Source organism: Syngnathus floridae, chromosome 7 (assembly GCF_059516105.1).
Source record: "Syngnathus floridae isolate MCC-2025c chromosome 7, RoL_Sflo_1.0, whole genome shotgun sequence".
In the NCBI taxonomy this organism is placed as follows: Eukaryota; Metazoa; Chordata; class Actinopteri; order Syngnathiformes; family Syngnathidae; genus Syngnathus; species Syngnathus floridae.
In genome coordinates, this window is record NC_142419.1 from 6,676,798 (window position 1) to 6,953,053 (window position 276,256).

A 276,256-nucleotide genomic window follows, 5' to 3' on the forward strand; every position below is an offset into this window, starting at 1 on the left:
TAGCTATCTATCTGCACTTTTATACCAATTGTGTGTGTGGTTCTAGAGTGATTCTCAAGAGGGGTCGACAGAGGAAGACCACAAGGTCACTCATCTTTCAGTACTGAGATCCCCTCTTGAGAATCACAATACTTGAGGGGCCTTTTACGAGCTCTCGTGGATCTGTCTCACTTCTGCTTCCTGAGAGCCGGTCTGCTCAACTATCATCTGCACCTTTAGCCTCCCATGATCTCACTTTCATACCTCGCTGTGTCTCAATTTTACAATCACCCCTTTGTGTAGTCTTTATCTCCTTCGCTTCATTGTTTGAGGTCCCAGCAGACCGAAATATCATTCTTAGATCTTAAATGTATTTCTTCGGGAACAGTAGAGGAGAGTTTTGTCTGATTGAAAAATTCAGACAGTGAAAAACAGTCCTCTCGGGTCTTAATTGTTTAGATTTTTAGATCACTATCTTTGTATGTCAGCATAAAATATTTGATGGGATATTCCACAGTTGGATGACTTAGACTTGCCAGAATCGCAGACTTGTGTCACATGACTTCACATGACAGGAAGTCAGAATCCCAAATAGCATTCAGAGCATATCCGTTGCTCCCCCCTTGGGAATAAAAACATTGTCACTGCCTCATGCAGCAGCTTGAAATCATTTGGTTTACGGTTCCCACACTTTGCTCAGCATCCTTCTGAAAGTCAGCATTAGCATTTTTTTTTTTTTTTGTCGACTCAACTGCTGGTTTTGCTCTCTTTGCAAAAGTATTTCCACAAACAATCCAGATGCTCAACAGATGGGCTGGAACACTATGAGGATCTCTCAGCATTAAAATAGCACACTTGTTTAAAGAGAGCAAACACAGAAGGATGTCGAAAATAAATCTTGCTTTGTTTAATGTCTGCTTACTCCTGATTTTTTTTTTCCATTTGAGAAAAAAGATGAACGTAGATCGGTTTTATACTTTTTGTTGGCGTGTTTACTAGGCACATTGTTGTGTGAGCCAATTTGAGAAACTACATATCTGTGGTGCATGAATTTGCAACAACATCCTGTCTTCAGATGCCCATGATGGAAAGCGACAAGAGGAATATTGTAACAGATTCTGGCACTACCTTACAATTGTATGCTCCCCAGAATCCCATCTATATTCTATTTGATGTACTTTTCTCGTGTTGGATCAATGTCAGATCACTGGCCACACGCGCCATCTGACAATCGCTTTCTAGATTGATTTTACATGAGGTCAGCATCTATCACGCTGGAAAATGTCCTCAAGAGATATCTTGCACTGAAATACAATATTTTGCTCATGGCCAGAAAAGCTGATGATAGGTTCCCATTGCAATTAATACAACCTTACATTTTGTATAAATCTGAAAAGAAAAACGTGCTGCTTCAGGTCTAAAATGAGTCAAGTAAAGACAGTCATAACAAGGTTAAAGTAATTACCTAACCCTCCTCAATCTAACCTTGATACTTGCTGTAAAATATAATTTGGACAAGGAAATGACTCTCCAGCTCAAGAGACCAGTCTTCCAATGATGTATTAGTGAATTCTCTTTGACCACTGTAACTTTCGGTCCGCTCCATCTAATGTTGAAGAATGTTGCAGATTAAAAAGGTGACAGCAGCTAACTGAGCAGCTGCACTAGAACCCTTCTGCTGTCACGGTCAATGGAGCAGCGTCGATGAATTTCCCTCACACCTTGAGCCGATCGCCAAACTTGGCTTTCAGCCCAAGCAAGATGTGTCCTTGAGCATACGCGCGCACATTGTACAACGTACGACTCCACGCACTCACCGCTCAATTCAGGCTCCTGTGAGGGCAGCAGCCCGAGCAGTGCCCATGTTTATGGCTCTTCTGAAGCTGCAAATCACTGCGGTTATGGCTGGCCGGATTTATGAGAGCGGCCCCATCCAGCAGCCCTTGGAAAAACTGTGGTTCACCGTCTCACTGGCACACACATGCAATATGCACCGTGTACGGCGGATGATGCACATGCTCACGCAGCATAAAGCTTTTTTGTTAGCCTTTGTCGATCACGGTGGAATGAATAGTCATCCACTGGGTCAGGTTCAACCGTTTTAGTATCACTTCCAATCCCAACATCCAAGATGAATCATGTTGTATGAACAGCTTTTCAAATAGGTGGATAAACTGTTGGGCCAAAGGACAACACAATACATTTTAATCTTTTATGCTCCCACCCCAGGTAACAGAAATTGATGGTTATCTTTTTCTTGACCTGTCTTATTGTATATTTGTTATCCTGTTATGTTGTCACAGCAAGGTCAAAATCAAAAGAAAAAAATGCTTTAAACCTGCTACTTGTCCACTAAGTTTGATAAGAATGACATAAAAAATGTCCCAAAAAATTGTCACTGCACAATATTATGGCTTCAAGACTGTGAGTAATTTTGTTTTTATTTGTGACATTCATTGGTACTTTCACGAGTTTATTTCAAGTGTGAGTACGCTGTACCTCCCACACAACAGACATTTTCATCAGTTTCAAAGAAAGAGGACAGTCTCAAGATTAACTCGGATAACTTTGATTTTGGAAGGAGAAGAGAACGGACTGATGAGAATTGATTGACAAGGCTTCCACACCTACTTGACAGATAGGCCTTTTAACCCTACGGCAATTCCACCCACGCCTCGTCTCGCACATAGATGGCTCTCACCATTCGAAAGATGCATTGCATTGGTTGGTGCAAAAATGTGCTTTCTTCACACCTATACTATGTAGTGTTGTTATTTATGACTCACCAATGTGTGTGTGTGTGTGCGTGTGTGTGTGTGTGTGTGTGTGTGCGTGTGCGTGTGTGTGTGTTCTCAGGATGAGATGAACAGTCTTTGCTGTCATTTCAATTCCTGTAAAAAAAGCCACGTACACGCCATTTTTTTTCCATTATACTCATTAGTAAACATATAATCCACTTGTGCGTGTTCATGCTCAAATTTGTGTGTGCGTCCGGGTGTAATAACTACTATCTTTGACTTGCGGCTGTATCGTCAGCGTTGCATCACCAATGCAGTAGAGTGACGCTACATCTCATTCTTGGGTGAAGGAAAAAAAAAGTACAATTTCCATGTGCCTTGAAAAGTTTCTAATGCAAAATAAATCAAAATAATTTCAAAAGACACTCTAGATGAAGGCCTGTAAACTTGAGGAAACTTTCCACTGTCCTTTAGTTTAGAAGACATCATCATAAAAAGTCTGTTATCCACGCATATAGTAAACTTCTTGTTAAAGTTGCTGGTGAGTTTGAGCCTACCCCAGCTCACTTTCAGGAAAGAGCCAATTGTAATACATGTATACAGTATAAAAAAATAGTCACTCTCTTTAAAAAATAAAAACAAAAAACACTGGATTGCCATCACAGTACAGCAATTTGCTAGTTTTTTTTTTTCTTTAACTTTTGTGCGGATATGATTTTGTAAATTTTGTTGTAAGGAAAGTAATTTGTGTGTCCATGGTCTATTACATTGTCTAAATCATGGCAAATGTTTTCAATGCCTGCAGCAATATGTCAAAAATTCTTGCCAGGTTGTAGAGGGTCTGAGAATGCGATCTTAGCCAAATAGTAGCAGCAATGCCAAAATTTCAATGAAGCAGATGTTTCATCGTGAAAACATGTTGATTTGAATCCAGCAAAAGAAAAAACACCAGTGATATAGTTTTGAAAGTTTGGCTAAGAAAACATAACTTCCTCCATGGAAGGTGTGAGCAGAATTGAGAAATAAACACAGAAAGTGAGACAGTCACTGACACACTCCCCCATCCAAAGGGACATGAGAGACAAGCAGGATGTCCATGTGTGCTTTTGGCGAAGGAAGATGAGAAGTGGGAGGTGGGGAGCGGGAAAGGGCGACAACAGACCCACCAAGAACAGTGACAACTTCACCGGAGGGAAACACAAGGTTGATTCATCTGCATCCAACATGGTTTTACGTTTTCTTTCCGGAGACTGCCAGTCAAAGCAGCCTGTCTTGAAACAGACATAGTGTCACACTGCATTGGTTTTAAAAGGCTGTGAAGAGAGAGAATTTTTTTTTACCACTCTGCTTTCACAAACCACACTATACATAGTCAAAAAAACCTTACTGTACGTGGTCTCTTTTTTTTTACTAAAAAGCATGGTCTTTTTTAAACAGAAAAAAGCCTATATACATACATGGTCATTTTTTACTAAAAAAGCCTTGCTATATATGATCATTTTCTTTACTAAAAAAGCCTTATATACTACATGGTCATTGTTTTTTTTGTTTGTTTTTTTTACTAAAAAAGCCTTTCTATATACATCAGGGGTGTCAAACTCATTTTTTACGCGGGCCGCATTGTAGTCATCGCTTCTTTCGGAGGTCCATTATAACTACAATAAATGTATGAGCACCTCATATTACATACAGTAAAAGCTACAAAACAAAATGACAAATAACTCGTTTTCAAATCAGATGAGTAAAAACTGGTCAAATATTTTAAAATATATATCTTATTAAGAGTGAAGACAATTTGCAATTCTAGTAATGACACACAAATTTGATGCACAATTTGTCTTTGCGGGCCACATAAAATGATGTGGCGGGCCGTATCTGGGCCCCGGGCGTTGAGTTTGACACCAGTGCTATATGGATAGTATACATGTATACATGGTCATTAAAAAAAAAAAAAGCCTTACTATACATGGTCATTTTTAAAGAAGACTATTTATATGGTCATTTTTTTATTAAAAGAACACTATACAATGTTTTTTATATAGCCATTTCTTTAAATGAAGAAAAACGTTTTTTTCACTTCACCCTGTGCTGAATGCTCCAATTTGGAGTCATCTTTGAAAGTTTGTCATGATGCGAAAACAAAATCATTAACCCTAATCAAACTCATGATTGTCTCTACCCAGCCTAACCATCTTAACACTCGGATTCCTACAGCATTGAAGCTTTTGTTGTTGTTTTTGCAGCTTTGATTGGTTTGCTCTGGGGGAAAACCATTACAACAGTTTAAAAATCACTTTGAAGTGTAGTGTGTCAGCTTGCAGAAGAACAGTTGAATAACTTAAATGAAATGATAAATGTTCATTGAACTATGCAATAAGAGAGAGAAAAAATGAGTAGTTAGAGAATAAAATAGAACTCCGCCACAAAAACAGGAGTGAAACCCTAGTCAGGTATGCATCCCCTCAATGACTGATGATCGTCTGACTCAAGAGTCAGGGAGCAGATTTCCTTTCATATTACCCTGCCACACACGCACACACGCACACACAAACACACACATGCACAAACACAGACATACACGCATATTAATGACAAAAAAGACACACCCTGGGGGCAGAGTTTCCTGTAAGTCATAATTACAAACATGTTTTTCAGACAACTCTGGAAAGTGTCTGCCAGTCAAGATTACTTAGGTTATCTCTTTTTTCCAACATTCTTTGGTAGCTCACAAACAGACTTATTTCCAGTACAGGAGGGGTGTCAAACTTTTTGTCGCGGGCCGGATTGTAGTCATAGTTTCTTTCGGAGAGCCATTATGACTGTCAACTCAAATAAATGTATGAGCACCGCATATTATATACAGTATAAGCTACAAAACAAATGGACAAATAACTCGTTTTCAAATCAGACTAGTAAAAACTGGTCAAATATTAAAAAAAAAAAAAGATATTTTTAAAAGTGAAAACAATTTGCAATTCTAGTAATGACACATGAATTTGATGCACAATTTGTCTTCGCGGGCCACGTAAAATGATGTGGCGGGCTGTATCTGGCCCCCGGGCCTTGAGTTTTACACCTGTGCAGTATAGGTTTTTCCAAGTATATTATATATTTTATCATAAAATCATGAGTCATCAGACCATTTTCTCCACTCTACTGAATTCATTGAGGCCGTGACCATCTCACCTCTGAGCTGTATATCATCAGTTTGACGTGAAGCCTCTGGTGACTGGAATGGTCCTCGCTGGGATTTCCACACAAGAGGTGCTAGCCACCGGGTAGCTTGAGAGCTAAAAGGCTCCCGGAGGATCATCGGAGGTGATGTGGCAGAAGGGCCTTGGCATTCGTTGCTGCAACACCTCCTCGTGTGGTCTTGTATTGGTGTGTAGGTCCACGCAAAAAGACACTAAAGCAAAAGTCAAGAATGTACTTAATGTAGTTAATGATACCTATTGTTTACTATATGTATAGTGTCGAAAAAATTCTGATGTCTATTGTCTGTTCACTCAGATTACTTTGCCCTGTCGACGGTTCACTTTTGATTTGACGCAACTCACTTGTATTTTTGCGAACGTTACTTTTGGACTTGGAAGGAAATATCCTGCTTCATATTTGCCTTTTAGAAGTCTTATGTCAAGCTTTCATCAAGGGCTCTGAGTGTTTCATACACTTGCAGCATATCTTCAGTTCATTTCATTCGGCTCACATTCACCAGTTTTCTTTTTTTTTTATTTTGCTCAAAGTAGCATAATGTGGATAAAATTAGTCCTTCTAACCGTTGAGAGAGGTACAAGTGCCTCCACTACACTTGAAGTATAATTATTTATTTAATAGAAGAGTTTGAATCGAAGAAGTCAATTTTATTTGATTCTTTTAAATGTGGGAACCGACAATTGTCCTTTCCCGATGTCTGCAGATTTCTCACATATGGTCTTTTTACATAATTCAGCAGAAATATCTAATATTCATACCTAAATGAAAGCTATTCTATAATGCAGTGTGAAAGAGGAGGTGGGTGGAAGTGCTTGTGGACGTGGCAAGGATGGGCCTGAAGATCAGCAGGGACGGAAAGGATGCAGTGTGTGTGTACGTGTGTGTGCGTGTCTGCTAGTGGGAATACAAACTTTTCAGCTTTTCATATATATTTAAAGGAAATGGACATTGCAAGACAAAATCTACCTTCACACATCATCACGTTGCTAGTGTGCTAGATTTTTCTTTGACAACAGGCGGTTTATGATGGTTCATTCTTTCTTCATTATTTCCCATAGGAAAAATGTTTCTTGCTCCCCAGGGCAGATTATGAGTGACGTCAGAGGCTCCACGGTAAACACAATGAACATACACATCTGAGTGCATGTCACCTTGAATAGGAGCTCATACCAAAGCGGCAGGCCCCTACACAGGAAGCAAATGGTTAACCACAGCCTACTGTCACAATCACTGAATACAAAATCAACAATTAAATCATCCCTTCAGGCCACAGCATCCATTAATTTACATCTGACTTCTGTGGTGCTGACTCTGCTGACCTTAACTGCGGATACAATGGCCTGAAAAGCACATATGTGGTTTCCATGGCGACTCACGCACAAGGATGTACAAGATAACATCATCGAGCCCTTCTCCCTGCGCTTCCTTGTTCTTTTGCTCTCTTACCGTTCCTTCATCATCTCTTTATACCAAAGATCCCTCCATCAGCCATAAATTCATTAAACTCTGAACATCATCAAACACACGGGAAAGATTACAAGACTCACTGATGCGGCAAATATTTTATTTATTAAAACCATCCAGCTGATTTCCCCCCAAACAAAACAACTGAGAAAGACACAATAAATTAAAGCCTACAGTTTTGTCATGAATATTCCAAAGACAGCAAAAGCAGCACTTTTACCTTGCTCTAACATTCACTGGATTAACCGAGCTGATCATGTTTGATGTGTGAGTCACCAATGGGGAGGAGAAATAAAAAAAAGAAAAGAAAGGGTTAGAAAGTTTTGTAAAATGTTGCACAAGTAGCTGTAAATGGCATTTTGGATTCAGTTTTTTCCTGAAAGCCATTTTGGTGAGCACAACACTGTCACACTGAAAGACGCAGCACACACAAACACAAATATTGGAACTCAACATTTAGCAAAAGTTGCTGACTAATTTGAACATCCAGCGTTCAAGCTACAAGAGCATTTCCTTGTCAGCTTGGCGTGCAAATGAAAGAAATGGCCACAACATACAGAGATATGGAAGCGGCCGAGCATTCATATGTGCTACGGTTAGTAGCGTAAAAACATTATCTGTGTCAATTCATTTGTTCGTGATGATGTGTGCGGTCAAATCAGGGCAATGGCACACCGGATCCAGCAGATTTCACTGTGCTAGAAAAAAAGGAACCATTGAACAGCACATATCATTTGGGATTTTTTTTTCTCCTGATTTCTTCAATGTTCCTGCTGGCATTTCTTGCAGCCTCCTTTGCCCTTTCCTTATTTGCCCTTCGACGAAAACACTGCACAAAGTCACACACACACTCACTCACAAAAATAGCATCATTGTAACTGGCATAAAAGTGTGCTTTAAAGTGCTGATTACAAGGCTGCGTGTGTAAGAAACTGATTCTCGGCAAATAAAAATGCAAACATGAGCAGGTTAACTGAAGGTGAAAATGATAGAAAATTAGAAGTGGCTCACAGCTTAATAATCTTCAACTTTTCAGTGAGGACTTTCTAAGATGTTTAAGTGTGCCTGTTGGAATTTTGGCACAATTATGTATAAGAATATTTGTGAGGTCACTGAAAGGTCCTGGAATTGCAAGCTAAATTGTAGTTTATCCCAAAGGAGCGTGATGAAATTGAAGTCAAGGCTCTCAAGTGGTTCGTCCAAATAAAATCCATTTATCCCTGCCTTTATTTATTTTTTGGTGCACGGAGACATATAGTTATGATGTAATTTTTTTTTTCAAAAAAGTCTTCATAGGATTATCGATTAAGATTCAGGATGGATGCAAATCCTCATTTATTAATGACTGTTGCCCATACGGTGCACTCCTGTATGTATAGTAAATGTTATGAAGAATTATCTGGTCGCATTTGCCAGGTGTCTGTCTCCCTGACTTGTTTCCTTTCTGTCTATTCCTTTCTTCTCGGATGTTTTTCAGGTCTGAGGGTGTATGGTGTTAGCAGAATTACCAGTTAGCGACTGGAATTCCCGGAACGCTCAGAAAACTGGGCAGAGTGCAATAGCCTGTGCTGACATCTCTGATGTGTTTGGTACTGAGCGATAGGAGAGAATGTGCGTGTGTGTGTGTGTGTGTGTGTGTGTTTGTGTGTGTGTGTGTGTGCATGCATGTGTGTGTGTGTTAAAAGAGACATTGGGGAAGAAACAAAAGGGAGGGAACACAGTACAGACAGTGAAGGACAAAGGGATGCTGGAATTCTTGTAGACAGGAATGTGCACAAAACAAAGACGGGCTATGTTGAAAATCAGAAGGGTGGGGAATTCCGTATTATAAATAACTGCTTTTTTAGCCTTTAGTTTAGAATGACCATCAGCTTGGATTCACATACCCCCGTCCACCCACTCCATGCCTTCTTTGCCAGCGGCAGAAAAGACATCTGAAAATTCGCTTAACTCATGCAATCAAATGTATTTGCATTACTGTTTGTCTTCAAGTTGAGTTTCACGATGATTCCTCCGGCGTACTTACTGTTACGTAAAGTGTGCATCCTCTGTCAAATAATTTCTCCTCTGCATTTACTGCATAGCTGGTTGCATAAAAAAAGTTCAAGGCAAAATGGCAGAAGGTGTCCAACAAATCAAGATAGTTTGTGTCAATATCTCAGCGAGGAGGCTGCGAGGGACAGGCACATTCACACTTGTCGTGATGTGTGAGGAATATCTCATCGATGACCCAGCGCACCCTTGTCCTGCGATGGCGCTGGTACAGAGTGGTCTCCGGGGCGTACTTGAGCACCTGGAAGAGACAGGGAGAATAGGTTGAGATAGCTCAGGACTTTAAACTATTTCCTGCCTGGCCATAAGCTTTGTGGTCCCTGAAGTCTGAAGCTCTGTACTTTTTTTTCATTCCTCACCCATGTTTGCATCATGTCTGTATGTTTTGTGCATTGGCATATTGTTACTGTCCTTGTCAGTTTTAAATTAATGGAGTTTCCAGGCTTCTTTTCTTTATATTTGCTACAGGTAGTGATAGAAAAATAAAGCTTCAAATTTGTAAACCCACAAACGGAAAAGAAGTGGAAATATAAAGAGATGGAAAAAGTGTTTCACTAATTAACTGTTGATTTGGGACCTGTTGAGTACAACCAGTCTGACTCGCTTCAGATGTCTTCACTCTTTTTGAGCTAATTGCCCAAACCTTCTTTTTCTGTCATTTTTTTTAGGGTTGGGAATGTCTCTATGGTAAGCTATGATCATTTAAACTTCAGTTGACATGGAACTAAATCAGTCTTTGTTGACTTATCATGGATGCGCTCGGAATCTAAGTAGCAGATGTAACCACTATTCTGCAGTGCTGCCATTATATGTTGTCGTTAGTCTAATAAATAAGGCCCCTACAATACAAATGTCTCAACAATGTCCTTGAAACGTATTTACTTGTATTATTATAAAAATAATTACACCAAAATGAATACGTACATATTGTGAATTATAGCAGTGAGCCTTCATTATTTGTGACCCACCTCATGTAGTTTGAGCGTTGTCTTTGAGGCCTGACAGGTGCAGCCGGTATTCCAGTTATTTGTGCCGCATCCACAGTTGCCACCACAGCGCTTGACCAGCATGCACCGGGGGAAGAAGACGGCGTTGGTCACCCTAAGCTCCTCACGCAGGTTGACAGAGTAGTTGCGAGGGGTGCAGCTGTACCGCTTTACGTCATCGTAGAGGCGATCCAGGTCAACTAGACAGTGACAGAGAACATTGTCATGAAATCTGCCGGTCTGTAATCTTTCCATGGTCTTTGGGAATTCATTTTACCATGCATACACGAATGAACGATTGATTGTCAGCCATATTTCAGAGGAGAGCATTTTTCGCAGCATCATCAGGAGTAATGGAGTAACATCAGGAGTAATACAGAGGAACCTTGCTTCATATATTTAATTTGTTCCAACTGAGGTAATGTTTCCCAGTGAAATGATGGAAAAAACAGAAAGCATAGCAAGACAGTATCTTCTCTGAAATAAGGCGGCTCGAGAAATACGCGAAATGTAAAAGATGGGGATAGAGAACAGCAATCATGGCTAGATTGTCTTCTTAACAAGGGTCAAAGTAAGCTAGGTAATCATCACCCCACTGTCACCCGTAACCGGGATGATTACACATATGGACTATTTATAGGTTGGCTGATTTAACCGATTGTTGTGCATATCTGTTGGTTGCAGAAGAACCGAAATTGTAGAAAATTGCATCTTCAGCAAAGAAACAACAAAAAAAAAACATCAGCCCACAATTGTTGTTGTTGGACTGAGTACTGAACATTTAAGATTCACGCTATTGATGAAATATTTGCATTTTGTCTGAAACTTGTTTCAATTCTATGTAGCCTTGCATTTACAGCCCTAAATACTTGACTCTGCATGCCTAAGCTGTAGTCCGATTCAGGGTACAGGCTAAAGAACACTTGAATCAAGGTTTCTTTTAACGAGGCTGATATAACTGAAATCACAATCTTGGCAGGATGTAAGTGCCCAATTGAAATGATGAAGAAAGAAAGCATTTAGTGGATTGAGCAGAGCTTCTGGACTGAATTTCCAACAGATATATGGCATGAATCATCATTCATCCTTGCAGATGCTATTTGTTTAGAATGCATCCTCATTACACCAAACAAGTGAAATGATCATGGTACATGGTTAATTCAAGCTACTAAAAAACAAAGAGCACAATAAGTTTCGTGCTCATGCGCGCTGTCACAAATAGGTTTATCAATCAACAAAAAAAAAATACAGACACAAGCTTTTTCATTCATACTGATAGACTGGACCTGAAAGCAAATTCTTGGCATTGCAATTCTAAATTAGGAGCATACGTAAAAGCAATTCACATAACCTTGCTATTTATATCCTTAATCCCAAAGGTGTCAGAATTTGGATGATTTAATCGGGGAAATTAGCCACCGGTGGCTTTCCACAAATCATTTGCCGTCTGGACACCGAGTGGTGAATTTCTCCTCCACTGGAAAGTCTCTGAGTCGACAAAATGTCACTGGTGTTAATTGACTGTAATTTTTATTTTTTTTTAAACAGGTTGTAAAAGTAACTAAATAAATAGTCACCAAAGCTGTACTCAGCATTTCAGAGATTGTTACAAGAATGTGACAGGTGGAAGTTGAGAGTGGTTTAGAATATCACTGCCACTGCAAAGTACACTGAATCAGTGGACCAATGACCCTATTGTGAATATTCACTCGCATGAAGTGCTGCTACTGCTACTAGTCAATAAGGTTATTTAGGAGTTTGTTAACTGGGGTAATTTATTTTATTGGTGCTTACATCGTTTAAGCTATATTCAGATAAAAAAGAACCACCAATAAAACCAACAATATTTATTGGTTTAGCTAGTTTAGCTTCTGATCTGTCGGTTAACAGACATATGCCTAAACCTGTTGACTTGTATTTTTCAGAGTGCCAGAGAAAGATTAGAAAGCGTGAGAATAGTTAGCAATTACTTTACATATTATTTTGCTTGTATGTGGCCTAAATTCCAATTGGAATTAAAACTCATTCAATTGTAATTATGATCTGTCTTCGCGTCTTCAAGGGAACAAAGGAGAATTGAAAACTAATCCATTATTGCTGGCCAAGTGAGGATGTGTGTGACTTAATGAAAACAAAGCAAAGCTGCTGACTCGAGCACATTTCTGCTTCAGTGCACAAGCTGAATTTCCAATTAGAGTGAGGTGCTATGTCGTATCAACGACCTGCGGCGACTACACCTCTCAGGGGCTGCAATATGTGTTCCCTACCGTATGGGACAATCATCAGTTAACAGGACACACTGTACACACGCATTGGTAAAAATTGATTTGTTGTCTCGCTCAAGCATTTACCGATGTTTATTTGTGGTTTGATTTTAAAGAAACAGCACATATGTAAAAAAACATACCTTTGTTGTGCCTGCTTGCCAGATGATAAGCCCTGGATCTATAATGAATATGCGTTTGTGTGTAAATGCTGTCCAGGTCCTGTTTCCAAGTGTCCGGGTTCAGCGATCTCAGAAGCTGTTCCACAGTGTCAAAGGCAGCGATGGTTCGGTCCAGGTCATCTAATGAGAGCGGTACTTCAGTGACTGCTGCCGGCCCCACAGGACTGCGATCCTACGAATCAAATTCAAAATAACGAAATTATTCCATTCTAGTTATACGCTCGGTCAATGATTGACATTGGGTTAGATGTTTAATGCAAAACAAATGACCATGAGAACCTTAACCTTACACGACAAAAGCAGATAATGCAAGACATTTGTATTCTACTGTCTTTACATCCATGTGTATGTCAAGAAATATTTATTTGTCTAGTTAACTGAACTACTTCTCACTAAGTGTGCACACAGTGTCTATAGAAAACATGTTGAATACTAAAACTGGGGCAAACCGTATCACTCTATGTAGGAGTGATAACATACTGAACATAACACGCTGATTGTGTCTACGCCCCCACATGGGCGGTTCATGCAGAAAAAGTGCCATCCGCAACAATGCACACTAATTATTATGATTTCATACATCGCTGACCACAGATCGCTTATGCAGAGACGTACACAAATTACAGGGATTAAATGTACTTACAAATACATTAGTCTAAGAAAGCATGACATTTTACATCTCAAGTCTCATGTAAAATGCATGCAGTATGGTGTATATGCATGATCGAATGTGTGCATGCAATATGTGGCTGGGCCTTGGTCCATGCAAATGGGCAGTATGTCATAACAATTATTAATGTGCCCATTAATTATTTCTTTGTGCTTGTAAAAAGTACAATGTACTATGGGTGAATGGGTGACAAACTGTATGTTTTGGGAAGTGTGGTTAAAACTAACACAGATCAGATGATAAACTATTATTTATTTATAAAATATAATATTGGCATTAAAATGAAGGCAGTGAGCCTTTTCAAAGCTACAGAATTAAATTGATGTGTTGCTAACCAGTCCTTTCACGTTATTACAGTTAGAATTGCTTTCCAATGCAAACGTCTATTCACTTTTCTAGTCTGGATTTTCTCATGTAGGACTCACCGACGTCGTGACAACCTCCCAGTTGGTTTGGGATGCAGGCAGAGGGGTGTCAGGCTAGAGGAAAGAAATGCAGCAATAAGGGATTAGTTTTTAATTGATTCTCCAAAGTTTCTATTACTAGTACATTTTAATGAGATTCTCTTTGCGTTCTATTGCAGGGGCACTCAAACAGAAATCTTAAATGGGTGAAAATCACTCAATGGGTCAAAGATTCATTAATCAGACAGACCTCATGCGATAATACTGTAATCAAAATATAATGTCCTTTTCATTCATTACCACAACATGAAAATGAGCCAAAACATGTATTTTTATTTTGATGAGAACAACTGAAATACATTACTGTATTTACTAAATATTTTATTTAAAAAATGGCTGCAGTGCTCGTCTTGTGAGATTTTTTTTTTTAATTCCTGTGATTGCAGACGACGAGTACAAATCAGCTAACACGTACCATAGTTGACTTACAGCAAGTGTAAAATGACTCTCCTGTGACATGTGTAAAACATGTCAGGCAACAACCAATTCAATCATTTTGAGTCCCTGACACATTAATTCACATTTTCTATGACTTCCATCTCTTGAAGTCTTTAATAGCATCCCCGGTGCAGATGGGAAAGTTCCTGTTAGACACACCAAAGTCATATTGTGATTGTTTACATCTGCAAAAAACTCTGGCATATGGCTTTTTAATGATTTGTACATGCTTCTCGACCAGCTGTGTAAATGACGTCTGAGGCGTTCTTGTACGAGTGCGTGCAAGCAAGTTTACAAAACCTGGATCTCATCTCCTTTTAAGGTGAAATGTATCATGTCATCCACATCTGGGCCACTTTGATCTTTCAAAAAAGTTGGAAATAGGGATCAAACACAACACTTCATCTGAAGTCAAGAAATATCACCTGACTCTTAAATAAACAAGCCTCTTTTTTTCAATGTGGCTTGATTGTATAATGTATGAAACAATATTGGCTACAGAAAAATACAGCAATATTGTAGGTGGCAATAGGGCACTTCCTTATTTACAGAAGCACTCGAGTAGTGGGGACACCAGGGAGCTGCCCTTTTCAACCTCCATTTGGAACAATCGGACAGTGAGACAGTTGAGGATTAAGTGCGTCCTAGATGGCCGCGAAGGCCCCGAGATTTCACTGTCGACATTTAGCCCACATAACCGGTTATCTAGAGGACACTGACAATAGAAAAACACAACACTTAAATGTCTTTCAGCGACTTGCCATCTTGTTTTCAATTTAATTGCAAACACAATCTTCAGTGGGTATGTTTCTACTCCTGCAAAGTCAGCCGCACGCCTCATGTGCAATGAATTTAAAGATAATGAGAGCAGTCGCTAAATTTAGCTAGGAATCAAATTGGCTGTGTTCACTCCCTCAACGACGCAAACAGTCTGCACGTTGCACTAGACCTAAGCGATTTCTGTGTTGTTCCCTGAGAGAGCTTATTGTGCGTCTTGACTTAGTCCATGCTCTATTCTGTATTCTATTCTGTTTCCTTCTATCTTCCTCTTTGAGTGTAGGCATTTAAGTCATTAGCTAACTTGCCGATACCATCTCAGACACCTGTTCTCTCTTTCCAAAGATGCGTCCTCTCTCCTCCTCCTTCCCACTGAGTGCCTTGCCATCTCCTCCCTTTTATCAGTTTGACAGCTCTGAAGAGAACAAATTAGAGCTCCTAGCCACATAACTTCAGTCCAGCTGAAGAGAACTTCTGTGCGCTATTAGTCAAACACAAAGGAGGAATAGCACAAATGGGTGCAATTCATCAAGATTTGATGAGCATTTGACAAGGAGTGTGAGAGAGAAAAGGGAAAGAGGGGAAAAAGAAGAGAAACATTATGTTTCTATACCTATACTGCTTTGCATGTTGGCATCATGAAAGCCATGCTACCTATATATCCTGTACAATGTTCCATAGATAGCCAAACCTTTGAGCACAAATGGGAGCCGGCTATTGGCACGGCAGCTTTTACGTCAAAATGAAAGAAGAATGAAAGCAAAAAAAAAGTTCTACAAATGCACTATTTCTCTCTGCAACTTGCATCGTAGCATCCTTTTTCTTTTTTTGTAGATAAAAAGCAGTGTTCAGCCCCATCTGTGACATGAAAGGAAGCCATGCATTACGTAACTTAAAAAGACTTTCTGTGTCTCGACTGCAATTTCTCTTTCCCCTTTCACTGCGATTACAGGCTGAGGAACATCAGAAATCCTCTCTTTCTTCTTAACTCTTCCCAACAAAATGACTCAGATGATTTCCTTAGTTGCTCATTTGACAAAGAGAAAATGTTCCTTTAGTAACATCTACAGCAACTTATCTCCATCAAACTGTCCACCCATCCCTCTTTTTTCCCCTGCTTTTTCTTTTGTTGGACACCGACACACGAGCCCAATTGTGCGGTATACAGTACAAATACCTAGACTTGCTCTCCTGTTATTCACTGGGCACAGACAGCAAATAACTAGTGTCCAAACCAGAACATGCAAACATCACCCATGCAGAGATTCCAACACAGAAACTCTTGCCACTACTTTCAAAGTGCTGTATGTAAAATCAGAAAATGTAGTTTCTGCAATTATTTATTAGAAACACAGTGAACATGGAGTGGAATGTAAATATGGTTCCTTTGCATGCAATTTACTGTGTGCACCCTTCAACTTTCTTCCAGCGCAAACTCTCGGAAGGCTGGTTTATCTGCAGCCCCCCTCAAGCTGACATCTCCCCATTCATGAGTATCAATATTTTGTGTATGGAGCGAAAACACAGAAAGAACATTTCATTTATCCTCAGGGGGCCCTAGTGGAGGGTTGTATCACATACAGTGTGAATGTTTTTTCTCTGATTACCCATCACAACAATGTCTATGTCTCCGCAATAGAAAATTGAAGGAAATAGTATAAAAGACAAGGATCAAGTGAGATGTGGCATATAGAAGTTACTCAGGACTTATATGTCAACTGTGTGTGCGTCTCTCACCAGAAATGAATAGTAGACTTTGAATCCCGGCTTTGCGACAAAATAATTGTCAGATTTGAAGGTTATTTTGAGGATGTTAGATTTGGAGTTGAGACTCGGCGGTGCCTTTTGTCCACACCAGCGACCCCAAATAATAGTGCTCGTGGCTGATTGGTCCTCCACTTCAACAAAGTCATATCTGCAGTGAATAATAAAGAGGAAGAGGACAACAAAACAAGTTGATGATGATGAAAACATTTAAGACTCTTGGCTGACGCGTTGATTTCAGTGATACAGTTGGGTGCTTTGCTTTTTGTATAACACTCATAAATATCACCAAGTTAAAGAAAATATTTAATTATAGCCAAGAAATATAAATAAAATGTGTGGATTTTGTGGGGTGCAGGAGCTTGTACTAAAACGTTGCTGCGCTTATTAGACTGATTCCTTATGCACATTTTTAAGTAGAAGAATGACTATTGATTCTGCCCAGTTCTTTTGGCACTCATCGATTTTTTTTGGGTGAAGATGCCCATTTTCTTTATAAGATCAATTTTGACCTTTCCTCCACGTTGTGGAGGACATTTGCAGCATTCCACCGTTCAATTCCTTCCAAATAATTGGTGGATTCCCTTCTTCATAATCAATCATTGTGTCTGGTTCTGTCTTACTGATATAATAGCCATCGTTTTGACACATCTGCTTTTAGCTTCAATTTTGTCCTTCATTTTACGATTTCTGAAGATTCATTCAATCCCCCTTTTGAAGGAATATGCCACAATATTCTAACCACTCGGCTCTTATCCATCTCCTATAAATGTTGCACTTGTGTTACCTGCACACGTTGTTCTCGGCCTCCTCCAAGCCAAAATGATTGTCAAACTCCAGGTGTATCCGGCTTCCCGCTGGTGACACCAAAGTCCATGACAAAAGCAGATTGCGTGGATACGAGTTGGGGAAGCGTGGGCTATTGATGACTCCACCTGGCGGTGTAACGGTGATGTTGTCCTCTTTTCGGTATACATCTGTGATGAGACATTTTTTGTCTGTTAGCTCATATAAACAAATGAGTGAGTTCTTTTGATTCAAAAATTATGCTGTAATATAAACAAGTACGGCAATGGTATTGATTATGATAGTGATTTGTTGTTGCGCCTCACAAATGAATCCTGCTGTTTTGCCCACGATGTGTTGATTAAAACAAGGCTGTCAGCCTTCGGCTCTCAAATTGATGATATCAAAACAATATTGTTCACCACTGCTATTTTCTACTGATATATTTATGGTAAGTTTATTGCTCTTGGTGCAGAAAGCACTTTACTTTTTGTTCCCAAACGAGGGGTGAATCTATTTATCATGGCTGTGTAGGCAGATTAATATCCTTAATAAATGAGGAATACCTGGTGAACACACAAACACACGCACAGTCTGAAGGTCAAGCAGCATGCTGAGGTTGGCTGACAGGGCTGTTTTTTTTCTGACTTGTGTGGATTTTGTGAAGAGGAAGATGAATGTATAATCAAGGCTGTGCAGTTTGCACCCCAGAATGATGATGATGATGATGATGATGATGATGAAGCTTTGGCCTTTACTTCTACGCCTTTCTCATTCAGCTCCTGCTTAAGAGTTTTATTTTCTTCACTATGTTATTTTATTGATCAATTTATCAAGGAGGTCACCACCACAATCTGTTTGTATCATTAAAGCTTAAATATGTAGATGCTCTTGCTTTTTACGCGATAGCAAATGTCTGACTCTGTAGTTCTATTTGCCCATAAAAATGCTTAGTTGTCAGGATCTTTTCCCCTCTACGGTTAGTGAGGGACACATCCGTGTGCGTGTGCATGTTTGTAAGGTTGTCGGTTAATGTGGTGTCAGGGCACTTTCATTTTCACTCTGGTCTGCTGCACTGCAGGTTACAGTAAACTACTGGCAGGTTGAAGTAGACATAAATACAGCAGTGAAAACCAAAATCGTTGTCTGTTTGACATGTTCCATGTTTTTCCTTTAATTTTTGGGTGGGTAAGAAGGCAAACCCTGATTTTTTGTAAAAAAAAAAAAAAAAAAAAAAAGGATATCCACAGTTTTGTTGAACATTTTGGATTCACAAAATAGGAGATGTTTTTATTTAATACACTGATTTTGAGTATTCATAAGCCCTCACAAATAGCTGGCTTCCATTGTATAGTTTGAGTTGTTTTGGGTTGTAATATCAACATTCATCACTAGATGTCAGACATATCATGTGCTATACTACAAAGTAATAGTAATGTAATAATAAACATATTAAGAGCATTTATGTTGGCCATATCTCATTTTTTGTAAGATATCTGGTTAGGAAGTGTGTGGTCGTTTGTGTCGCCCCAAAAGCAAAGATGAAAAATTGTAGCTCCTTCCATCATTAGGTTGCCCATCCCTGGTCTATTTTGATTTCAAAACTTGCGTTTTGTATTTTTATTTGTACATACTGTTTCCCAAAATGTTTTATTTTCATGCGTGGCAGGATGGAGGTGGGTAGTTTCGCACGAATGAAACTTGTCTCTCCCACCTTCATTGCTGGGGTGTGATGTTCTTCATACTGTAGCACTAAGGTCTATTTCTGATCCAAGTGCCAATCACACTCTCACAACAGCTCTGTCGAAAATGCACTAAAAAGAAGAGCGGTAACATTTATGTGAGCGTGTGTGGAAGTTCAACTTGTGTTACACCTTTAAGATGTTTTTTAGCATAGAAGTGTGGGTAGGTAGATGGTTTTAAATTATTGGGATTGATTTGAATTGAAATTTTCTCAGCAAGTCAGGGAATGATTGTTTGCCTTTTAGCATTATATACATCATAGATTGTTTTCCTTGCTGTGCTCATGCATGTCTTGAATGTTTATTCATCTGTATTTTGTTGTGTTATGTAAAACATGTCCAATTAGCAGCATAGGTGATGCCATCCGCTGCGTGGTACGGTAGGAGGTTGTGCATAGCGTACATCTGTTCACTGCTCTGCAGTGCATACTGTTTGCATGACATTGTGTTTTCTTGCAAAGTCTGGTTGCTGATGCGCAATACTGTGCTTGCACTCACAGACAATTTCCACCCAGAGAGAAATGAATGTCCAAACCCTTTTTCCGTCTGGCTAAATGATAGCTCAAGGCCTGTGTGCATGCATTGATTATCAAGGCCTATGCTGGCTCCAGTTTTGCCACTCACTCATGAAAAAATCATATTTAGATATTCTCTCTTGCTTTTCAGTCACGCTTTCGAAAGCACAGAGGCATGAAAGAGAAACACACACATGGGTCCTTGGGGTGGACACTGCATGCCATAAGTGTCATCTTTGGTCACCATTGGCCTCCCACCCAACATCTCTTCTTCTGAGATGTTGGGTTCTGTCTCATTTTACTTATTCTACCAAAATGATTTGTTTTAACTGGGATTCTGGAAAAAACACAGTGCAAAGGACTAGAACAAATTAATGATTACATCTGAATACACCCTAATATCAATGTCTTACTTCTCTGATCAGTTATTCTGTTTAATTTCTACAGGGCTTAAACAGTTAACAATCACCAAAACATATTAGGAGAACAGACTGCAAATGGTGGAAAAGAACACATCTTGAGGAACATAGGTTAAAGATTTGTTTTTTTAAGTAACACAATTATTCCAGAAGGGAAGTGCATGTTGAAAGAAAGCCAATGTGGGCGCACCAGTGCATTAGACATGAGAAGAAACTATTCAACTGTGAATCACTTGTGTCAGGGCAGATGGGGTGGGGAGATGTATGATTCATAGCAATGCCAGGACTATATACAGTTCACATGATTATAGAAAAGTGCATGTGCATAATGGTCCTTCAGATGGACACTGCATGGCACCCATGTTTGCTTTGCGTTTGACTGAATTATTGAAGAGTGAATTCAAGGTGTTAAGATGATTGTTACAAGTTGATGGATTTCAAGTGATAGTTTCTTTGTATCAGATTAAGACAAATGAGCAATGTAACTAGGACTGACATTCTGGCTATACCAAATGTTGGTGAGTAATTCTTTCATCATTTTCATTCATTCTTTCAAAAATTTCATCAGCAACAATTAAATGTACATTAAATGTTTGTGATGTGCACACATGCATATCACATGATTCCATTTTTTGCTATTTTCAAATACCACCAAAACAATCATTCTCATCAATCTTTTTGACATACTAAAACAACAAATATCAAGACTCTTAGGGGCTGGTTCACTAAGATCCCAAATTGTGGTCATTTGTGTGCATATTCACTGTAACATTACACCGCCTCAACCTTTAGCTCTGGGAGGGGCATTGTTTTGAAACCAACATTGTTATATGATTCAGCTTCCCTTTGTTACATTACATGTTTGTTTGAAATTGAAACTTCAATGATCTACTTTTTTGTTTATTTGTTTTGTTAATCGTTGTTGTGCTTGATTTATTTTGCCACTGCATTTTAAATATTACATGCAACAATTACAAATTCTGCACAAAGGTTACATTCATGTTTTGTACATGCAAGGGATTAAAAAAAGATAAAAGTTTAGATATGCATATGTTTTCACAGTTTGAGTCAATATATCTTATGAAGCATCCAACCCCCAAAATCATGATAATACCACTTATCCATTAATCAGGACGTAGCATTACAATTGACAAATTGTTTTCACAACTTTGTAATTGACCATGTGAAGGTTTACCCTTTACTGAGTGACAATTACGTTATATACATCATAGATTTTCTAGCATAGCAGAAACATCAAACATTTGTTTGAACGTGTGTGTGTGAGCGGGTGTATCAACGTGTGCGTGTGCGCGTGTCTGTTCCCCTGGAGGCAGACAAAGGGATGTCCTGTGACACAGACAGAATAGGTTAGATAAACAGCAGCGGATCAAAACACTGTTGACTCAGGACACTCGCAGACAGATTTACTGAAGGCCTTTCCTTTTTTTGCTGGGGCAGATGAGGCAATGAGGCCTCAGCAAAAAGGGGAGAAGACTTCAAGGGTATTTTTGTCAAATACAAATCGCTAAAATAAGAATTTGTGGTCACACGGCACAAGAAAGCAAATTTATTCAGTGCCATACTTGTTTTCATGTGATTGCTTTATATTTGTGGTTACTGGTAACGTAGAAGATAGAGTATGCTGCTGTGTGTGCAGATGGCACAGATTTGATTTCCAATCAGCACCACATTCGTCTACCCGGCAACTGCCAAATCTTTTTCTTTTTTAATTTTATATCCTCGACTTTTTGATATGTGTGACAGTGCCCCAGCTAATACTTGCTATAAATTGTTCTATCAAATACAGTTTAATAGAGACTTGGTCGATATGGTTCTCACAGATCAAATATAAGTTAAAGGTTTGGGAAAAATTAGGAAGATTACGAATGTCAAAGACTCTACCATTTCCCATGTATATGCTGGCTAGTCAATATTTTAAGTAATAGCCCGAGAGGTTATTTGTGGTAAACTTGAACTGCAGCCAAAGGACATATTTTGCAAGCAAGATCAATACAATCTCATAAACTGCTGAACTATGCCTTGCTAACTGGCTGACTGCCTCCGAAGGCTTCCCCTGGCATAGTCCAGGAGCAGCATGACAAATGATATGCCGTCTTTTCACATCAGATGATGATAAACAAACAAACTACAGCCTCACGCTGACAGATGGGAACATAACAGAATGAACACTGCAAGATACAAAAACTGAGAAAGTCTGACCTGGCTGGGGTGAAGGACAATCTGAAATAGGGCGAGTGATTGAGTGATATTAGTCAGGATGGAGGTGTGAAAAGGAAAGAAGAAGTGCTAAGGGTAAGAGAAAGTTTAAAAACTCATGAGCATGAGAAACGTGTAAATTGCTGAGTAACAAAATCCACAAACACTCACGAGCTCTCAAACCATTAGATAAGTCACACCAAAGAACATGTCTAAGACTCATGAATAAGCAATGGTACAATCTGCTTTGTTAGCGCATGTGTGTGTGTCTGTGAAGCTGTGTCACTTCTTGTCGGTTGTTTTTGTGCACTTCAATGTCAAAAGGGAGAGGAGAGATGTTGCTGAAAAATGACTCTCAATGCATTTAAATGATTCAGGAGCATTTTATCTGGTCCTCATATCTTCACAAGTGAGTCTCAGTGGTCCCTTGAATAGCATTAGCATCCACTTTGCAGCCTCTTTGGCAAATGTGACCCCCAAAATTGTTGTTGGGTTAATTCTCATTGCATCAATTATCTGTGTTAAGGATGCAACGTCAATTTGATTGAATAATGGATACAATTTATTTAAGGTAATTAACAAGCTGAGTGTTATAATCTTGACAGGTTGTGTTTTTTTTGCTTTTTTTTCAAACTGTACAGCTGTCATAACTACTATCAAAATAACGTCATAATATAAGTCAAATTCCATCTAAAAAACTATCAATACTATTTTAAACAGAACAAAATATTAACCATGTAGGTCTGAGCATTGTTATATTTGTCATAGCAAACAAGTTTGTACTGTGCATTGTACTTTGCTTTGACATATTCCTGTTTAACACCTTGGCTAAGCTAAGTGAATAATGCAAAGGACTAAAACTTGCAGAGTCAGCACTGTGGATAGGTCTTTAGAGACACTGTGGCAGAACGATGCGAGCAACCAAATTTCAAACACACATCCGTACTTTGAACATTGCTGATATCAAAAAGTAGTGATGGTCTTTCATTTTGCTTAGGGTTTACGATTTATTTAGTTTGCTGTGTTTTTATTATGTATTGTGAGAGACATTTCATTTCCATTGTTGTATTGCAATCACAATGAAGACATTCAAAATAAATTTAAAAAAATGAATAAGCCTGTGCATATATAATATTGAAACTACAGACCCGGAATGCAGTAAAGTAGTTAAAGTAGCTTGTACACGATGTACATGATCAATGAGTGTATACATGGCATTGTGTGTTATTCAGTACATTCTTGTCAATGTGTATTGATGGGACAGGACAGGATGGGAGAAACTCAGCCACGTCCAACATGATTTGCGTGGTCTAGTGCGAGTATACTGCAACACTTGATACACTAGTATTTTGCTCTTGCTGACAGTTACTGCAGTTTAAACTGCAACATTAAGGAGGACAGTCAATAATTCCCACAGTGCACAACACACACAAGCACACTCATGCACCACGCACACAAGCATACATGTGCAATGTGCACAGTGTAAAACAGTTCCTTTATGTCTTGAATTGTTTCAGCTTTTAATATTTTCATTCATTTTCTATAGTGCTTATCTACACGAAGGGTTGCTCTCTCTCACTCTCTCTCTCTTGCCACCTGACTGTGTGTGTGTGTGTGTTTGTGTACGTGTGTGTGTACGTGTGTGTGTGTACGTGTGTGTGTACGTGTGTGTGTGTGTGTGTGTGTGTGTGTGTGTGTGTGTGTGTGTGTGTGTGTGTGTGTGTGTGAGGTACATCTGGGTTAACACACATTTTTGCAAGCCCATTCTCTCTAAGGGCAAGTTGAAAGATGTTTGCGAGATGCACGTTTGCTCCGTTAGAGAGCAGATGCTTATGTTTTGACAGAAGTCCCGCTCTCTGACTCCCATCAGATGTGTGTACGTGCGTGTCAGTCCTCTGACTGCCAGCCGGTATCTGACCTATCCACCACTGGGGTCTCTTATCTCGCTGAAGGCTCAACATCAACATCCACCTGCTCCTCCTCATCTTCAATTCTACTTCTGTCTGTTAACTAGTCTGTCATCATTTTTCACCCTTTCCCCCTCGACATCTCACAAGCAGACTTTTACTGTCCTCCCCACCTCCCATTCCCGTCCAGCAGCCTTCATACTGTATGTATCCTCTTCTCGTGCCGGCACTTGCAATGCTCCATTCTCCCTGTGCTGCTCACCAACTTCTGAGAGAGTTAACGATGAGCTGAAACCAAGAAAAAGGAGGCTAATGAAGACCAGAAGAGGAAGAGATAGAGTGGAGGGAGACAGATGGAGAAATGCCTGGATACACAAATGGTGAACGTGGGAAAATTGTGGAGAAGCGCTGACATTCAGAGAGAGGAAGATAAAAAGCATTTGACAGAGGGAAAGAATCTCTTTCATTTGTGTCACTGTCAGAGCACCATTGTCAAAATAACAAAGACATAGCATTCACTAAGTATCGGAGGATTTGTCAAAGTCCCAGTCTTGCAAGCTCAACACGCATAAGACACATGGCATAAATACACAAAGTGTTTATCTCTTTCCTTCAGCAGGGGCCAATCTCCTGGGGTGTGAGTGGCTTCTGCTCTCATTTTTCTGCAGTGTCACTTCTGCCACGTGTCTCACCCTCGCTTAGCCCAGCTACCAGAAACATGAGGGTACTATTCATTTATTTCTGCTTCGTTTTTAGCAGCCAAAGAAACCATTCGGCTCTATTGTACTTTTTGAGAAACCTTTTCACCTGCACATAGTCTATTTGTAAAGATTCAAATATTTGCCACTTGGTTATATATACCTCAGGTCACCATGTCTTTGACAATGCTCAGCGTAATTGTGTTCCATCTTGTGTCTTATACAGAACCATCCACTGATCCGGGGTGTGGTTGTGGGGCCAGCAGCTTTTGCAAGGGAGCCCAAACTTCTATTTCCCAAGTCACTGTCCAGCTATTCCGGGAGGATCCTGAAACATTCCCAGGCCAAATGGGAGAAATAGCTCCAGCTTGTCCAGAGTTATTCCGCAGCCTCCTCCTGGTGGGACATGACCAGAAGACCTCACTAGGGAGGTCAAGTCAATCACTTCAACAGCCTGGTGGAGGGTCAGCAACTCTGCTTTGAGCCTCTCTCAGGGACAGTTTCTCACCCTAAAGGGAGAACCTGCAGACACCCTGGGGAGGAAACCTTTACCTCACACGAGTTTCTGTTTCTCTTTGTTAATCCAATCAGACAGCTGAGATTGTTTGCAACTGTCAAAATCAAGTTAATACACAAAAATCTTGTCTACAGTTTGATAGTAACAGCATGGCTTTCTGCTCAGCCTAAATAGCATCTGAGCGGCTTCACCGGAGATCCTTTTAATTTCCCCCTGCATTCCCTTCAGAGAACCTGTTCCACCTTGCCAGAGGGCTATCAGTGTAATTAACACACCAGCTGCAACTACAGTGCCATTGTAATGAACCCGTTAGTTTTATGAAGCAAAACCATTTAAAATGGTTCAGCCAGCACCCTGTTGTTGGACGCATTACAGAAAAACATCATGCTTATACTTTTCATGTAGTCTGTGGTAATTTGACCCTGAAAGTATTTTGGAATCATATTGATCATTCAACGGATTATTATTATGATCATTTTATCAAGGAGGATATGGTCAATGGTAGTGCAGTGGATCGCAAGGCTGACTTTCATGCAGGCAGCGTGGGATTAATTGGTTGATGGTGCGGTTGTACGCTTGACAGATTGGCAAGCCCATGACCTTGAACAGGATAGTTTTATGTTCTATAGTCACTGGTTGGTTCCTGTTTGTAGCATTTTGATGAACTGTCCCTCATTTCAAACTCAGGACGCATTTCCTCAGGTCATCAAATCACAAATGAATTTCCTTTGCCATCTAGCCGTCCCTCTGCTGTACAATACCTTCTCCTGTTTCCAGCTTGTCTTTCATAAGCTGGTTTTATGACCTCCTTGGCTTTGCAACTTTCCCATTCTGCAGCTCTTTCCCTATGGCCTTAATCCTCGATTTCCACATCCAATTTAGCTGCTCCACTCTGTTTTCTACATCAGTCAGGCATTTCAGCCAAGACTCTACTCTCCTCCTGAATTAATAAATGTCCCTTACTGCTTCACCTTTTCCCCTTATACGCAGCATCGGCAAGAATATGAATACGGGTGTCATGGCTAATGAATGCAATTAGGGATGCGCCAATACCACATTTTTGTATATTTTAGTATTTTCATTTGATTATTTGCCAATATTGAAAAACCATTACAATGCCTTTATGTCTTGTAATTGGAGTTATCATTTGTCAACTGTGGGTCAGTGAAGACCCTTGAGACTGAAGTAGCGTTTTATCACACTGTCTTACTTCTCTGACATGCCACACGGCTACAGCTTAGTGATGGAAGTGGTTGGCTTGGCCAGATTTCAGCAGCATGCAGCGGAGCACCAAGCAGACTATGACTTGCAGACAGCTAAAAGTGATGATATCTATAGTTATTTAAGTACCATATCTCCACACGGCTGACATGGCTTCTTTCTCAGGTGGGTAAAGTGGTATTGGCATCCGTGCAATACTTATAGCAAAGAGGAAAGTGATAGATAATACGTAAGACACATCTGTAAATGTAACGAAATATAGTAATGATAATAATAATGAAGCAAGATTGTAAGAAACAATCAAACGGGGAGAAAAGAGGCAGCCAGTTTATCTATCTTATCAGTTTAAGGAATGAACACTCAATAATAATCGCAGACTGGTTATGATGAAGAGAGTGAAATTGACACAAAATGTTATTTTGATATGTTTTGAAATCCAAATCCAAGAAAGCACATCTTTCAACAAGGTCTAAAGAATTTCATCTTTCAGAATATCATTTGGGTTATTCACTGCTACTTAAGATAAATTTGAGTCAGGCGATGAGGGAGTCACTTTGGGGGCAGATGACTGTAGACTTTTAATCTGTGTTTTTTTCTGCTATGACTCATCATCCCTTTTCATCATATCCTCCGATCAGAAGCCGGCGGGTGAGCAAGGGAGAGGGACCTCACCTTTTATACTGGGTCCATTTGGCTTCCTCTGAGTTCCCTTTTTTTAATGCTGACAGGATAGAAAAGTGAGGGGACAACTCCTCTGGCTCTTTTAACTTGGCATATCTCTTCTTAAACACCTTCCCTCTCCAACCTCTGCAATCCCTCTCTACACTATCACTGCTCTTCTTCCACCCACTACCTCCACCTGACAGCAGCAGGAGTATCAAGCACCACCTTCCTCTGTTGCCCTTTCAAGACCTCATCACACGCTTGCCTCTGTCAGTTGCTGCACAGAAACATGCACACACCCTCCCATCAGACCGTTCAGAAGGTTACCACCCTATTTTCTTTTTGCAGGCGAGGAAGAATAAAATATTTTTGGTGGGGCTGCTTTGGCTTGTGTTATGTGTGTGGCAAGTGTTTATTAGGGGATTCCTTAGAAGGAAGATCCTGCAATTGTGTTTGCTTATGAGTGTGTCCACTTGGGAGGATGTGAAGTAGTTCAATGTCCGGTGTCTTGTGACTCACCAGTTCCAATAACCTCAATGACACTCCTCCCCGCTCCCACCCTTGAGTTTCACATTGTGACATGTGGAAATGCTTTGCGGCTGCTTTTGAAACAGTGATGAATTTGACGCAAACACGTCATGGCTATGCGATGATGCCAATCGAAAACATCCCTCAAAGCTTTCAGACATTACGCAATGGACAATTCATCACTTTATTCAATTGTAATGAGTCAAAAAAATTAGAAGTCTTGATAGCATATGTCACGGACCTTGAGGTGAGATCATGACATTCGTTTAAAGGTCAAAAACTCATGTTCAAATTGACATTCTCTTTCTCTAAGCCCTTGTAAAGCATGGCCTGCAATTCTGTTCGTGACACAGAAAATGAAAAGATTTGCCAAGCAACGGAAAATGCCAAAATCATAGCAGAGTTACAAAATAGATCCTCAAGATTGTTTTGTCAAATGCAAATATATTTCTATTAGGCGTTATGTTTGGATACCCTTACTCAAGCATATTTTGACACTTAGAAATGTGAGTGGTGTGTGTGTGTGCGTGTGTGTATGCACATTATTCAAGTTCTTTGAAGTAGTCAAGGACTATGACAGCACATTCTCTGATATCACGCCAAGACAGTACGACAGGGCACATGCTAAAGCTACATGTTTTCACATGTGGATGTAACATACTCAGCAGCATGTCTATGTACTGTTGAGCAACGTAAGTACATTAGAGTCAAACTATAAGAAACAACTCTTAGTACTGTGATGATCCAGTGTTGCTGTACACCACTGTAATCTACAACAGTGATAAATTGAATTGGTTCTAATTCACCTGTGCAAGTGTCCAATTGGTGCATCATGACTAATTTTGGCCTCCTTCAGTGTAAGTCTAATGACTGGGGGTCAATGGAAATGATGTTACAATGATGTCTCTCCAGACTTGTTTTTCCAACAGCCAAATAATGTGGTAATTCATTCTATTAAAATGTTAGCTGTTCCTGGTCATAACCATCGGGGAAAGGATTGGGCACAGACTGTCATTGTCAAACTTTCTTTATAGCCAGCTTCATTTCTTTTACACCAGTGCTAACCATATTTCCTTGTCCCCACGTGGCCCTTAAAAAAGCCACACATGCACACTACACAATGGAGTCTAACTGGTAGAACAACGCTCAAACATAACTGGTTCATTCATTACCTAAGTCCCAGAAATGTATTGTTGCAAGTGAAAATGTATCCCTCGGTTTAGATTCAAGGTCAATTTACATCGACCTGAATTTTACACTTATGTGTCCTCCCCCAAGACACAATGTTAATTGATGGCATAACTTTAGACCAGGCTTGTGGCTGTGTGTTCACTTCTTATACTAAGTTTCTTCATCTTTTTATGACCATGAGCCTGCAGTCTCATGTCTTTTTATGGGCATGGTGTTAGTCATTAGGGTCAGCTTAGCTGGCACATACTTGAAGTTTACAAGGAAATTAAAAGGCCTGTAGTCAACCAAAAAGTATCTTGGTCAACTTTTAGTCGTCCGAATTTTCGACCATCTGATCAGAATAAATAAATCACCATTATCTCTAGATTAATTATCAGTTACAGTGCACTGTGTGCTCTCTACCAACACCCTCCACAACGTTGACGGGCCTCAAACGCGACAATTGCATCCGTGATGTTATGTTTCCATTTTTGTGTGATAGGAGACAGCTCTGAGCGAAACTGCCGCTGGAGGACCCTGTAGTCGTTTCAAAGGTGGCACTGGGATGCGCCTAAAATTAAACACAACAATAATATCGCCACTGGCCTCTTTACTAACTAAAAATGGATAAAGCACCACTCAGTATTCTTTTTTCAAAAAGGAAACTTGAGGTAATTCTGCAAGAACAGAATTCATTGCAGCGTCCGCACATTTGTACATCGGTGTCGCCATATTCATTCTCCCCGGCCTTCTTGTTTTGGTCAAAACCGAACATGACACAAATCCCTCACAGATGTTTTTTTTAAGTATGCATTTAAGAATAAGAGAGGTTTGTATCCTTTGTGCAGATTATTTGGTTTGTTCACGAGTCTTGTGCATGCCTTTCTGTGACATTGTTTGGCACCTTATAAGAGCTCAGAGAGATGACAGGGTAAAAGCTGAAACAGATGGAAGAAGATGGGAGGATAAAGAAAGAAATGAGAACAGGGAAGATTGAAGGAAGAGGATCTGGGAAGATGGAATGATATGCAGTCAAGCGTATACTGATAAGACAGCGCTGAGAGAGGAAAGCTACTGATAAGAAAGATGGCAGAATAGCAGAAATCAGAAAACTATAACTGGACTTTATGAAAGACAATATTGGAAAAGAAGTTGCGTTTGGTACGGCAGTCAAGTCTGACATGACACTTCATTAGTAGAGGCTAATTTATCACCACCTTAAGCCTCAATTACAAAGTCTAGGCCTCAATTTTGTATTTTATTATATGCAACTTGAATCAAGTATTCAAAAATTTCTTTATAAAATATTGTTCTTATTTATGGATTTCACTTTATTTTCCAAAGGCCACCACACCCCTGACTATCGTTTTGGTTCAAGAAAATGACAAAAACAATAAAATAATAATAATAATAAAATGTCACTGTTTAAATTGAAAATATATTTTAAAACTTTATTTGCTTATTAACTTATTTATTTGAAAGTAACTGAACACTTAAAACCACACCTCTGAGAAAAATTCTCGACAGTCCACTGGGACTTGTATGATGTTGGCGGTGTCTCAGGAAAAAAACCAAATAATTCTCTAACAACATCATCACTGGGACTTTCCAATTCGTAGAGGAGTCAGCATAGTATCAAATACAAGCAGCATGACTTTTTGTTCTTCTTTTATTCAACTACTATTTAATATAATGCAAAATTTAATAGGACTATAGGCAAAACAAGGAATGAAAGAACACTGCTCCATAAACGTGAAGCTCTGCCTAACACAGCAGTGTATTATAAACTATGTGGACCCTTTTGATATCAGATTAAAGCAAAACTGTATATGCATTATTCCCACCATTTCACTTCCATAACAATCTAACCTAGAGGGGGAAGAGAAGATGTGGTTGAAAGCTGATATTTAACATATTTCAGCCACAGTACTTGAAGGCATGTGAAGTAGAGGGCACAATGCTGTCTTCACATTGTTTACATTTTTAGAGGGCATTAGTCTTTCTGCTGTTGCTTGCCCTCACACTTGTGAAATGCCTTTATGCACGAAAGTAAATTAGAAAATGTGAAAATCCATAACTCTAGGGCTTTTCCTAATGCAGGACTAAGTGGAGAGCACCGAGTGCAGAAGCCATGCAAATGGTTCCATGTTTCTTCATAAACACACCGGCAAAGGAGGTGGAACAGGCCTCGGGGATCTTGTTCAGGTTTGAATCTAAAACAGAGGTATTTTCATGTATCCCTGCCAAAAGCAACCCTGCAGCTGTCTGTGTGCCTCCGTGTCTTTAATAAAATGGACCATACACTAACTGTAGACAGGGATGACATAAAAAACAAGCATGTGCACCTGCAGTAAGTAAGAATCAGGGAGGCAAGACTCATGAGACAGTGACAGTGTTTGTTTGAGGTGACAAATAAGCACTTGACCTAATGTTCACGTTTTTCACGTAATTATCTGTTGATCACTAATCCTCAGTCACAACATCAGCCATTCAATCAGAGTCAGAGACATAGAAGGATTTATTGTGTTTTGTGGGCATTTGACAGAATTTTCTACATGGGGAGAATGAATGATCAAATATCTTATTGTAAATATTTCGAAATGAATGGTAAGATATATCTCTAGATATTTTGAACCCGTATTTTGTCAGTGTACTAGTGAGCAGAATAATGGTGCCTGAAAGACAGCAGATGTCTGCATGGATGTATAGCTCAAATGCAGCCACAGAGTGAGGACTTTTTTTGTTCTGTTAGGTCAAACAATCTGTCGGAAATGCCAATCATCAATTATTATTTCCCGATCAAAAGATGGATACAAATGTATGCCATACTTTCAAACTAATTGTCATTCGTAATACCACCAGCTACAGGAAATCATAAATACTTCATCAAAGATATAAGGCCACGTAAAGGAAAGGCCGCCTGGCCACTTCAGGAAACAGAGAGGTAGGCAGGGAAAGTCATTTGAGCATTTTTATTTTTTTTTTAATCTAAAAAAAAAAAAAAAAGTACTAGTATGCTCTTTGTTGTCACTGGTAAAAAAAAAAAAAAAAAAATCAGTGCGCAAGTAGGACAATAAAGGTGCACTAGTGAAGCAACTGTGTCTCCAATTGCGGTGCCACTTTTGGGCCAGCATATCAAGGATTTCAAATTCACTTCTGATTTTCTATATGTCAATAACATGTTTTGCGTGATAAGCCACAGAAATAATAAGCAGAACAAAGAATAAAAAAGTGATCTTACCGTCTCTCCTGAAGTTGCCCCGTATGACTTTGACCATGGAAACCTGAGCTCTCACAACTGCTCCTGCGCCCAGCAGCAATAAAAGCGCCACGCACATGTGGTAAACTACCGCTTCACTCATGCCGACAATAAACTCGGGGGGAAAAAAAAAACAATTACTTGCCCAAATCTCCACACTGAACAGTTACCTAGACCTACAGTACTCGCTCCAAGCATCTAAAGTGAAAGTTTCCATCCACTTGTTGACGCGTGGAGCGCGCACAAAAAACGCACAGAGACTCTTGTCCTGGTCCAAAAAGTATTCACCTCCTCGGATGATGAAACACACAAGTCACTTGGACTAAGTGCAGGTGGAGTGTAATATAGTTCCCGTCATGGTCACACAAGCGAGCTTAGGCGCCCGACGTCTTATCACGCCTAAAGCAGTGAATTCAGTCCAGTATCGGAGAAATATCCTGCATAGTTTACAGCGCCTTTGGAGCTTCTGTCTGTCTGCACGCAACCGGCGCGTCAAACTTCAGCCAACTCAGTCGGGGCGCGCGCACAACTACACTGTTTGCGTGTCATTGTGTTGTTGGGAGTCTGCACGGGATGTGCTGCGAGATCGGGAAGTCTTTGACACTGATGAATGACACAATTGCGTTCTATGCTCTGTCTATACATCTGAACCGTGATTTAATCAGGAATAGAAATAAAAACATTTTTTTAAAAATCTTTATCTATCTATCTATCTATCTATCTATCTATCTATCTATCTATCTATCTATCTATCTATCTATCTATCTATCTATCTATCTATCTATCTATCTATCTATCTATCTATCTATCTATCTATCTATCTATCTATCTATCTATCTATCTATCTATCTATTCGTTTGTCCGTCTGTCTAATCAACGGGTTGCAAAATCAGCACTGTATATCAGGTGAACTGTCTCGCACTTTTGTTGAAGACCTTCCAGGACTGTGTACACAATTTCCTCACGTTGCACTTTTAAGAGTTGTTTTGACTTCTGGAATGAACTTGCCAACTTGAGGGTTCAGCTGACAAAGCAAAATGCTCTTCCTATTACACAGCAATTGGCTAATGAATCATGCAGCACCTTTAAGAAATTAGAACCATTTAGGGGATTAGTATATCATTTATTAATAGAGAGGAAATTAATTAAAAGGTAAACTGACATTTGACAAAGACACGTGGAAGAGTAACTCAAATGTCAAATGTGTGATTGTGGATAAGGGCCCAAGTCGGCTTGGCTTTCAGCAGTTATGTCAACCACAAAATTAAAACATAGAGGTTTAATGGCTATCATTGTGAGACCTGTTATAAATAACAAGCACTGGAAAGTGAGACACCTCCGAACATTTGGGATTAAGGATTTCTAATTATCATCATCATCGTAAATAATCAAAAGCAATAATGTATCAAGACTTTGAAGATGGAAGCCTCATTGGTAGGAAGTACTAAAATATTGGTGACACTTAGCAATTAAATTTAAACTTAATTCTTCGCAGTAGCTGCGATGAATTGGCTAGTGACTGAATTCCTACCTACTTATAGTACCTGTTTTTACTGAGAGGTGTTTCTAAAATGTTTAGCTTGAACCAAGGAGGGTAACTTTAAATCATATAATTTTGCATATGATTTTTATTTATTTATTTATTTTAAATATAGAGGCAAGGTATGCTGTATATATCTCCTTTGAAAAATAGCATGCATGCAAACAGAAATGGATTAGGTTGCACAAATGTTTGGGGGATGTGGCTTGGGCTTGTTTTGATATTTATATTCAGGAGTGAATGCTTGAGGTTTATAAGTGACCCAAATTCCATCAAGCTACAGAAGTATTCTATTTGAAGGAAAGAACAGCAATGGGTTGTATAATTATTTACAATACAATAAGATACAATAACTTTATATTAAAAATCTATGTGTACAAAAATAATTAGTTACCTTACTTAGCTACATGAGCAAGTAAAACATCCTGCGCTTTTCTCAAAATTTTTACCCACCTGCAAACATATTGTTGAATCAATACCTCCACACATTTGCAACGTTGATCTGCACAAGTGACACAATGATGAGAAGACTGAACTACTTTTGACAATTTCAATTCTGAACTGAGAAATGACTGTAGGTAGGGGGAACTACGATAGCTTAAATAAAAACATTTTTTTCTTTATAACATTTATGATGTGCTACATACAGTAGGTGAAACAGCAAGAGCTGCAAGATTCATACGGAACCTGATAAAAGGCTTTCATGTAGAATGCAACTTTTCTCTTCCAGAACACTCTACACCTCTTGAGATACATTTAATGTGTTAAAAAGATACTCCAGTGTGCTAAGGGGGAACAATTTTGAGGCGCTGGTGAGCTAAATAAGAGATAACATACGAGTACTGTGATAAGAGGAGAAGTGGCTTTGAAGGTCAAACGCATTCATAAGATATTGGTAACATGCAGGTATTGGGTAACTACATCTGATAAAGTCATTCAAATGTGGGGATGTTTTTCCAGGCATTGTCATAAAACCCCTGCTGGTATTTTATTAAAAAAGCTTAAATCTCAAATTCCTGTGGAGAAACAAACCAACATGAGGTGCAAGAACTCTTTTTGTGCCTTTTCGGCACAAAAAAAACCCCACTCACTCAAAATTCTAATATTATTGAGGTACTATGTTTGTTCCGCATATCATTTCGAATCCGCCAAAAATGATTAGGCCTACCCATGTTGTAGTGTAGATAATAATAAGACCGGCTATAGTAAAAGCAACTAAACCATGTCTGCCCTCTAGTGGTGAATAGTGATATTACAACTTAAAATTATAGTTTATGCATAGTTGGAGTTCACTGATTTTTTTTTCTTTTTTTAATCTTTTTCAATGTTTTGGGGTTTTCTGTTTTATCATTTCTTTTAAACATTTACTTGTATCCCCCATTTTTTTGTGGAAATTGTACAACGCCAGTTGTCTTGCCTATGCCTGATACCATTCCGCAATTATTTTAGGTGTTGTTTTGCCATCAAATTCTGGGTAAGATTTTGCCAGATGTCATTGATTTTTGTGTGCCCTTACAGTTGGTCAAAGTTGGTGTGTATGGTTGTGATTCCTGTTTGCGAGTTGCGCTGATAAGTTGCTTTATTGTCAGTGGTCCATATCTGTGCTTGGTGATGGAAAATACTTAACAGGGAGGATGCTCAAGGTGCTGTTTGAGCAGCCACGTGCAGCAAGAAGATGATGATCTCCTATTCTTGTGCCTGGGTGGGATGCTTGAGGGCTTGTTCCATCTGTGCTTTAACATGAGGGGACTTTCCCCTGTAGGACACATGTATCTGTGTCTCACAATGCAAGTAATGATGCTTGAAATTCTTCCAAGGCTGGCTTCATGCACTGCGCTTGTATGAAATTGTAAAGGAGATTGTGCAGGTATGTGTTTGTGTCCTGGCATATTTTGCATGAATTAAATGAATCAGTTAAATAAGAAATTACACACACTGATCAGAAGGATGAAAGATGCATATGCCACATATGTGACAGTATCACATATGTGGCATATGCATCTTGTGCACATGTGGAACACTATTCTCACAAGACAACATTCATACAGTATATTTCACTCTTTGCAGATAATTATTGCATGCATTAGCTACCCTCAGTGTTTAACAGACATCCATAATGACTATCAGTAGTACACAAACACCTAAACATGAGCCATCCACAAATCACATGAACTGCACATAATACAAACACACAAGCAAGTACGATACACGTGAACAAACTAATCGGTACTCGTAAGACGAACTCTCTGGCAGAGCTGATGAGAATTAACTGCATTAGCTCCTTATTATCGAGCATAGAGTAGTCACACAATGTGAAGTAAAAGCCTTTGTGCCCACAAGAACATTAAAGCAGTCTATTTAATGACCTTTTTAATATAATCTTCAAACTGGCACATTTGCATATGAGAATGAAATAATTTAGTTACTGCAAATTAATATAATTCTCTTGTATTAGTATTTGTGGCTTGATGTCTCGTGCTTGATTTTAGTGCGTTTAGTTTGACGGGTGATAACAAGGGGAGAACATGCAAACTCCACATAGGAAGGCGATAGCTGAACTTCGAAGCCCTGTGAAGCAGACATGCTAACCACTACCGCGCCGTACCGTTATTAGAAAAAGAATTTTAAATTCCATTTTATACAACAATTAGTTCCGACCAAGCAATTTGATTGGCCATGAACAGTCAGGCAGACGTGCTAACTACGACTGCGCTATGCTGCTATGGCCAATACAATTTGAATATTCATTTTATACAACAATCAGTTCCAATCAAGCAATTTCATTGGACAAGCGTCGTTCTGAGTGTTACAGTACAAAGATATGTTTACATAGTATCTCTCTCTGCTTTACAGGTGTTTTAAACTTTTAATTTGGCCTAAATCAACTGTCAATGGTCTGAGTCATGCATGGGTTATGCCAAACAATTTTACAATTTTGAATTCTTGGTTCAAGATGGCAGCTACATGTGTACGTCCACCAGCCAAGGCTTACTCTAGTGCTTATGTATTTCTAGGAAAAGAGCACAGGACAATTCTGGCCAGTGTGGCCAAGCTAATGATTTTCATCCCTTCATTTGACTATAGGTTTTAAAAATAGTGATGAATCTAGCAACTAGCCTAGCCTTCTGATGTGGACCTCCAACGTGGGGCTTATCGATCATCCCGCTTCCCCGCAACCAGATGACAAGTAATACTAAAATCCATAAATTTACATGGTCCATTTTCGTAAATTTACAACATAGTCTTTTTCAGCTTTATTGTGTGAATTAAATTGCTGTCGTAAAACGTGGAAAGCAATTGTCGAAGATAGATAGAGCAGTGCTGAAATGGGCCTTTAACCACCTCGGGACATATCCTTTAAATTCTAATGTCAGCCATTTTGCACTGAAGACAAGATGACTGAACAATGTGTGAATTTTTAAGTTGTTTTTCATCACTGATTTAACTCCATTCGAGTATCTATGTTCTGGGGTGTTAGGGAAAATAATTATTTTCTGACTGGTTATAATTTTAATCACACACTTTTGTAATATTGAAAATTGAGAGGACAGATGAAACTCTAAAACTTTTTCCCCAATTAAAATATTCAGAGGCAAAATCTGAATATTCAAATTTTACAGCTTTCATGTGAAAACAGGTCACTGATGCAACTTTTATTTACTTAAACAAAATCCAAACGAAATTCAGCCTGCTTGCCTTATTTTGTATTCATGAAGTTGAATTTTTGTATATTAGCAAGTGGGCCTCACTCAGCGGCTCTTTTGAATTATTGCCTTTAGTGCCTTGTTTTGTCTTAGCTGCCTTTGCCAATTTAAGGGATCAAACTGGTGAGCCGCTTTCCAAAAGCTTGCTTTTCTCACAACTGGGTCACTGCTACCCGAACTGATAAGGAACTTCAAGCCCTACCATACTGAAAAAAGGACAATCCCATGCTCTCGTGTCTTGTTTAAACACGATGGCGAGTGAGGACTCCACAGTGATACCCAAAAGCAACCGTGACTCATATGGGCAATTTTGGCTGAATCAGCAGAGAACTTGAGGGGGAGATCTGTGATAACCTAAAAGTCCCTTCCAGTCCAGTCCCTGAATGATTAGTTTAATCAACTGACCTGTTGGGCAGATTCACAATCAACGCAGCAAGACTAAGTGCAAGACTGTTGCCAGCACAATTAAATGAAGATTTTATGCTTGCCACTTTTAACCTTGAATAAATGAAGAATATGATGATGTGCGAAAATGTACAGTCAAACAAATGGTAAGTCAAGCAGTATCTTGAACCTTTATCACTGCTATTATAATTGGATACAAATATTTTAAATTCAATAGCATCGCTGTAAATACATTAACCGATTAGATTTAAGATGCCCCCACAGTTTGGACTGACACAACATTAACTGCCTGCGTCCTAACTTAGTTTAAACATCTTCACATTAATATGTACGGTAATTGGTACTTTCAGTCAAAATGTAGCCATACTATGTTTATTTATCACTTACTTCAGTACAGTCTTTGATTTGGATTTCATTCGAAGAAGTTAATTGTCAGGGTCCTTTCGACTCCTATCACTGTAGTGATCTTTGCGACTGCTGTAAAACACTGACCAGTGTCGATCCGTCTGAGCACACCCGGATGATTGAAATAATTAAATGATGACGACTAAATGGCTACAATTAAGAAATGGGTGCATGGTCCGATGATGACACTGTTTGCTTGCTAATTATATCAGCAATGACACCGACAATGACAATTTGTGTCTTTTTGCCTCAGTGGATTTGAAATTAAACTGATGGTGTTTTTGAAAGCCATTATTCAAAGGTTTTTTCATTGTAGAGCAGCTGCGATACCTTTAGAGTTAGACTGCATGGGGGGAAGTTGTCTCTCCTGTCAAATTTGATAACCAACCCCCTGGGGCATAAGTGCAAATCCCTAAAAGTCCTGCGGAACTCAATGTGCAATATGTCAAGTCTGCTTTGTTGAAATTTTTATTTTCTCATATAATCAATTCTTTTGGCCAATGACAGCGTCCCACAGTGTTTTTGTCTTTTAAATACAGATGTTATTTTGAATATCCATGTTCTCCACAATCTAGACTCATGTGGCTCACACTCCACATTTGAATGTCGACGTTATGTAGCTTGTCAGAGGTCCTTGTCCTCCCACATAGACGTTTCACACACATTCTATGAGTCATTATTCTTCCCGACAATGCACTGGCCTTTTACCTGATTAATAAGGATTTTTCTTGAACAAGACATTGTAACGGGAATAGGTGATACATTTTTGTGCTTGTCAGCGATCTATTGATGGCTATTAATTTTTCATGGTGATTATTTAAACTTGTCATAAATCAAAGTGCCAGAATGACTCAGTGGTTTGCTTAAGAGAGCTCATATGCATGCAAACTGCATAAGATGTAAGGAATAAATGAAAGTTCAAGATGACATAATATCACCGAAACCTTTGAAACATATAAACCAGGGCTCTCACAGTCCAGTTCTCGGGGGCCGCATTCCTACATGTTTTCCAAGTTTCCCTCGTTAAACACACCTGATTCAATTATCAGGCTGCTGCAGAACGTGAGGATGAACTGATCATTTGAATCAGGTGTGTTTAATAAGGTAAACTTGGAAAACATGGAGGAATGCGGCCTCCGGGGACTGGGCTTTGAGACCCCTGATGTAAACAGTAAAGGGTATTGACATCAGCGTACACATAAAAGCAAAAAACTATTTCAATTCACAATTCCAATGTGTTTTTTTGTTTTTTTTACAAAGTGCGTTTGGTGTCTCATGGGACAAATGTGAAACGACAAAATGCCATTTGCAATTACAACTTTGTGTAATTATAAATGAGCGATGATTCATGTATCGAAGTGGTTTGTTTAAAAAATAAAATCAAAGTGTCACATCTCGTCCCCAGCTAAGTGTCTCTGTTGTCATGGTTTCTGCCTGTGTGCTCGCCCCTCCCCTCCTGTGTGCCCATGATTAGTGTGATCGTTCTCACCTGCCTCTTGTTACCTGTCGTGTATCTAAGCCCTGTCTGCCCCTCACTCCCCGTCGGATCATTAATGTCTTTATGTCTTTTTGTTTCACGTCTTTGTCGGTCAGTCCTGTTATTGGTTTTGTTAGTAAGTTATGTCAGTCTGCTGAGTCTGTTAGTTGTTTCCTTCAATAAACCCTGGTCCAAGTTACACTTGGTCACCCTGCTCCATTCCGATCCGTGACACAAAGGAAATCAAAGATTTATGATGATTAATTTTGGTCGCCAAAGGCTCAATGATCCACATCATTAATTAATTGACTGTTACAGCTCTCAAGAGGTTTGGATAGACAGTTAAAATATTGAACTGAATATTTATATAAATTACATAACTGTTCTGTGTAGCTTCTTAGACTTCCACAAATGTCATCCAAATAAAAGGAAGTACCTGGTTCAGTTGTTTGTACGAATGTGTGGGAGTCCAGATGTGTATCCATCAGACAATTATTGACATTAAAATGCAGATTCTCTGAGGACTATACGGACAGCAATGTTGCTCTCCCTTGGCACTTTCTAGAGATTTTGGTCTTTCTTCTATGGTACTCTTTTGTCTCCATTTGGTTTCCCTGATTTTGTTTTGTTAACACTTATGTTTTTTTCTTTTTTCTTTTGTATTGATATTTTCAATTTTAATAAAGCTATTGAAAAAGCAACAGCTCACCAGAAAGTGAAATGTGACTAAATGGGCCAACCATCCAAAAAAGATTAGAGAGCGAAATAGAGGGAGGTGGCACAGGAAGCAGAGGCATGGAATTTTGTTAGACACTAAGAATGAAATGTAACAATGGTGAAGGAAGAAGAAGTCAAGGATGATGACCTGTGGAAGCTAAGAAAGAAAGAGTGGAATAATACACGGGGATTTGGTATCAAATAGACGGGGAAACTAAAGCCTAAACAGTACGCGGGTGAACGTTCACTGCAAAGACAAACGTATTAGCTACAGCTCTCAATCAATTAACTAATCACTGAGGGTTTGATTAGTTCCCATTAGCTATCAGTTCCTCGGTTTTATGAAGTAATGACTTTGGTGCAGGCAGAGTGGATCTAGTTCCCACTCAGTGACGGTATGAATGGGCATGTGAAAGGTTGTTCATCTTATGTGTATATATATATATATATATATATATATGTATGATTGAATGGTGACCAGTCGTGTGATCTACCTTTTGATTGACGTATACAGCTGTGTCTTGTTTTGTTTGTCTTGGCACATGGAAAAACCAAATAATACCAGGCATTAAGGAAATGTTGAGCATGAGTTTGTGTAATGAGCCACACTTAATGATTATTACATTGTGAGGCAGAGGCCTGAGTTACAGCAAGAAAAAGTATGAATAGAGGGAAAATGAATGGCTTTTTTACAATTCTATGTGGGCTCTCATGAAGTAATTTTTTTTATATTAGTTTTCATTGGACCGTTGGTTTTTGGGTGGTAATGGTGTTCCTGTTTAAAGTTGTCTATGGTATTGTTTATGGTGCCACAATGAAAATATAAATAAGTGCACCCGTACATTGTTGTTCTTAAAGCATTTTTTTTTTTTTTACTCGACAGGACTTTACATTGTAGAAAATGTTGTCTTATGCCCCACTAAGACTCAATGCTTGAAAAGAATAGAGTTCATAGAGAGGAGTTGAACAAGAAAAGCGGTTTTGGATCAAGCTAGAGGAAACGTCAGAAGAGGAGCAGATAAAGACAAAGAGAATATGTGCAAATTGATGTTTGATCACCCCCACTGTCAGCAGTGTCCTTTGTTGAATGTAGGCAGGCTTACATATGTTTGACGAGCATACAGGGAGTTTGCAATTCATTTGAATGCATTACATCTTCGTTCGTACTCAGTCACGTCTGTGTGTTTTGCCCAGAACAGACACACATGGGGGCCTTCTCTCTTGTAAGAAAATATAAAATACATAGAATTCATTGCAGATATAACTCATGACTCAGTGGATTATGGGCCTGAAATTCTATACCTTCAGGCCTTGTGTGTCAAGAGGCATCACTGGAAAAGTTTGGACTCCAGAGCAGACTCAACAAAAATAGGACAATCAAACACAATTTATTGAACCAAGCGAGCACGATAAACGTGAGAATCAAAACAAATGGAAAATGATGGCAAAAGACTGGTAGAACACAAAACTAAACTCAAAGAGGGGAAAAGAAACAGAGACTCCAATGAAAGCTATTTACAAACTAAATCTATTCTACAAAAGAAAAGAACAGAACCAACACAAGTATCTGATGAACAAACAGTAAGCAAAGCCATCTATGAATCTTGAGAGTAAAAACAGTACACAAAACAGGCAATGATTGGAAAACTAATCATTTAATAATCCGGCGCCTTCCTTCCGCTTCTGCTGCACCAAAATACCCAACTGATTGTCATGGACAGCAGGCTGTTCCGCCCACAACAATCACCAAGGAAACTGGTAGCACAAACAAAACGACAGAACAGGCAGTCAGACAAGCAGAATATGACAACAAGGGCCTTACTTTCGTGTCCAGCCAAAGCTCAGGCCAAATACGGTCAATTTGTAGAGTTTTCTTTGTTTTGGTATTTTCCTAGCCAACTCTTAATCCACGACAGTCAGGGAGATTGAAGTGCAACCCTGCTTGACAAGTGACATGGAAAGTACGTTTATACGGCTGAACTGAAAGGTCCCCCTTTGCGAATGATGCAATCATTATTTTGTTTTAGCATGACTATGATGTCGTGTCGAGCATGCTCAGCTTTCATCACAACCGCGTCGACTACAAAAACGTTTTACCTGTAAACGTTCAACCCCGATTCCAAAGTAATAATTTTATATTTTCTTTGGTAATATTCCAAGTGACAAAAATATATGTATTTGTTAAAAATACACATTGGGGCTGGTCTAATTATTAGCCGACTTTTCTGCACATTTGTTGTAAACTTTCCATTGTTGTGAAGTTGGCTTCACTGACTGATGTCCTTAAATCTTTGTCCTTGCATGTTTTTTTTCTCACGTTTGTTCTTTTCTCCTTTTTTCTTTCACTCAGTCTGTCTGAGACTTGATCAAATGTGTGGTGCATAAATGTATTGGGGGGGAATTGTCCTTCTGACCTCTGTTGGAGATTTGTGAGAAAGTCTGTGTATATTTGTGTAGCTGATCCACTTGGGTGTGAAGATGAAGTTTGTTTACGTCCATGCCGCTGTGCCTGCTTGCTGATATGCCCCGTGAAGCCAATAAAAGAACAGCTATTAGCAGGAGTGGATAAGCCTTCTTTACACCAGTTTGCAAACACACAGACACAATTTAAGTACAATCCAAATTTAAAATTCCTCACCCTCAGGGGTGTTTTTCCCTAGCATTCATCTTTCAGCCTTGACATAGCGTATCATTAAGAAACAGACTGTGTCTATCAGTGAGTCTGTCTCAATGTCCCCTAAACGAGCACTCTTTAAATATACTATCCCCCCCCCCCCCCCCCCCCCCCCCAACGAGTGGCAAAGTAATTAATCTTTGCAAAAGTCATGAAAGTTCTCCAAGTCAAGGCATCCCACATTAAGTTCACTCTCTTCCACTTCACTCAGAACCTGACAGGCCTGTCTGGCAATCCTGACTCAAACTCCAAGGACGGTGTTAACCTCTTGTCTCTCTAGTGCCATTTTAGAATCTACTCAGATGCTGCTGAGAAGAGGGGGACGAAGACTGCCCTATTTTCATTCCTGCAACTCCAACAGTCAGATTTGTGAGACATATTTCAAAATAATGAACTATTATACTCACAGAATTACAAATTCTAAATTATAATGATCAGCAATTATAATACCAACAACTGAAACATATATTTTGAGCTTTACAAGTGTTAAGTATGTAAGAGATGATCTCTGCAGTGAGTGAAACAGGGACCAAAGACTAAGAGAGATCAAGTTGGTTGATCATCAGAGCTCACACTGAGTGTTGTTTGGTGAAATGGAATAAAAAGACAATGTGATAAAATGAAGGTGGCAAGAAACAAAGTTAGTTCAGAAATTATATTGTCTTGGTGGGATCAAATCTAATCAGTAATGCTGTGAGCAACCTCATACGCAAATGGAGTGAACTCAACGGTATCTTTATATCAAATGCAGTGTGGGCGCTGCTTCTGGCTCATTCAGCTGAATATTCAAATAGTGTTAAGATCTACACGAGAGAGAGAAATTATTCCGCAGCTATGATCCAGGTGGTCGATGGGGGTGGTATGACCACAGGCTGTCAGTCTTGACAAAGCTTTAAGACACAATTTAATTGAGATGGTTCTTGAATAAGGATGAAACGAATTTGAATTCAATGAGATGTTTGGACAACAATGTTTGATTGTGACGATGTTAGAAAAAAAGAGAGATCAGCATTGATCCATGTGGTTACTGCACCTGCATTAGAGCCAAAAGGATCCACAAGGGTTTCCTCTCACATTTCTCCCACATTCTGTTTTGTTAGGGTTCTCAATCCATTTAAAGTTTGAATGTGTTCATTGTAGCGAGTCTGTACACCTTTGGTGGAATGAACATGAATCAGATAGACTGAATAATAGCTGTGTATCTGTACTTGTGGGCTCTAATTGGTGTTATATAGAGGTACCTAGCAGCTTGTAAAATACTGGAAGAGCAGCAGTAAAGCAGCCTAATTGCCCTTTTTGCTGGACAGGAGGCGAGAATGCTTAAGTTTTTTTTAAAAAAAAAAGGAAAGTTAAGGCAGAAATGTATGGATCTACTACATTTTCGATTGTAGTCTCCACTGGGGTTGGGCTCATCCACTGTGCATATCAATGAACTATAAGGAACACTCACGCTTGCCATTCTTGCAACACAAGTGGATAAAAAGGTATTTGTCAAGAAAATGTGTGCAGCTTGGCCATCAGTAAAATAGCTTCCAGCATTTATTAAAAAAAATATAAAATAGAAAATATAAAAAGCCCAATAGACACCTATGGTGGACACACTTTGATACCTGAAGTTTTGGAAATGATGAGCTGAATTAGACAACAGAAAAAATATCAGAAACACAGAAACACAACATTTCTGTTTTCTTTCTTTCTGCATTGATAGTTTTGACATTTGTTTGGTCATTTGTCTATGCATGTGCACATTGGTAGAATTGTTTGTATATTGTATCTTGAATTCCTCAGAAGTTGCCTCTGGCCGTCATTCCCGAGACTCTTTTTTTCACAGCAGCTGCTCTGCCCTCTGAGGCTCTACCTCATCCCATTACTCACTAAACCAGTCTGTCTCACATAGCTCATCTGGTGTCATTCAATGAGTCAAGCTCGTGTGCTTGGGCTCTAATCTACAAAGGAATCTACATGCACTTGCAAACGACCACCTCCAAGACATTATTACGCCACATAAGCCTGCATGACCTCGACATTCTCTACATTATAATCTCATTCCTCATAAATTCTAGCCAAAGGGACATTTTTCTTTCATGACCCCTTTTCACATTTGATACAATAGACATGTCGGTTGAAGCAATATCTCATTTACAAATCCCTCTTGACCTGATTTAAAAATTACAAGACTTATATATCAATGTGTGTGACTTGAGTCATTTCTCATTCATAGCCAACATGTAAATTAATTTGATTGAGAGCAGGACTCCAACAGTTTAGCGTTAGTAATACATTTTACATTTACTGCTTAGCACTAAAGACGAATGTATGACTCATAACTGAGAGAATTATGCTTCGGTTTCCTACGTCAACAGATTTACCAATAAAATGTTGCTCTCGTCTAGGTGAAAATGCACTGTGCATGCAATGATTGTCATGTACTGTCTACCGAACCTGGTTTCATCCTCGCCAGCCGGCCAGTAAAACAGTTTCAAGGGTCCATGTGGATGCATGACAATCTCCATCTATTCCTGAAATGTCCTTAAAAAGCCAAATACACACTTCCTCGTCATGTAGGCAACAAACATAGCTCTTATTTTTAACATAGTATTTCCAAGGCAAAAAAGTCCCTACCGCTCACTCTCAGGTCCCTTTGATTTTAATCATATAGAATACAACTTCCTGCAACTTGTTATCACGAGCCACTTCTAAACATGCATTTCTTGTCCAGTGCCTTTAATCTCGCTGTGTTTCTTGGAAAAACTCTTTTCCCTCATCTAAACTCTTAACCTCTTCCTCTTTAGAATTTTAATGGGTCTATATTTAGCTGGATAGAAGGAATGTTTTTTTTTTTTTTTTAAAGCATTTTACCTTAAGCTGCATTCACCTGTCACCTAGGACATTTCCCCCATCTGTGCTGTGCAAGTGTTTGATGCATTAGTAAAAGTAAAATGAGTCAGATTTGCTGATGTTCAAATGATAACACAGTTATGCCATTAGGCACATCCGCATTTAGCGAGTGTGAAGGATTTTTTATCTTTTATCGCCTGCATTGAGCAGCACCTAAAGGAAGTGTGGACATTGTGATATTTAGATAATCCATTAATAAATTCATTTTCTAGCGCTTATTGTGTTAAAAATAATACAAGGTAATATGAGCTATATAAAATGTAAAACTTGTGATTTCTTTTTTGGTGGAGTAAAAATAAAACAATGAAATAACGTGTTTGCACAAGTGGGCACTGACTCTTATAACTGGTATGTGAAAAAAAGAGTACCTTTTGTTGGCAGATGTTAGGCATTGGGAGGTAACTTATGATGCAGCAGAAAGCTGATGTTTTTGCCTTAAAAGACGTTTAAATCAATCCCTAGTTTTGATGACCGAACTCTGTTTATATTTTTATATTGATTTTGGAATAAAGACAAATAAAACATTATTTGAGATACTGGAGTCAAAATAAAGAGAAACAAGTTTACCAAACCCAAACCAAACAGAATTAAATGATACTCTTTGTAAAGCTATTGTACTGTGTTTCACAGGTATGTGTATTCATTTCACATGGCCCATTTTTTTATAGTCACATGAAGACAGAAAACAACTGTCTTTGTACTCCAACAAAAGGAACTTTGTGAACATTTATCACAAAGCCACCACTGACCCATGACGAAATGGCATGACCTAGTCATGGAAAGTATTTGCACCTAAGATAGGGACAAACACACTCACATACACACATGAGTGACTTACAATGGCAGGAAACACATTGGAAAGGAATGGTTGAAGCATAACAAGCGACAAGGGATCAAACTGCTGAGGTACGGAGAGACACATGATACTTGTGCAAGCATGTTTAAAAATATTTTTTTCCTCCTTCCCAAAATTTCCAGTGGACTGAATTACAATTTCAGGAGTGCACCATGTCAGGGGTGCACTGTTGTGACTGACTTCGCTCAGCCAGAATATGTTTTTTAATTTTTGGAAAAAAAAAAAATCCGTGGATTTTTAAAATCAATTTCAGTCTGAAATATTATTTTTATGCCTTTTATTAGATTCCTATGCGTCCGAAAAATACAAATATAGACTATAGTGCCATTTCATAATAGCATACATTTCTCATTTAATACATATCTGTTTAATGTCACTTAAAATTAAGTGAGAAAAGGTATGTATATGCATAGTATGTATTGCATGATTTTTATAGAATAACTGAACATATCTATATGGTGATACATCATTATTATGATATAAAATGACCTATATTGGAAACGAAATTTAGAAAGGAACAGGAACAAAAACAAAAGAGTATTACAAAGCATTAAAATCACAAAATACAAGTACATAGCTTTATGCAGCTTCCAACTCATTGCAGTTTCTGCATGTTTTTTTGCTCACAGAGCTAGGAATCAGATCTTTCATATAATGAAATTATACTCAATAGCATTCATTATGATGCAGGCGTGACCTACTTCTCTTTGCTCCTCTTAATCCTCTGTAGTCATTCTCATCGCTTTCATGGCTTCCTTTCCTGTTGGCTGAAAGGTGATGAAAGGTCATCACAGAGAGAGCTACCCATGTGCAGCAGCACACACGTGCGCACCCACAAACACACGCACAAGCACACACACCTTTCACCAGGAAAGGGATGGGTTCCTTTAATAATACATCACTGCACTGCATCTACAGTATGCGTGTGTGTGTGCACGTGTGCGTGCGTGCGTGTGTGTGTGTGTGTGTGTGTGTGTGTGTGTGTGTGTGTGTGTGTGTGTGTGTGTGTGTGTGTGTGCGCGCTGAACGTTACCAAGTAATAAAAAAAGTGGGGAAGTGAAGCAAGCTGTTTAAAGCTGTTTTGAAGTGTATATTTTTTAAATTAGCAATTAAGTGGTGGTGGTTTGCAATATTTTTTGTTCAAGTTTGTGACTGATTTGATACGGTTTATGTTTGAATGATTCTGTCATATGGTTGATCGTGTTCCTCCTTCTGTATGATGTCACTCACAGACAGGTAAAAGCTATTATACACTGCACTTATGATCTGGAGTTAAAATGAGCTATTGGGCTTTAATGTCAGATCGGGTGTGCTGTGCGTACCTGGTGGGAAAGACAGGAGTGATGAGACTAAAATAAATGATGTGTGCGAAGGACACAAAGGGAGAAAGATGGCCAGCTTGGAGCAGATGACAGAAAGCAGAGGCGGTAATGGTCCTGGTTAAAGGGAGATGAATGGTATATAAAAGTTAATAACAAGCATGGTGGTTCCTCAGCAGAGTGGTGCAGGGTGTAGATGTTAGCACAAATGAGAGGAGAGATTGATTATTTATGAATTACCTTAAAGGGATGATGTTAATTCAGTCTCAGAAGTAATCTAATTAATGCACTTCCCAGAGGCAGAAGCCTGTGAGATAAAAGAAAAGAAGGGAAAAAAGTGGAACAACCCGCCAAGGTCTACCTGCACCCGCCGACACTATTCGTGAAGTTAGAAATGTTGGACAACATGGTATGGCTCTCAATTTTGGTTTTTGTTCATCTCTGAGGTGAGTTAAAGTGAAAGTTCTTCCACTTGGAACTTTCTTAATACAACTTTCTTTTTGGTGGTGTGTTGTTGTTGGTTGGTGGAACCATTAATAGAGCCATTATGTTTGCTTGTGACATATTAGGAAATGTGTGTGTGAGTTGTTTGTGTTGAGAGAAACAAATGACATTTTTGCAGTAAAGGGGAAAATGAGAAAGTGTTCTAGCTCAGCTGCCACAACATGAAGCGAGCAAAAGCTTGAGAATACAAATAGAAGAGCTGAGAAGCATGAGGAGATAGTCACAGAGGAACACCATGTGCCAACATGCAAGTTGTAAGCTCTAACTCGCTTGTCAAATTCTGCTAAGCGAGTGGGAGCAGGCGACGATAAGGGAGGCAATTAGTGTGAGGGAGTGAAGGATCGAAAGTGACACTGGGGGGTGAGGGGATGGGTTGAAAGTATGAAGTTGGCACTTGAAACAGAGTGGAAAAGGAAATCCGGAAAACAGTGTGGGAACAGGCTAATCAGGTAGTGGTAACCAAACATGCATGTTGTTTTTTTAACGTGGGAGGAAAGCTCACACAAAAAAACTTTAAGCATGAAGAGATCATGCAAACTACAGAGGCAAGGAGACAAGAGTCTAAGCAGACCTTCAGAGCTGGAAGACAAACATGCTAACCAAAAAGCGACCAACTGTTCCGCATTGAAAATAACATCCACAAAAATAGTTCCAAAAACACCTCACACTAAAGACTTCATCATTTTCAGTGTTCTGTGATGGCCTTCAGCTCTTTCCGGCTCTAATGAAATAAACTTGCTGTAAATGTAGTTTTTTTTTTTAAGTCCACCACACTTCATCCACTCCGTCCTTTCCCCTTTTGTGTGTTTATTTTTAAGACCTTTTTTTCTCTCTTGCCTTTTATGAAGACTATGTACCCTTGTCGCATTTTGTGTGTGCCAAGAAGCTGCTCAATGGCCACCCTGCTGCATTACTCGAGCCCCTCGGGGTTAATGTCTTAGAGAGAGGGAGCAACTGCGCCAGTTACATAAAAGGATATTTAAAAAGACTGCCTGCAATAGAAAGAGCTAAAGGGAAGATTGGACACCGGGAACTGAAGACGACCATGGGTCTGCCGAGGAACTGGGGGCATGTACCGGATAGCACTGCTGTTATAAACAAGATTTTCTAAATGATTTTGGTGGTTTAAATAAAAAAAAAGAATTGTGTGGAAAAAGCAGATCTTAAGTGATGCTGACAAAAGCTTTGAATGGAAAAAATGTAAGATGAAAGAAAGGAGTAATGTTATTGTTTTTCTGATTATATTTTCTGCTTATTTGGTTTTTTATTTGCATCAGTAATTGAACTGCTACTTTATGATCCTTATTATAATTACATGTAGACAATACTTCACCCTTCATTCACTTTGGTGAATGGAGTCTTGACCTCAGGCTGATGTCATCAGGTGCAACCCATCGCTCACGGGGTGTTTCGACCCTTAACCTCATTAACTTTTTGATGGTGGCCAAATAATAGTCCACTCCCTCCTCCTGTCTTCCAGCTTAACACCTCTGTGCTGCTCCCTAACCAGCAAGAGGGTCTTCCCGCTGCCTCCTACATCCTGATCCACAGATCGAGGAGGGAATCCTCTACAGCCAACGTTGACTGGGGACAGTCATGCCTGCAGTCCTTTCCCCTCTGCAGTCCCTTAGCAGGTCTTTCGAAGGCAGTGAGTTTGATGAGGATGATCTTCTTTTCCTCCTCAGACCACAAAACGAAATCTGCCAAAATCTGATAATCTTGCATCCTGATCTTGTGGTGATGCCAGTCTGTTTGATTTTTTTTCTTCCTGGCAATCTGTATTTTATTACAACTTTGCGGTTAGTACCTTAAATTTCTCTACCACCGATTACAGTTGAATTTGGAGCTGTCCTCATCTTAAGAGGAGGCATACTGAAGTGATGCTTCGAGGCTTTCCAAACATGTAGTGACATTGTAGGACTTTCAAACACTGTCACCAGCCACATGAGTCTTAGCTTGGTAGAAAGATATGTTAGTAAAGTGTTTTGAAATTACTCGTGAGCCCTGTTTTTTTTCTCACTGTGAAATCTGATCTGCATTATTTGGTTTAATTATACATAATTGTGATTCTTTTGTTGTATGCTTCAGGCAGGGTACACAGGTTTCAACAATGCAGCCGCAATACTTATGAATTATTTGTATGGAAATGACAATGAGATAAAAATACACTTTCGGCAGTATATAAAATGATGATAGATGAGTAGTGAAAAGCATGACGTTGATGGGTAAACACGTACAAGATGTAGTCATGCAATTTGGGTTTAGCGGTTTTCAGCAGACATGTTGACAAAAGAAAAAAAACTAAGTCAATCTAATGCAATCTGGATTGTACAACTGTCGACATGTCTAACATGTGTGCCACCAGACTAAAAACATATTCAAGTGCAGCAGTTGTGGAATAGGCTGTGCTATTGCAGAGTAAACTATTTGAGTCTCATCCAATATGACAAGGGAGAGAGGGGAGATATTTTATGTCATTCAGGGGACACAATTTCAGTTTCAATTTCACCAGTATGAGAGGCATAATTAATCCTGTCCATATTGGCAGTTCCCCACAAAACAGACACCCTTGTTGTGGCTGAAAAGTCAGAATCAGTATGTGTCTGCCAACATTCCGCTTGCACGTAATTGCATGATTTAAATGTATTTGCGATATTCAATATGAGATGGTACAGTGGAAATGTGGTCACCACCGCTGCCACTTAGAGACACCCTACGAGAATTGCAGGTCTGAATCTGGATGAGAGTCTTTCTTTGTGGCGGTTCTATGTTCTCCTTGTGTTTTTTTGAATTCTGTTTGTACTTCAGCTTACACCCATGCAACAACAATGAGTAAAATTCGGTTCAAAAGTCACTCAGGTTTTATGATTTTGTCTTTTTACCACAGCACATTGTATCTGGTATAAAACAAAGTTTTTATTGCATATGTATATATTTGCTAACATTAAAAGATGCATAACACATTAATGTCAGCGACATATTTCCATAAGATTAAAGAATGACAGCACAAGTCTAGCTTTCCAGTCTCCTGCAAGTGAAACACTGCTCTGCCCATGCCACTACCATTTGATATTACAATTGCGACCACGGGTGGCACTGTTTTGACCCTTGAACCATTTTATGTATTACCTTTGCCACACAAACATTGTTTTCTACTCACACAATTACTATGTTTTTTGTTTTGTTTTAAATAGGCCCCTTTAGTCTGCCATCGCTCTTGGATACTGTTTATTGCAACCACAACAAATAAATGTATTGTTATGTGCCATTCAGAATACTTGTGAGAATTGTTTGATGTCAGATGATAAAAAAAGTTATCATTATATAGACTGAGAAAGCAATTTTGGGTCGATGAGTGTTGGGATGAACAAGCAGTCATTGATGTGAAGCAGCTCATCAACAGCAAATATTGATTCGGCGATGAATGTTCAGGAATTTCACCATTAATAACTCCCCACACACCTCTCTTCTGTACGTACATAAAGACACAGTTTACTCTGACACTGCTGTCACATTAATAATGACTGTAATCAAGATCCCCGTAGCAGTGTGTGTGTGTGTGTGTATGTGGGAAGTGTGTGAAGTTGTATTTGCCCAGTGATGGGTTACCATCTTTTCATAGAAAAAAGATAAGATTGGGATGCCTATTCTGGCCCTTGTGTGTGAAGTTTTTGCTTGCTTGGGTTTTCCATATTGTCTCACATTCCAAAAACACGCAGTGAAAACTCCAAATTGTCCATCGGCCTGAGTGTAAACTTTCCTACATGTGTCTGGCTACCACTTTGTCCAGTTGTAGTATCGGTTGGCAAGATCTCCTGCTTAGACCATACCAAATAGAAGATAAGCAAATACAGATAGATTATTATTATAATGACATTCAGATTTGATTCATTCTCAGAAAAACTCTCGCGTGTGGGCTTTCTTATAAAAATAACGTGCAACAATATTACTTGTATTCATAGTTAGCCATCTGCACTCAGGCAATAGCCAAATGTGAAATAATAATCCTTATGTAATTAAAAGGATGGGAACACAAATGTTAGGCATATGTATAAATAGAAGAGCCATTCGCTTCAAGGTGGTTACATACAAAGACATTTCTGAATATTATATCATCTATCTGCTAATGCTCCCAACTAGCTCATACACAGTATGCCTTCAAAGAGGAAGAAACCAGAATATTAATACTTTTTTTTATAAAAACATGTCCACTCTTACACTCTTCAAATGGGATTTTTGTGTTCTGGAATTTCATCAAGTCTAGTTTGCTCTTGTGCTGATGGGATTAAATATGCAGGAATAACCTTGAAATACAAAGAACATGGTTAATGCATTAGTACGCCAAACCTATGACAACGTCTATGTTTAGCAGTACAGAAAGTATATAGAATTTATATGCGACAAATGCTTTTCTATTTACACTTCACTAAGCTCTGAACCAACCCATTTTGTGGCCAAGCATGATTTTAAAATGAAGCCCCTTACCCTTTCCTCACATATAGTATACTAGTTTTGGATTAAAAACAACAACAACAAAACAATAGATGTTCATCTCACTCACTAAGATAGTGTAAACCACAAAGCGACAAGTGACCTGCAAAGTATATCGCTGAGTAGGTCCCTTTATTCCATAAGTGGAGCAGCATGCCGCTAGCTACACAACAGTTTTAATATTGTACGTTTTCAATTCCAAAGCTATAAGCAAGTTGAACATAGCTGTAGTTGAAATCAGTTATGATTGTGGCTGTCCTGGTTCCCACTGCGCGATTATCACTAGTACGTGCTATATGGTCACACCATATGGGAAGAATGGACTTGGACTTTTAATATTTGGGATGTGGACGGACATTTATATGAAGTACAAGTCAGTGAATGATTTTTGTTTTGTTTCGTTTCCTTTGCTTTAAATGTTGCTTGATGGAGGCGGCTTTGGGAATATATAATCTTGGACACATATATTCATGTTCATAGGAACCAAGAGATAACCATCTCAGTATTAATTGAAAGATGCAATCTTGCAAATGGAAGCTGTGAAATATTCGTAATGTGTGTGTGTGTGTGTGTGTGTGTGTGTGTGTGCGTGTGTGTGTGTGTGTGTGTGTGTGTGTGTGTGCAGGCACGAGTGTGTGTGTGTGTCAGCCTCAAGAGACTCATACAGAAACACTTCTGACTGAATAGATTAAAAAAAATCTGGTCATCCGTCTTTTTTTCCTCTTCCCTCCTTTGCCTTATTTCCATAGAGCACTCACTCTTTCCCACCTTTCCAAGAGTCCACTTTCTCTGTCTGCAACGTCCTGACCACTGCCCCTTGTCCTAATTTTCCATCCCATCCCTTCTTATTTCCTCTTGAATGGCTCAAATCAAACCCTTTTCTATTCCCATCCCTCTCTTCCATCGCACTGCTGTCATCCAACACAGTCACCCACTCAATCATTCTAATTTCTTCTCCTACCGTTGAACAAGATGCTAATAGTTACCATGTCTCCTCGACCCTGCTCATGAGTTTCCACGCTTTTTATTATGCTCTCTGTAGCACATGGGTCCCACTGATGACATCTGTCATGCCACAAAATATTTTGCAGCACTTATATTTAGGTGACTGGGGCATTAGCATGATAAAATTGTCACAAAAGTGACAGTTACAGGTGTAGCAAATGAACAGATGTGAGCGTGTATGCTATTTTTCATGGCATACAACAATATTTCTTCGTTGTGGAAAGCATTTCGTACAATTTACATATTTTGGCTAAACCTTTTCAATATGACATTATGCATTTGATCAGTTGGTTCTAGCTCTCCCAGTTTTGATGAAATGGAGTGAAGACCCATTAGGAGACATACAATGTGTGAACACGGGTGTGTTGAAGTATTCATATGGTTCACCACTCACTCATACTACTCTTTGTGGCCAAATTACATTATGGTCTATTGAGGTTTGTACTGGAGATTGATGTCATAACCTTGTCTACAGCTTGTGCTTCACATCAGGAACGTTCAAGGACATGATTGAGATATGCTGGTTGCACACACTATTGTTCCTCAAAACACCTCAAGTGGCAACATGACTAGGTTGATATGACAGCGGTTCTCATGCCATGTTGCAGGAAGATGTGATACTTTTTACTCTGCCACAACACGGGGGAAAGACTCAAGACTGAAAATGACGAGAGGAAACGGAGGGAGGCACCTCAATACACACAGAATAAGGCAGGGCTGTCAAACTCTTTTTTTTCGCGGGCCGCATTGTAGTCATAGCTTCCTTCGGAGGGCCATTATGACTGTCAACCCAAATAAATGTATGAGCACCTCATATTATATACAGTAAAAGCTACAAAACAAACTGACAAATTAATCGTTTTCAAATCAGACGAGTAAAAACCGGTCAAATATTTTTAAAATATGATATAAAAGTGAAGACAATTTGCGATTCTAGTAATGAGACACGAATTTGATGCACAATTTGTCTTTGCGGGCCACATAAAATGATGTGGTGCCGTAAAATGCCGTATCTGGCCCCCGGGCCTTGAGTTTGTGGACTAAGGAGATGACAAGGCACAATAGTCCGCGTTGGCTCATGTATTGGGTGAAGGTCTTTTATCATTTTTAACAAGCAAAATAGAACCTTGCTGTACCAAATTGTTATGAAATTATTTTTAAATGTCCATGTATCTCACATATGCAGTCCAACTAAATGTGTGCTCAATATATGTCAAAGGATCACTTTAGACATGACATTAAATATAGAGAGATTGTGTGCTGTCTGATTAAACAAAGAGAAACCTGGGGGAAGCAAATAAAAAAGTCAGATGGCATATAGGTTTATTCAAAAAGTCTAGACAGGACATAAGTGAAAATGAGTGTGATGAAGCAAGAGACAGGGAAGGAGAGGGGGGCTACGGCTGCGAAGAGACCATCTCCAAATGGGGGCTCATCTTCCGCTCAGCTGTGTGTCTTGGCCGGCTGTGAAAAGCCGCTCTCTTCCTGTCAACACAGGAAGCCCACAGGGCGCGTTTGTACTTGACTAAGAAGGAGCGACGTGGACAGCGGGAGCCAAGGACAGAGCTTTGAATAATTTAGTCAAATTATCGATGAATTTAAGTTGTTGCTGATTGTCATTCAAGTCGCTGCTACCTCTTTCCGTTCACATATCTACGAGCAGCACTGACAATGAAGACCAGTAAGAGGCTAATCGCGTTGGTTAGATTGTTACACAGTCCCATTCGAGAAAAAATGATGACTAACGAACAGATCGAACTCTGAAAAACAACTTCTCACAGTGGTTACAAGTTAGCAGCAGATGTCATTTATTTATACTGTGGTTTTCAGTCGAGTGTCCCACTGGTCACCTAATGTGAAAAAAAGATGGACTGCCACTCGTCTACAGTGGCGATTGTTCCTCCTCCAGGGAGATACCTCGTTCCAACCTTTTCAGTGATGACAGAAGTCTTTCATTTCCATCTCACTGGCTTTTATAAAATGAGCAAGTTACATCTTGCGGCTGCAACATCATTGTTATTACTCATTTATTTAAACACTGACCATGGCCCAATTGCATTAGTTAGATATAGTTATGTATGTGTCGTTTATTTAATTGTAGAATCACTTTAATAAACACATTCAATCCTAAACTGTATTAGGCATCACACCGTTTTCAGTGTGGCCATCTACTTAATTTATGTATTGTTTACAAGATGAAAATATGTTACTACATAAACAGCTTTCTGGGGTTGACATTGTCCAATAAAAGGTTTCATGGATCATATGACGAAGAAAAAAGGCGGAAGAAAATGTATTAGTCTACTGTGACATTACTGTGTGCATTTTCCTTACGGAAACAACCACTACATATAATTCCCAATGTTTAGTTTTATTCACAAAAGGGAATAACCCATCTGACCCCCATTAAGTGTGACAACCCCCTTCCTCTAATGCACTGTGTGCTCATCACGTAGTTTGACACTGAGCTGGAAAGAAAACATTTGGGTTGCGGCTTCACGTGAATCCCTCTGTGTGACAAATCATGACCCTTAATGAATTTCAATGTTATAATCAAATGAAGTGAACTAGCCTGACATGCTGTGATTGATTCAACTTCAGCCACGCTGAACTCGGGGTGTAGCACCTTTTTTTCCAGACCAATTGCACACCCCTCCTTTGCTTCACTGCTATTCTTTGAGAGACAAATTGTGGTACTATTGGTACTAAATAACAAGTTTCATGACATGAAAGCCTTCCCGTAGTCATTGCACGGTCTATTTTGTGGTATTCACCACCCTTAATTTACTGTGTCATGTGTAAAATCTTAATTGTGTGTTACTGTAACAAGGCTGCAGAATGTGTCAGTGTGGAGCTGGCAGCTAAACACCCACACAAACACACGCAAACACACACGTGCACACGCACACACACGCACACACACACACACACACACACACACACACACGCACACACACACACACACACACACACACACACACACACACACATGTAAATCCAGACAAGATACATCCACACGCTACTTTCTGTCACCCTGCATTATCGCCATGATCATTTATTAAATGTGGCTTTTGCCAGAACGAGTGAGACTAAGAAGGAGTGAGCTCAGGGTAAAGAGGGATTGCTTTCTTAATTAAACGAGGGGGGGGATGAAGCAATGTCGCCACTGGCTGAGTTCCTTTGAAGAAAAAACATTTATCTCATTCACTGCATTCCCATGTTCTTCTTGGTCTCGCTCTTTTTCTTTCAGAGTTGGCACAAATACTGTAGCACACCAAAACACACCAAAGCATCTCATGTCTCATTTACCTGTTACAGGAAAACAAAAAGACTACACACACAAGCACAAGCCTTCAGCGAGCTATACAGGTTAGACTTATATTAAATGCAACGAAGAAGCAACTACTTCAACTCTTGGCCGCATTACTTATTTTCCCAGCACACAATTATTTTCTTGCTGTGTACCAGCACAGAAAAAAAAACATCTACTTCTATCTTGGACTAAAAAAGCCTTTGGTGGTGGTTGATCTGAAGGATGGATTAGAGTGAAAAACCCACATAAAACAAATTGCAGTGAATAGCTTCTCAGCCGGGTAATGTAGGATAATAGAAAATGTTGGGTGAAAAGACACCAGAGGACAAAACAGACATCTTTGTAATAGTATGATGATGGTATTTACAGCATGTAACATCACACCCATCCCAACCTTCTTTTTTCTCTGATAGCTGCTGTTTAGGGGGAGGGGACTTAAGAATGTAGATGGTTGCCGAGTGTTGCAGAGGAGGACCTGAGGCAGTTGCGTTGAAAGATAGAGATGTCGGGAAGACAGATTTACTTTGGAAAATACTTCATGCCATCGGGGGAACATTGGGTTGGACATATTGTGGCAATAAAATAAAATAATAAAGATGTTTGATATGTACTGCTGGGTACACATGTAAAGACAATCAGACTGTTTTTGTCGCAAATTTGAGGCGGTTGCATTGTAAAACAGATAGGTCAGCAAGACACAGTTGCTTTGGAAAATACTTCCTGCCATCCGGGAAATCCAGTTTTATACAAATAAAAAGACGTTGGGTAGGACATTTTGTGCCAATAAAATAAAATAACAATGATGTTTAATATTTACAGCTGGGTACACACATAAAGACAATCAAGCTATTTTTGTCAATGAATTCGCTTTTTCCCAAGTGATGTCAAACGCACAAAGTCTTATGAGGTTATCATTTTTGTCTGAAGTGCGTTAAGAGTGGATTTGTCTCGATAGATGAGTTCAGCCGACAATCTTCAAGATTCAAGAGTTTTTTATTCGCCATGTTTGAGCGTGCCAAACAAGGAATGATGTCAATACATAATATTGGCCTTAAATATTAATTGTGTTCAATATTTAAGATAAAAAATTCTCTCTCGATGGCATGAAGTATTATTCCAAAGCAAATCTTTTCTTCCCGGCATTGCCATCTTACAACTGCTTGGAACTCTGCAGATTTTCTTACAGTAGGCCTAGAGCATGTCCCCAAGTTAGCAACATGTTACTTGAACAACAATTACAAGTGGAGAACATCAGCTTCTGACAATGCACACACTGGAGGGAAGAAATGTTAAAATAATTAAGGGGTAAACCCATTTTATCAAACCCATTCATTCAGGGGCCTGTATAAAAATGTCATTTTTCAGCAAGACATCTGGCCTATTTGTCTTTTCAGAAAACGCTCCCCAGAGCTACGGCTAGAAATTGTGCCAGGGCAACAGCATCATTAGAGCAGCCACTCTTGTCACATGGTTGCCCCTCACCAACTGCTCCTTGCTGATCCTGGCCAACAGGGGAGAGATCAGATGTGGCAGGGCCAAAGGGGGTAAGATGGATTGTCCCATTAATTCAGTGGCAAACTTCAGAGGAAGACTGAGTCCTCAGCCATGATGCAAATGGGGCCTCTACCACCCGGCTCTCGCAATGCCAGGGATTAAACAGCAAGGCATTTGTCTAGTGACAGCCCCAGCTGTGGTGTGCTGGGGGTGACCCATCAGTGCCAGCAGGATCAATAAACTGATCTACCGGGCCGGAACCACCGTCAGCCTGAATCTGGTAAAGGAAGAGTGAGAAACCCAAACACATTCAACCACATTACACCATTGAAACTGCTGGGTTAAAAATTGGATTGAACTGTTTTGCAAAAAAAGCCTGCGATCCTTGTGAGGACAAGCAATTTAGAAAATGAATGGATGGATGGACTTTTTTTTTTGCAAAAAAAAATGGGTTGCTTTCAAAGATACCCTTTCAGCTCTGCTCTCAACACGTACAATTGAACTCATGTGCACCTTTTCATACATTGTATCTGCACAGCGCCAGTGTGATCCTGTGTATTCATCGGGTGATCAAGTGTGCTTCACCAGTGAAAAATGTTGTTTTTTTACATTTTCGTATCATTTTTCAGGAAAGGTATTAGTCAGGTTGAAGTTCACAATGGACAATGTACGTCTGTCTATGTAATAGAATTAAATGAAATGGCAATAGTTCTACCCATCGTCTCACTCCAACGCTGATCCTGGAGCAGTTCTAATTACCAGTCAGTATTAGCACAAAACAGGTTGCTGCTAGAAAACAAACAAAAAAACATAATGTCAGTAAAAGCCGACTAAACGAACTGAACTTTATTTGGAGTTTTTGAATGCCATTTGAATGTTGATGGTGTGTGCTGACTCTCAAGTTTGAACATGGTTGCTTAAATATGAAGTCACATCCCAGAAGGTGTGCACACAGTATTTCAGTTGCTTATTTTTACTTCCCAACTTGAAAAGATTAAATAAAATAATCTCCTGTTTCACTGAGTTGTAATAATTCCATATCACCAATCCCTAACCCTAATTTTATCATTCATTTTTATTCATTTATACACTGTGTAACTAATATGTATGTAATATGATAATTTTTTTCTCAGAGTTATAATTGTAGTGTTTTAAGGACTGATATAAAAACAGATATTTTTTCAGATTAAAGAAAATGTTCACCATTAATTTGTGTCGTCCAAATACCGTTGAACAAGATACAGTGAAGTGCAGTGAAGGATTCACCTTTAAACTCATGTAAAATTGGTACGGGCCATTTCCTGTTTGTGTAAATTATTTATGAAGATAAATAGGTGTGTTATTCATTCGTATGCCCACACACACAGCGCTGCTAACAAAGGTCAGGAAAGATTAGCGCCGTCTCCCACAGCTCACAGTCAACACTCAGTCAGAGATTGAGAAGTTCAGACAGTTGCAATGGAGCTAGATGGGAAAATGGATGGAGAGTGATTTTGTAACAAAAGAAGAAATCATGTAAAAGTTCAAGTGAAAAAGAGGATTCAGGTAAGTAAATGGAACAATTAATAATGAGAAGAGAATAGAGACGGGATGATGTGAAGATACAGTAGAGGATATGGACCACTGACTGATGGTTGGCATTTAGCTCCCTGCTGATTCTAATTAAGCACAGTTGGATATGGTCGCACTTCTATCTTAATGAGGATATATACGTATACGTATATAGTAAATATATATATATATATATATATATATATTTATATATATATACTACATAGTACATACATACACACACACACACGCACGCACACACATATATATATATATATATTTATTTACATATTTATTTATTTATTTACTTATATATGTATATTTATTCATTTGTTTATATTTTTTATGCAGGATATTCCTCATACATCCTTGCTTTTCTGTCCGTCTTGCCACCTTTGTATACAAAAAGTCTGGTATTAAAGATTTAGTATGATAACACTAATTGCTACATTTGTGCTTTGATTGAATTTGCATCCATTGAGGATAGTCATGTGTGTGTGCTGCTGTGAAGCGCTATTTAAATCGGCATGAAAGAAGAATAAGAGCAGGAAAAGAAAACTATTTTTTTTATGCCCCACATCATCAGTGTAAAGGCGTGATTTTGAGAACAAAGAAAGTGGACACAATAGCATTGCAACAATTACTTTTCTCTCGGCATTCACACAATTGCATGGCATTTATTGGAATTCATTGTTCTCAACTAGAGTATTTTTGTGGGATTGCAAATATCCATCAGTCAGTGAGAAAGCCAGTGAAGATTAAAACTGTAGGCGTTTGGCAGGAAGGAAATGTATGTTCTGAAAAACATATCAGTTTTAAATCAATGTATTTTAGAACAGTTCAACACTAGGCACTGTTATTAATTGACAAAAGTGCTTCCACGCAGCTAACATGTCATCAAAGCATTGCTTTGATATTTTCAGTTGAGATTGCAAATAATTCATTGAACACATTAGCTGAAAATATATTCATAACCCCAAGTTGTCAGTGCTATATTGATCAAAACAAAAAATTACCAATCAGCTCAGGAGTTTTGGTCTGAAGTATGAGTTCCAACATAAATGGAGTTGCACAAAACAGATTTTTTTTTCAAAATTTAAAACTGGCAACTGTTCTAAAAAGACACAAGTAACAATCAAGTAGTTTTAAGAGAGGGTCATTGGATGGTTATGATCAATCCTATAACTATATTTCAATCAAATGTACAGCATAACGTCTCAGTCTGCAGTAGCTGCACTAAAATATAAAAGTATCTTTAGTTTCCCTCAATAAACTTGTTTGAAGTGACCCCATGAAGAGAATGTATTGACCCTCCATGCAAATACTGACTGAACTGGGCTGGTTGCCAAAATGATTCAGTGCCACCTTGGTTCCCTGTTGGATAATGATTACGTCGTTATACGATCTTTCCACCTTGGCGCTTTGGCTAAATACTCAGCCTAGGTTCCAGCAATGCACACTTAGTTCAGACTGTTTGACAAATTGTAGACAGCAGCATCTCCACAGGCAAGCAGATGGTTGTCCACGGCCTTGATCACATAAGGCTAATCCACACACACTCATACAAATGGGCTCCCAATACAGGTGCATCCATGAATGTCATCCATCCATCCATCCATCCATCCATCCATCCATCCATCCATCCATCCATCCATCCATCCATCCATCCATCCATCCATCCATCCATCCATCCATCCATCCATCCATCCATCCATCCATCCATCCATCCATCCATCCATCCATCCATCCATCCATCCATCCATCCATCCACCCACCCATACGTCCATCCATTCGTCCGTCCGTCCTGAATGATATGTGACAATTTAGGTGCCTGGGAGGTATGAATCATGATCGAATTTGATTTTTGAAGGGAATCATCTGGTTCGTTAGCAGACTGAGGTTGGCTTTGGATCAGTAGGGTTGACATCAGGGATTGCCTGAAAAGAAATCTCTGCTCTGTTTTTGTGTCAGCTTCTCAGCAAGCCTGCCAGGCAGAGAGTTCAGCATCTGTGAGTTCAGATGTTTTGTAATGATACGCTAATGGTGCTGGAGGGGGGACAAGCACAGGGATGAGCCCATCAGTTGACAACCTCTGCCTGATCCATCTCTCTATCTGTCAACGTCACATCCCATAAATGCAGCATGGATATTATGCATGTTTCATTCATTTAACGAAGATTTTAATTGAAATGTTCCTTTTTCCATGACACTAATTAAGCAAAACCATATCTGAATATGTGAACTCTTTTCACTGTCTAAATTTTATTATACAGTAGGTGACAGGAGGGTATATGTTGCAGTACCAAATAATCATCTCTGGTCACTAATGTGGTCACATACAGATAAAAAGATTAATTATCCCTGGAGAAAAGAAAGACGCAGTTGTCGTACTCTTGACAGACTTACTTTAGGCTGTTTACTTTTTAAACTGCACATATGTTCATGAAATAATAATATTACGAGTTTCAAATGTCTGCTTTTTCTTACTAATAAACATGAGCAAATGTGTGGGCTTAAAATATTCATTGGAGTCTTTTATAGCATGTCCGTGTTTTTATGCTATCCATTGCCAAGCGAAAACTCATGAATTGTATTATGTAGTCAAATTCATTTGCAATAAACTTTAAGGTTATTTATGCAAAAGCTGTGGCTCAAACTTACTTTTAAGGTTATGCCCGGTTAGAATTAGTTCAAACATTGTGTGAAAGTGTTGTCGTTTGTAGGTTTATGTTATTGAGCACCTTGTGTCACACTGATTCAATACACTGCATTGCATTAGGTACAAAAGGACACTATTTGTTATGCATTCTGGTAGGATGAACACAAATCCTTTTTTTTTTTTGCTGACTCACAAGTACGTTAAGTGTGAAAGTCACCTTGCAAACACTGCATCTAAATGCCACAGCACGAGCTGATTAAAAAGAAAACCTTCAGTAAGTACGAATACATTTTTGTATGATATCAAAGATTATTTTCATTTTATTCATGTTTCTTTCCAAAATAATACATTTTAGGTTTGCCTCATGAGGGATTATTTACGAATCTTAATGTACAGTCATTGGACTCTTTATTAGGTACACCTGCGTAATCTACATAGTGATAGCCGCTTCAACAAATAACATTTTAATTAACCTCCTTGATTATTACCGTCATGAATCCTACTCTACTATATGTCCCAAAGATTAATTGTACTAAGTTCATCTTGTTTTTCCTTGTATTAATCACTTCACTGGGCGGAAGAAACCGCCGAAACATGTCAGGTAAAGAACCTAAAACAATTTGTTTGATATAAAAGAAACCAGTGAAGTGTCCCAAAGATTGCTGAAAAAGGTCACAAAACAATAGAGCTTCTACTTCTGCTCAACAACGTCATGTACAATCTGCATAAGTGTCGGTGTAAATTCCCTTACAATGCTCTGTACTAAGCAATCAATGGTTGAACGCAGTCACTATGAGTGTAATCCTACTTTACGGTGGCCTCTGTCCGTAATTTAGTCTGACGTTAATTCTTGCCGCCAGTCATACAGATGCTGCACGCTGCCACTCTGTTACTGAATCTAAACACAATGGCATTTATTTACAAGTCACACTCTATCAACACTCAATGCCCTAATTTGACAGATCCACTGGGGAATGAGAGGAGCCCAGGACTCTAATGAAAGTGCTTGTTCAGTTCATCATGTTCCAAAAAGCTTTCCAAATCTCTTTGAGGTTTTGCGAAACTATGTGATGTGCGAGACTCGACTGCTGCTTTGGGATTTGGAGATTTAGAGAACAACCTCACTTATTAACGTTTTCAACAGAAAGAATAATATAGATGTCTTGCTTTTCTTAATGAAGAAAACTTTCAAATAAAGTTTAGACAAACCCTGAACCCAATAGAGCTGGAACTTAATGTAAAATGTATATAAAAATACAACACAATGACATTATTTTCAACCTATATCCAAATAAATACATTTCAGATATTTTGCCTGTGACACATTCCCCAAAAATGTTTACCATTGTTTTGCATCATCTATCCAACATTTTTTTTTACCCTTTCTCATAATGCGCTTGAGTTTATTTGAGAAATTACCATGGATCTTTTCAAATGGCACAAAAGATGGCATTGTCTAAAAATAATTTTGAGAATTTGAAAAACAATAAGGTACTTTTTCAAAAGTCTTTTGACACTTGATATATGTTATTGTATTTTTTGCCATAAAATCATTCTCACTTTCAATTCACTCAGAATTTGGCCTGGTTAAGAATGATGTTGCAACACATGCAATCCAACCACCCAACAACAAAATCAGCTAAAAATCACAAGAGCTGAACATTTGCTGACGTGTATTATAAATGCACTTTTCACCAGCTGCTATTGACTCGCATTGATTCTTACCTTACTTTGAGTAATGCAATGAGTCCCAAGTTCCAACATCACACTGTTCCACTATCAATTGATTTGTATCTGCTAATGTTCTATTTTCTTCTCTCCAAGATACCCAATAGCCTCTAGAGCTGTGAGGAAGCAAGGGCGTGAACAAAAGACAGAAAAGATTGATATTAGCAAACAAAGAACGATGCCGAAAGGAATAAAATAGATGTTTGGTACACCAGGAATAAGAGCAAATATATAATTTTGCTTGACACAGTCTGTCAAGTTAAAAGGCTTTAGTGGGTTTAAAAAAAAAAAGCCATAATGGCGATAGCAAGACAAGAGAGGATCGCTGGATACATTTATATTACTTAAATGATAGATTGTAGGAAATGCAGAAAAAGCTATTATATGGAGGGATGGAAATACAGTTAAGTGCACAAGTCACAGGGCAGATGGCTCAAGTGGATGATAAGGCAGCAGTGAGATAGAGACGGGTGTAAAACGAAGAGTGGGGAGAGGGAAGGGCATTCAGATTGATGATTCATCACACAGGCAGGAAAGAGAATGTAAAGATGGATGAGAAACCGCTGATGAAAGTGGAGGGCACAAGTGTTTTTTTCGTCACCTTTCAAGCAGGAGAGGTAACAAGTTTCCTGGATGACAGCTGTCATGCAAACAGCCTACAAAACTAAATCTTTAATATTGTTGGAAAATGGCAAGACGTTGGCTTTCGAAGCTCTACGTATTTTCTCATTACACACAATTATAGTAATATGTGTTGTTATCGAAGAGATTATTTTTCTTTTATGGAAAGCACAAGCGATGATGAGCAAGAGACAGGAAGGATGGAAGATGGAGAGAGATGAGAGACAAAGGCAGAAGAAAATAGTGGAACGGCGTCTGCACATTCATAGCGCCACTATTGTCTTTACGCAAGAATGGAACAAAGCATACAAATCACCATCGCCTGTCGGCTGCTTGATGTCGGGTAAATAAATTGCACGTGGAAGAAGAAACACTGAGACAAACCTCTTAATCCATAGAAATAATCAATCAGAGCACAAAAAGATTTGAATTTGTTATCTCAAAGAAACATTTTCAGAGTGAAATGTTTTGTTGCAGCATAACTGCATCACAAAGTCCATAAATGTATGCTTGGAATAACTTTTGACCTCAACCCTATCTTAGATGAGGAATGGAGTCATATTTCCTCCATATTTACAATTCCACAAGGTATTCCAGTAGTATATAGTAAACGCGTCAAAATAAACACATTCTCACAAAGGCGAGTTTTCAGCCTAGCATCTGGGACAAGGCCAAGTCCAAAGTTTGAAAATAACGAGCACAGATAAGCAACAGGAGAAATGCTGCTGTGATCCATCTATCCATTTTCTACAAGGCTTATCTTGTTCAGGGTCGCAGAGAGCCGCAGTCAATCCCTGCTGACTTTGGCTGCAAGTTGGACTATTCTGGACTGGTGGCCAGTCAATCAGAGAGCACTCACATTCCCAGGAACTCTGAAATGGAAGTGAACCCATGCTGTCTGGTCAGCGAAACACTCACTAGTCCATCACCGACTTGCTGCTGTGATTTTAATGTTTTTGTACCCTTGATTGCGCCTTGCGGAGAGCCAGAATTAGATGAAAAATACAAGTTTAAGTATGTATGGAACAAGCGGAGGGTAGAATATAAAAACACAATTTGACTTCATTATTTAAGTAAACATTACCAGCAAAAAAGAAGGCAATGCTATGACCTAGATGTTAGCTGCATGGTGAACAAAAAAAGCTCCTCCAAGTAATTATTCATCAAATGCAAGGTAACACATTTGACTCCAATACCGTTGTGCTGATTTACACTCAATACGGTTCAAGCCGCAGCACAAAGCAAACACCAGCGTGTCAATTATCATAGCCTGTAACGCTGGACTGATGGGTCTTTATTACCAAGGTGCCGTATTGACTATGAACCATGTAATCGACTTGGGTCAATTCGCTAGGCGGGGAGACTGAATTCCTGGGAGGCCTTCATCTTTAATTGCATTCAAATAGCCGAGACATACAGGTGATAGATTGCATGTACATCAAACGTAGACAGCAACATTATAGTGTAAACTCAGGACGTCTTCCATATGTATTTGCGATAACAGAAATGTGCATTACAAAATAACGTCCCCTTATGAGTAAAGCAGTTTTGTTAAATACATTGAAGTCACCACCATAAAAGAACACCTTGCTATTTTTACATGCCTGCTGGCTTAATAATGCGATTTTTGCCAAAACATTTCAGAATTCTATGCATTACTAATGTATGCCAATGTCGGGATCAATTTGCGGGGTTTGAAAAGATATGAAAAATAGAAAAATGGTTCTTGTACCCAAACTGCATTGGGAACGTATGCAAAAGACTTGTGATTGTTGGTTAAATGCTTTTCAGCAACTTTATACACGAAAGGTACCAGATTTATAGTAACCATTACAGAAAACACAGATAAAATAAAGATGGCAGAAGCTGCTAATCACTTATCAAATATTCATTAATAAATCTCACAAATGAGAAACAAATGACCCTTGCTGGGTATGTGGAAATTAATTACCACTTTCCATGTAGAAGAATGTTCTTTTTTGTTTTGTTTGACAAGCAACCGTTCACACTCACATTCACACGTATTGACAATTTGGAGTCTTCGGTGAACCCATTATGGATTTTTTTCAAGTGTGAGAGAAAGCCAAAGTCACATGCCTACACAAGAGAGACCATGCAAATTGGTGTAAACTCTACACACGAGGTCCAGGGTCAATATTCAAAGGATCTTTCGCATGTGAGGCAGGAGTGGTAACCACAAACCACCAATCTACATCATTATTAACTCAATGTAATTAACACATTAGAAATAAACTGATTGATTTGTAAGTGGATACATCTAAACTCTGCATCCAGCTCAATGAGTTATTGGATTTCAGGACCATGGACAGTTCTGGTAAGTGTGGAAAGCCCGTATTAGTGGTCATTGCTGTGATTCCAACAGAAACATACACTCGTGCACCCCCCCCCCACACACACACACACACACACGCGCACACACACACACACACACACGCACACACACACACACACACACACACACACACATATACACGCACACACCCCAATGATTTTAAAACGAGCTGGAAAATAAATGAACTCGGCCGTATGTCTGTTTCTGAGGCAGTTACATCAGATTATTTTATTATATAGGCTACATTTGCGCTGTGGGGGAAGAAAAGTGATGATGCTTCTCAGGACGTAACTGACATGACCCCTTTATATTCGTATTTTCAATTCATGGCATTGAGGTACTAAAATATTCTGGCCAGATGTTTGTGGTCTTCTTTGTTGTTAATATGACTGCAGTCTGAACTAAACCTATATTGGACCATTGCGTCAGGGTGGATTATGTTTGACGCAGGAGGAACCCTTTATTTAAACTTCTTAAAGGAAACGATCTTTTCCTCTTTGACTCAACGAGAATAAGATAAACTAGAGGAGACATTTGACATGTGATCAATGCAGACGATCACAAGCGTGTAGAAAGTGTGTAAATGTGTCTAATCCGCGCCTCCCCTCAAGCACGGAATCACCGGCAACACAGGGAAGGAGAAAGTATATGGTGTAGAAAAGAGAGTGAGAGTATGACTAAAAGAGGGAGAGAGAGCAAGAGGGAGGAGGGGGCGCGCATGTCCAGTTGCTCCATGCAGTCTGCTCTCTATGCAAGCTCGCCAATCTTACAACGACTTTCCCCACTCCTTCTTCCCGCCACTGTCTTTCCATGTGCGCCGCGCATACAGCTCTCTCCCGAGCGGACTGCGCATGCAGGCGGGGTGGGGAGATAACCGCTTGAAGCCCACCATGGAATAGGAATACTATCCTGGACAAAACATACAGTACACGGAGAAAACCTTCCTCTTTTTTTTTCTGCCGTCTTTCCCTCCTTCCTCCCTGTCAATGTATCGCAACACTTTTTGAGGGGACCCGAGTGAAGAAACATGAGGATTAATATTTTCTCTTGGTACTTTCTGGGCTTGTGTTCCGTCCTTTGGGGTTTGACGACGGGAGCGTTCCCCAGCTCAGTGCAGATTGGTGAGTTAGAGAGCTTCTCCACCCCCCCACTCTCCATAGAGATGTGCATTTTCAAAGTCTCCAAGAAAAAGCATCTTACAAAAACGTAACGTTGTAACATTGTGAGCAATGATCTTTTATTCATGTATTTATTCTCAAAATCATAAATAGTCTACAAATACATAGAGTTTGATTTTGTCTGTGTGAATATTTAAAAAAAAGCTTTTCCTTCTTCAATCTTATCTCTCTTTAGACACTGCAGTATTTCCTCCCTCTCTGTCACTCTGTCTCTCACCCTCAAGTTCTCTTTCCTTTCCCTTCTCGTGAAAGCAAAACCTTCATTCCCGAGCACATGAATCCCCGAAAAGTGATAAAGTTTGCAAAATAGGGCTCACCGTTGCAGATGATGCCACGTGCATGCGCGCTTGTGCTGTGCGCACACGCCACTGGCACGCAGTCAAACGTGTGATAATGAATTCACTGCATCACTCCTTGTGGGGGGCAGTCGAGAGGTCCTATAATGGGATTCATCTCCTTGACTCTGTACCTACAGCTGCCAATAAACTTCAGATGCTAAATATTTTTGGGCAAATTAGCATCCACTGCACGTCTGCATTGCCTTCTGGACACACGGCTTTTACAGGCAAAGGTGCTGTAAAAGGCAGCTGGCGACTGATCCTTGAGGGTCGTAACTATTGCGTTGCACGGCCATTCATGTGGCATGCACACAAACCCCACTTCATGTGTGGACCCGCTTGTGATAGGAGGTGAAGATTCTGCACACACACGTGACCTTTCTGTTTGCCTGGCTTGTTGTTCATTTCAAGAGTTGAATACATACGTCGGCAGTGTAATTTGACAGAAACCTTTGCTCTTTGCTAACATTAATTCTATTTGAGAGAACTGTAGTAGAGTGGAAGCTCACAAGTCAAATGCAGGCTTTTCTTAGTTAGTCGTCTACCAGAGGTGGAAACAAATCCCATCTCGTATGTTGCAACTTTCCACTTGTCCTATGAGGATGAGTCTTTTTTTTTCTCAAATCAGGGATTGGGACCATCAATGGCTCTAAACCAAAGTAAAAGCAAATGAACACTATGTTGATCACTAAATTGTGTGATATGATGGTTTTGCACACAATATCCAAAAATGATGACCGTCTATTTTTCAGAATAAGTGCCACGAAAAAAGCCCCGTAAAAATTGAAGGAACATCACAACATGTACCAAGTAACATTTGATGGTCACGAAGAGCACATTAGGAATGTTCGACTTTCAAGGTTCAACTGAGCGCGCTCCAAAACAGACTGCAATTTTGTGAAGGAACACTTCCAACCACCAGGATTTGTTCTATTTGGAATGATTAAATATGCATTTTAATGAGCATGCGTTAATCATCGTGAGTTAATTATATGAGATAATCTTAGAAAACTAGAAACATGCAGGATGGACTCCTAGTGAGAAGAAGACACGCTCGCACAAATGTAGATGGCACCTTGTCATAATAATGGCTGGCTTCATTATGTGCTGCCTGCCGACTCCTCCCTTGTCATCTTTCCTCTTCCCCTCCCAGTCTTTTACTGTTAAAAGTCAACTCAATCACTTTGTTTGCAATCAGTTAAGACCTCGAAGCGTTGATCAAATCTCAGAGGTTGATCTAATTGAAAAAAAATGTTCAATTTAAGATTTTTTTTTAAAAAAAAGCACGAACGTAATAGAATGAAACAAGTGCATGAGTAAATGTATTGGGACACAATTCATCAATTAGAGGGTTGTACTAGTCCCATTAGTTGCTCCTCAATCGTGAGAACAGTTTGGCGAAAGGCTATTTCTATTTCAACATTACAAACAAATGTAAAAGGCCACACTGAATCTTATCAATTAAGCGCAATTTTGTGTAAATAACCAATGTGGGAGGGTGGGCGCACTATAAAATCTTGCCTGGGGTGCCACGTTGGGTAAGTCTTGCTCTCCGCGTGTGTGAACGGAGAGTGTCGCTTTCATCACCGTTCATGACAATGTACTTTAGTCTTATGATATTTGAAGATAATTTGTGTTGAAGTGTGTTAAAGTGGATGAATAATGTGTGGCCCAGTACATAAAGTGAGGTACAAAAAGGCATGATCAGATGGTTGGAAGAACTTGAGTGGCACCTGACCTTCAGCCCACCAAACACCTTTAGGATGTATTAGAACGAGTATTGTGAGTCAGGCCATCAGTTTCAACAAAGTGTTCTGGTGCCATTTTTGTGATGTGAATATATTGCAATAGTGCCAATAATTGTGTCCATTTCTTACTTTCACAATGTACAATATATTTACTTGGGTTGTTTCATATTTTTCATTATTTAAATTTTGTCTGCAAGGTCCCACAATCTTAATGTTATGTCATGATTAACAGGACATAACATACAAGTCAACCATGTGTGTTGATTTCCTGTTCTGTTTTGTGTGCATGTGTTTATTTGCCTATTGAATTAGCACTAATGATACGTCATATTTTATTCATTTTCACCTCATTGGCATCGTTGCTGGAATTAACCAGATTACAATGTCTCTGTTTTAGTTCATAAAAGGAGCCCCCCTGGGACTCCTTGTGAATTTCTAAAAGCTTTCCTATGCCAACAGTATGTAGCGTTCTGCTCTTCACAGCCATCCCGCTCCCACCAATTTTGTTTTACATTTTGGATGGTTTAATTTTCTGCCGTTTCTTTTATCTTTTATCGAATTCTCATTTGGTCAGATGGAATATGAGTCCCTCATTCTGAAAGGCCAAATGACACTTTGTATCCACATCGTCATCCCTTCTTTGTGCATGGCCTCTGCTCTTCCCTTTTGTGGCTAACACTTTTGTGATCTGACCATCCTCTGTTATCTGTCACCTCCTCTCCAACTCATTATCGTTTTGTCTACTCACCTCTGACAGGCTAGTTATTTCTATTTTTTCCTTCCCCTTACACCCCGCTCCCTTTTTTTCTATTCACTGGTATCCATGGATTTTCTTTCAAGGTTTTGTGAGTGTGCTGAAAGACAAATGACATTATTTCTCACAAATGGTAATGAAGATCTTAGTTGTATCCTCTCTTTCCTTTTTTGTCATCTTCCATGTCTCATCAATCCTTCTTGGCACTTATATCTCTCTTTCTCCTCTCCATCACCTTTTCCTTTGCCTCTCTCCCTAGGCGGCTTGTTCATTAGGAATACTGATCAGGAATACACTGCCTTTCGACTAGCTATCTTCCTTCACAACACTAGCCCCAACGCTACGGAAGCCCCCTTCAACCTGGTCCCACATGTCGACAATATCGAGACAGCCAACAGCTTTGCAGTCACCAATGCATGTGAGTATCCAATCCTTCTCTACACTCCGTAATGTGAATATTAATAGATATTTGGAATTTGAGCAGGTGCTGACTTTGCATTATGAGTTGCCATGTGTGGACATTGTCTTTTTTTTTTTTTTTGCATTTTTGATTTCATCAAAACAAATCAGAAATAAAAGGGTGAACTTTAGTCAAAGTTTCGCTGATTCTACTCCATTCTGCCAGGCAACAAGTGGCCCGGCAGAAGTTATTATGATCAATTTTTTAGTGTCCACTGCATAGTTAAGATTTTATTTCAGTAGTGAAGTTTTATGATGGATATTAAGTGTGTTTGTTGTTTGTGTGATTCATTACATTCCTCTTTGAAAAAAAAACTTCAATTCCACAAAACCTTGCAGAGGGCTCATGAGGCCAATACAAAAACAAAAAGAAATACTGTAACATTTTAAGCATTGTTCTTGTTTGATGGCTCTGTCAGCTTGGCCTTCTCTGAGGTCTCTGCTTTCTAAAAGCTGCTATTTTTCATAAATCCTAAATGCAAAAGTCTATATTGTGCAATCCTTTTTAGAATCTTTTTGTTATTTTGATATTGATGTGATATTGAATGTGCTAAAACATTACTCTAATTCGTCCCATTGGTGCTAACTCTACAGCATCACCAAATACTTTATACCATCATAAAAGAAGTCTGTGCGGATTGGCAGAAGCTTCTCTGTGTATTGATTTCCACCCAGGTTATTTGAAGCTAATCTTTTAATATCTGTTGACTGGGTGCTTAAAGTAATCTCCACTTGTAACCCCAGTTGCAATGCTTGTATAGGCCAGTCAACAATTTCTTGGAGTCAGCTCAGCAGCAGAAGACATAATTAGCCTAACTATTCACAGTCACATTCAAAGTTCAAGTGACCCAAAAAGCAGGTTCTTGGGATGTCTGAGGGAGCTGTAGATAACCTATGCAATTTTCTTTTTTCTTTCATTTCCAGTGCATGCTTTGACTCATACACATTAACACACACGCATGCACACTGCTGCCAGTTAGCCATAAGAGGAGTGTCTGGAAAATGAAGCTCTTCTAAGTGAAGCGTCTGACACTCAACAAGCAGTCTCTTGGTTCAAAGTCTCTCATCCTCTTCCTCCTACTCACTTTTGTCCTTCCCTTTTCCACCTCAATTCTTTCCTTCTTTTTCTACTCGTTTAGTCCTCATCACATTTTGCCGCCTCTCCCTCAGCACGGGCGTGGTGAATGGATCTCTAAATTAATCCATGGCTCTTGCTCCGGGTGGTGAGCAATGCCTCTGAATTAGAATAGGGAATTCTCCCTCTGACCTTCGTCAGGTCTTCTCTTTTCTCGTATTCAGAGTGTGTGAAGAGAGCATTTTGAATAAATTACATTTCCTGCATTGTCACACATTCATATGATATATTCTCTGCTGATGTCTGTCTTTTTCACTTATTTACTTTGTAGGTGCAGAAATACAGTTTATCTATCGGATGCCTTCTACAGTTTGACTTTCTTAAATGCAGCAGAACTGTGAGGTAGTGGTGGTTAGTACACTAACTCACAGTTCTGAGATTCGGAGTTTCAATCTGTCCTAGAAAGTAATGCATTTTGTTTTGAATCTATGCGCGCCTTGTATGGAATATGCAGTGTGCGGATACAAACTTGAGTCAATCTGAGTCAGGGGAGGATAATCAAGTGAGCGTGTGAATGTGCATGCGCAGTGAGAAAAGGAATCGATTTGGACAGAAAGCTGAGATGAATTAGGGACAAAGAAGAAAGAGACGAAGAGGATTTGCAACAAAGAAGCGCTTATGTGTGTTTCATCAGCAACGGATGTACTGAACCACAATCCTAATCTTGGTCGAGTATTTTTCAATTTTGGTATTCGTGGTTCAAAACTAAGAGCGTTAATATCTATTCTGTAGCCACTGCAGTGACGATTGTGGTGTAAGTTGTGGTTTAGGTGGTTAATCATTGCTACGATCCATAGCCCCATTGTCTTTTTCATTTTTTTTAGACTGTGCCGTTGAGAATCATTTCAATCAATACTGTTTATGCTTTATTGAAGGATCGATTGCATTTACATATAGGCTCGATTGACACTCATCTCATTATCTTTCCGCCCTAACAGCATCAAGCTGTGTGACTCGTTGAGATGCCCCTTTGCTCTGGTTCTGAGGACAATATTGGTGTTTATAATTTGATAGTGACTACAACAAATCTGAATTATGTAGCGGCACATCATTAGTCACACTGCTGAAAAAAATATTGGCAACCTGTTACCGTTTAAATTAATTATTTTCATTATCAGTTGGGACATTTCTATACTGATTTTCTCCAATTCAATTCAAGCGTGACTTGACAATAATATTCACTGTTGGTGTCTTATATTAAAAGGTATAAAACACACACACGCGCACGCACACACACACACACACACGCGCACACACACACACACACACACACACAAACATCAGAAAGTAATGGCTTGAATTGAACATTGTAGAGTGAGTTTAATTGGCTTTGTATAATTTGGTGTGAGTCAGTGTGCCTCATTGAGGAGCAATCTGTAAATGTTGTTGTTAACAGTCATAGACAGATTGTCTGTTGTAAAAACATTATGTTCCCTCGCTTGGTCTGCCTCTCTCAGAAAAGGACCGTGTCCCCATCAAAAGTTTTACAAATGTGAAAATTTTGACCTTAACCTGAACATTGACTGCATGGAAATAATCTTGGAGAAAATGTTTCACCTCATAGTGAGTTTATGACACAATTTGTGTATTTGTATTCATATGTCATGCCGGGTATAATCCGTATTTTGTTCAACGTCACCTGGAATAAACTCCAGTTTCTCATGACCCTGAACAGAAGAAGCAGTCTCGAAAATGGATGTACGGACGCCCTTACCATATATCTGCAAAACACCATTTCTTTTGAAGTCAATGCATTTAATGGGTCAGTCATCCTGTGTAGATAAGGTGAGACACTCTGTAAGCCAACTGTGTGATCATCATGTTTTCTGTGGTTATGAGTCTTCTTAATGGCTACACAAGGGAAATGGAGTGAAATAATATCTCAAAACCTGGCAAGGCAAGGAGATTTACTATCCGACAAGCCTGCGTTTCATCATGGTACTTACATACAGAAGTGGCTGGTAGACTGTTAGCAAATGTTAAATGTGCATTCTGGTATCAGGATATTGAGTTAAAATGGACCCTGGCTATGATGAATTCATTTCACATTTATAGTTTAAGGCACAGGTGTCAAACTCAAGGCCCGGGGGCCAGATGCGACCCGCCACATCAGTTTATGTGGCCCGCGAAGACAAATTGTGCATAAAATTCGTGTGTCATTACTAGAATTGCAAATTGTCGTCACTTTTAATATCTTTTTTTTTTAAATATTTGACCAGTTTTTACTCGTCTGATTTGAAAACGAGTTATTTGTCAGTTTGTTTTGTAGCTTTTACTGTATATAATATGAGGTCCTCATACATATATTTGGGTTGACAGTCATAATGGCCCTCCGAAAGAAGCTATGACTACAATGCGGCCTGCGAAAAAAATGAGTTTGACACCCCTGGTTTAAGAGCATGACTAAAATTTTGAGTTTGAAGGTTGAAGTCGTGTACAATATGATTAAAATCTGGTTCTTTCAACACAGTGGTCACACCTTCACAGTGGTTGTGCATCAACAGTGTCCAGATAATCAAAGATGATACATCTTTCTAAATACATATGATACATCCACTTATTCCTGTTCTAGGTCAAGGGGAAGTTGGAGTCTTCCCATTCCTCCCCGTCTCAGACCATAAGGGTGAGAGATGGCCTTTAAATATATCTTATTGGCTGGATTGGATCGGCAGATATTTTGCATTTCATGTAAATTTGGTGAACGGTTGTAGTGTCATAATTTGTAGATCAGTCACGTCAGACTTTCTACCATTAGCCGTGTATTGAATATTAATCTTCCACTTTGTAAGGACTATTAACCTTCATGCTAAACTACTGTGTTAGTATGTGTTCATCCCTTAATCCATCCAATTTCTATACTGCTTATACTCAGGTGAGCTGGAGCAGGGCAGAGAGTTGAGTTGTCACATTCAAATATTTTTAGAACCGATTATCCTATTGATCCATTGATCGGCTGATTTTGGGTTTTTTGAAATAAAATGTTTTATAAACTATTTTTAGCAATCAAGCAACACGAGAAGAAATGTATTTATTCGCTGATGTTTTTTAAATTGATTCACGTTCTGGTTTGGTCTTTGTTTTGCAAAACAAATAAACAATATAATACTTAGAGCTACAGGACTTCTAATCAATGAAGTAAATCACCTTCTTTTTGCGCAACTGAAAATGTTTAGTGCACGCACACACACACACACACACACACACACACACACATACATACACACATTGGTCGTTTAGCATCACAACACGTGTCAAACTCACTTCATTCCTTTTTGCCTCGATAACAACTGCACACTGAACGCTGTTCTGTTCTTTTGTATGTGCGCACAAGCAAGGTGGCTCCCTGGCTGTGTGTTGTTCCGTGCTAAGTATTCCTTTATCAAATCATGTTATTGTAGACTCAGCACAATCCAGCAACTCGGAAGTAATATTATTACAAGTCTTGTGTTGCAATGGAGCTATACATTTGTTCTGGTTTATCTGATTTCATTTAGTAGACCAATAAAAAGGATTGTTTGTTTGTTCAACTCAACTCTTTCATTAGAAAATCTGCTGCCAGGGAAGGATGCAAAACATTTGCAGTGAAAGGATTGTTTGACAGTAAATAATGCAATGCAAAAACGATTGGCAATTGCATTATAATACATTGTAGTTTCACTGAAATGTGTAGACAAGGGACCAACTGTGATAACATGCCCACATTTACCAAATATATGAAACCAATGACAAAATCATTTTAAATAGATCATTTCTTCTCGTTGACTGGGCTGCATTATCTGCCGGTTAGGCTTTCTTTCCAGGCATGAATAATTTTCAATCAATCCAAGAGTTGGGTCATGAAATTATTGGATTTTTGAGGGAATTGTTTGCTTCTGACAGATCTATTTGTCATCATGCCCACTGTGCTTCTAATTAAAGAGGGAACACTGTCTGTAGACTACTCGGCCGAAAGAATGAAAGACTTGATTGATGATGAGATGATTTTTTTTTTTTTTGCACTGATATCACATATTGAGTGCAAGATTGCACGATGAAGTGATAATGGCCAAAAACCTGTGTAGCAGCTTTGAGGAAATGATTCTGGTCTTTACAGCGACATTGGTACTCAAATTAATGAAATTCTTGTTTGTCAGTCTGCGGTTTTGAGGCAAGAAAGGAAGCAGAAGGACAATGAGCCCTAATGCGGAGTTTTAAAGACTCCCAAGCTTAGAGCTTCTTGAGGAAATCCTCCCAAAACACTCTAAAGACCTGTCTGGTTCAACCTAGGGAGACTTTTCATTAAGTTGTTGTGGCTATGTAGGGGACATCTTGTAGACAGGAGGAGGTGGGGCATTGTTGCCAAAATGCTGAGGATGAGCTCAGTATTGCTGCTGTGCTTTAGAAACATCTGTATGCTTGCCAAACTCAACTCATATCAAATGCAATTTTTTTTTCTATTTTTTGAAGGTCACACAAAGGTCATACTGACCCAAGTAGGGGTAAGGGAGAGGAGAGAGGGGTATACATCGCCATCTTGCTTATTTGTCCAAGTTTTGGTTGTAATGAAGAGTGAATAATGTCTTTACAGAATACACTAACAGAGTGGATGCTCCCTCCAGGTAATCTGACTTAATAAGCAGACTGGAATTTTTTCAGCCCATCAATATAAACATACACACGCACTCACAATTTCCATGGGCCTTCATTAAAGTCTCGATGAAATATCTATCACAGTGGGCAAGCTATTTCAGATGTAAACATCATATGTACAATTTTGTTTTTACACTGCAGCTTTTGCAAGATGAAAAGCATGACAAGAGAGGACAGTGGATTTTAAGTGTTACATACCACCTCATTCTGAACACAAGTCTAGACGGGATAGAGTCATGTTCACTGTAATTGCCTACAATGTCTTTGCGTTGTCCCTCACTTGCTCATTTCTCCGCTCTTGTTTTCATGTTCTAATCAAAGCATTTCCATTCACGGACTTTCCTCTTGTCACTTTTATTCCTCCCAGTTTGTGTCTTGACGCTGAGAGGCATAAACGTTCACAAGCATGTAATCACAAACAGAAGTGTTGCATATTTTAACATTTTGCAGCTTCTTATTCTCATCTTTCATTGCATCCGGTTTTGGAGAAAGTAGTTGCCGACAGCACTGACATTACTTTACAAAACAACTACATTCATACAGTGTTTGAAATCACAAATGATTATCTTAAAGATGACAACCTGCTTACAAGGAACAGTTCAGGGCTTCGACTTACTCAAGTACAATGGAACCCAGGTGCTAGCCTGAAAACAAACCTTCCTTTTCTTGTTCTCTTTCTGTGTCTCACTCTCACCCGATTCCTTCCTTCATTGCATTGAAGGAGAAAATGCAACCTAAGAATCCACCATAATGTCAATAAACGACGTACAATCAGTGGACAGGTTTCTAGATCAAACCTTAGGTCTTTAGTCTTCAGGTCCCAATAAATGAGACCCACTGCAAAAGTTGTATTAAAAAGATTTATCCTTCACAAAAATAACATTCCTCACTTTCACTGTAGAACTATGTTGGCAATTGCGCTTTGTGTGTATAATCTAGCCGTTATATTGAAGCTGGAATGTGTTCCTAATGAAGTGTCTGTGCGGATGTATTATGCCCATAGCTTTATGATGTGGATGAAAGTAAGGGCATTTGTAAATATTGATAAGTGCACATATTTAAAGATGAGAAGCATGACCTTTACCACAAACGTACGTGCGCACACACACAAGCTGACACGGTTCTATTTGGTGTTTCCATTCTAGTTTCGGGACATCCATAGATATAACGCAACACTGCAATGTGTACTCACTGATAGCATGACAACACAGCCCTCAAAGCCAGAGTCAGCCTTTAAGCATTGCATCCCTAATGGCCCATTGCTATTCTGCAGGGGTAATAGATTCTTTGGTAACCACCAGGTAATTCATCATACTTACAAATACGGAGGGACAGAGTAGGAAGCAAAAAGCTATTAAATCTATCAGAGAAGGTCCGGTGCTTTTATGAAGAGAGGAATGCTTTCATGGAAATTGAAGGAAAACAATTAATTATGCAGTCTCTGGTGATTATCACAGGGGGCAGATGCCCAGAGAGAATGAGAGAGAATGAACGCATATGTGCACAGATGCATGGACTTGTCTTCTAATATGTATGCGAGGCAGAGAGGCGGCTGCTGAGCAGCAATGGACAAGGTTGTGTGTTTACTTATAGGTCAGCGTCTATTGGACAGCATTGGTATTTCTCTCTTTAAACCTGCTGGTTCACCTGTCTGAGCGTGTGTGTGTGTGTATATCACTGTTTGCCCACTCACACTCTAACCTCTTCGCTCTGTGGAAGTGGAGTGTGTCAAATAGCGTGTGTGCCACACACACGTGAACGCACACACGATAATCAATTGGGCCTTTCAGACAGTGACGGATGGACACTCCGTTGTTTCTATTTTTACCCACCAGCTCGGCATGTGTGTGCCTTTTTATCTTCATGGGAATCATACACTTATATCATTATACAAACGAGTACATCGTGTGTCAGCCTTGGCTTTTTTTATCTGGGGGATATTTATGCTTGTATGCATTCCTGATACATTTGAATAATTGATGACCAGTGTGTGTTTTTGCCTTGGCAGTAGGCCAGTAGGTTTCCCCCAGCCACCCGGAAGCAGCAGTAAAGCACAGCACCAAGTTACAAATGGCGGCCCCACAAGGAGACTCCAAGCCCTTTCTCTAATCATTCTGAAATGTGTCAAGGCAAAACAAGATCAAATATGAAAATAAGTAGAGTCAACTTACCAGAATGTCTCATTGGTGAGCTACTTTAGCTTGATTTGTTATCCTAAGAGATGCCTTAAAAAAAAGAGAAAAATCAAGGAAGACATCTGGTTAAGATGATGAATAGTGGAGAATATGCACCGACTCAAAATTCGGAGCGCTTGGTCAATAAGCAAACATATAAAGCTAGCAGCACAAATTAATTGGACACACAATTAATTTTACATGATGTTTTCATACAGTGTTGACAAAATTTACACAGTTCAAGCTCATGACCAGCCAAACATCCAATGTGCAAGTAACCAATGTGAAAGAAACACTGCAGGTCTATTTCAATCTTGTGACTTTATATTACGTATTTTGGGACTCTATATTTGCATGTATTTTCGAGTGACCTAAATTCACTACAGTCAACCTCAGATACTCAAATTTGCAATATTTGCAGATATAAATGATACATTTTCTAACCGATAGATGGATTTTGTTATATTTTGGTGGGCTTTGCATCTTTGTTTTCTCAATTTACACCTATTTTGGGGTAAAAATAATTGTGGGGGTTTCAAAATTGTAATATCTTTCTTCCAACTGCATTTTAATGGCTGTAAATTAAACAAAGGGTTTGGTTTGTATAGTCCAATATCGCCAACATTGTCTGTATCAGCCCTTCATTTAGAGAGGTTTTAAGTCAGTAAATGAAAACTAGCTGAACATCCATATTACCTCTTGGCAGTGTGGAAATAGTTCAAAACAAGGTCAAATTTCATCCCATCTGGGGCCCGTTTAGTTGGAGGAGTCACCAGAGGCTGTTCACTAAATGGGTTCACCAAGTGCCTAAAGGAGCCCACTGCTGTTGTTTTTCATGCAGCCTCTAATTCTCTCCAACTGACACAGAGTTCACAGATTGAGGTTGTTTTTGTATAAAAAAAAAAAAAAAAAGTACTTGTAAGACTATTTTCAGCCCGTCTGCATCCATATGTCTGGCAGCAAATGCTCTTCCTAATGATATTGTATTTCAAGAAGCCGTCCATTAGCAGCAATTACACAATGTTAACGAGGCGCTCCACTCTGAAAAGCTTCTTTGGAAGTCGACAGAAATGAGGAGAAAAATGTATTATTGCACTTCATTAGATATCACTAAAAATCAAGTAAGACCCAGTACAAGAGTTTAATAGCATATTACATCTTTACAAAGATGACAATGTATGGTTCTGATTTAGAACGTCAGCATAGTATCCATGATATGTTCTTTACTTTGTGGCAGTACCTGGTTGTACTTGGCAGGCAACTGAGATACCCAAAATATTAGAAATACCTCTCAGTATGTTCTGGTCTTTGTCAACAACATTTTCTAATTACTTTAACAGCTGTTATCAAAATATTGATGGTATGGCTCTTAACTTTTGGTCTTGATGCATCTTGTTGAAATTAATATTGCTGACATACGAGCTAACCCAAACCTCATCCATCCAACCATTTTATATAGGCTACAGCTTATCCGAGAGTTGCAGCTGCAGAGCTGACTTTGGATGAAAGGCACACCTTGACTGGTTGCCAATCAATTACCACGCACATAATTGAACCCATACTACTGCACAGTAATGAGAAACTTTCAGGACAACCTACAGAGATCTGCAGGACTTTCAGGCCTGTATGGCAGAGTAGACAGACGGAAGCCACTTGTTTAAAAGCAGCCCGCTTGGAGTTTGCCAAAAGGTACAGGAAGGCACCGACACTCCCGATCCAACCGGACAGAGCTCGAGAGGTGCTGCAGGAATGGACAAAATTCTCCAAAGATAGGCATGCTAGGCTTGTAGCATCATATTCAAGGAGACTTGAGGCTGTAATTACTGCCAAAGATGCATTAAAAAAGCCTGTGAATACTTGGGCACATGGGATGGCTGAGTTTTTAATTAAACTAAAATTGTAAAAATTACAAGAAAAACTCGTTTTCACATTGTCATCTTGAGGAGTTGGGTTTAGAGTTTTAATGGGAAAAACTATTTTATTCCATTTTGTGATGAGGCTATAACATAAAATATGATTAAAGTGAAAGGCTGAATACAATGTTAACAAGTATCATATCATAAACAAACACAAGGTCCAATTTCCTTACGAGTGACACGTTTTCAATTAATGCCAACGCTAGCTTGATACACATCTCTATCACCTATTCAGCTACTTGATGATAAAGTTGGCAATCTTCAATCCACTGTAACCCTTATTGTTGTTTGAGTGATATTGTGCTGTGTACAGTATTATCTAACATGGCTGATTATGTTTTTTGAGAGAGTGGCAGAGTCTGTTTCAAAGATCATCAAGCAGACTGATGAGAGGGTGGAGATTATTACAGTGTCTTATCTTGGCCATATCACAGGGACTCAGAATTACACACACAGTTAAATTCTTCGTGACTCAGACACTCAATCACACACCTATTGACACACACGTTGTCTAGTTCATTCACCCATCCTCTCTCCCACGGGCTGGCTCCCTCGCACACATAGTCCCGCACACATGGTCACACGCCGGAGGGGATGATGGGATGATAGTACAGATGGCTTACTAGAGTAATATTCTCCATATGGGAAGGTAATATCATCGGAACAGTCGTCTGGGGAGAGAGAGTGGCTGATTAGATCGGGAGAGGAGAGATGCTACATGATTCAACTGGACTGCTTGTAGTCGTATAGAATAGGTTCGGATTTTATTAGTGGTAGCAAATAAGTATTTTGAAAAAAGGGAGACAGAATGCGATCATCTTGGGTTTTTAGCGGTTATATTGTACATACTGTTTAAAAGTAATTATGTACAAGGCATACAAATCTACAGTAATTGGTGTCTGCCACTTAGCTAATGAATATTTAGACTCTTTAGATTCTCCCCGTGCCTGTGTTTCTTTTCTCTGGCTACTCTGGTTTCATTTCATATTTAAAAGACATGCATAGTTGGTTAACTGATGACTCAACAGGGTGTCCCAAAAATCACTATCCCATTCAGTATTATTTCATTTCAGATATCATACAGTGGCCATTGACTACTTCGGCTGAGCAGTTTTGAAAGCATGTAATTTCCTTGCCCATGGTTCACCAACTGACATTGCAAAATGGCAAGAAGTTTCCAATCGCACTTCAGCATGAGGTTGCAAAACTTTATAGCCATCGCTCCATCAGGTAGAACAGTTTCCGCAATCAATATCAAGTTTCTCGGAACAGGATATGTCCTTATAAAATGTCACAACAGAACGCCTACTACAACCAACACTGATGAAAACACCAAACTCCTCGAACAGGCATTCATGCAAACAAGGAAAGTCCATCTGGAATGTTGCACTACTAAAACTTGACCCGTATTGGCATCTGCTTGTTGAAATGCTTCAAGCAGAGTATTATGATGTTCAACAACCCGAAGTCGGCAGGACCCCAGTGCTTTGTGCCAGGAGGCAATTTTTCAACACTGCTCCAATATCACTTGGCAAGTCATGGGCAATGGAAAAACTTAAGATGTCAAATGCTGATTGCTTCCAGTCTGTCTGAATGACATCTGAAAGGTAACAGGAAAAGCATGTGACTTTATTGACACCGTGTTAATTGTCACAGATGTGAATGTGAGCGTGAACCTGTATACGCCCTGGGATTGGTTGGCTCGACTCCAGGGTGTGCCCCACTTCTTGACCAGGAAGTTGGGATAGGCTACATCTTGAGTGCAAGCAGTACAGAAAATGAATGTCTGGATAAAGGGAAACATATAGGCAAATAAATATGACTGACACTGAGCAACCCAATAAATATCAATCACCAGAAAAACTATTGTGTAATATTTTTGAGTAATATCCAGTACCAGCTGTCGCTTAATCACTTCAGTGGTAGACCACTGGGTAAAGACTTCATGCTTGTTTTTAATGATGTTTAGTTGGGAAAAAAACATCATATTACCAGTTGTGTGCTTCAGGGCGTGGATGCTGTGGATGCTCAATACAAAGCTTCCAGCTGAGAGAAAATGGAAGATGAGAGAAATGATACTGGATAAACACTGTACACTAAGCACACAGTGAGCTGGGGAACATGTCATATTTTTTATTAATCGTACCGACATGGGCTATTTGCTCCCATTCATTGTATGAACGGCAGTGCAGTGGATCATTCTTATGTCACTGCTTTAGTCTGTCTCCAACCATCGATCAAATAATTTGTAATGTTGCACGCATGGACGCGAATCACTCCACGCATGCGGGTTTTGTTGTCAAAATAATACATTTACTGAAACGCATAGCATAACAGCGGCAGTTACTGTCAGACCCGGCAAAACTCCCGCTCACTGTCTGCTAACTTCCGGGTACAGAGAACCCCCGTAGTTGTCCCGGGTGCCTTATTCAAATACCCAGATGCTAGCCACTGATACAATACAGTACTATTTCCATATAATGTGTTCAGAAACATATTCGCAAAGTAATTAAAAAAAAAAATAATGAACATGGCGGGTGAATATGAATGTCCATTCAAATGTCCCAAAAACCACCATGGGCCCACCGTAAACATCCTGCACGTCTGTTCACGTACGATCAATACTACAAGGATTTGTGCGAGCAGTTATCTGCTGTTTGTTTGTGACTGTCTGCACGCAGAAATCATAGCCGCAAGAGTGACATAAAATATGTCATAACGGAGCCAAGTCTTTGGAATCTGGCCATGCAGATACCGCTCTGAACGTGAACTGTTTATTTACATATAAGCTTAGTGATGAACACGCTGACATTTGTAAGGTAAACGTGTTCTGATAAAGGGAGCATTCAACAACCTCTTACTGATGTTGCCTGCAAAAGGATGCTTGATTCAGCGTTTGAATTGAAAAATACATGTACCAGTGACGGTGTAAATGTGCATGTGAATGGTTTTCTGTCTCTACTGAAAATGTACTGTGATTAAATAGTGACCAGTTGAGGTCTTATCATCCGAAATAGATTCCAGCTCCTTACAGAAACAGGATGAGAACAAGTGAATAGATGTTATATGAACATTTTGGGACTATCATATGAAATTGTTCCATCATTGGTCGTTGTAGTGACTTTTCTGCACATAGTCATTTTTTCCCACTGGCCTAAGCAAACCAATACAGTGTTGAGTGCTGTGTTCAAGGACAAATCCAAAGTGGCTGTTATATGGAGAAGTTGAGTTGGAACACTACTGATTGCAGCCCACTCATAGAATACTCTTTTGAGTAAAATACACACTACTGCCACCTTCAGTTCAAATGAAAATGTCTTTTCAATTACCTAAAATCTATGAAAAAAACTGTTAGAACACAAGAGTTGAAAGGTGCCAATGGTGAGATATTAAATACACAAAAAATTAGATATGATACAAAATGTATAAGTGTGACACTCATATAATCCAGGCTCCAATCACCTAAAAAAAAGCAGTAGTAAGCAGATGGGCCCACCAGATTCCTCCAGTGGAAAATGATTAGTTTTTTTCTTTTTCTAAACAAGTCAAGGCTTATGGCAAGATGTAGCAAGTGTGAGCACTGGTGTAAATGAGCTGTTTATGGATCTGGGTGATCAAGATAGGATTACAAGCCAATGTGTTTTTATTAACTTTTGCAAGTAGCCAAACTGGGAGGATTGCACTTTAATCTAGAATTGACCCTGACTGCATTAGTTGGGAAGAATTAATTGGAATGTGATTAGCATTCATCAGCAATGGCTGACTCTGTGCTTGGGGACAAGTACAGACTGTTCAATATGCTGCTGCCTTGCAGCGTGTATGTGTGTGTATGTGTGTGTATGTGTGTGTATGTGTGTGTATGTGTGTGTATGTGTGCGTGTGTGCGTGCGTGCGTGCGTGCGTGCGTGCGTGCGTGCGTGCGTGCGTGCGTGCGTGCGTGCGTGCGTGCGTGCGTTAATTCCCATGGGAGTGGAGAGTGGAGAACTGTGGACAAATTGGTGTGTGTAAAATGCTATAACAAGAAAGCTCTTGCCTTTTCAGAAATTCTACAGTAGCTCCTTTCTCAAAAGCTGAGATCACCAACTAACTTGAGTTCATGATAGCTGTGTAGTGTAAATGCTACGGGAAAAGCAACTATAGCTTTTCTCAGTGATTGCATATTGATGACAAACATTGTCACAATTAATCTTTAAGAAATGTAACCACACTTTTGATTGTTCCAATCTCTCCGCCATGATTGTTAATTATTAGGAGCACCGATGTTGCAGTCGGTATGCTACATGAGAGTGATCCAAGAGCTACTTATTTCTCTCATCCAATAAAAACTCTTGCCATTGCGGCAAAAAGGAGTGTAAAATGATTAGACATGCCCGGAGAGTGAAACGCTCCAATGTGATGTTAACGTAGCAATAGAGCTAACCCAATGTGACGGATGCAGGCTTGAGCTGTGCAAGTTTGCGGTGAAAGTAAAACTTCACTCCTTGGAGCCCTCAAATTGGAGTTGACGGTCAGCACACAAGACAGTGACACCCAAATAGGTGGGGCTTAGACTTAGTCCATATTCAAACACACACATCACTGATAAATTCTAAAAGCGTCATAAATTATGAACATATGCAGAATCTTGTCACTAAAGTATATTTGGAGCTTGCTCAAGGACACTTCAGTACAAGAACACAAGCCTTTGTGATCAAACCACCACTTATGCATTCATGAGCCTAGCACCCCTACCTCATAGCAGTCACAGCAGACTGTCTTCTGTTCAGCAAAATTGAATTTAAGATGAATGATTCAAAACGTCAAATTAGATTTTATTGAATAGAAGAATTTGTGTTGGAGAGAACAATAGGAGTGGAATAATAAGGAATTACCAAGGGGTCGAGGAGTGAGACCGCAGGTGAGATAAGTGTTGGCATGCCTTCCCTAAATTACTCAGCAGTTTATCTATTGCATTAATCTGTGGCTCTCTTCTGCTAAAAGGGCTCACACTCAAACCATTGTGTGTGCGTGTCACACATTTACCGTGAAGATATCCTTGTATGTTTACGCAGTAGCGTGTTAGCTTTTGACGCATCCTCTCTCATAACTTCCAAGTTTTGATGAAACATGTTTTACGGAGGAACTGGATCAGTCACCTTGAGTCTCTCGGACTTACGTCTCTGATTTTCACTGAGCCGTGCTTGATGAACGGAGCTATTTTGTTTTCCCATGAAAGGGCCACCAGCTGCAGTACCACCTCTGGCAGCGGACACTCATCCAAGCCCTCCCTGCTGCATTCATATCTGAAATTAGCTGAAAAGCGGCCAAATTTGCAGGGCTCTTGCTTGCTTGTTTGTCACACATACATCAAAGAAGGCCACTCGTACATATTGTATCATCTCCATGAAACATTAGAATTAAAGCCCTATGTTGTTTTTACATTATGATCATGCCATGTACAAATAAAAAAGGACCTACTTCAAAAAAATACCTTTGGATAGATGGTTATAAAAAGGCTAGCTCAAGGCCATGAGGCAACGTCGAGTTGACAGGATGAGCATACTTAAACGTTTATACAAGATGACGCAACTGCTAGCTAAATGAAAAGGATGCCACGGGAGAGGCTCGTGACTGTCCATTTGGAGGAAGACCACATCAGACTACCTACATACTATATGAATCGAGTGGGCGCCCTATCCTCCTTACTCCCCTCCTACCTGTCTTCAGTGATGAATGGTTTCGATATCAGCGGGGCGTGTGTGTGATGAATGACTGCTCATACAGGAAAGACCCGCTACAGCTCAGCTACTGTTAGTAGCACTGCAAGTTGACTGGGTTACAGGCCTAAAAGCTTAATGTGACACATTAGGGATCGAGGTCGCTGTTTCACACACACAAGCAATACACATGTGCCATGTTTAGGGTTAACATCTTTAAGGCATGATTGTCCTTCCACCTGCTCTCTCATCTAGCTTTATCTCGAAGGCTGCAGACATCACTGATGAAGCAAACTTTCTGCAGTGCAATCAATATGGAGCCTTAAGGGACTGTGTGCATTCCCATATGTGAAACCGCTGTTAGGTAGGCAGGGAACACAGCTGTTTTGCCGCAACATTCATTTTGTCAAAAGAAAGTCCTCAAAGATTTAGAACTTGGTGAACGTGCGTCCGTGGGATATTTACCTTGGAACAAAAGAGACAAAAAAAAGGCAGATTTAGAATGTTCGTGTTGGAGTTTCACACACTATTGATAAGCTCTTTTGTGAGAAGTGCAGGTGATACACATTCCCGTCACTTGTCTCTCGACATTTTGTAAAAATTAGCAAATAATTGATACAATTTCCACATGCCTTTGTTTAGAGTTAAGAATCTTCATTCATTAAGACAATTTAGCAATAAGTATTTAAGCAATAACAGAATTATCAAATTATAATGCAAGATAAAGATTTAAGTGTCACATCTCCAACCTGCCTTTTCATAAACGGTTAATATTTCCTAGTTGGCCAACTTTTAATGGGGAGACCTTTTCATTGTCAAACATTGCATGTTTTGATTGTTATTCTTAATCCATATTCATCAGTGACTAATTATGAGAACCCCTACCAAGTAACTTGGTAAATGCATCACTGATGTGCTCTGCTCTACAGCATGACAGCAGGATATTAAAAGCAGAAAAATGAATTGTGAAAGGTCAATTTCAAAGTCTATCATTTGCATTTTTTTTAATTTCCAAAGACAGCCTAATATTCTGTACCACTCATCCTGTCTGGAACATAATTTCCCCCGAAATCTGACAGGTTGCCTATTGAAGATGCTTTTGTCAAAATAAGGATCACAACAACGGGTAATGTCAGAGACACATGTCTTGGATTACTGGAGGGAAACTGGACTGCATACAAATTTTACACAGAAACTATTTCTGTACACCAGAGGGACATTACTCAAATTTGCATTCTTGTCATGACTACTCAGAACAAAAATGTCACTGTGACGAGACTTCCAAGTTGGACATGCACAAATGGTTTGGCGGTCGAACAACTTTTCAAGGAACATATGTTCCAAAGGTGGAAGTAGAATCCAGAACTCAGAGTATGACAGAACAAGACAGGAAAAGATTGTATTAGCTAATTGCTCTCTATTGTTTACTACATCAGTGTCTTGTTTAATGTCATTTATTTTGTCCTTGGGCTTATGAAAATTAACTTTGTAATCTAGAATGTTACATAACATGGACGGTATGTTTGTATTTTAATGAAAATCAGAACTTTTGAAATAACCATGTCCTTTCCCATTTTTAACTGTCCCTAGGACTATATGTCAGCAATTATTACCATATCCACTAACTGCAACAACACGTAAGACTTTCAAGATAGCTGCCCTCATCTTGGCTACTGGCCCTCATTTTCCCCAATCAGTTCTTCTATTCTTAGATTGTGTATTCCATGCAGCCGGGGGGGAGCATGCCTGCAGAAGAAGGTAGCAGGGAAGGGCAGGTGCAGGGGAGTGGAAAGATATAATCACAATGAATAAAGAAGTGAACTGTGGCAGTTTTACCCAAGAGCTTATTCTTCAACCGTCCCTCACCTCGCTGACCTTACATTCAGTCCTGGATTTGGACATGCAGCCCAAACTAAAGTGGGAGGACGAAAAGGGGGGGAGACAATAAAAATTGTGATCATTATCAGATTGTTTTTAAAGCATTGTTACTGAAAACCAAGTTAAAAAGAGTATTTCAACATTCTGATAACGATTTTTAAAACAAAATGAATTGTGAATGATTCAGTTCATTTCAAACATTATCTGTTCAACAATGCAACAAATGTGGAACAAAACAAATTAAAAACTGACACCTCATGAAAAATGACTATGGGCTCTATTGTCGTTACATCTTTTTTCTGGCGCACGGCACATCGGAAATGTGCAAGACGTTTTGGCCATTTTGTAGACTGCCGCATCTTGGTGCGGATAGATGGAGTTTGTCTCGGCCATTTGGGCGTCGACACAGCTGAGTCCAATTGTGTCCAATAAATCAATCAAGTTTGAGCTTTTCAAAAATATCTGCAGTCGCTACAACTCTTTTTCTAATTCTTAGAGGTAAAGCGGACATACAGAATGTTGGATGATCTAAAATACACTCCATGTAAAACACCCAATAAAATTTCACTCTCCATTTATGAAGACATTGCTTCCGTGTAACTTTATTCCATTTGAGAACATTAAATATGAAATCCATAAGGTGGCTGAACTCTCCTGCCTGCTTATTGATTGTCCCATTTGTACTGTATATTTGTTGCAAAGTGCCTCGGATGCACTTGTATAAGTTATTATTTTGTCTTTAAATGTGCATTGGGGTAGTTGATCCTTTGTGACTTCACGTGGTAAGTTCAGAAAAAATTCAGATACGTGCAGGGAGTTAAGATAGTTATAAAATTTTAAACACACCTTGATCTATTGCCGTGCTTTAAAGGTAATCATAACGCTCACTGCTTATCAATGAATATGTCTAACCTACAAAGGAATATTTTGGCAACTGTGAAAAGAATAGAACAAAAGAATAGAGTCATAACTACTAGCACTTTTCATTATGTTTTCACTGTTGTATTCTCTAAACAAATTTGGTCTTTGTCTAGTCTCTAAGCTTCTGAGAGCTTATTACAACGATCAAACACTAGAAAGAGAATTAGTCATTGCTACCCGAGCATTAAAAATCTCGGAGAGGTGGCGCACTCACACTTCTTGCTCATTAAATGTTAAATAAAATATGCTACCAAGAAAGTCAGGCTGGCATGAGGTAGTAGTTTAATTCAGAAAATGTTCATGGTCAACTTTATGGCAAGACTCTCTGCAAATAATACTGTCAGAAATGGAAGTCTGTGGGCACTGAGTGCCAGATGCTTTAGCATAATAATTTTAAGCTTCTGTTGCATCACTGGAGGACTCTGACCTTGCACAATGTGCATCATATCAGTCTTAATTTCAATGCTAATGACAATCTGCAGTTTGAGATTACACTACTGCCGTTTTAAATTTTACGACATTTATATGGAAATTGCATTTCCCCTGCGGTTGACTGGCACCTGGTTCAGGGCAAAAAAAATTCCCAAAGTCAGATGGAGTAGGCTCCACTTACTTGTGACCCTAATGACAAATGGTATGGACAGACAGGTGGATGGACGGACAGGTGCATGGATGGATGGGCGGACAGATGGACGGATGGATGTATGGACAGATGGATGGACGGACGGATGAACAGATGGATGAATGCTTACTCACATGAAACAATGTATCGGACATTGCTTTCTACTTTACTTTGTGCAATGTTTTTTCTTTATCCTGTGGCAGGTGCATTGTGGGTTTGCAGATTACTGAGTGCACCACACTGTAGTAGCAGGTACAGTAAATAATTATGAGGTTTATCTATGACTCATTGCTGTTAAACAAAATGCAATTATTCACCCGAAAAACAAGCTGTTAAAACTGTTTCCTGAATAAACAAAAAGGGCAATGTGCTGCAGAGTTATCACTGCAGAAACAGAGACAGCAAAGGCTGAGCATACCATATGGTCCAAAGAATAGAAACTTACCGTATACAATGAGTAAGACAAATGGTGGTGCAAAGTCGTTAGGAAGTAGTCAAAGACATGCGAACAGAGAAAAAAAATAAACAAATACTAACCTTGAGAGAACCAGTTCGATCCCAGGAGAACTATTGTGTCTGACGAGTTGACTGTGGTGCTGATGCACCACCATAGGTCCCCTCCTCTCATTAAAGCTTATGAGGCAACTTTGGGGCATGTTTTATTGCAATGAGGCCCCAGGCTGGCACATTGCAGCCTTACGCTGGTTTAGAAACCTGTGCTGGAAATAAAAAAAATGCAGATTTGTATCATAGGGGAGAACACGGACGGGAGTAAGGGACTGCAGAATCAAAGAGCAAAGACAGGTGATGTCAGAATGAGTCATCAAAAAGATTTCAGTACATATCAAGTAAATGCTCTTATGAAAATGCTGTCACTAATCCTGTGACTATTGGGCTTAAATCAACAATTTGTATCAAGTCAAAAATATTGTCCTATTCCTTGAATTGATAGAAACCCTTAGGAGTGTGGAAAAATAGAATTCAAAACTCCATCTAGGTAAGTAGCTTTCATAAAATTTCCATAAAATGTCACAATCTGGCTTGGGAGTAGTATTCAGAGAGAGACTCACTTTTATTTGGTTCAAATGCTTTACCACCAAGATATTTTCATTTTCCTCAACAAAGCTGTCAAAGGAATCCAATTGTATGTGGCTCTTCCTTGGCCCACAGAGAGTATGAGGACATCGTTTCTGTCTGCTGAGAAGCAACTTTTATCAGCCGAAAGCCTTCATGAATGAATGACAGGCATTTTCCTTGCAAATCTCAAGTCAAATATGAACATACTTACAACCAGACCGTCTGCTGGCCCTCTTCGTGCTGATAGTTACTTTTATCAGGTTTGAAGGTCTTTTTATGAGAAAAACAAATCCAATGTCATGTTCAGACGTGAAGGAACCAGGCCATTTTAGCCAATCCGAAGGCTAGAGAAAGTCCAACGACATGGGAATAATTCATGCTGACTTGGAATTGTTATATGAGACTTATTTAAACTCAGAGCAACAAAATGTCATACTGTACTGTACTTGATTTAGAAGACACCATGACTCAGCTTGTACTGAAGAACTTAATCCAAGAACATTCTACGCAAGTTCTCGAAACTGAAGACATTTAACTCATGTTATAATCTGCCTTGTCGCCTCGTGGGTGCAGAGGTCTCAGCTTTGTCTAATTGCCACAAGGCAAAGCGTCAAAGCTCCATGTCTCTCACTGTTTTTCTCCACTGAGACTTCGAGCTGATAATGGAATTAATCTCAGTCCCAGGAGAAGGGAGCAAAGGAGGGAGCCAAAGTAAAAGCAAAGAGGAAGCAAACATGGAGCAACATTCATGGTGCAAGCAGAGAGAGAGAGAGAGAGAGAGAGAGAGAGAGAGAGAGAGAGAGAGAGAGAGAGAGAGAGAGAGAGAGAGAGAGGGCAGGATGGGTGGAGCAGATGTGAGAAGAAAAGAAAGATGAAGTATCAAGTGATAGCCGCTTGATGCCAAAAGCAAAGTCTGCAGACTCACTGTTTACTCCAAAGTGATGTATCATAAGGTGGGAAGTAACTTATGATACTTAATGTAACTCAAGTTCAAAACTCAGACCATAAAAACATGAGCACAAGAAATAGCTTCACTGACTTTAATGCTTGGAAAAATAAAGCCGTTTTTGGTGATGATAAAAGCAATGGCTGTTGCTTTATTGGCTAGTAATTTCTGCTAGTTAGCTATTTATATATGGGTTATTTTCAAGAAAGACTTTCCAATAAATATATAAAAAAAATGCAATATACTCTCTGATCACATGTTTTATAAAAAACACTAAACCCCCTTTTGGGGTGGGGGGGCTGTTTATTTCCCTTTTAAATGATGCCTCGTTTGTATGGTGAGTGGCACAATTGATTGTGTATGTGTGCACCCAAATGAAATGTGCCAAGCCTTCACTGCCCGTGCCAGACTGTGTATTCTACTGCTGTTATTGACTTGGGTTTTATGTTTGGATGCTCTATTAATCATTTGAAATGAATAAAAATATGAACTCTGTACACCTGCATATTGTAACGGTCTGTCATAGTATGTTGCAATAAAGGGGCGTTAGCTGTATAACCAGATGGAATTTTAATGTATTAAATATTTCTCCATTGCCAAGTTTGCTCTTTGTTTATTTTCACAAATAATATGTGATCAATAAGTGTGTCTAATCACCCTTTTTTCTTCTTTCATCTGCATCCTTCTTTCAATTTTCATCTACATCCTCCCTATATTTTCAACCCCCCTCCTCAGTCTGTTCTCAGTATTCAAGGGGAGTCTTTGCCATATTCGGCCTTTATGACAAACGCTCAGTCAACACGCTGACATCATTCTGTGGGGCCCTGCACATCAGCCTGGTGACACCCAGCTTCCCCACCGAAGGAGAGGCTCAGTTCACCCTGCAGCTGAGGCCATCCATCAGAGGGGCATTGCTTTCCCTTTTGGACCACTATGACTGGAGCCGATTTGTCTTCCTCTACGATACAGACAGAGGTATAAAGAGAAGCCAAAAACTCATAAATTGTGTACAAATACCATGGTGCCTCAAGACACGAGTTTAATTTGCTAACCGGCAATGCTCGGGACTCAAAACACTTGCATCACAAACAGCATTGCAGCATTGAAAATGGAAATGCTAATGATCCATTTGAGTCTAGCCTCAAGAATGTTTTTCCTTAATTTATTCCCACCACTTCTCATTTTGCCTGCGCTACACTTGCAATTCATTTCAGGTTTGATAAATCACAAAGTAATCTTTTGACATATACCCCTCCGAGAATACGTAAACACTCTGCTGCAATTTTGTCAGTTTGCCAGGTACATTCCTGGGAGCGTCCAATGAATAGATCAGGTTCCAAATCTGTTTGCATGAGCTATCGGGTTTTCACCTCTGTAAATGTGCAAAACTTGAGTCACTCAGGCTCACAGTGGTGACATAGCCATGATGTAACCATAGCATAATGCACATGGGGCAAAGCATTCTTTTTTTCTCTCAAAGAACTCTGGAGTGCTTCCAAAACACAGAGCGGAAATAAAGGTCAGACGTAATCCACTGTCCCATGGTATATGAGCCGTGTTGTGTGTGCGCTCATGTATGTGTGTGTTTTCCTCCCTTGGTCCAGGCTGTCTGGGTTTGTACCCTTGGTGATGAGAGATGAAAGTGAAGAGGGAGGCGGAACACAGGAGTCAGTCAAGTTGGCTAGGCAGCCAGAAAGAAGGGAAGCATGAAGGACAGGTGTGAGATGAGACGGGCAGGGGACAAACAAGTTGATTGGAAAGAGACGGCTATGCTAGTTGCAAGGAAGGATAGTAACAAATAGAAACTCAACTTAGCATCTATTGATATCCAGTGGTATGTAACAGGAGTGGGAGGAGACTGACATTTTTCTATAAAATTGTAAAATTAAATATTAACGTTTTAATATTATAACTCTTGTCCTGCATCTATCCATCCATCCATTTTCTCTACCGCTTGTCCCCACGGGGGTTGCAGGCGTGCCGGAGCCTATCGCAGCAGTCATCGGGCAGTAGGCAGGGGACATCCTGAACCTGTTGCCAGCTAATCTCAGGGCCTACAGAGACGAACAACCATCCGCACTCGCACTCACACCGAGGGGCTATTTGGAGTGCTCAATTGGCCTACCAAGCATGTTTTTGGGATGCGGGAGGAAACCGGAGTGCCCGGAGAAAACCCATGCGGGCACGGGGAGAACTCCATGAAAACTCCACATAGGGAGGGTCGTAGGTGAAATCGAACCGGCACCCTCCTAACTGTGAGGCGGACGTGCTGACCAGTGCGCTACCGAGCCGCCCTTTGTCCTGCATTGTTAACCGAAATATTAGAAACAGCTCTCAATAGGTTTATATTTACGTATATACAGTCTGTTGTGAACGGTGGTCACCAAGTGCCCACTTTACTGGACCAACTTCACACGCATTGTGCTGACTGAATTGCACCAAGAAACACTGCAAACTAGTATTGACTTTCAGTGTAATAGTGTTTGGCACATCATCATCTCCTGATATATTTGATGTGTTGGTCAAGAGAGGATTGTTGCGAGGGATGCTACGGTAAGTGCTTTCACCCTCCACCTTGAAAGACAAGACATTAGGGTATTGCTTCAGCAAATGAGATAGGCTGATGAGTCTGCTGGATTTTAATGCACACCTGCAAGCACTTTGCTGATATTGCCAATCTTCACTCACTGTGTAGTAATTGTGATGAAATCAAACATTTTCAGATGGGAATATTAAGCATTAACACTTTTTTGTAAAAATGGCAAAATATAATTGCTTCGCATTCAAGCAGGTTGATCATACTTCAATTTTCCTTTCTTCATTTTCTCACTTGTCTAGGTTATGCGATCCTGCAAGCAATCATGGAGAGAGCGGGGCAAAACGGCTGGCAGGTAAGCGGACGCACACATACACAGCTCTGGAAACGGCCCAAAATAAACACACATTTCATGCAGGGTGTATAAAAAGTGGTTTGCATGACTGCAATTTTGTTATCGGATTAAGTGTCTGTTGACTAATTTGTTTGCAATATTAATTCAGGTGAGTGCAATTTGTGTGGAGAGTTTCAACGAGGCTGGATATCGCCGACTTCTAGAAGACCTGGACCGACGTCAAGAGAGGAAGTTTGTCATTGACCTGGAGCCAGAGAGACTACAGAGCATGCTAGAACAGGTGCTGTCAACGTATTCCAATGTAATATTGATGTAAAATATAATAATAGAGTCCTTGGAAGGTGGTCTCCAACTTTTCTCTTATCATCCTCCTGACTGAGTTTACATCATCCACCCATGGCGGTAAGATTGGAGTTGCTTATAATCTCACTGTGCGCTCTTCGACCTGCCTTCGTACTACAGAAAATCAGTTTGTTCTTCCGCCATGTCAAGGACAATCAGAGAGGCGCCGCTTCAATTAGTAGCAAATTAAGTTTGCTGTGATCATACCCACAATGGCGAAAAATGCCATTTCTTAGTCCGCCACACTGCTCTCGTTTGTGTTTGCAAGGATAAATCTAACCTGACTTTACGCTTTATACCATGTCTTATGCTAGACTTGCGCTGGGCACAAAAACGGAGCCCAGAGTCTTCACTTAACTCAAGAAAATGTAAAAAGATATGACACAACTGAACCTAGACTAAAAGCCTTTAACACATATTAAAAAGTTTTACAACCTTGCCAACGCAGTAGACTCACCGGAACATGATTAATTACAGTCATTAATGGAAGAATGACATTTTTCCCATTTTGATGCTTCCATTGCTGTCTGCCAGCTGGTTGTCAGCTTCAGGCAATGTGTGGCAGCAACAGAACATTCATTTCCCGCATGAAATTAATGGAAAAATATGATCTTCAACAGCTCATGAGCATCACAGCTTCATTTGCAGGAAGCACTGTCAGCCCTTCCTCAACTGGTCTGGCCACTGAGTATGCACCAGTAGAGTTGGAACACATCATTAATGATTGACCTTTATTTAAAATGAGTTCAACTAGGATCATTTTTACCACTAATTTTTTCTGTTATATTTTTACTTTAGTCGTTATAATGCATGGGTGGTAGGCATGTCTTTTTCCTTGGCTTGTGAGAGTTAGTTAGGAATACCCAATACATTAGTGTGTCAATGTGTGTGTTCGAGTGTCACTTGACTAATGTTTCTTTGCAACGTCCCATTGATTCTGTCACCGACCATCACATTCGATCCACTGTTTGTACTCTTAACACACTTGAACAAGAGTGACCAAAATCTGACACAGAGCTTTGACGCGCCTTCACCATTAATGCAGATGTCAAGGATACATGTCGCACATGAGAAAGGTGTTGTAAGAAAATAAACACATGCAAATTTGCGTTCAAATGTTTGTCCCCATTGCAGCACACACACTCCACGTCGCAGACAGACAAACTGCTTTTTAATTGGACTCTGTAGTGTAGTAAGTGAACAGACAGACGGAGACACACACACACACACACAAACACACATTCGTGTTTACAACAGACACAAACTCATGTCACAATGGGCTCTACAGTGTCTGTGTTGGCTCGTGTCCCTGCTTGGAGACACACTTCTCTGTTTGTCAGGCCTTGCCAGCTACAGTCTGTGTGTGTTAGTTTGTGTGTGTGTGTGGCTGCTGATTTGTGAGGGTGGGAGGAAGAACTGTCTATTATTTATCGCATATAAATTATCCCTATCATAGTATAAATGCAATATTATAACATAACTTACAGAATTTTGAGCATAACATAACTCATTCAGCTTTACCCCTCTGCTAAGGATGATCCATCACACAGCCAGCAGTAGTGTTCAAGTAGAACCAATTTACAACAATCTTGTCAAATTTCTATGATGATTAAAATTAAAATTGGCAAACAGATTCTAATTTTTTTTTTTTTTTTTCCAGCACGTCATTTTTTTTCTCCACAGCTGACCCGTATGCATAATTCAACTGATTGGCTGTAGTGAGACTTTCCATCTCATTATAATTTGGACTCATCTACAGTTACGTGGGAAGTTGTTTGTGCTGTTACAATTGAAACAGTACTATCAATATCTCCAATATCAAACTTTTTTCATAATCTTTGCTTTCATTGAATACTTTTTTTTTAGTTTTCAAAGCTTGTAACAAATCCAACCTGTTTTGTTTACCTACATCTATATTTATGTTTAATAGTTTTTTTAAAAATGGGGATCCATAGCTAAAAACTTGAAATCATAGAGAAAACCCAAGAGCAGTTTTATATTCTGCACCCCAAAGTTAGTTGAAACTACTGTCAGACCTAACTCAACAAGAAAATGTGTTCCCTAGTGTAATCAGTAGCTTCAGAATTATCTGTTTCAAAACATGACCGTCCAACTAAAACAGTGTATTAATTTCAATATGTGTAATTGTGGTTATAATGACCAGTACTGCCTTGGCATACAGACTAAATTAGAGTTCATCCACTTTTCAGTACAAAAATGTGTGAGACAAAATTTGTGAGACAATTGTCATATAAACATGGCCTGAGATCAGGCAGGAGTGAGGTTACTCCATGAAGCTAGACAACATATTTTGGACAACATTTTTTAATGACTAATAATCCTGTAGTCTTTGTTCAGAGAACTGTATCCAGAGTGTATCTGAAGTTAAAAAAATCATAAATGAAACAGAAACAATGTTTAAGAAATTATTTTCTGAACCAATGTCATTTTGCCTGTCATTACCAAGCCAGCATTTCACCATTTTAATGTGTTGCACTTTGTCGATCCTTCTTCAGGCAGTCAGTGTGGGAAAACACGTAAAAGGTTACCACTACATCATAGCAAACCTGGTAAGTCTTCTTGAGTTATTTCCTGGTATTTTACTTGTATCATTTTTTGCAATTGCCCGATATGGGGGGGGGAATCCGGCTCATATGGCTCAACTGTGTTGTTATAAAGTCTTCCAATGTCAATATTGCTTCATAATATACTGTATTTTGTTGCTTGGTTCAACAAGTTACAGATGTAGATCAGACTTAGAACAGTCAATTTAGCAGTGCCCCATCTTTATTGTCTCGGTCATTTACGCCGGGGCCACAAAGAATAGGTTTGAAAGACGAGGTCAAGCAGGAAAAAGCTCTCGGCGCTTTTAGCAATTACTTTTCATCAGTCCAGGATCAAGCTCACACATTTCTACCTTGTGCGCTGCCTCGTTTCTAAATGAATTACTCTCCGTGACCATTCTACTACAGAGAGCTGCTCTGCAGGAAAGCTTATCAAGCAGCAGAAATGACACCATACTAATTAGGAATAAATAGTGTTGATAATCTGCGTGAGTACAATAAGTATGATTAGCTGGCACAGGATGTTGTATACTCCTGATAATAGGAAGTGGATCATAACAATGTTTTGTTTTTGTTATGGTGCTTCTTTCCAGGGATTTAAAGACATTTCTCTGGAAAGGTTCATGCACGGTGGTGCCAATGTGACTGGTTTCCAGCTAGTGGACTTCAGCAAGGCTATCGTCATTAAACTGATGCAGCGGTGGAACAAACTCGATCAGAGAGAATATCCTGGATCAGAGAGTCCACCCAAGGTAGGAGCCATTTCATAACCTACGAAGTAAAGATTGAACAACATTAAGTGATTACTAAGTCTAGATATTTCTATGTCCTGGAAAGTTTCATTCTAAAACAATTGACCAAAAATAAAAAGAGTAGAATCTATGTAAATATTAGTTGGGAAAACATCTACTCTAAGAAAGAAACATTTCATAGCCCTGTTTTGTAGTTCCTAACAGTACACACTCATCTGGAAAGATTGTACAAGATGTGAGTGTGGTCTGTGTTGAATTTTTGTTCATTCATCAATAAAATTTGTGAGGTTGCTGATGTTTGACCTGAGAGATGTTCGAAGCTTACAATAGCTCAAGATGCCTTTGTAAGATCAGGACTCAAAGGGAACTAATGGGTCGTATACAACTCTTGATTGCTCAATTGATACACGTACTTGCTGTCAAACACCGACGTTGCGTGAGGTTGCTTTTTCTTCACAACCCAGCTCCTTTAAAGGTTATCCCTCACAGTGTCTGTGTTAGTGCAAGTTATCCAAACATTGCAACTGTAAGAGCAATGAACTGGTTGAGCCAACACAGGAATCTATGTCTAAAAGGAGGTTTCACTGCAGATTTTATCACTTCCTTTTCACATGATCCCAGCTTTCTTTTCTTTGTTTTGGGATTGCACAGGCAGATCTCTTTCATGTAACAATATAGAGTATGTTTTCCACAATCTCACTCACCCCTCTGTGTACTCTCCAGAGAGTAGTGCTCATCTCTCGCTACTTTTTTTTTTCCAAGTGTCTTCTTTCCTTCTTTTTCCTGCTTTCATTGATCCATGAATTGAAGCACAGCCAGTTCTGTTTTTTATTTCCATATATTAAATGGAAACGTGCCCACTTATTTGCATTGTATATGTATAAAAAAGTAATGGTGATATTTGTCCTACTTTGTAGTTATTCAGAAATTGAACACACCCTCACACACATAAAATGCAAATGCTCCAATGAGATGCCACAGAATGTTTGACTTTAGTCCATACTCATGAATGATATTTATTATTGGCATGTCATTATTCACCTCAACCCTGGTGTTAATTGTCTCATCAGCATTCTCACTTTCAGCGGATGAATCCTTATTAGCCGCATTAATTTTCCTCTACAGTTTACACAACATTTAGTATCTTAATGAAGCCATCATGAATAGACACAGTCAATATGTAGAGATGCACAAAATAAACACAACTGCTGGCATTCTTTCCATTAGTCTGTGTCATCCACCAGACAATGGGGGGGGGGGAATCTTTATTTAATCTGGCCATCGCTTGGTCTAATTGAAAAATTGCATATTGTCGCCTTTTCGTGGCATCTACGGGTAAATTGTTACTTGGGCATCAGTAACTTGCAGACTTTCCTGTCCACCGTGAATAGAGTGGTTATTGTTAAAGTTAAAGTTAAAGTCCCAATGATTGTCACACACACAACTAGGTGCGGGGAAATTTGTGTCTGCATTTAACCCATCCCCGAAGGAAGCAGTGAGCAGCAGCGGTGCCGCGCCCGGGAATCATTTGGTGATCTAACCCCCCAATTCCAACCCTTAATGCTGAGTGCCAAGCAGGGAGGCTATGGGTCCCATTTTTATAGTCTTTGGTATGACCCGGCCAGGGTTTGAACGCACAACCTTCCAGTCTCAGGGCGGACACTCTACCACTAGTCCACTGAGCTGAGCTATTGTATCAAAATAGGCCAATTCAGGTAGAAATGCAAACATATTTTGTAGTCCAAATAAAACCATATTGCATTTTGCCTGAGCCACTAGGTGGGATGATGTTAAACAATACAATGCAAAATAATTACTTTCATCACCAGTAGTATTTTTAAAGGTACAAGGAAAATGTAGGTTCTAAATACAAACCTGATGTTGTGTGTTTACTCTGCCAACTAAAAGGGGAAATTAGATTCCTGCAAAAACTCTTGTACTCACTCTCTAAATCCTGATTTGTTATTTGTGTGAACAGCTTTCAAACGACAATTGAGTCATTAATCCATGGACTACATATTATAAAATACATGCCATAGTCCTATGAATGGAAAAATCCAGCACAGACAACAATTACAAACAGACCAGTCACCATGAAGGATGCAGAATGGGAAAGGAGTCCCTGTGCTCACTCAGCCTTGGGGCACTCAAGTAGTATTTTAGTTAAATAAACCGCCCTCTGAAATGCCCTATAATGGAAATTGCCAATTTTACATAGGGAGTAGATTTTGAGCTAACTGCTTTCAGCCATCAATCAAAATGTCCTTACGCAGTAATTCTGTGCTAGTATTCCCTGAAATAAGGTTTGATGTGCATTGGGATTTTCCTAAAATGTAATATATACCTGTGTGTGTGTTTGTGTGTGTGTGTGTGTGTGTGTGTGTGTGCGCGTGTGTGCGTGTGTGTGTGTGTGTGTGTATATATATGTATATGTGTATATGTATGTGTATATATATGTATATATGTGTATATATATATATACACATACATACATACATACATACATACATACATACATACATACATACATACATACATACATACATACATACATACATACATACATACATACATATATATAGTATATACCTACATACACACGCAGACACACACAGTAGCAACATCACACTGAGGAATGAAAAGATAACTTAGTTGTGTAGTCTCCTGCTGCACTCCTGACGGGATACAAATCAAGGCATGACAGCAAGGAGAAACATTCCTGTTTATAGGTGGGATACACTTCCGCTGACTTTGTCATTTCATTTCTCTCTATCCCCCGTCACCATGCTTCCAGTTGTTTCTGCTGTGAAGTGAAGCCCCCCTGCTGTGTGTTTGAGAGCTCCCACCTGAGTGGCTATGTGAGGCCTGGCATGTGTGCAGCAGCTGTATGAGTCCAATGATGTTCCCTGCTGTGGCGTGTGTTACTTTTAATGAATTTGTTTAAAAGAATAAATAAAAAAGAAAACCTGTCGAAACTAATAGTTTTGAAGTAGATCACATATTGAAGATATTTAAATTTTAATTATTTTTCAGTTTCAAATCGTGTTTCATTGCAAGTTAATCTACTTCACCCTGCACAGTCACACCTCACGTTTCACTATGAAGGAGTTGAACACTATGACAGGTTTAGGGTTTTGCAGTATAATATAATATAAACCCCTAGAGCAGTGGTTCTTAACCTGGGTTCGATCGAACCCTAGGGGTTCGGTGAGTCGGCTTCAGGGGTTCGGCAGAGCTGGTATGCTATTCCCCCCCCGCGGATGGCCGAACACACCTGAATGTCGTGTAAATTCGCGATAACGCATATCTGAACTGGTCTTACAAAGGCAACAGCAGAAGTCACACTGATTTGCTGGTATGTCATTACCACCCCCCCTAAAGAGGGGTTCGGTGAATGCGCATCTGAAACTGATGGGGTTCGGTACTAGCCCTCCCCCCCACCCCCCACCCCCAAAGAGGGGTTCGGTGAATGCGCATATGAAACTGATGGGGTTCGGTACCTCCAAAAACGTTAAGAACCACTGCCCTAGTGAGTCTATGTGGTAACAAAATGTCTGTCAATCAATGTTGAGTGCTATTGAGGGTCAAAATGTTTTTATTCAACTTTTCTTTTTTTTTCTGGCTGTTTGCACACACTGGTTACATGGTGTACGTATGTATTCCAATGCTTCAATGTGCACAACGGATTTGAATCCATGAATTCTCCTGTTTGTTTTCTCCTTCAATCTTCAGTATACTTCATCCTTAACCTATGATGGTGTGCTCGTAATGGCTGAAGCCTTTCGCACGCTTCGTCGTCAAAAAATTGACATAAGTCGACGGGGAAATGCTGGAGACTGCTTGGCCAATCCCGCTGCTCCCTGGAATCAAGGAATAGATATGGAACGAGCACTCAAACAGGTGCTTATTGAAGTGTGTGTGTGTGTGTGTGTGTGTGTGTGTGTGTGCGTGCGTGCGTGCGTGCGTGCGTGCGTGCGTGCGTGCGTGCGTGCGTGCGTGCGTGTGTGTGTGTGCGCGCGTGCATGCGTATATTGATTGAAAGCCGACTACTGGCTTTTCCTTGCTTATACTATTTATTCAGTTTTGTTTCAATAAGTCAATTCATTATATGAGCCATCCATACATACACTGACCTAAACATTCACCTAAGAGCCATTCAAACCTTTGAATTGACGTTTCGCTTTTTTTCCAGGTGCGCATTCAGGGCCTGACTGGCAATATCCAATTTGATCACTTTGGTCGGAGAATCAATTATACTATGGATGTGTTTGAACTGAAAAGCAACGGACCACGCAAGGTAGGTTTTATGTCGGGAATAAAATGATATATTTCTCTGAAAACACGGCCTGACAGTGTACAATGGCATGTAGTGTTGAAGGAAAGAGAAACAAAATAGCAAAGGCTGTCAGAAAGCTTGAGAAATATTTATGTATTTTCCAACTCAAGTCAAAATCCAAACGCTGGGATGCGAGAAACTCAAGATCACACTTATCAAAGGAGCCAACAAAAAAAATCAGGAAAAGAGAAAGGAAGGTTTTGTCTTCAAGTACTTGAGTATACTGTTACTGTCATTCATGAGCCTGAAATGTCCAAACCAACACTGGCAAATCAAAGTAAGGTCAAACATTTTGATTTTGACTGTTTTATGGCATTACGTCATTTGTCCTGAAAAAAAATCAGATTCTCAACTTTAATTGATTTTCCCCCACATACTTTGATAGAAACAAAAAGTAAATGTTGAAATTTTATTCAAAACTGAAAAAACGAAAGTGGTCTTTTAAATACAACCCTTACCCCCAATTGGCTAGCCCTGGGGCGGGCCAGCCTAACACAACTCAAGTGTGATTAGCCACTTGTGCAGTGATGAACAAGGGAGCGAGTCGCTGCAACAACTAATGTGAACTGCTCCACACATTGACCATCGACACTTCATTTGTACGTTGTGGTTTATATGCTTCAATTCAACACGCTGTCACAGTAATGTGCTTCAATCTGGCACGCTGCGCGGGGACAAGCTCACTCAGCATCAGGGCTCTTTGCCCTGATCGGTTATGAGGGCAATGGCTTCGTGGACAGCAGAAAACCTGTACAACTCCACTACACAATACAAGCAGTGAACTCAAATTCCATATAACAAAATCCCCGACAGGAATATAGTGAAGAAACACTCCTGCCGACGTTATCAGAGCTTCCTTGGATGTGTACATTTGGGAGCATCTCAACACAAGTAACCTTGGTGTACATAAAAGTCTGCCAAGACATAAGACATCAAACTGAATCCATTCATCATGATGAGCTAAGGCGCTTACGACTAATATTTTGTGACCGGAGAAAACACGTATTCCTACAATAAAGAAAACAAATAAAAGAGAATCTCATTTCACTTCCTTTGACAGTGTCGTGCGTTTTATTGAAAGATGTTGGCTCACACTCAATTTCAGCAGTTCCAGGGGGAAATTTGGGGCTGGACTCATTCTGTTGGTTGGCTTTTACTTTTGGTTCAATCTATTCTTATTCATTTTATTAGTGTTTGTCCCGTCTTTATTGTAATTGTCTTTTTGGTAGAATTAAGCTATAAAAGAGACTAATTGAATGATTTCTTGTTTGTCACTTCTCTTCCTCAATTGTTCGGGCCAGATTGGTTACTGGAATGACATCGACAAACTTGTCTTGGTCCAGAATGAAAATTCCTTGTCCAATGACAGCTCAGCGATGGAGAACCGGACTGTAATCGTGACAACGATCATGGTAATGTTCCAAATGACTACTTTAAGTTCTGCATAATTATGTTGCTATTTTTAAGGGGTGGGTAACGGTAGTATTTATATTACAGAACTGAACCAAATCCATTTCATATCGCTGATTCCCACCATGCAACATGCACAAATACTGTAAAAGCAATGGAAAATCTGCTAAATGGCTGGATTTACACTGCAAGTACCAAATTCCAATTTAGAGCCCATGTCCAATTTATACAAATCGGATACAACTGTATTTTCATCCACCGACCCGCTGCAATTATTTTTCTATGACAATAATCTGCATCTAATGTACTGGAACATGTCACTGTTGTTGACAGTCATAGCAATACACCATTTGTTTGTTAATGTGAATATTTCTGTTGTTTGAGAGTAGGTGTGGCATTGACATGCTGTACATCACTGGTGTCAAACTCAAGGCCAGATACGGCCCGCCACATCATTTTATGTGGCCCGCAAAGACAAATTGTGCATCAAATTCGTGTCAATACTAGAATTACAAATTGTCTTCACTTTTAATAATATCTTTTTTTTAAATATTTGACCAATTTTTACTCGTCTGATTTGAAAATGAGTTATTTGTCAGTTTGTTTTGTAGCTTTTACTGTATATAATATGAGGTGCTCATACATTTATTTGGGTCATAATGGCCCTCCGAAAGAAGCTATGTCTACAATGCGGCCCGCGAATAAAAGGAGTTTGACACCCCTGATGTACAGTGTACATCAACAAGCAGTCACTTGCGGAGCTCAGATTTCTTTTTTTTCTTTTTTTCAATTTAACAAACCTCCCAAATTCTTTTGAGAGTGCTGATAAACATTGACTATGTATCGCCTTTGAGGGATGGTGGACATTTTGGGAAAATAATTCCCTGAAAAATACCCAGAAATCGATCATCTAGCCTGGCTCCTGGGGGGAGAGGGTTAGAATTTTTCAGATGGGGGTGTCAGTGTCCTCCGTGGCTCCCCCTCTAGCTCCGCTAGAGCAAGCAGTGCATTTGGATCAGACTCACTTTGACATGGTAAACTGAGTCTGATTTGTCTGTTCCACTGCAGTCACAATGGAAGGTGTACTGTGTCAACATGTGTAAGTAGCCCGATTTCAATCTGAGAATATCCAAGTTCAATATTTTTTTCCTTCTTTATGCTGCCATGGTCTATCGCAATTGTGTCACTTGAACCATGTAGTGTAAATCCAGCCTAATAGTGGAAGACAAGAGTGAGTGTCCTGCAGCAAATTTGTATTCATGTCTCGGAAAACTTCGAACAAGTTTAAGCAGGCCCTCGGAGCGTGGCCACAAGGGAGTGACACTTGATTATACTAATGTCTCATTAATAGGCGAATCTAAAATTGACCTCGAATCACCATTCAGATGTGACCTCAGTCTGCTTTCTTCTAATGACTTTCACATGCCAGCCCATTGCCAATTAAATAATCATGGCACAGTGTCAATCCAAGACAAAGGAGGGCTGAGTGTGTTTGTGTAAGTGATTTGACATCATCCGTCTGTGGCCGATTTGTGGTCGGCCACCCCTTTTCCTCTAAATACGTATGTCACGTTCAATATGGCAGACAAATTGATCCAAGAGAAATAAACTCCAAAGTTTCATTCCAGCACTTAGGATCTATCTGCTGGTTGACAGATATTAGATATAGTCCCTAATAATTATACAAAAAGAATTGCCTTTACAGAGATAGCATTTGTGATCGACTTCAGAGATTTTTACTTTTGTGGATATAGTTACAGTAATATAGAACTGCACAGGATCATAATGAGAGGTGACCTTATTGAATGAATAATTTAGGGTCGAAAGCAGCACACACAGCTCTTGAAGTGTTTTCAAGTGTGTGTACATACAAAGTTGTCTGATGAGTGTGAACTTGTTTACATCAATCAAGTCATTTGTGGGGTGTGATCAAGTGGCAGTGCATTACTGTACACGTCTTTTCGATGTGTCTCCCCAAACACATCTGTCCTCTTCCTCTCCCCTGGCTCCATCTGCCCCACTGTTTCTCTCACCATGCCTCCTTCATATCTCTCTGGGGATGGATACCTCAGCAGACCTTGGCTAACGTTAGTTCAGCCACCTCCTCCTCTTTGCAGCCTCTGATGAAGAAGAAGCCTCTGCTGCGACACTGAAGAAACAGCAACTCACTGCAAGTCAACTGAGTTCCAACCTTTGGAGAATGACAAAGATTTTTGCCCATTGAATTTAACCATAAATAAATTCCTCAAGCCCTTCATTCAGCTTTTTCACCTGTAATTACTTATGTCAAATGCCTTCCTTAATGGTCATTCAGCACCATCAATGCAACACCGACACTGTTAACATGAAAAATTCAGTGAGATATGGGCCCATTTACACGCTTAGCTCGACCCTTCTATGTACTATGTAGATGATTCATGCATGCATGCCTTTAGGCCACTACAGAAAAAAAAATCGCAAGCACTATGAGTAGGAAGGAAAAATTGAACTGCACTTGTGATCAATTGTTAAGTCGTGTGGCGTTTCCCATTGTGCTTAGCATGCAGTTGTTGTTTGTATTACAAATACATTGTAATTTCTTGATGCTGTTTCCTACCCTTGGTTTTATGGCTAATAAAAAATGTGTTTGGGGTTGTGTGTGTTTAGAATAGTTGCCAACATCTGATTAAACAGTGAAATCACACTTTATTGTTCCACTGTATATTATCAAGCCAAACCGTTATACTACAATATGCAAATTTGACAGCCAACATTAGTCCCATAGCAACATAGTCATTGATGAGTTGATCCTAATAATGAGTTTTTGTACCAAAAGTTTCAATTCTCCCACCAACGGGTTACTGTGAAACAGTTAAGGTTAACATGTCCCTCTGGCAGTGAAACGCGGTTAACTTGACCAAGCGGCACGATGACTGCAGAACTAAACGTTGAAGTGTTTTGCTCTTTTTATGTCTCGATAGCTCAGAGACAATCATGCTGACTCACTTGGCCAATACATCAGTGAATGCATGATTATGTGCTGTAATTTAACTAATTGAGGAATGAATGGACTGATTATCCATCCGACAGACTGAAATAGGCTGTGACCGCTTGGCTCGGCCCTCTGGCTGTTGCAATGGATGGCTCAGGGCTGATTTAATGCCTCTGCCGTTGGTTATTCATTATGCGACATTTTAGCGTTTTGTAACGCTGAACTGATTGTTTGAATGAGTGGACTTTTCAATGTCCAGCTGTTTGCCCCATCGAGCAAACTGGCTCAAACGGCGAGTATTAACTGTCTCCGTGGCACGGATCGGGAACCTTTTATGCCTTATCAGCCCCAACCATTTGCTCCTACAAAGCTGTTTCAACCCGCCAACTTTTTTGTACTTCACAGCCATTTGGATCATTTGTTGTCACTCGTTTTGTTGCTCCTTCTAAATGGTGTACCTTTTCTCTCTTTATCTCTTTTTCACACATTCCCGTTTATTCAAATTCTCCACATTTCTACCTCCATTTGAACTAATCTGATGTTTCATTTTACCATATCTGGTGTTTCAGCCTGGATTTACATTACCAGGTTTAAGTGGGATCTTTCAAGTCAGATTTTTTTGCTTTCATATTTTAGGGTTAAGAAAAAAGATTCTCATGGAATCAGGTAACCTGAGATTAGAATCCGGTCTCTTTCAAATGTGCATCTTAATCATACAAGAATTAGATGTCTGCTAATGTAATTGCAGATATATCACAACACATGTATCACCAGATACAATGCATGTCCTGTCAATGTGGGCCTGATATCATTGAAATATGCAAAGTGATTATTGTCTGCCCAAACAACACACACATGTTGAGTAAAATAACACACCTAAGGTCAATCAAGCATAAACTCAAGCGTAATTAAATATGGCCTAATATGATACATGACATCTGCATGGATCATTAAATAAAGAAAACACATTTGGTACTAGCATGCCGACTAATAATGAGATTTTCTTCATTTAAACCTAACAATAAATAATAGCATCTGGTATTCAGTATTTGTATTATTAAATGTACTTATTGATAATTATTTTTAGTGTTGCTATTTTTTATTTTTATTTTTTTTAAATATTAACTTTATTATGAATAGTTTTGTGGACACATTTTGTGTGGCCGACTTCGTAGAATTATCTGAATTTGAATTTAAATTTAAACAGCCAACGCATTACTCTTTCTTGGTCATGTTCACGTGCTGATTTTGCACTTATTTGCCCCCATTTCCACATTTTGACATCCATTCCTTGCCCTGGTGCAGCACAAAAACGCATGATAACAAGTAGCAAACACACACAAATACACAGTCACACACGCATTACGCATTACTTTCACAGTGAGGCAAAGGTATCTGGAGCAAACTGATAAAAAAAACATTAAGGCGACTTTGAAATGAAAATGTTCCCGCTGTGCATGTTTGTGTTAGTGTGTGCATGCATGCGTTCATTGCTTTCATCATATTAGCTCCGAAGAGTGAGATGATTTTAACCACTTAACCTTCTAACATAATGAACTTGAGGATGAGGGCAATTTGAGAGTGATTAAGTTTTCCTCTTTAGAGTATGTAAAGTAATTGATTCAATCGGTGATAGGAACGTTTAAAATTATGGCAATCTCACAGAATGCTATGCAATTGACAGTAACTACATAGAAATATAAATTATTATTATTATTATTATATTTCAAACTATTCTTGTTCTACTGTTCTCTTTGTACCTACTGGATATAATTTCCCAATTTGCACAGGATCTTGTTTATTTAATAACATTGTTAAAACTTCCAAATGAAACAATTTAATTTGATGTGATGCTGGCAAATAATATTAATATCAAGCAAACAGCAAATGAGATTAAACTGTGAATGTCGACAATATGCTCATCCGGGTAATATTCCCAGTCTGTGAGCATCTTAGATTGCTGTGTTGAACTATTAGAAGACGCAAGTCTGGTGTTCATTAATTTTACGATTCATGTTGAGTCGATGGAATGAGCACCCAGGGACCTGCAAATGTTTCTTCTAATGTCATTGGAGGAGAATCATTTTTGTGAGTTTTGACAAAATGGGGCAATATATTCATGTGATGGTTATATTAAAGATGATTAAAGAGTAAAGTCTAATATCATAACTAAACTAAGGAAACGCTGTGGTTACCTTTGGAGCACACAACTTTTACAGTAATTCAAAGGCACTGTATAGAGACAAAATTGTGCACTGGAGGCAGCCTGAGGAAGGTCAGTGTGTCCGAAACATTGTGGGATTAAAGGATTTAAAGAGTGAGCGTGTGTACGGGAGTTTTTCCTTCTTTTAGTTATTCTACTCTCCTACGCGACCTGTTACTAAAGTAGTACAGAGTATTGGGACAAATCAATTTACAGGAAGTGATATAGATGAAAATATCATTACTCCCCTGGTAAAACTCTTCGCAAGATGTTGGAGTGTATCTGGGAGATTTTGAGCCAGAACAATATTTGAAAGGTCAGAGGTGATGTTGGAGCTGAGATCGTGCCTGTTCTGGTTAATCTGAAAGGTCAAGTTCTTCCAGACCAAAAAAACGTATGTTGTGTTTTGTCTCGCATTGCATGGCCATCATTGACAGCATCCATAATGTATTGCTGTGACCTGAAAACTACTTGTACCCGTCCACAGCACAAGATAGAAAGTGGTTACATATCAGTCCACCTCTGCATCCTTGATAATTCAATCACAAATCTGATAGTGGGTGTGTTTGTGCATGGCATGGTGAAAGAAGTCCGAAAATTTAAAAAAAAGAAAAAGAATTTACAGAATGCATGTTACTTATTGAGGTGTCTGTCTGCTTTCATTTCATTCTATTTTGCATTATATTCATTTTTACCACACTGGTTTTGGGGCAGGAACAGATTAACTGCATTTCCATTCATTTCAATGTGAAACATTACCTATATTTATGAACATTTCAGATTACAGATGGGTTCCTGGAACCGATTAAATTTGTAACTCGTAATTCCACTGCAAAATAAAAAATAATAACAATAAAAAAAACTATTATTCTTCTTTAGTAATCTGCATCTGATCATAATCATGGTAATACAATTACAATAAATTAAGTTGTTCACATTTTATTGTAGTGCGCATTAAAACATTGGGCAATGCTAAAATTTGTCATTTTCAACCAGATTGAAAAAGACTATTTGATCAATTAGAAGAGATTTATGTTAGATTAAAAGGAGCTCAACTGCATTTTAATAGGCTTGGTTCAATTGGATTATAAGATTAGCAGCCTCGGGCATTATACAATAATTCACCGATGTTGATAGATGTACGCATGTGTACGTACGTTTGTGAATACGTCGGTGTGTGATTTCGAATTCTTACAACGCACCCACCAAACCATTAGAGTCGCATTTTGCTTTCATCTTGCAAACTGCAAACCCAAAAAGTCGTTTTGCCTTTGACAACACGCCTTCAAAGCCACAGTGTTCTTGCCTCGCCTGTATTTCCCTTCAGTTGAACATCGGCAACTCTGAGGCAGGTGCACGCCCCAGTGGAGACACGTCAAGGCAGATAAAGATAAGACATAAGGCACAGCAAAGTCTGAATACTTCACATACAAAGCACCCAGATATATGTGGAAAGAACCCACGTAATCATTTATTCTCTCTTTTATCATAGAATCTGCACTTGAGTGGTGTTTCCTTGAAAGAAAAAAAATGTGTTCGCTCCTCTCGCTCACGTTTCTATTTGCCTTTTGAGCTCTCAAATGTCTCTCAAGTCGTTTTGGATGAAAAGTATGTTGCAGCAAAAAATCGGCGGTTGCCAAACTTTTAGATAACCACAATAGAATTTTATGTTGTGAAGATGGAACTGTAAAACTAACAGAAATATTATGATCTTTCTGTAGCACTTAAGCTGTCAATCAATGTATACTTAGTTTTGTTGCTGTAGATTGTTTATGCTGAAATAAATGTGATTTTACTCTTTATTGACATCTGTTTTTCCTTTTTCCTGTCTTTATATTTTTTTTTGTTTTATTTTTACATCACCAACTTCCAAACAGTGTCTTTCTCGCCTTATGCTGCTTTTGTAGGAGGGCCCCTATGTGATGCTGAAGAAGAACTGGGAGCTATATGAAGGCAATGACCAGTATGAGGGCTACTGTGTGGATCTGGCCTCAGAGATCGCCAAGCACATTGGAATCAAATACAAGATCTCCATTGTGCCCGATGGGAAATACGGAGCCAGAGATCCAGAGACAAAGATATGGAACGGGATGGTGGGCGAGCTTGTTTATGGGGTAAGGGCGGATGGATATTACATTAGAACAGTACCGTGCAAGTCTTGGGCTATCATTTGATTTATAGGTTTAGAAATGCTATTCTGATCATTAGGGCTGCAACTAACCATTAGATCAATAATTGATCAATCTGTTGATTAGGTTGTCGATTAATCAATGAATCAGATAAAAAAATAATAAATTGTAGTCTTTTATTCAAAAACAGGACATTATTTCAAATTATATCTATTATTATTTTCAATTTGTTACTAGTATATTGATTATTGATATTGATAGACATTACTCGGCATCAATGAGTACACGAGTAAATACTCGTTCGGGGATTAGTTGGAAACAAAGGATGAGGTGAATAGTACTTACTGCACTTCACTTGCACTTCAGAACGACTTGTAAGTCTACGTGTCACTCCCGTTTTCACACTACTCCATTGTTTGTATGATATCGCTAACTATTCTCAAGAAGGCTTTAAATTCTAAGAGCTGGGATCGAAGATCAAATGAGTTCCATATTGCCTCTCAAACCTAAGTTACGATATTTCACATTTTAATGCCACCTGAACTAAGATGATTGGGGTACCAAAATATGTGCAGTGTTTGTTTGGAGTCAGACGCCATATAATTTGTACATATGTTTGATGTTTTTGGTAGACCATTACAAAGATCCAATAACATATGCAAATTAGGCTACAAATTGTGTTTTTATGCAAATCTGTACACAAACAGTATCTTCTCAGGGTGCGCCAAGCACAGATGCTAAAAAAATAGGTAAAACTTCACATTCCATGCAGAACATACTGCTGTTTCAATTAGTAGCTTTTCCTGCCACCGTGACCCCACCTTGGGCTCTCACACTCTGCTAGTTTATATGCTTATCAGAAGCTTTGCATGCATCTTTCCTCCAGCCAAGCTTGGTCTTGAAGGGTTCAGTAATTCCTGAAGAATTTGGCATGGTGACCAATTATGCTGTCTGTCGACACCATGCACATTGTGAGTGAAGACAATGTCAGTCATCACTTTGAGAAAGTGTGGAAGCTGAGATTGTTGCACAGCAGCAACAGAAATAATTGGCCTGCACTATTCCTGATGGAAGGTGACACTGCGGAAACAGCACGCCGACTAATCGGGTTTGATTTGTTCCGAGTGCTCGGTGTACTCCCAGATGAGGCATTGAAAGGGAAACACATTTGAAAGCCTCTCTTCTCATCCACTTTTTGTTTTATCTTTTTGTCTTTGTGTCACAATTGTTTCTGCGTGTTCATGCTCTGTAACTTCCTCTAACTTCTGCACTAGGTTAGTCTGATCAATCTTAAACTCACTCCCTCTTTCTATCTCCACGCACTGATTCAGCTCCTCATTTTCTCCTGCCTCAAACTACACTAATCTAATTACTTGCCCATTCAATTGTCCTTGCTCTTCCCATGATCATCCTATTTTTACTATCTCTTTTTGCATAAATGGTGATGACAGATAAAGGCGCTTGTCTGGAAATCAATTGCCTTAAAATATAAAAGAAACCCTCTTTTCTATGCAGAAAGCAGAGATCGCAGTGGCCCCACTTACCATCACTTTGGTTAGAGAAGAGGTGATCGACTTCTCAAAGCCTTTCATGTCTCTGGGAATCTCCATCATGATTAAGAAGCCTCAGAAGTCCAAACCAGGTGTTTTCTCCTTCCTGGACCCGCTGGCCTATGAAATTTGGATGTGCATCGTGTTTGCTTACATCGGAGTCAGCGTAGTGCTGTTTTTGGTGAGTGCTGGGGAAGTCGTGTTTTCACTGACTGAATGGATGAAACTTAGACTATACTAGACACAAACTGCAGGAATTATATGAAACATTGTGGATGATTTTCACATATGCCAAGCAATATCATTTTTCAATCGTGAATAGAGGAATTAATTGCTCACACTACTCAGAAAAAGTTAGGAGTATTCGGCTTTAGGGAAGAATCGATGAGCCTAAAATGACCTTAAGTGAGCTTGATTTGATCTCTGAACTTTTCAATGCACATATCCACCTGTCTTTTACTGTTCCCTAACAAGAAGCTGAATGGCAAACTTCACAACAGAATGAATTAACTATTACATCGTTTGGTCCAATTATAATTGGCATTTGAATAGTCCTCTTCATTGTGCTGTTCAATTTTGATAATATGAGACCGGGAGAAAGTCGATGAGGATAAAACTAGCAAAACTATACTTTTATCGTACTGGCATGACTTTTGTAAGGTGTCAATCCCATTCTTATTTGAGTTTCCCTCTATTACCCTACTGACGCTTCCCTGTGTTGTCTCAGGTGAGTCGCTTCAGTCCTTATGAGTGGCATGCTGAGGAACCAGAGGAGGGCACCACAGAGCAGGGCCCCAATGACCAACCTCCAAATGAGTTTGGCATCTTCAACTCCCTCTGGTTTTCACTGGGAGCTTTCATGCAACAAGGCTGCGACATCTCACCGCGGTGAGTGTAGAAGATGTGCTTCGTGACGTATCTGTGTGTGCGTGCATGAGGGGGGGATACCCTTTGTGGTTCCTCCACAGAATACTCTGCTAAATATACTACATGTCTGTTTAAGGGAAAAGCCGCATCCGGATATTGTGATACAGACTGTTTACAATGCCCAACACTTTATTCACTTTAGTACTGACCTGGGTTGCTGCTCCGTGACATTGTGTGAAGATGTGAAAATATGCAGACGCCATAAATGTGAAATATGGAAGTATAAAAGGAAACATGGGCACACAGTCCCTCATCCTTGTCTATACGGGTGAGAAAGGGTGGGACATTTCACAGTTTGCTAGGTGTCCTTAAATATTTAATGAACAACCGAAGAGGCAGAGTCCAGCTGTATTTTTAGAATATTTATATGAATATGGCATTCCATTATTGATAACTTGAGAATGCAGTTTATTGAAATATTGATGGACGTCATCTCGAAGACCTTAAGAGAGCAAATCTGAGAAAAGATTGACCACAATGAGACTGTGCCCTACTAATCCTTCAACAAAATAAAAATTGGGTTGATTTTATAAGATGTGTTTTTACAACTATTAATTTTAGCTAGAATGTCCAAAACAATGTTCATGTCACTGGTAATTAATGTGACAGCATGTCGCACGCATGTTTTGTTTGGCACACTTTTCACAGCGCACGTCCTTGCTGACTCACCCGGACTTACCACTACCAATATATTTAATGTGTTCAGTATCAACAAAATATTATTCATTACCATGGTAACCCATGAATGCTTCTTCTAGTTGTCAGTGTTGGTACATGCATGTAGTCAGGAAAAAGGAGAGGCATCCTTAGGACAGAAGTAAATAAAAATCATTGAGTTCCTTTGTCGCATGCCTACATATGCGTGCATAAATTTTGGTGTTAATCGTTCATGGCTTTTGGATGAAGACTCAACAGCCCACTTTGCTGCCAACATCTTTGTTGTATTCACTAAAACTGGATCAACATTCCACACAGTCAAAAAAAGATTCTTAAGAACCAATTCTGTCACCTTTTTCTCTTGTTTGGATTTGTGCGTGGTATTTGTAGGAAGTATTTGGCATGTTAAAATGATAAGACAATGTTGAATATTCAGCTCTGGGTCTTCAACCTAGACACAGACTTTAACAGATGAAAATAAATATTTTTTTTGCCTCAAGACAACAAACTCCTTCTTCACTTAACATTAATAGCTGTTGTAAAACAAACCCTAAAAAATAAACTAAACCTGCAGGGCCTTCTGTCTTTGCAAACTTTTTCACCTTAAGAACTTTTTCCTTCTGTGCTGTGTTTTCACATCTGCTTTAACAACTACAGCAGCATTTGATGTAATGAACAAAACTTGTATCTGCCATGACCCTTCCAGCCTTCTCTTTTGCTCTCATCCTCACTTTTGTTCATTGTCTCTGATTCCTCGCTCACCAGCAGCTGTCTTCTCCCTCTCAATCCCACTTTGTGCAAATGACAAGTCCATTCCAACCACAATGCTAAAAAATACTCGTGCCATCCGCATGCATCAACATTCTCGCTCAAACGCGAAATGCGCCTGACAATGCAGAGTACACTTCACACACCACCCTCACACACACACACACACACACACACACACACACACACACACACGCACACACGCACGCAGGCCACCTCCACACAAACATTCTCCATTCTCTTAACTCAAGTGTGTGTGTGTGTGTCTGCATGTGCAGCTGTCCTCGCGATAATGCGATACTTAACATAACGGTGTTATCATCGAAATTGCCCGGCCTTGTCACCTCCAATACAGCACAACTGCTATAAAGACTAGGATTACTGCATTTATAAATGCCTGATTAAAATCTTACAAAGAGAAAGCTGTCCTACATCTACTTTTTTATTTTCTACCTCATCTTGTTTCATCCACCAGATGTTTTTTAACAAAATAAAGAATATCATAAAATATAAAACAACAAAACTCCATAAATCCAAACTACAGTATTGTTTTAAAGAAAAAAAGACTATTGTTTAACTGAGAATATCTTTGTGGTTATTTACCACAGGGGCAGAGTTGTGCAATTAATCAAGTTACTACAATGTCAACATGAATAATTTTAATATTGTGGAGATGCAGAAAATGACGAGACGAAAGCAAATGTCTCTCCATAAAAAAACTGAAATCTTTGCATTGCAAGCTACACTACCAGTACAAATTGTTAAATATTTCAATTGTTTATTTAATGGAGTTTTGTATTTACATGTTTTTTCCCCAAGAGGATAAACTCTCTTTCACACTATCTGTAAAACAAAAACATTTTTTTTTAAAGTATCTCTATTATTTATGCAAAAGTTGGTGCAAGTTAAAACTTGGGGAGGAGGCTGTTTGGTATCAGGAGAAATACCACAAATCCCAGAAGAGAGAAACAACCAAAGAACAAAACTTGTTTTGAACAACGTAATGTCACTTGCTTTCACATTAATAATGGGATTTCTGTGAACAGTGTTTTATTTTAAGTCTACAACGCCAACCCTATTAGGCTGATTCAATTAAAGGTTGCAATGGTTTAGTTCAGGACAAAACTGAGGTCCAGAACATTATCATGTGAGAAACAATATCCACATCAACTACTATATATGTCATCACCAACCGACAGACAAAATATAAAGAAAAGGAGTACTTTTCTTTTTTTTTTACATTTTCAAATTGATCAAGAAAGATGATATCTGCTCAACTATGTTTTAAATTTGAGCTGTTGTTCCAAACAATCTAAATTAATAAACAATTTTCATCTGCTGTTCAACAGTTAAAAGTATTTTTACCTTGAACTTTCTTTATCCTTTTGTCTCTCTCCTCATTGTCACTTAGGATATGTTACAATCACACTCTTCATAGTCTGTGTAATCAGACAGCTGCCAGAAAGCTGAAAAACCAAAAATACAGTAAATTCCCCAAAATTGCACTGATTATTTTTCAGCGTTTGTCAAAATAATCTAATGATGGGTTTGGGTCTGTACTGTATAAAAAGACGCCTGGCTCCGGCTCCAGTATAGAGAACCCCGATACCAGGATTCTTAAAATGTGATTCAGTTAAGTCTGCAGATTGTATGAAACTTTGTGCACATTTGACCTTAGAAAACATTACTTGCACGGAGTCAAATAACATGTCACGAATGCCCACGAGCCTTCATGGTTGCTAAGCGACAGGAGCAGTATAAGAACTACGGGTGCTGGACTGAGTGCGATAAACGTCCTGATTAAGGCACCAGATTGATTATTTAATAGGGCTGCAACTACTAATGATTATTTTTATAATCAATTAATCAGTTGATTATCCTGTCAATAAAGTAATGGAAATGTAATTTCCAGTCTTTAATTACAAAACAGGACATTATTTCAAATTGACTGTGAGGAAAATGCACAAACAAATTAATTATGATTCAGGTCCTGGTTTGGTCTGCAACAGGTCAGAAAATAGACAACAATGATGATTATTGTTTTCCAAAGTAAAAGCAAATTGCCACAATCTGTTTAAAATAGAAGTGTAGACAGTTTTAATTTAAGAATATTGCAGAGACTGCAGCTACAAATACATGCATGAACAAAAGCAAACATGACCTATTACGACCTCCTTGACAGAGGTGATAAAAAGTCACGTGTAGACCAGCTAATGTACAAGTAGGTCAAAGGGAACACAACTTTTTCCAAGTTTGGAACATCTACCATCATGAACATGAGTTGCTAATATTTTCATAGTTTGATCTTCTCCATCTTCATAATTTCAACACTTATCTGGCATCAATGGAGATATTCAGGCTGACATTTATTGTGAAGCTGGAAACAAAGTGAGGTCAAAGACCTCCCAAGAAAAAGGTTTTCATTACTTGAATGCAAACATCTTAGAGCTAATACTTATTGAATAAAACGCCTTGTGCGTGCTCAACTATTTTGTGACCTTCTGTTGTGTATTCTCAAATACAGCAGTTTTCTTTCTTGTAACCTTCATGACCATCTTTGGGGAAACAAGAAAAGACACGTTTAAATACATCTGTGTGTGTGCTTGTGCGCGTGTGTGCATGCGTGCGTGCGTGCGTGCAAACGAGAATCGGTGTGTGTTGCGTATTGAGTTGCCATGATTGGTATGCGGCTTGCATCCCTCTCTCCCTGCTGCTGCAGTCATCTCTGCAGTCTGAGTATTACACTCACTTCTATTCAGGTCTTTTACTCTCACTCTACAGCCTGCACCATCTATATTTATCTATCTTTTGGAAAGATCGCGCCTTTCCAATTTTACATTCCATCACATCCAATCTCTCTATAAGATTTCCTTATCATCCTTCAGCAGATCTTTTCAAGGGTGCTCATGCTGATCCATTGTCTAATCCTCGACTTAATTAATTAACTTTCCATGACAAGAGCCGTGTGTGCAGTGGTACACATGCGCGCTCACAACACACACACATTCCCGCGCCTTGGTGTTCACATGCATGGCAGTGAGTGGCAGGATACATGAAAGCATTAACGCACAATGGCTCATATTGTCAGACTGACCTTGAGAAGACATTTACACCACCCGCCTGTCATCTTTCGGTTGGGACTTGTAGGGTGTTAATGTCACTGATTGGCAAGGTCACTGCAGAAAGGTGCAGGGGAAAAACGATGATGGGTAGGTGGGTAATATGGGACTGGAATTGTTAACATTAATGGCAACAAAGTGATGATGATGGGGAGGAGGTTCGAGAAGGAGTGCAGCAGAGTGAAGTAAACCGATCAGAAGAAAACATCTCAGAGGAATTGGATGTCTTTGTCAATAAACATCTGAAATTACAGCTCTTGTCTGTGCTGGCTGGCGGCTGCGACTACATCTACAGTCCAGTGTATGTGTGTGTTTGTCTGTGTGTGTATGTGTGCACGCGTGTGCGCATGCATGTGTGTGTGCGTAATGTATTGAGTAAATGGCCCCGAGTGGCTTGAATACTTAATGATTGCAAGAGATCCATCTAATGGAATGACTAACAAACTACAGTAGTGCACTGAAGCTTACCAACTCAAATTGGTCACAAGGTCACCAATTAAAATCCTCTTGTACAGTGCACTGCAATTCACTAATAATAGTTTCGGGGAGATCCTTAACTAGCCATCACACAATTACCGTAATTTTCGGACTATAAGTCGCGATTTTTTTTAGTTTGGGTGGGGGGGGCGACTTATAATAAGGAGCGACTTATATGTTTTTTTTCAAAAATTTTCAAAAAAAAAAAGTGAAACCGCGATAAACGAACCGCGATGTAGCAAGGGATTACTGTAATTTGAATTTCAAGTGACGTCAGCAGCGCGGCGCGGCGTGCGCGGCGGTTGTTTACAAATAGGACAAAGATTGATCACGGGATGATGAAGATGACGAAGGGCCCCACGTACTACCGGCATCATTAGCGGCTTTGTTTCTAAGTGACACGGAGGATGAAGAGTTTGAAGGATTTAAGGATTTGGAGTGACACAGAAGGTTTGAAAAACTATTATGGCTTTTACGCACGCCCGGTCCTATTCTATGGAGCTCTCTTTCACCTCCGTGGATGGAAGTCTGAGGCCAGCACTCGGCCGGGTGGCTGTCCGGGGATGGTGGATAGGGCTCGGTCATAGCTTTTACGCATCCCCGGTCCTATTCTATGGAGCTCTCTTCCACTTCCGTGGCTGGAAGTCCATGCCGCCACACGCCTGGAAGTTTATTTTATTAAATAAAGAGCCATTTACTAAACCCACGTCTTTCCTTGAACTTTGTTATTTCTACAATGTAGTTATATAGTAGATCTGTGGAATAACGACGAGGCTGACGTCAGGGCGCAAGCGCGGCGTTATTGACACAGGACGAGGAATTTGATCGATGGATTTAATGATTTAGAGTGCACAAATGGGTTGATAATACTATTGCTTATATAATAGTTATTTGATATCTAATTTATATATCGTTATATGGGCCTGTGGAATATTTTGAAGTGCAAGCGCCGTCAGCCGCGCGCACCCATTGTTGACAAAGGACGATCGATGGATTTAATGATTTGGAGTAACACAGATGGTTTGATAACATTATTTCTTATATAATAGTTGTTTGATATATAGTTTATATATCGTTATAAGGGACTGTGGAATATTTTGAAGTGCAAGCGCCGTCAGCGGTGCGCACGCATTGTTGACAAAGGACGATCGATGGATTTAATGAATTGGAGTGACACAGATGGTTTTATTAACGTGTTATTTATGTAATAGTTTTTTGAATAACTCTGAATGTTACGTCAGGCCCGTTCTCAGCTCTTCGTTTGTGTTTATGTCACGTTAGCATACCTATCGTTTAGCCTGTTGTTGCTCATTCATGTCTGGTCTTGGTGTTGGATTTTGTCAAATAAATTTCCCCCCCAAAATGCGACTTATACTCTGGAGCGACATGTATATGTTTTTTTTCAAGTTATTGGGCATTTTATGGCTAATGCGACCTATATTCCAGAGCGACTTTTAGTCCGAAAATTACGGTAACTGCAACCCATCTGTAAATTTGCTCGCCTAAATTCACAGTCTGATCGTTGCACATCATTGTCTTTGTCTTATGTGATAATGTGTTAATATGTTTACAAAAGAGGTAAAAATTTTAAAAAAATTAAATTGTCCAATTTTAGCCTAAATGTTCAGGTCGATTAATCGGTAGGGCCCTTGTGAACCAAAAACAACAGGTTTGTTTTTCAAATAAAAATGGTATTTGGTTGAATGTGCTGTATGTAATATTTATAAGGGGGCAAGAGATGGACAAGCAGACCACATCGTGACAGTTTGGCAAGTCGTGAGAAGATCCTGTTCTTAAGATAATAATAGAAATATTGTGTTCATAAAAAAAAATGCATTCTTTTCAGTTGTTTGCTCTGTTAATGGAGAAATGTTGGACCATTCGGATAAAACTGCTACTATGGCAACATCCACACTTGGGCCCACTGCACAGTGAGTGACTCAGATGCAGCTGAACTGTGGCACATGCTGCTTCGTTCTGCAACTCACCGCGACTAATTAAGGACTACCTGTTATTGGGACTACCATTGTCAACATACTGCCTGTTTGCTCTCTTTGTATTATGATCATAGAGGTACAGCAGCCAAAGTAATTTTCTTTTTCATTGCTTCAACAACATCAATATCTGATTACATCATCAAGCAAGGTGTATCAACCACTCACATTTTCCAACAAGTGGCAACCTCCAAAATTTGGGAGAAATACAATGCTGGAAGGTACATTGTCATCTAGTCATCACAGCCACTGATAATATCATTATTATTATTCAACACCTTTTTCACCATTACAATTGTTTTACTCGCTCCATCTCTCTTTCAGACTATATTTGTATTAGCTCGAAGCTTCTGCTTGGTTTCATGACTGTATTCAACTGACAATCTCGTTACTCTCTGCTCGTGGTGCCCTCAAGCCTTACCATGTCTTCAAGTGCACTGAATTGAGACATTCACCAAAATATTTTGCATCAGGTTGCCACATCTGAGCATGCCATAGAAATTATTTCGTATTACTACTATTGTTTAGAAAACCCTTTTTTTCCTGGGCAAAGTTGGAGGCCATGCTTATGTGGAGCACAATGTTCAGAGAAGCATTTATATACAGAGAAAACTATACAACACTGTTGGAAAATAATATTGACACAAAAAATGGAAGAGATAGCCTCACTGAAATTGTTTGGTTCCGCACGCTGAGTAAAAACACTCTTGTGTTGCATGCAAAGAAGCAACGTTCCCTTGAAAAGTGTCATGTGCAGGCTGTGAGAGAAAAAAAGAAACAACACGCCATTAATCTTTCACATACAAAGATTGGGAAAGGCAATCTGTTGGCTATCATAGATGATACATGACCTGTCGGCGAATAAGTTGCCTGTTGCATATCAACACGCGCATTTGCGCCGTCAGATAAATGTGTTCAAATTTGTGTCACATGAAGAATCAAGGACTTCTCTCATCCAGCAACACTCACGCGCTCACGCACACACTTGGTCACATGCATGCAAGTGTGCTTTCTGTCACAGCCTTATCTGAATGAAGCACACGTCATCGACCTCCAGGAGGTAAACATCATCGCTAACTTGGTGCAAGGCCAAATGCTGTTTAATAACCACCGCTTTTTTCATGTTCTCTTCCTCTCTGGCAACACACACAAACAAGTCAAGGGCAATGCATTCGTTGCTAGACAAGTCATTTATCTATTTCCCTAAAGGACATTTTTATTGTACATGTCCCAAGATAGAGAAGCCTTTTAAACATTAAGATTGGAAGTTCAAAGCATTTTTGATGTGACCCGAAGTGGTAAGCCTGTGATTTTTGTTATAAAATGTTTTCTTGTGTTTGGAGGACTCGATAAATAAATACATTTATGCAGGTCCGTGGCAAATGATTCATCTTTGGAAGCTGTCAGAGCTTTGCATAACTCTGACACAATCATGAGCGTTTTATTCACAATGCTGACGGAGACAGTATGGGTCTGTCAGGGTGTTTTTTAGATTTAAACGTTTCTGAAGTTCAAGGCACGTCCTTGCTGATGAGCACTCAAGGCTCTATGCATATTGAGGAGCTAGTTTACAAAAGGACAGTCAGTCTTGCTGACTTAGCAATTTGGTTGACCTGAGCAACTTTTCCAACTGCTCTAGCAACTAAGTTTTTTTTTTTTTCAAAGTTATGAAGTGAATTCCAGATAAGAAACTGATACCATCACAGAGTCAATCACATTCTGAATGTATATATTGCCCCAAAAGGCTTTTTGGAAACTTATGACCCAAAATATTTGCTTCTAAGTTGCAAATATTTTACACAGACGGCCTGCTTCACCTGTACAACTCCACATTAGAAACAACTGTGAGAAACTGTGAGAAAGCTGGACTATGTAGGTGGAGTATCTTTAACAAAAAAAAAACATTGAGTCCTCACTAAGTTTTTTTGAAAACTACGAGACAACACTTCCAAAGTGATGATAAAATCATTGGTTTCCTTCATGTGTCCTTTCATGTCGACAAAAGCACAGAGAAGAAACATCTAAATGTTTTACGGAAGTGTTTCATGTACACCATTCCAAGGTCTTTAAATGAAAAGAACTTCTATTTGATCAGTGTTCATCCCTCCCTCTCTCCCCTTACGCAGAAAAACAATTTCATGCAAACAAAGCGAGAATTGCCACTTAGGTTGATGTGCTCGCTCTCAATTGTGAGATAGAAAGGGTAAACATGGAGGAAGAGAAAAGAGAGGGTGTGTGGGGTAGAAGGGGGCTGAAATCACAATCAGCTCCATAGTCTTTTTTTATGGTGCGTACTGAACTGGGTTCTGGAAATGAAAGAGGTTTACTTGGCCGTTAATGTTGTCAAAGGCATGCATGCAAAGTGGGTGAAACCATTTTGCAAAAATAAAGTAATAATTAAGCGTGTCTGTTTTTTTCCTCTGCTAATCTCCATCGCTCTTGTTCTCATGTATTTTTTTTATCTCCTTAACCTTCACACTTCCTTGGTCCTTCATCATCTGCTTGCAAACATTCATCTCTTCCTGATCTCTTCCTTCTGTTGCACTCATCCTCCTCTTCCTCACCCTTCCCACTCATTTCCTTTGCACCACACTTCCTTTCTATCTCTCTCGCTCTCTCTCCCTCCTCCACCTCCATCTGTCTTCTCTCCAGGTCTCTGTCTGGACGTATTGTGGGAGGTGTGTGGTGGTTCTTTACCCTTATCATCATCTCGTCTTACACAGCCAACCTCGCTGCCTTCCTGACTGTGGAGAGGATGGTTTCCCCCATTGAGAGTGCTGAAGACTTGGCCAAACAGACAGAGATAGCCTATGGGACACTGGACTCAGGTTCTACTAAGGAGTTCTTCAGGGTATGGCCTTAATGCCCTTGATCATTTGCACTGCGATTACAAAACACAATATGATATTTGGGAAACATCAAGTGTTTTGTCTGGTGTTTACCATATTCATCCATAAATTAGCAACACTGTGGCATGAAATCTTCTCTCTGCCATAAGCACCCCGACAAAAGAATACCAAAAGAAAACTAGGCTGTGTGATTAAGCAAAGCGAGACTTTATGTAAAACACACTATTCAACTGCAGCGGCATTGGCCACGGTACCTGTACAGAAAGCCGGTTTCAGACTTTGCGGTGTCAGACACAAAGCCGAGCAGTAGAATTCAGCTCTGACTGTAGGCAGGACGATGACAAACGAGCGTATAAACTGATTTATTCCACTGCAGGTGGGTGGTGAAGAATAAATCGACGGTCATTTCCAGAGATTTTAGTGAAAAAAAGCTTTGTTGAAATGGCACTGAAGTGCACCTAGCTTGGAGCTAAATTGGTGTAAAATTGTTAATAGCACTGTTTGCTTCTTTCTGGGGATCGACAAACCACCGTGACCTGATTTGCTACTGGTCTTATCTATAAAACCAGGTATGTCTCGAATTGTGGAGGACACTGCAAGAATGAATATGAATGCTGCCGGCAGAATAAAAAGCTTTTTTTCCTTAAATTAGTACATAGGGAAGAGGAAGAAACTATGGAGACTGATTTCACCTGCAAAGACAGCTACACGATTTAAACTGCCAGTGGCACAGATAAAAAATTTGAAAACCAAAACCAAATATGATTAGCCATCCAGCACCGACACAACTGGTAGATCGCAAGGGGGGGACCTAATTCGAGAAACAGCAATGTGCGTAGACAGCTGTGACAACATTTAACACAAAGTGAGGTTGGGCACGGCTGCAGCTCACAAGTGACCCTGAATGATAAGCTGTGGAAAATTAGTGCCTGAATAGAACCTGGTTTTAAATTTAAACCGTTAGTATGCATGCGAGGGTACATAATGTTCACACTAGTACTGCAGGTGTAATTAATGCGCATTATAAATCAGTTGCCGTATGCCAAATTGCTGAAGCATGAAACTATGTTTGATATTTTATGAGGTTGTTTTTTTAATCACAAAAATCTGATCAATTGCCATATGTTGCCACGCCCCAAACCTCCAGAAAATGTTATGGAACTGTCTCAAGTCGTTTAGTATGATCTACACAGGCAAGAGTCACACTAATATGGGTAAGAGCACTTTGCACTTTACGCTTAGTGAGTAATGAGTGGACGGGGCATGGTAGAGAGTGGCGGCATGAAGTTTAAGTGGCTGAGAGAAGCCCAAGTTTGTCTTCATTCATTCACAACTTTCTGGTAATGACAACAATTGCAGTGGAGTCTCGAGGGGGAACTGCTAAATGCACACTGTCACATGTAGTCATGCTCTGTAGTATTCCAAAGACTCTTGTGCTCATTGTGTGTGTTTACACACCAAATAACAGATTTAAAAGATATGAGCAGTAGTGAGTGTGCTAGGTGGCTTCTTGGATGGGAGGGGGTAGGTGTTGGGGGGGGGTATCAGAGCAGACAGTTTGTGCTTCTGTGAACAGATCTGGCATCATCAACATAACGAGCAGGCTGAAATCTGTGGAGGGTGAAAAAGCAATTTACTCCCCCACAGCTGAGGGGGATTCACCACCACCATTAATTATCTGTGTCTGTTTGTGTGACTGTGTGTGTGTGTGTGTGTGTGTGTGTGTGTGTGTGTGTGTGTGTGTGTGTGTGTGTGTGTGTGTGTGTGTGTGTGTGTGTGTGTGTGTGTGTGTGTGTGTGTGTGTGTGTGTGTGTGTGTGTGTGCGTGTGCGTGTGCGTGTGCGTGTGCGTGTGCGTGTGCGTGTGCGTGTGCGTGTGTGAGTGTGAGCATATTCATAGGCCTATGGATACATGTGAATGTATGTGCATGAGCCTCATCCCTCTCCTCTGAGCATATTTGTGTGTGTCGATATATAATTAAATGTGTTTTTCAAAGTGCGGATGCTTGAAGGTGAATTCTCGCATCCATTTCCTCCTTCACCGCCTTACTCATTGTTCAAGAATCTGGAAAGAGGCACATCACATCGTCACACATCTTCACCCTCCTCGCTGCGGCGGAGTTGCACAGTCATCATTGCCGCATTAACCTCCGGCACACGCTAGCAGGCCACAACATTATAATCACTTGCACGTGTAGAATAAGATCCAATACGAACGTGGTATCAAATTTGTGGCTACTTTTGTATACTCTTGCATAATTTGGACAAATCATAAACAAATATCAGAACTATTAGATTGATGAGCATATCTCCCCAAGTTTTAATTTTGTGACAGTCAATACATGTACAAACTGTACATACAATCGTCCCTCTGTATGACAGTCTCCTCATTGCGGATTGTAACTGAATTTACTGCTATACTGCTAATCACCGCTTGTTAGAACAAACTGTAATCATAACAGTTAGTATTGATAGAAGGAGAACGGAAACAGACGGTGCTGCTCTCTAACCACTTTATTAATCAAAGACAAGACAGCGATAGATGGTTGTTAGCATAAAGGTTGAGTCTATCTTGGATATTGGAGGGCAAACAAAATCATATCAAGAGGAAGTGAGGAAGAAAGATAAAAGGAGGAGTCTGCTGGTGCTCTTGGACGTGAGTGTCATTATTATGCGATAGGAGTCCGTCACGCACAAGCTGCAAACATGAACAAGCACCTCATTGAATGCAGCTCTCAGTGGTGGTATCTCGTCAAGAATAACGGAAGATGCTATGCTTGTGTAGTATCACTCCTGTGCTTGTATCCATGAGGACATCTGGTCTGTACACAATTGCAGTGATCGGCACTGGCAATCACTTGATTGTCCTCCTCTTGGCGGGTCTGGCTATTTGTGTGGCTGGTGGCTGTAGAGGCCGATCCCTAATCCACAATCTATTGCAATGGTGGCATATGGAGGTTTCAAAGTTGTTGCCATTTGGATTTGTTGTGCCGTTTTGGTGGTGGATCGCTTCTTCGCACTTCTTTGCTTTTGTAGCAAAGTTAAGGTCCTTCCTTAAACTGTTCGTACGACATCTATTGCAAATGTGGCCTGCCCATTAGCAGGGATGGCCAGAGGTGAATGTGGCAGAGTCATGACTTTCAGTCTAACAAAAGCCAGAGTTGGGCTTTAATTACTGACAGTTTCAAGAATATATTCAGGAGAGAGGCAATGGCGTCAAAAATTTTACTTTGAAATCTCCTGTTACTAAATCCAGTCGTTTCCGTCCATAAAACATTGTCCAAGACGACACAATTTGCTTTGAAATATTCAATCATTGTCTTCATGAACTCCTTTTTTTTCTTCCCCTTCTTCTACCCAGAGGTCCAAAATAGCTGTATACGAGAAGATGTGGTCATACATGAAGTCGGCCGAGCCAACCGTCTTCACCAAAACCACTGCCGAAGGTGTGGCGAGGGTGCGCAAGTCTAAGGGGAAGTACGCCTTCCTCCTGGAGTCCACCATGAATGAGTACACGGAGCAGCGCAAGCCTTGTGACACCATGAAAGTCGGAGGCAACCTGGATTCCAAAGGATATGGAATTGCTACACCCAAAGGCTCACAGTTAAGGTAGGTGGAATAGTGTAACAATAGGAAACAGTAACAATAGTGATACTGTGCTATTGCTGCGATATTCCACCTACCCTGCTGTGCCTTTTATACAACTATTACTGTCATTGCTGTTCGGTGGAAATGTCCTACTCAGAAATAAAACTTTCATTTAAAGACATTTCCCCCACACTCTGATGGCCTCATCAGTGGATGCAGCCACCAAAACAAGACAGTGTTTCTTGCACACAAAAAAGTTTCCACCCAGCAGCAACTTTAAATGTGTGGACATCATCATATCTCCTCTTCATCACCTTGAATTTCTTTCTCATTGTGTTTCTCGGTCACTTTTAATTTTTTTGCCATTGTTATGTCCTGTGGCACTTTATGTTGCTCCTCCTTTACACTTGTTTCTTCGCAGGGTCACCTTCCAGGTAACACTGTTCATGTGTCTGCTGTCCTATGTCTGTGTTTCTTCTAAGCAAAGCCATTGTCATTATAATGATGATGTAGATTGGTGACATGACTGTGAGGAGGGGCAATAACCTCAAGCTACAGCCACTGCATCCACAACCAAAAGGGGAAATTATAGGAAACAGCAATAAAAGGAATTGACCAGAGGGGCTTCACTAAAGGGGGACTTAAAATTCATCAAACCCAAAAGTTTCAGTGTGGATACAGAGATTGACTTAGGGAATTTAAGTCACAAAAGTGTTGTTGTTTTCCCCTCAGGAGACATTTGTTTACTTGACACATATTCTTGCAGTGCCTTCCCTGATGTGAAATGTGTCAGCTGAGGGGAAATAAGGAGTCAGACAATTCAATTTCTCACTCACTCTCTTTTTGTCAACTTGTACAAAAAGCAAAGCATCATGTCTGTCCTATAACTTTCCCCATAAGTAATGAAATAAGTCCCTCAAATACCAGTGGCGAGGGTTAGACGCCCTCTCTTTATAATATGATTTTTTTTTTTTTTTTTTTTTATGAAGTGGCAGCCAGTGAGTGTGTGGTCTTTCCTCCCAGAATTATCTGTAGTTGTATCTTTTTTTTCTCAATCAACCCAAATATGAGGTGAAAACATGTCTGGGAGCGTGAATAAGTGAGACTGCCTCTCCTCATAAGGTCATGTTGGTGAACGAATGTTCTCTGATGATTATAATCACTGCATTTTGAAGTCAATTTTTAAACAATATGGGACTGTTTATGAACTGTTTGTCATCCATTGCTCTAATCAGCTAATCATAGCTTGTAGATTAGAGCACCCCAGAGAACACTGTCTTTATCAATATCTCTGAACTCTCTTTACTCATGCAAAATTCTCCCCTCCAAGTGAACACAGACGACTAAACCTCTAATTATGTAATTTTTACCAGTTGCCCAACACATGTACTCGTCTAGATGAGCTCTACTTTTGCAGATATCATCCAAAATACACACAGCAATATAACCACCCATCCATGTTCTAACGCTTATAATGTCGGACAGAAAGGCCCAATATGAGATTTGAACCCAGAACCTCGGACAGTGAGACAGACACGGAAGCCTCATGCTCCACCACAGGACTGCTGAAAGTGGGGGGAAAAAAGTGACAATGATTTTAAGTTCGCATGGCTGACAGGCCCGAGGAAAAAGTATTTTCAGTTTAGAGTACTGAGGTGTTTTTCAAGGGGACGCCAAAACCCCTTGGGGCACACCGTGCTGCGCACAAAGCAATCCTCAAAAGTTAAAAGTAGTGACCGGTACAGCATGGATAAATGTGTTCTGATTTTTCCCAGCATTGCCGGCAGACAAGGTTTTTGTTCTCATTCTTTAGTCATTTAACTGCTTTTAAAATACAGTGGTGCCTTGAGAAATGAGTGACCTGACTTAAGAGTGTTTTGACATAAAAGAACTGACTGTATGGTGGCAGTGGTCAACCCAAGTCACGAACAAGACCAGACGGCAAACAATTCACAATTCCGAGTAGAGATTTAGTGTCAAAGTAATACACATTTAGAGGGGAAGTCAACCCCAAAATGTTCTTTCCAATAGTATGTTGTATGCACCCCCACTTGTCTAAACACAACATTTTGGTTGATATTGCATTTGTGAGGAGCAAAATCCATCCGTTTTTATCTATTAAGGCAGGGGTGCCAAACTCATTTTTTTCACAGGCCGCATTGTAGTCATAGCTTCTTTCGGAGGGCCATTATGACTGTCAATCCAAATAAATGTATGAGCACCTCATATTATATACAGTAAAAGCTACAAAACACACTAGTAAAAACTGGTCAAATATTTAGAAAAAAAAAAAGATATTATTGGAAGTGAGGACAATTTGTAATTCTAGTAATGACACACGAATTTGATGCACAATTTGTCTTCCCGGGCCACATAACATGATGTAGCGGGCCGTATCTGGCCCCCGGGCCTTGAGTTTGACACCTATGTATTAAGGGGGCGACCATTTTGCCGCAAGCTGTCAACTGAAATCGACATCCTATTTCCTCAAGTAACAATCAATCAAGGCTCATCTTGCTGGCTGTCACATTACCAAACTCAAAAAACGTCATCCATTCATGGACTGTACCATGTTCCGTATTTACGGACGACAACAGATATTTTTCAAAATCTTGCACTTTGAGATCCAATTTCAAATCTAAAAGCCAGTCTTCTGTCCCTGAATTTTGTTTTGAGGTCACAATCCCTTCAGGGGTGTGAGCAGGAGGCTTGCGGGAAAGTGGATACACACACACACGCACACACGCACACGCAGGTTGCGACTAGCTGGAGGGTAGTGAAGCTGCAGGAGGGGACAAGAACTCCATCAGCAGGCTACAGCCCTGGTTAACACTGTACAGCAGCAATCTGGCACGGTGTGACAACTCTTGCACAGATAGCATTTGCATAAAATACATTTATAGGAAGAGAGAAAAAGAGATAAAGAGAGTTTTTTTCTGAGGTGCTTTGCATCTCCTTTCCAACTCCTCTTAGCTGTCCTCCCCTTGCTCCCATGTCCCTCACCTTTTTCCACCTGGCATTGGTGCCCATCCAGCTTGTCTGTCTTTCCTTCTATCCTTTGCTCTGACCAAACTATCTTATGTCCTCCCCCCCTCCTCCTTTTTTTTTTTACTTTAAGAAATGCGGTCAACCTGGCCGTGCTAAAGCTCAACGAGCAGGGCCTGTTGGACAAATTGAAAAACAAGTGGTGGTATGACAAAGGAGAATGTGGCAGCGGGGGAGGGGATTCCAAGGTTAGCCCTCTCTGTCTGCCCCACCCACCCTGAGGGAACGGGGGTCAATCAGCGGCTGGGGAGCCTGAGATGGCCCCCATCCTGTAGTAATGCAAGCATCTGCCCTGGTGAAGAGTGTTGGCAAAGAGCAAAACTGAAGTCCAAAACCTCCTGAGAAACCATCTGCTTTGAACGTAGACTCAAGGTTGCAGCTGTTGTCAATAGTGTGCACCTTTTCCCACGTGGAAAGGTTCAGAGTGTTCTCACAGCCTACAACACTTGAGCCTTTTAAAAGATAAAAATTTCTCTAAAAATACACTTTAATGGATGGCAGTAAACTACAGGTTATCAGACAACGGTACCAACACCAAAGTATCTGACGCTTCTTTCTGAAAGTAAAGAGCAAGGAGATGTGGAGGTTCTGTGATGAATAGATCCAAGAGGACAAGCTCCAAGTGCTGTAAAGGCAGGAATGTTCGCCCCCTAGTGGTGCTCCAGGGAGAGACGTAGACACTAAATTTGAGGAAAGTGGAAGAATTTCAGTTTATCAGACTGGCTAAAGTGTATGTAGGACTGGTAAAATTAAAAATAAGTAAATGTCCTAATAAAACCAAATATAAAAAGCTAATTGAAAAATAAATGAAAAGTATATATAAATTGATATTTAGATGTATTCATATATTTATTTTTGTATTTATTTATGCATTTATTTTGACATTTAACTTTAATTTAAAATCTGATTTATTGTTATTTTTGTGTTTAGTTTTACTTTCGTTTTGTATTACATATTTTTTGTTGGTTAGTTGATCCTCCATAAAAGTAACGTATTTGCTGCTGTTTCACTCAGCGGTATTGTGGATGAATAATTAACATCGGTATGGTACAATTACACTATAGATATCCAATTTCTTTGTTTTGTATTTCAAACATTTTTAATTTATTTTGGGAAAACAATGTGCCCAAACCACTTTTGAATTATGATGAAATTTATTAATTTATTAATTTAATTTAAGTGATACAGAATATCACGTCTACCAGACAGATTCCAATCAGATCAAATTATATAGCAATGATATTGACAAAATAATAATAAAAGATATCAGCAATATGGTTAATAAGTACAATGATAAATTATTATAACAATTTTAACTTTACAAAGATAAATCTATGCTTTGTTTGGGTGCGAACATTTTTAAGGGAGTTTAATCCTCCAAAGGAGTATAGTTATAGAATATCATAATGATACGAAGGTAAAATTTTCCTCTTAAATTTGCCTAGGTGTGAAATGCTGAATTACCAAGTATTTCATTGCACACCTTTAACAGTGTTCAATGATTTGACACCGCCGCAAGCAAAAGGCAATGCCTATCCTGCATTTTAATCATCCAAATGTAATGTTAAATGCCACAATGGAGTCAAAAGACTTGCTAAATGTGCTGTGCCAGGCGTTCCACTTTCACCGTCTCTCCCAGCCACAGCACAGAGCTACCACAATGTTCCTGGCTGGACAGTATTTGTGTGCAACTTGCTAAAGAACAAGCTGGGGTAGTATGGTTGTGTTACGTGTGACAAAGGTGGGTCCCACTCATATGTCTGTAGCTCGCGTAGCTCCACTCCCCCCCAGCCCCTCCTCAAGGAGCATACACACATGTACTCAGTGGGATCCATGCTAGGTCACTTGCTCTCAACTGATGTAGTACTTGCTAACATTGTGACTGAGCTGTGCAATGCATATATGTGAAAGATTTTAATAACATAAAATAACATGTCCTATGATGTTATTTATGTTATTTTTACACGCAAAGAACCCCGGTAAACCTTGCCGTTTTGAAACTGAGCGAAGCGGGCGTCTTAGACAAACTGAAAAACAAATGGTGGTATGACAAGGGAGAATGTGGACCCAAGGACTCTGGAAGTAAGGTCAGTCCCACGCTGCTACAGCCCAGAATGCTAGCCTGAAACTTTCATCCTCAACATGCTCCAGATTACTGCAACTACTGTCTTAGCAACACCTCCAAATAATACCATATTGTGCTCTACAACAGGAGAGAAATATATTTTTAATATCAGGATATGGATGTGGTGATAAATCACATTTAGCAAAAAACATCAAATATCTTAAAGCAGATTATCGCTTTCTGTTCAGTTTCTGTAGCAATCTGTGGCAATCCCATTTTCATTGCACTTAGGCTCAGGAATAGAATATTGACGGTGCACTACGCTCACGTTCATCTCATTGTCATAATCGGAAAGCTAAGACTAAACACGCAAAATTGTGTTCCAGTGCGTATTTTGAAGACGTATAAATGTACATTTACGCAAGTAATCCTAAAACCTTAATTTCAAAAGTTTGCAAATTTGCTCTGCAAAATTACTGTAGTCTTAAACCAGCAACCAAAGCAACAGTTGTTGAGAATTTTTTGCACGGGTGGTGTACTGTAAACAACCACTAAAAATGTCATATTCTAAACAATTACTCAACTATATCACATCCAACTGCAACTGTTTGTTCCCCCTGTAAAATTGGGGATAAATTATTGAAGGATAAAACATGAACATATTATGCCAAGGATTAAATCTCAATGAGCTAAACCAGAAAAGATGCAAGTTGTTTTGAATGTTTTTGAAAGTGCAGTCATATTTCTTCATTGCTAAGATAATTGCCGGGTCTCATCCATTTAAAAGACTGTTAATTTAAGATGTTGTCTATGATATGTTTGGTGCCTACGAGTCTAGACTGTACTGGAGAACTGGTAGTAGGAGTAAAAGTACTAACTGTAGATACAGAATTGTTTATCATGAAGCAATGAATGCAGAATCATTCCAGATGCATGACATGATTACAGCATATTGATTTGGAAGCAATTACAACTGGATGTGTCTAACCCCCTGTACCCTCTTGTCTCTCTTCTCCCCGTTCCTCTTACTTTTTCTTCTTTTTTTGTGTTACTCTTTCCATCCCATCTCGAATCTCTTCACTCGCCCCCTGTTTTTATCTTCTTTGATTTTCTTTCACTCTGATAACCATCGACAACATCCCCCCATTGGCTTCTACCTCCCCCCCTCCCCCAACACAACTCCCCCTCCTGCGCTCCACAGGACAAGTCGTCTCAGGCCCTGAGCCTGTCTAACGTGGCCGGGGTCTTCTACATCCTCGTGGGCGGCCTGGGCCTCGCCATGCTTGTGGCGTTGGTCGAGTTCTGCTACAAGTCGCGGGCCGAAGCCAAACGCATGAAGGTGGACCTTAGTCCCCCCCACTGCCCCAGCCCCTCCCCAAGCACCCAGAATCTAGCCACTTATAGGGAGGGGTACAACGTGTACGGCTCCGAGGGGGTCAAGATCTAGGGGTAGGATTTAGAGGCTGCCGTCTAGGTGGGGTCATTATGGTGGTGGTGGTGGTCATGGTGGCGCTGTAGTTTGTTATGTTCATGCCAGAGCCTGTCAATGCGGAACCGTGTTGTTCTTCATGTGCTCATGACTACGTGCAGTCAAGCATTGTGGAACCAATGATGATTATTTTTGTTGTTGTTTTGTAATGAAATCTTATTTCGGCTATTTTATAGACCTAAAACCTTTACAGTACATTTCTTTTGTTGTTATCCTGGTTCCACCGTCTTTGGCTGCAATATAAGGATGAAAATGACATGACAGTGGCGGTGATGCTCATAGCTAATAACACAACTAGACAACTGCATTGTACTCTTCGCTAATTATTAACAAAACAATGGAGCAGGGATGCACACCTCCATCCTCACATGCTGTTATATAAAAACAACACTTTAGATGTAGATGATTGCGGTACAATGGAAGTGCATGTTTTGTTTTAGAGAGACGGCTAGGAATCATATTCAAGTTGAAATTGACTCTTCCCACCTCACTAGGAAAAGTATCATAATATTTCTTCCAACCAAAAGAACTTATCAATACATCACTCTTACATTCACACTTATAGACAAAAACTAATATGCATGTTTCTGGAATGTGGGAGGGAACTGGAGAATGTCCATACAAGCACCAGGAAACCACCCAAACTACACAAAGCCAAATTTCAGAACCTCAGAGTCTGAACCGTGAGACAATGTATTGTTTCTTTACGCAACATAGGGTTGGTTTTACACAGACCTCGACTGTTTCACACAAACATCCTCATCCCACTCACAGCTACAAACTAATTATATTCAGTGTAAACACTAGCTTTCATCAGTTATTTTCTCACTTTCAACACTAATGTGATAGAAATCACACTAAGGAAGCCCACGAGTATCAACAGACTAGTATGTAAAAACCATTGAGTACTGACATTACAACGGCTAAGGAGTACGGTGACATAGAGCAGTTGTGATTTCCATTCAAACAAACATGCAAAAATAACTCATGCTAGGTGTTTGTTTAGTGGAGCTATGCATCCCTGTTGCCCAAAGAGGTGCTAATCCAGCCCTGACAACTTCAAAAGAAGACCAGCATAGCTGCAGGAGGGAAATTGATCAACAAACACTTCATGTAGCACAGCTACTTAATGATGTTGAAAAGGGCCGATTAAATGAAGTGAAACGCGCTGACAGTGGCGGAGCTAGAGGGTGGACCGCAGGGGCATTACCCCCCTCCCCCTGAAATATGCTGGGACCTTCAAGGTGCCAGACCAGATGATAACATTTTTATTTTCCTAATCACCATTTTCTGAAGAATTTTAGGCCTTTGTAAAAATATTTGTTTTTTGTCTTGCTTGTTTTTTGGTTTTGTTTCAATACCCCCCCCTAAGGAAAGAAATCCAAGCTCTGGCCATGCACACTCATTTAATAAGCATACAACCTAAACTGAAATATTTGGGTTTTGTTACTAAAGTTATACAAATGATATGTGCATAAACATCATTGAGTAGCCTGTCCATGTGAAGTGGCCCACCCTAGTCCAAGCGGTCTCGGCACTTACTCCCTCTCTATAAATCTGAATCCTTGAAATAAAGTTTCACCTTTCTGTTTTCCTTTGTCTTTCTCAAATCCTCACCTTCCAAAAATGTTCCCTTTTGAAATACAACCTGCCCAATTGTAGAATCACTTCAAGCCGCACCCTATCAAACTTCCCCCACCTCACCCCAAACAGCATAGTCACTATAAAATGCAGATGTCAACAATTCACATTGTCACTTTGTTGCCTGCTTGTACCTTTTGCCTTGATCAAGTATGTCAACATTTAATGCAGTGATTGCCTTTCTGTGTGATCCATGCTTTGGGGGTGCATTCACACCAGGAATTCCAAAGTTGATTTTAGATTGTTGTTTTTTTTACGACAAATTCCAATCAATCATTGGTGAAAATCAGTCAAAATATTTTATTTCTAATACCAGGACTAAAGCATATATAAAGTGTTTTACTACAAAATTGATTACTGTAAATAATTAATAAAATTCAAGAAGCAAATTTACTTCATCTTTAATGTTTCTACTCGGCTAACCAGGTTTTACTCCCTAAATACTCTTCTATTGTCAAAGGCTATGGACGAGAGGAACTGCCAATCTGGGGCAAAGGTTTTTGACCGTTTGAGTGTACCCGCTAGTACGTTCGACCATATTTGCAAGTCATTCAAACATATTGAATATGGCTATTTACTTACATAATACCCTGTGGTATTATAGGAAAATAATAGTAAAACCATAAAAATACAAACAGTGTTTGCATGCTTAAGTTTCTAGCATATTGGTATAATGTAGGCCAAATGCTAAACAAAAGGCTTTTATTATTCACACATGCCCAAGTAGGATACACATTGGGAAAAAAATAGTAATAAGTTTGTAGCATTTCGCCTACGAGTTCATTCAAACACCTTTGCAAACACATCCAAACGTATTGACCAGTCAAATATTTTAATTCCACTGTGGCGATTCCATACATCGGTGAAATGCAGGTACCACAGGGTACTATTTTTAGTATTTGGCAAGCCAAGGCTCCAAAGCAAGCCAACTACAGTATAGCGATGACATAAAACTGTGTTGGCGGGCGCATTATCAAATTCAGCTTGGTTTGGCTTCTTTATTATATTTCAGTGTCCGTAGCAGTCCATTTAGTGATCTCAGTGTCCTCACAAATAAAATGTGTCTTCTTACTGGGCCGACAGCCACATATGAAGAAGTGACTCTTATTCTCCTTCTTTCTTTTTGTTAGCATTTCTCCTCTGAGTGATCTGTTCAATGCAGCATAGTTTTTGCACTGCTCTACTTCTATTAAATAGAAAACCAACTCTGACACACTTGAGGGGAGTGAGGTCTGATAGAGTTGAGTCGAGGCAACTTGATGTGACTGCACCTTCCCAACTTTGTACTTGGAAGCATATTTGTGTGGGTTCCAATTAATATGTATGAAGACTCATGCATGATTACGTTAAATGCATGCGTGCGTGTTTTGAAAGAAATGGTTGCAATTATAGAACAGTTTTTATGTACAGAAGGTATTTTTCCACACATAATTTGACAAACCTTTTTCCTGCTCTTCCCCATTTAGCTGTCTTTTTCCGAAGCCATGCGGAACAAGGCCCGTCTGTCCATCACAGGAAGTGTGGGGGAGAACGGCCGCGTTCTAACGCCAGACTGCCCTAAAGCAGTGCACACTGGCCATGCCACCCTCCGACACCCCGGCCTTGCAGTGGTCTCCACCGGACTGCCCTGAAAACCAAAAAAGATCCGCTGTGCCTTAGTGACACACCAACATGCAGACTCACATTGAAGGATCACATCAATATTCATCACTCTATCCTCAAATGCCATACATTTTTACATCTTTTCCGCTGCCTCTGACTGATTTGACTGAAGAAAGTGGAATAAATGGGAAACAATGTTGTGAACATTGCTATAGTTGGCTGCAGCATTTTTTTTTTTTAGTAGTTTTGGAGGATTCATCCAAAAGAGTGATACTTAAAACGCTGAGATGTAACTACCATCATGATGAAGAAAAAACTCTCTTCTTCATTGGACAGTCTCGGCCAATAAGCGGCACCCCTCAACAACGCCTTACAAAGACAAACATTTATGTTGATCATATTGTCACGGCTATCGTCATCTCGCCTGCAAAGTGCCAGGTGCATCATCTTAGAAGACCACAAAACTGTAAGCCTGAATTTTCGGGACAATGCAGACTTTGCCATGGAAATTCAAATATGAAAGACAAAGCTTTGTTATTTTTCTTGCAGAATGAATTCTTGTTTCATGCAGCAAGGCAGACAGCCACTATGGAACAGACAAAACCTCCATTTTGCTGTTTGTGTGGCATAAGCTGGCCCCTAGAATACAAACCCCAATTCCAATGAAGTTGGGACAATATGTAAAATGTAAACAAAAACAGAACACACTGATTTGAAACTAGTAGGTTCAAATGAATACAACACATGTAGGAGCTGTTTTATGTTCAAACTAAATGTTGTTGTTTTTTGTTTGTTTATTTGTTTTTTTCCAAATATTCAGTATTTTGAGAGAATATTTTGGGGGAAAACACTAATGTTGATGAACATTTGAAAATTGGAAATCTTGTCTTCATATATTTAAATATACGTTGAAAATTGTCCTGTTATTACCGTATTGGCCCAAATATAACACAAGGTTTTTTTCATTGAAATAAAATTTAAAAAGGGGGGGGTGTTGTCTTACATTCGGGGTCTAGACAAAAGCTTTTTTCAAATTTAAGTCTTGAAAAAGAAGGGGTTGTCTTATAATCGGGGTCGTCTTATATTCAGGCCAATACGGTATATTCTACGCAATGTCCCGACATCATTGGAATTAGTGTTTGTAAATATGGGTTTGTAACACATCAATCGTCTTTCACCAATAGCTTAACAACCTAGAAATATGAAGAAGAAAAAAACTAACCATTATTGAGGGTTCAGTTGTATGTACAGACGTGGAAAGAAAAACTAAAAATGGCAAAATGGCAAATGAGTTCACAAGACTCAAGAGTGGGACCTTATGGACGTTTGCAAATGACCAGAGCAATTACGAAATTTGATCCACAAACTTTAAATATAGTTGTCAATTTATGACCATATTCTGTTGTGAACACTCAGTCGCAAGTGGCTTAGAGACAGTAGACTGTGACGACCAAAGGTCGACAATCTTCTAGAAAGAAGCTTAGCAGCCAGTGGAATCATGTATGTCCAGTTCAGTGGCTACACTATTCATCTACACGTTACCATTGCTACTGTCGAGTAATTTAACAAAACATTTCACATACCAGTACCTCGTGTTACATTAAAATCATTGTTTCCCCCTTCCTCTGTACTTTGTGCCACCTTTTCACCCAAGTTTCAGGATGCTAAAAATCATCGGTTATGTGTGGTCATAGAGCAACGTATCTTCCAAAAACAGAGAAAGCCTATATTTGGTCTACATTGAAGATTATGGCACATTTGGACTTCCGGGGCCTTGAAATGCAGAATGCAGTGAATTGTGACACAAAGAGCCAGAAAACCAAGTGCAAGGAAGACAATGAAAACTGTGGTAAATCAGTGGTATGGTTGTGAATGGACTACCTATGGAGTGCATCTGTATCAAGAATACCACAGAAAGTCAAGCCAGTTAAATAAAAAAAGAAATCCTCTTTGCACATTTGCAAACAACTGAGTGTCCCAATGTAGTCGCCTATTAGCTGCAAATCATCCATTCATAATGTGAAAGCTTTGATTAATCTGAACCATATCAACATGTAGTCTAAATCTTTTTCTCTCGGGTAATAAAAAGGCAGTATAAGGCGTTATGAAAGCATCATATCAGAAAGCTTGCTTTTTAAAATTCTTGTAAATAATGTGTAGCAAAACTCACACTGTCTGTTTTTTAAACATGTTAGATAATTCATTGCAATAATGAGTACAAACTAAAATCGCCACAACTTGTAATTAGAATCAAATTGTTTTGATAAATCTATATATTATATATGTAAATATATAGTTATACAAAAACAAAAGGCTATCTATATATAAAATATGTCTATAGAGATCTATTGAAAATATGGATCCGACTGTCAGAGGCTATGGTATACACTCTGTTAGTACATGGCTTTTTTGATAACTGGACAATATTAATATGCCACAGTCTTTGTGCGTCTCACCACTGAACACTGAAAGCCCATCTGGCATCTCCACCTACACACAGAGGTGCACACAAACATACAGATACAAGAACACACAAAGTCGATTGCCTGAGCACAGCGAAATGGGTTCTGAGGATTTTATCTGTCAGTTTCTTGTGGCTCTGCATTGTTTCCGTATGTTTTTACTTCTAAAGGAGAGGTTGGTCACAGGTCCACTAAGCTCCACGCTTCAACAGTGGAAGCAATGAGAGCACTGAAAGAATGAATAATGGTGACAACCGTGCAGTGTTTGGGGCTTGTAGCGTTTGTGTTCATCAAATGTTGCCTCGGAGCGAGGTCAGCTGCAAATGTGAAGCCTAGGCAAGCTCACACTGAAGGATTTATTGGCTGTGGATGTATTGATCCAAATTTACCCTAAAGGCATTGGCCGATGTTTACCTGCTGATGTGATGTAAACATGTATTAAAGTTGATTTCATAGATTGGCATGGCACATTCATGCTCACTGAAATAATAGTGTGACAAATCTGAAAAATATAAATGGTTCAAGTTTATTTTGTAATGAAGATTTGGGTTTTGCTGCCTCAAAGAGGAAATAAAGGTTTATCCCATATTGATTTCAGTTTCTGGACAGAAACTATTGCAATATTGGCACCATGCAGAGGCTTTTTTGCATCCTTGATGGAGATATGACTGTTAGCAAATAGAGATTGGCATGACACTAAAATTCGATGAATCTTGAGAATTCTCTCTCACTGTTCTGATCTCTTGAATCCATGATTAGATGTTGGTGTCCAAAAGAATAATAATGTCCAATAGTGGCCCTTCACTTTAAGACACAACTACTCTATCCACAAATCCACACACACAACACCTTTATAAAAAGTGACAAATAACTTCAATTAGCACAAAATAAGAGAATACAAGTGAAATCCAAGTTCCTATTCCCTCTGTCAATCATCCACATTTAGCTATTCATTTAAAAACTGGCTTTCATATAGTTAAATTGGATGTCACAGTGGAGCAATCCTGCATCAAATATGTGCGAGCAGAATTTAGTGAGGCACAGATAAAAATGATTTAAAAAAAATAACTTTGGGGTTGACTCATAATTAAAGGGGCTGCAGACATTTTCAGCCTGGAATTGTACTGAATGTATATGAGAAAGAGAATTTTACGATATTTATTCTATATACTGATACTAGATCAATAAAATAATTCATTTCATGCTTCACCCACGAAAAAGGTTTTTGCTGGACTGACATGTCAGCATGGCAGTTAGTTTTGTCGTTGTTATATTTTTTCTAGTCAACGTTGAATCTGAACATTCTGTGTGTGTGTGTGTGTGTATGTTTTCTTTCTGCTGCACTACAGTCAGCCTGCGGTGCACATTCACACAACACAGAAGGGATGTTACTAAATTCAGTAGACTGACACTTGAAACAAAGCAGCTTCCAATGTACCAGATTTCTTGTACATAACTTTTTGGAGCACCACAAAAAAGTCAAATGGGGAGGAAAGCAAATTTTAAAATACGCTGTACCTAAAATTGTACATGTTTCAGTCGATCTCGCTTCAGAATAGACGAGTTTTAATTGGCTAGTGCCATCTGCCGGTTACTACCAAGTAGTTAAATAAATTTATAATGGAAACACATTTCCCTTTTTTCCCCTCATCTAGCCATGCATCATTTGCTGATAAAATCTTGAATCCAATGCTTCGTGACCTCAAAATTGGCACTTAAATCTGATGACTTTGACGATTACTTTAAAGGCAACATTCACAGAATGTTATCTTGTAAAAAATCTCGAAGCTTTAAAACATTGCGTGCAGATCGATCTTATTCAATGGAGTGACCAAATACACTTTAAACCCCTGGCTTTGATGAAGAGGGATTATGTTAAATCGTTTCCGCTTTAACGGCTGAAATGGGGAGCTTTTTTTTTTAAGGTTTAGCATACTAAAACAGCGTGATGTTTTCTTTCTTAAGGAAACAATTGGAAATGACCCTTTCAATCACTACAATGCTGTAAATATGGCATTTTTTAAACTGAGTTTATCATTTACTACGTTTTATACAGGCAAGTGAATGCATCATTGAGGTGCGCATTTACGGTCGTTCCTATTATTGGTCAATTTGCTCAACGCCTCTTGTGACATCATCAGCTCTCTTCCGGGGCATGTGTGATAAAGGTAAAATGTAAACAAAGTGCCTACCACATTTTTTCACGATACAACAGTTTCGATCATCTAGAGGCTATTGAAACGCGAGTTTTCCTTCGCTGTAGAATGTCGGCAATATATTAATTATTAATCAAAGAATGCACATGCAACACTCCCCAGCGTGCAATGCTAATGTGATCAAGCCGACAACTTCTGACAGCGACAACTTCTAGTTAAGGAGCCCAAATGTCAGAGGCTGGCGAGCAGATGGGTTCTGTTCGCTGGGCTTTTCGCTGCGCGTCGTGGACTCCTGGCAGGGCTGACTGGCTGTTTGCTGCACGCTGTATTCAACCGGAAGAGAAAGACCGAATAGGAAAGTTTGTATTTGCTAAAGATGCCAAATCAGCCATGGTGAGCGTAAACGTATTGGCTTTGCAATATTTGCATTGAGGGTCACTTGTCAAATGAACACGTTCTTTTGCCAGGCTGGCAGGTTGCTGCTGAGGAGGTTCGTGTGTGAGAGGATGCACATTCCCTGGACACATATCTGCTTGAAACGGTCACCGAGGGGGAAGCCTTACCTGGTTGCACCGCTTCAAGTTCGTGATTGACTACTTTAATCCATCCATCCATTTTCCGTACCCCTTTGTCCCCACGGGGGTCGCGGGCGTGCTTGAGCCTATCCCAGCCGTCATCGGGCAGTAGGCGGGGAACACCCTGAACCGGTTGCCAGCCAATGGCAGGGCACACAGAGACGAACAACCATCCGCACTCGCACTCACACATGGGGGGAATTTGGAGCGCTCAATTGGCCTACCAAGCATGTTTTTGGGATGTGGGAGGAAACCGGAGTGCCCGGAGAAAACCCACGCGGACACGGGGAGAACATGCAAACTCCACACGGGGAGGGCCAGAGGTGGAATCGAACCCGCACTCTCCTATTTGTGAGGCGGACGTGCCTCACGTCGTGCCTCGGTGCCCCACCGAGCCGCCCATTGATTACGTTAATACTACTGTCAGTTTGGCACAATGAAAAAAAAGTAATTTCAACTTGCATAGTGCTTGTAACTTGCGAAAATAGAAAAATGCCTAATTGTCGAATGATAACTACTGAAAATATATATCTTACCTGTTTGTTTCTTTCAGGTTAGACAAAGAAATGTTGAGCGCCAGAAGCTCGTAGTATTTAGATTAGAATAACACATTTGCCACAACTTATCTTCATAGCCAGTACCATCATTTAATATATAAATGACCTGGCCTTTCTGTCTGTTTTACAACTTGAACGTGGCCCTTTTTTAGTGCTTATGTTTTCCCAGTCCTGCTCTTAATTGTCCACATGTGTAAATATGAATGACAAGATTTGTTTGTTGTCGTCATAATTAAAGACAGCATTGATGTTCTTTTTTCATTTGTCTAGGTCAGCCCAGATTTGGGAGTGGGGCCTCAGACTTGGAACTTTAACATTTCCCACCAGGGCGACTATGCGGTGCTTGCTGCTGAGAAGGGGCTGCAAGTTGGGATTGACATTATGAAGACATCCATGCCTGGTAAACCAACAGTCAAATTTGACATAATTGGACATCTGCTCTAAAAGCTTTCCAGAACTCTGCAATGGATGAAAATTATTATAGTGTGTGTAGTAGCTTGTGCCGCTGGGTGACGCTGTTGTACCATCGTGGAGGGGAAAAAAACAGGGCAAATCTTTGCATGAGAGTGGTAGAGCTAGGGTGCAGTCATGATGTTTGTCTACCTCATCTCATTTGATACAACACACATCTTTCTCCAATTTTGTCATCCCCTCCCTGTCGTTTTGGTTCCATCCTTCTTTCCCTCTTCTCTTCAGGTAGCAGCACTGTGCCCGAGTTCTTCCGTATCATGACTCGTCAATTCACGCCGTGCGAGTGGCGCGTCATCCGGTCAGCCGGCTCCGAGCAGCATCAGCTCGCAATGTTCTACCGCCACTGGGTAACCATGGCAATCGTACAACCTTGTTGTCACATTGCATCGCTGCTACCTCCTGCAGGGGGTGTTCCGTGTGTGTGTTTGTGAGAGCAAAGCATAGCGCTGCTACTTTTGCCTCCCGTTCCTTTATTCTCACACAAACACACACACACACAACACAAACATACACATAGGAACAGCAATGGTAAGCAAAGCTGTGAGATTGAAAGGGTGGCACAGTGACGTCAAGCTCTGATGTCATCATCACACCTTTGACTAATGTCAGAGCTCAGTGGTTGCCATAGCAACTAGCCCTATAATTCTGTTGTGGCTCATTGGCTATTGAACAGGGTTGCATACACACAGAGCCATATTTACAGAAATAGTCAATCTTTTGGACATACATCTGCATATTATACCATAAATTATTGTCATCGGTTTATTCTATTTCAGTTTACACTGCTGGACTTATTTGTGTTTGTTGGAGCACCCACATGTAAGCATGGCAAGAAGAAATTCCATAGTGATGGAATGTACACGTTTCGCAATAATCTTAGCACAGCTTTCAGTGAGCTGACTGGGATTGTTGTTTCCGCTCAAGGCCCTGAAGGAGAGTTTCATCAAGGCCATCGGCACAGGACTGGGCTTCAATCTGCAAAGGTTGGAGTTTCATCTGTCCCCTGAAGCTCTCACACAGGCCCATGTGCTCTGTCAAACCAGAATGCACCTGGATGAAGAGGATGAGGAGAACTGGTTGTTTGAAGTGAGTATGTGTGTAGGAGGAGCCTCTATCACGTAAAAACTGGACGAAGACTGACGTAGATATGAAAGTCTTGAATTCTTGATATATAAGATTAAAATTAAAAATCCCTTCAAGTGAGCTGGATTGAATTTAATTCTATTTCACATTAGAGTCAAGGTACATGGTGGACTCAATTACATGTAGTGCAACGTTTGGGATGAAGGAGTGCAAAGTGCAAACATCCCACCTGCACCTCAGTGGTTTTCCTAATGGAAGCGTCCACTCTGTGAATCCCAGGTGGTCTCACTCTGCTGAAATTGACAGCAAAATCCGAGGGGATGAGAGGTGCTCGATCAAAGAGGAAAAAAACGTTTGTTTCGATTGTTCTTTGCTCATCTTGTTTTGTATTCCATGTCCTCATACTCGCGTTCTTCTCTCATCATCTGCCCTCACCTCCCTTTGATGTCTTCCAATATTGCATTCTCTGATGTTATCTTTAGCCCTCCTCTCACCCTTCGCCTACACGCACACAGGCAGAAGAATTAGCACGTGACCGCTAAAAGGTTACGAGCAGTCTAAAAAGAGCAGCTTGTCTCTTTCTTCACGTCTTTTCCCTCGAGAGGTACCCGAGGCCTAATGCAGTTCTAGTGTCAAGGTTTTCTCGCAAGGAGATATAACGGCTCACTCGTGGTGTGTCCCTTTTTTTCAACCATTTGGCAAATGATTTATTTTGTTCTTTTTTTTTTGTGACTGTATTACTTCCATTGCAAAAATGATCTTGGCTTGACCAGCAAGGAGTTTTAGAATGGGAGTGCTCACATTTATTTCAGACTGTCAAGGTCAGTTCGAGAAAGGTACGGTTAAATGTGACATGCAGCATTTAGGTTGCCGTTAGAGTTTTTGTTTAGGCAGCCAGATAGATCAACAATATTATGAATAAATTATCTTCACGTCACATGCAATTTCTATGGTGTTTGTGTGCGTGCAGGAGAGTTTACTTGATGCCGATCATCATGTTGCTGTAGCAGTGGGACACAATGTAGTAAGTATTCCGCATTGCCTCTGTCTTGTTTAGAAATTATTCAGTGAGCAGCCAGCAGTTGCCAAATTGTAACCTCTGCTCAACTTATTTTCAGAATTGTACTTCATCTCGTCCTCCGCCCACTGCTTTCACACTGTTGACGTTCACTGACCTCATTGCATCGGCATCGCCTCTGACAGACGAAGACCCCGCCTACTGGGAAAGCTTCAGAATGAAGACTGAAACACCTTTAAGACAGAGAGACACGTGATCTCAGACATTCAGAGCATGAAGTGGTCACATTTGAACATTTACAGTGTTCCAGGACTGTTCACCAACAGAGACAAAAATACACATGTGTATTTGAGTGTCCAGTTGGCTAAACTGTTTTAATTTTGCTTTATACCATAATTTATGCTCGTATATAAGTGAAATGTGATTTACGTAATGCTAATATGCTCTTCAAAAAATGTTCATAACATGGACATTTTTTTTAATTAAGCACACCCCAGACACTTCATTAAGGGCACCAAACTTGTGCCTGCTTGAACGCCTCCAGAACATTTTTAATTATTCATGGTTGTATGGAGTACAGTACGCACTGCCATGTTCAAGAATCTACTTTGAGATGATTTCATCTCTATGAAGTGTGAAGTGTCCTTGAAGAAGCAATGGAGGATCATGGTACATTCTGCCCATTAAGGGACAGATGTGGTTAGCTCAGCTACAATATTATTATGATTATAACTCGCACCCGTAACTTCTGCGATGGTTATCATATCTTATATCTTTCCTTATAAAAGAAAAGCAAGCATACACATGATTACAGAGTGAATAAAGAGAACTTAGTCAATATACATTGTTTTGATAGTGTCAATAAACCGGACAATCATTTGTACTGCACCAACCTCACACTTACGACCCAAAAACACAAGTTTTTGGAGCCTTTTGAAACAACATTGCAATAACGAAGTACATTATAGTGTGCGTAAAAAAAAAAAAGCATGCACACAACTTGAAGTGGTGACTTATTAAGTGACCTGATGAATTACTCTGTCGAGGGCTATGAAGTAGATAAGGAGTTACTGGAGAGCAAACAAGGAAATGCTAAGCAGCTCCTGAGTTGTTCTCAAAGCTTGAAATGTGATAAATGATGCTTGATTAAGATCGTAAGGCTTGTTCCTGCTCCCCTTTTCTATAGGAACACTAAAACACTTTCAAGGCCTCACAATGATTACAAGATCCAATACAAAAGTTATACAAACCCCAATTCCAATGAATTTGGGATGTGTAAAATGTAAATAATAACCGAATGCAATGAGTTGCAAATCTTCAGTCTACTTTTTTTCCTCCATGTTCAGACAATCTTTTAGGTCAGAGGCTGTATTCAAATGGGGATTACAGCCATGGCTCGGAAATCATTCAAGTCTGCAGACAGAGATGATTGTTTCTATTTATACACGAGTAGCTAAGTATGCAAATGCAGTCCTCTTTACTACCGTGAAAGAAACAGAGCTTGAAAACACACACACACAATTGAAGTCATTGCCTCCAGCTGGCCTGAATTAGTTTGCCTCTTGGCCATCTTAAATCTTGCAGTGGGGTCAGGTTGGAGTCACACTTGAGAGAAAGCATATTTAGTAGCCTCGGGTTTACAAGGCTTATCAGACTAAAGGAATCTTTTTTTTTTTTTTTTAGATGTGATGGCAGGAGTTAATCGGAGAGGGGTAAATATTCCACCCTAGGCCTGCATGGGGTCTTTGCATATCTGTCATTTTTGGTCATTATGCCTTCAAATATTGATATAATAACAAAACAAAATATTTGATTTTGCTTTAAATTTTACACTTATTTTTATTTTATGGAGCAGGGTGACATGCAAGGATGAAGTCTATTTTGAAACATGCAGGAGGCTTGTTTTTGCATGAAAGAAAAAAGATAGAAAGAAGAGAAAATAAACAAGAATCAACATTTGCTTTTCCAATCCATGTGTAACACAAACCCTGATAAGACAAAAACACACACTGCATGATACAAACCTTGGCCCTTTTTTTTTTTCATGTGAAACTGGGGCATCTACATCCAGCCAGCTGCACTAATGCAAAAGAAAAAAAATTATGAGTGTGTGACAGAGACCATGTGTGCATTTGTGTGCGCATGTGCACCGAGGTAATCCAGTGCTGCCGGCAGAGGCAGAATGATCAGAAAGACAGGATGAAGAAATAATGTGGGAAAGGGCAAAAACGGAGAGTCACATAGAAACCAAATACGTTGAGGATTAGACACAATAAAGGAGGAAATATGAGTACGATAAATAAAACAAAATACAGCCCACATGCAGAAGTATATATACAAATAGGTTAATTAAATGGAACATTGAAATTGATCGCAACAAGAGAGCAAGCAAGAGGGTAGGAACGTGAAAAGGAAGGTGGTTTCTCCTTTCACCGCTCGTCTGAACCTGCGTCAGTCCTCTTAATCAAAGTCACTGCTGCACATTCAAATGGTTGATTAGTGAAGAAACACATTGTCAATGGTCACAGCTAAAACACACAAGCATCCAGCTTTGCCCTGACACTTCATCTTATGGAAGCACAATGATGATGATGATGACAATGAGATGGATCTGTACCCTATTTTTTCATGTTGAATTAAAAGAAGCCTTGGGATTGTCCCAGTTAATTAACCAAGAGCTTGAAGGGGACAAACATTTTACATTCTGCTAAAGTCAAACACTGCACCTAATTAAAAATAACAAAAGAAAACTGTCATACTCTATCTTGTGCAGTTTTAATTCAATTTTTTTAAGTGTGGGAGAAACACAAACACCTGCCCCTCTCGCACGAACACCGATACACACTGATTCATTATTAAAAGGCTATCCATCACTGCGCACATGCAGCGCATACACACACATTGATTTGTTTGGACCAAATGAATGTCCTGCGGGAGCTAATGCAACACCACAGTGAGTGAAGCATTCACTTAGGAAAGATGAGATCTTCTAACTTCATTTTGGTGAGGATGTGAAAGATGGACCCTTTTGTTTTGGGGGGCGGGGGTAAGTGATGTTACAAAAAGGGAAATATGTTAATGATAAGAATCAGAAATTTAACTCAGTGTCACATTAATGGACAAATGGTAACAGTTCTGTCTCTGAATGTCATCAAAGTGTTTTAAACATTTAACTCAAAGTTTGGCTACACTGGGAAGGTTCTACACGAGGAATGTGACTTACCATCATGGGAAATATTTGCATTTGATGTTGTCTATGCTAAGTTTTGTAATTGGAAGCAAATTTTCTCACTGCTTCAATGACATGTTTCCATCTACGTGTCAGACGAGCGGTTATCAAAACATGGACAAAATTGTCTCCATGCAGGCAAAAGTTCTGTAGAGAAACTTTCTGTAGCGTGCAAACACACAAAACACATTCCTTGCTTGACTTGCCGCTAAAGGTTGAAAAATTATCAAAACATCAATATGTTCCCATCACTTTCTTCTGAGGCGGGTGGTTAGATACACATAGATACATGCACAATTGCACAAATAGACACACACACATAAGCAAAGTGCTGTTAGCTTGTTTTTGCAGCTGAAAGAGGAAGACCAATAGAGCAAGTTCACAAAAGTCAGAAGTCAAACAGGCCAGGGGAATGTTTACTGCTCGAGCGTATTTAAATTTCAAGTTTACAATCTTGTGCAGCATGAAAGTGTGTGTGTGCGTGTGTGTTTGCCGCTGTGTACAAAGATGAGTTTGTGCAAAGGGAGCGATAAAGAGGAGGGAACCAGAATAGATAGAAGGGTAAAGCATTCCAATCCATCCATTTTCCATAACGCTTATCTTCCCTCATCGGGGGTCACGGCGGGTGAGCTGCAGTATATCCCTTCTGACTTTGGTCAAAAGCTGGTGTACGCTCTTGACAGTTTCACTGCACTCATTTCCCCACTTTAATCATTGCACTTCATAATTCATGACCAAATCTTGGTCTATTAAGTAGTTTTGAAATGCTGGACTTAAGTTTCTCTGCTGGAGAGAGCCTTGACACCCTTGGATGCCGAATTCTGTGAAATCGCCCTGAGAGAGTTTTGCTAATTAAGTTTTTTTATGACGTTGGGAAATGACTGGCGAACAATACATGTCATTCACACCCTGTGCTCAGACAAGAAAATACTAAAGGGCAAGTACAAACACATCACATGCACACTGTTTGCGCTAATAATAGATTAATCTGATAATTAATCTAAAATGATTAGATTCTAGAGCAATAGGAGGTGAAATGAGTATCTAATGGGAGCGTTGTAACGAAGTTAAAGGATGTTCCAGGAAGCGCAAAGGCTCATGCACGTGCAGAGTTTCCTTTTCAGATGCTTGTACAAGGAGCCTTGGAGGAGCTATGCTTGCTGCTGTTAACATTTACATCCAAATGAGAGACAAGTCACGAGATCTCAAACATAGACTGGACAAATCTCTCACAGAATAAAATCACCATTTGTCACTCAGGAGAGATTGTAAAGCCAAATCAAATGTAGCAGTGATGTTTATAGTCGTGTGTTTTGGGTAATGCCTTTGTCGAAGACTACTCAGGATTTTGCCATGGGAGACCTTGAAGAAAAAAAGACAACAAACAAAGCATCATTTTAACTGTTATTAGGATGATTGAAAGCCAACTTTACATTCAGACAAAAAAAGATAAAGGAAGATGTTTTCAAAGAGCAATGTCAAAAATTCCGCAAAGGGCATCCTCTTCACCCAGCCCTGCAAGGTCTCCTCCACAATCTTTTAATTTGCATGGATCAACTCTAATCCCCAATCCTGCTCATCTCTTTTCCACCCAGGCAACCCTGATGGAAAATACCAGTGCCAGGGAGGACATGTGGATTATCGCTTTTCTGATACCAACTCGTCGTCCGCACTTGCACTATGGGTCAACGTGGGACTCAACCATACACGTACACCCATGGAGAAATTAAGTCAACAGCAAACCAATCAACAACCAAAAAAAATGCTGAGAGAAAAGTGATCAACGTACCTGCTGAGGCTTGGAGGGGACAAGTGAAATGGAGTGTGCTGAGTGATGGCAGTGATGTATTAGAGGGCGACGGTGAGAGACTGATTTATTGAAGACCGACGAATGAGACATGTGGATGTGTACATGCGTGTGCTGACACAACCTGCTAGTTTAAGATATATGGTAGCTACACCACTGCAACGCTGCCAATTATAAGAGAGAGATGGTCTATCATTCATTCATTCAAGGCTGACATCACAAGGAGCAGGCACCCACAAAAAAATGATTATCGCAATGTGTTACATAAGGCAACATAACCATGATTAAGCCTCCCAGGAGAAAGTAGACACATTGACTTCCTCCACATATTTAAATTGTGGTTCCAAAGGCTTTCTAAACTTATCTGACATTTTTTTTATTTCTTGTCTTTGTTAGGTTCACGGTGAGCTGGAGCCTAGGTCACATGGTACGATTTAAGTATGTTTATTTGACCAAATATGGTTATCACTCATGGATTGAATAACATCCAACTCCTCTTGATTTTTCATCTTCCAAAGATATTTTGGACAGGCGGGTGAACTTGAACCGAATTTGTGGGCCAGGATCTTTCTCAGGTCCAACAATAGTAACCTTTGATCATTCAAATTTCCCACAGTGAGTCTTCCCAGATTAGTGGAAACTTTGAAAGGAAGAACATTTTATCTATGGCTAAATATGAGTTTTATAACATTAATTAGGACATTAATCCTAAAACAATGTTTCTCAACAACAATTAACAATAACAATGACTTGTTTTTGTAGTCAACAAGAGAAATTCTCACAGCCTGGCGTTCTTCAGTGAACACACATCACACCCAGCGATCACAAAGCGTCTCCTCTCCGCATGCGGCCACAAGTAAAGACTGCATAATTCATGGCCATGCAGAGTAGTCCAGCACACACACACACTACACACACACATACGCACGCCTTTCGGCAGACAGTCAAGATGTTTCTCCTGTCAGTGGTACCATTATTCAGCCCTGCTTCATTTGGCTAATATGACAGGCACCGTGTGTAAATTGCATGACCTTTGTTTGCCCATTTATTGCCACTGTTGTTTGTGTGTGCGTGCGTGTGTTATTGTGTGTGTAATTACCATTAGCACATTAGAGCGTGCAATGTTATGCCACAACCCATAGTCAGTGGCCTGTGCAGTCGAGACCATTCATGTAAAATATTCAAACCTCACATTGCCAATTAGTGTAATGGGGACGTATTTGCATAAAAGGATTGAGGGGGCATAAATAAAGGGATGCACGAAACAACTGTGCAAAGTTGTGGGATGAACAGCAATGACACACAAGGATTATATTTTGCTTCTGTTTTGAAATGTGTTGCTGTTGCCGTACAGCAAGGAGGCTTTGGGTTCAAATGCGGACTCTGGCCTAGTCTGGGTGGAGTTTTATTTGTTCACTCCATTTTAAAAAGACAATGTTAAACTTCATTTTGGCTTCATCAACTAGAAATAATCAATCTGTCCACCCGGCCAAGTAATTTTCCTTGTCCTTATTTGCGTCATGGGTCGAACGAAGCATGTTCAAGGTGATTATGAGTAAGAGGCACCACTGGCTTCAAACATTAAATTTCTATCTGTTCAGTCAAGCTGATTGCAAAAATTTAAGGTTTTATATGTACAGGTTATATTATTCATGCAAGGGGGAACCAAGCAGCATTTTTGTGTTCTTCTGGGAGAGGTTTTGTCTACTCCAAGCCTGTGCTGTAAAAGCCAAATGCTGTTTGAATAGTAATAAAACAAAAGTAGAGCAATACTGACTGTTATCTTGCATGAACAACGAAGCTACACTGAACTCATGGAAAGGTTCGTACTCATGCACACTTGGAAACACATTTGTCTTTTCACGTCTACATTTGCATGTTATGTACATAACACATTCATTGTTCCAATTATTTTTCAGTGGATGTCTGTATGGGTCACCCCTAAACGTACAGAACATCCTTCAGATGATCTATTGAGATGAGAGGATTGTGGCACCTGTTGTAGGTTGAGTTCAACATAATAACAGCCGGAGTCATTTTGCTTCTTGTTAAACACACTTGGTGTTTTATTTACATATGTTAAGACAAGAAAATGTGCCCTTAATGTCAGTCATACAGCTTTTATGGAACTGTTTTCTGGTACACACATGGTTCATGTTCAGCCTTGGTACAAAACTAAATCATAGTAATATTACTATAAAGTAAGACATCCAGAGATCCATCAACCAAACTACAATGTTTCCCTGGATATCGTCGGGGCCTTGCAAAGCAAAATTTTAAAATCCTGATGAGATCGTTTTAGTACAACAGTGAAATGGGATTGGAATCTAAAACACAACAAACAAAAATAGTCCATGTACATGATGTTGGCCTAGGTGAACACAATTTTATTATGAATCTATGAAAAATAATAAATGTTTTATTCCATTCTTGTTTGATAAAGTTCAGAGTGAGCTATTTCTGCTGTTGTAAAACATTGCTTTACTTTTTGTACAATGTAAGAATGAAACAATGTGCAGTCATAAAAAGTTTCAGTCATTTTAAAAGTCCAAAAACAATTTTTTTATCATGAATTTTGCAACCAATTCAATTGTGATTTCGTTTTAACTGTTAAAAAGACTTTTGGTTACAGTTGGCTACCATACCTTCTTGACTTGACCCAACGTCTCCAGTCGAGTTGTTGATGTTTATTGCCTGTGTACATCTGCGGCACAGTATGCATACTGCTTTTTAAAGTAACAGCCCAAGATGAGTAAGACAGAGCAAAGCGGACCAATATTCTCGATGTAGAATATCGAAAGACATGAGTAGCTGTCTATTTTTTAGAGAAGCTTTAGAATGGATGTCAAGTGTGAATCATTTACTCTTTATCCACACATTAGGCAAAATTTCCAATCATCAATTTGACTATGATGCGAGTACCTGGAGTAAAAGGCCGACTATTCAAAGAAAATCCAAATATGCATTGAGTTCACCAGTGTTACATATCCATGTTAAACAACCAATAATAATGTAATCAAAAATACACTTAACAAAAGATTGAGAATCTAAAATTATTTCAATTAAGTATCTGTTAGTGAGCTACACTGACTCATTTGGAAGGCCTGAGATTTCAAGTATGTAGCAGGAAAATGAATAGCAAAGAGTAGAATCCTAATCAAGTAAATAAAAACAATTTCTGCAAATGTGTTGCATATGCTATGTGTACTGTATATGCGCTAAACTGCATCATGTGTATGATTGGTACAACCAGACGTTATAAATAAATGCAATTTGAAATATTTGGAACCTATGAAGTGCACTTTATTGTTTTGATATTTTATTTTTTTCCTCTCATCACTCAAATGAATAGCCGCCACTATTCGGTGCCTTCATTGGTGTTGTGGCTCACTCAAGGGCTCTCATATTTCAGAATCTTTATTGGAGAAGAGAGGGTGGAAACACCAAAATGTCAAGGGGGAAAAAAAAGTTGAGGACGTGTGTCAATGTGCGACTTTTCCCCCCTCAGATATTTGAAATTAATCCATCCTGCATGTTTTTTTTTAATACTTTTTTTTTTGTTGTTGTCCTGATTTGAGCAGAAAAGGCACTGAGCTGAGAATCGCTTTCAAACTGACACTTTTGAACATATTACCTGCAATGAAATGGCTGGATTGTTGTAGATTGCAGTTTGCTGTGAGTTAGAAGCAGAAAAAGGCTCTAGTTCTAGCATTTTTTGGCATTGTTATTTTTCCTATTATCAGCTTCTTTTTTTTTCCTCAGAACTATCCCCTCGTTGCTTTTCGTCTGTCTCTCGTCTGCCACAACTGTTCCTCGGAGCTGTGTGTGTGTGTGTGTGTGGGGGGGGGGGGGTGTTGTCGTTGTAATGCACAATATTAATGGAACGTAGGACATGAATTCGGTCATTTGAAAGGGATGGAAGGAAGTGTGTGTTGTTCTTCATTTGTGGTCCTCTTTGTCCAGACGGTCCCACAGCTATTAACAGAGCCTCCATCATGGTTACTTGTGTAAATCCTAATAATCATTCAACCGACCTATCCACTTCAAGAGTGTAAAAGTTCTTCGTGTGACACAATAGACTGCTGAGGAGAGCTCTATGTCATGAGTGGCTCAGAAGCTAAACACCCTCATTTTTCTCCACTAAGTGATCCAAAGTAGGATTCATCTGCGACAAAAATCATTTCTTGTATGTTCTTCCATCCCGCAGCACTGAGCCCAGGTTGTCATTTGCATATCCACAATGTGTGTTATTGGGCGTCCTGTCGGCTGCACGGGTTCGATTCTGGTCTCCCGCATCCTTTATGATACCTACAAACTGGTTTCTCTTAGAAACATGGTCCCGATGCTGTAGGAGACTTTCCTCATAGAGGCCGGGGGAGCGGAGCGAGAGCTGGTCAATGATGCATGGCTGTGAGACGTTCCCGCCTCCAGGAAATAACAGGTTCCTGGGATCTCTTTGGGGAAATTCTCAGGGAGCTCCAGGTGCGAACGAGGGATAAAGGAAAATGATCGGTCATCTTTCAGCAGCCTGAGAAAAGAAAAGAGCGCATCACGAGTTTGGACTGAAAGGCCAAATGTGTGTCAGACCCTCAAAAGTACTTCTGTATTATTTTCATTATATTTTTTCTATTTTATTTTTAGGCGTATTCTCAGTTGTAGAAAAATAAGACTCCACTATTACACAGTATAAATATTGTGAAGTATTTGTTAAGTTTTGCGAAATTATTTGTATGACGAACTGTTGTATAAAATGTGTAAAAAAATAAATAAATACATTCCATATGAGCATTCCACTTACTGGTAGGTTGTAGGGCTGACATTTATACATCTTGGATGACTCCCTGATTCAAATTTGCTAGCCAGGGTCACATTGTTTCCAAATAGGCAATACCTCGGCATTTTAACTCCAACCACACCAGCCAGGACGGAGCCTGTGTGGATGCCAATTCTCAGCTAGGGAGACAACAACAAAAAGACAACAGTGAATCTCCTGTGCTTTAGTTTACTTTGCCAGAATTGGAATTGAAACAACAATTCAGTTGAGAGTTAAATAAATTGCTGTAGCGAAATTATATTTTATTATTATGTTTTGTTTTATATACTTAATTAAAAGATGAGCCTTAGGTGGTTGTATAGTAACTAACATTGCTGACGGTGGTTAACTGTTGGACGTGTGCTGTCAATAACATCAAACGGTTCATCTTTTGGGTTCACAATAAAATCTTTACTCCAAGCAAAGGTATAAAAATAGAAACAATGTAGAAGCAACATTTATAGCACACGTATAAGCAGAAATGAACCAAACTTATTCTAAAGCCAAAGCCACTCTCCATAAAAGCTTCAGGTTCCACATAGATTACTCGTTACTATGCCAAAAGTACAAAATGAAATTGTAATATAAAATATGGTTAAACGGATTAGATGATGGATGAAATGAGGTCGAGTGACGCGCACTTGCATGGTGCGTTAATTCACATATATTCAGTTCACAGTTGCCAGGTGACAGATGTCCATAATTTACATGCTATTTATGACACATTTGTCCTGAAAATTGTGTTGCAACTCCAAATTTTAGTAGCCTTAAGGCATTCAACCTATACACTGCTGTAGTCAAAAAGGGTTATTACGTACTCCATTCCCACAGCCTTTCAAATGTTATCTTTAATAAAAATTGAATGCATCTTTCCCTCGAGAACTAACTCACATATGGTGAACAGACAGGATAAGCCAAGGAAGCCAGGAGATTCCAACTGATCAACTAGAGCAGGGGTGCTCAAACTTTTTCAGCTTACAAGCTACTTTTAAAATGACCAAGTCACAAAGATCTACCCACTACAATTAAATAAATAAATAAATAAATAAATAAATAAATAAATAAATAAATAAATAAATAAATAATATAGTGCGTGTATTTTTGTAACGCACTTAGAAAATGACATTGTGAGAAAAAAGTCCAACTCCCATTCCGTATAAAAGTGATACGTTTTTGGCTTCTTACTTGGTCCAGCAACCCCACTCATTTTTGATGGTCATAAACTTTATTTTGTTTAAAAGAAAAAAGCGAGTGCGTGCATTGATAAGCTTGTAAATTTTGGCGGTTTGTGTGTGCGCGGCCGTTAAACTGCTGCGGTGAGGGGTTGTAGTCATTGTCTATTGCGCATGTGCGGTTCACTGTGATTGCCTCCCGACAGGCCTACCTGTATGTCAATCAAGCGATGGGCTGGATTCTAGCATACAGCGGGTTTTTTTTTTTTTTTTAAACGTCATGCGATCGACCAGTCGTAGCTTGGCGATCGACTGGTCGATCGCGATCGACATATTGAGCACCCCTGAACAAGAGCATCTCATCACCGTGGAAACCCATGCTACTGTCTGCATGCCAGCACAGTGCAAGGTAGTCATGGCAACAGCAGGGGATGGGGGTAGTGAGGCAGAAAGGACAGCGAAAGATAGACCAGGAGACAAAATAGATAGAGGGAGAAATCAACCTCATCAGACCATTAGATGGCAAACCACTGAAAGTGTGCAACTTGATTTAGAGCTGTAAACAAAAAAAGATGAGAACTTGAGACTCAATATAAATATGAGATAAACTATTCTGCTCAGATGTGGCCCAATAAAAATACTTTTGAATGCATGTTAACAGTCAGAAGACTTACAACTAACAATAGACCCGTTTGTTTGGACAATGTGATCTGGAGAAGGCCTGACAGGTTTTAATATGAAAAATATATTCTTGGATTAACAGTTACTCAGCCTCTCATACACTTGCACAATGAATCCAATATATTAGGCCTCTGTGTGTCGTTCCCTGTAGATATAGTTCTTTCCAAATCACACTCTCTCTCAATCGTTCCACCACTCAATCTTTTTTTCCTCCCTCTAAGGTCTCATGCTAGTTTGCACAAAAGTGCAACGTTGGCTGGAGTTGAGTGCTCTCACTGAACAGCATTTATCAAGTGTTATGGCCATAACAGCCCTTTTGGACCAACAGGAGGGGAATTGGAGAATGGCAAGCACAAGGGAGGGGCAAAATAGAAAACAAAATCAGGGAGGAAATAAGCTGTCACAAAAAATTACGGAGGAGTTAGTTAGTTAGTTAGTTAGTTAGTTAGTTAGTTAGTTAGTTAGTTAGTTAGTTAGTTAGTTAGTTAGTTAGTTAGTTAGTTAGTTAGTTAGTTAGTTAGTTAGTTAGTTAGTTAGTTAGTTAGTTAGTTAGTTAGTTAGTTAGAATGAAAGGAGACAACAAGGGAGATGCACAGAGGAAGAAATTGGAAGAGCGAGCTTGCAAGCCAAAAGCACTTGGCAAGGCCTTTCTATTTTGAGACAAATGGAAAGCACAGAGAACCTCTGTGCTGTCTGTTAATCAGCAATTATGTTACTGCTTTGCTCAGACACACTGTTTCAGTGTCATCATTTTGATAGTCATTGTACTTTTCAAATTCAAAGTGGTTTTGAGCAGAAGCATCAGATACTAAAAATATTAGGAGGATATGGCTGCTTAACAATACAAAAGTTTACATTTTTTGTAGCAACTTCCATTTTACTCGAAGTCTAATTGTATCCTCCACTCAGTATAAAACATGAGAGAGGCAGAAAAGGCATTGTTACTTTGTCACGAAGCAGACCCGGGCAATTGTTGCTTTTTCTGTGCTTCTGTTTTTTTGTTTTTTTTTCAGGGCTGTTTTGACTTTAATTAAAATGGTAGTTTGAAAGAATGTGGAAAGTACTATGTGACAGGGGAGGCTAGGCCATTCTTGTGGTTACCACACACACACACACACATTCAAAACACACAAACGCATCTTGAACAGCTCACATAAAAAAGTAAAACAAGATTAGGCTGGTTGGCACAGCATTCTGTAATACCTTAAATTAATATATAGACTTCTTCAAGAATAATTCCAGCGAAACCTTTCTTATTAAATGTCTGTGGTAATGTTTGGTAAATTGTGTGATCATTTTCGTTTTAAATTGTAAAAGTTTGCATAACCATGGTGAGGAAGTGCGCTTACTATAACCAAACTCACCTTAATAGGCTTTCCATCAGGTGTGAGCACTTCTTCGGAAAGCTCCATCATCTTCAGAGCCATGTGTGCGATGGGCTTTGCATGACTGTCGACCTTCTTGTGAAGACCTCCTGCCACGCAATAGGCATCACCTATGGTCTCTATCTGTGGGGGGAAATGAAGTCAGCTTTTATTTTAACAAAGATGGACTTGAATTCTGCACGCTGACAACAAAACGCTTTTGATTACTAGCGTTGAGCTGTTCATGATAAATAGAAAAATGTCTGAAAATAATCATTTTAGAAAAAGGCTCCAGGAAATAATGTAGGAAACAACGGGTACGGCAATTTATTTTTGTTTTATTCACCTAACTTTTACTTGTCATTTTATGTTTTAGGTGTCACTGTGCCACTGGAACTCATGGTCTTTGCTTTTCCATTTGTCCCTTTAAATATAATAAGAAGGCCATACATTTTACAGTCCAAGGATTTTTCCATTTTTGATTGTTGCATTGATTGAAACAGCAACGGAAATGTATTTTCCAAAAGTTCAATTTGCACAAGGCTTCTTACTTCAACATTAAAATATCAGGTTTTCTTCTTATCATGAATCCAACTGCAATAGAGTCTCTCTGTTTTAGTGACTGCCATCCTATCATGTATTACGTCTTTAAGTCAAACTTGCGTGGCTTGAACAAACAGGCTGGAGAATACAACAAGGGAAAAAAACGAGGTAAAAAGGCAGGGCCGAGAGACAAACGGCTCTCATTTAAGCGTTCCAGCGGTTAATTCATTTGGACAGTAACCATGACGATGTCAATATACAGCTGCCTCAATTTCCTCACTCTGTCTACCTATGTTTGTGTTCTCTTTTATACATTCACATTCTTCTTCCCTGCCCACATACGTACAGCACATTTAATCACAGCAGTTTGAGATTCTCAGAAAGGAGGAATTTGTGAAAATAAAAAGAGATATAATACCACATAAATGAAGGGGGGGAAGGGACATGGACAACAACAACAACCTGTTTAAATAGTAGAAATCATACAAAATAATAGCTGAACAAGAGCCCCCTTACACACTTGCCTTCAGCATCCCGAAAAAAAAAAGAAAAAAAACAAGCAGCACCTTTCACACTGCCAGTAAAAGCAGGCATTTTTCCAGCTTTTTTCTGTGTCACTGTTTTGTATAAACAACACCAACAGAGGATGGGGGTGCATTTTCTGGCTTGGGGTAATCCACAATGCCAGGATAGGGGTGTGAAGTTTAACTCTGACACACATTTCTGCACTCCTGTTGTGTAAGAAGCAATTGTGAGCACTATACAATGGTGCTGAAGCTGTCACGCATAATTATCAGATTGTAGCTTGCTATATCAATGTGATGCTTCAATTGTTTGAGTCTGTGTGAAAGAAGCTAATGTTTTTATGGCTCACCCAAACAAACCCTGTCCACCATATATGCATGCATCCATTTTTGTCAACTTACTTTATAAACATCGAGAATCCCACACTGGTAGTCAAAGCGAGTGTACAGCTCGTTGAGCATGGAGATGACCTGCATTGGCGTGCACTGTGCGCACACAGCGGTGAAGCCCACGATGTCGGAAAACAGCATGGTGACGTCATCGAATTTGCGAGCGGGCACCGGTTGACCTTGCCACAGTTTCTGCGCCACATCGCCTGGAAATATGGAATAGAGGAGGTCCACGGTTCTTCTCTTTTCCTCCTCCAATGCCTGGTGAGTGCGCTCTAATGTGGCCTAAAAGAGGAGGGTGCGGAGGAAAGAGATTAAGCGTTGAGCACGGATGAAGCCGTTTTTGACAGCAATGCTGGGATGTGGGAAGAATGCACCGGATGAAAATAAAAACAAAGAACAGCTGAATGTAAGATCTACTATGTATTTTTTGGTGTGAAGCTGTGTGTATCTGCATGTGATGATTTGTGTCTGTGGGCGGGCTCCTCCGAGTCTGTCTGATGTAGTGTGCTACCACTGTTCATCTTGAGTGAAATACATCTATTTTTGAGAGTGGCCCGGGGGAGTAGTAGCAGCGAGAGATGATGCACGGAGCAGATGCGTGGATTGGGTCAGGACCCAGTGACTTGCTCGCAGATGCTTTGAAAGCAAATTATAAGAGCAAGTCCCAGGAGTTCTGTTCGATCCAGTCAGTCTGGCAATGTTGAGATTTGACTCATCAGTGGAAGCGATGCAACAGGTTTACTAGATTTGCTCAAGTGAGAGATTTCTGTCTGGAACCCTATGGATTCTAAACTGATTTTAATTGTACTTATTAACATACTAAACACTTGAGCCGGCTTGACATGAAACAACCTACCTTGAGTTTGTCCATCCTCTTTTTGAGGCCATCCTGAGCTTTGGCCTGCTCCCCCACCAAGATGACGTCGCGCTTGGCATCGTGGATAGGGATATCTGACAAGTAGAGGCCCCGGCCCATGAGCTCCTCCAATTTGTCAACACGTGGTGAGCCCAGGAACATCAGAGAGCATGACTCTGGCACATGGATCATCTGACCCTTGAGCTCCATGACCTGGCCATTAAAGAAGATACATATGAATGAAAATCTATGTGATAAACATCAAATTGCACAACCTATAATTTCATGATTTGATGTATTGTATTTTTTTTTTGTGCCCAAAGTTGTACAACAAAGATAGCAACATGATTAAGTAAGGCTTAATGTATAATGGATGTCAGCTTGTGTGGGAGGGGGCGGGAGCTTTTAAAAAGTGGGTAAACTGATGTTCTACTTAAACCTACATATGTCCATCTAAATGTCCTCAAACCAAACTATGAGGCAAGAGCTTGTTAACAGATGAATCTCATAGGAGACAAATGTGCCGCTTGGCTACAGATAAGTTTCTGGTACATTGTCATAAATGCTTCTCCACAAAGCATAGCACTTCTTCCCAGCAGTGCGACGAAAATGGGCAGGATGGCAAATCATCTCATGAGATGAAAAGAATACTCGCAGAGACATGGTGCAAACTGCAGTACGTTGACCTTTCGCCTCCACATTTTGACTGGTCCCCCCCCCCGTTTATTTCTTCTGTCTACTCTCTCTATCTTCACCTGCTTCTTACACGCACACGCACGCACACACATGGTACGTACACTCTTTTTAAACGTTGCCCGCATCCTCTCTCTGTTACTCTCCATAGTGTCAGATAGATTATTCCGCCAGTGAGCACACTGCAGCCCTATTTTATTTATAGCGCAAGGCTCTCCTCTGTCTGCATAATACATACAGTCTGCATTACACACACAACACCATATTTTGCTACACACTAACACACAATCACCAGTGAGATGTCTCTTTTCCAACAAACGGCAACATTAAAAAACATATGCACCCGTATGCACGCAAGGTTGAGACCCTGGAGTTCAGAATAAAAGCGAGCGCCCTGAAACACAACAGATGATTCGCGTGAACTGCGGCATGATGAGAGACTCAGCATATCGCACGTATAGGTGAATGGATACATGGCAGACAGGATTTCTCTTCAAAGAACAACATTGGCTGACAGTTACATAAGCTACAAAATGCAGGCAGGCATAACATCATAGTCTTGAATACATTTACGCTACAAATTTAGTTTCTACTCAGTCAAAAAGACAGCAAGGTAGGGTCAGCACACAGATTCCAAGTGTTAGAACAATTCCACACATTTCAAATCCAAACTACAGATTTTTTCCCTTCAATGTAGGCCAGACAATCAAAAATCACGTCTACAAAGAGATGCTGCATGGTTTGCGTCGTTCCCATGTCTGTCTTGATGAATGTTATCGGAAAGATTGTAATTCAAAATTAGATGAAAAGCAGGACAGCAGTGAACAGTGAACAAATATGCTTTTAACAACTGCTTAAGTTTCCGTTGCGTCCTTTCAGTTTTTATCAAATATGATAAGAGAAAAGCTCAGACATGCTGACTTGATGTTTGGTTTTGATCAGTGAAAAGGAACAGCATGGTAGATATTTGTTTCTATTCCCATCACAACAGGACTTCTAGAACGTGTTTGATGTTTTCATTGGTTTGATGAGCCAATTAGAAGCTTAAGTGTGGAATGTATACTTTGAAAGATTTCTAAATAAGTACACTTGCCTGAAATTACGATCACACAATGTCCTCCACGGCAAGAAGCACAAACTACAAAGAGTAAAAAAAAAGCTCGCGTAGAAACACACTAACAGCATGCATAAAGTCCCAGATTAAAGGAGCCGAGCATGATCTTTAAAGTGTCAAAACATGCTGGACATAAAGTGTTGTGTCTCTGTACCTTTTACTCAGTGACCTTGTTTGTTTCTTTATCACAAACAAACACACTGCGCATACAGCGACACACTCATCTGCACACTTCTCTGGAGGATTTGTGTTGGTCTGCCTGAGCATCTGTTTAACTCAGCAGTCTGTCCTGCATGTGCTTACATCACACACAGAGGAGATTGGAAGATGGAAGCAGGAAAGGAAAATACAAGCAGAGAGATGAGAGTTGGCTTAATAACTAAATCCGGACAACGTAACAAATGGGCCTAGAGCTATAAGATAATGGGAAAATGTTATATGCAAAGAGATTTTGCAATACAGGGGATATTAATAACATGACAAAACATGACAAATGAAAATAAATGATCCCCACCAGAGATGCTGATTATTATATCTAGTAATGTTAGCAGATAGTTAGGGATACATTTTGAGGTGAATTTGAAATTCAATTGAAGAAAAAGACCCAATTTCAAATTGCTCAGGTTTTAACGGACAATACTACCAATTCAGACAATCCCAGGCAGATTTGATTGATACGGCAACACACTGATTAATGAAGATACCATTTTCTCAAATGCTTTTAACCGACAATAATTTACACATATCTTGTGCTGATAGTCTTAGTGCGCAATCTGAGTCTGCCTTCCACCCGCATTGTACATGTTCATGTGAAAATAATGTGTAATAATAGTAATAATAATAATAATATGTTAAATGACAGACTTGTGCAATGATTCAGAGGATTCAATGCACACTGTTGTCATATTTCTAAAACAAATAAGATGTCGGTGGAGCTCAGAATCTGTTTCCTTGCGCCTCCATCAAATTCACTAAAAGTGTTACATGAGGCTCCTGGTTGACTCCAGTGTACAGTAGCTGTAAGATCAGAACTTAAAAGCAAGAAATGGTTGGAAATGGAAAGGTTGAATGAAGTCTGGCAAGGTGAAAAGAAAGAGCAAGTCAAAGCAAGAAGCTGACACACTAAAAATGTAAGAGGGGCAAAAAAGTGAAATGGCGAAAGACAGATATGCGAAGGTAATGGATCACCTTTTGTGAACAGACGCTGGCATGTCAACAGACTCTTATTTGCATGAACAAGCAGTGAGCAGCAAATAGTCAAGCCTCTCTCGTATATCTTTCTTTCACACACACACACCACACACACACACACACACACACACACACACACACACACACACATGCGCATGCATGAGCACACAAACAAAAGATTTTATCTTGCCAGTGATGCCTATATTGTACTATATAGTCTTACAACAATAGTCAAACAAATTTTGCATTTACTAAGGCAGGGGTATCCAAACTTTTTGCAAGGAGGGCCAGATTTGATAAAGTGGCCAATAGTTTTTTCTGACATTTCTTAACTACAAAAATTTCATGCAAATGCACACTGTTATAAAACAAATTTCACTGTCCCAACTGTCTTTATTTTTTAAATGACAAAATAACCAAATACAAGACACTCAGGCAGATGGGAACAACTCTAAAAACACAAATTCTGCCTTTCATTCATATCTGAGGAGTCAGATAACATTGAACAAACTGTATGAAACACCTTAAATTTACATGAGTTTAAAATGATTTTTGCCTCATGAACATTTTAAACAGGAGTTATAAGTAATGCAAAGTTGTCTGTTATTATTAAAACTTAAAAGAAGTGAATTTTGCTCTTGTCATTTACAATACCTTTCAGAAAGTAATGGTTTGTCACGTCTACAGGTTCATAACAACAGTACCATTGCCACTTCGAATTATTATTTACTTTTGATTTACTTTTGACTCACAGCCCCGCATGAAGAATCGCTGTTGTGATGCCAGTTCAGCTTGGAGCTGCTTCACTTTATCAGCTCGGTCACTCCTTGTTAGCTTGTCGTATGTGTTAGCATGTTTAGTCTAATATATTGGACTCTAGTGTCTCTTTAGGTTCAAATCCTTAAACAAGACAACTGTCTCTTTACAAATTAGACAAACACAATTGCCTTGATTTTCAGTGAAGAAGTATTGTAATTCCCATTTCTCTTGAAAGCGACAGCCTTCAATATCAACTTGACTCGTTTTCTTTGCAGTCGCCATAGCAGAAATGAGCGGAGAGGGGTGGTGCCACCAACTTTTGATAATAGCATGAATTACAGTTTCAAGTTTCATGATTTTTTTATTTTCAATTTAACAGTGCAGGCGGGCCATAAATAATACATTATAAGACCATAGCTGTGGGACGTATGAAATCTGACCGGGGGCCGGATTTGGCCCGCGGGCCGGACTTTGGATATGGCTGTACTAAGGGGTTTAATATTCAAATAACAAACTGATGCTTTAAAACACCAATGTGGCAAGTGATTTTTTTCATTTTCTCAAATGCGTTTAACCAGCAAGAATTTACTCACGTCTTGAAGGTTCTATACAGTTTTCGGAGTCTGTGAAATAAATAAACGTAAGGGTGTTGTGAAGGACGCTTATGAAAGAAAAAAAGCTTCGATACTATCAATTGGAAGCAGAGGCTGAAATGAAAACCTGAAACGGAAAAGTCAGCCAGGTAGAAGTTGGATGTCGGGAATCCATTGCGTCAACTACTGTAAGACTGACGAAGGACCTGAGTATTCGCGGATAATGTCGAGGGCAGGCCATCAAGGAGATGTCAAGGATGCTAGACAGGAGTAGCCAGTGATTATGCCTTGTTGTGTCCTGTGTATGTAATAAAATGAGGAGCTGATTAAACAGTTATGTGATTTCACAGTCGTAACGACAACCCGAGTCAAAATGTAACTACAGTGTAGCTCGCGACAAAAACGATTTGTTTTTCTTAATTCATATGCATTTGATTCACTTTTGGAACCCGTTTTATTTATTTAATAATGGTGATCCAACGAGAATTGTGTCCATGCTGAGTGCAAATCTCGATTGGAAAAAAAGATTAGGGTATGTTATTTATTTGCCCATGTACATACAGTACCTCAAGATTCTCTACAGTAGAATGAATTTTAAAATAATCTCTTGCAAAACAGATCTGTGGCACGCAGTTGTGCCATTGCAGCGCTGTGGCATGTATTTGACCTCTGTGTAGTCTTCCACCACAGGCCGTCTTGTGTTAACTAGTATACGCTAAGTAGAGGCAGAAAGAGGTGGGATTTGACCTTTACAGTAGGGCTTTGGATGTCTTGCATAGCCAATGTCCCTGGGCGACAAATGGAAAGAAGTCAAACTGAAAAAGCACTATACACACATACGCACACACACAAGGTGCAGCATTCAGGGAGTGTTGGAGTCTTTACCTTGGCCTGTCGCCTTCTCTTGCTGCCCTTTCTCGTGAAAATGTCAACCCATCCCTCTTCTCTGTATTCTAGTTTCTTGCCTTGCTCATACAAGACGCGTTTAGCTACGCAAAGGGGAAACAATGTACACTGCGAAAAGCATACAGATGCTCATAGTTGACAGATTCAGGCTTAAAGCTCGGAAGTATCCATGCAGTGTGTGGGAGGACAGGAAGACAATGCATTTTTGGTCTGCCAATCATCTGATGAGAGTTACGTGTACCCAACCGTATCCCTTTTATACTCCATTGTGATTATGTGATGGAATGAATTTTAAAAGAAAATATTTTATCCGGCTATCCAAGACGGATATTATACCACTATTTACACATAATGTATCACTTGGATTTGTATAGCACTTTTCTTTTCTTCAACATGATCAAAATCAAATTATTTTCCATTCTCAGAAGACATTGAGACAAAGAGAAAACAACTCAATTGGCCACTACTCATCATTGCTTAGGTTTGTTATTAGGTTAGTTTTAATGTGACCTATTTATAACTATTATAACTTCTGTTTGTCAATTATTAACTTATGCTTGCGTGTTATTCAAAACATTACCACTGTAGCGTTTTGGAATTAGATACTGTGTTGCAAAAGTTACTTCAGCCTACTTGGGGAGCACACTTTTTTTAAACAAAATAGACAAAAAAAATCTCTGCATCACTCCATTGGATCACGTCAGTTTCAATGAAAATCAATCATCTAACTCAAAAGCCGATGAAAGACTGTCGATGTTATTTTCAAGAAGTGTTAGACGCACCCTCTTATGATACGCAGGTTCAAAGACTTGTGTTGCTGCATTCGTATTGTGAAATTATACCCACACGCTCGCACAAAAGCACAACACTGATCAATCTCCATGTCAGTTCCGTTCACCACGAGGTCGTTTTGTTATGGTGGCTGACTGAACCAATCAATTGAGAACCAGATATAGCAAACAATACGGATTGATTCATTTGTGGCCAGTGCTGCAAACCACCCACAACAGTCATGCGGGTGTAATACATAACAGAATGACTTTCATTATAGAGCTCAATACTTGCATTTTCCTTTGGGAAAATGAAGTGATGTTGTTTGTCTATAGCAGCATATAAGATCACAGTCTTATCAGAGCAGATATATAGTATGTGCCAGTGTGTGTGTGTGTGTGTGTGCGCGTGTATGTATGTATTTATGTATGCATTTATGCGTGTGTGTGTGTGTGTGTGTGTGTGTGTGTGTGTGTGTGTGTGTGTGTGTGTATATATTAAAAAAAAAATATATATATATATATATATATATATATATATATATATATATATATATATATATATATATATATATATATATATACTGTGAGGCGGTCGTGCTGACCATATATGTGTGTGTATATATATATATATATATATATATATATATATATATATATATATATATATATATATATATATATATATATATATATATATATATATATATATATATATACACACACACTCACACACATATATATCCACATATATATGGTTAGCACGACCGCCTCACAGTTAGGATGGTGCGGGTTTGATTCCACCTTCCACCTGTTCTCCCCGTGCCTGGTTTTCTCCGGACACTCCGGTTTCCTCCTACAACCCAAAAACATACTTGGTAGGCCGATTAAGCACTCCAAATTGTCCCTAGGCGTGAGTTAGTGCGAATGGTTGTTAGTCTCTGTGTGCCCTGCAATTGGCTGGCAACCAGTTCAGGGTGTCCTCGGCCTACTGCCTGAAGACCGCTGGGATAGGCACCAGGCTTCGTGGGGACAAGCGGTATAGAAAATTGATGGATGGATATATAATATCATCATGATAAACTTGAAAGGGCATGTCAACCAAAAAATGTTACAATCCAATGTTGCATGTGCCCCTACAAGACTAAACGAGGGATTCTGATTAACACTGCAGTTATGGAATAATTTATCAGCACCCCTCAAAGACCTCATAGATGGCAATCACCATGATTGCAGACAGGGAGGGAATTGGTAGGATCCGGGAAGCAAGGCAGCTGACATTGTCAAGACACCTGTTGCAGAGTTTAAGAAAATATGACCACTACTACACTACTACTTCTACCGTACGTCTACTGTTGAACCTTTGTTAATGTGACAAAAAGAGTTTCTTAAGTTCTTTGGAAGAAGAGTGTAATGATAAACCACAATCCCATTATATTGTGAGCTTGTTTTATTTGGTTATCTTACCTTTTCCTTGGTCCCTAGTTGTGTTGTATCTGGCCTTGTACGGATAGTAAAAGGAGACGCAAGCCTCAGTAGGATCCCCTGGAACGAAGGCTCCATCTTGGGTGAGACGATCTCAAAACAGTCCCTGAAGGAGAGACTCCGATGAGGCTCGATGCGAGCCTGCCGTCGCAATCCCTCACCCAGCTGCAAAAGTTCCATCCGAGGGCCGAGAACAAGGTGGAACGGAAAGGCACGGCAAAACGTGGCCAGGCCGATGCGTAAATCACTGGGGCTTGTTGAAAGAAAAATGGGGGCTTTCTTGGCATTTGGGAGGGAGTGGGAAGGACAAGTTTCCTGAATTTGGAAGGACACACAAACTGTGGGAGCAGCGGTTGGAAAAGTTGAAGGTGGAGAGGGAGAGGAGGAGGGAGAGCCAGACGGGGATGCAGTCGGAGTTGGTGTGGCAGAATCACCATCGCTGTGATGCGCTTCTTCTTTGGGCAATAAAGGAGTCAGAGGGGACACTTCATCGACCTTCACTTCAAAATGAAAAATCCGTCTGGAAACAGCTCTGATAAGCCCAGGCATGATCAAGCTCACCACAGGGGCCGGGTTAAAACAATGTAGGAGCAACAACTTCCGGCGGCCATCTTGTGCTCCTCGCTCCCCGGCTTTGTCCAATTTTTCTCTGCCCTTCACCTCCTCGTGAGGATCTTTGCACTGAAACGAGGGGCTTTCCGACGAGGCACGGCGACCCGTGGAGGTGCGAATGTGTTCCAAAATGGCATCAAAGCCGTTAAAAAAGTCCTGGAGGTTGCCACCTACAGCCCTGAGCACGCGTTCGTTTTCTTCAAAGCACAGGCCGAAGAACTCCTCGCCAAAATGCTCGCGCAGTTCAAAGAATGGTACTCCTGAGAGCGAGAACACAAAACCAGGATCGGTTGTCTACAAAGGGGATTAGATACACTATCTGAAACCAGCCTGTTAATCATGCAGGAACTAAATTTGTAGGAAAATATGCACTAGTCTTTTTCGTTACTCATCTGGAAGAACATTTGTGATTGTAATTTACCAAGGATGGTGGCCATGTAATGTAGGATTTGAAGGACGTCCTCTTCTGAACCGGAATTTTCTAGAAATGGGCACTTCTCGTCCTTACTTTCCCTTTGCTGGTCCTCCTTACCAGAATCTTGATACCTGTGAGTAACCCAAAGACAAACAATGAGCGGAGATAAGCAATAACATGTTGCTAAATGGGTGTTAAAAATGGCAAAATTAAACGTTGCTATGTAGTATCACTTATTGCCAATTCTTGCAATGAATCAACCCTTCATGTGAATATTTTGTAACCAAATGCCAATTAACAAACGGATATGTCAAGATCTGTCACAGGTCGTTTCCTTGTTTTCATGTCATAGTTTCGGTTCGCGTGTCTGTGTGCTCGCCGTTCCCCTCCTGTGCTCTGATCAGTGTAATTGCTGTCACCTGCCTCTCGTTAACTGTCTTGTATTTAAGTCCTGTCTGCTTGTCAGTCCCTGTCGGATTGTTCTCGTCTCATGTCTTCTTGTTTCTAGTCCCTAGTCTGTTCTGTTCTAGTCTTGTCCCCAGTTGAGCCTCTAGTCTATCTTTTGAGTTCTTCAATAAACCCTGGTCCAAGCTGCATTTGGTCGCCCAGCTCCAATCACTTCATGACAGGATATAGGTTAAAAGTCATTTATTTAAATCTGAGTCAAAACTGGAATGAAGGTGGAGTAGACGACTTGAATGCGACCAACAAAGGTGCTTTCCGTTCATTCAGAGCTAGTCCGTACCCTTTAGAACATATGTGTCAAACTCAAGGCCCCGGTGCCAGATGCGGCCCGCCACATCATTTTATGAGGCCCGCGAAGACAAATTGTGCATCAAATTCGTGTCATTACTAGAATTGCAAATTGTCTTCACTTTTAATAACCAGTTTTTACTCGTCTGATTTGAAAACGAGTTATTTGTCAGTTTGTTTTGTAGCTTTTACTGTATATAATATGAGATGGTCATACATTTATTGGGTTGACAGTCATAATGGCCCTTCAAAAGAGGCTATGACTACAATGCGGCCTGCGAAAAAAATGAGTTTGACAGCCCTGCTTTAGAAGAATATGACGTAAGTGAGGGCCAAAATGAACTGACTTTGTGTTTATGTGCATGTGACAGTAGCAGGGAAAAGCCGTGAGGCAGCAGGTAGACAACACATGCAACAGATGCCACTGACAAGACAAGCAGTAGCAGTCTACCTGATCTCTTGTTGCCTGTAAAACTTCAGAGTCCTTTGCAGAGCCTCTTGAACAGTCTGTGTCTGAAAGAAGATGACACGGTTTTTGGTCCAGAACAATCTTTCGGCAATCTCATCCAGTGTGCTGCAATGCTTCTACCTAACTGCTAATCACTTCTAGCTAGCGTGTATTTGTGTGTGTCCGCACAGCTGGTGTATTTTGCACATCTGACGGAATAGGTCTGAGAAGGCGGGTCCAATGTGATTATGTGTGATGCAGTTCAAATGCAAGGCTATAGTGACAATACTAGAACACAGTGTGCCAGCTGGAGAGGTCATTCAGAGGCCTCCGCCCACTACGGACATTTACAGGAGTAATTTCAGCTGCGTGTGTGTATGGCGTTTGAGCATTTCAATATAAATACAGTAGATCATCATTTCACTGGCATGTTTATTGCCCACACATGTAAGTGCCCTTGTTAATATGCTTAGCAGTAGACCAATAACAGTCATGGTCCCAATGATGCATTTTAAGAATGTGTACACATTTGTAGAACCAAGCAAAAAATGACAAGTGTGTATAACCAAGAATTTTGACAGAGAGGAGAGTTTGTCTTAAAATAGGATCAACAAAAGTCTAGTTCCCATGTTCTTTATCTGGTTCGACATTTCTCTCTGTTTGCGCTGTCTCTTTACATTGGGAAGGGGAGGGGGGTAATCCCACCATCACTCTTCTCCTGCTGCAGTCGCTACACTGCTGTACATGCAGTTACAATTACACAAACAATACAACCTCAAGTACAGTTTGGAAACCAAGTAAAACTATATTTTTGGGGGGGAATACACCTTTAAAGTTACAAGTTATCAGTTTAGGGGGGTAATCTAGTGGAATTTGATTTGGCTCTTTGTGGCTACCATGTGATGGTAAAGAGGGAATTTGTTACGATGGCCATAGAAATAGGAACATAGCATTGAAGCACATGTAAGCGCTAGCTTAACAATAATATAAATAATGGCAGACACACCATATACTTTGTTTAAATGTGGAAAAAGAGTCACCTCCTGGCGACCATACACCATATAATGCACCACTAGACAAACTTGTTTCACACTTTTCTGCATTTGTGGCTAACATGCTGAGGCCTTGATCAGCGTCACGGATCACTGAGCTGATGAAACAAAGAGGGGAGACAGAGAAAATGAATGTTTGCTCACATGTAAAAGCGTGTGTGTGTGTGTGTGTGTGCGAGTGCGTGCGTGCGTGCGTGCGTGCGTGTGTGTGTGTCATTGCTTCTGGGTCAGCGTGGTCAGGGAGTGAAGACAGCCATAGAGAGCATGCTCTGTTCTGTCTGTCACGGTCCATTGTAGTCAACAACAGGGACTGCTGCTGCACGCAGCTACTGAGTATGCAAGCAGCAATGGTGTGTGAGAGACAACAAAAAAGATAACTACAGTGAGTGACTAAAATTGTTCATGAGCAACAAAGCAAAATAGAACGTGTCCCATTTGTACCTATACAGATTTAGTAGCATTTCCTCCAAAAAATTAACATTATACAGTTCCAACACTCTCAGGCCCCCAACACTCCTGGAGCCATCCCTGAATTGATACTTATTCTTATTCTATTCTCCTTTTTTTTTTTTTTTACCTCATAACACATGCTAATCGACCCTCTTTGAAAGGTTAAATTTAATAGAATAACGATGAGAGCTTTGAACAGCTACAGTCTACCCGGTTAAGTGTGTAGGTGTCCTTGAGAATATGGAACACTGAATGTCACACTCCTCATTTGTATGACATTTCTACAGCTGGTGGAAATCTTTTGTAATAAGTATTAATTGTCGGTAAGTATTGCAAACAATTTGTCTTCTGCTATACCATCAAAAAGCAGTGTTGTACATGTGTTGACTTCCAAATTGGAGCCGCTTATGTATTTTTTAAGTTTTTGATCCGGCAAAAGGATCGGAGGCAAATATTTACTGTGACACATATACAGGATGAGCAGGACAGGAATGGACCCCTACTACAATAACCATAATCATGTGTCCTACTTCTTCCATCAGAATGTACTTAGACATGTATAAAAACACAGGTCAACCACGTTACATAATAATCCGCCAGATGATTCAGGTTACTTGAGGTGAGGACTGAAGGGAGCCTAAAAAATACTGAGGACTGTATTGCTGGCCAGTGGCAGATGTAATGAGCTACATTTACAGGACTTCTTTAACTTTTTGGATAAATTGTACTTGTCAGAATTGCTTTCATGCCGCACACTTTTTACTTTTATCTAAATATTATAACACCCTTATATATGGCCAGGGATGACACTGGGGCTCTTCACAGTGCTTTATGTAATTACAATGCTAGAGTTAGACTGATGTGGGGTGGGGGTTACAGCCAATGCAAATATCGATTGCTGTTGTCAATAGCAAATTTTAGTCAGCAATGGCTTTATGTTACCTTAAATATATTTTTGATGCTGGTGTCGTTATATTTTATTTTTTTCCAGCACATTGTTTTATATTTTTTTCTTTCTTATTTTATATTTGTGTTTGACCCACAAAAGCGTGCACGATATGGACTATACCATGTGTTGTCATTTATGATGTTTCAGAAAAAAAATCCACCTGTTGCTTCAGTGTACTTTGTGTTTGAGAAGTTACAACATGCAACGCACTGAAGATGAAAAAGTATCGCTATCACTTTGTTTTAATAAGGGTCAACCTATTTGGATTATGAACTTACCCTGTTTTTGACAAAGAAGTCTATTTTTACTGAACCAAGTCTGATCAGCTCAAACTCATGTTCCGAAATTAGCAACTGAACTGTAAATAATGTTCATCTAAATGATACAATGCTTTCCTTTTATATATCATTGTGAATTTGTGAAAGCATGTTAGAAATGCCTTGGTGCACATTGTCACAAAGTAAACCGAATGTGAACAGCTCCTATTTATTTATCACACAATACATTACTACATTTTATTATTAAATGTTCAGTATATACCAGCTAGAGTTTAGCTGCTAGACACAGGTGTTATGATATAAACAGTTGAAAAATTAATAATAATAACCAAATGTGCACTTTTGAGCTTTGTTTTATGAATGTCATTCTGCTGCATTTTCTAATTATTTTAGTATTTTTTGCGTATGCGACACACGCCTCTCAAATAATCTAGCACAATTTACCTTTATTTAGATGCTACTTAAATAGATTAATGGATCTAGTGACAATAGTTCACAATGATTACTGAAAAGTATGGTTGTAGATGGCCAAATGTAGCAGCAATGATGACCATAGTATATGTTCTAAAGAAAAAAGTTTGGGGGGGGGGGGGGGGATGATTCGGACAAGAAACTTATTTTTGAATGACATTACTTTTTTGCTAAATTATGCTAAAATGACAAATACGTTGTTGTGAGCTCAACTACTGTTTCAAACTGGACTGAATTTGTGAAGGGGTGGCAACAATGATTCCCCCAGTGGGTAAAAAAATCCGTCGTTTTCTAGGTGCTGTCTTGAACTTTAGATAAACACACACACACACATATATATACACATATATTTTAAATAGCATATATATAGTATAAATACTATATATATGGTATAAATACCATATATATAATATATAATAAATCTCAAACGCTTATAAAACCTAATATACCATCTGACAGGTCTAGTGGGGAAGTTCGTCGTTTAGTCTTATTAAGGCCTTACCGTGGGTGATGTTAGCCGCCTCAGGCTCTCGCCGAGCGAATCCAGGTTCACCCTTCTTCTCCGAGTCACCCTCTTGTGTGGCCCGCCGACTGCTGGCTGCTCCTCACCCGCCGGGCATGCGAGCCTTTCGGCGGGGCTGCGGCCGTTCCAGAGGAGTGGTCTGTGGATGGAGGAGAAGGGACATCCTCGGAGCTCCTCGGCCGCCTCCAGCCCGCCGTCTCCTCCGTCTCCCCCGGGGCTTTCGAGCCCACAATCGGAACCCACCGAGCTGCTGAAAGACTCCGAGGAGATCTTGCGCGACGATGAGGACATGCTGGCGAGGAAGAGAACGGTGAAGATAGTGGCGGCTCTAGTGGTGAGGAGGAGGAGGAGGAGGAGGAGGAGGAGGGGGAGGAGGAGGAGGATGCTACAGCTGGGTCCGTGCCACGTCCACCTATATAACGCGGATTCATCAGTTGGTGGCGGTGGTGATGGAAGTGGAGTAGGGGTGATGTGTGTTTGTCCTATTTCGTATGCATGATGTGTATGCTCAGGTGAGTCTCCGTGTGCATAGGAGAGGATAAGGTGTGAAGGGGCGCGATTCAAAGGACATGCGAGGCACTCTCACACATTTACGTAAGAGGTTCAGCAGTAGCTTAAAAAATGTATATAAAACAAAAAAGACCCCTTTTATTCCTAGAAAACTCTCGAGGGATTCCAAAAGGCGCGAGAGCAATAAATTTCAATATTTACTAATAAGCAGCGAGCTTTAATATGGTGGAACGTCCTATTTTTAAACAGCAGACGTCATATAGCGTCCTGTCCACCCCCTCCTCCCCCCCCCCCCAAAAAAGAAGTGAAACGTCGATAAAATCCTTCACATGTCAACCTACGGCCACGCCGGGTGATTCCGACGCGTTCCTATCGGAAAACAAACAAATGTCGCAGCACGTCTTCCCCTCGCACTTGGAGAGAGAATCCCCCGCGTCCCTCAAATAAATCACAGAAGATGCGCTCTCTTAGTCCGAGCTGGCCCTTCGTCCCTTCTCCTCCTCTTCGTCTTCCTTCTATAGTCCCCTGCGACAGTCACGCTCCTGTCTGCGGAGCAAGCGTCCTCTCATGGTTCGTACATGTTCCACTCCTGCGTCGACTCGTCTCCACGGCCGTCGCTCGGAATGCGGCCAACGATGTGGCGAAAAGAAAAGTGGAGGTGGAGGGAACGCGCAACGGAGGGGTGGGGGGGGGGGGGGGGACACTGACTACAAACCACCAATCAGGAAATCCACGCGCACATCTTCACAGACACCTGCAGATGCGCGTCAGGTCAGAGGATAGACTTTCAATCACTTGACACGGGCTTATATAGAATGAACATTTAGCCCGTGGCAGCCATTTTACGATGCCACTTTTACTGAAAAAGTGCGCATTTCAGGCTTGGATTGCTGTCTGGAGTAATGAGATTAATGAGATCCTCTCAAAGAATAAATTTCACTGTTTGTATCAACAATTCAGAGGTAACGGTCTACATTTAGCAGCAGATTTGTCCCAATGGGCTTTGCTTTCATTTCTGATGGCGGTTCTGACATGATGCGGATAAATAGTTAAGTAGCACTTACCAATATACCTTAATTTTTTTACAGGTGAAATGTATGTGTAGCACTTTTCCCAGATTTATTGGTAAAGTGGTATTCCATTCCGGGTTGAATGTTTGATGCAGAGACAGAAAATAATGTGAAAATGCCACGTAAAAATCAATGTAAGTTATGATTAGAGATTGGCAACCTAAATTGGTTGCAAGTGGCTTCATTCCTTCTGTCTGTCATGTTAGAAGTCCAAATTAGGAGGATAAACTAGACCTGTAAAGAATACTCACCATAGTGTTCATTTTTGTACGGTGAGCTATTTTATGACTTCTAATCTCCTTGGATGCGCTAAAATGACAAAGGTACTGCCGTAAACAACTCTGCTCTACATACAGTTCAAACATCTCTTACCGCCTAACTTAAAGACAAGCAGAAATTAAACTGAGACTGTTTCACTTAATGACAGTCGGGAGACGTATGAAAACATATGAATCATGTAGGACACTGGCCCCTGAGGAACAGGGTTAAGAACCCTTTTTGTAGACCAAGGGTCACCACCAGCTTGGTGCCAAAGGGGACCAAAGGGGCCTGTTCTAAAATAGCTCATCAGTGAAGGGACATTTTAATTTCCTCATAATGTTGTAGAAGTGATCATTTGAAATTGTAAGATTTGTAGAAATAAAGTATCACATGGTCATATATTTGTTTACTAATTATTGTCAGAAACAATTAATTAAAATCAGTGTGCTAAATTCATGTACGAATTATTTATCAGTAGGCCGGTATACCCACAAACAGTTCCATAAATATTGAAATAAACGCAGACAACAACTGACCATTATCTGATTGCAGTGAGTTAATTCCAATTCCTACTTGTGACGGTATTCAACACAAGCACAAAATGGCGCTACAGGCAGATCGCAAATGAGCTGCAAGTCATTGCGCACACTCGTTGCCTCCTGTCAGAAAACAGGATGACGCTCGTGTTTGGCACTAATCACAACCATGACCTTGACCTCAACTGGCAGAGCATGTCTGCTCATTACGAGCCCCAAAGGGGCGAGCGAACACAGAGGAGCAGGAACAAGACGTGATGCATCAAGCCACAACTCACTGTAATTTCCTGAAGGTACTAATTCATTTGACCTTTTGAAGCCGCATGAACTCAACACACCTCATACTAAATTGCCCATACTCTCTCTCCCTCCCCCCCCAACCGCCTCACCCCGCCCCGCTTTTCTCTTTACTTATCTGGTTGCTTGCTCTTGCAATCAAGCAGGCATCCATCAGTAATAACATTGGCTTTTAATAAAGCAAACTCAACAATGGAATAAATAATGTCCCAGAGATGATAAGCCTGGTCTATAGCCGAGTGCAGACAGGGCAATAGCTCAGTAAGTGCGCTATCCTGGAATTAGAGAAGGGCAACTCTGGCCATTGTGGGGTCAGTCAATAGGAACATCTGACTTGGATGGGATTACATCTGATTTTAACTCATTCACTGCCATTGACGCCTATAGACATCAAAGATTTACAGTGATCTCTCGCTACTTCGCGTTTCGTTTATCGCGGCTTCACGACATAGCGTTTTTTTTTTCCCAAATTAAAAAAAACATTTAAAAGTCAAAATAAAATTTCTAAATTGAGGAAACATGTGTCTAACCTCTAGGACAATGTAGTATTGCTCCAAATGTTCATTTACATCTCTTTAGAGGTCCGTTTTCGCGTGTTAGCACAATCCCGAATTAGCATCTTTCCGCTAACTCGTTAGCCTGCCCAGTACTTCTTGTTGGTGACCGTACTTCGCGGATTTCACTTATCGTGGGTGGTTTTTGGAACCAATTATCCGCGATAAACGAGAGATTACTGTTTTTCCACTTGGCTGGCAGTGAATGAGTTAATAACTACAGCATATTATACATAGAAGGATTGTGATCATTCGGAATGTCTGATCTGTATTTTCGTGTTATCAACTACACTTAGTTTGTGTGTTTAAAACAATCAACTAGTAACTGAAAAAACAGTAGATATATCCATCCATCCATCCATCCATTTTCTGAACCGCTTAGTCCCCACGGGGGTCGCGGGCGTGCTGGAGCCTATCCCAGCCGTCATCGGGCAGTAGGCGGGGGACACCCTGAACTGGTTGCCAGCCAATTGCAGGGCACACAGAGACAGACAACCAATCGCACTCACAGTCACACCTAGGGACAATTTGGAGTCTTCAATCGGCCTACCAAGCACGTTTTTGGAATGTGGGAGGAAACCGGAGTGCCCAGAGAAAACCCACGCGGGCCCGGGGAGAACATGCAAACTCCACACAGGGAGGGCCGGAGGCGGAAACGAACCCGCACCCTCCTAACTGTGAGGCGGACGTGCTACCCAGTGCGCCACCGAGCCGCCACAGTAGATATATGATGTGCTAAAAAAAAATCACTGCCATCTTATCACAGACATCTGCCATTCTACAAAAAAGAATTCCAGAATGTGACAGTGGAGCATCGCCACAAGAGCAATCCGTCACTGAAGCAGCTCCTCTGCTGTTAAGAAGGCAGTGAGCCAGCGGGGTTGGTGTGGAATTGCCAAGAGCCTTGACAAGTTCCCCTATTCCACCACAGTCTCAACAGACTCCAATGCAACCGCAAAACTTGCTCTAGCAATTAGCCTGTTCAACCACCGTGCAACTTTTGAACATGCATATAAACAATAGGGCAGTGATTGCCAACCAGGTTGGCTCGGCACATCAGAGCGCTGTGAGATCATTCATGTGTGCAGTGGGAAATTATCCAATTTCACTTAATTGCTGCGAAAATGATTTATTTACTGCAAATAGTGTGTCTGTTTATCTACCCATGCCAGTGAGGTATAGTGACATGTAGCCCAATTAAACGCTCGGGCATCTGTCACCGTTCATGCAGTCAAATAACAGCTGTGTGTTCAACTAAATGAGCCCCAATATCACACGAGATAATTTTTTTTGTGGCGTGAGATGAGATCTTTTTTTGCCCTTCATAATGTTTAGGTGTGCCATTTAAGGAAAAAGCAACAAGTGGTTGGAAAAGAATGAAAGCACTCGGAGGATGTATGTGTAAAAAAACAAAAAGGACAGTAAGCGGGAGCACTGTCGTGCTGTTATGCCTTATATTGTAAAATGTCATTGTTTATGAGTACACTACATTTCAACATGCGGCATCTGCAGAGTTGAGACTTATATGGTCATGAAAGGAGCCGAAGAAGTACAGTGTCATCTCAGGTATACCCTGACTATTTATGTGGGCTCTAAAAAGCCTGGAAAACACGCACACCCATAAGTTTATAGCATGTATATAGTTAGTGTTGAAGTACAAGGAAAGAAGTTCTGCCACATGACACAAGAAAGGTGTGCAGGCATACAGACCATGTTGGTCAGTATACGAGTAGTATACTGGAGTAAAATATCAGTGATATAGCAACAATAATTTCCATTACTTTGCCCATTTCAAGTACTGTGGTGATACTGTATAAGGCAACAATATTAAAATACACAAATACTATGAAGTGCAGTTAAATCAATATGTGGTAATAAACAGATTTTAAAGGAACATTTCCATTGTATTAGACTTCAACATATGCACATAACCATCTATTTTTCCGCCAAGTGCATCTCACACAGTGGCAGCTTGGTCCTGCATGTGTAATAAAAAAAAAAAAGAATGTCAATGCGGTCTGGGCGTTTCCAAAATATCACTTGAGATGTGTGCGCACGGCGAGGAGACAGGACAAAGCAAGAGACGGCCGTCTTGGTCATAAATCTCCAAACAGCCTAATTGGCCATAACCACACATCACTCCACAGCACTCTGCTACTATTAGCAATAAATCTTCTTGGGCACTTATACAGCATAAATAACCAACAAGTCCCTGGAGACAGAAAGGGATACCAGATAAAGGCTGGATTATTAAACGTTTTGTAAAGTGCATGACTAAAACAAGAGTGTACACTTCTCTCCGAAACCATTTGTCTCCCTTACAGCATTAAGGCAGCCTTGAGACCGGGTAGAAAAAAATCTAGCACTAGCTAATATTATTATTGGCCCTTGTTGAGGTCTGTGCTTAGACTACCCTTGTTTAATTACACAGTATTGTTCACTTGAGTGGCATACAAAGTTAGTTCTTGATTGTGAATGGTAAAGGCTGCACATAACGCCTGAAAGCTGATTGCTGTACCTTGGGGACTTTATTGTTTGACAACAATAAAACATCCAGGAGACTAATAACTACATATTCAACACTTTCCTCTGGGAAATATGTTTTCTCTGTTTCCTTTTGTATTCTTGCTGACAGTGATTTCAGCCTAATTCTTGCAAAGGTTAATTTTCTTGTTTTCATAGCACTAAGTTGTTATCTGAAAAAAGTCAACTTGCTTTCAGTGTCACACCTTAAATAACATGTAACAATTAGTCACTTGTGCTGTCACCAAAACAGACAAGTGCCCTTCAGCACATTTCTCTGTGTGCTTATGTCCGAAAAGGTTCAGTTTTGCACTTTTTTGGCTGTGCAGATTCTCGCGTCAACTTAAACATGCCACCTCATGAAATATACGCAATCTAAATGAGGTTGTCCCCTGTCAAATCTGGCCAAGCGCATACGCTCCAAAAGACTTAGAGGTGCTGCGCACACAGCACTGTATAACGTCCAGGTCCACATATTTTCAAAATTGAGCTCTATGGCATTCACATCTCATGAAAACTTCAATACAACAATAAGAATAATAAGAATACAGTACAGTAGTAACCAATTGCTTGGTGTTGCAGTGGAGAGTTGCCAATTGTAATTTTTGCAATGGTCGTGATCTGCTCCATCGTGGTGTGCGGAGGCCCAAGTAAAAACACTATGCACTATTGTTCAATCGCATTGTTCAGTGGGCTGCTATGAACTAAAGACCTGTCACAGGGGCAATGGCCTCTATTAATGTTAGTCCACCTGTGTCAAACTCAAGGCCCGGGGGCCAGATATGGCCCGCCACATCATTTTATGTGGCCTGCAAAGACATATTGTGCATCAAATTCGTGTGTCATTACTAGAATTGCAAATTGTCATCACTTTTAAAATCTTTTTTTTTTATAAATATTTGACCAGTTTTTACTCCTCTGATTTGAAAACGAGTTATTTGTCCTTTTGTTTTGTAGCTTTTACTGTATATAATAAGAGGTGCTCATACATTTATTTGGGTTGACAGTCATAATGGCCCGCCGAAAGAAGCTATGACTACAATGCAGCCCGCGGAAAAAATGACAGTTAGAGCCTCAACTGTGAAGCCAAAAGGTCCACATACGTACTATATATGTATATATGTTCAAACAATATGCAACACAACAAAAGACTAACTTTCTGTGATACATTGAAACGCAGAGCTGCACATTCATGCGAAGAGGATTCTACAATGCGACGTGAACTTTTTGCAGTGATGAGCTAATCAAAGAGCCAACAGTATCCTGTGTGAAAGAAATGATGAGGACGCATTCGGTGGCAAGGTGGCTGGCTGATTGCTTGCAAGAGGAGATGACTGTGTGCGAGGGTTGGGAGGTTGTGGCGTGGTTCTCCTCTGAAAGGCTGTCGTGACACCACAGCCTTCAACAATTAAGTGACAGCTGCATATGAATGTGAGGCCAGAGGAACTATGAAATCCCAAGGCAAATATAACGGCTGGTCCTGTTACGATCAAAACAATTGATCAGTTGCACATTTGCTATCATCATGGAGGCAGGCATACACAAATTATATTTATCATTCATAGATACACGACATCCTATAGACTTGACAAATGACTTTTCCACAATTGTTTTTTTAATGATCTGCTAGATGTCAATTGTTTTCAGAATCCAAGATCAAACAATCCAAATTATGGATCAGCAACAAATAATCCATATTCATTGATATCGCCCCCCACCTGCGACTCCCCGTCCTTGATTTTTTTTTTTTTTTTTACTCAATTGTTTCCCTGGAATACTCTCAAGGGATGAACCAGGAAAAAAACTGTTGGTGTGCTTGTACTTTTTTTTTGATGACCTGCTAAGCCAATGTATGGGCTATTCATTTTATATTTTGCGATAAAAAAAAAAAAAGCCCCCAAAAAAGGAATCAAAGTTTTAAAAAAGAAAAATTGGGTTCTTATTTAGCCCCTGATCCACCTTTCTACAAGTTTTGCTTAAAATATGGGAAAAAAACAATGGCGAATTATTTGTTTCATTTGTATCCTATTGCTATGTAGTAGCATTTTATCTGTTGTATTTCAATAAAAATATTTCAGGTTATAAAAAGAAAAATGCAAAAATGTTGGGACTAATAAAATCAAATTGCCTCCATCTATGGATGCAATAGTGTCTGCACATGATGGTTTACTCCACAGTCAGTCTTTCAGAGTGTGTGTTTGCATGTGTCCTGCTAGGCCTCACTCTTGGTACAGTCATACTCTTTCCACCATTGGGCAAACTGCAGAACCTTTTTCCTCTGATCGTCGAAGTTCTCACGTATCAATTTCCTCCAAAGCCTTGGCTCCACGTCCATCATACCTCCAACCACTTCCTGTTATGAGAAAGCGAATTAATCCTATTGAAACAGTTTTTAACAAGTACAAGAAGGCCGACATTATTTTTGTTTCACTCAGTTCCAACAATAATTTTAAACAATGTGACAATTCTAATCTTCCACAAACTATTTTGTAATCTAATCATTTTGTAACTGACTGCTTGCAGCTGTAAAACCAAAGATGGTTACAGACACACATTAATATAATCTATGGCGCAATTAATAAGTACAAAAACACTATCATGCGAAATTGTTAATGCATAAACTGACCTTGCCAAAATAATGTGGGAACTTTTGCTCATTTTCAATTACATGGGCAAACCCTCCCTGGAGTCCAAAGTCGACAGCAAAGTAGGGCAGCCCTCGGGGAACCTGCAGCACACAAACAATTAACCAGGCGGAAAGCATTTCACAACACAGGACAATGAAGGAAGAGGTAGGAGGGAAAGACAAAAAAAAAAACATGAAGCACAAAGGAAACAAATTGGTCTATTAGTATGTCCAAATTGACATTTTGGTTAAAGACGATGCCGGGATAACATGAATGTAAACAAAAGAGGTAACAAACTTACAGCTTTGCGGATGTCCTTTGAAGAAAGGTCAACAACTTTCTTGTTCATGGCCCATTCTTCATCACACTCCATGATTGCTTTCTAGGGGGCAGGCACATCAGATTAGTTGTTTTTTTAGAGGACATCCAAATGTGGTTAGGCCAAAATACTGCAAATACGAACTCAAATATACCTTAAAGTATATAGGTGCCATATCACCCAGGTCCCGGGGGAGTGGGATACACTCCAGGACCATGTGCTGTCTCCTGCGTAAGTTCATGTGTGTTTCCATGAACACACAATCCAGCTCCTGCGACTCAAACATGCGTACCAAACTGCGTCTGAACAGCTACATACCACAAAGCAGGAAAGGAGTGAACTCAGTTAGTGCAAGTAATCGCTCTGATAATCATACAGGATAAGACGAAACTGGTTGGTCCACCTGTATCTCTGACCAGACATCCTCATCCAAGGTGGTACCGGAGCAGTGATGCTGGAGGGGACAGATGAGACAGTGGCCGTCTGTCATGGACACTCCTGCAGGTAGACTTAGGTATACCTGGATATAAAACAACACATTTTTTTAATATAAACACAAGTCATAAACTCGAAAATTTTATATTCTTATATCGACAAAATATACAAATTCTTTTCATTTTATTGCGTACTCCCCTCGGGGAAAATAAATCGTCACCACTGCTGTCAGTTCTTTTCATTGTATGGTAATGTTATTATTATGACTGCCATTATGAATGGACTGATGATTACCTTGCTCCCAATGGCCACTATGAGGTGCTTTTGGAGCTCCTGGCTGTTGAAACAATGACGGCATTTCTCCATGGAAGTCGCCAGCCTCCTACTTTCCTCGGTGGCTCGGTTCCTCAGCCTCTCCTCCTCCCTCCCTTCGCCCTCTTTTTGTGCCGCACTTGACACAAACATGTCATCCAGAGTGTAGTTGTCACCGTCCGTCTTCCCCATCATCTAGGCGGTCCATTAGAAGACCAGTCATGGTGGTGAAGTACAGGGCGGGGGGGGGGGGGGGGGGGGGGGGCAGTAAAGAAATAACTGTGTTACTGAGATTGGATTCATTTTTGGATCATAAAATATGTTGGATATATAAACTGATAATTATTGACCCTTTAATCATAACATCACTGTGTGTAGGAGCTGACGCAATGTTGAGTGCGTGCGTGCGTGCGTGCGTGCGTGCGTGCGTGCGTGCGTGCGTGCGTGAGTGAGTGAGTGAGTGAGTGAGTGAGTGAGTGAGTGAGTGAGTGAGTGAGTGAGTGAGTGAGTGAGTGAGTGAGAGCAAAAAAGAAGGAAGGGGGAGTGAGAGAAATGAGAGGAAGAGAGAGATGAGAGAAAGAGAAACAAAGAGATGGGGAGGGAGAAAGAGCGAGAGAGGCAAGCACAGCTTAAGTGTGTGTAAGTGATTAAGTGGGGGAGTGAGTGAGACTGAAAATTGGATTAATTTAGTGAAATTGCAGGAAGGTGTTTGAGTGTGTGTTTGTGTGTGTGTGTGTGTACCCCTCACCGTCCGCGAAAACATTGTCTGCAGCAATTGTACGTAAAACTGCATACACATGTCGATTATTCAAGCTGAATAGCATATGTTCAGATGGATGTGAAGTGTACTGTCACTGACATTAAAACGAACATTAACGCCGATTGAGTGTGAATTTGAAAACTGATTTACGCCACTGTGGCAAACACAAATCTGCACTGACCTCGGTTCAGGCCAATTAATAATATTTTTTAAAAACTTGTTACAACACAGCAGCTTTATTTAAAACAAAACAAGGTTCACACCTTGCACACAACTCTGAACAGAGGGTGAGCGGCACACGTGAGGATTTTGTAAAAGACCAACACTATTGTAAAGCACTAAAGTAGGTGATCTAGTGTTGCCATGGCAATCATCGAGGTGGTACTCTGCATTTATATGCCAGTGTATTGTCAGAACTATTTTGAGATGTTCTTTTAAGGTAAGGTGACAATATACTCAATTATAAAATATTATGTAAAGCAAGGGTGTCAAACTCATTTTTTCTGGGGGCCGCATTGTAGTCATAGCTTCTTTCGGAGGGCCAGTATGACTGTCAACCCAAATAAATGTATGAGCACCTCATATTATATACAGTAAAAGCTTCAAAACATACTGACAAATAACTCGTTTTCAATTCAGTCGAGTAAAAACTGGTCAAATATAAAAAAAAAAGGATATTATTAAAAGTGAAGACAATTTGCAATTCTAGTAATGACACACGAGTTTCGCGGGCCACATAAAATGATGTGGCGAGCCGTATCTGGCCCCCGGGCCTTGAGTTTGACACCTGTGATGTAAAGAGAGACAAAGCTGCATATTGCAATATTATATTCAGTGACTGTCTCCTGGATCTCCTTAGATGTATTCTCATAATTTTAATTGCGTTAGATGGGTTCACTAATTCAATTCAATTGGAGAACTGCAAGAAGAGAGATTTGAGGGAAATGTGAATAAACGAGGGATATGGTACTAATTAAAGAGTAAAAGAAATTGTGTGGAACACACGAGGTGATGGAGATATGGAAAAGAATCGTTGAAACACAACCAATTTTCGCTCCCAATCAGAAATATATAACTGATTATAAACGATATTTATGGAAGCCCTGCCATTGTAACTGGAAATATTTTTTAGTGTCACAGTCTGTTGATGCAGGATGGTGTGTATTTTTATGTGTGCATGTGGAATTGATATTCCTGTGGGCCAATAGAAATGGACAGTTTTTCCTCTTTGCCATCTCATTGAGTTCTGTGTTAACTGTACAAAGCAACTTGTCAACGCGAATGCTGGCTGCTTTGATTGTCACGTTCTTACTTAATAGGAATTAACTGAGTTCTGTAGCTTTGCAAGACAGCGAACAATAGTGTTTAAATTGCCAGGCGAAGAAAATAACTAATCTTATCTTCAAGATGCCAGACTGCTTTTTCAATTATTTTTCCTCAAGGTCATGGTTTTGGCTGGAACGTGTTAAGCGCTGCACTCTTTGTGATAAAAGCGCATTCTTACCTTGGCAGCCATTCGCGAATAGAGGGCGTTTTGATCCTGCGCTGAGCTCATCTTCTCCCTCCTGACCATCTCCTTCAGACCCACACTGTCGTCATCCTGGAAGTACCTCACCCGCTGCCCATCGACGTGAGTCTCAATCTGGACAGAGAGTTTGTGCATGCCGAATGCAAGTTAATGTCATTGGCAGCATGTTCACAGTGCAGTCCACTATCAATTAATAAGGGAGGGGGTCTTCAAATTTTGATAAAACCAATGTTCACATTAGGTAAAACAAATATTACTTCATCAATTTGCATGCTGAAATACATCAAAATCACTTCTAAGTATGTCTAAGTTATTAGAGTGCAATACAAGAGCAGCACAAAAAAAACCCTGTATTTGCAGAGACAATACTGTTGGTGTCGATTTTACAAGGTATTCATTATTGTGGTACTCATTTGCAGTGGCAAACAACTATATTGCAACATTGTAGAATATTTGACACTGCTCTTGTATGGGATATCATTATATTCTGCAAGTGTGCATGTCATATGCTGACTGGTCTGAATGTATATTTAGTTTGGCCCATCATAAAGAATAAGAATGTAAACGACATCAGGAATTGAATTGGAACATTCTTTGAATAAAATTCGATCCTGAAAACTGGGTTGATTATAAAACAAAAGAAAAAAACACATCAGTTACTTCCTCATTAACTTATATGCCTCACATTCCAGAATCACATATGTGAGGGCGAATGTAAAGCCATATCGTATTTATTATGTTTGACAGGAGTGAGATTGTTTTTGCCGTTATTCTGTTGTGTATCCCTTACCGCCTTCTTCTTCCGACGTCCTCCGTGGGGCTCCTGGGGTCTCGACATGGGCTTGACAGGCCAGGCCTGACCAGCGTGATCAGTTCTGAATAATAGGACTTCTCGGTCTTCATTGGAGCAGCCCGCCACCTTAAATACCCCAGAAAATATATATTTATAGATATCTTTATCTTTTCCTCGTGTTCTTGTTATAACATCGTTCACCCATTTAGTGGAACTCTATGTTGATTGCTTTCCAAAGGGAATTAGACTGTGTAGCCGCAGGCGACTTCTGATTAGACGCAGGTCTCAGTAAAGCATAAAAAAAGCTCTCTTGAAGAGATGGAATGATGAAATAGGGAAAGAAGGGAGGGCATACAGTATATTATGTCCTTCAGTTATGAATTAGGCCTGGCGAGGGTGCACACATTCAGGCTAGAACGTACTAAATATGAGTTTGAGTCAAAGCTGCAAAACATGAAGATGAGCCAAAGTGCTTCCATAACAAGACAGACTGGGAGGAACTCCAACAAGCGCGGGTCAAGAGCACTACATCACTTTGAGGCCTGGAGAGCCTCTTAGCTGATAAGTGCACTAAAACTTAAGAATGATTTCTTTTTTTCTGAGTTGCTCTACAGTGGACTTCATCACCGTTGCGATTAATCTGCCCCAACTTGCATACCATTACTCACATTGTTGTTGCACATGAGCATTTATAGCAATGCCACCGAGGAGGTTAGTGTGAACTCATAACTCTCTGCTCATGACGTCAATTACTCACTTCTCTTAAGTATGCATAGCTCCACAAAAAGAAACCAAACATCTCTGCCAAAGTTGTGGAAAACTGAACTTGATGTAGCGTTGATCGTTATAGTGGTTTCTAGGAATGTCCGATCACACTCTTTTGGCACCCGAATCACACGTCTTTGGTTTATCATAATTAAAAATGTCAGAAAATACTTTTTAGGGACTTGGGAAGTAGGTGCACAAAGGTCCAAGAGAAACAGACTGACAAATGTAGTATATTAAAACCTGGTTTGATTTTGCTGTTTCGTGAAGCTTCTTCCGTGCGGCATGACTCTCTTTGGCTTTGTGAGCTGCATCCAACTGGGCTTTTAACTTCTCAACCATGGCCTGAAATAAAGTCAAAGAAATATTCATTTATTTTTCAGCTTTGTTTTGTGTCATTTTGCCAAAATTTCTATAATAACTTGCTACGGCACAAAGAATGTATTTCAGTATCAAATATTTAGATTGCCAACTTACGGTGTTGCCCAAAATCTCAGCCTTCACCATTTTGGCTCCCAGTTTGTTCATCTCTTCCTCAGAGAGAAGTGGGAGCTCTTCCCCCTCTGCATCACCGTCACTCTCACTTGAAGTAAACATAAAAAGACATTTAGGAAAAAGGCAACAATGTGACCTAAAAACATGTTGATTTTGAATACTAATCCCATGATTTCATATTTGACACTACTTATATCACTGATTTATGAAAAAGAAAATGGATGGCTGGGGAATGTTGTCTCCAATTGTATAAGAACCTTTCTAAATGTCGATAAGGGAAGTGATGGGGAGCATTTTGGTTCAACCATTTACTGTGTGTAATTGTCTTTTTGCAATCTCTCGCCATGTTTGTCAGTTCTGATTCATTAACATCTGCGAAGCCACGTTCTGGGTTGGTAGACTTCTCATTACTAAATGCAATGGAGCAAGAACACTGCTGATTCCTTTCGTGCTGCAAGGATTTTCTGTTTGTTTTAGAATCACCTCTCAATATGATCTAGTACAGTTGGAGCCTACACCACTGAAAACGTCAACCACAATAATAAATGTTATTTATTGCAACTGAGCATAATTTATACTCTATATTACCTGTATAAGCTTTGTGCTGTAATAGTATCATTAAGCCTACAGTACTTAAACTGAAATGTGCTTCTATAATTACTTTATTCAAAAAATATGGTGAGAAGTAATAATAATAAAGTAAATATAAAATCACTAAAATAGTTTGCAGATTTATTTTAGTAAAGATTGACGGCTGATTAAAGAAGGAAAGAAAAATATTGACAGAGATTTCAAAAATGTGTTAAATAGCCTATGTATAAAGAGACAAAGATTTTAAACAGAAAAAAACCTCAGAGAACACACAAGAGACTAACTGTTTTAGGCAACCATTATTCTAGAAATATGATGACTACTGTGGATAGATACAGGCAGGGTATTTTAAGAATTCCTGCAGGTGCCTTAAACCAGAACATAATTAGGAGATTTATGGAAAGGTTTAGTTGTGCACCCTCTTTCATGTTTGCTGGATGCTGTTTTTTGGTCGGACAACACAAATCGACAGTCCCTTCAGGCACTCCGCAAAGTCAACAGTATGTTCACCACTCTTTCTACTGAAATGACAACTGACCTGGATTTCGTCGTTGCAGAAGCTGTGTCATCACGATGAGCGGAGGTTAGGAGTGCAGCATCTCGCACTTCCTCCTGCTGTACCTTTTCCAAAGGATGAGGCTCATTGGCAGGATTCCCACTCTTCTTCCAGTTCATAGTCCTTGTTCTCCGTGGACCACAATCTTCATCGTCTGAGCTGGGTTTCAAGAATCCGATGGATGCACTGTGATGAGCACGCTTGGGAGCTGCACAGAAAACAGAGGGGAAAACAACACACTGAAACTCAAGACAAGTTGATTTGTAATTGTGTAGGAATTAAGCAAAATGCTATGGCGACAAAAGTAACTGACATGATAATGATAAAGTAATAAAGGCCTTCCCTAATCATTACAATGTATATAAATCGAACCAAACACGCCCACAGAAAAAAACCCTCACAGCTGCTCTGAATTTCAACTACAGGACAGCCAACACATTGACCATTAAATGGGGTAATTATGGTACAATAGAGGCGTACAGACCATTTAATTTGAAAAAGGGGAATGCAGATGTTTCCCAGTGGAGTATACAATGCTGACTCACTGAAGCACCCAAACGTCTGTCCGGGCCAACTACATTTATTAACGCTTATCTGTGTTACCGCTGCCCAACCCTCTCACTGTACTGCAATTTGCCTTGGTTATGAGGTGATCGGAAAAGGTATAAACATGGGACCTTTGAAAATAAATAAAAAATGGACAGAAGTTAGATAACACATAAAGTACACGCCAGAGCAAAATTGTTAATACTCACTGATACAAAATTGACAACTGCAACATCAAATAAATACTACAAATGAACAAATGAAAACCTAAGATACCTTTAGTTCTGTATTTCAAATGAATTATTTAAAAATAATAAATGAATGAAAAAAAAGAATGAAAAAAGACATTCTTAACTCACCTTTGCTGTCATCATTTTCTGTCGGCTTAAGAAAATGGCCTTTCAGTGACCCAAGAGAGGAACAACGTTGACTCCATTTTTTCTCAGATGTGGATGTAACATTGGCCCTCGCTCTATCACTGTTTCTCTCTCTGTCTTCATCCTTTTCCTTCTCTCTCCCCTGGTCCCTTGATCGGTCTTTGTTCTTGTTTGGGTTTCTTCCACTATCTCCATCCCTCTCGCTTTCTCGATAGCTTCCCCTCTCAGAATATCTCTCATGGGACTCTTTATCATGGCTCCTCCACTGATCTCTCTCTAGCGCATCTTCTTTTCTCCGCCACCTCCCTCTGGTCTCCTTTCCTTCCAACTGCCTGCCTTTCAACATAGTGTCCCCTTCTCCTCTGCTTCTACGTCCACGAGCGGCCTTTTCTGCCTCGGCAAGTCGCTGCTGGAATTCCTTCATGGACTGCAAAATAGACCATATAGAAACGTTTTAATCTTATTTGTGTATTCTTGCACTGCAAATCCACCAGCTTTAAAAGCAGCCTGCTGGTTTTCCCAAGATGCAGCCATATATAGATTGTAAAAATTTGCCATCCTTTAGTCCTTACTCCATATCTGTCTGCCACCACATCATCCAGGCTGCGCTGCTCTCGTTCTGCCTGCTCCTTCATCCTCTGGTAGTTCTTCCTCAGCCAGCTCAACCCACCATCATTCACCACTGAACCTGTTGGATGATATATTTTTAGATTGTATGCTAATGCTAATTCCTCATCAAAAACAGCTCCAAAGTGGTGTTTTCCTCTGTTCACTCATCTTGGAGAATTCCTGCTCATCCCTCCTCTCTTAGCAGCGGGCGCACCCGAAGCAAGAAAGCCAATTTCAATAATTGATGGAATAATCGATAGGATAATCGATTCTAAAAATATTTGGTGAGACCCCTAGAAAATGTATTTATTCTTTAATTCCTTCATCTAATTAAAAAGTGGTAATTATTTCTTAATTATTCATATATGTAACATATGTTATTATTTTATTAAATGGTTAATAATAATGCTAAAATAAATTAAAATATTTTATAATTAGAATGGAATAAAATGAACTACTTTACTTATGGAAAAACCCATTTTTTATTTTGCTTAACTCTTTCTTTCTTTCGATTCTTTTGGGTCAAATAAAATCTTAAAATAAAATTTTTGTGAGCAATGTGACCTTTGTTTGCAGCAGTACCAGCCATCTCCTCTGGGGGCAGACCAGTTCCACCATCCTTCCAGTATGGGTTAAGTTCTAATTTGTGCAAGCCAGCCTAAAAATAAACACACAACATAATCTTTCTATCCACTCACAGGAGAGGAAAGAGCTTCAGTAAGTTAAATATTATACACACTTGCTCAATGGCCTGAGCTTTGGCCCGCTCCTCTTCTTTCTGTCGGTCTTTCTCAGCCCTTTTCTCGGCTATGGATGTAGTTTTCATGGCCAAAAAGTCAAAAGTCATCCATTCATCTCGCTACAAGAAAGAGATACATATAATATCTAGGTAACAATGGATGGGAAAACCAACACTAACTTTAAAAGTGTCTTTTCAATAGACAAGTGAAGATCTAAATTAATTTGAAACGATTGAGCAACACTAAACATATCTTTTAGCACCATTGGGAGTAGAATGGAAACAGTACTTGGACATTTTGAGTTGAGTCGCCATTGCTCTCTGGAGACTTTGACTTCTCTGACACCTTCCAGGCTTTAGCAGGCTGTAACTGAGGCTCAGCTTCAACCCACTCATCAGCTGAGTCCTGAGAAATACAGCAAAACCAAAAGAAGAAAATTGTGTGTTAAATGAATGTGGCTCTCCTTTCCCATATCCATGAATAATGTAATAAAGCATTTTTTGAAACATCTGTAAACCACAGAATACCACAATATCACAAGAAATTCTGCAATGTAGACAAATAAATGTGTTCCACAAAAAAATATTTGATCAACTGGGGCTGCAGTATAGCAGAAGAGTACTTTACTTCTGACTTCCAATACACTACAGAAAAATTGGATGACTTAATTAACTCACATTTGAGCTGTCACTTGAGCCATTGGCTGATACTGTCGCCTTCTTTTCCTTCTTGGCCTTCTTTTTCTTTTCCTTTTTAAGTTTCTTCTCCTTCTTCTTTTTGCTTTTAGCTGAGGTTTCCTGTATGGGAGAAGATGATCAATTTTGGTGGACCTTTTGGTTCTTATATTTAAATGAATAAACTCAAGCTAATGCATAAATGATATCTTTTTCTTTTCTGTCACAATTGCAGCTTCAAAATGTGCCTTTTTTTGCTTATGTCCCCCATATCAGAGTGACATTATTGTTCGTTAAAATCATAACTGTTGTTTTAAAATCAAATCATCCTGTACAGCATGATGAGAGCAAACTAGTTAATCGCTCAGTGGCAAGTGAGCAGTTATTAAAGGTCACTATCTTTAGTAACTGCTCACTTGCCACTTGGAAAAAGTGCCTTACGTTCTCTATTTCCTTCAATCTGTCGGTGACCTCAGGGAGCATCCAAGTATCTTCCCCTCTCTGCCTCTTCAGCTCCTTCCTCCTCTCCTCTCTCTCATACTGTTGCTTGGCCTAAACAGTGTGGGTGAAACAGAATAGACGGATGCAATTAAAGATAAATAAATAAAATTAAATGAAACGCGGAGACTATTGGCTTTCATCTGGGCAACGCACAAATAAACTCGGGTTACACCACTCTGGTAGCAGAAGCATCATCACTTCTGTAGCACTGTAAACACAGCTTGAGAGCAAGAAGATAACAGGCGTTGTAAACACAGCAAAACTGCCACATGCAGGATATAAAACATCGGGCAAACACAGATGGCGAGTTCTATCAGCTTCATCCGTGTTTGTACAGTTTGTCTGTAATCAGTGACATTAGCTATTAGCCCGTTGCTAGCTTATATGGGAGCGGGATCAAGGTCCGACACCAGTCGAATTTGATTTCAAGTAAATAAATAAATAGTTAACCGGAGTTGGACTGTACCTTTTCAAGCACTTCTTGTCGTGCCTGTCGTTTACTGTCCTTTCGATCAGCTATGCTGCTTGAACTCTCAAAACTGACTGCAGGCGCCGCCATGACACTGCCGTAAATGAAAGCAGTGTCGTGTAATGTTTACCTCCCTCAGAGGGGATTTGTGGCTGTTCTCGTACCAAATCGTGAAGTGCAGTTGCATCGCACACCAACTCACATTTAGAGGTTTTTAGTCCCAGCTTAGTCTTGATTGAAATTTTACAATAACCAGGACACATTTCTTTAGAGGATTTAGTGAAAAAAAGCACACTTTAAAAATGAAAAAATAAATCACTGACTACAACAATTTTATTGCAATTTTATTGCAATTTTATTACAAAAGACCGATATGTAGCTATGCTACAAGTAAACAGGGTATTAGAAATGGTTTGGGGGGGGGTTTCCACACAGAAATACTTAGAAGCAGATGGTAACAACAAACTTCACGTGGCATCTTAACATCTTTCAAACAACAAACCCAGAAATGCTGACCAAGGAATTTTCAACGAGACCAACAAACAGGTGGGCAGGTAGGTATCCTTGCTGACAATGGCAAGTACATCGGCAGAAACTCATCTGGTTCTTCGGCTGCTGTGGCAGGGGACATCTCAAAAGAAGACAAAACACAGCCTTGTCCCGTGCTGCCACTTGGTTCCCAACCATTACGTAGCGGGAAAATCATCTGGCATTGTCCTGTCTTGGGGTTGTTGTGCCATCCACCTTATTAAAAAAAAAAAACACTTATTGTCAACAAGAAAGATGTAATGCATATTTGTTGATGTCATTTTCTTAATATGCTCCATTTTGGAATCCATTCCGGATGCCTTGATTGAGTTGAAGACAAGTCCCACAGTGACAATGACGGAATTGATAAGTGCAAATAAAACACTGCACACATTGAATAATTCATTTCTTCTAAAACAATTTCAACACAGCTGATCTTTAAGCTTCCAGCGGCTCATAACGCAATTTGTTGTGAGGTGAAAATCAAAAGGTGAAAGTCAAAATCATAGTCGCCCTTTTGAACTAGTGCATTCAAATTATTTAAAAAGGTGCAGCATGCCTACTTATGCAAAGTCTTTGAATGTGGGAGGGGGAGTTGCAGAGTCTCTCTGAGGTAGTGATAGACCTTTGGCCCGTGGAGGTTGAGCGTGAGGGCAAACTCTCGCTGGTCCTGTGAGTACTCATGACTCTTCTTTTCAAGGAGTTCAAGATTAAGTCCTGAAATTCAATGAGTAGAAATAAATTACCGTGGGGCAAAAACAACTTCCGTTTTTAAGTTCCATGACCAGAATTGGGGGTGGGACATAAAACTATTATGAATCCCTTCCAAAGGCAGTTATTTTGGAGCTGGTAAATATGTGCATACACTGTCCATTTTACCTGAGTAAAAATCAAGCTTGTCTTGTAGCTCTATGTTGATGAGATTCTTCTCCTTCAGTTCATCAAACAGACAGTGCAGCCTTTCCTTGGCCCGACTTTCTCTGATTTTTGCGTTCCTGTTCTCCCGTTCCAAACTCTCCACTCTTGCTAGGGCTTCATCTAGTCTCTTCCTTAGAAGACAAGCAGAAGGCAATGCGTAGGAGTGATCCTAAAAGAAAGATGGATGAAAGTATTTTGAGTAAGGTTTAAACTGCCTGAAACAGTTATCAGACTACAAATATTTTTCAACTATCTTCAAACATGTATAATGTGTTAATAAACTATATTGAATTAATAATGTATGAATAAACAAATCTCTATATCAATTTTATAGGGTATTTAAATCAAAGAACTCACAGTTGTGTGGTACTGGGAATCATTCTTAATCTTATCATTAATTCCACATTCACCGTTCTGGAAATGACAAAAGACAGAAAAATCTGAGATTAGTACCAACAGGTAACGATCATAGACAGGTTACGATCAGTGGTTCAAATTCAGATAATTACAACCTTGGTTTCGGGGTCTAGTTCAGAGACTGCCGGAGACAGGTCCATTGGCTCCGGCTCCTGACATTCTTCAGCTCTCTTAGAAGACTGCTAAAATAGCAAAAGGTTCAAATAAAGTTAAAAAACAAAATAATTCAACAGTGTCTTATTCATCATTTGTAATGTATGCATCAAAAACACCTAGAGTATAAATATCATAGTGACACCTACATTTTGGAGATGAGCCGAAAGGCTGAAAACTGATGGTATGGCTCCAGTTCTAAGTCGGACAGTTTGACCAGTCCTGTCAAAGTCTTCAGGTTTAAAGTGAGCACTGCAGAGCACCGAATGGTCACTGGCGACAAAATTTTCTCTCCCAAGGGCAACTTCCCACTGCCTCCTTTTGCGTTTTTCTTTTGGAAACCTTAAATTTATAGACAATAGCTTCATTAGCATTTCAATATTCACAGAGAAAAACCTTGTGGCATGGCACAAGAAAGCTGCCAACTCCTGAATGGTTGGTCATTAAGATTAACCGGCCCAAGAAGTCAAAATCCAAAAGGTTGATTCACTAAGTAAGTGAATAAGTAAGTAATCTTTATTTATGTAGCACATTTTCCAGACCAAAGTTACAAACTGCTCACATGATAATAACAAAATTATAAAATGACACACACATACATAAAATTAAGACAAAATGCAAGTTAGAATGCTTGCTCAAAAAGGTGAGTTTAAAGTTGCTTTTTAAAAGCATTAAGTTACGTTCCAAAAGCATTAGGTTACTTATTGCTGCACCAGTGTCCCAAAGTATTTAAAATTCAAGACTGTTCAATACTTCAAAAGACTAATTGGGTAAAACTAGATTGCAAGACTTCAACACATCCATTATTACATTTTTAGCATCTGATCAAGACTGTTCGCATTTTACTCTCTGGTGGACTTCTAATTATAATGAAACAGGAAAAAAACTTACCGGTGAAAGGTAATTTTCCGTGCCCTGACCTGGGCATTGCGCTCGTTTTTGCAACCATGAGCTACACAATACTCGGGCATCTTCGTACTTCCGAGGTGTGTTACTGTAAACATGGAAGAAATTTGTTTTAAATCCTCACCACGTACCACGTGTCTTGCAGTAAAACCACGTATGTCATTAGCAATCTAAGACGTGTCAAAATCAATAATGAATTCAACGAGTTGTTGACGTTAATGAAGAAAAATAAACCTCAAGTAAACGTCACCGGAGAATTCTTCTTCTTTCTCTTCTTGTTGGTTTACAAATGATAATTACGCATTAGCGCCAACTATAGATCTGCAGTGATTACTGCTTCCTTTGCCCCCCTATTGATAGATTTGTTGCGGGTGTAAAATTCTGACAGAATGCTTCAGTCTTGCATTACCATCTATTCTAATTACCTCCAAAGTATAGGGACATGAGGAGGCTTTTATTTTGATGAAGGATGACTGACAAGATTTACTGGAATTTATCACATTTTTATTCTTCGGCTTTCCACTCAGCATTTTTATACTGTTTTATTGTGTTCCGTGTTTTATGTCTGATTTTTACTTTATGTACAGCATTTTGTATGCAGATGTGGTTGTTTTTAAAGTGGTTTATAACTAAAGTTGAAATGTGCCTCTGAATCAAACACTAAGAAATAAAATAGTGTGCCTGCTTTATTTTGACTTTTGTTAACATTTTAACTACTGCAGATGTCTAGTTCCATGATGTGTTATCTTTGGCTGTTAAAATAATCTTTGATTCCACCATGAATTACGCTGCATTATTTTCCAGATGAATTTCTACTTCCGGATCCCTTCTCTAAAAGAACACACCAGTTGCCCTGGTCATGGTAGCTACTTTGCACTTTGACTCCCTCCACCTGCACACATAGCTGCTCCAGCTCTCCTTGCTGGAACACGTGGTAATAACGATGGAAGACAGCCGCCTGGCCACTCTGGCCATTCTGGCTCCCTGCCTCATGATGACTGTCAACATTGCAGTGGGATCTAATGCTTGAGTCACGATTGTCTGGACAAGAGTCTTTTGAAAGCTGTTTACACTTAGTTTTATCTCTATCAGTACACGTCTCTTCTGAGTCACTCTCCCTTGTTTTCCCTCCTTTCCCCTCTTTCAGATGCCACGGAACAAGAAGGTCCTGAGAATTGAAGGCTGTGCGATTAATATGAACACTAAGTTTGTCAGCAGTCGCTTCATCCGAGGATCTTTTCTTGTCATGTTCAGGGCTGCTTTCTGATTTTCCGTCAGGCTCTGGGTTGTCCTCGACAGCATTGTTTCTAGCGTTGTAGTCTTTGAGGTACTTGGACTTCTGCTGCTTGTACTCTTGCTCGAAGGCCCAGACATAGATGAGAGCATGACCCCCAGGCTTCAAAAGTCTCACCAACTCCTTCACAGCTGCCAAGCGACGCTCCTGTGACGACATTCACAAACATTTCAAATTATGACAACAATTGTGCGTGCGTGCGTGTTTGTTTATACATACTGGTGTGGAAAAGTGGTGTATGACCGCTATAGAGATGCAGGCGTCACAAGAAGCTGTTCGAAGCGGAACACAGAGGGCATCGGAAACAAATGCCTGGAAACCTCGCTGGGCACAGATTTGGACAAGGGCGCTGCTCCGGTCACAGCCCACCTGGTATATGAAAGACATCAGACACAATATTCTTATGATCGCTGTATAAAACAAAACAAAAAAATATTCACATTCCCACCTATGAACAATTTCAATGAACCTATCTATCATGCTTGTTTTTGGAATGTGGGAGAAAAATGCAAAACTGTCACAACCATAGGGGAAAACATGCAAAATCCACACAAGAAGGCCTAGATTCAAACACAAATTTACTACCTGTACTAAAACGACTACAAATGATATGCTGAAGCGATTGAAAAAAACTGACAGTAACAACAGTGTGACCAAAAAAGGCACTCACACTAACGGCCTCCGGGTTGACTCCCAGATACTTTCCATTTCCGCAGCCAACATCGACCAGCACGTTCCCAGGTGAGAGCGAGGACAAGAAGTGGCACACACGGGGCCAAGGGGTGTGACGCGTGCTGCTGAAGTGGGGGGCGATTGCGTCATACACCCTGTGAACATATTCTTCCTCCAGACGGGTAGCATCATAGTGGCCTCGAGGAAGCGAGGGAGGGGAGGGTGGAGAGGGAGCTCCTTGACTATCACAGGCGGAGGGAAAAACTGAAATATGTGGTAAGAGAGGAACAATTCATCCAAACAGGTCCTTGCAAAGTATATATATGTATTTGATGTATTTTTGTGGTCTGTCTTCTATCTGCTATTCTACTTTGCACTGCATGTCCTCTATGATTCTCTACCAATAGCCAAGAGAATATCTTGCTATATATCTGTACGATTGTACAGCAAATTAGTATACTACATATATAGTATTTAAAAAGTATCATGTCATTGTGTGCTTGAACAGGCCTCACCACAGCAGCAAGGTTCATGTCTGATCTTGCGGAAAGTGAAAGACGTTCGAGTGTCCCTTTTGCTCAAGGTGAGTTGGTTAAGGGCACCAATGTCACGCATAGACGGAGCCGAGCATTGTGCATCGCAGGCGGGCACCATGTCAAACTTTCGAGGAGTGATTCTGATTTAAAAAAAAAGTACACGTACACGTTAGTGTACATCCAGTATCCTTGCTTTCAACATAACAAAAAAGAGAGAAGCACACATCGCTCTGAGAGTCCCACAAATGTTTGATAAATTGAATCTTACAAGTAAAAACCCTGCTCTGAACTCACCCATGCGTCCAGAGGTAACGGCTCTCTCCTTGCATCACCAAGAGGCTTCGCGCTGGCAAAAACACGCTTACTACATGGTTGTCAGGATGACGAAATTCCATAACTGTCTGTAAGAAGACAAGCAGAAACCTTAAAAGATTGCAACTAATAATAATAGTGAGCTAGGAGTGTCGTAACAGCCGTCTATAAACTAAATAAAATGGGTCAAAGTTTTTGTTGAGTCACCTCAATGAGACCAAATTATATCCTGCTTATCAGATTCTTACTATATTGATTCAAGTCTACAACTTTATGATACCAATTCCTTCTTTTTGCCCCAAAAGTATTACCCACAAAAGAAAGGCGAGGTACAGCAGTGCTCACAAGCATCATCATGAGAGAGTCAGTGTCTAAGCCTAATGTTTCCTTTCCTTTCCGGAGCAGAACAGCGCCAGGTCTTGAGGGAAATTATACTGACACTATTTCCAGTTGTGCATCCTGCACAACTTCTGACAGCAGGTAAATTGGATTTGGTGAAGATAGGACGTGTGTGTGTGTGTGTGTGCGTGCGTGCGTGCATGCAAGCACAGATGCGTTGATGGAACACCGGCAAATGAATCAGACTGTTCCTGAAACCAGCTGCACAATACATGCTCCCCTACACACTCACACTATGTGCACAATCACAATCTAATAAAATTCAAGGACAAGACCCATATTATACATTTTATTTCACAAGAATCAAAATATCCTAAGTTCCATGCAAAGGAATGGGGGAAAATGTGAGCCCTTATAAAGCCAATAAACTCATTCCATTCATGGAGACAGCACTTATTACACCTTTTTTAACTAGTCAGTGTGTGGCTCTGTGCTTGTGGTATTTATATCGCCATACATAAATACACCTATCTACAAACCAGTGAAATTGAGAAAGGCTCGCTCATAGGCTGCATGGTATCTGCACTGAAAGGTCTTTGCAAAAGTCTACTTACTTAATTGATGAGAGAGGGTTAGGGTGACTTCATACCTTTGCCCCCAGGCTTAGTGAAAGGATGGTGTCCTCAAAAGCTGAGTGCGTATCCACGTGAGGAGGTATGCCTACAAATGTGACAAATCAGATTTTTCTTAATGCTACATTTGTTTACAGATTTTAAATGAGTTTGTAAGCGCAACCTTTTTTTTTTTTGGTTGGCATATTCCATTTTTGCTGTAACTTTAGGCGAAGGTATGAGAGCTAACTATGTCCTTTACTGTGCAAAGGCTGTGCTGCCACCTTGTGGTAGGAATAAAACATTTTGAGAACAAGGTGGCAATGACTAAACTTAACAAATGAAACCCTATGATACAAATTAAGACCTTTACATGTCCCTCCCAAGAATCTTGCTAAACCTACTTCATGCTACAGCATCCTACTTTTATAATGGGTCTATTGGTCACCTGTATTCTGCAACCATATCGTAAGTGGATCTGATACTGTAAAGCGCGTGTAGTATAAATGCAACAAACCTTGTCCAGACTCATATTGGTTTACAGTCAGCTGGTCAGGCATGAACTTTGTATATCCATTTTCCATAATTCTGTCCAGTATAGGCTGACACTCCTGAGGAAGACCTAGATACACACACATTCATATTTGGTTTTACCACTCATACATGCATTTTAATTATGCAAATTACACAATGTGATAAGTAAAATATTTAGAGTTATATGCAAATCATCTTACCTACAGGTAATGGCTTGTCTTTGTCTACATTGTTGTTGTCGTAGCGAAATTCATAGCCAAAATGTTTGACTCTTCTATGCTTCAGAGCTTTTTGTGCTACAGTAAGAGAACATTCGATTTGAGTTGGAAAACCAGTAAAACAATTTGGCACCTACAAATGAAAATGTAATGCTAGAGTTTAGAACCTAAAGTTGGCAGTAAAAAAAAATGCTGTTATTTAAAAGTTAGCTGGGATAGGTTACAATGAGTTTTATAGTCAAACTTCAATGCTTCAAACTTCTTCATCAGTAAGCTTCAGTAATAATAACACATTACACAGCTCCTCCTTACCAGTGTCAGCATCACTAGTGGATGACCAGTCAATAGCAGCAAGCAGTAGAGCTTCTTCCACGGGAGAAACAAAGTCCTCCACCAAAACCAGTCCAGGTGGAAATGTCACACAAGCTTGCTGCTCACACGGCACTGTGAACGTGAATCAACATTTATGATTGGAAACAAACATTTACAATGACTGCAGTGCCATGGAAGCAGACAAAATCTTTCCAACAAACAGTCCCTGATTTTAGTGATATTCGTGCATGGTGCAATTCAAATTATCAACCCTCGCATCTGAAAGACAAGCCAGATGGTAAAATACTGCGGTACCCAAGGCAACAAAGCTGAGGTAGAGAGTCACGTTATTCTCCTCTCCACGCTGAAGTGTTCGACCATTCAGGTGGACGTGAGCTTTCCTGGCAATCTCCTCAGATCTGCATAAGGCGCAACAATATAAGAAGGCATAGGCAAATATGTTCAAACTTTCCAAAACATGGTTCAATAATCAATATTACCCATAGGTGACAAAAGCATAGGGCTTGTGAGGGGGCATGAGGAGGCTCTCCACCTCTCCCATCTCTTTGAGCACAGCAAACAGCTCCTCCCTACTGACACCATTCCCCAGGCCACCGTTAGCCACCACTAAACTCTGCAGAGCACACACAGATATATTTTCATTGGACTGTCTGTAACTAAAAAAATATTCTATACAGAACAACTGTCACACAGCCAGAAAACAAGATATGTATGTATATTAGACAACACTACAAAAAAGAATGAATAATCATGGCCAAATAACCATAATTACGAACAAAATATATTTTTCATGCTATTTAAATATACAGCACAGACATAATACACAGAGACACACTCGGTTTTTTTACACACACACACACACACAGACACACACAGACACACACACACACACACACAAATAGCAGCGTATGTTCTCAGCGAAGTCCATATGTTGTACGTATCGGTAGGACGTCTACTTAATGTGATAAACTAATAATAATGAGTAATCTATTTTATGGGTTACCTTAGAGGGATTCGACGTAGTGCTGATGCCTTCATGTTTCAGCAAAGTGTGACTGGATTTAATCTGTTTACGAAGAAGTTTCTTGTCAACTTTCCCTCTACGGCATGCCTTCGAATTATTTTCCATATTTACGTTCATTGTGCGCTTTTTTAGGTTTGTCCGGAAGAAACATCGAGGAGACACTGAACGTTCCTAGAGTGACTGATTATAGAATTTGACCCAGGCAGACGTGACACTACTCCTACTACAAACGCCGATTGAAATAATAATAATAATAATAATAATAATAATAATAATAATAATAATAATAATAATAATAATAATAATAATAATAATAATAATAATAATAATAATAATAATAAAGCTCGGCAATATTGTCTTTTTGAAGCCAGAAATTAGTGCATCTCCTGAATACATTGTGTAAGTGGTCGGCTGGTGTACACCGAGGCGTCAACGGGACTGTCAACAAATCAAAGTGGGGGGACACTGCCTGCTTTCACTTGTAGCCACATTGTACACGCAGACGACTCTAACAATGATGGCAATGCCATACTTAATGCCTTCCTAATCTTCCATCAAAAGATAGGGAAAATGCTCCAGGGATCATTCTCTATAGTCATCGTTGACTTGATACCAAGGGATAAATTGTAACTATACAGGGTGACTCTCCTGGGGAGCCTTTGCCAAAGAAGAAGCCATTCACAGTTTAGCAGGCCCTTGAATTGTTAAGTGATAAATGAGCATGCCTGTAGCGGGTCTGAATTCCTGCATACCTGTGACTCTTTGTGTTTACTGGTTTACACCAACCTTTGCGGGTTTGGATCCTTGTGTGCCAATAACAAGCACGAGATGTGTGCGTGCGTGCGTGCGTGCGTGCGTGCGTGCGTGCGTGCGTGCGTGCGTGCGTGCGTGCGTGCGTGCGTCATGTAATGTAAGAATCACCTGTCTTTAGTCATCTAAGCACTGAAATTGCAGCACCAGTCTGGGTTTGCCAGCGGGAGCCCTTCGTTGTCAGTGTAGTCTACAAAACAACAGCTGGTCAGAAAGGGAAGCACATGACTGATCCTTCCGACATGATAATGACATTCATCTCCGTCTATTTTTAAAGCACTTGAAACTTTTGATGTTTTTCTGAACAGAGGATGATCTGATTCTTCCAAAAAAACAACAACAACAAAACAAAAATTTGCAGTCAGGGTCACTGGCAGCAGGGTCAAATTAGTTGAACTTTCAAAATGGACTGCAGTCAATTCTGTGACACTGTAAAACCGTTATCATGCAATGTTTTAATTACATTTTAAACTAATTAAAGTGTAAAATAAGTTAAAAATTATATTATATTACGTATAATCACACAGAATGACAGCTGCCAAATATGCTATGGAGCAAGAGGGTGAATGAAAGTCGCACTAGATATAAATGCAGCTTACTTTCTGTAATGCATACTATTCTATTTTGTAGTCTTATGTCATTGTAGAAATACTGTGAAGTGAGTGAAGCCTGAAGAAAAATGAATGGCTGCCTTCCTTAACAGGATTGTTCCCATTTTTTTGTAAGCTTTCGAGGCACATTTTACCAGATATGTTTAAATCTGGGACTTTTTGTACTCTTTGTTAATGTCTCCTAGCTTATATTTACCTTGAAGTTGAGATTCAATAATTTTTTGACCTTCAACACAGCAAATGAGTAGTGAAACATTGCAAACTTGAGTGGGATGGTGTTTGTACCCTGAGGCACGCCATCACTCTTTGAAATGCTGGGCTGAAAGCCAGACACCAAACCTTTTACTGAAGGCATCTTTGTATTCTAATTTGCTGGGGACTGCAGGATAGATATGGGTAAACGGAGAAATAAGATCTGGGTTTTTAAAATAGTGGTTCCGTTCTTTACTTGTCCAAAGGGACACAGTGTTAACTGATCAGCCTGTATTTGGAGGAAGATGAATCATATCAAAACCAAGGTGATGAAACAGCAAGGTAAAAGAGATTAAATCAATCCAAACTAGCTGGGTTTATTTTAGTACAAAGGAAAACCAGATTACATTTTTATGTAAGGTGCTTTATTTAAGTATTTGCATTATTAAAGTACTGAATAGTGAAACTGAAATACTTTATTAGTGACTACATTTGTGAAACGTCATTTGTGCAAATAATTTAAAATTGAAAAAAAAGATCAATATAAAATATGCATTTTTTCCTCAATCTGTAATTTATGTTATGTAAAATTTTCTCTCTTCTTTCTCTATGGTTTTAATTGTTTTATCAGTTATTTTATCAATTATTAGTCACGTAAATTCCCCAAACCAATTACGTCTTATGTGGTTTAATAACATAAGAGGGCCGTACAAGCACATACTCTGCATCCATGTACGTACTTCTACAGCATGTCCCAGAATGTCTGGAATGGTGTTTCTGCGTTGCTGTTGACACTTTTGTCTCTACTACTTTAGTAGGTAACTCCTGCCATATACTTTTCTATCTGACACACACATACACAGCTGTCAGGTTGCTCTGCGGTCTATCCTGTCAGCACACTCCAGCCCGTTTTATATCCGATCAGAGCCACAGTATATCTCATGACAATGGGAATCCCTGGGTCAAACGGCTCCTTGTCCAACATTGGCAGAATCGTATGCGATAGAGTGACACTTATTGCAGCCATTTTGATCTGCTTAATCCCTGGGGAATGCCCTGTGATGGAAAGGTTCAAGATAGGCCTACTCAAACACACTTTGTCCCACCGTGACCCCCAACGTGTGCACAGGAGAAGGTGTGCGTGTCATGGGGTTTAGCACCAGTTCGGAGATAAAGCCAATCTAAGCAGCTGTCAAGTGTGAGATGAGCAGAGAGGATTGCTGGCTGACGGTCAGATCCTTTCTTGGGAGCGGCACGGCACAGAAGGGAAGAAATGCAGAAGTGGAAAACAACAGGCACAAGAGCATCACTTGGTAACTCAAATTAATGTAGGCCAAGAGTTGTTCTTGCTTTTATTTTAATGGGTCACATCAAAACACAACTATGCAACTCACATCCACATTTGAAGTTGATCAGCCCAATAAATGTTGGGGGGGGAATGATTGCATCCGTAATTGACCCAAATCATCAAATGTCTGATGTTACAAGAAACGTTGGACCAGTTCCTTCAGTTGTTTGAAAATCCTGTCCATTTTTTTTCAAAAAATCTATCAGTCGGGCAACTTAAAAATTATTGACCTAAAGTGCTGAAAATGGCCTGCTCTCTTTGACTATGCAAAGTTTACAGTTGAACAATCGGCCAGTGATATGGATGTTCGACATAGAGTTTGCTCAACAAAACAATCAGGTTCTGATAATAGTATCGGCTCAAATGAGAAATTGATCTGTTCAGTGACTACTGATATTGAAGCTACATGTAAAACTTTTATCAAAAAGAAAAACAAGCAATACCAGGTTTGGTTACAGGACATGTCATAATGATGAATTGCAGCTTCAGTTGGACTTGAATCTGAGCCTCCAATGTTACATTTTGAAAAGCTGACTGCATTATTCATCTTGTGCATCGCCTCACACCCGATACTGTTACAGATTCCTCCATCCATGAGACGATGCATGCATTGTATTTGGAGCAATTGTAAGCCACCTCATATCTGCAATAATGTGCTATAAATAACCCAGACAGTGAGAGAGAGACTCTCTATGGCTATGTGTCGTGGACCAGATTGTGGAAAATAAAACACTTGATTGGTTTGTTCACTTAAATAGTGTAGGTGACATCATTATGTTTGCATGTGAGCCATGGGCGGTCCACTGAGGTTGACTACTTTAGGGGCAGGCCAGGACCCCGGTCAGGGCAGAAAGCTGAAGCTCGACACGGAGGGAAGAAAATCAAAGAAGACATTTGTAGACTATAGACAGTTTGGATTTTTGCAGATCAAGACCAACAAAAAAATACTCTACCGGAGCACATGACATAAAGGAAAAGGTAATAATGCATTTGAGGCCTGAAAGGATGCAAGAAAATCTCTTTCCTTAGTAATTTGAATAAATATTATCTGGAATTTTTAATGACAGGTGACCACAACTTAATATTAATCTACAGTATAGTTTTATGGCACTTGTGCATACGATCTTATAGCAAGCTATTGTACCTTGTACTTTGCTTTTACATGCCTTTAGTTCTTTATATAGATACTCTTAATTATGTGAACTGAGTTACATTGTGAATGAAAGATGCGAAATTAAAAAAGCTGCCTTGCTTTTCACTTTTCATGCAAATCTGCTTGTTTGCTTGTCTCAGGTGGGGGGTTGGACAGCAAAACTTTGTGACAAAATCTTCCTTTCTGCCATCCCTGTTGCCGTGTGTACTCCCTTCAGCAGCTGCCGCCTCATCGCCATTGTCTCCTGTACTGCCTGTTTGGAAAGCGGCCATGGATCGCTCAGTGCAGGAACTCTTCCTCAACTTCATGATTGTCTTAATCACCGTACTCTTGATGTGGCTGTTGGTGAAAACATATCAGGACTAACATGCGGAGCATGAACATTCCTCCCATCTCCATCTCCTCTCGGAGGAGATGGGAGACATTTTATGGAGTCTGCATGGTTTCTTCGGCTATTTTAGGTCAGATTTCCGTTTGAGTGTTTTCGTCTGTGTGATTTTAATGCGGTTACCAAGGTAAACTAATCTGGGATTTAGAGCTACTCTTTTTTGAGATCCTGCTCTTGTATCAAAATCAAAAAGGGGATTCCCAGAAAAGAGGAAAATGTTAACAAAAAAAACAGAAACCTAACAGATCTGCTGCACTCTTGTTTCCAAACAATGCAAGATGACACTTTATGCACTCACACGTGCTATTATGTTTGAGTCTGTACACTCTTTAATTCTGTATTCAAGTAATTTGTGTGTAATTGAATCAAATATTTAAATTATTGTTGACTTCTCGCAGAATAAATCCCCTATTTGAATGACTCTAGTTCAGTGGTTCTTAACCTGGGTCTGATCTAACAGGGGTTCGGTGAGTCGGCTTCAGGGGTTCGGCAGAGCTGGTATGCCATTGCCCCGCCCCGCCCCGCCCCCGCCCCGCCCCTGCCCCGCCCCGCCATCCGCGGATGGCCGAACACACTGGTAGCACCCCCCCCCCCTCCGTCCACTGATGGCCGAACACACCGGTATCACACCGGTAGCTCCACCCCCCCCCCCCCCCCCCTCGTCCGCGGATGGCCGAACACATCGGTAGCACACCGGTAGCCACCCCTCGTCCGCGGATGGCCGAACACACCGGTAGCACCCCCCCCCCACCCCCCAGTCCAGCCCTAACCCTAACCCCCCCCAAGAAGAGTTCGCACATATGAACCTGATGGGGTTCGGTACCTCCAAAAAGGTTAAGAACCACTGCTCTAGTCGTTTTTTTCACACGAGATATTGCTGTCAGCCTCTGTACATATAAAAAGAGGTCCCTCTGCTATATAAATAATAAATAAAAATAATAAATAAAATAATGCATTGTGTTATATAGTATTTTTTTGTTGATTGAATGTGAAAAATTTGCAGTCACAATTTACTTTCCTTCAACTTGCCACCTGTGTGCATCATTCTATATCACTCCACGGGTTTGTGTGTCTGTTGAAACTGATGCTCTGGCAATGGAATTCAGTCAGAGCTCTGGGCATGGGCGCCACTTCCTCCCATTGACTCCTGTCACTGTGATACACCTAACAAAGGAAATATGCGAAATTATCCAATTATAGTCACTCTACCCGCAAAATGGACAGATTTGCTCTGTGTCACATCTTTGTCACATGACCAGAGGCTAACGTGAGCAATATGAAGGGAAAATGAAAAAAAATCTGGATTTTACCTGGACTTCATCTGTAATCTCATCAGGGGAATAATCACCACCTAAAATGTAGATTTTGTCTCGTATACCAACTGCTCCAGCATTGAAGCCTGCACACTCAAATGACCCCTCTCCTTTCCACACACAAGTCTCTGGACAGAAACTGTACACCTGCAGGATGACACGTGTCATATGTGATCAGGAAAATCTTACATCAAACATTTGTTTGTTGAATCGGTCTATTTTTTGTGTGTTCACCTTGTAAGTGGACAGGTCACAGAGGTGCAGTGTTTTATGAATTGAGACAGCTTTTACCAGCGTTGCATGGAAAAACTGGCCAAACTCTGCCACCAGGCGACACCACTGGTCCTGTTGGGCATCGTAGCTGAAGAAACAGTCAAGTGAGGGATTGAAGGAGTCGGTTATCTCCACCTCCGACCCCAGTGTGTAGATAACGCTGCCACAAGCACTGGCCTCAGGATAGAAGATTGCAGTTGGCAGACGACTGACTGAGAACCAGCTCTTGGCCAATGGGTCATAATAGTCCACCTGAACATATAACGTGTTGTACTGCCAACAAATGTTCTGACTTAGACATACATCTAAAAAAATTAAGTACACAAACACACCTCTAGCAGACCGGGAGCAGCCCCTTTGTGTCCCTTCGTCCGCCCTCCAATGACATAAACCCGGTCCAGACAGACCACTGCTGTGTGCATGGTTCGGGGTTTCGGCATCGCTGGAGCAGGTGTGCAGGTTCTTGTTACAGGGGAGAAGCACCACACCTCATCGGTAGCATCATGGGAAGGCTCCGCCACGTGGATTCGTACTGCCCGGTAACAGTTTCCACGGCAACCTCCAGTGATAAACATCTTGTGGGCAATTGAAGGAAGAGGGGAAGGGAAGCATTCAAAGTTCATTAGCTTTTTTTTTGGGGTCATTGTGCTAATTGGCTTGTATCGGATAGAACTGAGCACACCATGAACTCTCAAATGGCCATGGAGCTGGCAAGTGAGACTCTTTTTGCGTTTTATGACATTGTCAAAGGAAGAGAAATTGATTCTAAAAATAGCAACTTGATTGCTACGCAATATATTTCCCAGATAAAACTGCTGCAGGCCCACTATTGGATTTAATTAAACTGTGTAGGAGTTGTGACAGTGTATACACAATTCCTGCAATCACATGTTGTACCTTCTCAGCATAGCTAGTCAGATGGGAGCCTGGTAGATCTGGCATCGTGCTTGTTCCATCCTCTTGGTTGAATCCAAGCTCCGTCCACCGGTCTGTTTCCAGACAGTAGCAGAAAGAGTGGCGGACAACTCCGTTCTCCTCCGTCTTGTGGATATAAATGTAGCTCTGTGTGGTGGCAGGTCTGGCATCAGTGAACAATCCACTGTGCTGACTTTGTCTGGTCCGAGCCTCGGAGATCAGAGCCATACAGGAAGGATTGCTGCTCAGCAGATCTGAATCACGAAGAGACTTACAAATAAGAAAAGAAATTTAAGGATGAATAGATGAAAATATAATGCCATCAACAATGTGCGAATCTCTTTGCACCTGACATTGACTGTGTGAATACCTGAAATGCATGTGGCGGTAGCTGGTGAAGTCTCGTTAGAGATAGCAATGTGGGTAGCAGCTTCTGTCTTCCAGGAAGGTCATGGCGGATCCACTTTAGAAGTGACATGACCACAGCCTCCTCACTGGCCACACAGAGGGCATCTGACCTGAGGCACTCCTCCAACACATTCACCTACAATGTTTGGAACAGGTTTTAGAAGCTGCCATTAGAAAGGTACGTGTGTTGACGGCTGACTGGCACCTGCATGTCCAGGAATTCTTGTGTGTCAGAAAGGTCTTGGAAGTTTTGAACCACAAAGTCGGTGGCACTTCGGAGGAGGGAGGCTGAGCCATATGCCTCAGCAAGGGCCAAAAGTGACAGGCAGTTACCAAGATCTATCGTTCCTAACAAGAAGTCACTACAGGCTCTGGATAGAACTGACACCTGAAGACACCAACAACACCAAGTAAGTAAAATTTCCTTTTAACTCACTGTCCAATATCGTGTACAATCGAGTAAATATTAATTTGTTTTCTTTGAGCAAATACCACGAGAATAAGAAGAATGAGAAAAGAGTCAAATAGACCTGTGGCTACAGAGCCATGTGTTTCTACCTGCAAAAAGGAGGCAAGTTGAAACAGAGAGTCTATGTTCCCTTCTGTGATAAGAATTTCACCAGAGTAGGCAAAATCCAGGAAAGACTCCACTACAGCCGGACACTGGTTACACAATGTTACGGAACCATCGTCACGTTCTCGCATAGCTGCTTCAAACATGGCCCTAAAAAAAAAAGGAAAAGAAAACTTACAAATTATTGCACAATTTTCTCTCCAAAAATTGTACAGGACGAAAGAAATCGAGACCTGAAGAAATCACTGCATGCAGCAAGAACACAGCGATGACAGGGAAAAATCTGTTCCTGGACTTTTATGGTGAAATCAAATAGTAGGCCTCGCTCCCGAAATGACCTGAGCAGACCCAGCAACTGAAGTCCATGTGTGTTGGACACCTGCAGCAAGGTGTGACCCTCTCGGATCTTGCTACAAGGCTCTTTTTCCTCAGCCATCTTGAGCACCCATCAAAAAAGAGAAGGAATAAATGACAGGTGCGGTTTTTAAGTGAGTGAATGTGTTGTATTATTTGGTAATGCCTATACCTCCGTGCAATAAATAGTGCGCAGTACACTGGCCTAATAGAAGCACCAAAATTGTGACTACTGATGGGCCACATAGGTATAGCAAATATCAATTTGAACGTATTATTGTATATGACATGACGCGTGTAAACGCTTCCCTTACCGCAGGTAACACGGATTCTACTTACAGCACCATGGATAGCGCTCCCGTGCTTCCGGGAAGGTAGATATGGTACGAGAAGTCTGAAATACTGTGGCTTGCTTGTCGCTGCGAAATCAAAGTAAATTTTAATTTTATACACAATATTAATTGAAAATCCAATGAGTTTTAAAGATTTAGATTATAACCGTGCATATAGGGTTTGTTTCAGGCGGAAGTAAGCGCAACGACTGAAGGGAACTGTAGTTCTCTTGGTTGATTTTCAAATCGGAAATCGTGCGAAAACTTGGGAGAATAAAATGTTAAGAAATATACTGTGCATATAATGTTAAAGATGGTTAAACTAACTTCTACGGGTGTGCATTAATAATCACAATTACAGAACAATATGCATTCGAATTTCCCCAAGCACTTGTACAAAACTACAAAATACTTCAAGAATTACGATACGTCTTTTTGTTACTACTTTAATACATTTGAGGCAACGATACGCTTTTCAAAAACATAAAATAAAAATACAAAACAACTGAAAATATCAAATGAATATAAACTGTCAGACGAAGACGCTTTTAAAGTACATATATAGAAGCAGATTGAATATTGGGTGCTTATCTTTTTATGCTGGAACTTCAACATCTCATTTATTTTGTATAGTGGTTCAACAACCTCTAAAACTGAGAGCTACTGTACTTCCAATTTGATACACACTTTTTTTCTAGTGGCTTTTCTTTTTTTGCTACCCATACCTGATACATTTTTAAATAGTTCAACCACCACAACTAAAATTAATTGAGCACGGATACAAGATACATATAAATAAACGCATACTTTACAAGTAATTCTTGTGGCTATATTACTTTCCTAGTTTTTCAATAAATAAATGTAATAATAAACTATCTTATTTTAAAAACACATTTATTATCTTTCTAATATCTTTCTACTAGTAACAGCCCCTGAAAATTAGTAAACAATGATAGTGGAAATCCACACCTAAAATCAATGAATCAAGGAGATTCGAATATTGCAAATTACGTCAGGATCAGACTACTGACATTGTGGCGCATTGCAATTTGTCGCCGCTTAATGTCGCTGTCTTACCGGGAAGCCCAACGTGTGGTTGGGTAAGCGGTATGCAGGGCACCAAATATGATCGAATAACTTGCAGCGGCGTGCAGTGTCAATTTTAAATCAAGTCAATATTTGCTATCTTATTTTAAAAACACATTTATTATCTTTCTAATATCTTTCTACTAGTAACAGCCCCTGAAAATTAGTAAACAATGATAGTGGAAATCCACACCTAAAATCAATGAATCAAGGAGATTCGAATATTGCAAATTACGTCAGGATCAGACTACTGACATTGTGGCGCATTGCAATTTGTCGCCGCTTAATGTCGCTGTCTTACCGGGAAGCCCAACGTGTGGTTGGGTAAGCGGTATGCAGGGCACCAAATATGATCGAATAACTTGCAGCGGCGTGCAGTGTCAATTTTAAATCAAGTCAATATTTGCTGACCTTTAAAAGTTATTGATCTAATGAGACCACCTAATAACTGCAAGGGCATCACTGTAAGCAACCACTCGCGGTTTAATTCGATTGTGTGCTTGTTTTTCCTCCTAGTTTCTTTTCAGCTGTTATTAACCATTTGGATTTTGGAATCGTTGTCAGTTCGCCTCCTTTCTGCATCCCTGCATCCATCTCACCATCCCTCGCTCCTTCCTCCCCTCCCTCCCTCCCGACAGTGCATCCCCCATCCCCCACTCGTCGGCCGCGTCTGTAGCAGCGCCACTGGGCCCACTCAAACGCAGCTCGAGCTCAGCCAGCCCGCACCGACCCGAGGCAAAAGTCCACGCGAGAGAAAGACGACTACACTGGTTCCCATCACGCGCGGGAGTGAGAAAGAAAAAAAAACTCTTTTTCTTCGACCAAGTGACGTTGGTAAGTGTCGTTGTCGCCGCGTGTGGGGGAGGACACCCACGTCCGTGTTGTTTGTTTTGAGGCTCTTTCTTTTCCTGGTGGAGCCCCAATTGTCCTCCGCGTTGGCTGTTTTGGGAATTAGCGGGCTAGCTTGGCGAAGCAGGCTAGCTGAAAGATCAGAATGGAAGGGAAAGTAGTTGGAGGATCGCAGCGGCTTTAGTGGGAGAAGTTTGTCAACGGGGCGTTAAAATGTGTTTTTCTGGTCTTGTCCGGCGTGGCCCACTGCGGTCCCCCCCCCCCCTTTCTATTAGTCATCTGCTAATCTTACTCCAGCTAACCCGCTGATTAGCTATTTGAACGTGCAGAAGGAAAGATGCAGGGATGCTACAGCGGTTTACTTCGCTAAGCTAACATTGGCATATTATGAGTGAGCCTTTACGCAGATTCCTGCATGAACTGCCACGGAATGCAAGGAGAAAGCCACGCGTGTACTGCGTTGCTAACGTGGTGATAATTGGCAAGATGGCATCTCCGAGTTGATATTCAAAATGGTGTATTGAGCTTGTTTGAGTGTGACCATTTTTGTCCACCAGTGGCTGTTTTGGCGTTGCTTGCTATCTTTGGAATGTGACGCACTGCCCAGTTGCGTGCTACGTTGGGATAGATAAGAAAAAACATGAACCCACGACGGGGATGTAATAAGAAAAACGTGAGCCAATCTGATGAGGAATGCTGTCGACCGTTTGTTTTGTTTCTGTTCTGCTATTTTAAACTGTAGCAAACTGTAACCATGTGTACGCACCGATTTCACCTGGATCTCTTTAACTCTCGCATTCATTATATATCAGAGCTTTAGAACAGTATTTAATGACCCAGTTAATGCTACAACTTGATAGTTTGGTTCGGTTCGTGCTACGACATTTTATCATCAATTTACAAAACATAATGGTTCCATGTACCAACTTTACACCCAAAAAGGTCCAAACCTTGAATAATTTCAAAACTACTAACGATGCTGTTTTTCATCACATTCAGTTAGTTCATTTTCGAGTATTTTTTTTAATCGTCAAGTAATTATGAATAACAATAGCTGAGTCAATCGTAAAGAATTTAAATTGCTCATTGTACGGCTTTAATAGTTTATTGATAACTGAAACAATCGTGGCAAAATTGAGTGCACAAATTGAGCAGACATTTGCTTCTTATGCTCCATTTTGCCAGTCATTGTGGGAATGAAAGCTACATCCACACGGACCTCTTGTTTACAAGATTGTCAAATGTAGAATCCAAAATATTCCTAATATATATTTATTCATACATATATTGTGAGTCAATAGATGAAATTCATTAAGAGTGCTGCACTGCTGCCAATTTGGTTAAATTCAAGGGCTACATTGCAGGAATATATGTGATTAGTATTTTCAATATGCAAGTCATTTTCATTCATTAAGTCAAAGTCTGCTCATACTGAGCTCTCAACATGTCAGTGTGAGAGGCAAATTTAATTTGATCTTTTTCTTCTTCGTCCTGAAGGAGTCAAAACAGAATGTGTGGAGCATGTTATGATGTTTTTTTTGGGGGGGGGTGCATTGTTTGCAGCCTCATGTGTGTGAATGGTGGGCTGTACAAAGTGGCTGTAAAACTGTCAAGCCTCGAAAGCCAGGAGGTTTTTAATGTAATGAGAGGCTGGTCCCATAACAGACTGTTTGAGCACCACTTCATTCCCATGTGGTTCAAGCACTCAATGTGTTGTTGTTTTTTTGTAGATTAGAGAACAATACACTCCCAGTCGTCAGTTTTCACCTTGCTCCTTGTCTTGTGTCTTTTGTTAACTGTACATAATTTTGCAATTTGGTGCTGGTTGAAATTTGGCTATGGGTTGTGGCTGTTATCAATCATTCTTCGGGTCAATTAAATATTTATCTATGTGTTTGTTGTGCTGTTATTTTTTTTCTGGTGCAAAAGTGGCTCCACATGACAAAATAATACAACTGCATATTGTTAGATTTCATAATTTTAATTTTGAATACACTGTATATATTTTTAACCCAAATAAGCACATTTGCTGGAATGTATATCTCAAAGGGATCATGTCTGGAGTGGAACAAATACTTGTTAAATTTTAGGAATATTTATGGCTCTCCTCCCAAAGTGGAGAGTATCTTAAATGGAAATTCAAGTCACCGTGTAGGTGGGTTCACAATTCAGCAGGCTGGAAAGCATGAACATAATGAAGGGATGCGGGCCCTAGAGGTGTGTGACTGATGAGCTGCTTTTGGAGAGGAGAATGGCGAGGTAGGTGAAAAGCAGCGCGGCGAGAATGGGACATGTGTCCCAATGTGTCTAACGGTGTCCTAGATCTGAAATAGCCTAGAGCTGTGTGTTGGGAACTGCTTGCTGCAAGGCAAGTTCTATTGTTCAGACAGCAGGAGTCAACCTTTGATACCTGCACCTGAACGTTGTGTCATGGATTTTTTTTTCTTCTCACAGACCACAAGCAGCAGCCATAAATACAATAAGATCAATAGATAACTACTCTTTTTGTTTTTGAGCAGAGCATGGTTTGTCATGCCAAAAAAAAAAGGTCAGGGGGCGGACTGCTGGTCTCGAGGATGTTTCTTTGTGTTGGATTGTTGAAACTGGTGTGTTCTATTCTCTCTTACGTGGAAGTGTGATTACGCCCACTGCTTTTGATTTGTTACTGTAAGAATAGATGCCGAGTGAGGTATTATGTGGGAGGATAGGGGGGTTGCAATGTATCATACACGTTCACCACCAATGGCTGCTGCATGTGTGTGCGCGCTTGAATTCTTTCATTCTTTTAACAATATTTCGCTCTCCCTTCTTTGCTCTTCTCATTATTAATCTCTCTTGTCCCTCGGGGCTACAAGGAGCTCCCTTTTATGGGGTGGAATCCTCATGATTATTTCCAGACACACACAAACAGTACACTATTAAAGAGAAAATATGCAGGCGTACTCAGCAACATGTCAAAGCTCAGATGCGCAGCATTGGCAAACGCGCAGCACAAAACCCCCAGCTGTTTTAGCAACTTAGCATGGAGGCTCGCTGGCTGTGTTTGATCATCATGCCTTGAGGCCAGAGCTTATGAGTTCATCCCAAATGAAGTCCCACTAATAGAGTCGAAGCCAAACTAAATTCTGAGGAAGATTTCAGGTTAAGCCTACAACAGGTGGAGCTCATTGTGAATGCCAGTGAGCAGTCATTCAATAAAATAGCGCTGATCCTTTTCGGAGTCAACAGAGGATTTGAGATTGAAGTGTTGACGAGCATGGATGTATGAACCTCGCAAGTCAAGGCATCACTGTAAACAAATCCTCATTGAGTTGCATATTTGTGGCAATATTCTGCTGATTGACTGGGAATGTCAGTAACAAGCTCACTTTGGGTTTGAATAGTGATTGTTGAATAGAGCATCTTTTCATTAGAAGAAGCTTGACTGGACACGCAGTGAAACAAAGGCAGTTGTCGTTAGACACTCCCACTTATCAGACATTCAGCACAGGCGTGTGTGTGTTTGCAGTCACACACGCGCACACACACACACACACACACACACACACACACACACACACACACACACACACACGTAGAGGTTTATTAGGCTCAATTGGGTGCCCCTTTTGTTTTCGTTCATTCACTCCGCAACACCTTAGTCCATGCACATATCTCGTCGTCCATTGACATCATCTGTAATTGGTAGGCGCTGTATTGGATGGGTATGACCTCAGGGTTATCTTTGCTGCTTGGCCTGTATTAATGAGCTATGTTCCCACTCTTTTGACATACACATTATAACTCACGTGGACCACATTAATGCCATTTTCGGAAAGGTGCTTTATTGGTATTCTGTTTATGACTGGTGTCTTGTTTTTGTAGTTTTTATTGTTGCATAATTAGGATGTCATAATAACGCTGCAGTAAGGAAAATGTTTTGACTAGCTGTGAAGAAGCAAGAAGCCTAAATTGATTAATATGCATTTTCCCATTCCACAGAAGTGCATACATGGAAGCATACACAATATAGGATACTAGATCACAATCAGTGTCATGTTTCTCTAAAGTAACCCAAATTTGTATTTACACCACACCAGGCATTCATGGCTTGATGTTTCTTTTATTTTATTTTTATTTGTGTATAGTGCTGTCACTGCTATGCATATTCATGTTGCGATTTAAGATTTTGCACAATGTTCATTTTCTTGAGTTGTCTGCTCACATCTTGTGCTTTTTCATTGTGTGGATTTTGAATTCACTGCTTTGAATGAATGCACTCAATCCCACATGCACGCACACCAAAACAGACACAAGCAAACAGACAAAACAACCAGGACAGAGGCTTTCAAAATCTTTCATTGTGTTTTTTCTGATAACTCCACCTTACAAGACCAACTAAATTTGTTTCATTGGATCACACTGTGATTATATCTATTATAATTGCAATTTTTGACTACTTCGGAAAACAGGTCAAGTGTACATTTCATTAGGTGCAATGAAATCGTTAAATGGAGACATTGCGATTGAATATGTTGATCTCGTGTCATACAAGTCAAGAATGGGCAGCAGCTCTGAAGAAGTGAGTGTCACCGTCTTAAAGACAGTTTCAATGCACTTGGAAAAAGGTCCATCATTCTTGTTTAATCCCCCATTTAAGCAAAATTCAACAAATGAGCCTCATGTGTAACTCCCCAGATCTGCCTCGAAAGTCGAGGGAAATGTTACACATTTAGGTATATTTTAGGGTGTTTTTTTTTTTTTGGTTTTACATTTGTTAGCTATCATTGAGCAATCATTGGTGGTTTAAAGGATACTGCAAGCATAAAATAGTGTTGAGGACAGTTTTGTTAAAATCAATTTCTTCCGTTTTTGTGCTGTTGAAGACACAACGGTGACCACCGCACTCGCACTCACTCACATGCTCGATACACAACCGCTTGCTTTTTTTCCCTGTTTTCTTTGCCTTGCATTTTAGTTCCCCCCCCCCCCCCCCCTTCTCTTGTGTTTGTTGTAATCATGGACTCTCACTGTTTTAATTTCAGATTTGCATATCCACTTCCACTCCTTCCTCATTTGCATACAGCAAGAAATGGCGAGCGGGCATCCCACAGACAAATTCAGTTTCATGTATCAACCAGACACGCACAAGAGGTACGCGGCACACATCTACACGCTTGCACACACTAACACACACTTGCCCGTGCCGATATTTTCTTTGAGGGAGGTAAGTGTAACGTCTGTCTTTGCCGCCACACAGCCATTAGCATAACCAGCGGGCCTCATTCTTTCTCTTTAGTACTCAGCATTTCTTTGCGTTTTGCTCAGCTTACTTTGATGTCTGATCATTTACGAGGGATTTCGATTAAAGTACACTGGCAAAATCCTTTGGTTGGATGTTTGACTAGATAAGAATGTTGGTTTGGGATTTGTTTGTGTGTATAATGCAAAAATGTCTTTTTTCTATTTTTACTCTAACCTTATCTTTCATTATGTCACGTTTTTCTCTGTTTCACATCGTTTAAGCAAAAACAGGTTGTCTTCAGCCATGAATCCAGTCTACAGCCCTGTTCAACCTGGAACCCCCTATGGGAACCCCAAGAACATGGCCTTTGCAAGTAAGACAATTCAAACATTTGCTGGTACAGTATCTTGTTCAACATCACTTGCCCTGAATTTAAAAAATGACAGTGGACGCTAATCCCTTCCAAGGAACTAGTTATTCACCACAATGTGATCTTGCTTTTCTTGTCTCCTTTACTTTTCCTCCAGTAACCACCTATGAACAGTAAATTCATAAAACACAACTAGCTTTGAAATCAGAAGCCAGTAAAAACTATTTCTATTTTATTTTAAATGTGGGATTGACTCACAGGGCATTCATGTATTTTAAATATTCTTTTTTTTTTTTTTTTTTTTTTACTTTTTAATGAATTCATATTTGACTACACTGGTATCTGTCACTACATTATTGTATAATTAACCAAAAAAATGCCACATCGTATTGAATAAATCAACACTGAAATAAAAACAAGCAGGATGTTGATATTTTGTCACTCCAAACTAAAGTAGATGGACTAAAAATATTCATATCGTTCAGAATTTTTCAGGCAGCACATTTGTTGTTTTGGCTGAGATGCAAATGTTCCTGATAAAATTAAAATGCTCCTGAAAAAATGCAAAATGTTCCTGACAAAAAAAAAATCCACAATGTTCCTGAGAGATGATGATAGCGGTTGGCATCTATGATTTGTTCTGTACCAGAAATTACGTCTGCTACTTTCCTTCACTGGTATGTGGGAGGCATTTGTATTGCATGTTTATAAACCCTCATGCGCGTTTCTCCGTGTATTGCTAATATGTCTGAATTGTCCCCTCCTACGTCTTCCTGTCAAGTGTGTCTTATTTACGCGGTCGGTGCATATTGGCTGCCTGTCGGACAGGATTTCTAATTCAGACATTCTTTTTAATGAGCGCCATCTGTGTGCATCTCTCTAATCCAAACACTTCCCATATGTGTGTTTGTGTGTCATTTCCCTGCTTGTTTTAATCTCTGTCTCTCCTTGTTATGTCCAGCAGGCTATCCAGGAGGGTATCCCACCACGGCACCCACATATACACCAAACCTATATCAAACAGGAAGCCCCGGGTATCCACCTGGTGAGTCCAGTCTGTCTGACGCGTTGACAAAGGGCTATTTTTTTTCGGTTGACACGTTCCTACAAACTCCACAAAGATGGCTGAGATCACATGCTGAAATACTTGAAGGTAGAACCATGAATTATTCAGACTGCCCAAAAGCTCTAAACAGCATTTTTCCTTGAAATTAACCCAAGTTAGTCCAGTTAGAACTACTCTCTAATTAGGTAAATGCTATGAGCGCTGGAGTCTCCTGTGGGTGCCACAAAATCACCAACAGCATTAAATTGAAAAACTGGTTACTACAATTACTCTTAAAATGCAAAAGCTAAAATTGATTCAAATATTTAATGATGTTCATGATACAAAGTTGCCAGGTGTTTTCTCGCAACACTCACGCCATTGAATAAATGTAAAATTTGTATGCATGGAAAAAAAAAAAAGAATGTGCTCCGGTAATGATTTCCGTCAGTAATGACTGGTAATATATATATTTGTCACAACAGTAAAATAAATGAACACATCCTTACCATGCGTGCATCATAGTATAGTTAAAATATATGGTCTTTTTAGAAGCACGCATACACAGAAAGTGAGAGCAAGAAGAGCTCCTGCATCTCTTTGTTCCCTTGTCCTTGTGCAAGGGAAGCTGCTTTCATAAGCAGTGCAGCACTAGCTAGCAACGTGTTTGACCTTCAGGCTCCTCCGAGTGGCCATTCTGCGGTACTACATCCAACAATGTACACTCTCCAGACTGTCATACAGCGCTGGTCGTAAGCTATTATTACTCATGCCCAATGTCTTGCCTCATTGCCACGGTGTTAAATGTATCACTTCTGTGCTATCTTCAAATGTGTTTTTAAGTGCCGTCAACGACGTTTTCATGACCCCCCCAAAAAAAAAGAGAGAAAACAGCAGCAGTGCACCATCTGCAGGTTTCTTAATAAAATGCACCTCCTTTCATAATTTTCTTGAATTGAGATTCACGCGATATAAATTTTACGCTTGCCTTAATTAAAGATGGGACTCCAGATTAACCTTTTTTGTTAACTAGAAGCACAGTGGCCCCTAACCTCAAAATGTTGGTACCCATGCTGTAATCGTAAAGTAAAATATTCACCTTTCCACTCCTCTTCACCACGTTACTGATAAATGGACTGAAGTGTGGAGCAGAAGTGTGTCATCAAAAAAAAATATTATCCAGTAATGAAAATGAACATATTTACTGGTCACACATGTGCAAGTTGATGAATAACTTAGGGGCAAAATGCCACCATCCAGGGGCAGTTTGGAGCATTTTAAGATGAGTGGATTAATAAACATGCAAATTTCTATTGTCCACACCACCTGCATAAGATATTTACACAGTTTTTCATAGTGCTTATTTCACATCGCCTTTTCTAAAGTGCTTTGTTAATAGCGGCAGCTGGTGTGAAAGCGCTATATAAATAAAGATGTATTCCCTTGCACTGTATGTTTTCGTTGTCAGGGGAAGTCATTGATTTTACAATAAAGCAGAGCTGACCATGTCAGCACTTGTTTTTTTTTGTTTTGTTTTTGTTTTTTAAATCTTTGCTCATCTAGCCTGACAATGTTGACTCAAATTGAATTTACGTTAATGCTCTTTTTTTTCTTTCTTCCCAGGATACACTGCAGCGGGCACTCCATACAAAGTGCCACCTACTCAGTCAAATGGCGCTCCTCCTCCCTATACCCCAACCCCGACACCATACCCGACAGCTATGTACCCCATCCGCAGTGCCTATCCACAGCAGAACCTGTACACACAGGTAAGGGGCCTTCAGAAGAACATATCAAATACTTGAGCCAGGGTATTTCCTCTGCAAATGATGAACATCTTCCTCTCCAGGGTGCATATTATACCCAACCGGTGTATGCAGCTCAGCCACATGTGATACATCACACCACCGTGGTGCAACCAAACAGCATCCCCTCCACAGCCCTCTACCCGGCCCCCGTCCCTGTACCCACTCCTCGTAACAACGGCATGGCTGCCATGGGGATGGTAGCCGGGACGACCATGGCTATGAGTGCAGGTAGGACCACGCTTGAGCCGCATGGACCAGTAATACTTAGTCCCGAATTTTTTTTCTCATCGCTTTGGCATCTGCAAGTAAAAGTGGGGTGTTAGAGTACCACAGATTAGCTGTTTACTAAATGATACATGAATCTAAGGCAGGTGTCAAACTAGCACAATCCTTCATTACCATACTGGCAAACGTCAAGAGCTATTTTGCGCTTCTTAACTTCATTATCTTTCTAAAGGGACACTGCTGACAACGCCCCAGCATGGCCCTATCGGAGGACACCCCGTTACTGTGCCCACTTACAGGCCCCAGGGCACACCTGGCTACAGCTATGTTCCACCTCACTGGTAGAGCCCACCAGTTTATGTAAGCAAGCCGCATCCGCTCTTCCATCTTTTCTCTGGACAGTCTCCTCATTAACTTTCCATATGCAATTCTTCTGTGGCTACCCTTGTGTTTCCTTGACAACCAAGCTGCATAACATTTCTTCTCCCCACATTCATCCGAGTTTTAATGTGCTGATAGTACATGCGTCACCAACTTGTATCACTGTTCTTATTTTCCTCCAGGTCTGGAGTCCGCCATCATATGCAACTGCTCAAATCTGACCCAGACTCCCGGTAACCATGGGAACTCGCCACCGTGTCTGCAGAACAAATCTAAAGTGCAACAGCCACTTTAATATCATTCTCTAACATTTTTACAAAAGCTGCTTTTATTTTATTTCGTTTCATTTTTTAAAATCTGCTCATTTGCCAACCGGTCATTGCCGTGTTTTGACCTTTTTTTTTTTTTTTTATAATTATTTTCAGGGTTTCTTTCCCCCTTACTTCCTTTGTCATTGCAACTCCAGAAGGACGCAGACCAATCACAAGTGTTGTTCCTGTGTGTTTATGTGTGTGTTTGGGTGGTGGGGGTGTATGTGGTCCCGCCGGCTGCTGCTCAGTTGGCTGGAAATCTTAGCGCACTTATTCCTCAATATCATTTCCTTCACTCTTTGCAAATACTAGACATATTGACTTATGCTGCCAAATTTCCTCAAAACTAGATATCAGCACAGGGTTTAAATACCCAATTTTTCATTTGGTTTCATGCAGGTTTTTAAATTGTTTGATATTCTTTTGTCTTTTCCATTCAATTTCACCTTGTTTTGATTTCCTTTTATGTTTCCACCAGCAGTTCCTTTTCACCATTTTCCTCATCAGCGTTGGTTCACTTTCAGTCCAACTTCACTTGTCTTCCAACACCTCACTATCTGTCTGTCTTGTCTGTCTGTCTCCATGTGAATTGTATACCGCTTTCAGCAGCATACAAACATCATTTGTTTGTGTGCGCTTAAAAACCGTCACCTACTTCATGCCACATACTATGCAGGCTAGTATGTTGTGACACGTGACATGAATAGCGCTAAAGAGCATTTCTTGGTCACATTTTGTGATTGATGTTGGATTTTTTTATCGGCCAATACGCTCAGCGAAGGTTAAAATATGAAGTGAGAACAGTGCGGATGATCGTGCATACAGTCACTTGCGCAGGCTCCTGTGTTTGGGGGGAAAAACATAAATGCCTTTTGGCACTTAAGTGTACAGTACTCCGAGTTATGCTACTGATCAACACAAGAAAATCCAAGGCGGGCGAAGGGAGTTTAAAAGGATTGTGTTGGCTGGTGGCCATTCACAGTGCAAGACATTTTGGATTTGTGAAATCTTACCTGCAAAGGACTGCATAATCGTCGACACGAGGACCAATAACCAAACATCCAGCAAGCGCAGAACCGTACGCATTTTAAACAACAGCTAAGATACCGCTGAAAGTGACTACAGAGTGCGAGTGCAAAACAGATTTAAAAAGAACTTCTTGTAATCTTAATTCATTTTAAAGTTAAAGTAACAGACATGCCTCTGTTTTTTAAGTACTTGATAAGATAAAGGATACTTAAATTCACTGGAGCCAGTATTAAAGCCTGCAAGATCATCTAACTAGCAAAAATATCTAAAGTGGTTCATTGTGTGAAAGCGTAAATGTGGCCGAGGTAGGATCATTGTACTCAAAGAATGCTGTAATCTGACTTTTAAAGAGTAAAATATCGTTGCTGTTTTGTGACGAGCGCATACATAATCCGCACAAAAAATAATCCCAGTTGATTTAAACAAAAAAGGATATAATAAAATAAACAGTGCATGCTTATATTTGACTGTGACAATTAGATTTTTATCAATCCATTTTTTTGGTTATTGGTTCTCAATCTGAGGAAAGGCTGGTGGAATGTGTAAAATTTAGGTGCGTGGCATTTTCAGGATTCACAAAAAAACGAAATAGCTCAAAACGTTAAGAGCATTTACCACAAAGGTTAGTAGATGAGGTGGCCTGATATTGCAATAAAAAAGAGGGAATGCCTCATTAAATGATTCTTTAATCAGCTTTTTGAATTTTTTAAGAAAAAACAATGCTTGTAGTCTTTTAAAAAGAAGTTTGCAGGCTCTATATGCAGCCTTAATATTGACCATTAACAAAAAGAGAAACATATCAACAATTTGGCTTTTGAATAACTTTGTGAAGAACAGTTGCACAACATTAGATAAACCAAATAAAATACTTACTAGTCGTATATTTTAATGCTAAGTACCAGGTACCTTTAGGCTTTGTATTGCAAGAGTGTGAGAGAGGCTCTCTTGTAATTAAAATAAGACAAAGTTGAGTGTTTGAGTTATTCTTAGTCCCACCAATGTTTCTACACTAGAGCATTAACTCTCAAGAAATATTGCATCAGAAAAAAGAAAAATCTGTTTGTTTTTTAATTGGCCCCTCTTGCAACACAAGTAATTGTATATTTTTGAAGGATTTATTTAACGTGACAGTATTTCTTCACTTGTTCACTCTGGTCAATTCCGCGCAATAGGTATGCATAATATTCAGGTGTTTAACTATAGCATTGGATGTTTTAAAAAAAAAAAAATGCAGTATATTTATACAGCAAGTGGTACAATAATGCATTTCTAGCTAAGCATGGTTGCAAGCGTGTGGCAGCTATTGTTTGTGCTTTTGATATTTTATTTGAGCTCCATCTCCTTTCCAGTCTATTTGCCCTCGACAGTATCCGACTGAGGGAAGGGAGACGTCACTGTGTGTCAAGGCGAGGGTTAACGCAACCGCTACATGACGTATTGATAAAAACCTCCTAAGTCGCTTATTTTTATTTTCATGCGTGTCGAGGGTAATTGACACATGGTCGGTTTGACGGGCCATTGGCTCTGTCCTGAAGCCTCAGCGTCCTTTGTGCCATATGTCACTGTTGTTCGGTAACTTTATTTTTTTTCCTAAGTAACTGGTGAATTCTTGTTAAGTCTTGCCTCTTGTGAATCTTGTTTTTTTATGACTGTCCTCTTTTCTCACATTGTTGTTGATGCATATTGCCTGTCCAAATTTTAACTTGTCTTGCTGGTTTCTTGCCGTCTGTCCTACTTTTTCTTTTTTTCTTTTTTTTTAAGCCATGCCACAGCTCACTTGTGTGGCCATTTTGTCACCCCCTCTAATATAATTTAACATGACAGGGAATCTAAAAGTTGCCACAGCCCTCCCATGACCAAGCTTTCCTTTTAATTGGAACCCTGGCCTCTCAAATTGTCACAATGAAATGCTCATGGGGCACATTGAGAAGAAATAAAAACCTTGCGCAAATAGTCTTAATTATTGTGATGAAAAATATACACAGATATTACAAAAAGTTAAGTTGTGCTTTTACCACAATAGTCATGAAGAGAAAAAAAAGCTGTATATTTTGTGATGTGTGGCACTCATACTTTGTACTCAATTCACCATGTTTTGGTATTTTTTAATAAATCCACCACAGAGCAAATGAAGACAGCAGACGTCACCAGTGATGATGTTAATAAGTGATGAACAGTAGTTAGATCATTGGCCATGTTGCCATTATATATATATTAAAAAAAAAGGTTTAAGACAAAAATTTGTTGTGGTGCTTACACATTGCCTCTTTTAATGTGGAAGCTAGCGAGGCAGACCCGCTTTGCTGTTTTAGATCATTACCCAAAACAATTCGCTCAAAGCAGTTGTTTTCCATGGTTATGCTTCCTTATTAGATTCCATTCCTTGCCTCTCCTTGATTTCAATTTGCACTTAAATGAAAAATGGACAGTTAAACACTTAGATGTGTTTAGAGGAAATACTGTTGTACTTCCTTTCTTTATTCTGTCCTGAGCGTTATAGGAGAAAAAAAAAAGAAAAAACAGTTTACTGGGCTCTTTTCCCTGACGTTGATTTTTTTTTTTGTTCCACTTTGATGACAGTGAAAGTGCGACCAAACCATTCAGCAAACCTCTGTCTTTCCAGTTTCACCACTTATTCCTTCTTTGTTTTGCCTTGCGGTTGCTAAGTCTTATTTTAGTCTTGAATACAAATCAAAACACTACTATTACAGTGAGTAGTACCTCGGATGTTCTGCTGCAGCATTTTAATTTCAACTTGTCAGCGATAACTCTCGGTTCAATTTGACACTAAATGTGATGCAAAAAGTGGAAATTCCTTGTCTTCCCAAAAAAAAAAATAAAGAGAGCATACTTGCATCCAACCCTCTCGGATCAAGTATTAGGAACAATCCAACTTTTGGAAGTTTTTGTTTGGTACCCAGTTTGCACATGCTATGGTATTTACCGTAAGGTTGTGTTCGGAAATTAAAACCCAGCAACGGCTGTTAAGCGTTGAGAGAAGTGACTTGTTTGTTAGCTATTTGGTCCAGAGTGAAGGACCTGCGTCAGGCTTGTGATATGAAGTGTAAATCTGTTTTTTTTTTTTATGTTTTTTTTTTTATGTTGGGTTATTTCTTTGTAAGATCAGTTAGTGATCTTAGTACTATAACTAAGCCAAGTTTGTAATTGTATATTTACTGTAAAATGTAGAACATTGAATAACTATTAAAATTTTCCTATAAAAGGAAGAATGTCTCATGATTTATTTGTTATTCACATAATTGTAATTACTGCATCGGTACATAGAGAAAATTCAAATAAATGGCATTCCCAATACATGTTAAAATTGTGCATCTTGGTTTTTCCCCCTGCTTCTGAGGAAATAATGAGATTCAGACATACTGATGAAACTCTTTCACTTCTCTTTTGTCTGATCTCAGTCATCTGACTGGGTTTTGCAACATAAACTATCACTCTGATACAAGTCACAAGTGCTGACTAATAGATTTTTTTCCCCAGAAGGACTGTGTATTATCAATAGCCAATTTGGCATTTGCAGAATTTTTACTTTACCAGCGAGTTGCAGGGCACATTCGTATATAGACGAACAACCTGTCGCACCCATCGGCACGTCATCGAGCGGGAATTGATACCACTTTTCACGCGAGTCAGCGACTCACTTTAGGAAACATTTGTATTAAATAATTTTTTTCATGATTTTTCTGTATTCATTGTAATATAATGTAATGCAACATTTTTCAGTATGATATCAGCAGGTTTGCGTGGGGTGGGGGGCCAGCTTCACGCAGGTCAGTTACCTGTTCATTTGGCCGGGTGAACTCTGGATGACCCATGAAATAAAAACCGTTGCAGCACAAACGAATTTTTTTACGGCACAAACCAGCTCAAACGAAACAAACTATTTTCCTTAAATTTTGCATGGGGTGGGGGGCCAGCTTCACGACGGCCAGTTACTGTTGTCAACGTATAGTATATTTTTTTCTTGAAAAAATGTTTGTTCTTAAAAAGCGAATATCAACTCCAAAAAGTGACAAAATACCACAAAAAAAAAAAAGGTAATGGAGGATGCGGGCATCGATCCCGCTACCTCTCGCATGCTAAGCGAGCGCTCTACCATTTGAGCTAATCCCCCGTACTGCAATGAATACGTGGACATCTGACAGCGTAAGTTATTTCACTCCAAAACGGAATACTAAGAAGTGAATAATATCGCTCTAAAAAGTGCATGTCACCAACCAAAATTTTAAACGCTTTGGAGGATGCGGGCATCGATCCCGCTACCTCTCGCATGCTAAGCGAGCGCTCTACCATTTGAGCTAATCCCCCGTACTGCAATGAATACGTGGACATTTGACAGCGTAAGTTATTTCACTCCAAAACGGAATACTAAGAAGTGAATAATATCGCTCTAAAAAGTGCATGTCACCAACCAAAATTTTAAAAGCTTTGGAGGATGCGGGCATCGATCCCGCTACCTCTCGCATGCTAAGCGAGCGCTCTACCATTTGAGCTAATCCCCCGTGCCCTCGTGCTCCTGTAATATCACTCTAAGAAGGTAATAAGCACGCTCTAATAAAAAATTTGTGGAGGATGCGGGCATCGATCCCGCTACCTCTCGCATGCTAAGCGAGCGCTCTACCATTTGAGCTAATCCCCCCTGCTGACCTTCCCTATTAGCCAATCGACAAGTTAAATAATACCACTCCAAAAGTGGCGAATACCACTCTTAAAAGTGTATATCACCACCCAAAAATTAAAAGTCTTGGAGGATGCGGGCATCGATCCCGCTACCTCTCGCATGCTAAGCGAGCGCTCTACCATTTGAGCTAATCCCCCGTGCTGTAACCTTCTGTAGGCCAGTTGACAAGGTAAATAATACTCCAAAACCACGGATAAAACAACTCTAAAAAGTGTATATCACCAACCCAAACTTAAATGGTCTGGAGGATGCGGGCATCGATCCCGCTACCTCTCGCATGCTAAGCGAGCGCTCTACCATTTGAGCTAATCCCCCTGCCGACGTGACGCCCTAGCCTGTCGACAAGTTAAACAATACCACTCCAAAACCGAAGTGGAGAATACCACTCCAAAAAGTGTATATCACTACCCAAAAAATTAAAAGGCTTGGAGGATGCGGGCATCGATCCCGCTACCTCTCGCATGCTAAGCGAGCGCTCTACCATTTGAGCTAATCCCCCTGCCGACGTAACGCCTTAGCCAGTCGACAAGTTAAATAATACCACTCCAAAACCGAAGTGGATAACACTCCAAAAAGTGTATATCACTACCCAAAAAATTAAAAGGCTTGGAGGATGCGGGCATCGATCCCGCTACCTCTCGCATGCTAAGCGAGCGCTCTACCATTTGAGCTAATCCCCCGTGCTGTACAGTCCTCGTAGCCAGCCTAGAAAGTAAATAATACCATTCTAAAAGCCAGCACTGCCCATAAAATAAAATGCTTGGAGGATGCGGGCATCGATCCCGCTACCTCTCGCATGCTAAGCGAGCGCTCTACCATCTGAGCTAATCCCCCGCTGCAATGCTCACATTGCCCCAACTATACAAATCTTTATCGCTTTTTGCTCACCATGCGGATGCGTCACCAACTGTCTTACTTTAGGCCAATCAGGTCGGGAGCTCGCCATAACATCGACCAATCAGCGCACGATATAGGTTTACTCCAACGATTTTTGGCCAATCAGCACACGATCTAATTTTCCACATTTTACGGTGCACCTCCCGAAGGAAACATTCGGAGAAAGACATCAGCAGTCATCGACAACTGTCTATAAAGGTAAGCATTATTCCTGTTTAACAACCAGATGTGTCAAGTGCATCTTGCATCTTGTTATCACGACATTTTAACTGTGGGGAAAACGCACCACTCGTAAACGCGCACCTGTTGTCACAGTTATCATTATTTTACGTTTTTATGCTACTACCCCTATGCTAAGAACTTGTTTATTATTTATCAAATAAGTTTAAGTGTATCTGCTGGTCAGTGCCATCCCCCAAAAAGTTTAACTGTAACGTATTTGTTGGAGTGTATATTTAAAACTTTATATACGATAGTTTTATAATGTGTGTTCTTTTACATGGGAGCTGATTGGTGTGGAACACTTGTACAGTCACATTGTCATGGTTAACCCAGAGAATGGGGTCGGCTGTTGGAACAAATGGATGAGGAGGTGCAGCAGGATGAAGGATTAGTGGAGGAGGAATATGAAAACCTCAAAGAGCCCATCCTCCATGTCGCATCCTCGAGCATCCCAGTTCACAGCCAGAGCCCTCAGGCCATCAATCTGACACCCCACCCCTCCAAACAAGAAAGGTCATTCATATATATTGTATTATATGATTGCAGGTTTAATCAGAGGGAGCACTCAGGAGCTGATGTGCTTAGACAAGGCCTTACTGGAGCTGGATGAGGCACATCAGGGTCCAAGCATGAATTTTAGAAGATCGAGAGCCTTGTGTGGAAATAAGTGAAAACTTAAGTGCACGGGTGCATGCCCCGTTGGTCCAATCACGTCGCTGTTGGTAAGACGACATGACAGGGAGTGGAATTGATTCCCACATTCTCCAGCCCATCTTTTGCCAATTGTATTGAGACACATAAGTTGAATGTGGGGCAACAGATCGCTTTTACTGGGCCTCATTCAACTGGCAGGCACAGAAGTGGGTCTTGTTTTTACTTTGCTTTCTGATTTTCATGTGAGGACTTGAATGGAACAGAAAGCCGTTTCATGTTTTCACTTCTCTTTTCTTGTGAAAAACTGGTGAAACCAGAACGATGCCAAAATGAGGTTATTTCAGGATAGAAATCAGACCTTTGGTTTCATGTTACTGCTTTTCATTATCGTGGTGACAGGAGAACTTCACTTTGGATGGAACAGAACAAACTACTTAACTTTCACCTTGATTTTATTTTACACTTGTGCAAAATGAAAGCACTGCAGTAGATGAAGTAATATTAATATATCTAAAAAAAAAAAAATTAACTGAATAGTGATTTCATTGGTTTTTTATTTCGCCCGTTCTCAAAATGGTTCTTAACAGGACTTAGTGAATCATTGTCTACTTTATGGCTCAGTGCAGAGACATGTTCTAACGTTCACTGGCACACTTCCCTAACTCAGGAATTACGAAATTGCATTCTGAGAAGCATTAAAACACATCGACACGGACATCGACACACACACACACACACACACACACACACACACACACACACACACACACACACACTTCCAAATCGCAGACAGTGACATGCTTGCACGTCTGCAATCTTTTTGAATTGTGAAATATACCTCTGAATCATTGTCTGAAGAGAGTTGATGTGTCAGTGTTTTGAAATTATTGACACTGCTAAGCCGTTTTGTCACATAACAGAGTACAAATATTTTGTTACTCACACTAAGTAAACGTTTCATATATCTGTATGGTTATTTATATTCCTACTGCAGCAAGATGAATGACTGTTTGTCTCTTGTCCAGGATATGAAGATGCCATATTCTATTGAATCCCTCACAGCTGAAAGTCTGACCTCCAAAACCTTCTCCCTGGGTGTCTTCAACATAAGTGTCCAGCCCACAGATCAAAAGACAGCTGTCGCCCTGCTGGCCGTCATCGCTAATGTCAGCCGACAAGGAGTTCCACGTTGCACTTACAAGGAGGACTTCAAACGTATCCTCCTTCCGGCCGTGTACACATTTGTCTTCCTGCTGGGCCTCCCGCTGAACTTTGTCGTCATACTAAAGATATGGAGGAGGCGGCCCGGTCTGTCTCGCAACAACATCTTCACGCTCAACTTGGCCATCGCTGACTTCCTGTACGTGACGTCACTTCCCCTGCTCATCTATAACTATGGGAGTCATGATTACTGGCCCTTTGGCGAGTTTGCCTGCAAACTAGTCCGGTTTCAGTTCTACAGGTGAGGTTCATGTTATTAGAAGACGTACGAAAAAAACGAGTCCGTTATTGTTTGCTGGTTTTAGAGTCAAATATGATGTCTTGTTTTTTTTCTTCTTATAACAGTAACCTTCACGGCAGCATCCTCTTCCTCACCTGCATCAGTGTGCACCGCTATATCGGCATCTGTCATCCACTGGCCGTGTGGCACAAGGAAGGGGGCCGGAGGCTGGCGTGGCTCATTTGCGGAGCGGTGTGGCTGGTGGTGGCCCTCCTGTGCGCGCCCACATTTCATTTTGCCTCAACGGGGATCCAGCGCAACCGCACCGTCTGTTACGATTTAAGCACGCCAAAGCAGTCCGTGCACTACTATCCATACGGCATGGCCCTCACCTGCATCGGCTTTCTCTTGCCTTTCATGGGCGTGATGATGTGCTACTGTAGAATGGCCCACGTCTTGTGCCTCCCCGTTTCCTACCGATGTGTCAACAACGTACAGACAAGGGACAAACGTGACAGGGCGGTGAAAATGATCATTGTGGTGGCGGCTGCCTTCTGCATCAGCTTCCTGCCCTTTCACCTCACCAAGACTTCGTACCTGGTGGTGCGCACGCTGCCCAGTGTGTCCTGCGAGATCAGAAACCTCTTTTCTATCATCTATAAGAGCACCAGACCGTTTGCCAGTATGAATAGTGTTCTGGACCCCATTCTTTTCTACTTCACTCAGGCACGGTACAGACAGAGCACCAAAAGTTTTCTTCTCAGAGTCACCACCCTCAGGCATAATGACAGAACTGCATAAGTCAACATTTTTTACATATCTTGTGTCTTACATGTGTAAAATAGTGTGACTACCTTTAGTGATAGAATTTTATTTTTACAAGTCAAATCACTGTAAATGCCATATGGTCAGTTGAAATGAAATAATGCACTAGGCAGAAGCCTGTTTTTGTATTGAACATCTTTTATATGTATGTATATACATATTTCCTTGTTAATGAGCGCTGTGAATTTCATACTGTAAAATTTCATGGCCCTCTCAAGCTAATCTGTTGGTTGAAGTGGTTCTAATAGAGCATGTCAGTTGCATTTTTGGAAGACTGTAAATTCCAGCAACACGTTGGTGGATATTGTGAGCCTAGACTATATTGTTCAGTATTATGTTATCTTTCGCAATATTGGTTGGATGGTTTTGAGGTTCTGCCTGTTTTGATGTTGCCTTTGCTCCACTTGGTAGCATTAGTGTCCTTTCATTTTGATGTGTAAGAACCATACCAGTGTACTGTATTTGTTGTATGATGCTGTGACATTGCACAAGAATAAGTTGTGTTGACCTGTGTGTGTTTACTTTTTGCAATATTTACTTTTGTGGGTTTTTTTCATGTGTCTTATGAGTGTTCAGAACAGTGCCAAAACAACCTATATATATAACATGGAATAACCTTGAGCTAGCATCAACAATAGAATTCTATTTTTGTTTTAAGGGAGTTAAATATGATGCTATTGTTTTATTTGTGAAAAGTTTTTGGGGATACTGGCGCACTGGTTAAACCTGTCACTTGGATTTTTTATTTCTTATGAGCATTTTTTTTTTAAAAATTGGATTGGACAGCTGTAAGCAGAAGGGAATTTATGAGAGCCATACATTAGAAGGCACAGAGAACTGCAGCTATTCGTTTTTTAATGTGTTTGTTTCGCTAAACGGTAGATTAATTGATTTGTAAAATTAGAAGAGTTACGCAAACTAATATAACTTTACAATAGAACCATTCCCCATACTTTACACACAATTGTACTTTGTTGTTATACATGATCTGATGAGCTCATTTTATAAATCTCTCTGTCATGCTCAAGATTAGCCTGTAGAGGTCCATATAGCCCTAGTTAACCAGGTGGCACTGTGTAAATTCCCCTTCAGAACAAAACACTGCGTAAAGTAGACAACTTTATGGGGAGTACCACAGAGGCCTTATTGTGGAGGAGTGAAAAGGGATTGTGAAGGCTGCCAATTTAACACAATCATCTTTGAGCTGCAGATATGTTTACCTGGAGTGGTGCACAAAAGAGATGCACGGATTTACTGTTGATTGAAGCAAAAAATGGACAGTGTTGGCTTTGTCCTGCCAATTAGCGCAATGCTTCTGCGGTTACTGCAGTACATCTAGTCCCTTCTTATCAAAAATAGTTAGTTGGGTGGGGGCGTGGGGGGGTTTCCTCTCTATCCCCGAGGGGGTTATGACAGCCCCTATCCCCTAGTCCCGCCCACTCCCTTTTGCCCTATCTCAGGCATTAACATGTACAAAAAACAACACAAGTCACGGAAATCCAAATAATGCCTAAATAGGGATCCACAAACAGTTTCAGGGAAAGAGCAGAGATGCAAGGGTGACCATCTTAATGGGCACACGTTTAGCCAACAATTAAGCGTTGGTGAGCATAAAAAAGTTCGACTATGGAATCGCCAACATGTGCGTTTTAACAACAACGGAGTTTTTTTTCAGAATTGGATCAAAGTTGTTTCCTGTAGGCTGCGAGATGCAAATGGATTTCTATTCAAAAAGGATGCAGCGTGCAGCATGACACAACAAAGACAACTATGAACAATGGCAGAGAGACACAAGAGGAGTGCACCGGTGTACCGCAGCGTCTCTTTTAAGAACTCGTGGGGCGCCGACAAAAGTGAGGATTTGGAGGCAGCCGGTGGCTCTCTTCCTCTGGAGCCTAGCGGGGCAGAAGAGCGTCATGTCAGTGCGTCAAGCAAAGTTTCCAAAATCTCTGCCACCACAACCACCGAGACCGCAGAGCCAAAGAAAGCCTCCTCCGCCCCTCTCTCCTCCATTTCTCCCTCTATCCGCCAGCTCACCGAGAAATTCAGCTGCAGTGGTAGAAGTGGGGGAGGAGGAGGCTCCGAGAGGACCCACAACGCCTGGCCGGGAGACCTTGCAGCGGTGTCGCGTAGGGGCAGCACACTTCCCCGCGTCAGAGCCTCCAGGAGGAGCAGTTCTCTGTCTCGGCTGTCATTGCACCAGGACGGCGTTGCAACATTCTTCCCGGACAACAAGTCTTTTTTGGACAAAGTGCAAAAGTTTAACTCCAGCACGGACTCTGTGTCTGGGTCGGACTCTGAGAGAAGTAAAAGGCGGACTTGTGCAGTAACAACGAACGACAACACTGGTAAGAAAGAATCTTCTTGCGCATCTGATCCCCGAAAAACTTGTATTATCAATGATGAAGAGGACGTCACGATTCGTGGAACTTGTAAAGCTCACAGAACTTACCTATCTACGCATTGCAATGAATTTATTTCATTGCATTCTGATAAATGGCCCAGTGTGACCAAAATCAGACAACTTTTTGATGAGAGACAAAAGCAAGTGCAGACTTTAAATCAGGCTAGTAAATGTGATTTAGGCCAGCAAAGTAAACCCGAACGTTGCCCCCTTTTGGATAAAAGCAGCAAACTTCCCTTCACTTCATCTAATGAAGCCAGAAGTCCATGTTCGTCCGAGGCGAGCTTAGGTGAAGGACAGAGCCCAAACAGCACTGCTGTCAAACAGACACTTTGTGACACTATGGACTTGCATTCCAACATCTACGAGCAGCAGTATGCACTTGGTGAGAAGACATCAAGTTATTGTAATAGCATTCATAGTTGTTCTCAGGTTTGCCGTGATCAAAAAAGTAGCTCATCTCCATTCAGATCTCACAGCCCCAGCTCTGAGGCAGAGGCTTACCCTAAAACTCCCACACTGATCGAGGTCACCCCTGACCCCCACGATGACCTTCAGACCTCTGCTACTACTTCTCAGAGCGGTTTGGTCAACCAGGACGCCTCCTTCTGTGCCTCCTTCCTTCAGGAGCCGAGAGTGAGGGAGAGAAGGGTTAGTCAGGGGGTCGGGCTGGCGAGGGATAGTTTACATTCCTCACATAGCTCCTCTACAGCTCCTGCCTCTCCCCCTTTATTCCCCCTCCGTGCTCCAGCTCCAGATAAAGCCAATACCTCCTCGACTGTAGATCCCTCCTCAGCCCCTGCCAGAGTTGACTCTCTTCGAAGTTCCCGCTGGAAGTTTAGCTCTGGAGATGAAGAGGAGGAGCATATCAGGAGAAAAAGAGGAGGCTGGAGTGGCCCCTCTCATCCTTTTGTTGGCCTCAGTGGAGGAGAGAGGGGCACCACAGAGCGAGGTGACAGTTATTTGTTACGCACTAAAAATGGCCGGTGGAGTGCAAAGGGCTTTGGTCGGTCTTCTGGCAGTGAAGAAGAGAGTCCTGGTTCTTTAGGACCATCCAGTAGGGAGGCTGTGCGACGCCGCTCTCTGAGAAAGAAGAAGCGGTTCTGTGGCGGTGCTTTCGCGACAGGCCGTGATGATTATAACGATCGTGATGGCGAATCAGACGACAGCGACAGCGAGCCCTCTCTGACCATGGAGCATTTGGATAGGCCTCGCCATGCCACAGGAGGAGAGCTACTGCCAAGAGTATCACGGAGCCACTCTGCAAGAGAACCAAATTTTCAGAGTAACAGAGCCAGGGTGCAGCAGCAATGGGAGCGCATCTCTTCACCTGCAGTAGCGGCATCTACAACACTTCCCGGTGTGTCTCGAGTATCAAAGGTCAACATCCCCTCTTTTGGCTCCCGTTATAGCAGTCGATATTCCAGCACTGAGACATTGAAGGTGGAGGACCAAGCTAGCTGCACCAACCGTGGAACAAACAAGATTTTGAACACTGGTGGGGACAACTCTGCCAGACATGCCTCTTCTTCTATGCTGAGTAAAACATACTATGGGAATTCTACCATGTACCGTTCCCCTAGCTTTGGACACGGGGATAATTTTCCTCGTACCCAAGTCTGGACTCGCTCCAAGATTGTGCCCACAGTCACTTCCACCTCTGTGGTCCTTGCGAGAGAAGGTCAATTAACTGAGGCTGTGAGATTACAGCAAACAGCAGGAGGGGATGAGGCAGATGTTAAAAATGGAATATCCAAGTCCAATCCTGATATCACAACAGAAACAATGAGCATGCTAAATTTTTTGAAATCAGACTTATCAGAGCTGAAGGTGCGGAAAACTAATGAGAAAGAAAAATGCGGATTGGGGCCACAGAGTCACATTGGGACCTTATTACCCTCTGGTCGTCGCTTGTCCCTAAAAGACTTGACAGCAACTCTGCGGCGTGCAAAATCCTTCACGTATTCTGGTAAATCCCCGACAACCGCACGTTGTTACCTGGCAGGAGGTACAACAAAAAGAAGCACCTCAGAGCAACAGTTAGACCTGAGTAGAGACAAGACTGGAGCCAGGTTGTCCCTATCAGACAGGGAAGTAGAAAGCGATGGAGGTGACTTTAGGCTTGGAAGTGGACCAAGGTTGTTGGATTATGGATATGATGACGACGACAAGGAAGTGGTGCCCACACCATTGCAAGAAAGGTATGTGCAGGAAGCTAGGCAGGTTATTCAGGATATCTGCCAGATGAGCACCAGAGAAGATGATGATATTGATATGAAACGTGTGAATGATTTTGAAGATGAATGTTTTACAATCACCAAAAAAGATGAAGAGAAGACTAAAGTAATGAGTACTGAAGGTGAGGTAGAAACAAACCAAGGGGCTGAGTTTAAGACCACACCGGGAAAAGATAAACATGAGAGGGAGAGCGAGATTGGGGAGAGGGAGAAGAGAGAGAGGGATGGACAAAGTATGCAGCTGGAGAAGCTAAACAGTAGGGATACAGACTACCAGAAGAAGGTGCAGAGACAGAACAGAGAGACGGCGAGGACGTTACAGAAAGGGGATTCGGAAGAAAGTGTGTGCTATGACCGCTCTGTGGATGAACTTTCAGGCCACGAGTCTAGTTTAACAGATGAAGGGATTGTAACAGAGCCAGAGATTGGCCCCAGTGACCCCTCTGAGAGGGTTTTCTTGGGGTCAGGAGGGGTTAATTTGGGGTCATGCGTTGCTCGGGATGTACTAGGGCAGCCTGTCACCATATGGAAACAATCAGCGCTCCATGAAGAGAAAGGGCTTAAGAAGGAAAGAGAGGAAATGATGGAGAACAACACTGGCTGTACGAATCGGCTGAATGAAATCAGCATACCTCCCTCCTTGCCTCACTCCTCCTGTCTGGAAGACAACTGTGTCGACACTTCCAATGATGCAACCAACCAGAGCAGCGCTGTACTGCAGGCATCGACTGGTACTCCGGGAGGCCTTGAAGCACCTGCGACTCCAAGTACTGTTCGTCGAAGACGCAAGTTCTCCCCTCCTGGTAACATTAACGCACCCTCAGAGGTTAGTAACAGTACTGCAGACTCAACGACCGCCGCTGATGCGAATGGAGAGTCAACAGTCTATCGCTCCCTAAGTGATCCTATGCCTCAGAGACGCTCTTCTGTGGCAGAGGAAGAACATTTTTCTTCTGTTGACAGCAACCTTTTAGGATCGCTTGCGCTCAAAGGTGGAGGTCCGCCAGAGACCCCTTCTATACCCACCTTATCAGAATACCAGGGAAGTGTGGCGAGTGACTTGTCTGGATACAGTGATGGCGGACTTTGGGAAGAGGTCGTTGGCGACTACGGTGGCGTGATCAGGAGCATTGTAGCTGAGCCAAGAGCCATGGACAGACTGATGAATGACGATCATGGAAATGGCAAAGCTCCCAAGAAGAAATCATTTAGTGACCCCAGTCGACGTAGTGATACATCTTTGCTTTCCCATAATGACTCTCAGTTTAAAGCTCAGTTTGCCAGCGCTAGACCAATCAATGAGCTGGATCAGTCAGGCGCGATCCCACCGTCCAGCAGCGAGCCAATCCTAAACAAGCATAAAGAAAAAGCGTGGGATGTAGAGGTGCAGCCTAAAGAGGACTTAACCACACAGTTAAATGATTGTCACCATGGAAATAGCAATACTGATATCAAGGAGACTGTCAATCCAGCCCGCGAAAACATTGTTGTAGATCAAGGTGGACAAAAGAAAGCAGAGGAGACAAGAAGGTTTAATTTTGACCTCAAGCTTGCTGAAGCTTTATCTCCCAGAGCAATTCGACGATCCCCGAGAAAGCGCCCAAACAGATTGGCTCAATTTTTTTCTCATGAAGACCCCTTTGAGCCTCCAGAACTAGATGAGCAACATGGTCACCGTGATGAATCTGCGCTCACTCCTCCTCTTCCTTCATCCAGACCAAAGACCAGAACTAAACATGTAAGACATGCCAGCGAGCCTGCCACGTTTATACCCATCTCACCACCACCACGACCACAGCCTTTCAAGGAAGGGAGCAGTCTCTCACACCAACCTACGGGAGGTTCTACAGCCCTGAGTAAAATCCCAGGAGACAAGCTTCCATCTCTGGAGGATGTGACCCATCTTAGCACCCCCGAAAGAGACACAGACGGTCCAGGGCCTCTCCCTGGGACTCGGGATGGGGCCAGCGAGATCTTCGCCAGTCAAACTACAGGAGCTGTATCACAGAAGGGTTTGGACCATGCTCCGTCTACATCAGCCACCCAGAGGACCAAGCCTAGAGTGGTAAGTTCATATTTATTTAATTGTTCTTGTTGTAGTATAGCTTTGACATACACCTTCATATTCAAAAACCATTTTGGAGTTTGAGTATCTGGCATGCTTTGACAACAACCTCTCACATAGAAGAGTGGAAATTAATTACAGTTCGGTATTTTGACCACAGAGGAATTACACATTATTTGTCACATAAATGCGTTTGAACAGTCCGTAATGTTATCTGGAACATTTGGTGCTTTCTTACACTTACAGCTTACAAGTGTGCATGTACTTTTGGCAAGTTGTATCGTCGTGAATTACGTGCCATATGGTTTGTGGAAGAGTGCATTTGCTAGACTACCATTACCATTACGGTCTGAGATGTGTTCAACAAACATCAGAGGATGTTATTGGTTTGATTAAACAAATGTCAGAAGGACGGCATTAAGAAGCAGGCCAAGACAGTCAAGTGCATGTGTCTGCTCGTCTTTATTTGTTCCCTCCAGTGTGGATTCTAGCCAGCCAAAGAGAAAGAGAGGACTCAATAAGCAGTTCAGTACCACTCAGAGAATAGTTTTTTGTATTTCAATGCTAAATGCTTTTATCATATGACTCAATGGACTCAATGAGAGAGGACTCAATGAGCAGTTCAGTACCACTCAGAGAATAGTTTTTTTGTATTTCAATGCTAAATGCTTTTATCATATCTTACAGTGTAAAGATGCTCAGCCATACTGGATGCCAATACAAAAATGAACAGTATTTCTCTTGTTATGTAATGCCACAAAGGTGTTCAGAGCAATTCTTCAATTGGCTTTACGTAAATTGTAACTGAAGTATCTAAGGAGTGTATATTTAAGTGTCTGGATTTTTACGGGGGTGGGGGTGGAATAGTCAGCACTTGCTGTCTGTTTTCTTTGGTTGCTTTCCTCATCCAATGTTGTTGCCGTAGTGACCGAAGCAGTAGCTGGTGAGTGACCTCGGCCTGCAGGAAATGGATTTAGGAAAATAGGAAGTTGTTGTGGTTACAGAAGTGTTTGATGATGTCCATTACTACTGGCTGGCGGGAGCACATTGTGTGTGTGTGTGTGTGTGTGTGTGTGTGTGTGTGTGTGTGTGTGTGTGTGTGTGTGTGTGTGTGCGTGCGTGCGCGTGTGTGCGTGTGTGCGTGCGTGCGTGCGTGCGTGCGTCTGTGTGCGTCTGTGTGTTCAAAGTACCGTGTCCTGCTACTTTGTGTGTCTTCTCCGTGTGCATATTTTTAGTCTGGAATATATCAGTGCCTTCTTCCTAACATGTTGCTTTTTAAAGCACTGCACTGCTGCTTTTCTGCAGCTTGTGTTTGTGTGCATATGTGTGCGTGCGTAAGGGACTGAATGTAACAATAACTCAAGGAAGATCGCTATAATTGCTAAAGCTATAGTAGAATACAGACAAGATACAGTTTTTGAAAGAAGACCATTAAGGGAGAAAAAAAGTTCTTTGTTGATTGTGATGACTTGAGGTATTTTTTCAGTCTCTAGCTGCTTTTTTTTGCTTGTATTTCCACCTCTTCTAATCTTTTTTAGTTGTTTATTCCTTAGCAAATGATTTTAGTTCAGCCTTTCATTCCAACCTCCTATCCTTACCTCATTGGTTATGTTGTTAAGATTCTTCCTTTTCTCTCCCCCTCTTTCTGGAACATAGCAGTGAAGTGAGATCATTTGTCTTGGTGTAAGCAAACCAAGCCAAAATATCAGGTAGAGAGCTGGGGACAGGGGGGGGGGGGGGGGGGGGGGGGTGTCAGAGGGGAAAAAAAATCTGGCTAAAAGAATGGAGATTCAAACTGACAGATTGCTGAAGAGTGAAACCATGACGGAAGAGAATGAGAGGAGGGGGTGAGGCAATGAAGCGTGATTACACACAATTACACCCATCTCTACTGATCCACAGCAACGGGGTCTGGTCAAAAGGAATATCCTAATGACCACTGTGACAGATAGAAGATTTAGTACAAAATATGGTGTACTTCTAACCTAAAAGTATGTGTCAACTTGTCAGTCCTTCCAGTGGCATTGGAATAAGGACATCGTAGACATCATCATTCATTCCAACCACAGTTTGTAATCTGAAGGCACGTATGTCGTGATGCTGGTTGTGGTACTAATGAAGAGTGAGGTCATGAGGAGAAGAAGAAACTGAGGTCCACATCGAGCTCTAAAGGTAGTGTGTTTATTTCTTTGAGTTCAGGATAGACTTTCTGTTTTATCAGACCACCCAGAATGAAGCAAATGCCTCTTCTCTTGGTTGATGTGTTTCCCTCCCTCCACAAGTTGTCGTAGTGAAAAGGTTTTACTAGCATTGATCAACTTCATTGGTCTGTTTGTTGGATTGCGTATTAGCTGCTATTTTTAGTGAACTCGTTGGTTGGAAGGCACACTACTTTCGGCTTTCTATCTCTCTTGTAGATTTGTGTATAAATCTTTTCAACTCTTGTGGATGTACAGTACAAGTATATACATTCTTACTTAGCATGAAGAATGCGTGTTAAATGGAGAATTGGAGCGATGCCATGTCTTTACAATTGGGCAATGGTATTTTGAAACCAAGGAGGCTACATACCAGGGCAGCTACAGCACCCACTTACCGTCTGATGTGCTTTTATTCGATTCCAGCATCTGGAATCTGATCCAACAGCAATGTTCTAAATCATACAGACAACACAAGTCATTCATGATTTTTCCGTGTCAGGTTTCTACTTATTGTCGGGTGGGATTCTATCATAACTGTTCCATCGGACAGTGAAATTGTTACATGGCACTTACTCGGTTGTTTGAAATGGCAAATTCGATGGGATGATGGCGACTTTCCCAAGGAGCCAGCAGATGAGAAGATGCACACTGTGCATTTTTTTCCCTAAATTTTCCTAAAAAATATTTTCACAATGATGATGTCATGGCAAGTTCCTTTGGGTTGGCAGGATGAAATGATTTCTCTAGATTTTTGACCCTGAGCTTTTCAGTCTGTTCCTAATCAGATCATTCTTTTGTTGGTATAGTTATTAGCTATATTGCAGCCAACTAGTGAGATAAGCTACTTTTAATTTTTACTCTTAAGAAAAAAAGCAAGCGTGTATCTTTTTGATGGAATTGAATCACAGCTCACTGAGGACCTTATTGATCAAAATACAGATGAACTATCAGTTGCAATAAATAAAAAATACCAGCAATTCATACAACCTGTCATTTGTTGTAGTTAGGTCCATCATGAGTTCTAGTGAGTATAATAACAGGTCATGTGACCTGCAAAGCCTACTGCCATGCATTTAAATCTGGTTTCTCAAAGCGAGGCAAAATGTCCGTGGGAGAACGGCCTTTGGTTGGTGACAGTTGGAATATGCTTTTATGAACTTTCCCTTCTAAGGACTGCCCCCTTCTAAGAATTTGGACATTTTACTCAAGCCTTGCCAGCGTAAAGTCAGGGGAGGTTCAGCCCTTTGAACATTTGAATAATATTGGCATGCCCTCATCATGTGTCTGTCCTAGTAGCTTTCCTCTGGCCAGTCTTGCACTAACTGGCTCAGTGTGTGGATCCACCCTGTGTAATTACAGAGCGCTTCGCTATGTGAGGAAAGTCTCCTCTGAAACAGCATTTTCCAGCTCTCCAGCTGCTTTCTCAGCACATACTGTTTTTTTAGCATACACTACATAACAAAAGGTGTGTTTGTGTGAATTATATGCAATCCAATTTTTCTTGGCTTTTATATTAATGGGGAGACTGGGCATAGTAAACCTTTGTCATCAGCCATACTAGAGTATGGCTGATGTTATTCATTTTCATTCTTTCTCTCTCTTGCTCTCGCACTATATATATTTATATATACTATTTTATATATATATACTATTTTGTGTGTGTGTGTGTGTGTATATATATATATATATATATATATATATATATATATATATATATATATAATAAAAAAAATATATATATATATATATTTTTTTTTATTTATTTATTTTTTTTTTGTACCGACATAGCTTTAAATTGAATCCGATACGGAGAAACCCACCCCCCCTTACCAGATACAATGTTGGTGATTCTGTGCTTTTGCCGAATTCATATGCAGGATTAATGATAATATTATGTAAACGTATTTTGTTGACTACGTCATTCATTCAATAGTCCAACTGTAGCATCATTGTAGGGTGGTTAACGTCATGCATCCACTCACACACACTCTCACATTCTGTGGGTTGACTGCACCCTTCTGTCCATTTCTTGTCTTTTGTCATCCAGTTCAAATATGACTGTAGAAATAAATATGCCGTCCTCCTTCCCTAATTCTTTCCTCCGACTCCCCCTGTCACCCGCTTGTCCTCACTCCTATGGCATCAGTGCGCCGCTTTGGATCATGCTCAAGCTGCCAGTTGAGAAATATACGTGAAAATGGGAACGGGAGACGCTGGAAGTCTCGCAGTGCCGTACAGGAATGGCTGCTGGGATCACGGATCAAAGCGCAGGGAGAAGAGGAAAGTGAATGGAGAGCAGCAGAGCTTAAAGCAGCATCCCAGGCAGGTGGTGTGTCTGTATGTGTATGTGTGTGTGCGAGATACAGCATGGAGACGTCAAAGTTCCGATTCACGTGATGAACGAATGAATGTTATCCTGTTAGTGTCGTCTTGGCGCAGTCCTTGTGAAACTTGGAGTCATTTCATTCATTTTACGTCTCCACTGGGCTTTGCGGAGGTTTCAGCTTCCTGACTGTTACTTACTTGGATAAAACATTTGATCCCAGGATGAGTCTTCATTGAAGTGTGAGTCAGCCTGAAGGAATGCTGACCTTAACTTCACAGAGAGAAAAAATTGTCTGAGGTCACGTGTGTGGGTGTGATTGAAAGGGTGAGAAACTGTGGCTGACAATTTTTGTTTTAACATTCATTTAAGTGATTTACATGTTGCCTCATTTTCCTCTTGAACTTTTTCTGTTCTTCCTGATGCATATTTTTGTGAAACAAAAGTGACATGTTTTTGACTTTGCGAAGTTTAATGATGATGTCTGCATATTGTCTGCAGATTTGCCCAGGAAAAAATAGTTTGATGGTCCCAAAGAAAGCTCCCATCACCCAATGTCAGCTGCGGGGTGATGTGGGAGGGCTTGTGTGTGTTATCCAGTCAGTCTTTGCTCAAACAATGTAGTACTTCTTCACTCTTCAATGGCCTTCTTATTTTCAACAAGGCCTCCACCTTTTTTCCCTCGACGAAAATCTGATTTACCAGCTGGCGTTTGCATTGTGTGGTTTTCAACTGTTATTGTCCAAGGAGTGGGGAAATTATTCAGGTTTTTGTGTTATGTTCCTAAGGAGATGCCATTCAACTGAATGTCAATGTCAAATGTTGCTAAGCGATCCAGTCAGATTAAAAGCAGCAGAATCAAAACATACCTGTGGTAAGATTGAGGTTCAAACCCGAGGCTGAAGAACCTCAAATGAAGTAAAAGCAAATACCCTTCCAATTGTTTACTTTTCCAATTGTAAAATGAATCTCAAACAAATTTGTTTCATAGTATTTATCGTGCTATTTTGGACCACAACTTTGGTGAAACTAGGCCCAAATTATGTGTGACATCACTCAAGACTTGAACAAATGTCAAAAGACTATTGCTTATCTCTTGAGACTTTAGCTCACTAAGCAACCCAAGAATCAACTTTGGATGTTTATTTTATTTTTTTTTAATGTTTGCTTTTTGGATAGTAAGTCGAGTTATTCTTGGGTTGGGTTAATCTTAGCTAATGCTAATATTACTTTCATAAGTAGTTCTTGAGCAATATAGCGTTACTAGGGTGTCATTTTTTTAGTCGAGGACCTTAGTTTTCCCAATCAAGGGACAGGATTGATTGAAAACGTGTTTTTGTCATTGCGTGCTTGCTTTAAATCCAACTTGTTTGTAACCCTTATAGCTGCTTGTCACTGTTGTTTTTCCAATGGCCCAAAGTAGTATTGATTCAATATTGCTCTGAACGTAATACTTGGTTGTTTTTGAATGTATATGACATGCCAGATTGGCTAAAGCTCCTTAAAATGAGCGCAGAAGTAGAAAACTGCACAGATTCTGCCTTTTAAGGAGCCATTTCTCCTCCTATCCCTCGCAAGAGCCATAATTGTCTTCATCGAGAGGGTAGGGCAGGAAGTGGTTTAGGGGAGGCACACACACATACACACATGCATAGAGTGAAAATAGTTGCCTATTTTTCTTAAGAAAAAGGGTGAGTCTTATTTTTAGACACCAAACATGCCACTACTTTAATGTGTTAGTTTGGTCACCCGTGACAACCGCGGTTGTGTGCACGTGCAAGTGCATGTGTGTGTATGTGGCTGTCGGAATGTAATGACATCACAGCATCTAGTGTTTCTGTTTGAGCAAGGCGAGAGAGAGGATGTTAAGGACAACAAAATAAATTGGCATTCTTTCCAGAACTTTTCACTCCATTAGCGTGTTTGTGAGCTCATCGCCTACCTTACATCACTTAACTTCCGTCTCTCAACATGTCTGGCTTTCTGTCTTCATGTCCTATTTTCCTTCTGACCCCATCTGCTCCTTTTGTCTTTCTTTGTCCCCCCACCTCTCTCTATTTTTATCCTTCCCCGAGCCCACATCTGGATTTCATTGGAAGAGTGAACAGCCCTCCAGCGATAAAAGACTCCCTGGACTGCGCGTACGCACGCATGTGTGTGTCTGGGTCCTTGCGTGTGCTTGGCAAAGCATGGTCAGACCTAAATACAATCAGCCCCATAGCAAAAGATTGTGAGCAAACTATCCAAGCATTTGGCCAGGTAATCATGGCTGCTCATAACAATAAAATGCCTTGTTGGGGCACATCCTATTACAGGTTTGATGATGTAATGGCATGCAGATTCTTAGCTCATAGTAAATTGTCGAAAAAGTTGAAAACAGGCACTTTCTTAACTTTTCCCTGGACGTCTGTAAGTAAGTCACAGATATGGGATGAAATGTGTTGAAGTCCGTTAAGGAAGCTTCCAGCATAATACCAGAGCTGTCTTGTTGACGTAACCATGAATTTAAATATCTTATAAGGTCAGCCATACATTTCTGCACAATTTGGACATGGTGGTGTCCTTTGGCTGGTTCTGTCTGAAAAGCACAATAAATCCCAGTTGGAGTGTGAAAGCAGCTACCGAGGAAGCGCATGAGCTGCGGGTCAGCATGAGAGAAGGTGAACATGGGAAAGCCAAGCACAATACATTAATCAGGCTTAAGGCTCAACTGGAGCGGACAATACTCTATCTTTGTCTTTCGGTGGTGTTGCATGAGGCAACCACCTGTGTGCTTTTAGGAACCGGCGGTGGGGGACTCGAGTCATGTGACTTGACTCAAGTCAGATTTGATTCAGCAATTTTTGGACTTGTGACATACTTAGCTTAAAACGTATGAAAGACAGCTCTTGACTATGACTTGCAACTCATGAGACTCGACTTGACTGAGATTCAAAACACAACCTGGCGACTCTTGATTCGCCTTTTTCCATTTTTGTTTTTGAAAGAAAATTATTTTTCTGTCTCTGGCAGAAACAACAACACAGAATCTGCCTGTCTGCTCTCTTCTCACTTTCTCACAACAAAGAGGACAATTGTCTTGTGCTTCACTATAGACTGTTTGAGCGATTCTAATGAGTGATGGAAGTTAAGTAAAGGACAAAAGAGGAATGCACATTTTGTTGATTAAGTCTAAAATTTTATAAGACTATATTACTTGTCTTGCCCCAAGTGATGCCTTGACTGAAATCTAGTGCAGACTTGGCTTACTTAATTTTTGTTCTACCACACTTTGAAACTTGTTTTAAACATGAAGGTTAAGACTTGAGAGAGTTGCTTGTAACTTTTTGTCTGCATCTGTTTGTGCGTGTTTGTGTGTGCGTGCGTGTGTGTGTTACACAAGCTCTATTAATAGGAAGAGGAATAGAAGTGGCCTGGGAATGTTGTCTTCTCCAGAAAAACAAACTTGTCCTTCCATGTGGATGTGGCAGGGTAATGAAAATGACAAGATAAGGGATCGGGGATGTTTTTTGTACCGGGAGATGCTGTTACTGATCTGGACGGCCACGCCTCTTTCCCAAAAGCAGGCAAGACCAGGTACAGTGTGGCGTCCTCAGTTTAGTACAGTGATCTATCAATTTAGCTGTCCCGAATGTTGTCCTTAAGGCAAAGAAGACGTGAAACACGATTACAATTAAATGTTAAGCAAGTGAACATTTAATAGATACGGGGGAAAAAAGTAATTCTTTATTACTATTTTTCTGGCTGTGTGTGTGTGCCAATGGATGTGGAATCCTGCATTCCAGTTATCTGGTTGTAAGCCAGAACATTCTGGAAGCACACAACAGCCAAAAGGAAGAGAATTATGGGAAATGAAGAGGAAAAGATTTTTGGATGATTACATCCATTCAGAGGCGTTATGATTCTTTTTAACAAGTCAACCTCCCCAAAAAGATCATCCATATCTTCACCTCTCATCGTCTCTTTTCATCCTTGCTAATATTTACTAGACCTTTTTTTAATGTCTTGCAGCCAAAAATATTCATCATTATATTAGGTGGAGTGTAAAATTTCTGGGGTCTAAAATTAACTTCCTCAATAATGAGTTTTCCGGTAATTCAGGACTATTATCGAATGCGCTAAATTGGTTTCATGAAGTAAGAGACTTTAGTAGGAGTTTAGTGAGCGTGCATTCTCTGATCTAATCACTGCCTCTTTAAGCAACACCGGGACTGAGCCCACAGCCACACGCGCATCCACACATAACGCACACACATGCAATACTGCCATATAAGGAGAGAGTGAGTGCATGGTTTAAACAGGGGGGGGGGGTCTCCTCTCATACTTTTATCCACTTATTTTGCTCTCCTAAAGTTCTTTGGCATCTCTTTCTTCTTTAGTCATTTTCCATTTGAGTCAACTGTCTTATTATGCTGTTCTAACCAAAAAAAACCCCCAAAAAACACTTTCTAATCACTTGTAAGGCCAAACTGTCAGTATGGAGTACGCACCGCCTCTTTTTGGAGAAATATCCCAGCACAAAGCTTTTTTTTGCGTCCCTGGCGTTGCTAAGGGGTACACTTTAACTAAACGTCCTTTTGCTGCCCTGTTTAAATACAACATATTAGGTCACACTGCTCACATAGCTATATGAAAATAAAATAGCTTTAATCTAAACTAAAAGCACAGTATAGCTTTTTCCCATTTCCTCATGATTTGGCTAGTATCTCGTGATAAGTTGTGTGCTTTATTTCCAAATCTTTTTGCACAGCAACCTTAACGACACCACATATTTTTATTATTATTATTATTTTTTTAAAAAGCTATCAGTGGTTTTGGTTTGCTTATTATTAACCGCCGTGTTGTGCACCGTTGCAGCTGATGTCAGTGTTTGGCAACATGAGCTTCTGGTGGGAAACCAACAATACTGAACAAGGGGTGGAAAGGTTCCTATAAATTTCTTGCAACTTTCCAGAAACCTTCCACAGGAAACTGAGGAATGATTAAAATAATCAGTTGGAAACATGAATGATTATTAAAGAAATGGACTTGGACTTTTTATACATATAGTTATTTTAATTTTGCTACACTCATATTGCTAAGCCAATATTGAAGTATAAGTTAACCCTTATGCCAATACTTCGAATAAATAAACCCCAGTTGACAAAATTATACTGCACAATGTTGCAATGCAAATCTGACGTTCTACAATTTTCCATTTATTCATATTAATTACTGAATATGACCCCATTACATTTTTTTGACCTGAAAAATGTCCAACGGCGAGAGTTGCTCCTGTTCTGCTAAATTAATAGTTGAATTATAGTTGTGTTTATTCCAAAATGACTTAGCGGCTCTCACGTTTATTTAGTTGCAAATGTCTGAATGGCAAATATTTGGCTCGACGCTGTATTGTGTTTACGACCAGTTACAAAGTCCGCTGTGACACTGTGAGTGGATATTTTGACAGCGCACTTGTTAATGTTTGTAGGATGAAGAAAAGCACCCCCTGTGGCGCCCTCGCTGTGTGTGTGCAAGTATATGTTGTGAAATGTGAGTGTCTCATGTGAGCAGTTATAAATGGATCTTCGGAGGATCCGGGATCAGTGCAAGAGAGAGTGCGTGTGTGCGTGCTTGTATTCTTGGGAGGTAATGAAAAAGTAAAGTGAGGTCCTCCTCTGTTTGCTTCATCAGTGTTTGCATTGCACAATGCTCACAAATGCTTGTGCTCATTTTGAAAGACTTTGCCAAGTGTTGACTTTAGAATGTTTCCCTATCAAGTTTATCTTTTCAGATGTTAAGAAAATACAAGGGAGTTATTGTTTTATAATGGGACAGACATTTCACAATTTCACACTTTGCTACTTACTGTTGTTCAGTTTGTGTTTTTCTGGCTAAACGTGTTCATATGGATTGACTATTGACTGTAGTAATGGCTTCACTTCTGTATAGTAGTGGTAGACTCCAACTGAGGTATGAATTTGGGTTAGATACAGGAACAGAGCTCCTCCTTTCTTTCCATATAGCAGTGATAGATGTTTCTGAGTGATATCTGAGAAAAAAATAAAAAATAGCGCAATTAAGATACAGTAATGCCATCAAATGTGAGCAAGGAACACTTGCAGCTCTTAATTGAACAGGACAGTCAAACCTAAAAAAGCAAAATGAGACCAGTCACAGAAAGCCTACCAATTCACCCAGAGCTCACATGTAGACTGATGGACTCCATCTCTTGTTGCCGCTTACTAGGCCACACCCCATGACTGCACACATCTAACACAATGGGATGGGCATAATTCATATTCAATAAATTGGATCTAAAAGCAACTGATGCAAATATGAGGGCAGCACTTTGATCTCGGCTGCAATCACTGCACATGGATTGATTGATTAATTTTGAAGTGACTTAGTTATTGCGTAGTGTACAGGGGTTAAAAATATCAGTTATTTAAACACTGGCTAAAATTGCTATACGGAGTATAATATTATCATCACAAGGTCACATATATCTCGATATATATACTGTAGTACAACCACTTTACTAGTTGCTACAATTTGTAGTCTGTGCAAAAAATCTACTTCATAGCATCATTCTGCACCCAAAATAATACCCCTACGTCCTATCTTGGTCACATGTGTCTTAAACTCGGAACCCATTGATCAGTCATCCATTTGGATTTTTGTTTTCTAACTTGTTATTGGATATTCACGACACAACTCCCATTTGAATGAATTTGAACGATATAACACTGCTCTCTCAACGTCATCACGTCTCTCTCTCTCTCTCGCTCTCTCTCTCTCAATCTCTCTCTCGCTCTCATTCTCTCTCTCTCTCTTTTTTTCTCTCTTTTTTCCTCTCTTCCTCTCTTTTTTTCTCTCGCTCCCTTTTTTTCTCTTTTTTCTCTCTCTCTCCTCTTTCTCATTCATGCTTTGTTCTCCATTCACATGTTTCCATGGCAACCAGTGTTACATAGTAACAGTCTGACCAATAACAGAACTTGGACTTGCTGTCTAGCTACTTCTTCTCTTTTCTGCTCAACTGTCCTCATCTATTCCCACATCTTCCGGCCTCCAAAAGATGTCTTTTGGACCTGAAATTCAGAGAGTGCTGTCTTGACATCTCCACCCTAGTTCATCCCAAAAGTGTGTGATGTGGTTGAGGTCTAAGCGAGTCAAGTTCTTCCACATCACATTCATCCAAGCATTCCTTCATGGGCTTTGATTTGTGCACATGGGTGCAGTCATGCAGCTTTTGGGAATTTGGAAGCACAGAATTGTCCTGAAGTCATGGCATGAGGCTGAATTAAGGAGAATTATTTAATCTCAATGCTTTTGTCCTGTTAATGGTAATAGCTCTGCAACCAACCAGTTGTTAAGCTTCACACTGTGTAACCGTAAGTGAATGATTTTCTCAAAGTAGATGTATTCAAAGAATGCCGTGAACGAGGCATAGGCCATGGCTGCCTGCCGGGAATGTTATCGCAGCATAAACCTTAATCGCAGCAACCCCAAGATTCGGGTAAATTAAAAAAGTAACTACCCTATATTTTCACGACTGTGCTAAGCCAAAGGACAATACTATGTTTATTGTTGGAAACCTCTACACACATGCACACATACGAAGATGTATGGATTTAAGGCTTTAGGAGGGATCAGGAATGTAAAGAGCAAAAAGAGAAAATAGAGAAAAAAAGGGCTGCCAACAAAGGGTAAGAGAGGTATAAAGTAAAAAGGTTATAGTTGTCACTATAGTTCCAACTTCCCACCAAGGTGTAATATCGTACAAAGTACAAAACATGATGTATAATGCACATATAGTTGTGCATTGCTTCATACTGACATTTTTATAGATTGTGCCGTTTTTATTTATTGTGACTGGTGATTGTACATCACTGGACTTTTAGGTGTCAGGGAGCGTGGCATTTGAGAAGTCAAAGCTCTCTACCTTACAACTTCCTCAAAGTTGCATTATTTCTTAAGGAAGGAAAAGCTTAGAAAGGAAATTGTTTCAATCTTTGTTTTGGCGGCATGCTAGTAATTTGAGAAATTCATGGAGATGGACATACAGACAGAAAAGGAAGAAGAATTAGAAAAGAAATACTGGGTGGGAGAGACAGTGACCCAGAGGAGGTATTTCCGGAGTGGTATTGGGGTTAGAGACTTCATCTGTGATGACTATCTCTAGAGCCCAGTGCATTGTGGGATTCATTGCTGGGCAGGAAGTGATGGGATTTCAGATTACATGCTGGCAGTATGACTTCATATGGAAGAATGGATGAAAGGCTCCTCCTGGTGTGTCCCTTGAATTATACATGAGTGACTGTGAACGGTGCACTGTTGCTTACATAATCACAATATACAGATTTAAAATAGTTTTTGCATTGGCAATGTAGTGGAACATGCTGTGACTTAGTGGTGGGAAAATGAAGCTTCAAATTTGCTTTATGAGCCAGTTGTATGTTTTTACTTTTCTCTGGAAACGACTATAACCGCGGCTCAGATGGGGACCTTCTTTGCCTCTTCTTGTTTTTAATTGACCTTCTTTGTTTTGTTTTAATTACATGCTCTTTCCCATTTGACCCCAGTCCTGACCAACATCTCGTTGCACAACTTAGTAGTGCTACACTGAAGCCACGCAAGTCAAAATTCAAACTTGTATGCAACATCCTGTACAAACACAGAAACGTTCGTTCACAGTTTGAAACAAGCTGTTTGTTGCACTTCAGCCAACATTGTTTGATGTCACATTTTAAATCACTTATACAAACAGACATTATGTTCTCAGAGACTATTTAGCAGATGGCGACCAGTCCTTTGTGTACCCCGCCTCTCGCTCAAATTAATCTGCGATAGACTGGCCAAAGTACTTCTTCTTTGCTCCATATGAAATATATATGAAACTGCCTGCAGTTTTCTTTGTGTATAGTGCCATGTATCTTACTAGTAGGTCACGTTCAAGACGCTTCTTCTTCAGATCACCATTGTGTGTCTTGTGTGGATTACAATATGTGTGCCAGTGCAGAGTCCAAACCTATCGAAGACAAAGGCTCTTTTCACTGCACATGTATCTCTTGCCTGTACACACACCAGCCAGCCTTGGGAGCATGAGCCTATCTGGTTACCTGTCTGTTCTCAATCTCAATTGTTGTGATACAGTTTCATTAACAACCACAGCTTTGTTGTTTACTTCCAGTTTATTTTTAAAGGCCACACTATTGCGTAAAACAAACAGCTCTAATTTAGCACCTAAATTAAGGAATCAATATTGAATGTTTTGATTGCAACTTGACCCTGATACAGGGATGGAGACTTATAAACAATGTACATGACATAAGCCTTTTCTTTTTATAACTGCTGCCCCCTTGTGGACATTACCATAATGTAGTAGAAATTCACAAGATGGTTTAAAACTTTGGGAAACCTAACAAACAAAAAGATGGGATCACTGTTTGACATCTATTTTGACGATTAAGAGGATTTAATGAAAAATATATTTGACTGTTCTAGTCAGACCGCCCAGGTTGTTAGTTGTGGCATTAACTGTCATCAACATTTCACCGTAGCAGTGACACACACACATATGCAACACTTGCATGCCTCAAGTCACATTGCTTAGCAATTTTTGTAATGGTTCATTTAATGTCTTTTTCCATATGTGTGTGTGCGTGTGTGTGTGTACGTGCGTGTGTGTGTGTGTGTGTGTGTGTATCTTTGTGAAATATTAGCCTCTGCAGCAGGTAATGCATGACTGCCAAAATAGAGCAAAACAAAGTTCTCATCACATACCTGGGCAGATGTTGTGTGCTAGCATGCGTGAGTTGTTTTATATATTTGGGCAGGCACGTACAAACACACACACACACACACACACACACACACACACACACACACACACACGCACACAACCTTTGTCTGGACACACAGTACTATCTATTTCTGAAACCACTTTCAACCCATGTCCTGCCCTGGTACGAAAAAAATGTCACTCTTTAAAGCTGTGTGTATGTGCTGACAGGTGTCATTAATCCACCTCCATGTTCATCTCCTTTGACTCACTCATGACTAATATAGGATGCAGGGGTGGTATATTGTTGGCAATGATGCACATCAAATCGGCTGTGGTTTCGCAACATTTCGCCGATTGAGCCAGCGTGTGGGTGGGCCAACGTGTTAAATCATTTAAAAATATTGCTATAGAGCCCGTAGGAAATTCATATTCTGATCAGAAGATTGTAAAGTCAGCCCACACGATCTATCACACATATGCTACCTGGTATGCTATTTCCCGTGTATTTCTAAATCGACAGTACAAAAAGTCTAAATTAATATCATACTAAGGCCACATTTTGAGATTTTTGTAATTATAAATTTTGCATTATTTTAAATCATTATGGAATGGTATTTTTCACGTTTTTAGCTAGAAGGTGTAGATTCTACACTGTAGAACATGAGCTATGCCAGTATGCACAAAGTACTTTTTTGGAATCAAATTGTTAAATGAATTGAAAATAGCAAATATTTGTTTTATTAAACTCACATATGTAACTTCTTACAATCTTATGTGAGTTCAGCACACACACACGCACCCTCACACAAAAATCACAAAATATACAAATTCACTCAGACAGGGCATAAATAATTTGGGCCAAAAATCTGACCACTAACTTGACCACTTGTATTTTCTCATCCCCACCCAGCAACCACATATGCTGCAAAAACAGGAAATGTGGAGGATGTGAGTGCTGTTGTCATGGATACATATTATTGATGCTAGTGTCGGTAAAGGGTGATATTTTTTTGCAATTATCATATTTCCCATAGTAAATAACATTGGGAATGAAATTTTTTTTGCCGTTGCCATAATAAATCATTCCTGAGTTCTAAATAAAATTTGATGTTTGAGCTTCAAAACCATCTATTTTTTCAATGGCAACAAGGATTAAAGGCCAATTTCCTGCCATAAGCTTGACCTTTAATTGTCCTTTCCTGCCACTGCTGTATGATCTCTGCTGGAAACAAGAGCCCCAATGCACCCCGAAGCGACTTTGTTTTATTTGCTGACACCTCTGAAGACAAAAAACATTTCACGTTTTTCAAAATGAGACTTATTTTCAGGGCTGCATTTTTAATTGTAATGTCGGTAATTGTCGCCATGACTCTAACCATAACCTTTCAAATATTAAATAGCCTTTAAACATTTGTGGGAATACAGTAATCCCTCGTTTATCATGGATAATTGGTTCCAAAAACCACCCGCGGATAAGTGAAATCCGTCAAGTACGGTCACCAACAAGAAGAACTGGGCAGGCTAACGAGTTAGCGGAACGATGATTCGCGATCGTGCTAATGCGTAAACGGACTTCTAAAGGAATGTAAATGAACATTTGGAGCAATACTACATTGTCCTAAAGGTTAGACACGTTTCCTCAATTTAGAAGTTTTATTTTGACTTTTAAATGTTTTTTTAATTTGGAAAACAAAATTCGCAATGTAGTGAAGCCGCGATAAATGAAACGCGAAGAAGCGAGAGATCACTGTAGTTGAAATATCCCATGTGCAAAAATTTCCATAATCAAGGTCAGATTACAGCTCTACTTTTTAATCATATTCCATAGAAAATTAAAGCTATCTTAGCTTCTAAGCTAAAAGGAATGTGGATCATTATCAGGCTTGCACAAATCTTGCTACTGAGCGGATCATTTTAATGAAGTATGTTGGAGCAAGGAAACATTTTTGGAAATAATCACCTACTACTAAAGAACATGGGTCTAACAATCTTCATATGCTGAAGTGATGTCAGATGAGAGCACACCTCCGACCAGGCTCCCACTCCTCACACGCCTCCATCGATTATTTATGAGTGGATTGGTCCGGTCTGGCTGAGCTCAGCAGAGCTGGGTGCTCACTGCTTGCGTCTCTCAATATACACACCCAAGGGGGACGGCTCTGACACACGCACACGCATCATCAACCTGTGCTCATCTCTTGCTTACATCACCCATGCAGTAGAAGATGAGCACGCATGCTTGCTGAAGTGCACTTCGTCGCCTTTACTGAGAGTGTGCAGTGTGCAGTCACAGTGTGACGAGGTGCTCACTTTGACTCACACTCAAGACTGGAAGATTTTTACAAAGGACTGATGTTTTTTTGGAGTGTTTGTTGTGAGTAATGTTGGGATAATACCAGCTGATTTTAGGAAGTGAAGAATCAGATGATGCGAGTGAAAAGCAGCTAAAAAGGTGATCTCAAGTTGTTCTTTCCATCAAAGCGACTGAGCCGGACGCATCGCTTCGTATGCTGCAGATGGTTCGAACCCTAGCCCAGTTCGGCATCGCACTGGAGGAAATGAACGGAGAGAATCTAGTAGATGAGGGAGGCGGAGGAGAGAGGGATGCTGGAGGAGAGGAACTCATGGACAGAACTGATGCTTTGGATCATTTCAGAAACAATAATGGCAATTTGAACGGACATTGTGCGGCAAGACATCACTCTAACGGAGAGGTACACTCTCACTTTTCTTCTTGTCCGATTGAACTCCATCAAGCTGGTCTGTCGTTATTCTTTTTATCCTCTTTATGTGTCGCTTGCTCTGAGGGATGTTGTTTATTTCTTCTCCCTGTAGGCTGTAATGGAATTAGAGCTGAAGGGAATCACAATAATACATAATACGCTCACATTGACTCACCGCTTTTTATCCGTTTCTCCGCACTGCCTTCACTCTAACACATTCACTGACTAATTGTTTTAGTCATAGCATCCGTCGTGCATTATTTTATTATATGATAACTTTAAAGAATTTGCTTGTGAGAGAGCCTGTAATGTTAATTCAAAATATATAGGCACTCCTTTATTGACATAATACAACCTCTGATAATCTCAACACTCAGCCTGTTAATCCACATACTGCATGTGTGAGGGACTCAAGTTAATCTTGTTGAGGGCAGAGAAATAGTAACGGATGATTTTTTTTTCCCTCCATATATGTACATACTGTCAATCTTCCACACATTTAGATTACCATGCTGTGGTCACAAGCAGATCTGTTCGCAAAGCATTCATAGAATAATTAATTATTATTTTGGGTACAAAGTAATTGTTATTGTAAGAAACACATCATTGATTTTATTTTTTAGAGTAGCACTGTGATTTTTTAAAATCATATTCTTTATAGTTCTTCACTGTACAATGAGACTAGTTAGTGACATTAAATCTTAATATTGCTAATGTAATTTGTAGATCACATTTTCAAAAGAATTAATTAGAATCCCATCCATGGTATGCTCCTCTTGGAATTTTGACTTCAATCACCTCTCATGCACACAAATGTGGGGAGCTAGGTGACACTTTGGAAGTGAGAAGTGACAATAAAAATGAGGTATTCGATCTATTCTGTGTAGCTGTTGATCACAAGAGTCTAGGTCACAGCAGCCCCTGGTGTGCAAACATCAATTAGTGAGTAAGAAGACACCCACATGCTTTTCGTGTACGATTACATAACACGAGGGTGGCATGCTTTTGTTAGTAGCACATTTATCGAGAAATAAAAGCAGAGAATGGTTATGGCTATGTAATTAGTTTGGGTGAAAGGGCAGCCTGTTGCTTCATCAGTCAGGGTGTTGCTATGTGATGCAGTCAACAAGGAAACGGGGGTGGACTGTGGCAGGAAGGGTTTGATCACTGAGGTGATGTGTTGATCAGGTTGAACTGTGTTACTGAACTAGCCAACTCACATCCGACTGCAAAACTGAAAACTTGCCTTAATGGACATTAATACTAACTTACACCGTATTATCAATGACATGTATACATGTATGTGTAAGTGTACCGCTGTATTTTTTATTTTATTTTTTAAATCTTCTCATCAGAACCTTACCAAAACAACACAAGATAGAATAGTCTTAACCAGGGGTGTCAAACCCATTGTTTTTTTGCGGGCCGCATTGTAGTCATAGCTTCTTTCGGAGGGCCATTATGACTGTCAACCCAAATAAATGCATGAGCACCTCATATTAGATACAGTAAAACCTACAAAACAAATTGACAAATAACTCGTTTTCAAATCAGATGAGTAAAAAATGGTCAAATATTAAAAAAAAAAAAAAGGTATTAAAAGTGAAGACAATTTGCAATTCTAGTAATGACACACGAATTTGATGCACAATTTGTCTTTGCGGGCCACATAAAATGATGTGGCGGGCCGTATCTGGCCCCCGAGCCTCGAGTTTGTAAAGAAACAATTAATTGCAGGAACTGGTCTCTAAAAAAATAGAATGGACTTCGAATTATCCGGTTTCTGTCCTATTTACGGTTTTAGATTAGAGATTACTTCAAGTATATGTGAGGTAAAGACTTGCTACAAGTATATCTGAGGTGAAGAAAATGAGACAAAGACTCAGCAAGTCATTCAGTTGGTTTCCCACAATCTATTTAATTGATTCACTGTCAGACATTTTAGAGCATTTTGACATTTTCAATACACACAGGATATAAGATGCAGCCAGTCATTCAGTTAGTTCCCCGCAATCTATTTAACTGATTCACTGTCAGACATTTTAGAGCTTTTTGACATTGTCAAAACACACAGGATATGGTGGTTTTGTATCAATTAAGATATTTTCAAGTTTGGAATTTTTACTGGAGCAGCATTAGACACCCATACCCTTAGTGACTTGTCAATGGCATTCATTGAGTTAAGTTAAAATGGATTCTAAATGGTCTTCCTTTTTAGATTTTTGTTTAACTCAGCAAAGCAATGCAAAACTTCAGCATAAAAAGAAGAAACATAAATATAGAATGGGGATGGGTACAAAAATATGAACGGACAAGCACATAGTCATAACGTGACATCACACATTCAAGTAAACATTACGACCTTGGCTGTATGAAAACGCCATAAAATATGTCAAGTGGAGCCACAGGAGACATGATGCATGAACTCTTGGCTGTCTTTACTCTGGCTCTGGTCTATGTTGTCATCCCTCTTATGTTGTTTAACATGCGGTTTCAATGTAGAGGAAGGACTTGCTTCACGCCTGTAATTTTTCATGAGCTTACGAAGGCATGCACACTTGTGTAGTTGTGACATTTCTCCTTCATGCAGGTGAAGGCTCTCCTTTTACTGTTCCAAACTAGTGATGGGTGAATCTACTCATTCATTCTCGTTTCTCCCTATCCCAGCTACGTACAACCCTGACCGCCCGTCAGCATTGGTGTTAATGTGTCTGAGGAAGAGAACAAAATGGACTCAGTAGCAGCTTTATCAGCGAAGTTCAAGTTCATCATTCAGTTTAAGATGACTATCCTTATTGATGGAATATGAACAGAATGAAAAATGTCACCTTTTCATCCATGCATGCTAATCGAGGATGACACAACTCCAGTCACTAGCAAAGTCGCAGACACATTTTCACATGCTTTGTGATTATCAAACACAAGCACGGGCACAAGACAGTTTGAAATAATTCCACCATTTTAATTTGTTCTTGACACAAGCACTCCCAGCTAAAATACATTGATGAAAACTGGTCTGGATCAAAAAGTCTGTTTTTTTTTTTTTTAAAAAAAGGAAAGTTGAGAGTAGGGTCACACGGTAGCCTCATAGTTAGCACATTTGTCTATTTCTTATATGATTTGATATGCAGTCTATATACAAAGGCAATATCTCTTCTTGCTTTTTTTAATGGTCTTCCTGAATTCATCTCCAGAGGTGTCTATACACTGAGTCAGATCTTCGCCGGCGTTACTATGGTTACTTGGTTGCTACTGAAATGAAAGTGGCATTCTTAACATTATTTCGCCGCCGTCTGTGTCCGTGTGCTCATGCGTGCATCTACAAATTGACGAAACTACAAGGAAACACAGACATGCCATTTTTCACTGCGGCTTTATAACCTAAAGCAGGAAATGCACTTGTTCAGTGATATTATACACACACACACACACACACACACACACACACACACACACGCACCAAAGAGTTCCTGCACAAATTTATTTTTCTGTTATTTATAGAGCCAAGTGGTGTTTGAGGGCCTTGTGTGATTATTTTGGAAGCTTCCCTTGAGATGCACACAATTAGACCCCATGACCTTAACTCACCTTGTCTCTGAAGAAAAGCATGAACGTTGAATATTTGTCACAGCCGTATGTGCATGTTATTGCTCTCTTATCAATATTAAGTGAAGTTTGAGTAGATGGAGCATGAACACAAAAGTGCATCAATTAATAATAGTTGTATTATTTATCAGTCTTCTATCTTGTCAATATTTATATATAAAATGCTGTTAAGAGATGGCGCAATTAAAAAAACGCTGACAATCTAATTAAATGTCTGATTTTCTGCTTTCATCACAGGACATGAGAAAGCATGTGATGATGACCCTACTGGACACAGAGAGATCATATGTAGAGTCACTACGCACTCTGATTCAGGTACCTCTATACACTGCAAATTACTTTTTTATGCTTCCTATTTTTTTTTTTTTTTACTATGTCACGCACATCACCGAGGACATAAATGACAAATGTAGGCAACAAACGTGTTTTGTAATCTGATAACCTCATCACGTCTTACTGTCAACAGCATGATCACAATCTGAGTATGGTAAGACAATGAGGTCGCCTCATCATATACAGGTATCGATGAATGAGTGAAAGGCGACATTAATTCTCCCTCAGATCTAGTAATTACTTAGTGAATCATTTTTTTGGAACAACGCAACTTTGTTCAAACAATTTGGTCCTTTTCTGTTTCAGTGCCCAAGTGCACAAATGAAAACAAGCAGCATGTGTCATCTGAATTTGTTTCTAAATATAATTTAGGGGAGTAATTTCAATCCATCTAGAGTGAATTTAATTTACACTCTGCGGTATTGTTATGGTGTGTGGCACACAGAGAGGCAAACTAAACACATGCAGGCCTTTTCGGGGGAGACGCCAGACAGATGGGTATAAAAATAGTCCTCCCCTGAGCTGAGTCAGAGAGGGGTTGGGTGGCTTGCTTAAAGGCACCTTGATATCATTGATTTGATATTGATATCACTCATGATGATAGTTTGAGGTTTCATTGATGATGTATTATTCATTACAGAGAGACATCCAACCATGATTGGATGTTTCTTCATAATGAAAAATAATGATAATAATAATAATAAAATAAAACTCTGGAATATTCCCTGATTCTTGAATGGCCTGGTTCTGAGATGCACTCAAGGATTTATGCACATTGTGATTTTTACTCAATGAAAAGATCTTTATAAAAAAGGCACAATGATATCAAGACACCAATACGTTTACTCTCCCACTATTAAATCACCTTTACCTCAAATCTTTCTCTCGCTCGCATCCACACACAAAGTGCACACGTCACCCGTGATCATACGGCAGAGTCACCCTGCATTATGTGACCCTTTCTAACGAGCCTAATTCCGCACATTAGCGTACATACACATCCCAGATTCACATAGCTGTACTTGTCCCCAACTGTGCACTTGTATAATCATGTGTGGCTTTAAAGTGATAAAATCAGGCTGCGTTCCCATGGCGACTTGTGTTACCACAGTGACCGCAAACCAAAGCTGCAGACTCTTTAAAGAGAATGTCTTCATCCGAGACTGCAAGCTCATAATGGTTTTTGCAGGCTTACAATATAACCTTATTATTTTTTTATGGATAAAACATTGTAACATTTAAAAACAGAGAAAACCACAGAGGAGGAATATTCGCATGCTGGGATCACCTTTATTGTGCCAAGTCACCTAAATATCTCGTTGAAAGAGTAATTAACTGTGCTTGCTGGTCTTTTTAAAATTTGTGTAAAATACAAAATTGTGTACCCATTTATTCTTCTGAAAATAATACAAAAAAAGAGCCTGCAGCTATAATAAAGAGAAAACCACAATCCGGAAGCTTCCCTAAATGATCAAATGATTAATTTTAGCTCCAGAGCTCTTATGTAACACACTGCTTGAGAGTTAATAGAGGAAATTGAAAAATTACTTTTCTACCTCCCTCCTTGTCTTCCCCACTTGCCTGAACTCATCATCATTCTCATCCTTTGAATCTTTCATATATCTCCGCTATATTACAGTTTATACGGTATTTAAAGTTTCGCTGCACTTAAATGAACCGGGAAAAAACTGCTTGAGCCGACTGGTGTCCTAATGCCTGAATGATTTTTGAGTCTTATTGATCTTTAAATGCCTCAGTATCTGAGCAAGTGTTATGTAATGCTGAAAGTAGGTCACCAGTGGGTGGACCCGTTTGATCAAATATAAATAAAAGCTCTTTGTGAACTTCCATCCCAGCTCCCCTTAGAGCCACGTAGGGTGTGGCAAAGATAAGACTGATATAAACGCACAGAGGACCAGTGGGTAGAGTACTTTCAAGTGTAATTTAGAGTACATTTCCTGCACCATGTGTCTTTCCATTGATGCTCCATTGACATTTTTTTAAAACGTGCAATTCAAATCCATTATTATGATGTCAGCAAATCTCTTAACTTGTTAATGATTAACAATGCAATTTCTTTGTATTTTTATGTGTAATGGCACCACAATAATAGAAGGAAATTCAACAACCATGAAACAGAAAATTTAACTCATTGCAATATAGTAATGTACCTCATTTCTCAGTGCAATAAAAGCAATTCAAGTAAATAAATCAGCTGTATGGACAAATTAATATATACACTCTCCAATCAACAGCAAGGTGTTTCAAAGACGAAGTCGTTTTACTTAATTTCAGTGCACAATGTTGCTTTATACTTGGACAGTTAAAAGTTATTTTTAAAAATAACTCTGTTACAGCTGAGTTTGCTCTAATCTAAACTGCTTTTGGTCACAGTGTATGTGTTACACAGTAATGACTTTTTAAGCGGTTTTGCTTCATCCCTCAGGGCTACATGCGTCCTCTTAAACAGCCGGACGGAGGTTCCATTGTGGACCCGCTGCTGGTGGATGAGATGTTTTATCAAATCCCGGAGATCCTGGAGCACCACGAGCACTTTCTGGAACAGGTAGATGGCTGTGTCAACCAGTGGCATGACAGGCAGACAGTTGGAAACCTTCTCATCCAATCAGTGAGTACAACCAGCTAATATCAATTTGCATCAGGCCTGATTGTCTTATTATTATTACGGAGTTCATATTGAGTTTATCATATGCTTGTCGTCATCGGGGCGGTGTTTGAGATTAGCGCGTCTGTCTCACAGTCAAGAGGTTATGGGTTTGAATTTCTGTTGAGGTCTTCCATTTATAGACCCACCAATGATAAGTGAGAATCCTCAACGCAGTGACAGCGTATAATTTGTTTTTAACGTACGTAAACACATTTAAACCTACGAAATCATACCTTTGGATAACTTGTAAACATATGAACACAACAGAAACAATACAACACAATGTACAACATACATAATACATACAAAAAGTATAAAATACCAATGGCAGATGTAGGAGGGGGCCGCAGGGGCACTGACCCCCTCTGAAATATGCTTGGTTTATAGAATTATTGAGGTATGAGGTAGCGTGGCAGTGTCCCAATAAACGGGTAATTTTGGCCATGTCATTCAGGTTGTGGAATTCATATCATGTTTCATCTGTGATCGCAAGAATGCATAGCATGCTGGTGATTTACAATAAGTGTCAACAACAGCTGACAAAAAAACTCATGGAAAGAAAGCTGACTAACTCCAGTCAGAAACCAAATAAAAAGTAGTACTAATACCCAATAGAAAGGGTCTTCATGCTATGCTACGGTCATTACAAGAGATAATCAGTGAGTTTTCAGGCCTCGTTGGCGCAGTAGGCAGCGCGTCAGTCTCATAATCTGAAGGTCGTGAGTTCGAGCCTCACACGGGGCATGTGTTTTCATGGTCATTGTTAGAAATCTCAAAGTTAATCTGTGTGATTGGACTCTGTCGAGGGACAAAGTACACCGTACACCTGTTTTTCTTTTCAGATGGTTTTCTGAGTCTTTCAGTGATTTATTAAATAGACAAGATGGTTAGTCCCATCTTGATGTTTTGAAGACTACTTTCTATTACTTTACTTTCCATTTGGTACATGATTATTACTCCCTCAATGACTCAGAAGTTTGTGAATGGAAAGCAGTGGGGAGTTTGTCCTCATTTTACAAACAGTAGACAGGTCAACACCCCCAACTATGTCAGTGTGTTGATTGTGGGAGGGCAATTCAGGACAAACATTGCGGTCTCTTTTTCGACCACTCCCTCTCTTTCTCTTTCTATTCTTGTGGAGAGAGAACAGCTAAGGGTGTTTTATTTGTATAGCTTTATGGAAAGAAAATTTTGTGTAAACTGACTTTTAAAATGACAAATGGAAACTCACTCGAACAATAAAATTGTTTCAGAAATCATCCCAAGCAATTTTTTATACCTGCAATTTTCTTGTGGTTTTCTACAGGCAGTACGCATGAGTCACATTTGTGTGTATGTTATTTATTGTGTTTTCAAGTGCACACAAAAGCCTCTGTGTCCTCTTTTTCTTTCCTCTAGTTCTCCAAAGAGACTCTGGCAAATATGTATTCAGCCTACATTGACAACTTTCTGAATGCCAAAGATGCTGTGAGGATTGCTAAGGAAGCCAAGCCAGCCTTTCACAAATTTCTTGAGGTGAGCAAAAAAGTGGAGCCAGTGAGAATTTGTATTGTTTGTTTTGGATTGGTTTGTGTTTCAACATACTATAGATGCTCTATTTATGTTCTTGAGAGTGGCAAATCCTTGCTCTGTAATTGCAAATGCAGTTAGCAATTGTTTTCAATTAAACCAGGTTCTATCAGAATGTTCAGGTCCAGTATTGGATAATGAAAAACCGGCAAGTCAGACAAAAATGTGACTGTATTTTCTCTCAGCATATCACAAGCAAGTGTCAGCCGATATACTACGTACATGGACCTTTCAAAGTCAGTAGGTTTGTGTCATCCGTTTTCTCACGTCCTTTCCGTTTTCATTTTCAAAGCAAAATATGCGCGAGAACAAAGAGAAGCAAGCCCTGGGTGACCTGATGATCAAGCCGGTCCAAAGGATCCCTCGATATGAGCTTTTGGTCAAGGTGAATTCTCTTATGAGCTAACTCCTACGACAGTGTTTGTTAGCAACAGTAAGGATGTTTCGGATATTGTGTGTAGGACCTTCTGAAGCACACCCCAGATGACCACCCGGACCACTCCTTCCTGTTGGACGCCCAGAGGGACATCAAGCGGCTGGCAGAGAAGATTAATAAAGGCCGTCGCTCTGCTGAGGAGGCGGAGAGGGAGGCCAGGGTTATCCAGGAGATTGAGGCGCACATAGAGGGAGTTGAACATGTGAGTTTTTCATTTAATTCTTGCCTTTGTTTGTCAGTGCTTCATTGTAAGGCAAATTATTATCTCCTCCTTTTCCCTGATTGATGACTTTTTGTGTCAAAGGCTTGGATTTGTGGTTTGGTAAAATTGAATGTTACCAACCTCCCTACTAGTTTACACAAGTACACGGTCATCCGTCACCGTAGTAGTATATATATTTTTTCAATTATGCACTTAATTTAAGTAAACTGTAGTCTTATACAACACTGCATTTAATTTAAATAAACTATAGTCTTGTACAACACTGCACTCTTTAACATTATAATGATACTTTGTCTAACAAATGTTTTTTTTTATTTAACTCACATTTGTTTATAGATTGCTTAAAAAAATTAAGTTGTAAATAAATTGTAGCTCTAAAATTAAAGTGTCCGCCACTGCTTTATCTTCATAGCTCCTCAATATTTGTTTATATTTTAAAGAAATGGGACAATGCAAAACATTTTATCTTTTTTTTTTTCAGATTTTGAATCCCCAGAGGAAGTTCATCAGACAGGAGATGGTTATGGAAGCGGTAAGAATTGGCTTTTCATTCATGTAGTATATGCCTCATCGTTCTTAGATTTTCGGGGAAGAATGCCTCCCTAACTCAAGTAAATGAATGAAAAAAATTTAAATTAAAAAAAAAAAATTTGATTTGCAAAATGTCACATCTTATTACATTTCACAAAGTGTATTCTCTGACTGTCAAAAACTAACCGAGTTTATTATTCCTCCAGAAAACTGTAGGCGGGAAGAAAGACCGTTCCTTGTTTCTCTTCAGTGATTTGATCATCTGCACCACACTTAAGAGGAAGTCTGGATCACTGAGACGCAGCTCCATGAGCCTGTATGACATCAAATACACAAGCACGCACCCTGACACCTGCATACCGTAGAGCACCAATTCCCCCTGAGGGCCGCCAAACAATCATTACTTGGATCAACTCCTTATCAGATACCCACATTTCCATAAATATTTTTTTTAACCCCAAAGTGGGTTATTTTTAACCCAGCATTTATAAGGGTGTATCTAATGACTAATTAAGATACACCACGCCTTACTGAATTGCAGGGTGCATCATCCACTTGAATAAAATACAGAGGTTTTCCCCTTAGGAAAATAAGAAGAGATGATGCCACTAGGTGGCTGTAGTAGACTTTTACTGCACCACCATGTTGCAGTAGCATTAACATGACGTCACAGAAGATCTGTAAAGCTGAAGTTATGAGTGGAATGTAAAACGGATGTGTTGATGATTGATGTACTGAGTCCCTAGCTAAAGCTTCAAAACATTTAATCTTAACGCCAACACATACTCATTACAGGCTCACTGAGGTCGTCGGAAAAATAGAGACTACCACAAATTTTAAGTAAAACAATAAATAATTGTAGCTCCCACAACCACTTTCCAGTTTAAGTAATGCAAGTTGTTTTTTAGATGTTTGGCATCCATTTTTTGTCTCTGCAGCTAAAGCTCATGTCACGTATTTTATGTTGCTGTCTTGTCTCTCAGATACTCTGCCACAAGTGTCATTGATACGTCGAGCAAGTATAAGTTTCTGTGGAAACTTCCACTGGAGGACGTGGAGGTGGTAAAAAGTAAGACACGTGACTTCTTGTCATCATTGAATCTTCCAGGTTTATTGATATCAAAATCAAATTTATATAACGACCATCTCGCCTACATTTTTTTCCCTCTCTGCTGCACCAGGTTCAACTCAGACAACAAACAAAGAAAACGTCCAAAAAACTATCAGCCGACTTGATGAGGATTTGAGCACATTGGGTCAAATCAGCAAATTGTCAGAGACCCTCAGCCTGCCACATCAGGTACTGTGTATTTACTCAACTCATTATCCCATTTTATTTTATTACTTTATCATTTTATCCTGATGTTGTTGCCATTTTAGTCCCTAGATGAGGTGATCAAAGATCTGATGGCCTCTGTGCACCGGGAGCTGTCAGAGAAGCAGTCTTTGGCCTTCAGTATGAACTCCCTGCCCACCAAGCTGGAGTTTACCTCTGTATCAGCTGAGAGTAGCTTTATCTTCGAATTTACATCACCTGACGTTCGCTCCAACTTTGAACAGGCTTTCGAGGAAGCAAAAAAGAAACTCGGTCAGTAGGCGGTTGTATATCACTTTCTCATGACAGATGTTACTCAGTGTGTGGATGAATAAATAATGATAACAGATGAATAAATCATTTGTCTTGATTGTTTAGCTATGACTAAGGACCAGTGGGACCCTGAATTCCTCAAGGCTATTCCCATTATGAAGACACGCAGTGGAATGCAGGTGAGTGTGGCCCAAATGTTCTGTTTACATAATGATTCAACCATGTCATGCCTAAGTCATGTTGGTTTGTACTTAGTTTTCATGTGCATCCCCGAGTCATACCTGCCCGGAAAGTGGCTGCGAGGTGTGGGTGTGTAACAGTGATGGATATGTTGGACAGGTAAAAAACGTGACACTATTTTAAACCTGCATATGTTTGCATGGCACACAGTTTATTTCATCTGCATGGATATTGACGCTATTGTGATGTTTCTTCTTTAGGTCTGTCTGTTAAACATTAAAGATGAGCCCACAGTGGAGGCCTGTATTGCTGTCTGTTCAGCCAGGATCATCTGCATTGCTGCTGTACCCGGACTGAAAGGGAGGTCGGTGAACACACGCATACACACTTCTTTTTGATGTTAAGTATGTATATGGAGTTCATTTGACTTTTATTTATTAACACTTTTTGTTTGGCAGGGAGCGCGGAACTGAAGCTGCTCCACCATCCACAACACTTGATGCCACTCAACAGCAGTTACATATTTGCATCTCACATTCTTCTTTGGAACTGAGCGAGCAAACAACAGGTAGTTCATAAAATGTGTTGACACTCACTGACACTTATGGTAGAACATTTTTGAAAAGAGATGAAGAACTCTCTGATGACTGCGCCAATTATCAGCAAATCTGCAGTGAGTGAATGAAATTGCATCATTACTGATAATTCACAGGGATTGGTTGAATTTGTGTGATTTTTACAATTCCCTGTTTAGACTGTTTAGAGGTGATACCCAATGATCGTAGCAACTTTGTCGTCTGATCTGTTCCTCTTTTTCAGGACCAGGTGCCGAGCTGGTCCCATTTGACAGTGACGACACAGACGATGAGGATTCGCCAAGCCCTTCATCAACTCTACAGAGTCAAGCTAGTCACTCCACTATATCCTCCAGTTATGGCAGTAAGTTAAACGACAGTCACATGGACAAAACGTTTGCGACGCCCAACCATTACATCAACATGAAGTGGGAATGCAAAACATTGATTTGGTATTTGAGCTGTAATATAATACTAAAGCAGTTGTAAGAAATTTTACATTTTATGTTGTTGATGATCCAAAAGAACAAAAGAAGAGGTCAGATGTCATACATGCTGAGCTCTGATTTTGCTTTTCTGAAGCAGAATTAGCCTTCTTCAAACTAACTTATGAATGGCAACAGGTTGATACACAAGTTGAGTATTGTGCCACCTAGTGGAGGAACCTTTCATTACTCTGCCAGTATTAATTCCATGTAACCAAAAATACATTGTTTGTACCGCATAATAATGTTTAATTCTGAATAACCTTTTTAAACTTCATCCCCACCTCCTTCGTAAAGACGAAGAGGCTCCGTGCTCCAAAGACTTGGTCACAGAGACCACCAGCAGTGAGGAGGAACAGGAGTTCTCAGTGACAAGCTCATATTCAGCTCCGGGGATGTTGGCAGTAGGCGGAGGAGGTCGAGCCAACATGGAGAGCCCCATGGACGGCCGCGCCATGCGCCGCTCATCCCGCGGATCCTTTACCAGAGCCAGTCTTGAAGACCTGCTCAGTATTGACCCAGAAGCATACCAGAGCTCTGTGTGGCTTGGCACAGAAGATGGATGGTGTGTGGTTTACAAATGATCTGAACTTGAACCTCAGTTTGTCATCTCATGTGCTATAATCCTTCTTTTCTTGGCAGCATCCATGTGTACCAGTCTTCAGATAACATTCGCAACCGCAAAAACAGCATGAAGATGCAGCACGCGGCTTCCATTTTATGTATATTGTAAGTGAATCACTATTGGATTTCTTTGTAATATATTAAATGTTATGCAAAATAATCTTTCTGTGTTTATTTTATTTGACTTTTTTTTGCAGGTATCTGGACAACAAAGTCTTTGTGTCATTGGCTAACGGGGAGGTGATTGTCTATCAGAGAGAAGCAGGTAATTTCACTGTGTGAGCACGCATGGCTATTACGAATAATATTCACTATAATGTTAATAGTTGTTGCATATAACTTATCATTCGTTTCTATACTGCATACTTATACATTGTATCACAAAATTATAACTCAAAATACTTTTACAATAGTCATTTAGTGAAGTCAAATATCAGTTTATTAAAAAAAAATGAAGTTAAAAAATTGTATTTAGCTATTCTAATATAGACTTAGTATAATTTAAAAGTACATTAACGTGAGCTTGCTACCTTGTGCTGGTAATGCACTTCACATTTTTGACAACAGATGTGCGTTAGTGTTTGAAACAGATCCAAACTGATCCCCACTACAATCATCTACATTGAGGGCATGAAACAAAGACGGACCTCACCCTAATCGAGGCTGGTGTCATTTGTCCAAAGATTGGCCTTAAAAAACAATTCTGATTGATGACGTGGCTCAAATTGAACCGAAGTGTACTGAATTGCTGTCATTTCGTAGAGTGATGACATCACTTCCACTTTCTAATCTGCAGGCAGTTTCTGGGACTCGCAGTCTTCTCAGACATTAGTTCTGGGCAATCCCAGCAGTCCCGTCACCAAAATGGTCCCGGTCGGAGGAAAATTGTGGTGTGGCTCCCAGAACAGAATCATAATTATGAACTCAACCACACTGATGCAAGAGGTAAGAGCTGAGATGGATAGCGATGAGATTCAGATGCAGCCCCCTTTTGGAGAAATGATGTGGACCGGGTCTTTCTCGCTGTCTCAGCATTGCTTTCAGGTGGGAACAGATAGCAGTCGATGTGTGACTTGCATGGTGGCGTACGGTCAGGGTGTGTGGTTGGCCCTGCAAGGGAGTGCGCATGTTAAACTATACCACGCTCAAACGTGGGAAAGCCTGACGGAGGTCGATGTGGCGCCTGCCGTTCACAAGATGCTTGCAGGTAAGCTCATAAGCTCACAACTGTTGCACAATGCCATTTTTGCACTAGCCTATATTGCACATCCCTCACCTTCATAGTTGTTACACATACACATAGTTACTGTGTATATATTGTGGTTTTTATATTTTGTGTTTTTTTTACTTTTTAACCTTCTTTTAATCTCCTTACCTTATCTGGCACTTTAACGGACAGCGAAAGAATTTTATTGTACAAAGAAAAAGTGCTTTCTTTTTGTACATATGACAATAAACACTTTGAATCTTGAATCTTGAATGTGAAGTATACACCAGGACAAATAAAGTGAACGTGAGAAGTTGCCCCTCCCCGTTCCTATTATACACATCCAACACCTCCATTTCATTTATATTCTTCTTTGTTACCATTCAGGTGCAGATGCAATCATCCGACAGCACAAAGCCGCTTGCTTGAGAATCACAGCATTGCTGGCATGTAAGGATCTGTTGTGGATTGGCACCAGTGCAGGTACAACGAGAATTGTAATTGTTGATAAAAGCGTATCAAAACACAGTGGTTAAAAAAACAACACAAGCTTGCCTTGACTTTGCCCATCTCTTCTAAATTACTGTTATGTCTTTCTTAGGGGTGGTCCTCACATTACCGATCCCAGCAGTTACTTCTGGGACTGGGGCATGTGCGGTGAAAACCCCCCTTGTTCCAATGGGCTCCGCCCATGGACACACAGGCCATGTTCGATTTCTGACATCAGTCGAGCTCCCGGAAGGTTTGGGAATGAACTTCCATCCTCCATCATCGGATTCCACAGGTATATCAAATTGCGGCAACAAGCACAATCAAAGGTGTAAGGCCTAAAAAATGCATTTTTTGTTTTCCATTTGTTGAACACAAAAGCCAATGTGATTTTTCAGGACCCACCATCATATTTTGTGTTATCTTACTCCAAGGTAAACAATCGCAGGATGGCGCCATCATTGATGGAAACCTTCAAAGGCACGATTCCACTCGCCGCCGAGCCTCCGCTCACCAGCTTCCAAAAACCAATCAACTTGTCATATCAGGCGGGGATGGCTACGAGGACTTCAGACTGAACAATAGCAGTGAGACTGTTGGACGGGATGACAGCACTAACCATCTTTTGCTGTGGAGAGTCTGAGATAATCAAGCCCAGTTTGGACCATCAGACCCAACTTTCCACTTGCCGCATACAAATGCTTCAGCCTCGTTTGTGTTGGTGTTGTTCTAGTTCTGTTCGGCTCCACCAGTCTTTGCGCATTATGGCTATGAATTCCCGCTTAAACGTACACATGATTATGTTCACTTCAAATCTAGTCCTGTTGTGTATGTTTATTCTAGGATGGGCTGGAGAACGCTGAGTGGATTTTTTTTATTTTGTATTCATGGCATATGAAACGGCTATGAAACAGAAGTCACAGAAGTCAACTTCTCCTCATCTTTCGTCTCAATTTGAGTCGCAAGATATTGCTAATCTCATCTTGTAACAAAAATGTTTTACATTGAAGTTCAGCATTGAAGTAGACTTCTGAAAACCTGATTGGACCCTGAGATCAAATTGAGGCCAACATATCATCAGCAGGCAGCGATCCAACATTGAAGGGAGGATCCAAGCATAATAATAAGGTACAATATGATCGAAACGTATGTAACCACTTTTTGTGCTTATGTTAAATCCATCACCTCCTGAAATATTAGCCATGTATTCTTGGATACACAAGTGTTGTCCACAAATAATCATTATCTGCTTAATGTTTAAAGACAACAAAAGTTAAGTACCACTAAGTAATGTCTTTACAGACGAAAAGTGCATTACCATGACTATGCCAAAGCCTTCTTTCTATATCTTACTCTATATGATTAAAAGATTTATTTTGCCAGAATCATCTGCCAGGAAAACAAATCGGCACTTGATTGCTGACTTTGTTAGCGGTGGCTCTTCAAGTTGTAGCAGATGAAGATAGTTATGTACAGTATTTATGGTTTTGACTTCAACTTATTCTTGACAGCACTTAATTTATAGAAAATGTAGCTTTCACCTTTTCGCGAGTAGAGGTACGACGAGGTCGCAATGTTAATTCCAGGACATGCGAATTGAGTCCAAGCACATACACAGCACAGGGAATAATGGAAGCCTCAAAGATACTTACCATTTCATTTTATCTCTTTTGCGATAACACATTTGCCCCAATCTGAACGGGTTGCAGGCGCACAAGATATATCTGCCATCTTTGCAAGAGAAAAAAAATGCAACAGCATAAATGTAGTAGTTGTTTCTTGTTTTACTGTTTGTATGAGCGACATAGTGTAAGAGTGATTCATTTTCACCTGCTATAATTTTCAGTCTTTAGTCTGCCGGATAGTGAGTAGGTCAGAAGGACAAATGCTAAGCACCTGCACGTGCCTTCAGGAGGCTCGAAGTTAAGCCATTTTACACATTTAGGCGCGCACACATGTCAGTGGAAGTGAAGGACAGGTGAATGTATCCTTACGCGGACCGTAGTCTCGGGATTTGAGGTTTAGCGCTGATCGTTCTGGATCACTCCAAGCCGAGGAAGAAGCGCACGTTCAGCCATCTGGTCTTTTCACCTTGTGCATCAGCATTAGGTGAACTCTCCTTCTGTGAGAGCAAGCTAATGCTTAAGTGGATTAAACTGGCCATTGTGATATCTGCTTTGTGGTTAATGAGGTGACGTTGAAAAACACCTGTCTTATCTTTTTCTAAATGTTTTCTGTCAACGTTTGGACTGCAGTTTTCTTCCCATACTTTAGCTTTATCTCTGGCCAGTATGTGGTAGACTGCATTAGATATTTGAAGAGATTTAAAGCACACTTGGTTGAGGGGAAACATTTTTTTTTTCCAATTTTTAGAGGTTTGCATCAGAAGTTCACCTATTTACACTGATAAAATTTGTGTGAACATATCTGGATTTTTACAAAGGTTACCTTGGCTCAGACTGATCATCGAAGAAGATTTCTGAAAATGCCAAGTGATTAAATGTGTTGTTTGACAGTCAAGTGTATTAGCAGTGCCAAAATGAGTGAAAATTATGTACAGTACACTCATGCTGACTGTTGGGTCCAGAGGCAACATTCATACAATACCTGCGTGCAATCCATGCATCATTGTGGTGTTTTACAATATTACTGTGAGCTGTCCACTTTAAATAAGTAGGCACAGCATCTTGACGGTCGGCCCAGCAAATTCCTAAAATAGTTCAAATTGATGTCTGAATCTAATTTGATTTTGTCAATGTTTGCCTAGTGTTTTTCTTCCTGTATTTCCCCGGGGCAATTAAAGAGAAAGCAGTCACATTTCATGCGTAACTCAAGTTGATCTCCACAATACTTAAGAATGGAAAGAATAATGTGGTCTATTGAAATGACTTAGCTTGTGTGTAACGTCCTCTCAGCCTGATGTGGGCAAAGTCTTTAATGTTGTAAATATTGGTATAGTAGGCCTTTTTTTTTTGTAAATAATGCACCCAAGGTCCTCAATTGTCAATATGAGTCTATGGCATATTTTTATATATTTGTGTAAAGTCTTTTTCTTCCTCCAGCATGCCCTGTGAGCACCACATGTAAATTATACCCAAAAATGAGACTAGATGGCCTTTATTGTGACCAAGCAAATGCTCTGTGCCATCTGTGTTCTTGCTGGTAGCCAGTTTCACTCTCGACTGTGTTTTCAACATGATGGATGTCTGAAGGGGGTAAACAATTGCAGCAGGTGCAATTGCTTGACATCTCGTAGTTTTCATTTGTCATTTCCTGTGTTTACCTGTTCTTTTTTTGTCCTCGCTGATTCATACTTGGAATTAAATATGTTCACCGGTGCCACTGTGTTTCTCTTTTTTGAGTTACCAATTTCAAACTTTTGAATTATCAGACAATACTAAAATAAGCATCAGTCTATATCTTCAACATTTGTACTGGACTTCAATATTATGACAAGGGAAACTAATAGTTATAATGTGTCTAAAACAGTGGTGGTGTTTTTCTCTATGAAAGTAACAGTATTGAATGATACATTGATTCATGATTATCTTCATTCTTGACTGTCTCAGTCTAGACGAGAAGGACAGATAAATGTATCCTTACTAGATTCCAGACACTCGTATCATTACAGTATTATGCTTGTCTGGTTTTAAATGAGAAAAATCAGAGACACAAAACACGACGTTGACATAAGTTTCAATTTTCAACACAAACATACGTAGGTTACGTCATATCATTTTTCCTTTGTGGGGAAAGCAAACATACGCATATTGAAAGACAGAATTCCATTTAGTTGCATCAATAGGTTGCTTTATATCATCGGGCTGCTCTTTTTCTAGTTTAACTGAAACTATAGAAGTCAAATGCAATATATAATTGCGGCCACTTGAGCTGCGCAATCGGTCCATAATTCAATTTAATGTAAAATACAGAGACGGAGATAAAATATTTGTTGGGAAGTATTAAATCAAACAAACAACACTTAAGTCTGAATGACTGAATACATGGTGTAAGTAAAGCTATTCATTAGATCATTATGAAAGACAAGTTCAATGGGCATTTTGCTCAAACTCTCAACAAATTACAGGCTAACTCCTCAACAGTAAAAGAAATGAGTTCAAATTACTTTGAAAGGGAATAATTACATGGTCCGGTATAGCTGTACCATGGATCTGGATTGCTGCACATTCACAATAACAGCAATGTCACCATGAATCTGGTTTGCTGCATATTCAAATTGAAGATACTATTTTGGAGGGCTCTGTATTATGCGCCCATTATACACACATATA

General features: G+C 40.1%; 12 protein-coding genes, 1 long non-coding RNA gene and 10 other non-coding genes across 52 annotated transcripts; 8 read left to right on the plus strand and 15 right to left on the minus strand.

Moving 5' to 3' along the window:
- Positions 1–7,477: 7,477 nt before the first annotated feature.
- Positions 7,478–93,639, minus strand: pdgfd (platelet derived growth factor d). Of its 9 annotated transcripts, none has more exons than XM_088382005.1 (11): positions 93,319–93,639; positions 93,084–93,216; positions 92,866–92,989; positions 92,333–92,514; positions 80,760–80,813; positions 17,779–17,968; positions 16,965–17,142; positions 13,974–14,027; positions 12,840–13,050; positions 10,415–10,632; positions 7,478–9,687 (listed from the first exon to the last, which is right to left on the minus strand). In XM_088382005.1, the coding sequence occupies exons 5-11, from the start codon at positions 80,770–80,772 to the stop codon at positions 9,553–9,555; spliced, it is 999 nt and encodes a 332-aa protein (XP_088238131.1). In that variant the 5' UTR covers positions 80,773–80,813; positions 92,333–92,514; positions 92,866–92,989; positions 93,084–93,216; positions 93,319–93,639; the 3' UTR covers positions 7,478–9,552. The 9 variants fall into 9 exon arrangements, with proteins under 9 accessions (XP_088238131.1, XP_088238128.1, XP_088238129.1 ...); XM_088382002.1 differs by having other exon boundaries at positions 92,333–92,509; positions 92,866–92,992; XM_088382003.1 differs by having other exon boundaries at positions 92,866–92,992.
- LOC148394911 (uncharacterized) lies at positions 40,284–51,085 on the plus strand. Its single transcript, XR_015859678.1, has 3 exons — positions 40,284–40,300; positions 43,847–43,924; positions 50,613–51,085. It is a non-coding gene; the product is annotated as an uncharacterized LOC148394911 (long non-coding RNA).
- Positions 69,086–142,235, plus strand: gria4a (glutamate receptor, ionotropic, AMPA 4a). Of its 11 annotated transcripts, none has more exons than XR_015859677.1 (18): positions 69,086–69,468; positions 72,625–72,783; positions 94,554–94,793; positions 96,657–96,709; positions 96,858–96,989; positions 99,568–99,621; positions 100,209–100,367; positions 104,100–104,267; positions 104,560–104,664; positions 106,005–106,115; positions 113,195–113,401; positions 114,932–115,147; positions 115,694–115,854; positions 125,561–125,759; positions 129,117–129,364; positions 132,462–132,576; positions 134,361–135,792; positions 139,050–139,069. XR_015859677.1 is itself a non-coding variant. In XM_088381989.1 (18 exons), the coding sequence occupies exons 1-18, from the start codon at positions 69,375–69,377 to the stop codon at positions 139,212–139,214; spliced, it is 2,724 nt and encodes a 907-aa protein (XP_088238115.1). In that variant the 5' UTR covers positions 69,086–69,374; the 3' UTR covers positions 139,215–142,235. The 11 variants fall into 11 exon arrangements, 10 of the variants coding, with proteins under 10 accessions (XP_088238115.1, XP_088238116.1, XP_088238117.1 ...); XM_088381989.1 differs by having other exon boundaries at positions 135,655–135,792; positions 139,050–142,235; XM_088381990.1 differs by lacking the exon at positions 132,462–132,576 and having other exon boundaries at positions 134,361–134,475; positions 135,655–135,792; positions 139,050–142,235.
- A 1,536-nt stretch (positions 142,236–143,771) lies between these two features.
- On the plus strand, positions 143,772–148,349 carry aasdhppt (aminoadipate-semialdehyde dehydrogenase-phosphopantetheinyl transferase). The gene is made up of 7 exons (XM_088381842.1): positions 143,772–144,196; positions 144,271–144,384; positions 145,206–145,335; positions 145,632–145,753; positions 146,331–146,492; positions 147,460–147,513; positions 147,608–148,349. The coding sequence occupies exons 1-7, from the start codon at positions 144,032–144,034 to the stop codon at positions 147,761–147,763; spliced, it is 903 nt and encodes a 300-aa protein (XP_088237968.1). The 5' UTR covers positions 143,772–144,031; the 3' UTR covers positions 147,764–148,349.
- A 7,496-nt stretch (positions 148,350–155,845) lies between these two features.
- On the minus strand, positions 155,846–177,515 carry gucy1a2 (guanylate cyclase 1, soluble, alpha 2). Of its 2 annotated transcripts, XM_088381104.1 has the most exons (10): positions 177,203–177,515; positions 176,331–176,643; positions 172,632–172,693; positions 171,434–171,558; positions 170,383–171,272; positions 162,890–163,102; positions 162,043–162,315; positions 160,574–160,717; positions 157,342–157,496; positions 155,846–157,071 (listed from the first exon to the last, which is right to left on the minus strand). In XM_088381104.1, the coding sequence occupies exons 2-10, from the start codon at positions 176,640–176,642 to the stop codon at positions 156,852–156,854; spliced, it is 2,394 nt and encodes a 797-aa protein (XP_088237230.1). In that variant the 5' UTR covers position 176,643; positions 177,203–177,515; the 3' UTR covers positions 155,846–156,851. The 2 variants fall into 2 exon arrangements, with proteins under 2 accessions (XP_088237230.1, XP_088237229.1); XM_088381103.1 differs by having other exon boundaries at positions 176,331–177,515.
- Positions 177,516–183,695: 6,180 nt separating this feature from the next.
- On the minus strand, positions 183,696–195,353 carry cwf19l2 (CWF19 like cell cycle control factor 2). The gene is made up of 19 exons (XM_088381468.1): positions 195,197–195,353; positions 194,671–194,781; positions 194,233–194,352; positions 193,844–193,960; positions 193,555–193,674; positions 193,380–193,473; positions 192,779–192,894; positions 192,189–192,633; positions 191,266–191,491; positions 190,119–190,224; positions 189,885–189,986; positions 188,874–189,002; positions 188,060–188,197; positions 185,778–185,990; positions 185,452–185,568; positions 185,203–185,358; positions 185,031–185,111; positions 184,729–184,830; positions 183,696–184,455 (listed from the first exon to the last, which is right to left on the minus strand). The coding sequence occupies exons 1-19, from the start codon at positions 195,287–195,289 to the stop codon at positions 184,315–184,317; spliced, it is 2,727 nt and encodes a 908-aa protein (XP_088237594.1). The 5' UTR covers positions 195,290–195,353; the 3' UTR covers positions 183,696–184,314.
- A 158-nt stretch (positions 195,354–195,511) lies between these two features.
- LOC148394916 (THAP domain-containing protein 2-like) lies at positions 195,512–198,365 on the minus strand. 2 transcript variants are annotated; one of them, XM_088381655.1, is made up of 6 exons: positions 198,107–198,365; positions 197,365–197,557; positions 197,158–197,244; positions 197,003–197,059; positions 196,607–196,814; positions 195,512–195,943 (listed from the first exon to the last, which is right to left on the minus strand). In XM_088381655.1, the coding sequence occupies exons 1-6, from the start codon at positions 198,217–198,219 to the stop codon at positions 195,726–195,728; spliced, it is 876 nt and encodes a 291-aa protein (XP_088237781.1). In that variant the 5' UTR covers positions 198,220–198,365; the 3' UTR covers positions 195,512–195,725. The 2 variants fall into 2 exon arrangements, with proteins under 2 accessions (XP_088237781.1, XP_088237782.1); XM_088381656.1 differs by lacking the exon at positions 195,512–195,943 and adding an exon at positions 196,287–196,444.
- A 243-nt stretch (positions 198,366–198,608) lies between these two features.
- alkbh8 (alkB homolog 8, tRNA methyltransferase) lies at positions 198,609–204,150 on the minus strand. Its single transcript, XM_088381654.1, has 12 exons — positions 203,974–204,150; positions 203,450–203,583; positions 203,265–203,368; positions 202,950–203,081; positions 202,620–202,715; positions 202,403–202,507; positions 201,924–201,994; positions 200,918–201,024; positions 200,603–200,763; positions 200,086–200,351; positions 199,635–199,784; positions 198,609–199,562 (listed from the first exon to the last, which is right to left on the minus strand). The coding sequence occupies exons 1-12, from the start codon at positions 204,109–204,111 to the stop codon at positions 198,915–198,917; spliced, it is 2,112 nt and encodes a 703-aa protein (XP_088237780.1). The 5' UTR covers positions 204,112–204,150; the 3' UTR covers positions 198,609–198,914.
- Positions 204,151–207,770: 3,620 nt separating this feature from the next.
- On the plus strand, positions 207,771–209,447 carry sln (sarcolipin). Of its 2 annotated transcripts, none has more exons than XM_088381672.1 (2): positions 207,771–207,933; positions 208,326–209,447. In XM_088381672.1, the coding sequence occupies exon 2, from the start codon at positions 208,379–208,381 to the stop codon at positions 208,472–208,474; it is 96 nt and encodes a 31-aa protein (XP_088237798.1). In that variant the 5' UTR covers positions 207,771–207,933; positions 208,326–208,378; the 3' UTR covers positions 208,475–209,447. The 2 variants fall into 2 exon arrangements, with proteins under 2 accessions (XP_088237798.1, XP_088237796.1); XM_088381670.1 differs by having other exon boundaries at positions 207,785–207,933; positions 208,249–209,447.
- Positions 209,264–212,861, minus strand: kbtbd3 (kelch repeat and BTB (POZ) domain containing 3). Of its 2 annotated transcripts, none has more exons than XM_088381668.1 (10): positions 212,673–212,861; positions 212,213–212,415; positions 211,964–212,129; positions 211,611–211,793; positions 211,368–211,541; positions 210,980–211,267; positions 210,415–210,657; positions 210,044–210,334; positions 209,807–209,956; positions 209,264–209,660 (listed from the first exon to the last, which is right to left on the minus strand). In XM_088381668.1, exons 2-10 carry the CDS (start codon positions 212,413–212,415, stop codon positions 209,538–209,540), a joined length of 1,821 nt encoding a protein of 606 aa, XP_088237794.1. In that variant the 5' UTR covers positions 212,673–212,861; the 3' UTR covers positions 209,264–209,537. The 2 variants fall into 2 exon arrangements, with proteins under 2 accessions (XP_088237794.1, XP_088237795.1); XM_088381669.1 differs by having other exon boundaries at positions 212,506–212,861.
- A 1,527-nt stretch (positions 212,862–214,388) lies between these two features.
- Positions 214,389–228,223, plus strand: fam168a (family with sequence similarity 168 member A). 6 transcript variants are annotated; one of them, XM_088381266.1, is made up of 8 exons: positions 214,389–214,585; positions 219,625–219,733; positions 220,106–220,197; positions 221,159–221,239; positions 222,863–223,008; positions 223,089–223,275; positions 223,505–223,632; positions 223,836–228,223. In XM_088381266.1, the coding sequence occupies exons 2-7, from the start codon at positions 219,672–219,674 to the stop codon at positions 223,615–223,617; spliced, it is 681 nt and encodes a 226-aa protein (XP_088237392.1). In that variant the 5' UTR covers positions 214,389–214,585; positions 219,625–219,671; the 3' UTR covers positions 223,618–223,632; positions 223,836–228,223. The 6 variants fall into 6 exon arrangements, with proteins under 6 accessions (XP_088237392.1, XP_088237393.1, XP_088237394.1 ...); XM_088381267.1 differs by having other exon boundaries at positions 220,115–220,197; positions 221,156–221,239; XM_088381268.1 differs by having other exon boundaries at positions 220,115–220,197.
- An 829-nt stretch (positions 228,224–229,052) lies between these two features.
- On the minus strand, positions 229,053–229,125 carry trnaa-agc (transfer RNA alanine (anticodon AGC)). The gene has a single exon. It is a non-coding gene; the product is annotated as a tRNA-Ala (tRNA).
- A 121-nt stretch (positions 229,126–229,246) lies between these two features.
- Positions 229,247–229,319, minus strand: trnaa-agc (transfer RNA alanine (anticodon AGC)). The gene has a single exon. It is a non-coding gene; the product is annotated as a tRNA-Ala (tRNA).
- A 121-nt stretch (positions 229,320–229,440) lies between these two features.
- On the minus strand, positions 229,441–229,513 carry trnaa-agc (transfer RNA alanine (anticodon AGC)). The gene has a single exon. It is a non-coding gene; the product is annotated as a tRNA-Ala (tRNA).
- Positions 229,514–229,577: 64 nt separating this feature from the next.
- trnaa-agc (transfer RNA alanine (anticodon AGC)) lies at positions 229,578–229,650 on the minus strand. Its single transcript has one exon. It is a non-coding gene; the product is annotated as a tRNA-Ala (tRNA).
- Positions 229,651–229,756: 106 nt separating this feature from the next.
- trnaa-agc (transfer RNA alanine (anticodon AGC)) lies at positions 229,757–229,829 on the minus strand. The gene has a single exon. It is a non-coding gene; the product is annotated as a tRNA-Ala (tRNA).
- Positions 229,830–229,934: 105 nt separating this feature from the next.
- On the minus strand, positions 229,935–230,007 carry trnaa-agc (transfer RNA alanine (anticodon AGC)). The gene has a single exon. It is a non-coding gene; the product is annotated as a tRNA-Ala (tRNA).
- A 111-nt stretch (positions 230,008–230,118) lies between these two features.
- trnaa-agc (transfer RNA alanine (anticodon AGC)) lies at positions 230,119–230,191 on the minus strand. Its single transcript has one exon. It is a non-coding gene; the product is annotated as a tRNA-Ala (tRNA).
- A 108-nt stretch (positions 230,192–230,299) lies between these two features.
- On the minus strand, positions 230,300–230,372 carry trnaa-agc (transfer RNA alanine (anticodon AGC)). Its single transcript has one exon. It is a non-coding gene; the product is annotated as a tRNA-Ala (tRNA).
- An 81-nt stretch (positions 230,373–230,453) lies between these two features.
- On the minus strand, positions 230,454–230,526 carry trnaa-agc (transfer RNA alanine (anticodon AGC)). The gene has a single exon. It is a non-coding gene; the product is annotated as a tRNA-Ala (tRNA).
- A 197-nt stretch (positions 230,527–230,723) lies between these two features.
- p2ry6 (pyrimidinergic receptor P2Y6) lies at positions 230,724–234,238 on the plus strand. Of its 3 annotated transcripts, XM_088380856.1 has the most exons (4): positions 230,724–230,787; positions 231,358–231,533; positions 232,491–232,927; positions 233,032–234,238. In XM_088380856.1, the coding sequence occupies exons 3-4, from the start codon at positions 232,494–232,496 to the stop codon at positions 233,705–233,707; spliced, it is 1,110 nt and encodes a 369-aa protein (XP_088236982.1). In that variant the 5' UTR covers positions 230,724–230,787; positions 231,358–231,533; positions 232,491–232,493; the 3' UTR covers positions 233,708–234,238. The 3 variants fall into 3 exon arrangements, with proteins under 3 accessions (XP_088236982.1, XP_088236983.1, XP_088236984.1); XM_088380857.1 differs by lacking the exon at positions 231,358–231,533 and having other exon boundaries at positions 230,757–230,787; XM_088380858.1 differs by lacking the exons at positions 230,724–230,787; positions 231,358–231,533 and having other exon boundaries at positions 232,496–232,680; positions 232,755–232,927.
- Positions 234,239–235,209: 971 nt separating this feature from the next.
- Positions 235,210–275,302, plus strand: arhgef17 (Rho guanine nucleotide exchange factor (GEF) 17). The gene is made up of 24 exons (XM_088380855.1): positions 235,210–240,437; positions 261,294–261,371; positions 263,836–264,018; positions 265,456–265,572; positions 265,919–266,011; positions 266,088–266,264; positions 266,767–266,817; positions 267,023–267,132; positions 267,800–267,885; positions 267,998–268,116; positions 268,197–268,404; positions 268,510–268,583; positions 268,660–268,743; positions 268,845–268,948; positions 269,043–269,152; positions 269,404–269,523; positions 269,942–270,209; positions 270,287–270,373; positions 270,466–270,533; positions 271,065–271,213; positions 271,301–271,475; positions 271,863–271,958; positions 272,077–272,259; positions 272,399–275,302. The coding sequence occupies exons 1-24, from the start codon at positions 235,509–235,511 to the stop codon at positions 272,605–272,607; spliced, it is 7,878 nt and encodes a 2,625-aa protein (XP_088236981.1). The 5' UTR covers positions 235,210–235,508; the 3' UTR covers positions 272,608–275,302.
- Positions 264,729–264,801, plus strand: trnam-cau (transfer RNA methionine (anticodon CAU)). The gene has a single exon. It is a non-coding gene; the product is annotated as a tRNA-Met (tRNA).
- Positions 275,303–276,256: the final 954 nt, after the last annotated feature.

What these genes read in the sequence shown, in the direction of transcription:
- arhgef17 (XM_088380855.1), top strand. Translation starts at nt 235,509, where the DNA reads ATGGCAGAGAGACACAAGAGGAGTGCACCGGTGTACCGCAGCGTCTCT. An exon ending in GAAACCTTCTCATCCAATCA is followed by an intron (nt 264,019 to 265,455) that starts GTGAGTACAACC and finishes TCTTTCCTCTAG; the next exon opens with TTCTCCAAAGAGACTCTGGC. An exon ending in GGACGTGGAGGTGGTAAAAA is followed by an intron (nt 267,886 to 267,997) that starts GTAAGACACGTG and finishes CTGCTGCACCAG; the next exon opens with GTTCAACTCAGACAACAAAC.
- aasdhppt (XM_088381842.1), top strand. Translation starts at nt 144,032, where the DNA reads ATGTCAGAGGCTGGCGAGCAGATGGGTTCTGTTCGCTGGGCTTTTCGC. An exon ending in TATGAAGACATCCATGCCTG is followed by an intron (nt 145,336 to 145,631) that starts GTAAACCAACAG and finishes TCTTCTCTTCAG; the next exon opens with GTAGCAGCACTGTGCCCGAG. An exon ending in TAGCAGTGGGACACAATGTA is followed by an intron (nt 147,514 to 147,607) that starts GTAAGTATTCCG and finishes ACTTATTTTCAG; the next exon opens with AATTGTACTTCATCTCGTCC.
- LOC148394916 (XM_088381655.1), bottom strand. Translation starts at nt 198,219, where the DNA reads ATGTTTACAGTAACACACCTCGGAAGTACGAAGATGCCCGAGTATTGT. An exon ending in CGGAAAATTACCTTTCACCG is followed by an intron (nt 197,558 to 198,106) that starts GTAAGTTTTTTT and finishes TATAAATTTAAG; the next exon opens with GTTTCCAAAAGAAAAACGCA. An exon ending in AACTAGACCCCGAAACCAAG is followed by an intron (nt 197,060 to 197,157) that starts GTTGTAATTATC and finishes TGTCATTTCCAG; the next exon opens with AACGGTGAATGTGGAATTAA.
- cwf19l2 (XM_088381468.1), bottom strand. Translation starts at nt 195,289, where the DNA reads ATGGCGGCGCCTGCAGTCAGTTTTGAGAGTTCAAGCAGCATAGCTGAT. An exon ending in AGAAAATGATGACAGCAAAG is followed by an intron (nt 191,492 to 192,188) that starts GTGAGTTAAGAA and finishes TTTTCTGTGCAG; the next exon opens with CTCCCAAGCGTGCTCATCAC. An exon ending in TCTGCAACGACGAAATCCAG is followed by an intron (nt 190,225 to 191,265) that starts GTCAGTTGTCAT and finishes GTTTACTTCAAG; the next exon opens with TGAGAGTGACGGTGATGCAG.
- pdgfd (XM_088381999.1), bottom strand. Translation starts at nt 32,736, where the DNA reads ATGAGTGAAGCGGTAGTTTACCACATGTGCGTGGCGCTTTTATTGCTG. An exon ending in GCCGAGAACAACGTGTGCAG is followed by an intron (nt 17,143 to 17,778) that starts GTAACACAAGTG and finishes TATTCACTGCAG; the next exon opens with ATATGACTTTGTTGAAGTGG. An exon ending in GGCAAGCAGGCACAACAAAG is followed by an intron (nt 10,633 to 12,839) that starts GTATGTTTTTTT and finishes GTCACTGTCTAG; the next exon opens with TTGACCTGGATCGCCTCTAC.
- kbtbd3 (XM_088381668.1), bottom strand. Translation starts at nt 212,415, where the DNA reads ATGGCTGAGGAAAAAGAGCCTTGTAGCAAGATCCGAGAGGGTCACACC. An exon ending in TGACTAGCTATGCTGAGAAG is followed by an intron (nt 210,658 to 210,979) that starts GTACAACATGTG and finishes ATTGCCCACAAG; the next exon opens with ATGTTTATCACTGGAGGTTG. An exon ending in CTGCTCCCGGTCTGCTAGAG is followed by an intron (nt 210,335 to 210,414) that starts GTGTGTTTGTGT and finishes TTATATGTTCAG; the next exon opens with GTGGACTATTATGACCCATT.
- gria4a (XM_088381989.1), top strand. Translation starts at nt 69,375, where the DNA reads ATGAGGATTAATATTTTCTCTTGGTACTTTCTGGGCTTGTGTTCCGTC. An exon ending in CCTCTACGATACAGACAGAG is followed by an intron (nt 94,794 to 96,656) that starts GTATAAAGAGAA and finishes TCACTTGTCTAG; the next exon opens with GTTATGCGATCCTGCAAGCA. An exon ending in CTACTAAGGAGTTCTTCAGG is followed by an intron (nt 125,760 to 129,116) that starts GTATGGCCTTAA and finishes TCTTCTACCCAG; the next exon opens with AGGTCCAAAATAGCTGTATA.
- alkbh8 (XM_088381654.1), bottom strand. Translation starts at nt 204,111, where the DNA reads ATGAACGTAAATATGGAAAATAATTCGAAGGCATGCCGTAGAGGGAAA. An exon ending in CTACGTCGAATCCCTCTAAG is followed by an intron (nt 203,584 to 203,973) that starts GTAACCCATAAA and finishes TGTGCTCTGCAG; the next exon opens with AGTTTAGTGGTGGCTAACGG. An exon ending in CCAATATGAGTCTGGACAAG is followed by an intron (nt 201,995 to 202,402) that starts GTTTGTTGCATT and finishes TCACATTTGTAG; the next exon opens with GCATACCTCCTCACGTGGAT.
- sln (XM_088381672.1), top strand. Translation starts at nt 208,379, where the DNA reads ATGGATCGCTCAGTGCAGGAACTCTTCCTCAACTTCATGATTGTCTTA.
- p2ry6 (XM_088380856.1), top strand. Translation starts at nt 232,494, where the DNA reads ATGAAGATGCCATATTCTATTGAATCCCTCACAGCTGAAAGTCTGACC. An exon ending in GTCCGGTTTCAGTTCTACAG is followed by an intron (nt 232,928 to 233,031) that starts GTGAGGTTCATG and finishes TTCTTATAACAG; the next exon opens with TAACCTTCACGGCAGCATCC.
- gucy1a2 (XM_088381104.1), bottom strand. Translation starts at nt 176,642, where the DNA reads ATGTCCTCATCGTCGCGCAAGATCTCCTCGGAGTCTTTCAGCAGCTCG. An exon ending in GGCGGCTAACATCACCCACG is followed by an intron (nt 172,694 to 176,330) that starts GTAAGGCCTTAA and finishes ATCTTCTTTCAG; the next exon opens with ACACAGACTGTTCAAGAGGC. An exon ending in AGAGGATGGACAAACTCAAG is followed by an intron (nt 162,316 to 162,889) that starts GTAGGTTGTTTC and finishes CTCCTCTTTTAG; the next exon opens with GCCACATTAGAGCGCACTCA.
- fam168a (XM_088381265.1), top strand. Translation starts at nt 219,672, where the DNA reads ATGGCGAGCGGGCATCCCACAGACAAATTCAGTTTCATGTATCAACCA. An exon ending in AGCAGAACCTGTACACACAG is followed by an intron (nt 223,009 to 223,088) that starts GTAAGGGGCCTT and finishes CTTCCTCTCCAG; the next exon opens with GGTGCATATTATACCCAACC. An exon ending in GACCATGGCTATGAGTGCAG is followed by an intron (nt 223,276 to 223,504) that starts GTAGGACCACGC and finishes ATCTTTCTAAAG; the next exon opens with GGACACTGCTGACAACGCCC.